Raw genomic sequence first — 282,845 nt, forward strand, 5'->3', positions numbered from 1 at the left:
CCTAAGAATCACATGGAGCAACTGTTCATCTTTTAGAAGTCAATTATGTTTATTTTCTTGTGAAGAGCACTCATTTGTCTTTTGCCCTTTTTTCTAGTAGGTTGGTTTTTATTTTCTTTTTGAATTGTGTGTTCTATTTCTTCAGGGAATTAGTGAGGCTAGCTGCTGTAACAAAAAGCCCCAACACCCATTCCAGTCGATGATTTACATGGTTGCTTCTCTCACCTGTTAACAGTCCAATGTGAATGTTCTGGGGACACACAGATGGCCAGGCTACTTACACATGGTCCCCAATAATGAGAGGTGGGACCTCTGGGAGGTGAGTGGGCTTGAGGGCTCTGCCTTCCTGCGTGGGTCAATCCACTTGTGGGTAATGGACAACAGGGTCCCTATAGGTGTGGCTTTGTTGGGAAGCAAGCTCTCCCCGGCACACCTGCTGTCTTGCCACACGGTGCCCTCCATCACACTATGCTGCAGCACCACAGCACCATGCTCTTGGGCTCCCAGGCTCCAGAACCAGGGCTGAATAACCCTCTCCTCTTATAAACTACCCCGTCTGGAGTATTCAGATAGAGCAATGGGTTGGACTAAGGCAGGTGCCCAGTTCCTTCCATCTGGTTTCCCTGCCATGACCTAGGACGTCACCTCCCCCACAGTAGCCCTGCTGGTTACACCGTGTCCAGCTGTGACGAGGGGGAGAGCACCTGGCTGGGTCCCTCTTAGGACCCCTACCTGGCTCTGCTCATACTCTACGGATCAGAGCTGACTCCAGGGCCACATCTAACTCAGCGTATTCCAGCTGTATACCTAGCCATAGGTCCTGCCTAACTCGGGGGCTCAAAGCTCATCCTTCCTTACCTCGCACTTTCTGCGGATCGAGAGCTTGGTCTGCCTGACCCTTGCCTTTGCAAGGTTCTGTGTAACCCAGGTGCTGGCCCAGCCAGTCCCCAGGCTCCACTTCTCCGTCTGGGCCTCTTGACGCGTGCACCGCCTGCACAGTTCCTTCTCCACCGCCGTCCTGAGCCCCCCAAAGTCCCCGTGAGGGTCGGGATGAACTTCTTCCTGTTAGTGTAGGGATCTGGCCCCCCTCCCCTGACCACGAATGTTCTTACCGGCATCCGGAACGGAACCTTCCAGGTTTTCAACTGCCCGGATCAGAGGAGGCATCACCAAGGGCACTCACAGCCCACAGAACACGCTTCTTAAACAAGAAGACGAGAAGTCAGAATGACCCCCAGTCCCCGGTGCAGAGGGGTGCTGGGCCAGCAGGCCTGGACACAACACGGGCCCCGTGTCCCTCTCCACCAGAGCTCTTGGGGACCAGGTTTCCCTGTGGGAATCAGGCTGCCATCCAGGCCCGAGGCTCCATTCCCAGAACCAGACACGGTGGCTCCAGTGCTTTCCCTCGGGCCCTGGATTTCCAGGTGGTCAGTGAGCACTGGCCTAGACTTAGGCCCACTACATCAGCCTTTGATAAGAATCAGCTGTCCTTGGAAGCTTGGAAGGCAGGCATGGACCCCATTGAGCCACAGAAGTCCTCGGCAGCCTCTTCCAACGCGGCCAACGTGTCCACACTGAGAATCCTTGTTCAGTGCGACAGCCGGTCTCCTGGACGGTGCACTGCGGCTTCCACACCACCACGCGCTGCCTCGCCTGTGCCGAGACGCCTGAGCAGCCTCCAGGGGCAACCCAATCTCAGCCTCCTCGCCTGAGTCTTCAGAGTGAGAGAAGAGGGCCACCTGTTGGCTTTCTCTGCATGCCCACTGCGGAGTCCTCTCACCTGCCCTCAAGAACTCCCCTCCACACTCCCAGAGTGGTGAGCTGTGGGCACCGAGGCCTGGCACTCAGCTCGCCTGTCTGGCTGTCCACTCACCTTCTTCACCAGGCCTTGGCATCTCTAGCTTTTGATTTCAAGGAAATGCATGTGATCCTGACACGTGGATGCTTAGAGCCACTGTGGGGTCATTTACTGGCCTCGTGCACTGTGTCTCGGGTAACTTGCCTGGGAGAGGAGAGACGGGGAATGGACCGTCAGTGGAGCAGTGGGGACACAGGCAACGCTGGGCATCGCGCTCACTGGTGGTCTTATATGAGCACAGTCCACAGCACCCCTAAGCAATCACAACAGTACCATCAAAGTTGATTGACCACAGCCAGGTACGCCGGCACATGCCTGTTAACCTAGTAGATCAGGAGGCTGAGGCAGGAGGATTGCAAGTTCAAGGCCAGCCCCAGCAACTTAGCCAGGCCCTAAGCAACTTAGCGAGACCATGTCTCAAAATAATAACAATAAAGGGCTGGGAATGTGGGAATGTGGCTCCGTGGCAAAGCATTCCTGGGTTCAATCCCTAGAACCAAAAAACAAACAAAGGATGTTTGACCACAGATCACTGTCAAATATAATGTAATGAAAAAGCTTTAAATACTGTGAGAATCGCCAAACTGTGGCACCAACACACCAATAAGCACGTGCGGCTGGAAGTGTTCCAACAGACTTGCTCAGTCAGGACTGTCACCACAGTGCCGTGAAGCGCAGGGAGGCAGGTCTGTCTGTGCAGGGTCGCACAGTCCACGCCCAGGACACCCTGCTGCCCACGCCAACACCACTGGGTGGAAGCAAGCCACCTGCCTCTCCACACTCAGGGGAGACTCTGCCAGGGCTCCAGGCCTGCGAGGGCCACCGGGTGGTCCTACCATGTTCCCCCGAGAAGTCCGCTGCAGTTAAAGAAAGCAAGCAGATCTCAGGGGACAGCCCTGCCAGCCTCCCCCGGGGACAGCACCTCCCTTCTCAGTGGAAAACTGGCAGACTGAAGATGGTGAAATCTGATGGTCATTTTGAGGTTCATATTTTAAACTGACTTATGGCATTCTGGACATTTGTGTGAAGTCAAGTGCATTATTATTTCCCTTTCCCGCCTCTGAGTTCTGTTGTGACTCCCGACACTGGTGAAGGACCTCCCCCGCAGGTCGGCAGAGAACTCCATCCCGTTGTCTCCTGAGATGACACGCATTCCGATGGCAAACCACCCCATCTTTTAGAACACTGCCTCACTTCCAGGGCAATTTGTTTATATAAACTACTTTGCTGCTGACTTGCTAGAAAGCTATTTGTTCACAATTTTGCTAATCAGTGGCTTTTTAAGGGAAAGAAGTGAGATTTCAGCAAATTATTTTTGCCCTTTAATATGCAATTCTTAGCACAGCTCTAAGAGAAGCAATAAAATTTCATGGAAAGCTGGGTTTGGGTGCAAAATCAGCATCGTTCACCGGTAGTCGATGCTGCACCTTATTCCAGCCCTCACGACCTTTTTCACACAGGGAACATTTTGTGGTCTCAGGTGTTTAACCTCGGGTGGGGTCTCTCTGATGCTGACCACATGCTGACTTCCAATAGGAAAACATGATTGTGCCAACCAGTCCATTCACTTAAAGTCACCCCCTTGCAAACAAAGGCTAGGTCATCGGGAAATCCCAGGGAAGCCTAGGATGCTTCCTCAGTCAAGATTCAGTGCATCCCCTACTCTGGGGACAGCCCTGTCTGCACCTGGACAGCTGCTAGCAAAAGGCACTTTAGAAATCATATGTGTACGGTAAAGGTCACCGTGCTTCACTCTACAGATCCTGCATTTGTGGTAATACTGGAACAGTCCCACAGCCCTCAGACAACCAGCATCAGGACCTGCCAACACAGTCACCTAGGGCCCCGGTGGTAGGACCAGAGGCTACAGGAAGGAAGAGGAATGGACCTCCTGTATCTTTGCCCCTGCAGCTCTTCCTGAATCCACCCGTCGTGGGTGTCATGAATGTGCACAACAGTGGCCCCTGTGTGCTGCCAGGCCTGGGAGTGACGTTCACAGTTCTGAGTAGTAGAGACAATCCGTCAACAGAGGCCACATGTGAGAGACAGATCTCTGCCTCTTCCTCCACAGCTCGCCTTCATTCCTACCTTCCGTCGACAGCAGAAACCGGAGCTTGGTCCAACCCCGCCCAGTGCAGCTGAGCTCTACAGGGCCAAGTGGCTCCCGATGCTGGGAGGATGAGGGCCATCTACCCAGGACGGCCTCTGGGGAGTGACCTCAACCCAACATTGCCCTGACCCCTGCTTCCCCAGCCAGGGCCCGTGACAGCTACACCCCCCGCTGAAAACCAAAGCCCAGCACTGACTCCTCTGTTCTCTTTCAGCCATGCCTTCTCTTCCCTTAGCCTGTGGCCAGCACCAAGTAACCAGGAAAATGAACTGTAAGCAGTTTGCTCAACTGGGGAGAAGCAGCTGGATCCCCTCTCCCTGCAGGTTCCAGAAACAGGCTGGAGATGCTCAAGTGCAGACTCAGCTAGACTGCGCTGGTCAGAGCACAGCAGGCCCCTGGCCAGGACAGCAGGCAGCTTTCATTCTCATAATGAGGAAGTTCAGGAGCCACAGAAACCTACCTAAGGGCAGCCTCAGAGGACAAAAAGCATCAGATTTCCAAATACTCTCCTACCACACGTAGAATTGATATTTAATTAATATCACCAAATGCCATCCTACTCCACAGAATTCATTAATGTTTCCAAATGCTCTCCTACCGGTCACATAGACTGGCAGGCAACAGGGAGATCCAGATTCCAGAAGCAAATCGGATCCAACCATAACACCCAGAAATGCCTTTAAGAAAGGAGGCCACGCCCAGCCCCTGGGCGCCAGGGCAGGTGAGCACTGATTTGGTTTCAAGCGCCGTGATTAAAGGGCCTTCAGGGACACTGGAAGCTGATTAGTCACAATACAGGCTCATATGACCAAAGCTCTGACCGAACCACAAGAGTCACATCCAGTCTGGGTTCAGTCCCTGCCCCCCACTGGGGCTACACCCCAAGCCACAGGGACCCCCCTGCACCCCTCTCCCCCGCACCAGCTGCAAGGGAAGCTGGAAAGTCGGGCCATGCAGCCCAAACCTGGGACTGCCACTGCTGGGAAGACAGGGATATTGAGGGACCAACAGCCATCTTGGATGCTCTTAGACAATAAGACAAGGATTTAAAAGAAACTCCACCCACTTCAATGCCCAGGCACATGCGTCCTCCGCCATCACTTCTCAGGGCTCACGTGGCACCTTCCCGCTCCACACACCCAGGTGGCAAGTAACCTCAGCTGGTCTCCTGCCCAGACTGCGCCCTGGGTGATCTGTGGCCACACCCACCTCTGCATTTGTATTGAGCTTCGTGGGCGATGGCCACCTTCTGACATCTACCCAACTCCTGTTCAACGCCACATTGGCACACTCACACACACACACACACTTCTCACACTTCTCTGCTAAAAGATCTCCCTCCACAGAGGGAGGGTGCCACAAAGGGTCCAGAAGAAGTGGTCATTCCTCCCCCTCTGCCTTGACCACGTGACTCCATCCTGGCCACTCTTTCCCTGTGGGGACCTTTTAGGAAACCTTTAGCTTTTCTGCAGCTTTGGATGCAACATCTTGCCCTCCCCCTGCTGGATCTAACCCAGGTGTCGGGCTGCCCGCTGCTCAGTGGGGAGGCAGGGGGCCACAGGAGCCACCGAACCTAGAACCTGATGGCCCTCCTGGGCCCAGGCCTGCCCTGCTCTGGCCTTTCTGAGAACTAGGACTACTGAGTATTCAACGCTAAAAAAAGAAATGAGCTACCAAGCCATGAGAATACCTGGAGGAAACTGAAGTGCACGTTGCTTAGTGAGACACGCCATTGGGAGAATATCACACGCTGCAGGATTCCAACTACCAGGCATTCCAGAAAAGGTGAAACTGCGGAACCGTAGAAGATCAGTGATGACCAGGGGTTGGGGATATGGGGGTAAATAATGTAGCACAGAGCGTCTGTAGGCAGCGAAGCCCCGCTGCACGACACTGCAGTGGAGGATACAGGTCCTCTCACATCTGTCCTACGGGCAGACTGTCCCACACCCAGAGTGAACCCTAATGTAGACTGTGCACTCCTGGGGACAGCAATGCGTCAGTGTGGGTCCATGGTGACAAGCAGACACCCTGTTGGGGACAGTGTCAGTAGGAGGTTGTTCTGTGTAGGAGCCATGGGTACAGAGTCTCCATGCCTTCCACTGGGTCCTGCTGTGCGCCTAGCACTACTCAAATTAATAAGTAAGTCTTAGTTTAAACTTCATATGTGGCTACTCATCCCTGTCGTTCCCACCTCAAATGGCTGACGCTGGCCAAGCGTGCGCCTCTGGTGACATGCCCTGCTCTCTGCCGTCCTGTGGCAGCTCTCAGTGGCCCTGGAATCAGCGGTGCGGTTCCCGGCCAGCTGGAGGTCTAGAACACAGGGCACCTGGGCCACAAGCACCCACACTGGCAGGGGACACAGGAGGACTCGGGCCTCATGCTGAATCAGGAGCAGAGCCCATGAGAGGCACGTGGCTCCCGGGTGAGCCCAAGAGACCTGGCTCTCTCCTCTCCAAGCCACATGGTCGCTACCTCTGAACCCGCCACTCCCACCCCGACGTGGTGCACCAGGTGGTCTGGGGCTGGTTATGGGGCAGTCCATCTGGAGGGCAGTCCAGGATGGCTCTGTGGGCCCTGGGGCATGGCACTGGGCCTGGCCCCTCTTGGGAACTCCTGCAGCGTTTGTTAAAAGGAAATCCCAAGCAACAGCAGGAAGCCCGGTGACCTCTTCCCATTCTCCTCCTGGCACCTTGACTCCAACCGTCCTTTTGTGGACACGACATCCAGTCTCTCCTAGAATCCGGCTCGCCGCAATCCACTGGAACAAAGGCAGGCTTGCAGCTTCAGCCCCAAGAACCAGGTGCCACAGACTAAAGGGAACCACCAGAGACAGCCCTGGGCTGTCATCTTCCTTGCCACAGCCATAACGCGCCCTAGGCCAGCCCTCTGCCCACTGGGCCCCGCACAGATGGAGAAGGGCCTGAGGGAAGTCCACAAGAGCTAGAGAGGGAAGGGCCCAGGCAGGGGCCGGAGGCCAGGCCTTCCAAGGTGGTTGCCGGGGTGGGGTCACCTCTGGACCCCATTTCTGGGGAGGGGAAGCAGGACAGCTCTAGCTGCTCCCTCACGAAGGCAACTTCCCTGCAGGGCACCAGGCGACCAGAGCTCAGGCCAGGGAGCTCCGCAGGCCACAGCCCCAGGTGGGGCGCCCTCAAGAGAGCCCAGAAACCCACACTGCCCCGGCCCATCACTGGGACAGGTGACAGGCTCCTTCAGACCTCAAAGAGCCCTGAGCAGTCCCTCTAACATGACAGCCCCACCCAGAAGAAACCAAAGCAGCAACCCTGAATTCCTGATTCCACAGGCTTCCCACAAGCAATTTCCTCTCCGAGAACAAATCTCCTGGATCTGGAGAACAGGCCCATCTCCAGGGCGGAATGTTCCGGCACAGCTGAGAGAAAGCAGCCTCTTCCAGGAAAGGATCACTTTCTTATCTGGGGTAATAACGAGTCAGGGTCTTATAAAAACTGTGGGAGGAAAAAAAGAAGTCCTTTAAAAATGTGTTTAAAAACAGTCCCCAAACATTTCAAAAGGCCTCATGCACGCAGACTTCCACGGTGTGTTAACAACTTGGCAGGAAAAAGTGAGATACCATCTACGCACATGCGCACTTAGCAAGAAACCCCTCTCCTCCAGGGTCCCAGCCTCCGCGTCTTTGTGGAGCAACACTGCCCCCTCGTGGCCAATTTCTTCTTGCCCATTAGACACCCTGATGGTTCTGCAAAAATATGTGACTTGGGTATTTTGCACCCTTAACACTTCTGCATTTCTGAAGGGAACATGCACATGCAATTCCACTTCTAAGTGAGGAGGAATTTGATTTAAGAACACTGTCATCAAATAGTCATGATGCAGTTCACAGTAGCACTTGAGAAAGAAAAGTGTGACTGGTGGATGTGAAGATTGCTCGGGGCCATCCCAGGTTTTGCTCTTCCCCACGAGACAGTGAACTGCAGTTCAAGGCAGTTAAAGTGCCAATTCCCTCCAGCCCCTGTAACTTACCTGCTGGATTTTTTTTGCAGTAACAAGAGAATCTGTTGAAAGCACATCCAGTGTCTCTAGAGACTATTTATAAAGAGACGTTCACACAGGTCATTTTTCCCCTGTTGATGGGTCATTCATTCTTCATCTCACATTGCCCTAATCCTCACATTTGCTGAATATTTATCCAATTCAACAGCACTTATTAAGTACCTACTATATGCCAAGTGGCAGGCTGGGAACTCTCAGAATTGGCTGCTCAACAGGGTGCTCTCCCCAGCAGCAGCTGCACCTGAGGCTTGTTAGAAGTGCAGATCTCAGCCCCACTCCAGACCCAAAGAGTTTGAATCTGCATTTTAACAAATTCCCACAAGAAGTGCATTAAAAGCTGGGAAGTTCTGCAGCGGTTCCCAGATTCACCTGGTGGGGTTGTTAAAACACATACTGCTGGGCCCCTCCTGGAGAGTCTGACGCTCTGGATCCAAATGAGGCCCCCAAACATGCATGTCTAACAAGTTCCCACTGGTTCTCAACCTTGGTGGCATATTGGCACTATCTAAGAGGGTATATACACACACACACACACACACACACACACACACACACACACACATATAGTTAGTTGTCGTTGAACTCAATACTTTTATTATTATTATTATTTTATATGCTGCTGAGGATGGAACCCAGCACCTCGCACGTGCCAGGCAAGCATTCTACTGCTGAGCCACAACCCCAGCCCCTCTCTGAGAGTTTTAAACAATACGGGGCCCACCTGCAGAAACTGTGAGTGAATGCATGCCCGTAATCCCAGTGACTTGGAAAGCTGAGGCTGGAGGATCCCAAGTTTGTGGCCTGCCTTTCAAGACCTTGTCTCAAAATTAGAAAGGCTGGAGATATAGCAGTGGTAGAGCACCCCTGGATTCAATCCCCATAACAAAAAAGAAAATCCATGTAGAATACCAAAAGTAAGCTGAAGAGATGGGCTGAAAGAAGAGCAGCATCTTGGAAAGGCTTTGAGCCAAAAGTGGAAGGCCTGGCTCAGCCCACTGTGGTGCCTGTCCTTCAAGTCCCGTGGAAACTGTGACTCGGTGACCTGTACCATAAGGCCAAAGATAATGGCCTGCATCCCTGGGTGGGTTGTTGTGGAAACATGGAAAATGTCTTTAAAAACATTCTGAAATTCATAAAACTTCAATAGTATGTTTTCTTACCACCCAATGTACACTTAAGTAAAACAAGCAAGCATATGAAATAGAGCCATCTGATTAACTAAAAATAGCGGGGAAGTTGAAGTAAACACTACATATTTTCTTTTTTTTTTTTTCCTCCAAATTGAAGCCTTTCTGAGAACTTGTTCGATGGGCATTTCCTGAAGTTTTCCCAAGAGTCTTTGCTTTACTCATTTCTTCATTCAACAACCTGTATTGAATGGCACCTAGATGCAGCTAAGGTGCTGTCTTCTTCTGTATACATCTCTTCATGTCAGCAGTATTACATATTTGTGAATGATATAGAAAGTTCTGTATAAAATAAAGAAAAAACATGTCTGAGGAAATAGGCCCAGGAGTCAGGTATAAAACAAGATGGGGACTGAGTGTGCGCTTTTTCCCTCCCTCCCAAGAATGCGTTAAAGCCAAAGCAAAACGCTGGCATCGTGGTGCACACCTGTCGTCCCAGCTGCTCGGAGGCTGAGGCAGGAGAATGGCTTAAGCCAGGAGTTAGAGGCCAGCCTAGGCGAGAGCAAGACCCATCTCAAAAACAAAACCAAAAAAGGAAGAAAAACTAATGAATCAATTAAATGAAAACAAAAGATGGTCGAAAGCAAAATCGGATCAAAGCCGAGGGATGGGCATCCAGCTGAGGGAACAGAGCAGGGGCAAACGGCTTCCTCCTCAGCAGACCCTCATCCTAGGGAATTCCTAGAAATACACATCGTGCAGAAGGAAAGTGGTTCAGACAGAAGGTCTGACAGAGGCAGCAAGGAGTGCAAGAGGAACTGGGAAGGGGCGGGCAGAGGAGGTGGGGGTGAGAATGTCTGCTGGGCTTTGGATGTTTACAGATTGACCTGAAGTCCCAGTCCTTGATCTTACCAGGCAGGAGAGAGGAACAGACTGAACGTTCTCCAAGATCTGGGTATTGTGCAAGAGGAGGGCAAGGGTTTCAATTCACAGGACAGTTGTGTATGTTTTAACTTCCACTGGAAGGATGAAAACAGATGGCCTAACTGCAGCTGTGTGACTGAGGTGGGGGGATGAAATGACACAGGGAACAACAGAGGAGATTCCAAAAATAAACATGGGCAGCACAGAATAAGATGGTAGAAATCAACCCAGGTACAACAACTGTAACAAGCATAAACGGACCAAATGCTTCACTTCAAAGGTAAAGGTCCGTTTTAAAAATCCAGTTGCATACTGCTGACGAGAGAAATGCGGACACTCAGCAAACACCAAACACAGAGCCGGGCTCCCTGGCGAGCTCACCGATCCTCCCTTGCTTGACTCTCTCCTTTCAAAATCTCCTCCCACAGCTACCTGCTCTGTGACTCTCCCTCAATCATGTCCGCTGTGTCTAGCTGATAAAGCTGCAGATTTTCACGACCCAAATGGTAGGATTGAAAGACCCAAGGAAAAACAGAGACTATTTTCTCCAACTCCAAGTGCTTCTGACACTGCGTATGTGGGCATTTTTCCCACATGAACAAAGTTTCCAATTCTTGGTGGACACCAACTCTCTGTCCTGCGATATGACTCAGTCCTCATGCTAACTGCTGCCTGGAGCTAGTGTTGAACCCCAGGGTGAGGGTTCAGCCCCATAAGACCTCTTCAGACATCACCCACAAGTGCAGGTCTCCAGAACTTGTGAGCCACTGGCTGCAGAGAGGGATCCCCACCACCCCCTCTTGGGCTAATTCACATAACAGCTTTCATTATAACCAACATCTATTATGAAGGATACCACTCGGAACACCAGGTGGAAGAGAAGCACAGGGCAAGGAGTGGGAGAGGGGCCCAGAGCGCCCACGGCCTCGCCAGTGCTCCTCCTGCCAGCTCCTCCACAGTCCGCCTCCGCAAGTCCCCCAAACCCATGCTCTGGGTATCTTGATGGGGGCTCCCTTAGGCATGGTGGCTTATTAACTGGATCCTCGTTCCTCTGTCCTTCCCTGAGGAAGGATGTGACTGTAGGTGGCACCTTCTGGCTGCGTCCTCCTGTGGCCCTCGCTCTGGGTGTGTGTGGAGGGGACCTCTGGGGTCTGTTCCTCATCCTGGAGGACCTGGGTCCTCTCACCTGGCTTAACGGCCTCTTCACCTGTCCTCGGTCCCGTCAGGCTGGGGCTGGGGGCGGGAATAGGAAGGGGAGCCCCCAGACCCAGCAGTCTCTGAAATAGCCCACTCAGCGGCGAGGGGAGTCTCGGGAAACTCAGGCCTCGTGGGAAGGGAGGCACTGGGAGCGCAGGTGGCCGCTGTGACCCAAGTGCAGCGACCATATCCCAGGAACTCGGCTTTTAAGTTCCAAAGCAACCACAAGTTGGGGGAACGACCACTGGAAATGAAAACTAAAACCCCGTCCAAAACCCACCCGACACCTAACCCCGGCACGCTGAGCTGGAGGGGCCGCCCAAGGCGCTTCTCCACCACAGCAACCGGGTGGGGGGGCCGCAGCTGCCACACCCCTTCCCCTTCTTCCCAGGACGGGAGGCAGGACGCCCCCCTGCCCCAGCCACCCAGAAGTCCCCTCACAAGACCTGCTCTCGACCATGGCCCTCCTCAGCTCCTCTCCGTCCTATCTCCCAGAGCCAGGGGCTGATTGTCACCCTAAGAGATTTCTTCTCAAGGAAGCTCCTTGGCTGGAGGCCCACAAGCCAAACATAGTAGATGCCATTATCCACCCTAGTTACGTCCTGTAATGTCACCGTGTGGATTAGTGAACACAGAGCCGCCCGTTCAAGGAAAAGGGGGTGTGTGTGTGTGTGTGTGTGTGTGTGTGTGTGTGTGTGAGTGTGTGATATATAGACCTCATGCAGATTAAAACCTTAAATCCTGAAAACAATTCATCCAAGTAGCTTGGGAAATATTTTCTATATTGTAAAAGAGGAAAACTGGGGCTGGGGTTGTGGCTCAGCGATAGAGCGCTCGCCTCGCACATGCAAGAGCCTGGGTTAGATCGTCAGCACCACATAAAAACAAATAAATGAAATAAAGGTACTGTGTCCAACTACAACTAAAAATAAAGATTAAAAACATAAATTTAAAAAAATAAAAGAAGAAAATTGATTCTCAGCCAAAGAGACAATCAGTGAGGTGAACAGAGAGCCTACAAGTTGGGAGCAAATCTTTACCCCTCACACATCAGATAGAGCACTAATCTCTAAGGTATATAAAGAACTCGAAAAGCTAAGCACCAAAAAAAAACAAATGACCCAATCAACTAATGGGCCAAGGAACTGAACAGACACTTCTCAAAAGATGATGTACAATCCATCAAAAAATATATGAAAAAAAAAGTTCATCACCGCTAGCAATTAGAGAAATGCAAATCAAAACTACTCTAAGATTTCATCTCACTGCAGTCAGAATCGCAGCTATTATGCATACAAACAGCAGTAAGTGTTGGCGAGGATGTGGGGAAAAAGGTACACACATACACTGCTGGTGGGACTGCAAATTGGTGCAGCCAACATGGAAAGCAGTGTGGAGATTCCTTGGAAAATTGGGAATGGAACCACCATTTGACCCAGCTATCCCACTCCTCGGTCTGTATCCAAAGGACTTAAAAGCAGCATACTACAGGGACACAGCCACATCAATGTTTATAGCAGCACAATTCACAATAGCTAAACTGTGGAACCAACCTAGATGCCCTTCAATAGGTGAATGGATAAAAAAAAATGTGGCATATATACAAAATGAAATATTACTCAGCAAAAAAAGAGAATAAAATCATGGGATTTGCAGGTAAATGGATGGAGTTAGAGAAGATAATGCTAAGTGAAGTAAGCCAATCCCCAAAAAAACAAATGCCAGATGTTTTCTCTGATATAAGGAGGCTGATTCATAGTGGGGGTAGGGAGGGGGAACATGGGAGGAATAGATGAACTCTAGATAGGGCAGAGGGGTGGGACGGGAAGGGAGGGGGCAGGGGGTTAGCAATGATGGTGGAATGTGATGGACATTATTATCCAAAGTACATGTATGGAGACATGAATTGGGGTGAATATACTTTGTATACAACCAGAAATATGAAAAATTGTGCTCTATGTGTGTAATAAGAATTATAATGCATTCCACTGTAATATATAAATATAATAATAATAATAATAAAGGAAAACACATTCAGGAGGGTTGAATAATTCACTCAAAGCCACCCTGCTCTCAGGGCACCGACATGAGTTTGGAACTGCAGTGTCTATATGGCCCAGAGCCAGGGCCTCTCACACTACACCCACTGGCCCTCTCTGTGTGGAGCTGTTCAAGCTCAGACAGGAACGTGAGCATCAGGGGATTCCAACTTTTTGCTACTCGATACATATTCATACAAATGAACAGAGTCCCCCAGTATTCTGGGGATTGAAAGACACAAATACATCTTAGCAAATAGACCAATTCACAAACATGGAAGCCTTAAACAATGAGGATTAGTTGTGCTTCTCTGCTAGCATGTAGCAGTCTGGACCAAAAGGAGCCTGTAAAGAACAGGTGTCAATACAGCGGCACCCGCCTGTGCTCAGGACTGGGATCCGGGCATCGACCAGGTTATAGACAGAAACTGCCATGCCCTGCCCATCACTGAGTCCCAGTGCCTGGAAGTGAGCCCACTGAAGAGTGGACACACAAATGGATGGCCAACTCAGAATGAGTTCTTCAGTGTGAGTCCTTATAAAGATTAAGGACGACTTGATGAGACGGGCCCAGCAGATGCACTCTAAAGTGAGATCCAAAGGGGACGCACTGGAGAATGAAACCAAACAGGGTTTCTTTATAATTCTCTGGGGGATTTTCCCCCATCTACAGCAGTGATTCATGCTCAGTGTTGAGAGTCGAAGAACACAGGCTGGGGTGTGGTGCAGGGTAGAGCACTTGCCCAGCAGGCCAGAGGACCTGGGTTCCACCCCAGCCCTGCAAAAGAAGTAGAAGCAAAAATATACCAGGTTGTTTTTTTTGTTTGTTTGTTTGTTTGTTTGTTTTTTATCTTTTGACTTTTTACTGCCGGTTTTTGCTCTGTCCAATGAGTTCCCCACCGCCTGAACATAATGACTAAAATTCAAACTAATATCCTTCAGTGGTTTTGCCCACCACTTTTTCAATGGTGACTCGGTCCCTTTGCCTTGCCCATCCTGGCACCCCCACGCCTCCCTCTGGCCTGCCCTGCTTTGTGCCTCAGGGAAGGGGTGACGCCCCAAAGCCTAGAGAACAGGACCAGAACCTGGGCAGTCAGAGTGCAAAAGGTTCCTTCTCGGTCTGAACAGAAAGATGGGAACACAAGTATTTGGGGTAAAAATGGGAGTTCATAACCCACTTGAATCTAATGTATGAAATATGAAGTCAAGAGCTTTGTAATGTTGTGAACAACCAATAAAAAAAAAAAATCATCCGGAGTCACTTCTGCTGCCCAGGGACGAGGTGAAGGGGCAACTGGACCAGAAGGGGGAGGCAGAGCCTAGGTACACGAGTCCCTGAGCGTGCTCCTCCTGAGGCCAGGCCAGGCAGAGGGAGGCTGAAGGGGGCATCCCCAGGGTAGGACCCAGCAAGCCAGCTGGTGTGCCCCACACATACTTGGCAGTGACCAGGAAAAACTAGGTTGTGTGGGCTGGGGCTGGGGCTCCGTGGTAGAGCGCTCGCCTAGCACGTGCGAGGCCCTGGGTTCGATCCTCAGCACCACGTAAAAATAAATAAACAAAATAAAGGTATTTGTACAACTACAACTAAAAAATAAAGACTAAAAAAAAAAAAAAAATAGGTTGTGGCAGAGGACGTACCTCTGTGTGCCAGGCCCTGACCCTGAGCCACACGCACTGTCCCGGATCTGAACACATCCTGTGTGCTGCCGTGGCCCTAGCAGGCCCCAAGGCCGGCCCTCAGAATGTGGGTCAGAAGAGAGGAGAAACGGAAGGAAAAAGAAGCCGGCTGCTGTTAGCGCAAACCACAAATCAGCTCGGTGCTTTATTCAGGAACGAAGTTTCACACAGGATCTGGGGATGCAGGGACCAAATGAGCCGAGGTGGGACCCACTTTCCTGGTGAAAAATGAGCCTCGAACAAAGGAAGGGCCTGGGCTCCTCCAGGTTCTTCTGAGAGGGCGTCTGGGGCATTCCGATTCTCTTTGGGCACCCCGGAATTTGGAGTTGGTTCTATCAGTGAAGGAGTCAGCTTTAGTGCTTAAGAATTTGGGGTTTGTTTTACAGGGTGAAATGGGAGGGAGTCTAGGGTCAGTGGTCAGTTTCTGGAGTTTGTTGTCCTGGAAGGAGGGCCTGGGGTCAGTGGTTGGTGTCTGGCAAGGGTTTGTTTACAGAAGGTTGATGCTTCAGCCTCTTCCCAGAGACTGGCTTTCCAGGTTTGATGGACTCCGCTTCCTCGGGTCTGTTTTATCACCGGAAAGAATCTACCTATTTGCCGGGTTTCTGTTCATGACTAAAAGGCTCAGGGGTCAGTCCAGTTGAACTGGGCTGACTGGGCTGCGCAAAATAACCACACAAGAGACACAATACCTTTTTCTTTGGGGTCGCTGTGACGGCTCCTCTGACCTTAAGGGTCCACAGGAATAGAGAGAGAGAGAGCACGCGCTGACCCCTTTTATTGAGGAGAAGCTGTTCAAATGAGGCCAGGGGTCAGTTTCAGGGGGCTGAGTCTATCTTCATTATGTCCACTGTCAGCAGGTTGACTGACACCTGGGTAGGCCACATCCAAGGGCACAGTAAGAGGAGGGGACACACACAAGGCACTTCCATGGAAGATTCTGTCCTAAACAGGGCAAGGGGTTAGATTACAAAGGAACAGGTGAGCATAGCTCCACCCATGGGGCTGTAGCAAGACACACCCATGCACGAGACCCCAAGAAGAGTGGGGAAAACTCTGCCACATTTCTGTGACTGAGCACCTCAGCACCCAGCCAGGGAGTGTGAATCAGTCACGTGCAAGGTGGGTCTCCCACAGTACTGGGAAAGAATCAGTGCTCTCAATGTATGGCTTTCCTGCTCACTCCCCTTTCCCTGGGTCTCACTACTTTTGGGGTTTGTCATTTTCCATATCTAATAATGGCCACTGGGTTTGGTGGCCGAGAGCTGCACCTGCTGCTTTGTACCTACTCAGGACAGCTGTTCTTTCCAACGATGGCCCGGTGCGCACCTGCTGTGTGCTCTGCTATTCCTGATTCCTGCTCCGGACAAGCAGGAGATGATCCTGTGGCTGAAGTTCGGCTTCCACACTGCAGGAACTCACAGTTCCAGAGATTTCTGTGTTTGTTTGGTCCAGGATCAAGGCAGAGTCTCCAGGGCCGAGTGTTACTCCTGGGACCCTTACAGACACCCTTGCCGCTGCCCAGTGAGAGCTCCAAAGTCCTGACAGAGCACCAGCCACGTCCTTTGAGGCCACTCTGTGTGGATATCAGCAGTGTCTGTCAAGGGCTGTTTCTAAGTGCACAGGCACATGTGGACCTGTGACAATCCAAGGACAGAACCTGTTGGCTTGGGCTGCGTGGCTGGTATTGAAGAAAGGAGGGAGATCCAGTGGATGGAGAGATTAGACCTGGACATCGGGCCCTGTGTGTGGGAATGGATGTTTGCAGGACCAGGGGCTCTCTAAATGTTTTTTAAGTGAATTATTCAGGAATGAGTTGAGAGGGACAGTTTGGACCGTGTGTGTTGTCGTGGACGTTGGCATGTTACAGGAGGCAGAGGAAGCCAAGGTTCTTAAAGATGAAATGAGGAGGCTGCGTGAGTTGTTGAGACCATTGTCCTTGGCTGCCAGGATCGGTAACAAGGGTGGCATCCGCCAGGGGGAGGCTGAAGAGACAGTTGCTGGGTCCACATCCTCACGGGAGCACTGTGAAGGCCACTGTGGTTTTCAGAGTCCTCACGAGAGCTTTTCGCAGTCAGGTGCCCGAGAGCCCTTCCTGCATGGTCTCCTGACTCAGGGTTGGCATCAGTGGCTCCATTTTGATTCTGAAAACTTTCACAAGAGTTTATCTGACAAGTATCAGGAATCGCAGAATCACCCTGCTCTTTTGGTGAGGGTCCTTTGACAGCACAGCTGTGGGAGACCAACCTTACACGTGACTGGGTCACACTCCCTGGCTGGGTGCTGAGGCGCTCGGTCACAGAAAGGTGGTTGGTGTCTAGTGCATGGGTGTGTCTGGCTACAGCCCCGTGGGTGGAGCTATGCTCACCTGTTCCTTTGTAATATCACCCCTTGCCCTGTTTAGGACAGAATCTTCCATGGAAGTGCCTTGTGTGTGTCCCCTCCTCTTACTGTGCCCTTGGATGTGGCCTACCTAGATGTCAGTCAACCTGCTGACAGTGGACATCATGAAGACAGACTCAGCCCCCTGAAACCTGACCCCTGGCCTCATTTGAATAGCTTCTCCTCAATAAAAGGTGTCAGCACGTGCTCTCGCTCTCTCTCTTCCTGCGGACCCTTAAGGTCAGAGGAGCCGTCACAGCAACCCCAAAGAAAAAGGTACTTGTGTCTCTTGTGTGGTTATTTTGCGCAGCCCAGTCAGCCCAGTGGAGTGACCCCTGAGCCTTTTAGTCATGAACAGAAACCCGGCACACAACAAAGAGGAAGGGGACAGGGGAAGACAGGCTCTGGGGCTGATGACAAGATCCATGTGCCCGAAGAGGCCAGGAAACAAGGAGAGAAACCACAGAGGGGAAGGACCCAGCCTCTGCCCACCTGACACCTGATATCCAGGACGCTGCTACTCTAGGAGGAGCCAGACTCCGGTGAGCTGAACTGCAGGGGGCACCCCTATGAACATCCCCCAGGGTGCAGAGGAGCACGTCCAGAGATGGGCCAGCAGCTTCAGGGGCAGCAGGGCTAGGTGGGCCGGAGATTTCTAGAACAGGAGAGAGGAGTATGCTGGCTGATGAGGCACAGGATCCACCGGAGAGAAACAGAATTAAGGCTCCTACTCAGCAATCTAAACAGCTCCTGAATCAAGAAGCAGATGAGCTATTCGGTTTGTAAATAACACTTAAAATTTTGTAAGTCATAACTATAAGGTCCCTGCTTAGCATCTGGATGGACATCTTAAGTGACAACTGCTATTTTAAGGAAAAAGTTTCGCTTTCCTGACCAAGGGCCTCTCTGAGAAAGGCTCACCACTCCCTCACACCCACCCAGCCCTTATCCACTGGCTCCAGGACCACCCCAGCTCCGATCCCTGAGCCTCCCCATAAAGTCCCAGAACTCAATCCTGTTTTGCCTCTCTCTTCTATAGAGAGAGAGAGGTGGCTTTTATTTATCAGCTCTGACAAATAAACTCTGGTGTGTGTCTCTGCCTGGCCTCCGTCTTTAACTTCTCGCTCACCATCTCTCATTCCTCGCTTTCCCTTCAATAACCACTTCATCTCTTGAAAGTCCAAATATTTCTTTGAACTTGAAACAATACTCGTATCCCCTCTACTGCTTTTCTCTGACAGTCTCTAGAGCTCACAGCAACTTGAAGCATTCAAATATAAATGAGTGTATTTCTTTTTAAATAAATCCACTTTGAGCTATTCTGGCATCCATCCTGCATCGAATTGGTCTTGTGATCTATCCACAACAATGTATGAACAATCTGACATTTTAATATTGACAGATTGGACAGAATTACTGACCCAGGTGTCAGACTCCAGCACTCCTGCCTTGGGGAACAGGCCCTGGAATTCCTGAATAATCTGGAGCCACAGGCAACCATCTGGCAGCCGGGAGCTACCGGGAAGCAGATTGCTTGTTATTAACATCCCTGCCTCACCTTTGACTCCACGGAGGCACTTGTAAAGCCAGACCCACCTCCAGGCACTTTGAGACTAGCCCTAGGGGAGACCTGGAGGTGCACCACACCCTGCTGGTCCACGGGCCCACAGGCCAGAATCCTGGGGCTTGATTCTCACAGCAGGTGAGCAGGGGTGTCCAGTCACTATGGGGCCTCTGCCCAGGCCCAGTGTCTCCAGAGGCCGGAGGCATTCTGGGACCAAAGAGAGGAACTCGGCCTCTCCTGGGGTGAGCCCAGAAGCCAGGCTGCCTAAGGGCAGGGTTTTCTTGGCTGGGTGGGCTGCTGGCCCTGGGTTACCAGCCAGGACTGGCAGGTGACGGGGCTGGATTCTCACCATCGTGGCATGTGCGCATCACGGGCCCTAGAACCACCACCCTGGCTCTCCGCCACTCCTGGGTGACCCTTGCCATCTCAGGCAGTCGCACGGCCAGGCCTCCAACACGCCGACTTCCTCTTAAGGAAACATCTGCCCAGATCCTCCTCTGCCACTCTTCTGAGCCTCACCCAGGCCCTCAAACCTCCCTCCCAGGATGGCCTGAAGGTGGAAGCTTGCAGCATGCTCTGCCAGGTCTCCTGCCCACAGCTGTGGAGTCCACCCAGCAGGAAACAGGCTCTGGACAGATGCCAAACCTGCTGGTGTTTGAGTTGGCCTGGCCCAAGTGGCCCTCAGTGCCGAGCCCCCTCGCTGTGACCCCAGATGCCGAGATGCAGTGCAGAGACCTGCGGAAGCAGCTGAACTGGGTTTGGGGCCGCCTTCTTCCTCTGGAGGCTGCACCAGTCTCCAGAGACCCCAGGGTTTCCGACCTTTCTGGGTGATTCCAGTTTTGAGGGCCTCAGAACCTTGGCACTGCTGGGACGCCAAAGCCGACGCTGTGTGCACAAAAGGTCCTCCAAGCCAGCTTCTGGGGTGCTGCTTCAAGGTCAGCCCAGCCTGAGGCAAGGTCAATCCACCAGCCAGGCCCGCAGCTCACGGGCAGAGCAGAGGTGGCCGGAGTCCACGTCCACTTCTCCACGGCAGCCGAACACCGTGGTTCACAACGTCTGTGAGCCTCCTCGCGGGGAAGACTGGCCTTGTTTGTGAACCTGTTTCAACAATGACACTGAAGGACGGCAGACGCTGCCCACATCCACCTGGCCTGACTCCGTGGAGCTGAGCCAAGAAGACACTGACAGACACCTCCTCCCCGCCCCGTGCACTGGCCACCTCGACCTGGGGAAAGGGGCCTCCTGGGCGGGAGGAGACCGGAGCACCAGGTCGAGAGGCTTCTGCACAGACTTTGTTAATATAACTCACAACTTCCTCCAATCCCACTGTGTCAGTCAGGTGTTAGTCAACTTTTCGTCACGGTGACAAACACCTGAGAAGAAGAACCTAGAGGAGGAAAGGTTTATTTGGGCTCATGGTTTTAGAGGTCCCAGGCTGCATTACCCTGGGCCTCAGTGAGGCGGAGCTTCGTGGTGGAAGGGCGTGTGGAGAGCTGCCCAGCTCATGGTGGCCGGGAAGAGACTCCCTCCCAGGGCACACCCCAGTGGCCTACTCCGCTCAGCCAGGTCCTGCTACCCAGCCTCCACCACTCCTAGGAGCCCATTCAGCCCGCAGGGGACTGATCCACCGTGAGGCCTGAGCCCTGCCATCTGATAGCTCCCAAAGCCCCTCCTCTGGACACGGCTGCCTGGGGACCAGCCTTCCACACAGGAGTCTCTGGGGGACATTCTAGATGTAAACCATACAGTCATTTTTCTACTTCTGCAAATAATACCTGAGATCAATCAACTTAAAAGCAGGGAGGTGTATTGTGGAAGCTCCAGCTACGGCCAGCACCCCTTGCTCTTGGGCCTGAAGTGGCACAGTGGGCCCTGGGGGAAGCACATGGTGGAAAAGGTCCTTCCCCTCAAGGCCGCAGAGAAGTCAAGGGAGGGAGGAAGCGGCCAGGGTCCCAATATCCTCTTCCAGGACACGTCACCCGTGACCTAGATTCCTTCCTGGGAAGTTTCAATCACCTCCCAGTAGCAGCACAGGCTGGGGACAAACCTTCAACTCACGGGCCCTTGGAGGACACTCCTCCAAACCATAACACTGCCCAACTATCCTTTCTTTCCTCTTCCACAACCGCCTCTCTCTGGTCAGCCTGGGATAGGAGCGCTGGGGGTCTTGCCACCTCTCTGGGTCTCACTCTCCCACGGGGAAATGCCCAGGCACATGTAAAATTCTCTGCTTTCTTCCTGGGGATCCTTCTTAGGCCATTTTCATTTCCAGGCCCAGCCAAGGTCCCCAAGAGGACAGAGCTAAGTTTTGCTTCCCCTATACGTCAAGGCGACAAATCAAGCTCTCTGGACAGCACATCTGGCACTCTGCAGGGCTGACAGAAAGGGTCCCTTTCTCTGGTGCACCGCAGTGGCCTCTTCAGAATGGGTACAGGTGAAAGGAGCCAACATGGACAGGGCCATGAAGACACAGGAGGGAGGAGGAGGTTTTATTCATATCATTTGACCCTTTTCCAAAAGAGCCAGAGAGGCACTCTTGGGTTCTGAAGTTTCATTCCCTACTAGTAACTACACTGGTCGGCTTTATTAAAGACCTTTTCCTTCCCCTCTCTCCTAATCTGTTGGAGAGAACCCAGGGGCAACCAGGTCCAATCTGCAGGTAACTCCAGCTTGCTTCTGTGAGATGTGTCAACAAGAATCCAACAATTCCACTTGCCCTGAAGTATCACCAAAAATAAAATATGATTTTCAGAGAAAATGCTGAGATGAGCCTTCTATTTGTGGTTGTAAAGGGGTTTATTTAAGCAGTTTCAGAGAATTCCAGATAGGGATGGTGACATCTTTCATATTTAGAAGCATTTGTGGTAACCGTTTTTAACGTGATGGACATGGACCTCAGACTGCAGAACACAGAGGTTTCTAAAGCTGGGTTACTAAAGGAGAAACTACTCCGAATAGGTGAGATGGCATGGAAATGAGCTCCTTCTGTCATCAGGGGCCACTGACCCAGTCTAATCTGAGCTTTTCGTGAAGCCTTGATCTATTCAGAGAATCCCAATTAGGAGTCCATCCCTCGTCCCTGTAAAACTGGAATTCTGGGTAGTTACCAAGGCACTCCAACACGTTCTCCTTTCATCTTTCTCTACATCCTTCTTCCTGAACGTAATTGGGAAATGAGTCTCCTTAGCATGAAAAAGACATCAAAACTTGAAATCTCCATTTGTTTTGTGATATTATAACAGGATACCTGAGACTGGGTGAATCATAACAAAGAGAAATTCACTGGTTCACAGTTTTGGAGCCTGGGAAGTTCAAGGTCAAGACACCAGCAGGTTTGGCATCTGGTAAAAGCTGTCTCCACTTCCAAGATGGCGCCTCAAACACAGCAGCCTCCAGAGGGGAGGAACACTGCTCCTCACGTGGCAGAAGAGGGGACCAAATCCACATTAACTCCACCTAACGGGTACATATAGCTCTCATGGCTTAATCTCCTGTAAAGGAACCTACCTCCTTTTTGTCACACTTTTATTGGTGCATTATGACTCTATATAATAATGGCATTCCCTGTTGTTACGTATTCCTACGAACACACAATGTAACAATACAATTTGGGCAATATCATCACCCAGCATTTCCCTTTTCCCTCCCCTCCTCCCTCCCTCTGGTCTCCTTTCCATTTTCATGAAATCCTCCTTTCCACCTTTCCCCCTTTGTTTGTTTGATGTGGTGCTGAGAATCGAACCCAGTGCCCCACACATGCCAGGCAAGCGCTCTCCCCTGGGCCCAGCCCCAGCCCTTCTTCTCTTCCCTTTTCCTCTCCAGCTTCCACATGAAAGAAAGCATATGGCCCTTGGCTTTCTATGTTTGGTGTATTTTGCTTAATCATAATGCTCTCAAATTCCATCCATTTTCCTGCAAATGACATAGTTTCCTTCTTCTTTATGACTAAACCAAACTCCACTGTTTATATAGACCACATTTCTTCATTCACTCACCCACTGATGGACACCTAGGCTAGTGTCACAGTGTGGCTATTATGAATTGTGCTGTGGCAAACATGGGTCATGAACTGCTATAGTATGATGTCTTTAATTATTGAGGATAAATACTGAGGAGTGCTGATGCTGGGTCCTGTGGTGGTTCCATGCCTAACCTTTTAAGGAGCCTCATACTGATTTCCACAGTGGTTGTACTAATTTACAATCCCACCAACAGTGTAACATTGTTCCTTTTTTTTCCCTACATCCTTTCCAGTATTTATTATTGGGTGTATTCTTTTTTTATTTTTTGTTTTACTTAGTTGTATACATGACAGTAGAATGAATTTATGCATTTTACTATATCATACATAGATAGGATACAATTGCTCATTTTTCTGAGTATACATGTTGCAGAATCATAATTGGTCATGCAATCACATATATACATAAAGTAATAAAGTGTGTTTCATTCTACTATCTTTCCTATCCCCACATCCCCTCCCCTCCTCTTTCTTTACTTCTCTCTACCGAATCTAAGGTAAAGCTATTCTTCTCTAGTGCCCTCCCCACCTTATTGTGAATTAGAATCCACATATTAGAGAACATATTCGGTCTTTGGTTCGGGGGGATTGGCTTATTTCACTTAGCATGATATTCTCCAACTCCATCCATTTACTGGCAAATGCCATGATTTCTCTCTTCTTTAAAGCTGAATAAATATTCCATTGAGTATAACTCAATATATATATATATATATATATATAGTTATAGTTATAGTTATATATATATATAGTTATAGTTATATATATATAGTTATAGTTATATATATATATAGTTATATATATATAGTTATATATATCACATTCCATCTTTATCTATTCATCTATTGAGGGATACCTAGGTTGGTTCCATAGTCTAGTTATTGTGAATTCAGCTGCTATAAACATTGATGTGGCTGTGTCACTATAGTATGCTGATTTTAAGTCCTTTGGGTATAAACCAAGGAATGGGATAGCTGGGTCAAATGGTGATTCCATTCCAAGTTTTCTGAGGAATCTCCATACTGTTTTCCATAGTGATTGCACCAATCTGCAGTCCCACCAGCAACATATGAGTGTACCTTTCCCCCACATCCTCACCAACCACCTTATTGTTACCTGTATTCTTGATGATTGCCATTCTGACAGGAGATGAAATCTTAGAGTGGTTTCAATTTGCATCTCTCTAATTGTTAGAGATGCTGAACACTTTTTTCATGAATTTGTTGATCAATTGTGTTTCTTCTTGTGTGAAGTGACTGTTCAGTTCCTTAGCCCATTTATTGATTAGGTTATTTTGTTTTATTGTGTATATTTTTTTAAGGATTGAGAGAAATCTTTTTATTTAAAAAAAATATATTTATTTTTTAGGTGTAGATGGACACAACACAATGCCTTTATTTTTATGTGGTGCTGAGGATCGAACCTGGGTCCCACCTATGCTAGGCAAGCGCTCCACCACTGAGCCACAATCCCAGCCCTTATTATGTGTATTCTTGATGGTTCTCCTTACGATTGGTATGAGATGAAATCTCAGTGTAGTTCTGATTTGCATTTCTCTAACTGCCAAAGATGTTGAACATTTTTTCTCGTAATCATTGGCCATTCATATTTCTTGAGAAGCACCTCTTTTGTTCATTTGTCCATTTATTATTTTTTTTAAAGAGAGAGAATTTTTTAATATTTATTTTTTAGTTTTCGGCAGACACAACATCTTTGTATGTGGTGCTGAGGATCGAACCTGGGCCGCACGCATGTCAGTTTTTGAATCGATAAAACCCCAGACCCTTCAGTTCTTGACAATATGCTCCTGGAGCCTGGGGTGGGCTACAGTTAGAGACATATGAAGTCCATGGTGTTAAGGGTACTGTCGTTCACGCTCTTTTCTGTGGATTGGAAAAACTACCCAGCTGTTAACAAAGACCATTTCTTTGGAAGTGGGTAAGATATGATAAAACTGGACAACGGCAAGAAGAAGAGCCAGCCAGAGATAAATGATGTGCCTAGTCAATCAAGGACTATTTCTTACTCCCAGAAGGGGCTAGCAACGTATGCTCAATGCTCAATGCAATTGCAGAATTGTGACAGCCCAGGGGTAGCTGTCCATCCTAGTCTCCTTCCCATCAGTGTGTACTCCAGTGTGACCTGCCCCAGTCTCACGATGCCATACCAGGTATGTAGACAATAGGAAACTGGTCTTTTTCCTTTGTAGGTTTCTGTATCAACAGAAGCCACATCTGAGCCTGATGCAGATGACCAGACCCTGGGCTGCAAGCCTCATGACCGGATGATACCTGGGCCACCTGACCAGCACATTTTGCATGTGGGGTGGCAGAGGTAGCAGAAAGCTACCATTAAAACCTTTTAATGGCACTGACCTACCATGTTTCCCATACCACACCTTTCATGGCACCTTCCCCCGCTGCCTCTGGAGGGGACCATGTGACCTACTTTGCCTGTGGGGGCTGCAGCAAGCAATGCAGATGCTTGAAAACAGCCCTTGCATGCTGCCTGGAGCCTGTGGCAGCCCCTGTAAGTGTCTCCTGGGATTTTGGAGCACGGGCCTGCCATCATCCATGGATTACTCTCCTTTTCAAGGAAAGCTCTTGGCCTGCAAGTGGGCCATCATGAAAACTGAATTCATGACCACGGGCCACTGTGGCTCAGTGGTAGACTCTGCTGCTGGTAGACCGAGCGCTTGGAGACAGCCGTAACCAGGACATCCTTGGTGACTGAAGTCCATGTGGCCTTGTGCATGCAGAGCCCCATCCCTGCTACCCTGGCCTGTGTTCACAACAGAATCAGCTAGGGAGAGAAGCTGGTTGACACCACAGCTTAGCTTGTGGTCTTGTGAAGCAGTGTAGCTGCTTCAGGTTCACAAATAAATTCACATGCCTAATGTAACACGAAATGTGTTAGAGCCAGTGATGTTCAAAAGACCAAGCCTGCAAAGAGCCCTGGGAAAGTCTGGGTGAAGAAGCAAGTTGTCAAGCAATATTGAAGAGAGCACACGTGAATTTGTTTCCTTTTGAATAAATGTGACTTCATTACCTTATCACCAATTGCGATCCACAAAACAAAAAACAAAAACAAAAAACCTAGATCTCATAAAATATCCAGAAAGTTTCCATATGTTAAGAATCACCAGGGGCTGGGGCTGGGGCTCAGCGGTAGTGCACTTGCCTGGCATGTGTGAGGCACTGGGTTCGAATTCTCAGCACCACATTTAAATAAATAAAATAAAGGTCTATTAATAACTAATATATACTTAAAAAAAAAAAAAAGAATCACCAGCAGGCACTGTGGCACACTCCTATAATCCCAGCAGCTCAGGAGGCTGAGGCAGAAGGATGCAATTTTAAAAAGGGCTGGGTATATAACTCAGTGGTAAAGCTCCTCTGGGTTCAATCCCCAATACCTGCCTCCCCAGCAAAACATCACCAACGATTCGTCACCTTTCAGATTTTTTGTACCTAACTATATGCTCATATTAATAGAACCTGCTTTCTGCAACTTTTCAAAACTCTGCCATTAAAGTTTCAAGTAAAACAATACTCCCACCTAGTGGATAAAGAAGAATGTCTATTTCAGTTTTGAACAGTATCACCATAAAGAATAAATTAAACTACAATTAACTTTTTAAAGTTTATTCTGTTTCAACACCCTCAAAATACAGCACCCCCAGAGCAGCCCTCAAAGCAGTGCTCGCTGCTCCCCTGGAAGGAATGGATGCTTCTGGACCCTGGGGTGGGCTATAGATAGAGACAACGTGGGAGACATCACAGAACGATCTTTGGGATCACGTATAAATGTTACTCTGAATCTCATTTGTTGTCATCAATTTCTTCAGTATCTCTGTGCCCTGTGGAATGTTCTGAAAGAAGAGAAAAAGATGTCAAGACAGCTTTTCGGTGAGAGGCAACGTGCACACCCAGCCTGACGCTCTCGAGAAGTTGTGAGAAGGTGCTGCGCAGCAGAAGCAGTGCCTTCCAGCACCTCTCCCCAAGGGACAGTGCTCGAGAAGGCGAAAGCCTGGAGAGTCCTTCCCTGGCCCAGGCCTCGAAGTGTACCTGGCCTCTTCACCCCACCACTCTCCCTGTCCACCACAGCCCTCTGGCACCCAACCTGTCCTCTTTCCACACCCCACTGCTCCCCACTAAGGCCCATCCAGCCTTCATAGCCAACTGTGGGGCCACTTCCTCCCCAGAGCCCTGCCTCTGTGAGAGGCTTTCCCAGTACCCCTGACCAGCACCCCTCATGGCCGGGAGCTGCCTCAGCTCTAAAGCCCTACAGTGGTGCCAGAGAGTGGGGGCTGTAGCTGGACAGCAGAAAGCATGCACTAACTCAGGCGACCTCATGGGTCGGGTCGTTGATAGGAGTACTCTTCACAGCGACCACCTGACCTTCCCCAGACTGGTGTCTTCAAAGGAAGACAGGGAATGTTAAAAAGGTCTTTAAACTTCCCCTTCATATCGTACTCCTCAATCCTATTTGACAGATGACTTACGCTGCTCAGAACAAATCCGAACATTTATGTTAAGCTCCTGTATGGGGAGCAGAGTCCCTAGCAGGGAACAAAACAGCCCCAGAGAACTGCTCTCTAAACAAGTGGGCCGAGCCGGTCACAAACCACAGCAGCCAGCACAAGGACCCGCACGCCCTTGGAAAGACACTAAACCCAGAATTCAACTTGTCTGAAAACTTAACCCTGACTCCACTAACTGGGAAGATGTGCTTGAAGTAGACCAAGTCAGGGCTCTGCAGCTTGACTCTCCACCAATCAACAGGGTTCACTGAGGGCTTCCTTCTACAGGCCAGGTATGTGCAACCCAGGGATGCCAAAATGGAAAAACCTGCTCCTGTACCACAAGCTGCTGAGGAAGACACTAACTTAGGAGAGCTGAGACGGCCACTCCAGCATAACCTGCCGTGAGTGGAGCCCTGGTGGCTACTCCAGAACAAAACAGGTCACCCACGATGCTGGGACAACCCCTCTCCCTTGAAGTACTTCTTAAACCAGATACTGTGGCTCTCCATAAATCTCTGAAGAGAACACTGGGGAGGCCCGAAGATGCCTGAAATTCTAGACAAATGCTGCTGTGTACGTGTTCTGATATGTATTTTTCCAGTAAAAGAGCCCACAGACCTAAGGGGGGGACAAAGGTTCATTAATAATTCTCACATCTTCACATATCCCATCCCCTCAAAATCAGGTGAATACTACTGATACTATACTTAAAATTACAACCTTCCAAATGAGTTACAGAAACTTCTCCAGCCCCAGAGACACATAGGATGTAAGGGCAACGCACTGGTCTATATATAAGAGCAAAATGCTCTTCAAGTTATAGAAGTAAATCCAGAAGAGAAGGTGGCCAGAGCGGGAAGCTGGTGTGGGAAGATAGGCTCTCCGAGTACTGCTCCGGGTCTGCACTGTCCCTACACTCAGCTAGTGTGACAGCTGGTGGTCAGGTGAGTGACACTTACCTTAGCCAGGCCTTTCAAGCTTCTGGAAGAAAGTATGGGCTTGAAAGCTTCCACGGTAATGAGGTCTAACGTCATCACCTCAGTGTAACACAAATACAGAATGGCAGGGATTTTCCACACCTGACAGTAACTGAGGACTGTGAACGAAGGAAAACCACTTAAGTTTTCTAGAATATAGTTTTAAAATTAACCACCATTAAATAATAAAGGCTGCTTTAAAAAGTCTTTGAATCAAGACATTTACTGCTCTACTAAATCAATTCTAATGGATATTTTCTTTCAAAAATCAACTTATTTTCTTAATAATCTTTTGCTTTTGCAAATATTATCTTTATTTTGCATCTCCTAAACATACTGCTCAATTTTAAGTAGTTAAAAGGTTGAAATTTCAGTCACTATAATAAACAAAGCAAGTTACATGTAACAAACGAATACCATGATGCATACTACTACCAAGTTAGTTCTCCTCACTCTAATAAACTTAACAAGGGGGAAAAACGTTTTTCCTTTATTCAATATACTTAACAAAGAAAAATTAGTAACATACAATAAAAGATACACTACCGAAAAGTAAATGGCAATCTATTTCTTAAGACAGCAAAATATAATTACAGTGATAAAAATATTAAGCAACACACATTAAAATAACTATCAAACTTCACTTTCTATTTTGATAATTAAAATGTACTTTACCAAATTTTCATACAATTTACAACTAACATTGGCTTGCATTCTGAGTCGCCAAAGACCAAAAAGAAACTAAAGCTGAGGCAGAGCAATTAAGCCATCTGAGCTGTTCTCATAAGTGTGTCTAGAAAATTTTAAAAACGCAAACCAAGTACACTAACAAGTACAGACACTGAGGATTAATAGCAATATATTGATTTTGATCGTCAAAAAATTAACCTCATAAAGATTTCTAATAGTGAAAATAATAATTAGCAGTAAGATGAAATGTAAATATGAATTTTGGTATCACCTGCGGCAGGAAGATCATGGATGATGTTCGGCTGTTCTAGCAGTGAGCAACAGGCAGTGTCCTTGAAGTTCTGCGTTTTTAGTGCTTTCAGGAAAGGAGAAGAAAGGCTGCCAGTAGATTCTGAGGTTTTATAGTCAGTAACATGTCGACATGTAAGAATAGTTACCTGCATGTTCCTCCTTGGACAAGAGCCAAAAACCTGACACAAAATTGATTTAAAATTAAACAAGGGTAACTGCATGAACAAGGGTAACTGCGTGAGGGAATGGAAACATTGCTCCAGCTACTCTCCCAGCAGTGCGGGCGGCAGCTGCACGTCTGGCAGGGGCGCACTGCGCCCTGGGTAACAGAACAGGCCTCCCTGCCCCAGCCTGGGTTTGCTCTCGGCACTCTGGTTGGCACTCCTCCTCATGGCACTTTCCTGTCCCTTAACTCAGGGCAGTATCACCTACTCAAGGGACCGATGTGTAGTAAACAACCATGAATGGACAATGCTGGAGCAACTGCCACAGGACCACCACCTGAGCAAGCCGGTCCCAAGAGCATATCCTACAGTCAGCCAGTCCCTCACCTACTCCCAATAACACCTGGAAAATGGCTCTTACTAAATTCACTTTTGAGTTACTAGAATTGGGGCAAGTTTCAAGGGCTCTAGAACTCAAAGTTCTCTTCCATGACTTGAAGAGAAGATCTAGTAGATCTATAAGAATCCTTCTACCTTCTAATAAAATCTATGGTGACACAAACAAAGCAAGCAACTATTTTTTAAAGAAAAGAGTGGTTTTTATGTTACTATACTTGTTTAAAAATATTCTGTGGGGCTGGGGATATAGCTCAGTTGGTAGACTGCTTGCTTTGCATGCACAAGGCCCTGGGTTCGATCCCTAGTACCACAAAAAATAATAATAATAAAAATATTCTGTGAAAAAAACAGCTTTTTCCAGTAGTAATAAAAGAACTGAAGATTTTATATTAAGTGTCATAATTCATACAACTAATTTCATTATATCACAACTTTGTAAATAAATGCAAAAAAAGTCAACACAATGTAAGTTTGTTTCAAGGTACATCCCGTTTAAGAAAAATAACATTATTCACAGGCCCAATTTATTTCCCTTCATAGAATACTTAAAAGTCTGAGTCTAAAATACTTAAGAACTGTTTGATTATCAGGATGATTTGACCAAAATAACAAAGTAACCCAAAAAAATTTGTTTTAGAAATGCATAATTCTTATATTTTTTCAAGTCTAGAATGTTCATCTGTCACCGTGTAACAATTAAGTATTTTTGAAATAATAATCACCCTACATAATTAAAAAATATAAATAAAACACTAATTTCCTAATATTCTAAGCTCTGACCCTCTTACCCAGAAAGATACACATATGTACACTGAATATAAGATAGTTCACAGATCTTTTTAAACAACTTTTCTTCTAATAAAATGCATTTACTAACTTAAAGCAAAAGCTTCTCTAAGTATGCCAGCTGGTTTAAAGTAGAAAATGAAATTCTTATTTCTATTTAATTTTAATATCAGTGTTAAAAACACTGAGATTTAAGCTGAGATGTTGCTAAGAATTTCACCTAAAGACTGAAGGGCCTACTTTATTTACAAATACAGGTGAAAAAAAGAAATGATGAATGATGAGGATGAAGACATCCCAGTGACCCTCATCTGGTCATTACACCTGTACTGAAATATCACAGTGCAGCCCATTAATAAGTACTATTTTGTGTCTATTAAAAATAAAAATAAGCTGGGTATGGTGGTGCACCCCTGCAACCCCAGTTACTCAACAATCTAAGGCTAGAGGATGGCAAGTTCAAGGCTAGCCTCAGCAACCTAGCGAAACCCCTGGCTCACTAGGGCTGGAGATGTAACTCAGTGATAGAGAGCTCCTAGGTTTTTAAATTAAAAAAAGAAAAAAAAAAAAGAAAAGAAAACTAACCACATGTGATAATAAACATTAAAGAGAGAGAGAGAGAGAGAGAGAGAGAGAGAGAGCGAGAGAGAGAGAGCGCGCGCGCGCGCACGAGCTCCTAGGTTCAATTCTCAGTATCACACACATACACAACACACAAAACAAAGATACATGCTGTGTATGGCGGCGTATGCCTGTAATCCCAGCAGCATGGAGACTGAGGCATGAGGATCACGAGTTCAAAGTTAGCCTCAGCAACTTAGCGAGGCCCTAAGCAACTTAGCAATATTTTGTCTCTAAATGAAATATAAAAAAGGGGTGGGGAGAGGCTGTGGTTGTGGCTCAGTGGTAGAGCGCTTGCCTGGCATGTGTGAGGCACTGGGTTTGACTCTCAGCACATAAAAATAAATAAAGGTCTACCAACAACTAATAAAATATTTAAAAAGAAAGAAGTGGGGAGGCTGGGGATGTGGCTCAGTGGTAAAGCACCCTTGGGTTCAATCCCTGGTACATAAAATAAATAAACAGATAAAGATATATATATGAAAAATATATATATTTTTTGAGCATTCCTAAATCCAAAAATCTAAAATCTGAAATGCTTCAAAATCCAAAAACTTTTGAGCACCTACATAAAATAAGAGGAAAATTCTACACCAAGAATTTGTTTCATATTGAAAGTTATAAAAAACACTGTATAGTTATCTTCAGACTATGCATATAAGATGTATTTGAAACATTAATAAATATGTGTTTAGACCTGAATCCCTTCCCTTCTGTCCCAAACATTTTAGACAAGGGGTATTCAGACTATGAAATGTAATTGCCAAAAATTATGGTTTCCTCTAAAATTTCTAGATGAGTTCAACTCTTCACTCAAAAACTATGTGCACAATTTTCCAGCAAAATGAAGACAAATTTATTCACATCTAATGCTTAGAAAAATAGATCATATTTGAGCCTAGAGAGAGAGTTTTTTATTTGAGAAAATACACACAAAATCCTTTCCTGCATAATTTTAAATGAAAAGACACTGAACCTTAAAAAACAGCAACTTCTGTAGTCTAAAAATTCACAGGTCTCATTCTCTCTTACCTTTTCCAGCCACTGATACTGCTGATCTTCAGCAACATAGCAACTACATTGACAGACAAAGACCTGAAAAATAAAATTCAAAGTTTTTTTTCAAGATAAATAAATTTTATACACACCCAAACTGCCACCATATACATATCATGTGAATACCAACGGAACACTGCTGTACTCTGGATGTGGAATGTCTGCGAAAGACCCATGTGTTTCCTAAAGTTTCTACATCTGCCAAAGTCTGCATTAGCTTGGCACTACTGGGAGGTGGTGGAAACCTCAAGAGAGGGGGGCCTAGTAGGAGGTCTTCAGGTCATGGGGGTAGCCTTGAAGGTGACACTTGGTCTTCCCCCTCTTCTCTTTTGCTTCCTGGTCATGAGGTAAGCAGCTTTGCTATGCCTGGTGCTCCTACCATGATGTACTGTCCCCCAATCAGAGGTCTTAAAGGAACGTGTCTGTCTGATCATGTACTGGAACCTCCAAAACCCCCGCTGATAGATCTCACATGTTTGTTACAGTGACAGAAAGAAAACACAAACACTTATCTTCCTGACTCTACTACTAGCCCATTTACTTCTCTTAAATTTAGTAAGAGTTAAGCCATTACTGATAACTGGTATCAGAATAAAGAATGCACTTAGAGAGCAGTTCAGTGACATGCCTGTTAGATTCTGGGGTACACTAACAGCAAAGACTCTGTGATGCTTAAATAACTAACTTTTAAACATACAAGTTAAGTCCCACATACCAAGGGATTTGATTTTAGGTGATAAAACACACAAAAAGACTCTGAAGGGGACAGGTGTGTGGTGTCCACTGTTCTACACCATTCATTCCAGAGTTTGGCACAACCAACTTCTTCCCAGACGCCTGAATTCATAACAAACGATGACAAAAATGCTGTAAGAGAACAATTCACACAAGTTAGTGCTTAGCCCTGCATGCTGTATTCTCTATTCAATAAAAAGCTGAAATTACTCTAGAATTTCAGCTGAAAAAGTCCTCAAGATCATCTAATGCCACCAATCTGCAGGAGCCAGCCAGGGCTTCACGAAAGGCCACACTGAGTAAGACAAGACTACAGCCAGGAAGGGTCAAGACAGGCTTTACAGACAGACTCCCAGGGTAACACTCCCCTAAAAATGTGAGACCAGAACTTCATATAATGAGTCAGAGTCACTTACTATGTACTTAGTATGCTCTGTAAGTCCCAGGGATGCATTATATGGCAAGGGATCTTAATGGGGTTCCCAATACCTGTAACTCCCCTAAAATTATAAAGATCTTTGTGTACAGGTCTTGTACAGACATTGTTCTAGATGAACTTTACACTTTTCTACCTTTAACTCATCAAGTGAATCAACACAAAGACATTGGAACTTAATTGCTCAAAAGAGCTAGTGATCACTGTTATTTCTGGAGTTCTCATTATGTTTTCAAAAGCCTGTGAACTCAAAAAACATTTAAGTAAACCTGGCTACAACACACCAGAAACAGTTCCTTGAGCTTTAAGTTCCTGAAGACACAAATATTTCCTTTAAATCTTATTTTTTATTTCCATTTTTAGAAGATAGTACACATGAACAGGTGATGTATTTATCCCCTCTCAGAAACAAAGTTACTCTACCAAGACTTTTCTCTTTTAAGTAACCAACCTTTGAAGTCTTTTAGAATGGAAAGAAGTAACTTTGTATTTTTTCTTTCAACAAAACCTCTAGTCTTCTGCATTTTTCACTTACCTACTGCATTATTTCCTATAGCAATTATAAACTTGGAACAAGGATATTTTTCTAGCAGAGAAACTTCCAGAGATGTTTTTGTCTGTCTTCGAAGAAGCCGCACCTCCCTAACACAAGAAACAAGATGAAACCAAAACAGCTTAAACACAGTCAGTATTCTACTTTGAAAAAACAACATTATATGTATGATTGAAGTACCTTTACTAACCGGTAAAACTGACACTTGCATTCTATAAAGAATATAATTAGAATCCTAAAGAAAGAGCAGATTCAGGCACCGATAATCAACAAAACTACTGCAAGCAAGCTTCATGTCCATCTGACCCCCTGATCAATCTTAGCATCCCTAAAAGTGAAAAAACTGGGTAGTACGCAACAAGAAACAGAAAGTACCACAGCACCACTTCAAAGCTCTCTAGCTAAAGAATGTCAATCTATCTGATCCAAGTTCCAAAATTAACATTCTTTTGCAGGAGATGCAGGTGATGAGCACACGTGTGAAATGCCTCCAGGAGGGGCAACCAGACAAATCCAGAGCTCTCTACAGGAGTAAAAGGGAAGGTGAACCGCTCCAAATGAAATGAACCCTCTAAGTGTAAGGCGTGGACCTGGTCGGGAGACCGATGTACCCAAACCCACCGGAAAATCTCAGTCTGACCGAACTAGGTATACGAGACGATATGGAACACCACTACTACTGCAGACTATAAGAGACCTAAATCCTATTTTGAGACGCATTCTGCAGGGTGCAGGCCGTACCCGGGCCGTGCTCCGGGGGCGGCAGGAGGGGAAGTCTCCGTGGGCGCTGAGCTGACCTGAGTGCGGGCCTCCGGGGTCCTTCACGTTCTCCCATCTCGTGTGGGGGATAATGGTTGAAAAGAGCGCGCACCTGCCACCCACGCAAGGCCGGCTGGAGCGCGGGAGGAGGGAAAGCCCCCGGGGCGCGCAGGCTCACCCGGCCGGATAGCGGGCCGGGCAGCCGGGCGGGCACAGCCGGCCGCGCCCCGCCGGCCCCTCGGGGCGCCGGCCAGCGCGCTCCCCACCCCCGCGCCGCCCGTGCGGACGCCTCACCTCTTCCGCGCCAGCTGCCGCCGGACCTCCCGGTCCTCGGGGGTCTCCCTCCGTCCCGCCTCCTCCTCCTCCTCCTCCTCCTCCGTCCCGGCTCGGCACGGCGCCTTCACCACCTCTCCAAAGAAAGTGGCTGCCATGGCCTCCAAGGGACCGACCGCCCGCACAACCGCGGCGCCGCGGGACGGCGCACGCGCACCTCCGCGCGACCACGCCCCCCGCACTGCTCTACGCGTGGGCACACCCCTGGCGCGGCGGCCCCCCTCCCCGCTCAGCCACGCCTTCGTACCGCCTGTGCACGTAGCCACGCCCCCTGTACCGCCCACGCGCACCACTTAGTACCCGCAGGCAGCGGAAGCCCGGAGCGTTTTCCTTCCGCTGTCTTAGCCGTGCGGGGAGACCGAGACTCTGGAGGATGGCGGGCTAGAGGGGCAGGAAGTGAGCCCGTCGGCGGAGCCCGCGGAGGCTCTCCGGTCACACAGGTAACGGTTCCGTCCTCTGCGGCAAGTGCTTCAGCAAGATCCTGGCCCGCATGCTTCTCCTTCCGCCAGGGCCTTCCCCTTCCCCTCCAGTAAACGCGGTGGAGTAAAACGGCTTACTGAGCTCTGTTGCGCACCTGGTCGCCCCAGCGGGCAGCGGCGAGGAGGCCCGGGACAGCGGGCAGGAAGAAATACAGTGCTTCGTGGTGTTGTAGAAATGTGACCTTTACTCTGGCTTAGGAATTCGCATTCAAAAGCTGATGATTGTCAAACCGACCTAAAAAACATTTTATGAGAATGCAAAAATAGTTTTTAAAACTTGGCCACTTATTTTTTTCATCTTGAATAGCCTTTCACTGTTAGGTATTGAATTGGTTCTTTATTAGCTTGTGCTGGAAGACAAAGCTCACAGAGCACTGTTCCAAGCGAGAGAAAAGGGGACAACTCTTGGCTGAATCCATTACTACAATGAAACGCAAAGACAGATCCTGGATTTAGATGTGTTGAAATGGATGTCACTGCCTGCATTTTGGAACCTTTTCAGTGAATAGTCACAATGGTAATACATTGGGGGAGTCTTTTGAGATTGGCCCAAAATATCTCCAAGTTGCCAGAAACATCTTAAGATGTGGGAAAACAAAAAGATCACTTACATAAAATGTCTACAGCTTTACACATCAAGGGGGAAATAAAATATGTGAACACTTAAGAGTAAACAGACCAAGCTGCTAGCCGTAAGCTTAGGAAACCTTGGGTATCATCTATGAGAAAGAATATACAAGATTACCAATATAACATTTTAAAACATGAGGACTCCTGCATTAGTCGGTCTAGTATAATGAGTGAATTGCAGATAAAAAGGTTGTTTGGGCATCACTTTGTCTTAGTCCTTTTGTTAATTGTCATTTTACAAGTAAGATATTCAACTTGATTTTTCATCATTTGATATTACATTATGAAGAAATCTTTTCTGACAATCTGACTAAAGTTATTATAGAATAATGATAACACATTTGGCTATGATTTAAATTCTGCATACATCAAGAAAGTCTTACAAGAATGTTAAGTTTCAAACAAATGCTTATTTCATGCAATTACAATAAACAGACCAAGCACTTATAAAAAGGCAAATATATGTTTAAATTAAATACTAAATTGGAAAAGGAATTCCATTATGAAAGGATGACCATACAATCTCAGATACTGACAAAAAACAGAGAAGATTACAAACTCAAAACTTAATTCATCACATTTGAATTGTTAAAAATTTTGCATAATAGTCTTCATTGAGACTTAAATATTTTCATTTTATGGCACTTTTTGAGGATATAATATACCAAATAAGAAATTTGAAATTAATGTAAATTTTAGACTGGGAAATAAGTTTTAACATTTCATTAAAGCTCAAAAGTTAAATCCCATGCACTTAAAAATAGCAGTTTATTAGGAATTCTTCCCTTTCTCACCTATTTTAAATAACAAGATTTTGGAGCTCAGTATTTTAAATTAAAGTATACTAGAAAAAGAACAAAGGACACATTGTAGGTTAGAATATTCTGGCTTACACTGAAAAACCCAAAGCCTTTTTAAAAACAGACATGCAGCCACAAATTTCTCAAGTAATCTAAACACTTTGTCGATCTGTATAACCAAAAAAATAAAATAAGCATTAGTCTTAATAGAAACTCCCAGATTTCTACATTTTACTTTTTTCAATTACACATGCAAATTATATACTGATATTCACAGATATTTTTAAATGAGAAAACAACTTGCTTTTGACAACTTATTTTTCCAATAACATCTAAGTTAAAAAGATTTGACAGTACATTCATTTAATCCAGTGATCAAATACCTATTAATAAATTAAGCCCCATTACAAATAAAATTTTTGTAGTACCATGATCAGATTTTCTAATCCTAGCAAAGGCCACAATGATATAAGCCAGACATGCTGCCATAAAAGTTTGTGATGAGATTGTAATAAGTTTTCCCATTGTTCAACTTCCAACTCTTAAGTTGCTGAGGATAAAGGTGATATTTCACTCTGTAATCTAAAAATATGACTGCTTTGATCTTAAGCTCTACTTTTTATTTTCTGATTAAAACTAAGCCTGCCTCTTAATTTTTGCTGCTACATGAAACAAGGAAAAGTGATAGTCACTTCAGAGCTTTCATAGAAAAATATATTTTCCCTGAATTAGTCATACCAAGTGGTCATCATTCAGTATGAATCCCAAAGTTTTAAACAAAATAAGACATCAATGGATTTCCTCTATCTGCCTATTTCCAACGCTGCTTCAGAACTCCAGCATTAAATCCCCTTCTGCAACTTTTGTTTTGACCTTTGGATGTGAAATTTAGGAATTAGATCTAGTTGAAGTTTTTGCTTCACTCAAAAGACAAATAGGCTCACCAGCACTTTACTTTGAAAATGAATCTATATATTTTTCCAGTTTCAGTAATGACACCATAATCATGGTGGCCAGAATTTTTATATTCAAATGAAAAAAAATCTTAAAATTAGTGTCAGGTTGAGGTGTTGAAAAATTTTTTTCCATCCTTCCTACATATCCTGTCCACTTCCCATTTTCTTCCTTCAAGGAGTCAGGTTTTAAGGACCTTGTTCTCTATAAAGGAGCCTCACTCTTAGGCCCATTGCCTTTTCTTTCCACCTCTCAAACTACAGACTCCACAATCTGCTTCCTCATCAGACCCCCCTGTATAATGTGTTAGTTCAAGGGCTGGCTGGAAGGAAACCTTCCTCCCACTCCGCCCACTGGAGTATGGCTTTTAAGAAATTCCTCAAAAGATGCCAAGAAGGGATTAGCTTTAGGGCTTAGAGCATAATGCAACTGCCGGCTTCCGGGAGGCCCCTGCTTGTTTTCAGATACCACTTCTACATTCTCAGTCACTATTGTGCTTTTTCTTTCCAGGATCTGAACCGCCTAAAAAAAATCACTTTGCTATTAGTATCTTCTAGCTCTTTTTCACTTTCAGAATTTATGGTTGTATCATCCTCTTTATAAACATTCAGTAACTTTTTCTTAGCCGCAGCAGAAGCATTTCGATGGGGCAGTTTTCTGCTACTCTTCCTAATCCAGATATTTTCTGGTCCTGAAATCGTTTCCTTTAGATTACTCATTATCTTTATTTTATTTGCAGCAACAGTAGCACATCTGCGGGGAACTTTCTCAGGTACCATTTTTGCTTTCAGAGTTTCACTAGGCATTTGCACTGCATCCTTCTGATTATGCATACATGTTCGCATTTTTGTTTGGGGTTCTCTGTCTCTAGGAACAGATTCTGAAAAATGAGTGAAAGGTCATGTAAATGCAAAAATCTTGTAACACAAGATTTTACTACTACATTCCTCAACACTTACATACCTAAACAATGAATTTTAAGACTTCCAATTTTGACAAACATAACTTTATATTTTCCTTCTCTGCATCTAAGGAGACTGTCAATAGCAGACTTGCAAGAGGTTAATAATACCTTTAGCATCATAAAGCCACTCACATAAAAACCCTCTTTAAAATCCAGATTTAAAAAATAAGACCATGTGTTTAATTTTTTTTTTTTGCTATCATTTCTAATTCTCCATTAAACTACTTTAAAATACTCAATAGAAATAATTTCCCTAGAACCTAAACAAGAAAAGCCGTCATAACTATATATATGACAGCAACAAATCAGCTCTGTGGTCAAGGTCCTTAAGGTTCTCCTTGCAGATCAGAATTTCCTCTACTCCAAAAAATTGTTAAAATTGGTAAATGGTGGATGAAAAAAATCTTACACTAATTTTATGTAACTGAAGTGTGGCTTTAACCCTAGATTTTTCAAATATTGCAACATTTTACATAGCTGGAATTAAATCTTCAGTAATTCAAATATTTTCTGACATAGATATGTTCCAGAAGGTTATGATAAAGATCCTAATTACATATATATAATTGCTTTAAGGAACTTACCAGGGCAGGGTGCTATGAAACCTCACCAAGTTTAAGGGACAGTGCAGTGGAAGGCTTCCTTTTTGAGGAAATGCTATTATAAATGAGCTAGAATTTGTGAAGGAATTGGCCATACCCAAAAAAGCCAAGCTCCCTGGAGAGGACAGCCCCTCACCCAGACCCCAGAGGTGTTGGGAGGGTGGCTGCAGATCGTATTTGCTACTCCACACATAGCAAACTGAGGTGAGCTCAAATCTTATTTTTGCTGGTGTCTCAAATTTTGATTTTTCATACTTTAAAAACAAGATTAATATTTTTCTAGGGCATTCCTTTGGCATGTCTTATGTGAATCCAATATTAGCCTCTGAATTTTAGGCCTTATGTGTTGGGAAGCTAGTGGTTTCCAGGCCTTGAGCAGTCAATAAGGACAGGCTTTAAATCACTAAAATAACACAACTATCTTACATCCACACAACTTCTGTAAGGCTCTACGGTATTTTTCTCTTTACTACTAAGTCTAGAAAATAAGAGCTATTTGGTCAGGTAATATCAAGTAAAACTATTATTCTGTAGCAGTGAATACTACCTACCAACTTCCTTAGTTTTTCCTCTTATGGAGACATTTGCCCTCATGTCAGCAAGTTGAAGAAAGGGCAGATAAGTACAGGTAAAATCTTCTGCTCTGAATTGCCATGTTCCCATAGTAAGCATTATGAGGAACAGGTCCTTTGCCCTTACAGCAAAAATGCTTCCATTTACTGTGTGTGAAATGGGTCTTACTATTGTGCTTTCTCTAAGACCCTGAGGAGTTCTCCCACATTGGGTTTAGAGATATTTCACTCACAGCAACCTTGAGACAGACAGACAGACACACACACACACACACTCTCTCTCTCTCTCTCTCTCATCCCTTTTACTCATGAAATGAGTGGTTCTCATGCTTTTTCAGTGTAATTTCATTTTTAAAGACAGCATGTTTTGTTCAGTGTAAGGCCCCAGGCACCTAAATGGCCTGTTAGCAGGTAGTGGACATTCTCTGAACAAGCATGCCCTTCTCACCACCTCTAGGTGGCTCTGCAGGATAAAAAAGTGCAGTGTTTTCAACCTTTGAGCAACTTTTAGAAATGTCTAGATTATGAACTGTTATCCCAGTAAATCAACCCTATATTCAAAATGAATTCTTAACATAAGCATCAGTTAAATGCTACAATGTAGACAGGCCATAAAAGGTTTAGAATATGTACAGCAAAATTAAGGTGAAATGTGTAGTTTAACATGATAAAGATGTACTAATGTCACTCAACTACCTGCACCCATTTGCATGTTGACAACTGGCTTTATGGTTCATTCCCAACAATATGTTCAGTCAAATAGCATAAAATCCTGTTAATAAAAAAAAATGGTACCAGGAATTGAACCCAAGGGCACTTAACCACTGAGCCACATCCCCAGACACTCCCACCCCTTTTTTAAACTTTACTTAGAGACAGGGCCTCCCTAAGTTGCTTAGGGCCTCACTGAAGTGGGCTTTGAATTTGTGATCCTCCTGCCTCAGCTTCGTGAGCCTCTGGGATTGCAGATCTGCACCACGCTCCCGACTTGCTTTCTCTTTTGATGTGTGATGAAGCATCTATACTGACAATTTAGGAACGTGATAAATGCTAATTACTTTAATGTTTATTTCATATCCACAAAAGTGAAAAATTTAGATTCTTCAAGGAAAAACTAAAATTAGTTTTAAAAAAATACTTGAAGGAAATTTGAACTACAAATGAAAAACTATGCCAAAGGGTATATAAGGTATGAATTCTATTGTATAAACCAACTACAATTTGATAAAGTTGTAGCTCTAAAGACTGAGATGACAAAATGGGAGTTTCATGAAATAATAAAAACATGAGACAGAAAAGTAACCATGTGAGGAATTTTTCCCTGAAATATACTTGTGTTAATTCTATTACTAAGAATAAAGTGCTTTATTCTCCTTGAGAAAAATATTTTTAGAAATATATACAGAATAATGTAGGCTAAAGAGAAGTCACATTTGTGTTAGGATATAAGCAATATTTTTTTTTTTGGGGGGGGGGGTGATGGTGCTGGGGATTGAACCCAGAGCCTTGTACATGTGAGGCAAGCACTCAACTGAGCTATATCCCCAGCCCAGGGTACAAGCTTAAAGACTTCTGATGATGATGCTTGAACACCCACCCCATTTGTAGCAGTGTCATCTGGCACAAGGCAGTATGACAGGTCCTGCTGCCTGTGTTTTCCTGTCAGTCCCACGTCAGGACTGTCTTGAGTGCCTGAGATCTTGCTGTTCTCCTAATCATGGCTTCCTGTCTGGGGAGGGCCAAAGCACAGTAGTACTGTGAACAGCGTCTGCAAAAGGATCTATACTTTACCAGGACACTCCTTTCTAAGTGACAATGCTCAGCCTTGTGTTCTAAGATGGTCCTGTGATGAAATGGATATAGACCTGACAGTCTGATTCAAAACATTAACCTCTTAGTTTCCACATTTTAAATATTTATGTTCCAATTATGTTTAATCAGATAAAATTGTTTTCGTAAGCCCAAAGAGTGTTCAAAGATTACTAAAGAAACATTTAAAATGTTTATTCGGAGTTTTGTTTTGGTTGGGTTTCTCTGTTACTGGAACTCGATGAAACTAAACCCAAGGATGCTCAACCACTGAGCCACATCCCCAGGCCTTTTTATTATTTTGAGACAGAGACTCACAAGGTTGCTCAGGTTGGCCTTGAACTTGGCATCTCCCTTCCCCAGTCTCTCAAGTAGCTAGGATTACAGGTATGCACCAACATGCCCTGCCTGATCAGCATTTTCTAATTGGAGCATTTAAAACAAATTTGAGGTGAAAAGGGGGGGGGGTTAAAAAATGCCTGACTCAAAACTATACTTGCCTATTTCCAAATATACTTTTCCACAGCACTGACATTATCAAAGCAAAACAATGGTAAACCTTTCAGTTCCAATCATGGTTTCCCCCAAGCCAGCCTTGTATCAGAACCAGCTGGAAGTGTGCCCTCTTCTTTGCCCTCTACTTGTAAAGCAATGAAATTACCCAAAACTCAAAGGCAAATATCATTTACCGATGACCTTCATCCTTTCCATAACACAAGTTTCCAAAAGGATCCCATAAACTCAAGTCTTTTAGAGAATGGTTGTGGAAGCAAGTGTTTTCAAATAATAATTTATTTCCTAGGAGACAGTTTAATACTGCAATGTTAACTTCTACAGTATGGCAGTGTCAGGTCCAGGCTCAGAAATAATTCTGTTAATCCAAATTGTTCCTTACCAGTTTAGTCACTGTTAGCGTGCAATTCACTCAATGGGGGCATAGGTACCACACAACCTTCAACTTTACTCACCTCATCACGGATAATTATAGCACATCACAAAGCAGTTTTCTCTCGTTACTCAGAAATATTTAATTGGTCAACACTAGTCATGACTCCCGTAAGTTTTGTTGTGGTTACTGTAACTATCATCTAATATGTTCAGGTGCCTTATATTTACCTGCTTAACTTTTTAGAATATCTCAGTATTTCAAACTACTTGTAGGCAGGAGAAACTATCAAAAAGTAAATAACTGTGTTCAGTCCACGTCACTTCCTAAAGCAAAGCAGCAGGGTTGCAAACAAGCCCACACCAAATTCCTCTCAAGCATGGTTCCTCACTCCCCTGAAGTTCCCTCGGCTGAAACCTACAATTTGCAGGTGTGTTTTACCTGCATTAACAAGACGAAATCACCCGTGGACAAAACTGGGGCACAACTTAGTACGAAAGGCAAACATAAGCTTCAGGGAAAATTGACTATACTATCTGCAGACCCACTTGGCTTGGAGAGGATTTTAAAAAAAATCTACCTGTTTTGTTACTATGACAGCTACATTTGTTATACTTTTTACCATTTTAGTCGTCAACTAAAAATTCAACGACTTTAGAATGCATTACTTTAGATGGATTACTTTAGAACACTACAATCTTGAAAAAAATTGAAGATTTGCTTTTTTAGTAGGCTTTTATAATAAAATGGGTCAAATTCTGCAGGTGAAGCCAGGCACAGTGGCACACCTGTAATCCCAGAGCCTGGGGAGGCTCAACTTGGAGGAACCCAACCAAGTTCCAGGCCAGCCAGAGGAAATGAGCAAGGCTCTATCTCAAAAAGGAAAGGGGTTAGGATGGTGCCCTGGAGGTGTACATTTGGTAAAACACTGTTAGGTTCAATCCTCAGTACAGGGGGGTGGGAGTGGGTTTTTCAGGTAAACTGAGTTGGTGCAGCCCAAGCACTGATCCATACTTAGAACATACTTAAAAAAAAAAAAAAAATCAAAGATCCCTTCAACTTTTAATCACTGATCAGAAAAGGTAATTTCTAAACCATTTATAAGTACCAAAAGTATAAGGAACCAAAGTATAAGGCTGCTTTAATCCATGATATTAACTCTTCCTTTGGCAGTATGGATTTCCATTTAAAAGTTTTAATAAATGATACAGTTTACCTTAAAATTAAAATTTAAAGTATGACCGGGAAGTATACTGAAGCACTGGTAAATAAGTTCAATGAACTATCAGTTGAGAAAGAAGTAGTCTATGGTTACTTACATGCTTAAAGACAATGATGCAGATTTGTAGGATCCAAATATTTTGCCTCCCCGCAACCCACCATCAAATCCCGAAAAACAATCCTTGAAAAGATACCAATTATGAATCTTGATATTTTGATACCAGGTTGACAATATATTAGAAAACAGCTTGTAGATTATGAGCCTAGTAAAAGTCTCCATTTTGAGAATAGCCTTGTATCCTTAAGCAGCATTTGCAAGAGCTTTAAATTTCTTAAAATGTGAGAAGACAACAGAGCCCTCACCATTATATTCTTTACTCTTCAGTCCTAATTCACAATTTGAGCTACAAGTAGGATTAATATCTACTAATCTAGTTGGATTCTACATTTGTTTCAGATTGCTCCATTTTCTCCCTAGTCTTGACAATTTATTTGGTTTGGTCCTTAAATTCTCCAATACTAAGATAAGAGACAGACTTTTAAACTCAAAGGGTTTCTGCTTTATTATTTCCTGATATCCACAGCAGTTTAGCAGCATAGTTTAAATAATAATTAGCAAGTTATTCCACAATGTTGTTGTGCTCCATCATACTAGAATAATTGAACTGTAATTTCTATACAAAAATTTGAAAAGTATACAACTATTGACGGGAAGTATGGAGCTTGTTATTTGTTATAAAAGGGCAAAGCAAAAAGACCATTTTCTAGCCATTCAAAAAAGTCACTTAAAAAAAAAAACAGTGGAGTAGAAAGGAAAACAAAAATGTTGTAAGTACCTTTAACAATGCTTTTGCATTCTCCTAATAAACATCTACTTTTTTTCAGTTGACACAAATTCAACTTATACTGACAAAAGAGATTAAAATCCTTCAAGAGTTTTCAATACCAGTAGAGTTAATAAACTGTGTTCTAATTATTCTAGAGAGAAAATAAAAGCTAGAAGAGGGACCAGGAATGTTGTGTGCACCCAGTGTTATCCTAGGTGAAATGTCACCAAGTCTAGAGGGCTTTGTGGTACATCTTAATGTCTGGAGAGTGCTGCCCTCAGTATTTTCATTGGTTTGTTTCATAACCCCTTTTCCCATTTGTGCTTGTAGGTTTTCAAGTTTGTTTTCCCTAAAACTAAGTCTTTTCCTCCATTTTCTTATTAAAAACCAATTTCCTTTTTTAGGTACAACTCTCTACTATTTGGAAAATATATTTGTCATAATTTTTCATCTTCTGAAATAACTGTAATATCATTCTGAGGATTACTACATTAAACAAAAAATTTAATAAGAGATTTTTCACTTATACAAGAAAAAAAAAATAGAACGACCACCCTGGGAATTATCTGAAAACGGGATAAATTTTCCTTTTATTCATAAGTTACTACACATTGTCAACACACCCTTTTAAAATAAGTAGAATATGGGGGGGAAACACCTTTTAAACCTCACCTTTAAATGTTTGCAATCTTTTTTTTCTTAATATGCTTGGTATAATTAATCTTTCAAAGGAAGTAAAAACCAAACCTGAATACTTCAAAACCCTTTTTTTAAAAAAAAATCCATAAATGAATGAAATCATATAGGACTTTGGACATACACAACCAGGTTTTTAAGTTATTTTTTCACATACACCATCAAATTACTTCAAGTGCAATAATAGAAAGCTACAGCACTTCGTCCTGGACCAGTTCACATTCGCTGTCACCTTTGTCTCTTCCTCAAGAGAAATAAAGACCAATCCTAAACATTAAAGTACATCTGTGCATTAAGTCCCTGCGCATTCTGCATAAAGTAGAAAAAAGTCAAACATGTTCTAGTGCTCATTGTAAACATTTTAACTATTATTTATTAATTTTCCTTAAAGGTACTTAGGAGTGTGTTACGTATTTAAAGTTAACCTTAGGAATAGCACCATAACCAAACACCCCGTAAGAACGCTTTTCTCCTTAAGCCCTTGGATTTACTTCAGAAGTTGAGAAGCCACCATTGTCAACCTCCCTTTTAAAGTCACCAGGTATCATTCTTGCCTTTTCTGATAAAACAAAATACTATTAAACCAAAATACTAAATCTATACCCACGGGTCTAACCATTTTGGCCAAAAAGAAAAATTACATTAACTGACCAGCCATTGAATGATCAGTTAATTCAAAGAACAAAAACAGTTCTATTAATGATGCTGAAACTGTCAATGTATTGTTGTGACAAAAGAATTTATGTACATATGAATATTTCATATTTATTTATGGATCTTTTGGTACCCTTTTGCAGATGATGGTAAACATGGAGTTATAACCCTGAGAACAGAGAAGCTTTGGAAGAGTTTAAATAAATGAATGGATCTGATGACTATCACCAGTTCTTTAAAGTTAGGGATATAAATGGCATCCCACTACTTTTTTCCGGTCAACAAAGAAAATCATCCTGTCTTCTCCTGCACAGTTAACAGGAGCTCTGAAGAAAAGCATTATCCTTTTGGTGACAGAGGTCTCTAAACCAAATGAGAGGTAAATGTTCTCTACTATAGGACAAATATATATAATGTCCAAAATCATCCTTCCCTTGCATCAGATTAGAAAGAAAAATTCCTCCTACTATGTCAAATGGAATAGGGCAACTAAGAAGTAGGAACCCTTTAAGAACATTCTCTAATATTGATACCAGAGTCAGATATTTTTCCTGTCTGCCACCTCAAGGAAACAGAAAAAGAGGATTAATTTTGTCTAAAACCAAACACAATTAGTGCCAATAAGTCACTTAAAAGGTACAATACTGTAACAGACCTTTTAACTACTAAAAATGTAAACCATTTCAGGCACAAACACTCTAGGAATGGTTCCTACACTGTCTGGAGTAGCATAACCTATCAAGTAAAAGTATTTGGCTTGAAAATAAGTGTACTATGGTATCTGGGATGATGTGATAAAGTTGAAACTTTAAATGCATTCAAAAATCATTTTCTCACAAAACATGACAGTTTCTTATATTCAGACTAGAGGTCACTATAGAGACTTAGTTGCTCCAGAGAAGAACCCACAGGGTGGCACCTAACAGCAGTCAGCTACAACAGAGCTGGAGAACAGCACTTCTGTTCTTACACAGACACCATCTGCAACAGCACTCAGCAAAACTCAGCTCTAAAATTTTAATATAGAACTTAAATACTCTTTCAGCTCTGTACATTGCTAAAGAACATACTTTCCCTAAATCTAAGGCACACAAACTCCTCTATTTCAGAGTAAGATTATGGAAGAGCAAGATTTTGGTTAAATCCCTTACGATGGAAACCAACAGAAGACAAATTACATAACATTTTGTTAGTGCACAATTTAAAAGAAAATGTAATGACTATGCTCTGGCCTTAGAGGTTTAAAATATGCACTCAAAACATTAAAAAATAATTTACCAGCACTTTATAAATTCAAGTTTATAAAATAAAAGTGATTATACTTTCCTTAAAAAGAAAAAAAGACCCAAAAGAATTTAAAAAGAAAACTGGAAACCATTTCAATGAAAATGACCAAATCTGGTATAATGCATTCTACTCAAGTAGCCAGGGAAGGGGGGGGGGGGGCGCGGTGGTAGGTACCTTGCCTACTAATCATGGTTACACTTCCCATGATTATAATGTCAGTATGCACATAATATTTACGAAGAATCTGTAAACATAGGTCATGTGAAATTGTTCTCTACTATAGGACAGGGGATAGAAACTACCACCTCTGGACAAATTCAGAAAATAACTCCATTGACACTTGCTACCATGAAAGTAATGCTCATCGGTTTTGATAACCAGGACGTCTAGTGTTTAACATATTTCAAACTCTTGCTATATGTAGTCAAATACTGTCAAAGTAGATCTGCCCCCAAAATGAAGCATATTTTGGCACCTGTGCTAAATGCTGCTACAAAGACCAGCAAGTGCAAACAAAAATAACAGTCATGATTTAGTCACATTCATAACTTTTCATAGAAAAATATAAATATATTCCCTGAATTGTAAGACAAAAATAATTTCAACAGCCAGCTTTCACCATCAATTCCAGTCCATTTCCTCCTTAAATGAACTGGCTCTCCCTCAAGGTCATAAGGTGCAATCATTGTACTCTAACACATTTTCTAAGCTTTTATCATCATCCCCATCGTGGTATCTCACGGTCCTTCTACCCTGATTTCTCGTTTTTATTTTTGAACGTCGAAGAACTCTTTTAGATTTTGCATAGTCCAAATCCTCCCAGTCATTATCATCCACACTTAACCTAGGGCGTTTGCTTTGTCTTTGCCGTCTCACGGTTTTAGATACGTTAGTTGTAAAAGTTTTACCTTTTCTAACTACTTTTGCTTTTCCTTTCGCTTTCCTCCTTTTGGTTTTTGTATTATCAGTACAGTCAACATCTGACTCCGTTAGAGATCCCAGATCTGTTGATTTGGGACTGGTGTCAGGTCTGCACTTTGTACTCCCAGTTGCTTCAACTCTTTTCACATTTTCCAGTTCAGGATGCAGTCTCTTCCTTTTTATTTCTGTCTCTGCTGTTGCTTGTGAATCACGAATCACTTTCGTCTTACTGAAAGGTGCCTTTCCATATGTTCTGAGTCTTCTGCCATTCCATCTTCGTAGCCCATAATTCAATTCTTCTTCAAAATTACTTTCTGTGGTTGCTTTTTGCACAAAAGTTGACTCAGAAGAAAATTTTCTACTGTTCTCACTCCCTGGAACATGGTTTTTTGAATCCTCTTCTGAAGACCCAACAGAGGAATTCTTTGTCTTAGAAGGTACATTTGTGTTGTGATTATTGATATGACTGTTGTGTTCTGAATTCCAAATGCCTTCAGAGTCCGAGTCTCCATTTAAAGACCGACTAAAGTTTCCTGCACTCCTTTCTGCATCAGGTTCGGATGGCTCACCGTCACAAGCACACTGCTCATTTGGCACTTCACAGTGTTCATCTTCCTCACAATCACTCAGTATCTTCCTAGCTGTGGTACAAGCTGGATGAGAGGGCTGTTTCCTTCCCCGTTTGCTTCTGGTGCATACACTTTCTGAACTGATGTTTTCTGCATTACCCCTGAGCCTGATAGTACTGGTAGCGGTAGCCGAAGTACTTCGTGTAATCCTCAGAGAACCTGTTCGGGCTCTGGATGACTTCTTAATCTCCCTTGAGTTGGTCTCCGAATCACTGGAGCAGACCCTTTTCCTGGAAACTTTTCTGCTTTGCCCATTGTCTTGTGGTGCTGAATCTAAAAATTAAAAGAGTATTCATTTAATCTTAGTAAGAGTAAACAATTCTAACATTTGAAACAAATCCAGCATTCTTATTAACTTGGATGTGAGTGTCAGTGAAAGGGATAGCCCATAAATCTTAATACTTTAAAGTGACTTTTTCAGGCTAAGCCCATTCACAAACACAGCAAATCCCATGACCTTGAAACTGCAGTGCAGACTAATACAGACTAAACTCCTGTGAACTCTACACAGGTTTCAATCCTACTACCTTAACCTTAGCATCAGCTGTCTTCTGTTTTTACTTTATCAATCCCCATTCTCTAGGAGTATGATCTTTATATTCAACAGACATTGCGCTACTATCACAGTTTTTATCTACAAAATGGACAATGATAATTGTACCTACCTCATAAAAAATAGAAGTGCTAAACATTTTTTAGTTTAATATTGAGAAGTTCTTAGGAAAACCTGATAGAAAAACCCAGTGAATGTTCTGTTAGTTGCAATCATTACTACTTAACAGTTCAACCAGTCCTACTCCTTTTCTTCCTCCTCTGAAGCTGTCCCTACCATGGCTTATATACAGGATAGCTTCTGATTTTCTCAAAAGCTATCATCATGTGTATATTCTCAAGCCCTTTTCCACAATATCCCATCATCAACAGCAACGGTGAAATCTTAATAGGTATGCAAAACAACTGCGCATACACATGAGACTATAAAAGACCAACAGAGAAGTTTCAAGAGAAAAATAATTGAGAAATCTAACACGGAATGAAAACTGAATTAAATCAGTGAACCAAAAAAATGTTCTTAATTACCATTCATGACAGTGTTTGCCTTTTCCTTTACTTTGTCATCATCAGAATCTAAATCAGTTTCAGATACATGATCGGACAAACACTGAGGCACACCAAGAGGTTCACACTTCAAGTTTCCTGAAACTGAACTCATTTCCATTTTGTGACATCTGCCATCTTCCCTATCTTTTTCTTCAGATTCTGAGTCTTCGGAATCACTTAAGATCTTTGCTTTCTTAAAGAAATTTGCATTCTTGCGAAATGTATTATTTCCTGGTTCAGAGTCGGCTTCCTCTGAGATACTCTCTGCCTGAAGTTTCTGCCCACACTCTAAAGGGCCAGCAGTTCTGTTATGTCCATCATCTGAATCATGACTTTTAGAATCTTCCTCAGAAGACTCTATTTTAAGAAATTTTGTTTTAGAAGTCGCTAGAGTATAGGACTTGTAACCATTAGCGTGCCAATTTTTCCGGGCTACCCGCAAGTCACTTTCTGATTCTGAATCTCCATTTTCAGAGTCATTGACAGTGTTCTGGGCAGCATGAGAACTGGTTGCTTGTAATGGCTGTTCTTGATCTTTTAGGTCTTCCTCTTCAATTTCTGACTTGAGGCTCTGATCATCATCAGAATTATGCAGTAACTTTTTTCTAGCTACAGCAGAAGCATTGCGGTGAGGCAGCTTCCGACCAGAGCACACACTTTCAGAACTAGAGTTTTCTTCTACGTCACTCATTAGCTTTATCTTATTGGCAGCCACAGCAGCACACTTCCGTAGGACTTTTCGGTTACTTCCAGCTCTCGCTTTAAGAATTTCACTGGTCTCTAATGAATTGTTATCAGAATCACTCAAATAAACTCTCTTTCGAGTGGCTTTTCTGCCACATCCATTTTCTAAATAAACAGGACCTAGAAATAAATCAATAACAACATTAGAAAGGGTTTTCATATTTCAACATTTTTAAGTGACTATTATTTCAGTGATTTTCCTTGTTTTTTTTTTTTTTTTAAATGCCAAAGTTGATTTCCTTTCCAAAAAACCCAATGGACATTTACAAGTAGGTGAATTAAATAATCAATAAAGCATCCACTGTGCAAATCTGGTAAATCTCTTACCAGATTTTCTCTGAGCAGCTCTATTTCTGGTCACCCTGAGATTACTGCCTCTGGACAATCCACTACGCAAGGAGGATTCACGAGCTCTTGAACACTCTTTGCTTTCCTCTGAACTATTTGAAGCTGAAGAGGATGAAGAGGTAGCTAAGGAATCTTCCATTTCACTTTCTAAGAAAAACAAAGTGTAAATCATTAATTACGTATATTCTCTTCATACACATATAAGCCAACCATTATTTCCTAACATTACTAAAAACTCAATATTATTATTTTAAGAACTATTTCAAAGAAAAGCTGATAAAATTCTTGATAGCACCGAGTTTGATTCTCAGCAACATATAAATAAAAGCACTACATAAATAAAGGTCCCATGACAGCTAAAAAATATTTTTTTAAAAAAATTTCTTTTTAAATAGTTTTTAAAAATCAGTATCCAGGGCTAGGGTTGTGGCTCACAATAGAGCACTTGCCTACCACAAGCAAGCTGCTGGGTTCGATCTTCAGCATCAAATAAAAATAAATAAATAAATAAAATAAAGGTACTGTGTCCAGCTACAACTGAAAAAAAAAAAATCAATATACAAGTCAAGTCTGGGCTTGTATTTCTAAAAGACAATACTAATTTGTACTAATTTAAGAAATTTTTTCATAAGAATTATAAACAAAATTTAATTTAATAGCCTAATTAGTACTTCATTCTGTAGTACCTTTATGAAGAGTTTTAAAAGAAAGTATAATTTTATGTTCTAACAACCCTTCCTGACAACATGGCTGCACCACACATGCTCTCAGATCCAAAAAGGTAGTTTTATATGCTCAACACAAGGAAGGGATCAAGATAAAGAAATACTTTAGGCAGCATGGGCAGTTTTTGCCACTAGTCTACTTCATTAAGTACACAACCAGTGTGAGCACAAGACAGAAACCCCCAATTTCCTGTTCCTTCTGCCACTCATTTCTTTAATGAAATAAACATTTCATCAATTAGCAGAAACACATGGTTAAAAAAGACAGTGTTTTGGTCCATAATTAGACCAACTCTATTTCAGAGAAGAAAGTGGCTGTCAGATGGATATCAGACACTAAACTGTGAAACTGCTGTTTCTCCTCAGCTCCATCAACAACCATCTGCTTCCTATTTTCAGACCTTTGCCTTTCCCAAACTGGGAATCTTCCTGGAACTCCTGGCTTACAAGGGATCCAATGAGGTAAGAACTGACAGTATCTATAATGTGTGTGCATCCCACCTATTTAGTTCTAGTTTCTAACATTTCCCAAAATGTAGCCTGTTCGTGTGCAAACTGCCTCCTCTTTTCCCCTGACGTTTTCCTCCTAACTGCTCTCCGATTGAAAAGCATTCCCTTATTTTTCATCCCATTCTCAGTTAACCCAGCACACTCTGATTGAACACTGTTTTCTAAATGTATCCAGTAAAGCCGGTGCCGTGGCGCACACCTGTAATCCCAGCAGCTCGGGAGGAGGAGGCAGGAGGATCATGAGTTCAAAGCCAGTCTCAGCAAAAAGCAAGGCGTTAAGCAACTCAGTGAGACCCTGTCTCTAAATAAAATACAAAAAAGGGCTGGGGATGTGGCTCAGTGGTCAATTGCCCCTAAGTTCAATCCCCAATACCAAAAAAATATATGTGTGTGTGTGTGTGTGTATCCCTTAAGATACACACACACACACATACATACATAATGTATGTATGTATGTATCCCTTAAGATACTATGTAGATCCAACGTGGTATACATCAGCTTGTTTACCTGACCTCCTCCAAATATCACTGCCAAGTTGGTTAATCCATAGAATTTTACCACAGCTCACTTTCATTCCAAAATTTTATCTGTAGCTATAATTTTTTCAATACCACTTAATGAAATATTGGATAATAACACACACAAAAAGCATTAAATTATAATGGTATCATAATTCACCACAATCACCCACTACAACACAAAAGGACATGAACACCACAGCCTCATTTACACATTGCTCTTTTTCCCCATATTTTTTATTTGGCACACTATAATAATTGTATAATGGTGAGATTTGTTGTACATATTCATACATGCACATAATAATATAATTTGGCAAATATCACACTGAAGTATTTCCCCTTTCCTATCCTTCATCTACTGGTCTCCCTTTCATTTTCATGAGATTCTCCCACACAGACCTTTCTTTTCCCTTTTCCTCTTTAGTTTCCACATACAAGAGAAAACACACGACCCTTGACTCACTTGGTTTTTACACAATGCTACTAAAGCACTGGCATTAGTTATAGTTATGGCTAACAAATGGCAATGGCATAAAGGTTAAAATTTACTAGGCCAGCTTTGCAACTACATGATTACCAACAATTTTTTTTTTTTTTAAATTAAAGACACAAATATATCAATCTGGGGGCCAGGTGCAAAGGCACAGCCTGTAATCCTAGCAGCTTGGGAGGCTGAGGCAGGAAGATCCTGAATTCATCGAGACCCTGTCTCTAAATAAAATATCAAAAGGGCTGGGGATATGGCTCAATGGTAAAGTCAAATTCTGAACACAAAGTGTAAATATTTATACTGCAACGTTTAAAATTTGGAGGACTCAAATTTGCATAAAATGTTGCTGCATCATTTGCAAAACTATTCCATTTATTACTTCTGTTTCGACTACTAAACTGTTAAGTACCTTCAGTTTCAGGATCATGCTTTTATTACACTCTCCTCTAAACCTGCATTGACTGGCAATGTTACCTAGGATGTTCAGCAGGAAACAATGTGATGTTCTGTTTCTTACCAGATAGCACAGAATCGTTTCTTAGAGATATAGGTCTACTTCTCCTCATTCTTTCCGATGATCCTGCTGAATCTGAAGAGTCTCCAGAAGTGATACCTGAAGATATGCCAGCACTTGCCTTGTGAGCTGCAGAGTAAGCTGCCCTACTTGAGGTAGACTGGGCAGGAGAACCTACCAACTCCGGAATTACTTTTATCTGAGACTTTAACTGCTTCCGCTTGACATTTCTGGTGAAAGATACAAGGAAAAGAAGTAATATTAATAAATCATAAATGTAACTGGTTCAAAAAATATATTTATAAATATAAAAGTATATTATTTGTTAATCTGAAAATAATTTTATGATCAAGATATTAAAATGTTTACTACTAACATCTTACTCTGGCATGAATTATATTATTATGTCCTTACTCTGACAGTTGTATTTAAATGAGTAGCAATGAACAAATGATCCAAGTTAACAGTTATATAAAGAATGCCTTAAGTTGTTTGGATAAAATGCTCACACATACCAACATTTATGCAACAACAGGCATTCATTTATACTATAAATCCCATTTTGTATTTGTGGCAGCACTGGGGATTGAACCCAGGGGCACTCTCCCACTAAGTTACTTCCCCAGCCCTTTTTATTTTGAAAGAGGGTCTTGCTAAATTGAGTTCCTCCTGCCTCAGCCTCCCAAATCTCTGGAATTATAGAGGTGCATCGTTGCACCTGGCTATAACTATGAAATAGAGCCTAAAAACAAGACACAGCCTTCTCTCTTATCACATGTTCCTAAGGACCATATTAAAAGACTAAGAGCAGAAGCTAACCAAATCCAAATAGATGGAAAAAAATAAAAAATAAAAGATCAGACCAAACTGTGTTTTTATTTCCAAGACAAATCTGTTTCCAACCTGAGCACCGGTTCACCAGACTGCCTCCTAAGCCATGAATCATGGGGAAGAGTAAAGTTTAAGACAAGTTACAAAATTGAGTAATATTCATGTTCAGATAGTCTTATTTTCTTTAAAACAAAACAATTTTCTAAGGGAAAATCTAAATAGGTGAACTTGTAGATAATCATTTTAACTTTTTTAGATGTTGTTGGACCTTTATTTGTTCATTTATTTGTGTGCAGTGTTGAGAATCGAACCCAGTGCTTCACAAATGCTGGGCAAGTGCTCTATCACTGAGTCACAACTCCAGCCCTCACAATTCTTTAAAGCACTATTTATATGATAATAAAGACATTATAAGCCTATGTTTTGTTTGTTTAGTATTGAGGATTGAACACAGTGGTGTTTAACTACTGAGCAGTGCACAGCGCTCTTACTTTTTATTTAAGAGCAATCTTGCCAAGTTGCTAAGGCCTTGCTAAATTGCTGAGGCTAGCCTCAAACTTGCAATTCTATTGCCTCAGTTTCCTAAAGTCACTAGAATTACAAGTATGCATCACCATGCCCACCTGTGTGTGTGTGTGTGTGTGTGTGTGTGCACGCGCGCGCGCGAGTGCGCACGCGGTGCTGGGGATTGAACCCAAGGCCTTGTGCGTGCAAGGCAAGCACTCTACCAACTGAGCTGTATCACCAGGCCCCAACTAAAACTTAACAAAAAATATAAGACAAAGTAGTAATGCCTCCAAGAGTAAAAGTTTGCTTTCCCTGTTTGATCTTACGTCCTTCTGAACCTTTCTTTAGTATAGAAAAATCAGAACAGGCTTTTTCAATGAAAACAAAAATATTAAAAATCTGTGCAAAACAATCAAATCCAAATTGAGATTCACTTTATAAATGGATGACTCTTCACAAATACCTATCAAGAAAATAAAGAAATGACTGAAAACAATAATCTAGACTAAAATACACCAAACACATACAGCACCTAAATGTGATGCATGCTCTTGGAGTGGACCTGGAGTGGAATGGGATCAATCGGTGACTGCCCTAATGACATTATTGAGTCAACTGTAAGAAGATGAAGTATTTTAAATGTAATTCTTAGCAAATACACAGTAAGTACCGACAGGTAAAGGAATATGTTAAAAAGTATTTTTTTTAATGATTCGAAAGAAAAAATACACATACATAATAGAGAAAATACAGCACTGCACAATGACATTCTAGTCCACAATGGGTCACATACACAATGGTGATCCCGTATTACCTAAACGCTGTCACGACCATCTTAGTCTGTGTAAGCACATTGTAAAATGACAAAAATCATCCGATGATGCGTTTCTCAGAATGGATCCTATAGTCAAGCAAAGCACAACTGTATTAAACCAAAAATAAAGCAAATGTGGTATAATGTGAACTGGTGAGTCTAGGAATATATAGAACCTCTTTGAATTATTCATGCAATTTCTCTATAATTCTGTAATTATTTCAAAATGAAAAGTTTAAATTTAAAAAAAAAAAAAAGATGAGTGAAGATTCACATGGTACTCCAGATAGAATGTGTGTTACGAATTACAAGTTGCAAAGCAGCTGAACAAGAACTGAGTCATTTACCTAGTGGGTATGTGTATGTGTCCCAATGTGTTCTGTAATTTGAAGCATGGAGGGTCACAGATTATGTCACCAAATCCTCTCACTCAAAAAGTAAAAATAAAATGGCTGAGAGTGGGATATCTAACTTCTGAACATGAACCTTCATTGCATAGTGAAAAAAGAATGAATTAAAAATGGGTAATGAGGGGCTGGGGTTGTGGCTCAGTGGTAGAGCGCTTACCTCTCATGCATAAAGACCTGGGTTTGATCCTCAGCACCACATAAAAGTAAATAAATAAAAATAAAGATATATTTTTTTAAATGGGTAATGTGGAGAAAGACAATAAGAGTTTTGTTCCAAAGTGTGCTCAGTGCCACACTGTGGAAAAGGGAGGCAAGCACAAGACTGGCCAAATCTCCAAGGATTATCTGGGTGGAAGACAGGTCAAGGCTGCTGGATTCTCTTACACAGATGCCAACAAAACAAAGGCAGCACCTGGCGGGAGGATACACTGATAGAGTATTTGGAGAATGCCAAAAAGTACATCCCTGAAACAAAAATGATCTTCAATGGCATTAAGAAGTGGGAAAGGGCAAACTTCACAGCACACCTCAAAATAGCTACTAATGAGTAATGGCCACTGCCTTATTTATTATCACATAAATCTCATACCTTTTTTGTATGCACCATTTAATTGATGTGATACATCAGAATTCAGATCATGAATGACAGAATATTTCTGTTGGACAGTCCTGCCTTAAGTAAAACTGACATAGTTAAAATAATATTTTGGTTATAATCCCAGTTCATTAAGTTCTATAAATGTTTCTCCCCTTTTTAAAATTTATAATTAGACTTCATTAGTAATGGTCAATATTCCACAAAGATGGTGAATGTCATCTCAAAACTGATTTTATATTTAGGTTTATGTAACATTATATGAATATGTTTTGCAGGACATACCTTCCCTATCTCAAAACCAAGCCAGGTTCACATGTGTTTCAATTTGTGTTTATTAACCTATTAAAGGCAATGGCTGAAGAAAGCAGGGTCTATTTTATAATTTTGTTATGTTACCATGCCAATTTAATTAGACTTCCCTTATTTAAATGTTGTATTTCCTTATGGAGAAGCATTTTAATGTGGTTTGTGTGTAATATTAAATCAAAAATTTAACAATTCTCACAAAAATAAAATTTCATAAATGGCTGAACTATCAACCATTTCAGGTTGAGGAAATTAAGTGAAGGAATAAAAGAAAGCACATGCTCACAAAACATCCTGAACTTAGATGAGAGCATGGGGATCTGCAGCACCAACTTGGGGCTGCTCCCAGACAAAAAGACAAACACACCCCAATCCTCTGGGGATGATGGCTATGAGGACCAGTGAGAAAGGCACTGGTCTGATCTGGTGTCTCTACAAACAGCCATACACCTGAGGACACTGAAAACACTCAGGACTAAGGACAATACCGCAGGGACAACAGCTCTCTGCCTTAGGCTGTGACAACGTAGAAGCCAGCAAGAACTCAGCCACATACAAAGGGGAGATCTAAGAATAGCTGCTTGCCAGCATAAGAAGCCTTGGGTTCCCTCCCCAGCACTACAGAAAAGTAAAAATAAAAGGAAGATCTCGGGAATCAGATGCAGAAGAGTCTTTAAAAAGCTCCCTCATTCCCCAATAGGATCTGGAAGAATACACATATCCAATAACCGCAGTTTATTTATTCATGTTGGCTGCTCTTGAAATTCTTGTCTGAAAAAAACAAACAGAAGGTGAAAGCCAGGCCACCTTGGCTGACCTGTGAGGTTTGCCCTCTCACTAAGCACACGGACCTCAGAATATATATGGAAAATTTTCTGACCACTAAGCTAAGCTCACTGACCCTAGGAAGACAAACTCAAAAAATGAAAACAAAAATCTCAAAACAGTGGGGACAGCAGGGCAGGCAACCACTTCAGTGGCTGTGCCCTGCAGGGAGGACAGACTCTCCAGGATGAGTCCAGGCAAGTCACTGAACAAAACCACAAAACTATCATCACTATAATCTGTCAGCATCAGTAAAAACAGTTTTCCAGAAATGCCTCATTTGATATGCCCAGTTTATCAAAAACCTCATTTGATATGCCCAGTTTAACAAAAAATTATGAGATAGTCAAAGAAACAGGAAAGGACAGCCCATTCACAAGGGAAGCATTCAATAGAAAATAACCCTGAGACAACCCAGATATCGCTTAGTTTAACAAATACTAATATTTAAGTCAATATAAAAATATTCAAAGGACTAAAGGAAATTATTATGTTTACAGAAGAAAATTGTAACAATGATTCATCAAAAACAGAATAAAGAAGAGACAAACATTATAAAAACAAACCAAATGGAAATCCCAGAGTTGAAAAGTGCAATAAATAAATGAAATAAATATTTAGATTTGAGCTGGCAGAAACCATCAGTGCCCTTGAAGACACATACTTACAGATTATTCAGTCTGAAGAACAGAGAAAAAAGAAGAAAAAAAATGAAGAGAGCCTTGGAGACATGCAGGATACCAGCGTATTTGTAATGGGACTACCAAAGGAGCAAAAAGAAATAGGCAGAAAAATATACTTAAAAAAATACTGATCAGAGCCTGGCACTGTGGCACACACCTGTAATCCCAGCAACTCAGGAAGCTAAGGCAGGAGGATCACAAGTTTGAAGATAACCTAAGCAACTTAGTGAGACCCTGTCTCAAAATAAATAAAAAGGGTTGGGGACATAGCTCAGTGGAAAAGGACATCTGGGTTCAATCTGCAGTACCGAAAAGAAATACTGGCTGGAAAACCCTCAATTAAATTAAAAACAACATACATCCACAAAGCTAGACAAATTCCAAGTACAACAAACTCAAAGAAATCCAAACCTATACATATCATGATCAATTTAAAGATAAGGACAAAGAGGGACCAAGGTTGTAGCTCAGTGGTAGATCACTTGCCTTGCATGCGTGAGGCACTAGGTTCAAAACTCAGAGCCACATAAAAATAAAGATATTGTGTCCATCTACAACTAAAAAAATAATTTTAAAAAAAGATAAGGACAAAGAGATAATACTGACATAATATGTCAAAATATATTCTATCATACCAAATAAACACTAAAGCAAAAAAAAAAAAAAACAGAAAGTGAGAAGCGAAAAACATTTCAATATGTACAGGAAAAGAAAACCTCAGTAAGATTACTAGCTGACTTGTTTTTCAGAAACAACAGAGGCCATCAGGCAGTGAAATGAAACTTTTAACATGCTTACAGTAAAATGTCAAAAATTCTATATGCACCAAAACTTTTCTTCAATAATGAAGGTGAAACTGAGACACTGCCAGACATGAAAAGGCTGAGATAATTCAATGCTAGCACACCCACCTTTTGAGAAATTTTTAAAGTCCTTCAATCTATACTTTCATATGTGGGAAGGGTAATGACATGGATTACTACAAAAGCAATATAAATGATATTTTATTCTTAAAAGAAAACTGCATAAACGTGATATAAAATTGTAATCTGTGTGATCCTAATAGCACAATGGAGGGAGGAGGGATGGATGAGTGCTGTATTAGAGCAAAGATTCTATAGGTACTGGGATTAAAAGCAATATTATTTTGAAATAGGATCATTCTGAATTGAGAAGTACAGTGAATTCCTCAAATCAATCACAAAGAAATCCCATCAAGAGTATACTGCATTCAAAAAATGCAGGAAAGCAAACTAAACACTGTACAACTCAATTTTCATACTGCAATAGCTTAAAGTACCTGAAATCTGATCTTAATGCAGGCACTATAGTCCAAGAACACCAAATATAAAATTACTGACAAAAAGAATATGACCCCATTTCATTCCTTTACAATTAATTCTCCTTAATAACGAGGTGCAATGTCCAGTAAATATTTTCCCTTATATAATCTAATGTTCAAAGGCAGTAACAGTCACTTTATCTTAAAAAGCCATGTCTCATGCAAAAGACAACCATATAATAATCTTTGATAAGATTTTTTTAAATGACATTTTCATTAAATGCTTAAAAATGCACACAATTACACATCAGTGTGACAACTGTATATTCAGACATGCTTTCAAGTTATAAAAATTTTTGACTAGTCCTTTCTGAATATATAGTACTCTAAAAAATTAATTCTTTTAGCATAGTTAAGTCAAAGAAATATCACAACTCTAAATTAAAAATAATTGCAGCCAGGCATAGCAACAAACTCCTATAATAACAATTTTTTTTTAAACAGGGGGCGGGGTGAGTGCTGGGGATGAATCTCTGTGGTTAAGCACCCCTGGGTTCAATCCCTGGTACCAATAAACAATTTTTTTTTTTTTTAAATTAACTGCCTTCAAAGCTTCTCTTAAGTAATTCACCTGATACTCTTGTTAGCTTGAATGACACCATTAGAATTTTGCCTTTGCTTGAATCTCTGGCTTCGTCGAAGTTTTTCATTGAACTTTTGACCAATTTTAAAATCAGAAGAGATTTTCTTCATTTTTTCTTCAAATAAGGCCGACAACCTCAAGGTCATACTATAAATCTGCAAGGATATGAAAGCAAAACTAGAATTATAAAGTATTTTAAAACTTTTTTTCTTTAATTATTATTAAAGCTATTTGTAATATCACTAATTATAGATAATGGCGTATGTTTCCACCTGCTGTTCCATGACATCCAAAAGAAAACAGGAAACATCAAATATACACTTCTCAGATAATGAGAAAGTTGTTCTGTTTTATTTATTTTTTAGTTGTAGTTGTACACAAAACACTTTAGTTGTTTTTATGTGGTGCTGAGGATTGAACCCAGCATCCGAGGCGAGCACTCTATCACTGAGCCACAACCCCAGCGGGAGAAAGTTTTAAATCAAGCAACTAACTATAAGAGCACACCAGACAAATCTTTAGAGTGTTGGATTTGGCAGTAGTTTTAAGATATGAAAGCAAAAAAGCATTTAGAAAATTTAAAAAAAAAAAACTTTACTTCACCAAAATTGAAAGTTTTTGTGAATCAAAAGACATTATCAAACTAAGTGAAAAGACAACCTACAAAATGGGAGAAAATATTTGGAAATCATCTCTCTCTCATCAAAAGGAGATCCAATTTGAACTTGAACAAGACCTGAAATAGACAGTTCTCAGATGATGATACATAAACAGGCAATAAGCCAATAAGCACAAGAACAGATACTGAACACTATTAGCTTACTAACTACATTTTCTCATGTTTTGTATTGGTAATTCTCTGGTTTTTAGGATGATTCTACCTGCTTCCCAGAGCCAGCTAACTATAGAGATAGCAAATGATCCCTCTGCAAGTATATTTTTTGATGCATAATAGAGGCTTCACACCCCCACCCATCTCCTCAATCAAACTTTTACATAAGAAGTCAATATATCTGGCTGGGGCTATAGTTCAATGGTAAAGCACTTGTCTAGCATGTGAGGAGCACTGGCTTCAATCCTTACCACCACATAAATATAAACAAAGGCATTTTGTCCATCTACAACTGCAAAAAAAAAATTAAAAAAAAAAAAAGACCCATGTCTTAAAGCACCTCAAAATGTGTTATCAAAAAATTGGAGAACAACTCTAAGGTCCAAATTGTGCTGAAATCCTGATTACAACTAGCCATTACTAGACTGCTTGATCTGCCCTACCCTGCCTCCTCAGCAAGGACTCTCAGCTCTGCCTCCTGATCTTCCCTCCAGGACCTGCATGGTATGTTTCTAGGGATTTGTGAGTATAAACATCCTCATGAAAATCATTCTGCATCTCCAACTTATTCCTTATAAAATAAGTCCTGGATGCAATTTTTTAACATAATAAATCATAAGAGAATCAAAGCTACAGTCAGATTTTACTTCATACATAAGATGAAGTATGGCTATTTAAAATAAAACAAAACTCCCTAAATAGCAGGCACTGGTTAGAATTTGGAAAAATTAGCATGCTCTCATTCTTGGTGGGAACAGAAAAATGGTGAAGTCATTACAGGAAACGGCCTGGTGGTTACTGACAGGTCACAGAATCATCCCGTGACCTATCAAGGCTACTCTTACATATACACCCAAGTGAACTGAAAGCAGGTACTCAAGACAGATATTTGTCGCAGCATTATTCAAAGTGGCCAAAAAGTAAAATCAGCCCAACTGCCCATTAGCAGATGAAAGAATAAGATGTGTTATCCCCATACACCGAAGTTTTATTTGGCCACAAAAGGAATAAAGTTCAGACACATGCTACAAGTCTTAAGACATTATGATACGTGAAATGAGCTGGACACAAAGGGACAAAAACAGTACAAGCAATGAGGTTTATTTGAACATCCTGACAACTGAATTTCACCACATAATCACAGTTTTCATGCCAAATTTTTTCACAAAAAAAGTAAGATACAACCTTTATGTGCACCTTTTTAAAAAACAAAAAAACTATGCCAGTACTACTTAAAAATCATTTATGATTGAATGGTTTCTGCTGCAAGACTGGGCTGCATGGAACACTCATGAATACACTTTAATGCAGTGGCAGCAATTACGTGATGAAATGCAGTAGTTAATTCAGAGAATTTTTATAAACTTTTAATAGACTAGTAGTGATGACAAAGACTAGAAGATTATTAAGAGCAATAAAACAGAATCATTCTACAATCTGATTTTTTCATTTTCTACTGGTACCTTACTTCTCACCAATCTTCATTTATTCAGTAAACTTTAAGAGATTATGACAAATATCAATTGTTAAAAGGAAAAGAACTGAAGCTCTTTGGGCAGCAGCACAGCTCTGCTCTTCAGAGTAATCTTACTTTATTCACTTACTTGTAATATTGCAACCTCTACCAATGAGTGGGAAAACACAGACCATGAATGATTTTTTAATAAACCATTTTAAAATTTACCTTTGATCTTTTGTTTGGTGTATATGCTTTTGCATTGCTAAATATCAATCGGATGTCTTTGCAAAATTCCAAAGGGCTGTCATAATTTCCGGCTTCCAGGGTTTCCCTTACGGTTCCAAAATCCATGGGAGTATCTATAATATCTCGGTAGTCCTAGATTTTAAAAATAGTTAGTTCACAGATGAACTTTATCAGATCTCAGGAATGTTCAAAATGATGGGAGCTGGGGGGTAGAAGCATCTTCAGATTTCATGACTGTTTAAAAAAGGTCCAGACACAAAGACAAGGTACAAATAGATCAAAATATAGATTATTTTGGTAGTAGGACATGGGATGATTTCATGTCCTACTTTAATACATCTATAATTTCCAACCTTTCTACAGTAAATTTGTTGTTGTGATCTTTTATTTATTTATTTGTTTGTCTTTAAGTCATCTTTCCTATGTGTATAGAGTAAAGTTTTATCTAAGTTTTCCTTGGGCTTCTATGCCTGCTTAGATAATAGATAAACATAATAGATAAGCACATAGGGATCTCTTATTACTATGTAATACTGGATAACTAAGTCTAAATCCTTAAATGAGAAACAAGAGTACCTCTACAGCTAATGGTAAGAGAAAATGTTAACATAAAGCCTAGATCTTCATGTTAATTTAAGGTTTAATTTTAATACCCTATTCAAACCCCCTCTTTCCCCAAACAAGAAAAACCCAAACATTCAAACAATGGAAACTTACTGGATACTCAACCAAATCAACAGGTTGTCTAAATGGTTCAGAATCTTCACACTGAAAAATTAAGTTCACCAGTTCCTTACACTGTTTCTTCCAGTTGCTTTCAACATAACTGGTAGCTGTGTTGCTCCTTACTTTCCAACCATGGACCTAAAAATACATTTATAATACTAAATTTTTTTTTAATCTTAGGAAAATAATCATTACACTATGGCATGACTGTAATAAAAATCCAATTGTGCTGTTTATTATTTTCTATATTGCATCATAAGAACTGTGGCTGCCTTAAAACAGGTGCAGAAGTGCACTGCACACCTGCAATCCCGGAGACCTGGGAGTCTCAGGCAAGAAGATTCCAAGTTCAAGGCTAGCCTCAGCAATTTAATAAGGCCCTATCTCAAAATTTTAAAAAATTAAAAATTAAAAAAAAAAAAAAACTGAGGATGTAGCTCAGTGGCAGAGTGCCCCCGGGTTAAATCTTCAGTAATGGAAATAATAAAATTTTGTAAATAAAAAGTACAAAATAAGTACTAGCTACTAAACGTTTGGGAGTCTACTTAGAAATTAAACTATATGAAAATGACAAATCAGATGAGACTGACAGGTCTCACTTCTCAAAATTATTTGGAACAAGCATACTGTAAAATAAAGTAACATTTGACTTAAAGAAACTTCAATTTAAGGAGCACTTAAAATTTAAAATGATGAGGTTAAGATGTTTTAATCAATTTTTATTAATGACTTATTTTAATTAACCTGTCACAGCAGAATTTAAGAGCTATATTGACATCCAATTATACTCACCTAATTTCCTAAACTTATTTTCATACCTTCTTTTCTATTTCCTTAATCTCTCTTTCCCAACAAATTAAGATTTTGTGTGTGTTGCTAGAGATTAAACTCAGGGCCTCACACCTGACTACATTTTATTTTGAGACTGGGTCTCACCAAGTTGTCCGTGCTGGGTTCAAACTCTACTGGCTCAGCCTCCCAGTAGCTGATATGATAGACATGTAGAACTGCACCTGCCACAAATGCTTAAGTTTAAAAAAATGATTCAGTCACCAAATCCTGGTGAATTTTTCCCTTAAAAGGCCTCATCATCCAGGCTGGGGCTGTGGCTCAGTGGCAGAGCACTTGCACCTAGCATGTGTGAGGCACTGGGTTCCATCCTTAGCACTGCATAAAAAAATAAACAATGGAAGATGATATGTCATGAGCTTTGTAATGTTTTGAACAACCAATTAAAAAAATAAATAAATTTTTTAAAAAACTAAACAAATAAAGGTATGCTGTCAGTCTACAATTATTTTTAAAAAATAAATAAATAAAGGCCTCATCATCTTCCTTTTTCCATTCTAAGAACCGTCTAGGTTCCCACGCTTCATGCTACATTCTTAAAATGAACTAACTCATCTCCTTTAATACCTATCTTCTTAACCTTCAAATTCTACTCATCCGTTTGGGCTATGCAATCACTTCCTTGATTTAAATTTAAATAAAATCCTTGGGTTTCAGTACAGCCCTTATCTGCTCCTAACCTAATGGGCATCCGGTCACCTTACTCATGCCAGCATTCCACTTCTATGTCGTGTAAGCATGCCCATGAATGTGCACGTTTCCCAGTTTCTGTCTTTGCTCTGGTATCCACCATGCTTCTGATTGTCCTCATCTCACTCTGAGAACACAGCTCAAATGACAACTCTCACACTAAACATTTCCTAACTAACCAATGTTCAGTGATTTCTCATTTCTCAAAAATATTCAATTTCTGATCAATACAACTTTTGAAAGACAAAACCTAAAATCTGAAGGCAAAGATTCGATTTTAAACAAAGAACACCACAAAAGTCAATCGCAAAGAGTAACTTACTCTCCTTCGTCCAGAAGATGTTTTAGGAAGATCACTATCATCCTAGAAACAAAATCAGAGCACCCTAAGTGTTTTTGATTCTAATTAAAAATATACAAACACTACAGTAAAATGTCACTTTATTGCATTTCCTAACCAACAAATGCACAAAGCAGCTTCACCTTTGCATTTTTATCTCTACCCATAAAACCCAGAAACACATAGCTTCCTATAGTTCCTGCATTGTGTTTCATGAGTTTTCTTATTCCCTAAATCACTTATTAGTACATCCATTTTTATTATGTTACAATAAACCATAATAAGAGTTTGTGTAAAATTAACATTATAATAGCTTTAAAGAACAACATCCTTTCTGCAACTCCATTCCAAAACTGAAATATATTATTAAGTGAAAGTATACCCACTGTTGCTATTTGTTGCTATTTCCTACCACTTAGGGGAAACTATACACAGGCACTCTTGAGCAGGCCATTGGTTTTTAATTATGATTAAACAGATAATGGTCTTATAAAAACAACAACAACAAAAAGACTTTCAAGTTTTTTTGTTTGGTTGGTTGGATTTTTGGTGGTGCTGGGGATTGGACCTATGACCCTGTGCATGCGAGGCAAGCACTCTACCAACTGAGCTATATCCCTAGCCCCCAAGGTATTTTTAACAATATACCTTTAACTAGCTAAAATTTGGAAAGGGAAATATTTTGACTCATATATCACTCATTGGCTAACAAAATTACATCAACTAATCCTCTAGATGATAATTTAAAAAATTTTAATCAAATGCCCTATGTTCATAGTTTATTGAAATACAGGGAAAAAATCAATATTAGGTAACCAACATCTTCTACTTCCCTCACTTTTAAATTATCATTTGAAACTAATAAAAGCAATTGTAAAATTAACACACTTCATACCAAATCCTCAGCATTTTGCTCATCATTTTCAGATGTGTTAGATAGTTCTGAGATGTTTGTACAGTCTTGATTCCTTTAAAAAAAAAAAAAAGAAAAAGAAATTTACATTAATAGTATGCAAATCTAGTTTCACACTATACATTAAAAAAAAAAAAACAGGTCCCTAACCTATTTATACCTAATTTCAACAATAATAATACCAGATTTTGACCTAATCCTCTGTGGGAAAAAAACTGGCCATCTTTAAATCCTAATTTGGAATTGTTTCTCTTTTTCCATTTAAATGTGTATATAAATTAAGCGGTAATCCAGAAACAACATATGCATGGCCTCACTTGGCTGACTGCATAGATGAGTTTTTCTAAGTATCAGCACTAGAGATATTCATACAGTACAGGAATACATATAGGTGATTTGAGATCAAAGCTAAGGAAAAAGGAAGTAGAAAATAAAACAATAGCTTGGGCGGGGGGAGTCAGAAGAACAGATGTTAAAGTATGGTTAGGTCTAGGTATAAAGATGATAAAAATGGGTATGTGATTTTCCTTAAGCAGTAAAGGTGATCCTGAGAAGAGTTACATGAGTCTGGGTGCCCAAGACTCAGGACACAATTAACCAAAGTAAACTGAAAGCAGTCCATTAGCCTCTAGCATTTAGCTAGATGTTGAAAATAATGACACTGTCTATAAATTATTTTCTCCAATATCTGATCCTTAGAAAGTATTGTCATAGCTACATGTGGGGAGCCATTCTCACACATGACTGGGCAACTCCCGGTTTGGGTCGGAGGCGTTCTGGCTGTGTCGGAACTTTCCCGGCCCTCTCCTGATGAGAGAACCCGTCTGTGTGGGGGTGTGACTGACCACTGACCCGGGGGCCCAATCACTGACCCTGACCTTGGAGTGCGGCCCCCCCTCAACCTTCATTGGATGGAATTCTCCCCTGAACTTCTTGTTCCCCAATAAAAGGCTACTCCCTGGCGTGCTCGCTCTCTCTCTCTCTCCTGCTACCCTGAGTAATCCTTGCTGCCCTGCCGGGCGGTTAGAGGTAGGAACCAGAGAGGGGAGCCGTCTCGGACCTAGCAATAAAAAAGGTAACTGAGTCTGTGTGTTTTATTTAGATCTCTGCTAGCTAACTTTTATGCCAAGAACCTCATTAATGAAACCATTGCGCTGGCCGCATGGTGGAGCTACATGAAGAATTATAATTTATGATTTAAATCATAAGATCAATGAAGCGGACTTGTTTGTCCAATGTATGAAAGAATGCACAGCAAAACATTAGAACCCGAGTCTCAATGTCTATTTCACTTTTCATTCTTTCATTCCAAACTGACTTCCCAGTGGAATAAAATGTATGGAATATTCACATATGTACAAATACTTTCACAGGACATAATCCAAACTAATCATTTTTTTAAACAAATTAAGTATACTCTAAGTATTAAAGTAAGTAATGAACATTTATAAAAATGATGAGATCATGAGAGAAAAGGGAAGGCTAAGAAGCAGGCAGAAAAGAAAATACAATGTAATGGGGAGTCCAAGTTGGCTCGTGAAAAATTAACAATAATATTGGTGTAAAAATAAGTAAAATTCAAGTAAATTCTACATTTTATCAATACTATTGTACCATGGTTAACTTTAATATTTTATAAGCATACCATAATTGAGTAAAATGTTAACAAAGACGTATTAGATGAAGGGTATATGGTATCTCTGATATAAAAAGTAAAAAAAAAAAAAAAAAAAAAAACTGTTCCATTTCTTGTTCCTTTACTGAAATTATAATGAACATATGAAGAAATGTCATCTAAAACAAAACACTAGAGAAGAATATTTTAGACCTTTAAAAAGTTAAAAACGAGATGGTTACAAGATGATACACTGCAGTTACTTTTACACAACATATGAGACCACTTACTTAATAAATTTTAAAAGTTGGTCAGTTATCTTCTTAGCTGATCTTGCAATCACACTTTCAGGTTCATTAAATGTTCTGGCATTATGTTCTATATATCGGACTTCCCAAATTAATGCAGATAGCCTCCTTCAAAATAAAACAGTCAATTTAGGGCTTAGAAAATGAAGACAAAAATCCAGTTTTTAAAAATTAGCATATTAAATTAATATGGCATATTAATGAAATCATTAAATGGAAATTTATAATGAATAACCTTCTAATATTACCAATTTGATCGATGTCATAAGGAATTATATTGGACAATATACTGAAAGTAATCTAAGGACCAAAATCCTAACAGACCATTTAATCACAGACAGAAAACCAACACAGCAACCTCTTTTCACAATGCCTAGTTACCTTTTGAAGCTGTTAAAAGTCAATGCAGAAAATGTGTTAAAGAACACTCACAGCCTTGGTTTCACTATAAACTGGCTAAAGTGGTTTCTGACTCGTCTGAAACCACATTCTAGTATATGACTACAGAAATAAATACATACATACATACATACACACACACACACAGTGGGCTCAAGATGACTTTTGTGCAATGGTAATTTCTCAAAAGAAGTTTTTTGGAATCATAAAAAAATAAAATACCATCAATTGCTATAAAAATCATTATAAAGAGAAAATCTTACAATTATCATGTTCTACAAGTCAAAGACAAATGCTTCAAAGATCAAAGTCTAATGACCACATTTTTAAATGAAGCAGTCAAGTAGGAATTTAAATATACAATATCTAGCTACTTAACTATTTCTAATAAAAACACAAATGATTGAAGGAAACATGGTGTTTTATCTAATGCCTGGCTTTACCCACAGCTATCCAAAGGCAATCTCTTGGTCAAAGAGGAGAATGAAACAAAATCATGTTAATCAGCTCCCCAAACTAACCAAAGTCACCGTCAACTATCCACTATCTTTTATCTTAACCTCACTGTGGCCAAAGACCTTTTTTTTTTTGAAAGGGAGCGGGGAGAGATAGAGGTGGGGAGGGAGGGAGGGGGAGAGAGAGAGAGAGAGATAGAGGGGGGAGAGAGGGAGAGAGGCAGGAGGAGGGGAGGGAGATTTTTAATATTTATTTTTCAGTTTTCAGTGGACACAACATCTTTATTTTTATGTGGTGCTGAGGATGGAACCCAGCGCCCCACGCATGCCAGTCGAGCGCATTACTGCTTGAGCCACATCCCCAGCCCCAAAAGACTTTTTAAAGTAATTTTCAACTAACCTGTAAAATCGATTAACAAGTCTCATTCGGATTGTGTAAAGATCAGTTGGATAAGCTATTACAGTGCAGTACTTCGGATATGTACACAGATCAACTGGGCCTGCAAAAGCTGCTGCTATATCTGTTAGGGAAGGCAGAGGAGTTTTATTATGAAGTCCATTACCTCTAAATAATATTTTTCTACAAACCAACAAGTTTAAGAACAGAAACTAGTTTAAGAACATAACTTCGGTTAGGTTACTATTTTTGAAACACTTTTATGAACAACTTGAAAAGAAAGCTACCACCCCACAAAAAACTTACCAAGATTCAAAAGTTGATCTATACCACTAATAATCCGGTCACATTCTTCATCTCTCGATTTCTGGCCCCATTCTCCATCTTGTGGTTTATACAGCAATTTCTCTAGCTCATCTGCTGTGACTGAAATACTTGCTCCTAATTCTTCAGGTGGATCAACTATGAAACCCATTTAAAAGAGAAAGGGGTGGGGGTTAGAAATCATCCCACAAAATGTACGCATGCCATATTGAATTCAATTTTCAAAGTTCATAAATCAGATCACTTCCATAGCCAAAAATAGAGTGCAAAGGGTTAAGTACTGGGGGCATAACTAAAACAAATTATACTCATTCATTTATAATTATATTAAAATAAATTTATAGCTATTATGCACCCATAAAAATTTTTAAAACTAGTTCAACTTTTTAAAACTTATTGAGACAAGAAAGCTGTATAAGTACAACCTACCCACCCTAGTAAAATTTAAAATAGAGGGCTACCATCACAGTCTGTCTTTCTTCAGGGAGAAACTAACCTAGAGATCACTGAAAACAGAAAATGAATCTGACAACATTAAGTTTCAAAACTTAGTTAAGGGGCTGGGGTTGTGGCTCAAGCTAGAGTGCGTGCCTAGCATGTGTGAGGACCTGGGTTCGATCCTCAGCACCACATTTAATTAATTAATTAATTAATTAATTAATTAATAAAGCTAAAAAAACTTATTCGAAATGTGATTTTCAAAAACAAGACAAAAAAAGGTATAAACAAACATCCAATTCATCTTAAATGTTAAACAATGAATGAATTTTTTAAAAGGCAAATAAGGTAAAACAATTTCAATATGACAAATGGCTAAATTCCTTAATTTAAAGGAATACAAATGAAGCAGAAAGGGTGTTGTTGTTGGTTTTTTGTTTTTGTTTTTTGATTTTTTTTTAAAACTTCTAGTCAGCTTACTAAACACGGGTTCCATCACAGCCAAGGAGCACCCTCTACTGGGTGCAATCACTAGAATTACTCAGCACTATTCTATGGCAGGCAGCGTCTCTGGGACAGTGGCTTTCAAACCACACAGTGGGCAGAATGTTATACGAGGTCTTCTAGAAACACAGCAGTTAAAAATCCCTACAAACATATTTTGTACAGCACCAGTTGCTTCATTTTTTTGTTAATATTATTCGCTTCTAAGTTTTGATCTATGAGATGTTTTATATTTTCTTACTAGTGTGATGATGAGACGCAAAATTTACAAATAATTCCTATTACACAAAAAAAATTATTTGTTTTTAATTTCTGCAGGACCAAGAAACAGGATAGAAAGGATATTCCAGTGCTCTAGGCCAAAATTTTTGTATTTTACAATCTATTCCAGAATAATATTTTATCTAGTCAAAAGGAAATAATATTTTACCTATTCAATATTTTATGCATTCAAAAAGAAAGCTAAGGAGGCTATATGAGCAAGAAACAAAGTGCTCAAAAAACACTGATTTACCAAAGCCAGAATCTGAATTTGAAACACACCTAAACTACCCAAAAACCACGATACTGGTCAAGTGTTTAATTTCTGTCCTGATTTACCCACTTGCTAAACGGGAATAGCAAAAAGTTACTACCTCACAGTATTATTCAGCACAATGCCCCAAATGGAGCAGGTGTTCAAGAGTTAGCTACGATGTTTTTAGTTTGTTTCTGGAAAATGACATAACAAGGACTGCATATATCATACATGCTAAAACAAAACAAAAATCCAAGTTATTAAAACAATGGTTTTCAAGACAAAGAACATTAGACAAAGGACAGAAATATCCCAGAAAATAAGACAAAGGAGGTAAGCCCTACAACACACCATCTTGCCTAGGGAGAAGAACCAGGCCATGGTACAAGGAGCAAGAATGAAGGTAGCGCCAGAGGAGTATCTGTAGCCAACAGACAGAACTGAGAGTTCACAGAACAGAGCTTGGTGAGGACAGAGCTGCAAAGGGCTCCATGACAAGTGTTCCTTTTACTAGTGATCAGCCTGTGTATGCATAGAGGGGAAATACCGGGAGAGGACGGGGGACAAAAAAAGAAACAAATGAAAGAATAAGAAATAATGAGACAAGGCACTCAAAATGCTCAAAATGGCCAGAAACCACACCTGTTTCTCACAAGCTAGACTAGAAAACTTCAGGATTCAGAACCATGGACTGACTACATAACAGAGCCATGTCAGCAGTGGGAAATACTTAGTTCCAGGTAGAGCACTGCTCCAATCTCACCTAACAAATTTAAGCATAAAAATTTTTTCAACAAAACTGTCAGAGAACAAAGTATATTTTTAGGAATACAAAAACACTCAACCCAACAATGTAAAATTCAAAATGTTTGGGATCAAGTTAAAAATTATAAGGCATAAAAAATAATCAGGAAATATCCATTATGAGGAGTTTTAACCAACAGGGACTGTCAAAAATAAACATGATAAAGAATAAACATGAACACTGTGATATTTTTCATGTTCATAGGAAAAAATAGTATCTGGAAAGTATGGGGGGGGAGAATCACCAAAGTCCAACTTCCAGAGATGAAAATAATATGACATGCAAACTATATGGGATGGTAATAAGAAAACATTTGTAAACTTGAAGATACAGCAATAGAAACTATCCAAAATAAACAATAAAAAGACAACACAGTAGGGAAAAAATAAATAAATCCCATAGACACTATATAAAAGAAACAGAAGAAACCATGACCTGAAAAAAAGTAATGACTAACAGAAATGACCAACAAGCAAATATAAGGATAGCAGTATCTTTAGACATCAAAGAAATGCAAGTCAAGACTGTAGTAATACCTCATACTCATTAGGAAGGGAAACTGAAGGAATTTAAGGAAAGGAGGAAAAAAGGACTGCCCACGATGTAGAGAAATTGGAACCACATATACTACTGTTGGGAATATAAGATGGCACAACTGCTTTGGAAAACATCTTGGCAGTTCATCAAAAGGTTAAATGCCACATGACTCAGTAATGCCATTCCCAGGAGTCATAAGAACTTGTACATGATATTTATAGCAACTTATTTATAACCAAAGTAGAAACAACCCAGATTTCTTCAGCTGAAGAATGGATAAATAAAACTGTGGTATGTCCAAACAATGAATGTTATTTGAATATCAATAAAATGTAGTATCATGGCTTCTAAATACCATTCTCCAATAAAATGAGCCACAGCTTCATGGAATAATAGCTACTCCACAGCTAGAACAAGGAAAGTACATTTTGAGTCTTAATCACCTGTGTCAGAAAGTTAAAAAATGCTCAAAAACGACAAAAACAAAGGTCAAAAGACATTGAAGGCAACTTGAAGGGTCACCCAATGGTCAAAACTTTTACAGTGTGGTAACAAACTAAATAAACAACAGCAACTGAATAAAACTTATTTGAAAAAAAAAACTATATACTAGTATAAATAAACAAATAAGGAAGGAGAAGATGTATCTTAGAATTTCAACTACTATTATGTAAAAGAAATAATGAAAACAAAATCACTGCTTGGCAAAGACCATCATAATTACTTCCGGCAAGAATCAATAATGGATGCTAAAATTAGGGAGTGGATGAAGGATGAGAATACCTTGTTTATAGCACATAAATATATCCCCAGGAGACATTAATTACAAACTTTACAGACATAACCTAAATCAATTGTTAAAGCTAGCTCATCCAGTCATACAACAGATAAAATGTGCCTCCCAAAATAATGCACTAAAAAGGATACTATCACTTGTCTGAAACTTTGCTAAAGATCCAAAAGCTGGATTTCATTAAACAGAATCAGACTAAACAGAACTAAGGGATGTTCTTAAAATTACTCAGTACTCTTCAAAGACATCAAGGTCATGTAAGATGGTGGAAGAATAAGGGATCTCATAAAAGGGGACTGACATGACAATTAAATCCAACATGTAAAAAGACAGTGAAACAAAAATAAAATTTAAATAAACTATAGATCACATGGTAGCACAAAGTAGATAATTTCCTGGTTTTCAATAAAACCTTCTATGTATTTATACTAGAATGTCTCAATTTTTCATAAAGTAACATAACTTAATATTTAGCAGCTACACTCTTTTATGCTATTATATTTGACCTTTTGGAGCCCCTTCAAATTGGCTCCTGTGTCTTCTGATCATTGTTTGTCGTTTTTGAGCATTTCTTTACTTTCTGACACAAGGAGGTATTCTTAAGTCTCACCTTGTACTTTCCTTGTTCTAGTTGTGGAGTGGGCCGTTATTCCATGAAGTATGCTCCACTTTGTTGGTGAATGATATTTATAAAAACCAAAGTATTTCTTCTTATTGATGAACAATAATTCATTGTACATGTTGACTACGTAAGATGGGAAACCCAGGTATCAAGAAATTTTCTGCCCAATTTTTGTAATATTTTATAAGAATGATTCTTTTTTAAATGAACAGTTTTTTAAAGTGCAAGTGAAAAGCTTCTTTGGGGGGGGGGAGGGGCAGGATTCTAGAGATTGAAAGCAGGAGTGCTTTACTACTGAATTACACAACCAGCTCTTTTTATTTTGACATGGGGTCTAAGTTGCCCAGATGGCCTCCAACTTGCAACCTTCCTATCTCAGATAAATTTATAATTCATAATTCTCATAAATGGAAATGATACTTTGTCATTTTATTAGGCATTTCCATAACAATATTGATATGTGAGGTGTTCATATGCTCCTTGTTTTTTTGCCTGCTCATGTCTTTTGACAATTCTAAATGCTTATTGGCCTCATTTACACATGGGAGTTTTTTACAGAAGTTATGGAGTGTTTTCACTGATCTGTAATATCCTTTAAAATGAAGCAGCCAAGCCTTTATCTCTGTCAACTGCACTACTTCATTGCCGGCAACCTTTGGGCCAAGTAGCATGATGCCCACCGTGGAGAACTACATCAACTACACTGTTGCTGTTATTACTTCTGATGGGAGAATGATTGTGGGAACACTGAAAGGCTTTGACATGATCATTAATTTGATTTTGGATAAAAGCCATGAATAAGTATTCACTGAGCTCTTCACAGGGAATAGAACACTGGTAGTAGGACATATATTCTAAGAAGTGACAATGTTATAGTAATTGGAGACACTGCTGATCAGACAGATTCTGCATTTGACTTTTGGAATATTCCAGCAGAATCTCTAAACTCTGTAGCACACTGAGAAAACTACATACATTAGACATCTAAAGCTTACACAGAAACCAATTATTCTGAGGAAGATATATAAAATTTTTAGGAATGAGTAATAGTGAATTTTGACTTCATATTGATTCACTGTAATATATAAATAAAAATATTTCTACATTTTTACTGAAAAAACATTTTTGCCTAAATATCAGTATGGTAGCTTGGTTTTATTTTTCTTTTAAATGATGTGAAAATCTAATGATTTTTAAAATGTAGAAAAACTGGTACTTATATTTTAATATTTATGGAAAACTACTTGAAAAGAGAAATGTTTGCATTATATAAATTGTGCACACAAATATCCTTAATAATGCAAGCTTAAAAAAAAAACTGAAGCAGCTGCAAACAAACAGCAGTTAAAAGCACAAGTTAGAGCCAGATAGTGTAAGAATCCAAGTTCTTACCCTTCCTAGATGTTTGACTTTAGGCAAGTTATTTAAAACTGAGCCATGGGCTGGGGATGTAGCACAATGGTAGAGTGCTTGCCCAGCACGAGTGAGGCTCAAGATCAATTTGGGGGTCATAGGGAAGATGCCAACAGGGGTGGCGCATGAGATTCTGCCTTAATTACATCTGTAAAATAAAGCATCAACCTCAGAGTAAGATTAAGTCAGTTGATTAGATGAAGTTCTTAGCAGAGTAAGAACTCAAAAGAGGTTGGGTTTGCAGGGTTCATTAGCACACACCTATAATCCCACCGACGTGGGAGGCTGTGGTAAAAGGATCACCAAGTTTGAGGCAAGCCTCAGCAACTCAGCAAGATCCTATATCAAATTTTTAAAAAATGAAAAGGACTGCAATACAGCTCTGTGGTAAAGTGCCCTTGGGTTCAATCCCTAGTATTGCCCCCAAAAAGGCTGGGTCTTACTTGTCTACTATATGCTCATACATTATGTCTTCAACTAAGCATCATTTTTAAGTTACTAAGCTCAAAAGAAAATCTAAAGTCACTGATATCTTCAACAGTGCAGGTATTAGAAAAAACTATTTGAAAAACTCCATATTTCCAAAATAAAGTGGACAAAGGTTGATGGAGATATAGTAGAATAAAAGCACGAAGGAAAAGGGTTGGCCCTGGGACAGAAACAGCAAGAATCTCACGGAGGAAAGACTTCATGCATCTCCAAGCAATGGGTTACAGAAGGACAGGAGTGTTGGTTTTTTGTGGTTGTTAAACCAACAATCTCTTGCCTTGGCCCCAGACTTGCTGGGATTACAGGTGTGCACCACCACTCCCAGGATGGAAAGTCAAGCCTTTCTATTCCCCCGCCCCCCGCCAAGTTTAGTAAACACTAATGATAAAAGAAAGCTTACTAGTGAACATTAGGTAAGAGAAATACAGCACCCTTTCAAAAGATTAAGAAAAAAATGTTCAATACAGCCAAATGAAAAGTACAAGAGACATATTCAAATCTGACAAGAGAAATGAAGAAGGAAATTAAAAATTACTGAAGGAAATGAGCTAAGAATAAATACCAGGTCCTTCAAAAGGTGGCAGTTGTGGAACAGCACACTCTGGAGGAAGGGCAAGCTTTCACAAAGAACACACAATCCATAGGAAGGTAGAGGGAAAGCACAAGACACAGGGAAATCAACTCTGATCTTTCACTTGACAGAATAAGAATGAAGAAAAGGAAGTGGAGGACACATGAAAGAAGTCTCGAAGAGTTTAAAGCATGGTGGTGTATGCAGCGATAGCAGGCTACTAAGAGTCAAGCTGGAATCAGAGATCAAGAATGAAAGAGAGAGGGGCTGCAGTGGTGGCTCAGTGGTAAAGCACTTGCCTAGATGTGCGAGGCACTGGGTTCTATTCTCAGCACCACATATAAATAAATGAATAAAATAAAGGTTTATCAATTTTTTTAAAAAAAGAATGAGAGATATATGTTAATTCTATTGTCTTAGTACTATGTTTTGAGTAATAATTTGAACATACTTACAAAAAAATATAGTCATGCTCTATCCAGTATGTGCAACAACAAGATAAATTGCAAACGATATAAAGATAATGAAAATATTTTCATTTATATATATACCATTATCAGGAATTGGTTCCATGTCCCATGGGCTTAATTTTTCAATTTCAGTATTGTCCCACCTGTTTAAAAAACAACAAAACTCTGGTTAGCCTTTTAATAAAAACAAACTGATTACATAATAACAACTGTTATAAAGTAACCAAAAGAATTCAAAATATGAAAATTAACCACACTGCATCAAAAAGATTTTAAATACTAACATGAAATTTTTTAGAAAGACACATTATGAATAGAGTAAAAAAGTATGTCAGGTTTAAGAAATCCAGATATCCTCTGTGGCCCATACCCAGAATTAAGTAAAGGATAAATCAGAGTCAGGATTCACAGGATAAACTTGGTACCACAACCCACCAGTCTTCATGCCACAGCCAATTGAAATGCAAAGATGTTTTTTAAGAAGATTAATTATATGTATTTCTGAACATATTTAACTGACAATATTAGGTAAAAAGAAAATATCAGGTGGCTACAGAAACTGTCTCAGGAAAGTAAGCAGAACCTAAACCAACAGGAATTTTATTGGAAACAAACAGTTGCCCGTCTGAGAGACATTTTGGAGGTCAGACTGATAAAGACTTAAGAACTCGGCTAGGATTGTGACTCAGTGGTAGAGCATTACTTAGCATGTGTGAGGCCCTGGGTGATTCTCAGCAGTGCATGTAAATAAATAAAAGTCCACCGACAGGAATGATGGTGGAATGAGAGACACCATTACTCTAAGTGCATGTATGAAGACACAAGTGCTGTGAAAATACTGTTTGTACAGTGATTTGAAAATTGTGCTCTTATATGTGTAATATGAAATGAACTGCATTCTGCCATCATGTATAATAAATTAGAATAAATGATTTTAAAAACATACCAATAATTATTTTTTTAAAAAGTCCATTGACAACTAAAAAAACTCTTAAAAGGACAAAATTATATTGAACAAGAAATACATTAGTCATACAACAACCTGCCACACTAAATATTTAGATGGTTGGTTTTCATCTGTATACACACCTAACAATGTAACACTGGAAATGACTATCAGGATACTGTGGTTGATATGGCTCTTGACTTAACACTGTTCCAAACCACCAAGCATCATCAATTATAGATCGGAACCTGTCACCTGTAAGAGAAAAGATCTAGTCTGAGGCATCTATTAACATTTTTTCTCTATAAAATATTATATTTAAGGCTGTGTTGTGGCTCAGTGGTAGAGCACTTGCCTAGCATGAGTGAGGCACTGGGTTCAACCTCTGGCACCACATAAAAATAAAAACAAATAAAATAAAGGTATTGTGTCCATCTACAACTAAAAAAAAAAAATTTAGATAAATAGATTTTTAAAAAGGTCTGTTTTCCTGAAGACACTGCATTTAAAACTAGGTTATTATAGCAAAGGCAAAAATATTTTTTCACATACAGAACACTTTCAGTGTAAAATCTGAAATTATTTTCAATCTCTGGATCGTTTGAGATCCTACGACAATAATGTAAATGATTTAGAATAAATTATTTATTAGGATAAATAATTTATTAGAATAAATTATTTTAAAAACATACCAATAATTATATCAGTATCCCATTAAAGATAAAAAGATGTAATATATTATGGAGAAGTCCAAAAGGAAATAATAAGTCTAATCTGTCAATGTGTAAAAATAATCTTCTCCCAACACCACAAACCTTAAAAATAGGAGAAAAACTGATTGGCTTTAAAAAAAGTCTACACAGGATCAGTACCAGTTAGTACTAAGTCCTCAGCAACATATATGTGGAGGTCATTTATGTTTCTATCAAGAGCGCATATGTTTATATATACCATAATTAAGAGTGCTACAACTAAAAAGGTAGAACAATGAAATATTAATTTTTGAGGCTATATAAAATTGAGTAGGACAGACTTACAGGACTGCCAGTTTCTCTGTCTTGCTTCATCATAAAATTGACGCAATACAAGAAAATCAATAACATCTGGCATATCATGATATCTAAACAGAAATAAAAATTATTACACTGTCTACACAATAGATTATAGCTGAAAGCAACACTGTGCAAAAGAAACATAACAGTAGCTATATATGTAATTTAAAGTTTTTCACAGGCCATAAAAGTAAAAACAAAAAGCAATGAGTTTTCAATAGTGTATTATATTTCACCCAACATACCTAAAATACTATTGCAAAGAGATATTTTACATTCTTTTTCTTCACTCCGAAGTCTTTGATCAAAATGCAGTGTAAACAATTCAAATCAGCCACATTTAAGTGTTCAAATGCTAAATGATTAGTGCCTTTCATGAACAGCATAGGTATAACAGAGGGTTTATCCTAAAATTATCTCAAAGAATAAAGGCAATTTCTGGACAGATCCGAATTCTCCACCCGGGCAAGTGAATGTTTCTTTTGTTTTGTTTTATTTTTAAAAAACTGCCCTGCCCAGCTGCTGAAAGACCCACATGACTACCAATGGTTCCTTCACCCCATCTGGGCTATCCATAGGTTATACTAGGGATCATGCAATAAAGGGAAAGGATAAGCTCATTAGCAAAATAGAGAAACCTAAATTCAAACAATTCCATTAAAAATAGTACATACCTTATAGAGAATGATTTATCCATAAGTCTTCCAGTTGCTGGATCTATAAATGCTAGTTTGAGGCAACAGAGTGTAGGAGGCCCAACCTCATATCGTATTCCAACTATTTTAACCAATTCTTGATCCTATAACAGATATTTAAAAAAAAAAAAAAAGTGGTTAAAATAAAGCAGCTCTTTCTTCCTCTGAAGATGGCCCACATTCTCCCTTGAACGTGCCTCTGTTTTCCTAAATAAACCTATCTCTGCCTCTGGAGAAAATAAATTAATAAATTACAATCATTTTTGCTAATATCCACAATACAAGACATTTTATACATTTCAAATATAAGAACTTTAGAAAGTAAGTAAGTATAGTCACTCTAGAAAATATAACATGAAAATACAAGAACAAAGCACAAATTACCAATCAGCTTAGCATTTAAAGAGAGTTACTGTTAACAGGACTTATTTCCTTTTGGCTTTCTTCTCCTTGTACACAGATTTTCTAATATAAATTTTGTACTACATATTTTTCACCAAACTAGGGGGGAAAAATACTAAAATGCATATAATTAATTTTTTAAAATCACCTCTGGGTGTGGTGGTGCACACCTGTAATCCCAGTGGCTCGGGATCATGAATTCAAAGCCAGCCTCAGCAACTTATCGAAACACTAGCAACCCAGTGAGATCCTATCTCTAAATAAAATACAAGATGATCAGGGGATGTGGCTCAGTGGTTGAGTGCCCCTGGGTTCAATCCCCAGTCCAAAAAGAAAAAAAAAAAAAGAAAGAACCTCTGAATAGTAAAAGCATTCTTGAGCAGAAAGAAAAGAACAGAACTACCTGAGGTCAAAGCTATCATAAGCAAAGCAGCTTAGTATTAGTATAAAAACAGACACACAGACCAATGATTCCATAGAGAACCTAGAAGTAAAAACACATCCAGCCAACTGATCTTCAAGAAATGTGTTAAGAACATAAACTGGAGGGGGCTGAGGTTGTGACTCAGTGGTAGAGCATTGCCTAGCATGTTTGAGGCACTGGGTTTGATTCTCATAAATAAAGGTCCATTGACAATTTAAAAAAAAAAAAAAACTGGCTTTGGGACAGCACAGTGCCACATGCCTGTAATCCCAGCTGCTTGGGAGGCAGAGGTAGGAGGATCCTGAGTTCAAAGCCGGCCTTAGCAATTTACTGAGGCACCGAGCAACTCAGTGAGACCCTGTCCCTAATAAAATACAAAATAAGGCTGGGGATGTGGCTCAGTGGTTGAGTGTCCGTGAGTTCAATCACCAGTAACCGCCCCCCCCCCAAAAAAAAGAACCTATACTGGAGAAAAAACAATCTTGTCAATAAATGGTGCTGGGAAAACTGGTTTTTCACATACCGAAGAATAAAAATAGACTCTCTCTCTGACAATTAAAAAAAAATTGAACTCAAAATGGATTAAAGATTTAAATATAAGGCATGAAACTACTAGGAAGAAACACGGGGGTTAACACTTCAGGACACTGGAATGGGCAAAGACATCTAGGAGATAACTCCAAAAACGTAGGAAACAGATGTACAAATAGACAAACACAATTAGAAATAATAAAGCTTCTGCACAGCAAAGGAAACAAATCAAGGGAGCAATGAGAACCTGCAGAATAGATGAAAATATTTGCCAAATGTCCATTTGTCATAAGTTAATAATCAGAATACCTAAGAAACTCAACAGCAGTAAGACAGGAAATAAACCTAAACAGACATTTCTCAAAAGATGACAAATGGTCAATATGTATACAAAAAAAATGTTCAGTATCAACTACGAATCGGGGAATATGAACCAAAACTGTAATGAGATACCATCTCATCCCAATAAAAATAGCTATTGTAAAAAAACAAAAGATAATGAGTACTTGCCAAACATGGAGAAAAGGAAATTCTTACACACTGTTGGTGGAAATGTACACAAGCAGTCAAATGATCTCAAAATTCTACTGGATACAAATCCCAAACAAGGAGAATCAAGTGAAGAGAGACCTGCACGTTTATGTTTATCATCGTACTATTTATTCAACAGTAGCCAAAAAACAGAAACAACCTATGTTCAACAATGCTGGGTGGATTTTTGAAAAAATAATATAGATTCCAATGGAATAATATCCAGTCATAAAAATGGATGAAATCCTGTCATTTGCAAAGGTTATATATAGAACTGGAGGACATTAAGTGAAATAAGCCAGGTACAATGAGACATACTACATGATAAAACTCTTCTGTGGAAACTAAAAGGCATATCTCATAGTAGTTCAGAGTACAGCAGTGGTTACCAGAAGCAGAAGAAAAGGGGAAAAGGTTGACAAATGGATACCAACTTAGGTAGACAGGAGAAGTAAGTTCTGGTGCTAGACAGCTAGAAGAAAGCATTTTGAATGTTCACACCAGAAAGAAATAATAAATGTTTGAGGAGACAGATAATGTTTACACTGATTTCAATGTTATCCACTGTATGTATGTATTGAAATACCACTGGTACCTCATTAATGTAATTTTATTCTTTTTTTTTCAAATGGAGAAAAATGAAATATTAGGTGTGATTGTTATACCAAACAAAGTATTAAGCACACTGAATTCTCTTTTGCAGCAGTTACATTCCATGAAGCGCCTTATACTGGAATGGAAGGAACACTGGATCAGAATTCCAAAGGCAAGCCCATGTTAGACTCCCAGGAAACTCTGGTCACCAAACTGTAGTGAACTACAGAACATAGCACCACTTTTTTATGTGTTTGTATTTAAAGGCATATCTTACACACACACACACACACACACACACACACGATTGATTCCTCAACACTGAACTCACATGGAACAACACTAAAACTCACATCATCAGAATGACACCGGGCTAATACATATGTTCGCCCTATGTTACACCATAGTCTTCCTGCACTAGGAACACCTGCCATCACTTAAACACCATGCTTAGGAGACCTTATAAATAGCAAAATCAAGGGCTGGGGATGTGGCTCAAGCAGTGGCGCGCTCGTCTGGCGCTGGGTTCAATCCTCAGCATCACATAAAAATGAAATAAAGATTTTGTGTCCACCAAAAAATAAAAATAAATATTTAAAAAAAATAATTAATAAATAGCAAAATCATTGCCTTGTCTCCCGAAATAATTATAAAACACGAAAAACATGTGGCAGTAAACACTCCATGACACGGATTTGTGCTTGTAGCACAAGAACTGAAACAAGATGGCAGAGGATTACCTTGTTCAACCTCATCCAGGAATATGTTATACTCATTAGGCAATTCAAATTTTTTGCTACTCTTAACACATCCAGGAATGACTAAAGAGCTCCATGAATATTGATTTTAGAGTTCTAAATAACATAGCAAGTATGTTATTTGCAAATACCAAGTCCATGAATAATGAGGACTGATGCAGTGAAATGGACTTAAGCCTCCATATGCATTTAAAAGCCAAATGTATAGGAATAGGACTGCTATGATGAGTAAAACTGTGAGAACAGCCATCTTCATAAAATAGTTTTTTGCATATCAAACTACATGAACATATTTTTTAAATGCCCATAACGCTGCTCCACAGATAATCACTAACATTCTGATGTTTTTTCTTTTCGTTACAAATGTAATCAACTATGAAATCTTACTTAAATTACTACAAAACTTCACTTAACATTACGATTCTCCTCTTAATCCTTTGTGAAAATTCAAATACCTTACAAGCTTTGATTGCAAGAAGTTGATGTGCAAACGCACCATGGCTTGCTTCAATCAAATGACTTGCTATGGTAGCGTAGATTTTTCTCCCCAATTTTTTATTTTTATAAACAATGAAATGAAACATTCTTCATAAATTTATAAATCTTTCTGCTTATTTTCTAAATTACCAGAAGGAAAACCACTAATTTAACAGGTCTTAGAATCTTTCAGCTTCAATTTCTACTGCCAAAATACTCTCTGGAAGGCCCAGGTCATCCCATACACTCTATCAGCAATTTAAATACATTATCAAATCAAAATCTTTGCTACTTGCTGAAATAAAGCATTTTTTTATTAAAATAAGAAAAAATTACATAATTACGTATTGAAAAGGTGAAAGCTATTTCCTTATTTATGCATGAAGTTAAAATTTCCAATTTTTATTTCTTCCCTTGAAACTTGTATTTCTTCTTTCTAAAACCTGTTAAGTACAAGTATTTTTAATACAAATAATGCCACACACTGCCTTTCTGAGAGATTCTACATTATTGTATTTAATGTTTGTACACTGTAACTTTTTTTAATTCTTTGTTGCTGCTGTTGTTGTGTTGTTGTTGTTATTGTTATAAAGGATCTCTCTATTTTTTTATTTTATTTGGTGCTGAGGATTGAACCCAGTGTCTCATACATGTGAGGCAGGACCTTTCAGCCCGACCCTGCACTGCGAAGTGAGGGGAGGGGGACCACTCAGCCCTTTTTATTTGGAGACAATCTTAAGTTACCCTGGCTGGCAGCAGTGAATCCTCCTTCTTCGACCTCCCTGGAAGCTGAGATCACGGGTGTGCACAATCAAGCCCAATTCCCTGGGTCTTAAGACTTGGCAGGCAAGAGCAGAAGAGCAGAAAAGCTTTAAAGGACAGAGAAGTATGCTTCCAATAGGTTTTTAAGTAGATTTATAAAAATTTAACTGTGTGTTAAGTTAGCAATTTAATAATATCATCAACTTACCCTTAGATCCATTTTTCTCCATGGCTCCTTATTAGGATTGAGTTCATAGATGTTATTTCTTCTGACAGCTTCAATATAAGCTTCATGACCCTGTCGAAAATAGATTACCTACAAAAGAGAAGTATACATTTAAAAATTAGCAGAGAGCTAAAGAGCAATAGAAATTTTATGTTCTGTATTCACATTTTTAAATTTTATTATTCTCACCTCATCACCCATCTGAGGAACGAAGGGAGACTTTCGAAGTGTGGTGTCAGTTATCCAAACTGGAGGATGAAATTCATATAAGTGTTCCATGCTTACAAGCTCTGTAGGAGTCATCCTCCGCAAATTCTGGCAAGGGGAAGAGAACAAAGCATGGTGGAAAAGAAGGGGAGAACATGCATTGAGAAACCAAAGAAGCTTCACCATTCAGAATTATTGCTTAGCATCACCATCTAATGATTACTTTTGGAGAGTAGGGAGGGGTGATAGGGATCAAATCCAGGGGCACTTAACCACTGAGCCACATCAGTGGATGTGAATCCAGCCTTTTTATATTTTATTTTGAGACAGAGTGATTTCACTAAGTTGCTTAGGGCCTCACTACCTTCCTGAGGCTGGCTTTGAACTTGCAATCCTCCTGCCTCAAATTCCCAAACTCCCCAGCTGCTGAGATTACAAGCATGCACCATAATGCCCAGCTCGATTACAGCACTAGTACTTGCCTCATCAACCTACCCACAAGAATGTTATCACTTCTAAAAGCATTAAAGACCTACCTAGTTTTTTTCCTAAAATCACCTCCTGAATTTCTTTCAGTTTTAGAAAGGCATAAAAATCAAGTCTACTTCTCAGAACTGTAGAGATGGAGAAGTATTAATAACTAAAGCAACTTTTCCCAAAGTAAGTTTACTTTTATATTTTACTCCTCCTGGCCCCTAACTCTCTTACTAAATAAGGGCTAGTAAGTAGCTAAATTGTAGAGTGTCTGCCTCACATCCACAATGTCCTGGATTCTATCCCCCGCACTGCAAAAAAAGATGAAAGAAAGAAAAGCTCCAATTTCTCAAAGATTTTTGGTTACTACGTAAGGACAAAACCACCCTGTATAAAATAGAGTTGGTGGGGTTGTGGCTCAGTGGTAGAGCATTTGCCTAGCATGTGTGAGGCACTGTGTTTGATTCAACACTGCATATAAATAAATGAATAAAATAAAGGTGCATCAACAACTAAAAATATATTTCAAAGGGGAGGATTGGGGTTGTGGCTCAGCAGTAGAGTGCTCACCTAGCACAGGCAAGGCCCTGGGTTCAATCCTCAGAACCACATAAAAATAAATAAGTAAAATAAAGATACTGTAATATAACTAAAAAATTTTAAGAAAAAAACATAGATGTTACTTTAAAAAAAAGGTAAGAAAAATGTATTTAAGTTGTTGACGGACCTTTATTTTATTTTATTTATATGCAGAGCTAATAATCAAACCCAGTGCCTCTCAGACGCTGGGTACCTGCTCTACCACTGAGCCATGACCCCAGCCCCCTTCTTACCTCTTTTTTAGGTTTGCTTTCCTTCTTTCTCTTCCGTCTTCTTTTTGGAGGAGATAAATTCTCAGCAGATATTTCATCCTCAGAACTACTACAAAATCGGGTAATTCGTCGACGGCATGATGTTCGCAAAGGAGGTTGCAAGTTGATTCCTGCATCAGCTGTCCAATCAGAGTATCTAGATGAAGAGTCACTGGCAGAAGAGAATGTTAAGTTGCATAGACCAGAATCTAAAAACTAACAGCAAGGTATCACTAAAGGGAAGAGAGAGCAGGTAAAGAGGAAAGGAAGACCTCATAAGATTTAACTGAACATCCTGCCCATAAGACAAAGAAAGACTGAAATGGACAAAGGTCATGACAAAGAAACCTTCACCGACACTGGAAACTAGAAAAAGGAATGTAAGCCTAAGGGTTTTTAAGGTTTTGGGGGGATTTTTTTGTTTTGTTTTGTTTAAGTATACTATAGATGACAACTAATGGAAGGCAACTTCTGTTACCAACAAATGCCTTCCAGGAAAAAAGAGGAGAGAAAAAGGTAAAATGGGAAGAGTAAAGATTGTACAAAAACCTATGAGCTGGGTGCAATAACACACATCTGGAATCTCAGTGACTCATGAGGCTGAGGCAGGAGAAACACAAGTTTGAGGTCACCCTCAGCAACTTAGCAAGGCCTTAAGCAACTTGGGGAAACCCTGTCTTGAAATGAAAAATAAAAAGGGCTGGGGATATGGCTCAGGGGTTAATTTTCCCTGGTTCAAACCCTAGTACAAAAATAAACAACAACCACAAAAAAACCTAAGAGAAGCCTCCAGCCCAATGCTGGAGGAGGCTGAGGCATGAGGTACAGGCTAGTAATTTTAACTGGCATCAGAAGCTATTAAAGGATACACTGAGAAACCCAGGAATTCATAGCCTCATCAGACAAAAGGTTTTAAGTGGTTAGTTTCTTGCCAAGTGTGGAACTCTCACTGACATGACAGAAACCCAAGAAAGGAGTTAATAATCTTAACCACACCCTAGAAGACAAACCAAATCAAAGAGGAACTAGAAATACAAAAACTAGCCCTTGGCCCACAATTAGCTTCACCAAATACAAAAAAGAATAACATCTCCCCTGGGCCATCATTTGGCCCCACTTCAACCACACACCTTTCAATCTATAAAACACACACTCAAAAGCACATTTCTCAAAGTTGTATAGTATAAACTAATTGTTTATAAAAATTTTAAGAGCATCTGCTTTATAGAACAAATCAAGTAAAATTGGAATAAAAGAATGAATAAAGACAAACAGAACAGTGGTTGGCAGTGGGATAATGTGAAGTACTGCAGTTCATAGGTAGTTTTCAGTGCTTCAAGATTACAGGATTCTGGAGATTAGTTGCACAACAGAGTGAAAGTCAACATTACTGGGGCTGGGGTTGTGGCTCAGCAGTAGAGTGCTTGCCTAGCACATGCAAGGCCCTGGGTATGATCCTCAGTTCCACATAAAAATAAATAAAATAAAGGTATTGTGTCCAACTGCAACTAAAAAATAAATATTAAATAAAAGAATTTTATAAGAAGTTAACATTACTGAACTGCATATTTAGTATGGTTGGATTTTGCTTGTTTTGGTGGAGACTGAACCCAGGACTCCACATATACCAATGAGCCCCATCCCAACCCAAGATAGTATCTTCATGTTCTGTATATTTCATCAACATTAAAAGAAAAAATTTAAAAAGTAAATAATATTTATGTTTTAAAACACTGCTCCAGGCCAGGTATGGTATGACATACCTATAATCCCAGCAGCTAGGGAGGCTAAGGCAGGAAGATCCCAAATTCAAAGGCAGCCTCAGCAACTTAGCGAGACCCTAAGCAACTGAGCCCTGTCTCTAAATAAAATATTTAAAAAGGGCTGGGAATGTGACTCAGTGGTTAAGTGCCCTTGCATTCAATCCCCAGTACAAAAAAAAAAAAAAAGCATCATCTAAAACACTCTTCCAGCTCCTAACCACAGTGGAGTAAAGTAAGCCAAGAGGGAGAGAGTATAAGACTATGGTTTGGACCAAGGAAATATCAATGAAAAGAGATAACAAAAGTCTTTAGTCTGAGTCATATTTTGGTGGGAGAATTTTCTAGACATGGTTATGGTTAGGTTGTATAGAGAGAGAAGAGAGGAGGACTTTTTTTTTTTTTAATAATGTCCAGATTTTTGCTTTGATCAGCTAACAAGAAGAGCGTGACATTTACCAAGATAAGAAATCAAGGATGACAATCTAGACCTACAAAATTTGAATCCCCAAATTAAATAAAACATAACATATACATTAATAAAAAAAAATACTAATGGTTTTACCACACATAAACTGCTGGGCCAAATGCTACTGTCAGTTAAACATGCTCAGAATATTTCTATACCTATGAAAAGCTAAACGTTAATCTGTTCCACAGTTGTTAACTGTTGCTCCTTGAATGTCTTCAAATTACCTTACGTCCAAGACTATGACTAATGCTTCAAAGATCAAAATAATTAAGAACAATACCTTGAACTTTCAGTATAGCTTTCACTTTTTCTATCACTCTTCCATTCATCTTCTTCTGACGAATAAGAACCTTCACTTTGATCACAGGAAGTCTCCTAATTTGAGAGGAGAGGAAAAAAGTCTTAATCCCTTTAAGTTAAATGACACATATTTAAAAAAACTGAACAGTCATCAGAACAATTAAATCATTTAATGACTATAACAACTGGTTTTAAAAGAAAAATTGGAAAATTTAAAAACTTTTTTACTGCATCCTGATGCTTATCAAGGCATACACAAAAAGAATATTTAGGAGATTGAACACTGCCGCCATCAGGAAAGGTGGTGGTACAAGGCCAGCCTGGGGGAAGTCGGCAGTTCATGAGGATGTCTCAGGGATCTGGCTTCAGCTCTGCTCGCAGGTGAGCAGTGGCATCTCACTGCTACACTCTTTTTGATCCCCTGAGATGTGTGACAGCATCATTTCATATAGTTATTCACCACCATGGTAATGTGCATTAGATCTTTTGCCCATTTTGAAATTGGGTTGTTTCCTTACTGATACAATTTTAACAATACTCTGTATATTTGCAATACAAGTCTTTTATCAGATTTGAGTTTTGCAAATATTTTCTCTCAACTGTGGTTTGCCTTTTCATTCTCTAGCAGTTATCTTTCCCAGAACAGTTTTTAATTTCAATGGAACCCAAATTATCCAAGAATATATAGATTTTATTTTATCTTCTGGAAAGAAGCCTTGTAGCCTCACATTTTACATTTATACTAAATTTATGATCCAACCTGTGTTAATTTTTGTGAAAAATCAGTGCATACACTCACTTTTCAGTTATTCCAACACCACTCACTGGAGACTATGCTTTGTAGAGAGTTGTCTCTGCACCTTTGCCAGAGATCAGCTACCCGTATTTGAGCTGACTTATTTCTGGACTCTTTACATTGTTTCAATTATCTATTTGTCTATTCTTCCACCAATAACCTGGTTATTGGTGTAGTTTCACAGTAACTCTTGATGGGAGTCAGTACACCAGTCCTTTAATTTGTTCTTTAGTGTCAGTTATCCTAAGTCTTTTCTTGGCTCCACATAAACTTGAAAAATCAGATAGTTCGGCACATTGTGGAGGTTTTGCCTATCTCTAGGTGGTGTGTTCCACCTGGACAGCTGCAACCAGCAGTGAGTCCTCCCCGGTGCCCTGGCATCCCGGGTGACTGTAAAGTGCTAATCAGTTATTTCTGAATATAACTGAAACAGAAAACAGGAAGATGGCAGCAAATCCTTCAGGATAAGCATTGCCCTACCCAGACCTGCTCTTAATAAGGACTTCTGGGATCATGCAGAGCAGCAGCATATTACAGCCCAGCAGAAGACAGCTTTGCAACATGCTCATGCACATTAATCTGGATAATGAAGAAAACATCTGTGATGAAAATGACTTTGTAATACTAAATGCCAAAGCTATTCTCATTCAATGCTGTGCACACTGTGACAACCAGAATTTTGGTGAACTTAACATTTTTTTTTCTTCTTGAAAACAAAGGGATATATTAAGTGAAAGCAAAAGGAGAGGGGAAAGTAGGATGATGAGAGCTTTAGAAACTGTTGTCTGAAAATCTGATTATGCTGCATGTGACTATCATTTTTGTAATACATTTGATTTTTAGCTCTAAATTGGACTCTGAATTGGATAGTCATGTAAAATCAGCCCCTAACCACTACACAATGTTATGTCCACAATAGAACCATTTGTAGTATTTAACTTTTTAAAAAATAAGGGTGCTACTGAAAAATGTTAACTCATAGGATTAAATAAGTTAGGTTTATATTTGTCATCCACAGGACTGATGTTGTATATAGCTTTCAAATTTATAGTAAACGTATCATCCAGAAATACTGTGTAAATGCATAATTCTTCTCGTATTATTTTAAAAGAAAATAAAGATAAAACTATATTTACCAATCAGTCTTAAAACCTCTTTTATAAATATATACCATTATAAATGATGCTACTCATTATAAAGAATGTAGTGGCTTAAACATTTATTTGTACATGCTCTTATCTGGTGTTACTACATAAATGGTATGCCTGTGTGGTTTCATTGTTCATTTTTTATCTAATTCAGAAGTAAAAAATAAAAGAAAAAAATCAACTGTCAATATTCACAAAAATAACTTTTTGGGATTTTGACTGGGATTCTACTGAATCCATTACATGATGCTAGAGAAAACTAACATCTTCACAAGAATGTGAGTCAACAGGAACTCACTCACAAGCGATGGAAATGTAAAACAGTACAACTACTTTGGAAAACAACTTGGTAATTTTTTACAAAGCTAAACAGAGTCTTATCACATGATCCAGCAATCACACTCCTTGGTATACCCAAATGAGCTGAAAGATTATGTCCACATAAAAATCTGCACATGGGCCAGGCGCAGTGGCTCACATCTGTAATCCCAGAGGCTTGGGAGGCTGAGGCAGGAGGGTCTCGAGTTCAAAGCCAGCCGCCAGCCTCAGCAACTTAGAAAAGCCCTGAGCAACTCAGAGAGACCCTGTCTCTAAATAAAATATAAAAAGGGGCTAGGGCGCTGGGATTGTGGCTCAGTGGTAGAGTGTTCGCTTAGCATGCTTGAGGCACTGAGTTCGATCCTCAGCACCACATAAAAATAAAATAAAGATATTGTGTCCACCTAAAGCTAAAAAAAACAAATATTTTTAAAAAGTGGGGGGAGGGATAGGGAAGTGGCTCAGTAGTTAAGCATCCCTGGGTTCAATCCCCAGTCCCCCCGCCAAAAAAAAAAAAAACCTGCACATAGATTTTTACCAACTTTATTCATAATTGACAAAACCTGGAAGCAACCAAGTATATACCTCAGGAAGTGAATAAAAAAACTGTTACATCCAGGCAATAGCATATTATATTTTGTTAAAAAGTAAACAGCTATCAAGCCATGAAAAGACCTACAGAACACTTTTAAGTGCACACTGATAAATGAAAGAAGTTAACCTTGGCAAAGGCTACATGCATTATGACTCCAATCACATGTTATTCTGAAAAAAAAGCAACTCTATAGAGCCTTAAAAAAAAAAATCTTGTTCTGAAAGAGTAACTGCTCAAAGAATAATGGAAAATGTTTTTTTTTTAAAAAAAAAAAAAAAAAAAAGCTCGATGAGAATCTCCACTGACCAAAGATAACTTCATCACAAAAAGCACAAAAAGTAGTGGACAAGAGCAACCCAATGATCCAATATGAGCAACGAGCCCTAAGACATTAAATAATTAATGCCAGAAAGACAGAAGTTCTTCCACATAGTACAATGCCAACTAGTAAATGTTAAAGGAACTACGGGTAGAAAAAATTTACCATTTACAGGTATCATAGCAACAAATTCAAACTAGAATCACCAATGGCCGCCAAATCTGAGCCCACGCTGAAAATTACAAGAGAATTCCTTAATTAAAAAGGAGAAAAAAAGTCATTTTACGATAGCTAAACCTAGCAGACACTATCTTAACCAAAGTGGTCAATAATGGGATAAAACAAATCGCACAACATCTGATGCCAGGTACTGAGAAGAATACATGGCCACCTGTGGCACTACTGCAAAAAAATGCGCACTCATAAAAACTACTGGTCAGAAATGTAAGCATTAAGACAAAAACTGAGAAACTATAGGCAACTGAACAGATGAACTGACTACTAACACATGACTTTTGGTTTTCTTTTGTTATCAAGATTATAGGTACCAGGCTGAGGTTGTGGCTCATGCCTAGCTTGTGCGAGGCCCTGGGTTCGATCCTCAGCACCCACATAAAAATAAATAAAAATAAAGGTACTGTGTTCAAGTAAAAAATAAATGTTGGGCTAGGGATGTGGCTAAAGTGGTAGCGCACTCGCCTGGCATGCGCAGGGCACTGGATTCGATTCTCAGCACCACATAAAAATAAAGATGTTGTGTCCACTAAGAACTAAAAAATAAATATTAAAAAATTCTCTTTAAAAAAAATAATAATGTTAAAAAAAAAAAAGATTCAGGTACCAGTAGCAAAATGTGACAAACGGCTGTAGAACTGATGTTAACAGTAATGTATTAACATTCCCTGATTTGGATAATTATATCAAGGAAAATGTTAAACAATATCCTTATTTGGAAATACACAAGGAAATATGCAGGTGTGGAAAAGCACATGACAATTCACTGTCAAAATGATTAGGGGAAGGCTGTGGCTCAGTGGTAGAGTGCTCACCTAGCATGTGTGAAGCAGTGGGTTCGGCTCCCAGCAACACATATTAATTAATACTTAACTAAAGGTCCATCAACAACTAAAAAAAAATATTTGGGGACAAGGGAAGAATGGAGGAACGTTGGATTGGGCAGATGGGGGAGGGCGTATGGAGATGGGAAAGATTGTGGAATGAGATGGACATTGTTACCCTATATATGTACATGTATGACTGAACAAATGGTATGATTCTGCATTGTGTACAACCAGAGAAATGAAAAGTTGTGCTTCATTTGTGTACAGTAAGTTGAAGTGCATTCTGTGGTCATGTATAACTAATTAGAACAAATAAAAAATGGTTAGGGGGAAAATTCATATAAATACAAGAATGACATCTTTAAGGGTAAAGAAATAGAGGAACTTTCTTAGAACTTTCCTTATATCTGAAAATTTATTTACAATGAGAAGTTTAATTTCCCCAAATCCTCAAATAAACTGATGCTACAGGAAGGCAGGGCCACGTTCTAAGTTCATAGTGGCCTTGCATGTTTCTTTTCTTCTGGGGATTGAGCCCAGGGGTGTTCTACCACTACACTGCATCCTCAGTCCTTTCTAATTTCTTGAGAGAGGACAGATCTCACTACTTTGCTGAGGCTGCCCAGGAACTTTCAATGTTCCTGCCTCAGCCTCCTAAGATACTGGGATGTCGGGTATGGCACCACTGCCCCCCCCCCCATGGTGTATTTTTACATCAGTGTGGGAAAGTTAAAGAAATCTCATACCTATACCTGTTTTCCCATTTGTTTAAAAAAAAAAAAAAAAAACCTGTTGGAGTACCTTAATTCCTACTTGCTGGAAGGATGAAATTATATATAATACTTAGAACAGTGTGACTAGCATAATAAAATGCATTAATGTTTGTTCCCTTTCTGTAGCCATTGTCATAGTTAAACCCAATAATAATGGTAATTCTTGTACTTCCATGCCAACCCCGATAATCATACTGTACCACACAAGCCTCTCTAGAGGCTTACATACAGGCTTCTACGTAGGAGTCCTATGCTTCCCAAAGGTAACCTCCCACAACATCCACCATGTCATACAAACTCTTGAAACCTGAGTGGAAATGCTAGAACACAGATGACAGTAAAACAGTTGTTTCCAATACATGTGCTCTACTCATGAGGGTACGACCTCCTACGAATCCTAAACTGTTTAAGTCCTCATTTGAAACAATGGGAATAATCTGGTGATTCAATTCCATATATCATACCTTATACTTAGTTTTAGAACTAGTGTACATGCAGAGAAAGGGGAAAAAATCATCCAACATAAAGACAGGAGAAAATAACTAACTAAAAGATTAAAATCACATGTAGCCATGTCACAGAGAGCCAAATCAGACCTCAGAAGAAATAATGTTATATTAGAAACAATTGGGCCATGGACTTATGGTTCCCCCCTAGCACTTCCTGCTTGTGGAAGGCCACATAAGCCCTTGTGGTTTTCCTTCTGCTCATCTGTACAAGGTAAGGCGATGTTAGCCAGCCAGAAGGATAGGCCACAAACATCAGATAAATTTTGGATGAAATAAAATGAAGATGCTTCTGAAAACTATGGTGAATGTTTCATGCACCTATAAAATATTTCCCATGTTTCACCTAAGTTCTCAATAAATGCACAATGTCCCTGGGAGGAAAATAATATTGTCTCCTCTTCAAGATTGTGAAAAGGTTCAGAGATTAAAAAAAAAAAACCTCTGATAGCAGATCACCGCATTCTGAGTCAACAAAGGCCAGGCTTCTACCCTTAATTCCATGCTTTTTCCAGTAAGCCCTAGTAACCAAATGTCAAGTAGATCAATCAATAAGGCTCACATTATAAGCGCTCTAAAATCAAAGTGTGCCTTAAAAAGAATACAAAAATGAGCAAATTCATAGACATCCTGTGAAAGACCAGAAAGGTGGCAAATAATGACTTGATGGTAGAAGTCAGCCACAGTGTAGAAGGAAGGACAGGCAATTTGTGTCCTGGGGCTTTACAAAAACACACCGAGAATTTATTCGTAACAGGATTAGTTCATTTTAACTGCTCAACTTCAAATCCCAATACAAAATCTACTGCACAAAATATCTTCGGGTAGGTCTGAAGAAATGCTTTGAGAAGTACACGATACCACTGACACAGAATACAACTAAGTGTCAGTATTTGCTAGAAGCAACTGGACAGCATAAGACACAGCAGCCACCTGAGTGCTAGTTTATACAACACTCAGGGGTCATATGGCTTTCTACGGAACTGAAGAGCACCCCACCATCTGAGCCCTAGGGGCTGAGATAGAAAGTAACAACCTACTATGAGACTGAACTTTCAGATAATGAGCCACTAGCACTCTGACTCCAAGTCTAACTGATCCCCCCACTGGAGACAATGAAGTAACATATAACATATACCTCATGCTATTTCAAGGTGCTGGTGTTATCATAAATCACCCAAAAAATCATTAAGAAATTGTTAAAATATGTTCAAAACACCACAATTAAGAAATACTATAAAAAATACATACAATAAAATCATTATAAATGAAATTTTGATGACAAGAGCAGCAAACATCACTGTATATTAGGCATTATTTTAATCCTGGGACATTATGATCTACATTTACCTTCACAACCCCTTTGAGGAACCTCCTATCACAGGAACAGGCACATAAAGACTAAGAAACTTGCCTAGTTAGTGGAATTTGTATTATATTTAACTCCAAACACATGCATGACTACTATCCTACTGCTTTATAAAAAGAGATCTAAGTGAACGGATGGACCATGTGGAACATCTTACTGCCCAAAATGTTACTGAATCAGAAAACACTAACATTAAACACTCTTCCCGAAAAATTGGTTTCCCAAAAAAATTAAAAAATAAAACTGAGGAGCTGGGCACAGTGGTGCATGCCTGAAGTCCCAGCGGCTCAGGAGGCTGAGGTAGGAGGATAAAAGTTCAAAGCCAGCCTCAGCAACTTAGTGAGGTCCTGAGCAACACACCAGGACCTGTCTCTAAATAAAATACAAAATAGGGTTGCGGACATGGCTTAGTGGTTGTTTCCCTGAGTTCAACCCCGGTACCAGATAGATAGATAATTAAAATGAGAGCTGGGGACACAGCTCACTTGGTAGAGTGCTTGCCTTGCATGCACAATGCCCTGGGCTCAATCCCTAGCACCACAAAAAAAAAAAAAAAAAAAAAAAAAAAGGGGGGGAAAATTAACAAGACAGAGAGAACTGGAACTCTCATACATTACTGATGGAAATATAAAATAGTACAGCCAATTTGGAAAACAGTCTGACAAGTCCTCAAAAAGTTAAAGAGATTTTCCAATGACCCAGCAAATCAGCTCTCAGGTATACACCCAAGAACTGAAGACATTAGGGCTGGGGTTGTGGCTCAGTGGTAGAGCATTTGCCTAGCATGTGTGAGGCACTGGGTTCGATTCTCAGCACCACATACCAATAAATAAATAGAATTTAAAAAATATATATATATATGCAAACAGAAACCCATAAATGAATGTTGACAGGCAGCACTGTCAACACAGGAACACAAATGTCCACAAGCTAGTGAACGAATTAAAAAAAATTGTGGCATACATGCATACAACTGAATATTACTGGGTAATAAAGAATAAAATTGAGAGGCTGGGATTGTGGCTCAGCGGTAGATCCTCAGCACCACATAAAAACAAAGGCATTGTGATGTGTCCATGTACATCTAAAAAATAAATATTAAAAAAAAATAAAATAGGGGGCTGGGGATGTGGCTCAAGCGGTAGCGCGCTCGCCTGGCATGCGTGCGGCCCGGGTTCGATCCTCAGCACCACATACCAACAAAGATGTTGTGTCTGCCGAGAACTAAAAAATAAATATTAAAAAATAAATAAATAAATAAATAAATAAATAAATAAATAAATAAATAAAATTGATACATGCTACACATGGCTTAATCATTTTTTTTTCAAATGGCTTAATCTTAAAAAACATTACGTTATATGAAAGATGCCAGTCACACTATGAGACACAAAAACTAACTGCACAATTCCACTTATGTGAAATGTCCAAAATAGGCAAGTCTACAGACAGGAAGAATGTTAGTAATTACCAAGAATTTGGGAGTAAGACAGGAAGTTAAGTAACTATAAATGGCATATGTTACATTAAAAGTGATAAAATGTTTAGAAATTAAGTAATGGTGATAATGCTATAGAATACTGAAACCACTGGATCATACACATATTTCATGTTTTTTGGGAACTTTTAGAAACTTTCAATTAAAAAAAATAAAACAAAATTCAAGCCTGGTGTGATGGCATGAGCCCAAAGGTACTTGGGAGAGACAGTCAAGGAGAAAAAAGAAAACCATCACTGGAGACCAAGAGCTCAAGGCCAGCCTGGGCAGTATAGGAAGACCCCACTGCTTCCTCCCCAACTATCAAACCATGAAATTTCATCTTCATTCCTTAAGGATATTGTATTTTCACATAAATCCAGCGTAGAGTCAAAGAACTGAGGCAAATACACTTAGGATTATCTTATGTATTTTAAAGTTACTCCACTTACCTGTCTTCCAGAACCTGAAGACTCATTTCCAGAGGATAACTCACACCGGCCAACATTTCTTTTACCATAAGTTGAATATTTACGCCTGCACGTCCTCTGTCTAGACTGTGATACCAAAACCATTGAATCCAACTGAAACAAAGAAACATACAGAAGAAAATCAACACCTATTTAAATAGGGAAGAGTGTCAGCAAAATATAATCCTATCAAGTTCCCAAAATTACTTAAGGCAAAAATAAAAGCTTAAAAAGGTACACAATCTTGAATAATAGATTTCCTACATACCATTAACTTAAACTTGGCACTTTTTTTTTTTTTTAACTTTCAAGGGCTTTAGAAGACATGAAGAAAAAGCACCTAAGATCAGCGTTTTTCAAACTATGCTGTAATTCACTGATTTATAATGGATTAAAGTAACAACTCAAAAGGGAAGTCACTTACACGTATCTCAGAAAAGTACAAAAACATTTACATGATGCAATAATCAAACTTAAGGAAATGTATCACTATTTGTATACCTAGATATAGACAAATATTTGAAATAATTCTCAAGCACTGGCTATAATTATTTACAGATTTTCAGTTTTTAGAAGAATTGTTGTTAGAGCTTTTCAATTCTGGTGAAAAATGTTAAAATCATATTTCTATCAAAAAAATAATAATTTTTCAAAATCTGCCAAATAAAACAACTACTATACACAATGGAGTATTACTCAGCCATGAAGAGGAATGACTTTATGACATTTGCCAGTAAATGGACAGATCTGGAGACTATCATGCTAAATGAAGTAAGCCATTTTCCTCCTCAAAAAAAAAAAAAAAAACACAGAGGTTGAATGTTTTCTCTGACACGTGGTACCTAACCCACAACAAGGGGGGCAGGGAATTGAAGTTCAGTGGACTAGACAAAGGGGAATAAAGGGAGGACAGGAAAAGGAAAGAGTGGAATGAATCTGACTTAACTCTCCTACATACATATATGAATACACCACAGTGAATATCACCATCATGTACATCCACAACAATTAAAAAAAAATGGGTAAATGGCAGAAAGATCAAGGGAGCAAGAAGTGGGGAGGGGGAAGGAGAGGTACTGGGGTCTGAATTAGAACAAGATATATTCCATTCTTGTACAATTATGTCAAAATAAATTCTGCTGTCATGTACAGTTAAAAAGAACCAATAAAATTTTTTAAAGAGTCTACTTTAAAAAATAAACAACTAAAAAAATAAAATAAATAATAAATAAATAAAAACTACCGATTTTAATTTTCAAAAAAGGCATGCCACTTCCCAAATACCAAAGTCAAATACAAAATTACTCAATGAACTATACCACTTCTTGGTATTTACCCTAAAGAATTAAAGTCAGGGGCTGGGGATGTGGCTCAAGCAGTAGCATACTCCCCTGGCATGCACAGGGCGCTGGGTTCGATCCTCAGCATCACATTAAAATAAAAATAAAGATGTTGTGTCCACCGAAAACTAAAAAATAAATATTAAAAAACTGTCTCTCTTTAAAAAAAAAAAAAAGAATTAAAGTCATCATACGACAGTGATACATGCATGCCCATAATTCACAACAGCCAAACCAAGGAATCAGCCTACAAGACCATCAATGGATGAGTGTTAAAGAAAATGAGGTGTATACACATGGAGTTTTATTCAACATAAAAAAGAATGTCATTTGCAGGAAAACAGATGGAAATTGAGATTATGTTAAGCAATTACCAAACTCAGAAGGTCAAGGGTCGTATGTTTTCTCTAATGTGGAAACTAGAGAGGAAAAAGGAAAAGGAGGATTTGAGTCTCATAAAAACTCAAGGGACATCAGTAAAGGAAAGGGACCAGGGTAGAAAAATGAGGGAGGAAAAGGGAAAATAGTGAAGAAGGATATTAGCCAAATTATATTGTGAGCCAGATGCATGGCGCACACCTACAATCCCAGCAGCTCGGGAGGCCGAGAGATAAGGATCACAAGTTCAAAGCCAGCCTCAGCAAAGGTGAGGTGCTAAGCAACTCAGTGAGGCCCTGTCTCTAAAATACAAAACAGGGCTGACAGGGCTGGGGGTGTGGCACCATAACTAAATAAATAGATAGATAGATAGATAGATTGATTGATTTTGTGATATCGTGTGCATGTATGAGTATGTAACAACGAACCCACCATTATATATAACTATCATGACACCAATAAAAAATACAGGAAAAAAATACTCAATGAAAGCACCTATTCCTTGAACTTAAGCACAGATCAATTTTCACACAGGAGCCATCTGATGGACACTGATCTGTTGTAGAATTTCAATATTAATAGGAACTGCTCTTAAACTGTGTTTTTCTTAATATGTCAGTGCAGACTTTTGTTAAAGTCTAATGAGTTCCATGACTGATAACAGATAAAAACAAGTGAGCCAGAACCTTCACTAACAAAAACAAGAAAATCTGGTGAAACACTTTTTATAGGTGTGCGCCATGCATTTGGCTCACAATATATTTTGGCTAATATCCTTCTTCACTATTTTCCCTTTTCCTCCCTCATTTTTCCGCTGGTCCCTTTCCTTTACTGATGTCCTTTCAGTTTTCATGAAGGCAACCAACCATGAAGGCACCAGCTAACTATAAAAAGCCTATGGAAGTTTATAGACAAGGGGAAAAAAATCTTTTTTCCTATATTCTAGAATTTCACTCTAAAAGAGGAAGCTGAAAAGCTTAGCAAGTAAACAACAAAAAACTGACAGACTAACCCTTAAATTAAGATAGTAAAAATTACACTTCACAGCCTCCTAAATGCAGGGGAATCCCCCAAGCTTAGACTGTTGTCTTAAGGCTATACCTAAGTTTACAGATGACTCACAGCTGCAACAGTAACCCCAAGAACGTAAGTCTACTGTTGTCTGGATAAGGCAACACAGGCTTGGCAATGGCCCTCGATGTCTGCCAGAAACAGAAAGACATCCTAGGCTTCAAATCTTCTCTAACACTTAACATTCCATTAAAACACACACACACACACACACACACACACACACACACACACGATGTCATTGTAAAAATTGAGGAAAATCAACATACAGTGGGAACTGGCCCTACGAGAAGCAAATTATTGAAATAATGACTTTCCAGATATTAAAACAATGAGTACTTTGGCAAAAAAAAAAAAAAAAAAAAAAAAAACTCTAAAACAAGAACCAGATGGAAATTCAGAGCTAAAAAATATAGTAACTAAAATTAAGAACTCAAGAGGTTTAACAGTGGATTGTGCACATGTCTATAAATCAGCATTTCAAAAAAAGGAATGATGTGTAACCGGAAAGAAGGGAAAGAAAGTCAAGATGAAAACATATGATGTAGGGCTGGGGATGTGGCTCAAGCGGTAGCGCGCTCGCCTGGCATGCGTGCAGCCTGGGTTTGATCCTCAGCACCACATACAAACAAAGATGTTGTGTCCACCGAAAACTAAAAGAAATAAATATTTAAAAACTCTCTCTCTCTCTCCTCTCTCTTTAAAAAAAAAAATATGATGCACACACTACCCAAAGAAAGGTAACATAGTTATATTGCTATAAAAGGATTAAAAGAAAAAACATTAGAGACAAAGTGATAATTCACAAGGCAGTAGGAAAAGAAAAGCCCTAGTAGGCACCAAATAACATGTCTTCAAATCAAGTAAAGCAAAAATTTTTAATTTTAACAAGCGACAAGTAACAAGAGAAATATCTACACACATTTTTTTGTCACATATCTCACTATGGGAAGCAATTCAACGTTTTGAAATCGTGTGTGGCATTAATGAGTAAGATTAAATATATATGATCCTGGGGCTGGGGTTGTGGCTCAGTGGTAGAGTGCTTGCCTAGACCCTGGGTTCACTCGATCCTCAGCACCATATAAAAGTAAATAAAGGGGGCTGGGGATGTGGCTCAAGCGGTAGCGCATTCGCCTGGCATGCGAGCGGCCCAGGTTCGATCCTCAGCACCACATACAAACAAAGATGTTGTGTCCACCGAAAACTAAAAAATAAATATTAAAATTCTCTCTTTCTTTAAAAAAAAAAAAGTAAATAAAGGTATTGTGTCCAACTACAATTAAATACACACACACACACACACACACACACACACAAATAAAATCCTTATGAACCAACAACTTCAAGGCTTATCTCTCAAAGAAATACATGTACAGGCTAGGGCTGTAGCTCAGTGGTAGAGAACCTGCCTAGCACACTTGAGGCACTGGGTTCAATCCTCAGCATTACATAAAAATATATTGTGTCCATCTATAAACAAATAAATAAAATACTTTCAGTATACCAAGAGAAAGACATGTACAAAAATATTGATTAGTAGTATTTTTTAAAACAAAGTTTAAGTCTGCATCAATTTCTTTTTTTTTAGTTATTGATTTATTTTATTCATTTACTCATATGCGGTGCTCAGTATCAACCCCAGTGCCTCACACACATGGGGCAAGCACTCTACCCCTGAGCCACAACCCATGTCTGAAACTAGTATTATTCCTAACAGAAAAAATATGAAAAACAGCTAAATGTCCTTTCACAAGAGACTAAGTACCAAAATAATTACTATAAAACAATGAAAACAAAGGATCCACAACTACTCATAATACAAATAAACCCACAAGACTGACTCAAGCAAAGAGATGTAAAAGATTACATATTTTCTAATTCCATTTATATCAGTTTCCCAATATTCTCACCACAGTATAGAAAAGAATTCAGACTTTTCCTGTTCTATAAATTTTTATCTCACTTTAAAGATCAGTGCTATAAAAATTTAAGTAGAACTCTTAAGCCTCTTCACTCAACATAGGGTTAAAAATGACAAACTTTTTTTTCTTTTAATTTTTTTTAATTGTAGATGGACAAGATATCTTTAATTTAATTTTTATGTAGTGCTGAAGATCAAACCCAGTGCCTTCCACATACAAGGCAAGCACTCTACCACTGAGCTCTAATCCCAGCCCCTAAAAACTTTTATTAAAAGTTAAAAGCCAGACTGGGGTTATGGCTCAGCGGGAGAGTGCTCGCTTAGCACATGTGTGTCCCTGAGTTCAATCCTCAGCACCACATAAAACAAAATAAATAAGATAAAGGTATTATGTCCAACTAAAAAATATTTTTTAAAAAAGTTAAAAGCCAGGTGCAATGTTGCACACTTACAATCCCAGTGATTTGAAAGGCTAAGAGTTGAAAGTTGAAAGCCAGCCTCACCAACTTAGCAAAAATTGGTGTCTCAAAATAAAAATTAAAATTAAAAAGGGCTAGTTTCTAGTACCAGTAAAAGATTTTTTCTAATTTTTTAAATAAAATGAGGAAGCTAGTCATTTTAAACTTTATACCCGGATGCTGAATAAATTAGTGTAATTTAGTTAGGTACATAAATTGTTATGTTCAAATTACACGTACAAATTAGAAATTTATAAATATCCAACAGCAAAGTAGTGAAGTATTTTAAAATAGTTCAAAAATTTATTTTTCCAGGAAAAGCAAAATATTCAAAATATACCCAGCTCAATGGTGCATGCCTATAATCCCAGCAGCCAGGAGGCTGAGACAAGAAGGATCACGAATTAGAAGCCAGCCTCAGCAAAAACAAGGCACTAAGCAACTCAATGAGACCCTGTCTCTAAATTAAATACAAAATTGGGCTGAGGATGCAGCTCAGAGGGTTAGAGCCTCTCAGTTATTCAATCCCTGGTACAAAAAAAGAAAAAAAAATATATTTTTTTCAAAATATGAATTTCATAAAAATTACCTTAGTGAACTTGTTAAAAATGCTTGAGCTGGTTCCATTCTAAGTTTTCCAAGGAATCTCCAATCTGCTTTCCAGGTTGTTTGCACCAATTTGCAATTCCACTAGCAATGTATGAGTGCCTTTTTCCCCACCTCCTTTCCAACACTTATTGTGTTCTTAATAAATGCCATTCTGACTGGAGCAAGATGAAATCTTAGTTTTGATTTGCATTTCTCTAATTGCTAGGATGTGACTCTACTTTGTGAACAACCAGAGATTTGAACATTTTCTCACGTATTTGTTGATCGATGGTATATCATCATCTGAGAACTGTCTGTTCAGTTCCTTAGCCCATTGATTGGGTTATTTGGGGTTTTTTTTTTTTGTTGTTGTTGTTTTGGTGTTAAGTTTGAGTTCTTTACAGATCCTAGAGATTAGTACTCTATCTAATGTGTGTGTGGTAAAAATTTGCTCCCATTCTGTAGGCTCTCTCTTCACCTCACTGATTGTTTCTTTTGCTGACAATGTAATGCATTCTGCTATCATGTATAATTAATTAGAATAAACACCTTTAAAAAAAAGAGAGAAAAGAAAAAAAAAATGCTTGAGCTGGGAGCAGTGATACACACCCATAATCCCAGGGAGGCTGAGGCAGGAGGATCCCAAGTTTAAGAATAACCTCAGCAAATGATCAAGACCCTAATGAATTAGCAAGACCGTCTCAAAATAAAACACAGAAAAAAGGGTTGGGATTGTGGCTCAGTAGTTATGCAACCCTGGGTTCAATCTGGGTACCAAAAAAAAAAAAGTTTGATGTACAAAAATGTCCTTAACTATAGCCATTATATATTGAGACAGTAAACTTTTTTTTCTCTTTTCAGCATTTCACATAATGAGGAGCTCGGTTGCCTTAAAATTAAACTGCAGGTATATATATATATGTGTGTGTGTGTGTGTTATACACACACACACACACACAGAGATAGATATATTCATATCCACAAACACTTGCTTTTTTGTGTACATGCAGTGCTTGTGCATGCTAGGAGTATGTGGCACCACTAAGCTACATCCCGCCCCCATTTTTATTTAATTTTCAAAGCGCAGACCATCATGCTCCAACAGGACCCTCAATGGAAATGTACACATAAGCTGCTTCTCACAATATGACTTTAAGACAGAGCACTTAAAACTCCTCAAATCACAACTACCTTCCACTACAGTTTGTTCATAGTGCTCATGAATGTATTCCTCCCCTTCTCGCCCAATACCATGTATTGAACTGAGGGGCACTTCATCATTGAGCCAGAACCCCAGACTTTCTATTTGATTTTTGAGACAGGGTCTCACTAAGTTGCTGAGGATGGATGGCCTCAAAGGTCAAAGCCGACTGACAGTCTTAGACGTAAACATACCAGACCTGGGGTTGTAGCTCAGTGGTGGTGAGCCTGCCTCTCACATGTGAAGCACTGGGTTTGATCCTCAACAGCCCATAAAAATAAATAAAGATATTGTATCCATTTATAACTAAAAAATATTTTTAAAAAACAGAAATAGTAAACATAATTGATGACCCAAGGAAGAAAAGACACAGTAGTTGATACAAAAAATTCTTATTACTGTTTGGATCTGAATGTCTCCCAAAGGCTCACATATTGATATTAACGGCTTGGTTCCCAGCTGGGGGTGCTACTGGGAAGGGGTAGAATCTTTTGGAGTTGGGGCCACGCTAGAAGAGGTGAGTCACTGGACTAGTGTCTTTGAAGGATATATTTTGTCCCTGGTCCCCTCCGTGGGAACTGGCTACTATGAGGTGAGGGCTTTGGCTTTGCTATGCCATGCCCTTCTGCCATGATGCTGTGTCTCACCACAGGTCCAGAAACAACGGAGCCAAGTGACCGTAAACTGAAACCTAAAACCATGAGCCAAAAGTAAACTCTGCCACACCATCAGAGAGCCGACTCTACCAGCGCTCTCCGTGTGCTGATGGATCGATCATTCTTGACCTCTCAGGCACCAGGCAACATTCCTCAGGATTTCAGGCCATTGCTTCCTATAGCTGTGCAATCTGAGTTCCATATTTTAAATCTCAAACAGAAGGCCTTAAGCAAAAAACTTATACTTCAACAGAGAGTTACTAATATTTTTAAATCAAAAAGAAAACTCTAAATTTCAATTTAATTTTTAATGTGCTTATTCCTAAGAACAATGTATTACCTTTTGTGAGAGCTGGAGAGTCTTCTTTTTTCTTCCTATTATATAAAGATTTCTTTCCTCCTCACCTTTCTCTATTCGAAAGTCTTCCAATTTCCTACAAAATTAAAATACCCAGTTATACTAATTATTGAGTTGATATAAAGATCATTTCATTCTAAGAATTCATTCTCATTCTAAGAATCATAATTTTATGTAATCTTTAAGTTTATACAAAAAATTCTAATTTAAAAACATGTTAACAATTTAATATGAATATAAATAAAATGTCAGAAGCAGCTAAAAGATTCTATTTTTCATATTTAACACAATATCTGTTTTCTGGGCCTGGGTTGTGGCTCAGTGGTGGAGCATTCACCTGGCATGTATGATGAGCTAGGTTGGATCCTCAGCACCACACAGAAATGGATAAATAAAAAATAGGGGTATTGTGTCCATCTACAAATATATTATTTATATATTTTTTATTTATTTATATGTATACATGTGTATATATATACATATACATACATTTTATATACATACAACTACACCTAAAAAATAAATATTTGAAAAAAATAGAGAGGCTGAGGTTATGGCTCAGCAGAACACTCGCCTAGCTCATTAGAGGCCCCGAGTTCGATCCTCAGCACCACACACTCAAAAAATAAAGGGACTGTGTCCAACTACAACTAAAATAATAAATATCTGAAACATATATGTATACACATGTTTTCTGATAGGCCCTAATGGGACCTACTCAAACATGATCTCCCATATAAACTCTCAAAGGTCCCCATCCTGATTTTCCAGGATTGCAATTCATTTCTCTAAAGAAAAAAAATGAATCCTCCTCCAAACTTATTCAACTAGGTATCTTATAATTTATGGAAAACAAGATATTAGTGTTACTCATTTTTCTGTTCCACTCATACAATACAAGAGATAATTTTACTATGGCCAATTTCAAAATAAGGACCTGCCACCACAAAAAAGATACAAAATGTTTTTTCTTCTCTGTGGAAAGACTAAAGTCCCTTTTCTGCCATTTGCACAATACTCAAAATACACTGATTTTATGTTTCTGTTTAATATTCCAATAGGGAAGTTTCCAGACTGATTGTGGCCATGCTTTCTATATAACAAAGTGCAAGAACAAACGCTTATTTCTAAGGAAACTTTTTTCCCCAAGGCACATCTGTGGCCCACACTCAGATTTCAATGCAACATTCATATAATTATAAGAGATTTCTGAATCAGACTCAACCCTTCACAACAATTTTCCAATTTGATCACTTTTATACGTGTTTAAAAAAATATATTGGGCTGGGGATGTGGCTCAAGCGGTAGAACGCTTGCCTGGCATGTGTGCGGCCCGGGTTCAATCCTCAGCACCACATACAAAGAAAGATGTTGTGCCCGCAGAAAACTAAAAAATAAATATTAAAAAATTCTCTCTCACTCTCTCACACTCTCTCTTAAAAAAAAAAATATATATATATACACACACACACACAATGAGGTTTTTCCCTCCCAGCCAAAATGACACCGCTACTAGTATCTGTATGCTTCCTTTTGACAAGAAACAATACATGTACATATTTTGTTCCTGTATATAATTCATTCTCAGGGAAGCAAAGGAACACTGGAGGCCCTCCTGAGGATCCTTTTCAACTGTGCAAAATTCTACTTTTAATGATGTGGTCAGAAAGTGGTATTACAAAAGATCGCCATATGTGCAATCTGTTCATTGGAATTCATTTAGAATCCATAGTTCATTTAATATAAATAAAATTTCTACTATTGTGAGGTCAAGCAAACCACATGCCTGAACCCTAGGCCCCAAACAGAATTGCCTACTAGAAGCTACATTATGTGCTCATAGTTCTGCATAGTAGGATCCATTAGTATTTTGACAATACACATAATACTTTTATAGTCAGAAACCAATGTTAATTCTCTTAAACCTTCTCAAATGAAACCCTAATAAAAAATTATGCAAAATTACTGAATTCATAGTACCTACAGATTACACTATAGGGATTGATGCCAACAACACTTACCACTACTAACTTATTTAGTATTCCCTTTATAAAATACCATGTGCTTTTTTAAAAATATTTTTTAAATTATCAATGGACCTTTATTTTATTTATTAATTTATTTATTTATATGTGGTGCTGAGAATCAAGCCCAGTGCCTCACACATGCTAGGCAAGTGCTCTATCACTGAGCCACAACCCCAGCTTCCCCGCCCCCGCTCCCCATGTGCTTTTTTAGAATACAATACTAAAAACATGTAAACTCTTCTTTGTAAAAGTTGTACTATGGCAGACAGAAAATCTATTCTCCTTTTCTTCCTTAGAAAAAGAATCCCAATTTTTACCTAGGTTCTTTGCTGCCTTACTTAGAAACTCCATTACTTTATCATGCTGTTAGCTTAGTATGGCCAATTGACAATCTTCTCAATAAGTTATGAGCAGAAATACTTTGTGACTATTTAAATAACTTTGACTAGAAATGTCCTTTTATCTTTCTGGGCCTTTCCTACTTCTGTCCTAAATCTCAGACTATATCACAGATAGTGATATATGATGGCTACAGCTTCAGCAGTTACCTTGGACTGGAAGTGAACTTAAAAAAATGGAAGCAATGTCCCATAAAGAAGATCAGAATCAGGTGCCCAAGTCCTTGACTACCTAGGGAATTCCACATATGGCCTTAAACTATTTCTAGTCTTCCTTTAAGGAAAACAGTAAGTGCTTATGTGTTTAAAGAACTAGTCCTGGAGCTGGGGTTGTAGCTCAGTGGTAGAGCGCTTGCCCAGCATGTGTGAGGCACTGGGTTCGATTCTCAGCACCACATAAAGGTCCATTGACAACTAAAAATATTAAAAAAAAAAAAACTAGTCCTAGGGCTGGGGTTGTGGCTCAGTTGGTAAAGTGCTTGCATAGCATGTATGAGGAACTGGGTTCAATTCTCAGCACCATATTTAAGTAAATAAATAAAGGTCAATCAATAATTTTTAAAAAACAGTTAAACAAAAAAAGAACTAGTCCTTCAGGTCTTTCACTCCAAATACATGTTTGTTTCCCCTGGTTTTGACAAGGAAAATTATGCCAAAATGACATTTTTGGTTCTCATGGCCATGAAACTCAAGACACAAATTTAAGTATAATTATACAATATTATAAAAATAGTAGTAATTTTCAATATTTTTCATCACAGAGATCTTTCATTTCGCTATTGTGTACTTATAAAACCTCCCTGTATTCACTGCACAGTAAGTACTACTATATGTACTCCAATATTACTCTTTCATCACTAAAACTCTTCTGGCTACACACATGAAGGAAACACTTTTACAAAACTATCCATAATAATAGTTTTCATGAGACCCAAATATGACAGAATATGTAAATAAAGAAGAACCATCTATCCTGCCTCTTATATATTAAATTTTACTACTGGATAATCAAGTATCCTTGGGCAAACTTCCTTATAGTAGTATCCCAGCAGCCAGGTATAGTGGTGCACACCTCTAATCCCAGCAACTCAGGAGGCTGAGGCAAAAGGATCACAAGCACAAGGAGGGCTGAGCCATTTAGGGAGATCCTGTCCCAAAATAAAAATTAAACAGGGATAAGTATTTCTCAATGATAGAGTACCCATGGGTTCAATTCCCAGTACTACAAAACAAAAGAAATATCTGAGAAATAAATGGAACACCTGATTAACATCAGGCTAGGGCTTAGCTAAATGGCAAAGTGCTTGCCTAGCACATGCCTCACATGTGGGTTTGATTCTTAGCACCTCATAAACATAAACAAATAAAGGCATTCTATTCTATCCATCTATAACTATAAAAATTGTTTTTTTTTAAAGAGTTGAAATATCATCTAATGAATTAATAAACTAGGCATTAAGCATCAATGGGTGCTAACATGACAAAAATACTAGCTATTACGTGTGCATTACGAAAGAATGACATGAAATACTTACAAAAAAACAAGACATAATTTATGACATTTGAGACAATTGAAAATTTAAAACACTGCCTGGATGTCTGATTGCAATAAAAAACTTTTTTTAAGTGATGGTACTGGCATTTTGTTGAGAGCGGCAAACCAATTACAGGTTTGAACCCTCTCAAGGCAGAGGCGATGCCCTTCTGAGAACTCTTGGTGGTTATCTCCCTAATTAGAGACTGTTCAGTGGCTGGTGACTCACTGCTTAGAGTTTTATATCTCACAGATTTTATTGGTTCAAATAGCCTTAGGTTCAAACGTCAGCTGCCAGAAGGAGGAAGAAATATCAGTGCAAGGTGACAAGCCCCAATTGGGTTATTTTCCTCACACCCTCACTTTTGTTTATCTTGAAGAAGCTTTATCACAATGAATTCTTTGGATTTTTAACCCATTAATAAGCATGCAGAGCATCCGCATGATCAGCCAGCATTCTCCCTTCAGGAGCTCTGGTGATCCACCATGGCCAGCTTTTCTATATTTGTGTTTGTCTTTATTTCCAATCATCTCACCTCCCCTAGTTCAGGAAACACGACAGCCTTGTGGTTCACCTTTCAGAAACAAATACTAAAAAACATGTCTGGAGTTTTAAAAAAAAATGATACTGACAGGATAAAAATGGGTGTTCATACAGATAAAATAATACAGGCTATGAAAAACTTTCCAATAAAGTAATTTTGACATTTTTCTCACAATTAAAACAGATTTCCAACCATTACTAAAATATATTTACATGATTATTTACACGATTAATGTAATTAAGGATGTGTAAATAACCACATGAATATATTTTCACAGAGAAACAATATAAATAGATATCCTAAAACAAACCTAAATATGCCTAGTGGTACCTCTGGTACAACCACTCTTCGTTTCCAAGCCTGTAGGTCACGCTCTGTAGCAATCTGACTCCGTGGAGCATTTTGATGCATCTGACGAACACCTTCAACTTGTCCACTACGACGCAGACCAATATTTGGAGGTGACTGCATATCTAAACTTAATCTTCTAAAACCTAGCGAAATATCATTAAAAAATTATTCCAAAATAGTTTCAAATTAAAATACACTTGACATGTAACAAGCACACATTTCTCCTGAGATACCAAAAAAAAAAAGAGATCAAAGTGAAATGAGAAAACTTGTATGATTAAGATCAAACTGTAGAATGCTGAGCAAACATTAACTGCTAAGCCTCAATTTAAAATTTTATTAGATTGAAATTTTTAAATATGCAAATATTTTTCATGTTTGCCTCCCTAAAAATTCTGCTTTCTGCAAATCTGCACAATAATCTACTGAAAACAGCCTCCTCAAATCAAGATGGCTTTATAATAAACCCAGTCACACCATCAATCAAGACCCTCAGGAGACAATGGAAACCACCAGGAAGGAGCCTCCACAGCATATATCAGCATGTGTTTGGAAATGCTGGCAGCACCAGTAGTGGAGAGTATTAATGCCACAACACAGAGGACAGTACAGTCTGAGCCCACCAGCTGCAATTAAGCAGAACCAGAGAATAGGACCACATCCCAGGAGCCAGAACCCACAGAGGCTGGCCTTAAGGAGGAAGTCTGAGGCATTTTGATCGAGGGAGAGGGGACTGAGGATCAAATCCAGGGGCGCTTTATCCCTGAGCTACATCCCCAGTCCTTTTTATTTTGAGGGGGTTTTACTAAGTTGCTATGGTTAGCCTTGAACTTGGGATTGTTCTACCTCTACACCCAGCCAAGTGATCGTTTTCTTAAAATAAGGTGCGAGGGTTCCTGTGCCTGTACTCCCTGCCTTGGCAAAACCACAAGTGAACACCACTTCTGCATTCTTCTACATACCACATTCTATTTATCAATCATGTGAACAGTATGTGCTATAAAACACACTACACTTCACCTACCAATAAAACATTTATATGAAATATATTGGGATAGAGTCCCCCCGCCCCCTCCATCTTTCCTTTTTCCCAGCAGCCACTGCACGGAAGGTTGAGATGTGCAGTTTTAACAAATACAAAATAAACCCCAGACATGGGAGACACTATGCTAGGACTGACACAAAGGTTTTCCAATTTCTTAATACAAAATCCAAGTTGGCACTCCTTCCTAGAAGAATCCTTGGCAGATAAACTGGACTGTCCTCTACAGAAGAAAATATCAACAGGGCCGAAAGGAAGAAATTCAAAATAAGAAAACCTAATATGCAGTAAAATTTCAAAAGGCCATTACTGGTGCATCTCTTGCAGATATAATGGCCAAGAGAAAACAGAAATCAGAAGTTGGAAAGGCTGCTGCTAAGACTCCCACAAAGGCAACACCTGAGCACAAGATTGTGAACCTTGTGAAGGTTTCTGCTCCCAAAATTGATAGAAAACACTAAATTGGTAGATAAGATTTTAAAATAAAGCTGTATCTATAACTCTAAAAAAGGAAGGAAGGAAAGAAATAAAGAGGAAGATGAAAAGGAAAAGATAAAAACTGGGCTAAGGAGGTGGAGCTCAGTAGCAGAGCACTTGCCTCACACGTGCAAGGCCTTCTATCCCCAACTGTAAAAAAATAAAAAGTTAAATAAAGCCAACATTTTGACCCTTGCCCTCTATGGTCAGCCAGGACGAGAGAATAAGGGGACCCCTCTCTGTCCTGCAACTCTGGTGAGTCACCAGATTTGTTGATCAGGGAGATCTGGAGAACAGGAAGCCAACCAGTGCACATTCTGCAAAGAGGAGGGTCATTGGAGACAGAAATGTCCCTGATGCTTGCAAAAGAAGCCACATATGGTCAGCCAGACCCTGATCCATCCTGGCAAGTGGTAGAAAAAAAGCTAAAGGCGCCAAGAGGCTTTGCACATGTAAATTGACAGCGGGGAAATGTAACAGTAGTCCACTTTATCCCTTGTTGCTCTGCCATTGCTTTTTGTTGTTGTTGTTATCAAGGACTGAACTTAGGGGCACTCAACCACTGAGCCACATTCCAGTCCTATTTCATATTTTATAGAGAGACAGAGTCTCACTGAGTCGCTTGGCATCTCAACATTGCTGAGGATGGCTCTGAATTCACAATCCTCCTGCCTTAGCCTCCCAAGGCCTTGGGATTACAGGCCTATGCCAACACACCAAGCTTGCAACTTATTTTTAAAACTGGCATGTTTCTTCCCCTTCCTCTCTCCCTGCTCTTCCCTAATTTCTTCCTCATCCTTGACAGAGTTATATGTACACAATCCCCCATAAGAACGAAGGAATGCAGACTTTAGGGATGGTACCAGAATATCTCAAACTATCTCCCAAATTAAGAAGTGAATTACAACTCCAACAGAAAACACATGGAATACAGTCTTTGAGTCACCTCTTTAAAAGCCCCCCATTCCCACTGATGGACAGAATAACAGCCTTCAGGACAGGAAACCCCTGTATTTCTCCTCTGCTAGCAAAGCAATAAACCTTTTTCTTTTTTTTTCAAAAAAAAAAAAAAACAGTTAAATAAAATATATTGAAGAAACATTTCTCGAACTGAGAAATATAAATTCTATATTAACTGCTTAAGTAATAGTGTTATTCTCCAACAATTTGCAAATATGCGCAAGATTATTTATCATAAAATTACTTGTAATAGCAAAGCATAAGAAATAACCTATATACACATAAACACATTACGATGATTTGCTATTCCATGTAGCAGAGTACTACGAAGCAATAAAACAGGATAAGGATAAACTCTGTCAATTGATGAAGTGATAAATGGTGATTCCTACAACATACTGTTAAGGGGGAAAGGTGAAGAAGAATGCATGTATATCTGTGCCTCTTTCTATGATGCACTAAGGAACCATGTTTAACCAGAACACAAGTACCAGGATATGAGCAGACAATCCAAACTGCAAGAAACCCTGAAACAACAGGACTGAACCCTTCCATGCTAAGAGAAATCTTTTTCTAGATTAAAGAAAGATATAATAGACTGGGAGTGTAGCTCAGTGGTACAGTGCTGGCCTAGCATGAGTGAAGCCCTCAGCGAGAGCCCCAGCACTTCCACCAAAAAAAAAAAAAAAAAAGAGATAATAATTAAATGCAACAAGCAAGGCTGAACTAATCCTAAATTTCTAAAACAGAAAAACTATGAGACACCTTGTAGAAGATAGCAATATTGTAAAAAAGTCTGTACAGTGTGACTATTACATTATGTTTATGTAAGAGGATCTTCTAGGTTCTTTGAAGACAACAGGATAAAGCACCATGATATGAAGAGTCACAGAGTCTTCAACTCACTCACAAATGCTGATTCACTAAGAAAAATTAGTCTCTACCCAGTTTGGTTTTTCAAAAATCACAAATGTTAAAGCAAGGCAAAACTAAAACTATAATTTTCCTTCAAAAAACTACTTTATTATTAGATGTCATTTAATACAATTTGCAAATGCTGTTTTTAGACAAAAACTTCATTAACCATTTAACATACTTGAAAATCATGGGGCTGGGGTTATGGCTCAGCAGTAGAGCGCGAGACTCCCACATGTGGGGCCTGGGTTCAATCCTCAGCACCACATAAAAATACATAAATAAATAAAGCCATTTTTTTTAAAAAGAAAAACAAATGCCCATTTGTAACTACAGCAAATTTAAAAAATACCTTCAGAATACTACTTAAGTTGCAAAAATATACTGCTTATTCCAAGTTTTACTCTTTAATTTCAATACCGCTACATTTAGGTACAACACTTTCCATATTTGTTACCTCTTCGAGGTGTTTCTTCCCCATTTGAAAATCCACTTGGAACAATATCCTGATCTGCTCCCGTTCTCTGATCTTGCTGCTGCTGCAACTGTCTTATCATTCCATCAAGGATGCTGGGCTCTGGGCTTTGTTCATCATTATCATTGGTTTGTAGGCTTATAATTTGTTCAATTACCTCTCCATCACCTACGAATTCAATTATGAATCATAACATATATGAGTAGGAAAAAAGTTCTTCAGTAGCTTACAATTATAAATACATTAACAGGGTTGGGGATATGGCTCAGTGGTCGAGTGCTTGCCTAGAATTCCTTAGGCTCTCCAGTCCCCAACTCTGCAAAAGAAAAAATAAGACCAGAATTGCTGTTTCAAATAAACAAATAACTAAGTGACCAATTAGAAAAGATACCTTAAATATACACAATTATTTCAGAAAAAAATTCAAAATAAACCCCTCTTTTAGAATATTAAGTACCTCAACACAGCCTCTGGGACCCTCTGGGACAGAAGAAGCATGGAAACCAAGGCTTACTAAAGCCTTCCTGACCACATCAGGTATGTATAGTATTTTAATGCGGATGAAAGCAGAGACTCCAATGTCTTCTGTACTGTCTTATGGAACAAGGCAGAGAGGTTAGGACTTCTAGGTCTTCAACAAGAGAAAACTATAGGTCTCTGAGCACACCCAGGAGTCCTCAGAACAGGTACAGTTGATGGAAGTTGTTTCACGTGCCTGACCTACTCAGCACAAACAACTATACCTCTTAGTATGTTTTTAGCAGAACCAGTACCCATCATTCTTCAAACACAAAATCAGATTTTTTTTAGTGCCTTTGTAGAGATATTTAATCAGTTCAGAATTAGAATTAATGGAAATAATTATTAGATGGCTGTGGATTTACAAAATGGTTTAAAAAAGTGCCTAGATGTTAATATTTTCATGCAAAAATCCCTTATACATCTTCCTATTACAGATGCATCTTCTATTGAAACATGAACTCAGTATATACAAAACTTCTCCCTTTTTCCCACCCATTAAATATAATATTAAAAGAAATGAAGAGATAAAATTTGCCACCATAGTAACAGATCCAGAAACTGAAAAATCCCATGTATCATTAAAGGGGGGAAAACACATACTCCCCAAGCATTCATTTATATATTTATATTTACATATATACAAATATATACATGCACGCACACATACATACATACATTCATATCTTACATATCATTTACTATGGAAACCCATGAAGAATTTACAGCAGCTAAATGTCAGCTCATATTGATTTTGCCTTTTAAATAAAAAAAAAAACCTAAATTTTTTGATCACTCTCAAAACAAATTATAGTTAAAACTATTACAACATGGGATCAAAGGAAAATAGTAACAAAAAAAGAGTTTTAATCCTCCCCCTACCCCCCAAAAGAACCATAGGTCTATAAAACTTTTCTTTGGTAGAACAGATCACTTAAGTGTGTTGACCTTCTCAAGTATCAAAATAACTTTCTACTTGATGTGGTACAATCAGTACTGAAGTATCAAGGGAGGGTTCCGAGCATGAAGGATGATGTGCTTCAGGAAATGACCCTCCATGATCAAAACAACTGTAACATTAGGAAAAAAAATTTATAAAACATGGGCTTTCAGATCCTGGGCAACAGGCAACTGGGAAACAAGGTGTGATTGCAAACACATATAATCCCAGTGACTCGGAATGCTTACATAAGAGGGTCACAAGTTCAAAGCTAGCTTGGGAAATTCACCAAAAACCTGTTTCAAAATAAAAAGGACTGGGCATGGAGTTCAGTGGTAGAGTGCCCCTGGGTATTCAATTCCTAGTACAAAAAAAAAAAAAAAAAAAAAACTGCTGGGGATGTATTTCAGTGGTAGAGCTCTCCTATTTTCAATCCTGAGCACCATAAAATATAATAATAAAAATTTTTAAAAAGAGGACAAACAATCCAAAGTGTGTCTGTACCTCATAAACAAACTCTGGAACTATAAATGTCAAAACTATCAGAAGAAGTTATTTCTTCAGTCAAAACTAACTGAAGAAATAAGGAAAATCCACATTATTGAAAATCCACATTATAACACTCTACCACTGAACTACATGCCCAGTCCTTTTTATTTTTTTATTTTGAAACAGGTTCTTGCCATTCAATCCTCATTAATACCCTAAACTGGAAATCAAGCTAAATGCCCTTGACTATCAGTGAAGGGATAAACAAGTGATGGTATAGGCATGCTTTCCTGAAGTACTGTCTCTTAATAAACAGGAACAAATTACAGATATATGCAATAGCATGAATGAACTAGCACCATGACAAATCAAAGAAGCCAGGCACAAAATTCTACATATTGTATGATTCTTTTTACAATATTCCCTCGTATAATATTACAACAGACCCCTCCCAACCTTACCTACAGGAGAAAAATTCCAAGATCCCCACAGTGGATGTCTGAAAGCATAGATAGTACTGAACTTCACATAAACTATGTGTATTTCCTACTATACATACACAAGTTTAATCTAAAGCATTATTAATCTTAATCTAAAGCATTATTGCACACTGTGGTTATTAACATACAGTTTGATATGCAAAACTAGCAAAAATTCATTTTCCCTTCAAAACAAATTTTACAGATAGAATATCAATTATTAACCATAGATCTTAGCATCACAACATTCAAAATTTTTCCTTATTATATTCAGAATTTCCTCCTTTTCACTCCAAAAAGCACATTACCGATTCTTTTTGAAATACCTAATCTGCCAGCATAACACTCTGTTGGACCCATTTTAAGTAAAGCAGAGTTTAACGGAACACATCCACTGTAATATTGGAACAAGCTGGTCTAACAATCAAGAGGGCTACTAACTAATTAACAGGTGGGCAGTTTATACTACATAGATAAAGCAGTCAAAGGAATAATTTATATCCTGAAGAGAAAGGCAAAAGATTCATCACACTACATGGCATGCAATTTAAAATTCATGTATTATTTTATTTCTGAAATTTGCCATTAAATATTTTTGAATTGCAGGTATGGCACATAGTTAAAACCATGGAATGTGAAATCACAGATACGATTACTATGTAAAAAATTCCCTTAAAAGACAAAGTTAAAAGTTAAGTCAGGTGCAGAGACGCATGCCTGTAATTCCAGAGGCTCAGGACGCTGAGGCTGGGGGATTCCAAGTTCAAAGCCAGCCTTAGCAATTCAGCAACTCACAAGACCTCATCTCTTAAAAAAAGTATTTAAAAAGGGCTGGGGATATGACCCCCTTGGTTCAATCCCCGGTACCCAAAAAAAAGAAAGAAAGACAAAGACAAAGTGGTAACGAGGGACTAGAGAAAGGGAAAAAAAACTCTCTCTAAATGGGCCCAAGGAACTTAGAGTGACAGTAAAAATCTTACATAATTAACATTTGTCAAAATTCACTTAAATCATATATACTTAGATTGATGTTTGTTGTATATAATGTATATTCAGTAAAACTAATAAAAAAGTTATTTTTTAAAGAGTAAACAGTGATGTACATCAAGCTTGAACCTTAAATATAGGTAGTAATTTAGTTTAAATAAATCAATATTCAACCAAACGAAGAAGCACTTTTTCACCTAACATCTGTAAAGAGAAACACTACACTATAAACAATTAATTACAATTACAAAGATTTTGCACTTGGCTAAGAGAGGGTAAGTATAAGATGAGCCTGGAACATCTTGTGCCAGGAGAGCAAAGAATTGCTTTAAAAATGATGGGGAGGGGCTGGGGATGTGGCTCAAGCAGTAACGTGCTCGCCTGGCATGCGTGCGGCCCGGGTTCGATCCTCAGCACCACATACAAACAAAGATGTTGTGTCCGCCGAAAACTAAAAAATAGATATTAAAATTCTCTCTCTCTCCCCCCTCTCTATCTTAAAAAAAAAAAAAAAAAATGATGGGGACTTGGGAAAGGACAGTGTGAAAAGTCTTCTCAGAGTCAAACCTAAGGATAATGAGTAACAAAATAATAACAGTAATGGACTATAACCAAAATATAACAACCCATACAACCATACTAAAACTTAGTACACCGTGTAATAGAGTGCTACACAGTCATAATGAAATGTGAATATAATGGAAGTGAACATAGAAAATAACCATTCTGCAACCTTCATAACGACAAGTGGTAACAGGCAAAATCATCAATGGATCCTAAAACTTGGATGAAGTATGCAAAGAACAGAGAATTTGTATATCATCTCCGTATTAATTACAAGAGAAAAAAGTGGTAACTTTAGGAAAAACTTAGCAAGCAACACCATAACAAGATGTTAAAGGCAATTTTACCAATCACTGGACAAACCACAATCATAAACATCCTGACATGTGATGCTCCAGGAAGAGGTCACCTATGTTGTACTCTGTCAAAAGTGTATGACCTCCCCCAAACAGGCAAGCCCAAACTGAGGCATTCAACAAAATTCCTGGCCTATACACTTCAAATATATCAGTATCAAAGTCAACAGCCAGGGTTCTAGCTCAGTGGTAGAGCACTTGCCTGGCACCTAGGAGACACTTAGTTTAATCCTCAGCACCACATAAAAATAAAGGAATTGTGTCCATCAAAAAGAAAAAAAAAAGAGCCAAGACCCCTCTCCAGATTAAAATATATTTAGAAAATATGACAATTTTATGTACAGTCCCAAATTGGAACCAGGAAAAGTAAAAAAGTTCCTACAGGCATTATTACAGTAACTGGCAAAATTTAATTACAAACTATTAATTTGATAATAACATTGAGTGTTAAATGTCCTAATTTTGATAGATGTCTATGGTTACATAGGAGGTTATCACCCTAAAATACAAATTAAAATATTTAAGGGTAAATAGGCATAAAATATCCAGAACTTAAGATTCAAATAGTTCAAAGTAATATATATTCAAAGAAAAAATACACCAAATTTTACAAAATATATTAATGACTACTGAACTTAAAGGTATGGGAGTTCATTATTCTTAAAATTTTTCAAATAAAAAACTCAGTAAGGAAACCTTTCAAAAGGAAAGAAAAACACTTTTCTACTTACTTGTGGCCACATAGCCTAGTTGTGGAACCAAATGTTCATCTGCAGAATTTTCTCGACCTGGTACTAATCTCTGATACTTAGTTGGATGAGGATTTCCATCTACATCTACCAAGAATGGTGGAGGCATAAGATGAGGAGCCTGCTGAGTTTGCTCATCTAAGACATAATTATTAGAATCTCTAATCAGTGGTCGGTAGTCAGTATGGAAGAACATCTGATCAGGAATCTAGAAAAGTAAAGTTCACAGGATGACATTTTGAAGTGCATGTATGCTAAAGAAAACAAATATTCTACAGTTAATTAAAAGCATAAGGATCAAATAAGTATAGCTAAACTATTTCTAATCTCTTATAATTTTCTATATGCCATAAGAAAGCATTAAAAATGACCTTTTCATATGGTTTGCTGCATCCAAAGCCAAAAATGAGTAGGTGCCCATGAGAATCTGTACAGGCAAAATGCTGTCCATCCTGTGAAAACTTACAGTCAAACACAGCTCCATGTCCTTGTCCTTCAATCTAGAAAACCCAGAAGGGGAAAAAGTTTTACGACCAATTCTACACCAGCACTTTTAGTATGTAAACTTATTTAATGTGAATAACCTGCTGCAATACAACCCTTCTGGAATTCCACTCTCACCCACCAAGCCCAAGAGCTGGGGATTGGGCTCAAGCCTTGCACATGCTGGACAAGCACCCTACCATTGAGTATAATCCCTAGCATCTTCAAAAAAATAATTTATACAATTTTGCATTAAACACATACATCAATTAATATATTGTCAGATTCGTTTTAGATAATACTAACCTACGAGGGGAAAAAATCCAAAGATCTTCTAAGTATTAGTTCTCCAAATGATCAAATGAGCACTTATAAACTAATCCAAACTTCTACCAGTGAATGGCAATTTAAATAAACTTTTATTAAAATATACAATAAAAGCAAACAACCTGCTAGGAAAATGATTATAGACTAACAAAGTTTTATGTGTTGTGAACTAAAAATCAACACTTTTCTGGAATTTAAGGAGGACTTTACCTCAACTCACTACTAAAATGATTGACAACCATGCAAAACTGGGCAATGTTATAAAGTCTCAAGAACACATGTTAAAATGCCTGTAACTCCTTAAACCACAGACTTCAGGAAGAATACTTGAAGTGTATCATAGTTTACTACTTTTTTTTTTTTTTTTTTTTAAAAGCAGTACTGGGGATTGAAGACATGGGTGCTTTACCACCAAGCCATATCCCCAGTCCTCTTTTTGACAGGTGATCTCACTAAATCGAAGAGGCTGGCCTTGAATTTGTGTTCCTCCTGCCACAGCCCCTATAGAGTTGCTGGAATTACAAGCATTCCCCAACATGCACAGCTAAATACATTACTTTTAAACTGTCTTTAATTCTTCCATTCCAGCTGTAAATTATATCAGTTTAACATCAATTAGGACCTTTTTACACAGTAACTCAAAATTTATCCTAATAATCATGTGCAAAGATATTCAAATTGTTTTTGACACACACATTTTAGAAATCACTTAAACCCCCAACAAAAGAAAATAACTGTGTAAGCTATTTTCTTCTGAGACAGACTGAAAAATATATAAGGCTTTCAAATAAGGTATTCACATAAAATTAATTTTAAAAGTTCTTTTAAGTTTAAGAACTATGTCCAAGGATGTCAACTAACAGAAGAAATGATACCATTTGAAAATACTCAATGAATGTGAATGTTTGTATATGAAATCTAATGAGAAAAAGGCATTTGGAGTCTCAAAAAAGCTCCTTTAAGCTGAGTAGAGTGATGAACACCTGTAAACCCTGGAGGCTGAGACGGGAAGATCACAAGTTCAAGGCCAGCCTGGGCAACTTATCAAAACCCTGAATCAGTGAAAAATTAAAAGGGGTGGAAATAAAGCTTGACATATTAGAGCACTTGCCTAGCATATGTGAGCACCTGAGTTCAATCTGCAGTACTACAAGGAAAAAAAGGGGTGGGGTGGGGGGCTACATTAGTTTTATACTTACAAAAGGAAAAAAAATATTTTATAGTGGAAAAATCTCACAGAAGCCACGTTAACTTCATATTTAAAATTGTCACCACCAATAGCAGCATAAATAAATATCACATGACTCCAAGGGATGGATGGAGGGTACAAAATTATTTAATTTCATCGGAAAAATGTGTAACATGAAGACTATCAGTCGAAACTGAAAGATGTTCTATAAAATAACTGTATACTCAAACACTTAAGACGAGGATAAAATAAAAACACTAGAGGGCTATTAATGATTAAATAAAACTAGAGAGATAAAACCACTTATTGAAATATATGATCTTGAGTTGGATCCTGTCTAAGAAACAAAATATAGCTTGTTTAATGGCATTCCTGGACCAACTGACAAAATTGTAGATCTGGATTAAGTAATGCTATTTTACCAATGTTAAATTTACTAATTAATAACTGTAGAATGGGTATATATGAGAAATTCTAAAAGTAAATTAAAGAATTCTCATTTGGTTCTAGAATATAACATATATATGCAAACAGAAAAAAGATGAGGAAAAATCTAATGATGCTTGAACAATTGAAACATCTAGGAATGTATTTTAAATATTAGTGTATAATGATCATAAATTTGCCAATTAAAACATACTGACACACTTCATACACAAAAAGCTAAACAAATAACTTTTGAAACTTTTCCCTTGTACAAATCAGTTATACAGAGAATTTCATGTGTATATTCATATATAGCTGTCAGATATTTATAGGTTTTACATACCCTATTTTCTAGAAAAAAGAATCGCCAAAATGCTGAAATCTATTTCTGGTTAACTCTCATAATCTAAATACTCTAAACAAATGCAAGTATGCATAAAGGTGTACCTCATTTCGCTTACCATATTAAAGTAATGCTTCATCTTGGTACCTTTTGTAATATCCCATATAAATATGCTGCCATCATGTCCTGCAGATAACATAATTCTGGAATCAAAGGGGTGTGTCTCCAAGACAAATACTTCATCAGCATGTCCCTTTATTCAACAAAATCATAACATTAATGAGGGTTTATAAGTCACGAGTTGCAAATTTTTTTTAAAATACATCCTGTCATATTAATAAGGGATTTTAAAACTGTACTAAAGACAATAATTTATATTGTTATGCATAAAAAATTCCCAATCACTTGACAAATAGAACTTATTCAGTATACTACTAGAGTTTCAAACATAAGACTTGAAGAATTTTGATTTGTCATATTTATAAGAACTACCTACCAGCAAATTATGAAGCAGTTGTCCAGTATAAGAATTCCAGACTTTGAGGACATGATCATTCACAGCTGTAACAACAATGCTATCATTCTGATTCCAAGCTATCATTGTTACCTTGGGTTTCATAAACCTTTCTTCTTCTGAAGATAAGTCTCTAAAAATATATATACACATACACAATGTATAAGCTTATTTGGGTGGCAGATTATACAATTTACACAATCTTCATCAATATAATAACTAAAAAAAATGCACTGATACAAGTCTGTCATTCCCGCTACTCGAGAGGCCGAGGCAGAAAGATCCTAAATTCAAGGCCAGCATTGGCAAAATTAGCAAAACTGTCCCTCAAAAAATAAAAAGGGCTGGGGATGTAGATGTGATAAAACATCTGTGGGTTCAATCCTCCACACTGCATCAAAAAAAAAAAAAGCAGCAATTAAATGTGCTTATTTTATCAGTCCTATAGAAAGTTAATCATATCTAACTACAATCATTGTCTAGAAACAGATTAGGGCAAAACCTGAGGGGTAAGGAGTAACTTAAAAGCAGTTCAAAATGAAAAAAAGCACATAGTTGGACACCACTGCTGTACCTGGAGCAAAGTACCTTTTCCCTGCCGGTTTTCAATTATTTCCTTCTCTTAACACCCAAGCCTATTGTTCTTTCTTGCTTTCAACTGCTTCTCCAGAGAAACAAGTTTAGGGAAGAAAATTTACCTTCACATCCCCAAATTCCAGCAAACTAGCAGAGGCAGAGACACAAATGCTCCAACAGGAATCAGACTACACTCTTCCCTTTACATTTCCCTGTTTTTATGTCTCTTGGTAAAAATGTTCTTGAATATATATCTGCATGTTTTTCAGCCTTTATTAAAGTGGTATATGGAGTTTCTCTGTAAACTATAGTTGGAAACAACGGGAGGGAGGGGAAAGGCCTAACTGGTTCTTAACATTAACATTCTAAAAATCATAAGCATGTAACATTTCAATTAAGAGAGCATCTACAAGAGCAAGGAGTAAGTGCTACATAACAGCTACCTATGTAAGCATGATGGAACACACAAGAGTAAGTCTAAGCAGACTGGTCAGGGGAAAAATAATACTGGAGGTAAAACAAAGATGCTAAGACTCTTTGAACTCAAAACTTTCCTAATTAACTACCATGGATTTACTAACAAACAAGTTCCATTTCACCAGATAGATTGATTAGCCAAGATCAGAACACTAAAATAATTACTCAATTCTTACAGAAGATTCTACTTTTCAAGAAAAACCAGAATTTATATATTACCATCACAAAGGGACTTAACAAGTTCATTCCATAAATGGAGTTTGACAGCCAGGAAACTAAGCAGTTTTCATTCTCATTAAAATAGAAAGTTTTATTCAAGTTTTAACATTTATGCTCGTATTGTGTCTAATAAATAACTATTCAGGGATCATTATGATTTCAAATTATCTTCACTCCCATTCTCCTTCATTTTATATTAACCAAGGACTGACAGTATTTCAACTGTTTGCAAATGGATGAAACATTTTAACATTATAACAAAAATAATTTTAAAAAATTAAAATTTTTTTTTAAATTTCTGAGCAAAAGTTGTCTAGTTCCACTATTTATTCTTTCCACCATCCACCACAGATAATTCCACAACAATATTAATATCAAATTTATTTTGAACGCACAACACAAATCTTTGGACTACCAGAAGACATTGCAAGTCATTTTTTATTATTAAAAATAAAACAACACATGATAACTTCCCCCAACCCCCAGTACCCAGGACTAGACTCGGGCATTCTACCACTAAGTTACACCCCCAGGACTTTTTATTTTTTATTTTGACATGGCATCTCACTAAGTTACCAAGGCTGGCCTCAAAGTTGTGTGTGATCTTTCCACTTTAGCTTTCTGAGTCTCTGAGATTGCTGTGATGCACCATGGCATCTAGCTAAACATGATGATTTTCTAAAAGAAAAACTGTAGGACAACATTTCCCAGATAGTAATTAAAAAAAAAAAAAACGTAAAGATAAACTTTAGAAACAACTTGAAAAATAATTATAATAACTAATAATTATATTATATATTATAATTATATTATAATAAATAATATAATAGTTATAATAATAACTTCTATTACAGCATACCTACAATACAAAGGTATTTACAAAAGACAAAAGAACATCCAATATACACTGCAGGCCGGGCAGTGTAATACAAACTTTTGGGTTAGCACTTCAATTTCCCAATAATGCTTCAAAAAATGAGGCCTCCTTTCCCAGATACCAAAAGAGATTTCAAAACGTTAAATGACTTTCTCAAAACAGTTATGAGCCAAGGTCTGACTACAAAATATATGTTACTTCCACCATCCAAACTGCCTCCTTCAAATATATGCAAACCAAAAAAGCTTTCAATTATGCAATATTCATCTCGGAAAGTCCTATTTGTCTCAAAGATGTTCAAACTATGTCTAAAATTTTGGTGGGGGCAAGGACTAATAAACAAGCCTTCAAAAACAGCCAACATTTTAGCATGCCCCATTGGAACTCAGTTTCTGTGTGTGTGAGAGTGTGTGTGTGTGTTGTGCTAGGGATTGAACACAGGGCCTTGTGCATGCAAAACAAGCTCTCTACCAACTGAGCTATATCCCCAGTCCTTCATTTTATTTCAACAATAAAGTACCTTTGTCTTTGTTAGTCTCAAGCATAGCTCCGAGTTTTTTAAAATTTCTAGAGAAAAGTAAATTTTCCACACTTGACATACTCTGAATTAATTGTATAATTTTGTGTGGTGCTGGGGATCGAACCCAGGGCCTTGTGCATGCAAGGCAAGCACTCTACCAACTGAGATATATCACCAGTCCTCAATTATATAATTTTTTGTTGTTTAAATAGGAGATTTTAATCTAAATGTAAAACCTAAGGAGGTCAATGCAATAATAAAGTCATATGTACTTTCCTATATTAACCTAGATATATGGGATTTAAGTGTTTATTAGACATGTTATTCACTTAGACTATAGCTCTTTATAGGTGGTTAAAATCTCAACAAAATAACAAATATGGCAGGGGGAGGGGCACCACAGAAGATGAACAGAGAAGGGGAGGGAGGCACCTATGACAGACTTTATGAACATCTCAACTTACCCAGAGATTCTGGTAGCCATATCCAATAAAATACTTCTCCATTCTAACTGCTCAAATCTCCAAATTCGTGCTGTTCCATCTCTGCTACCACTTAGGAACCTTAAAATATTCAGAAAAAGATCTTCTACAGACATACTTGCTACTATTAAATCACCAAGCAAAGAAAACTGTAATGCAGCTGCCCTGACAAATATAAAGGGGAAAATATGCCCTGATAAAAGGTTAATCTACAAGTGTTAATTCAAAAACCGAGTTATTTAGGGCATACGAGTGAGAAAACAAATCGGTTTGCTACGAGTTGCTGGGCTCTATGAAACAAAAATTATAAATTCAACCAACAGCTTTTCAAACAGATTGAGTTTCCATAATGTAAAAGTAGTATCTGGATAGAGGGGAAAATTAAGAGCATGGAAAAATTTAATAAGAGCAAAAACTAATTTTAAGCATTGTAATACTAAGCTCTAAATAATTCATGCTTGACACTGTAAAAAAATAACATATTAACAAATGAAGGTGCAAAGACTGCAATTTAGGAAAGGAACCTGGCACATAGCAGGTGACAGGTAAGGATATAATTTAGGTAGTAATTTAAATGCAAAAAATAAAAATACTTTCAGTGCATTTGCAGTGACTAATGAGAAAACAAACTTCATACTACTCAAAGAAGGAATGTCATCACTGAATTTTTTTTCCCACGGCAGCATATCGGACATATAGCTAAAGAACTACTCTTGGTCACAGAAGGCATGAACACTACAATTCTAAAATTTTAATGTCATGTGTTTTCTCCAATCACAAACACTTTTTACCCAGTTAATGTATTTGCTGTAGATGAGTATCTGTAATATACAGTGACATTACTACAGTTAATAATGTATTATTTAAAAATTGCTAAGAATAGATTTTAAATCTAATCTCCAGGAAAAAAGTAAGTATATGAGGTGGTGAGTACTTATTAGCTTGAGTTAATCACTCAATAATGCCAGCATGAAAGCATCATATATATATATACAATTATAGTATCAATTAAATATATACAATTATAGTATCAATTAAAAATAAATTTAAAATTATAATATAAAGAGGGAAATATGAAGTTAAATATATCTATACAATTATGTAACACATTGTATTTGCTAAAACACACACAAACATAAACATACTTACCGATCACCATTGTTGCAAAATTGAATACTATCTACTTTATCCTAAAGGGGGAAAAAAAACAAATACACAAATTATTATTCACATAGTTTGCTAATTAAACAGTTTCAATGCCACAAGCACATATGGTTTTACAAGCAAGACACCCAAACTTGTGCTGCTTAATCCAGTCATTCAAAATTATTGCACTTTGACATGCAAAGACGAAGGAGGAACCTAACAAGACAAAGTTCTCATCTCTAAGACAGGCATATCCAACAGAAAAACAGCCCTGCACATTAAAATAGTGCTGTCTTTTAAAATGACTTATAAGGTCAGGCACAGTGGTGCGTGTGTGTAACCCAGTAACTTAGAAGGCTGAGGCAAGAGGACTGAAAGTTCAAAGCCAGCCTCAGTAAGCAAAGCCTTAAGCAACTTAGTAAGACCCTGTCTCAAAATAAAAATTTTTTAAAAAGGGTTGAAGATGTGGCTCAGTGGTTAAGCAACCCTGGGTTCAAAAATAAAATGTGGAGCTGGGAATGTAGCTCAGTAGTAGAGTGCTTGCCTAGCATGCAAGGGGCCCTGGGTTCAACTCAGTGGTTGAGTGTCTCCAAGTTCAAAAAGAAAAAAAAAAGCCTTATGTGAAAATGAAAAGGCATGTGTGGAAATTCAACAATATAATAAGACCTTGAAACAGATGAAAACAGGGTATTTTCACTTTATGTAGAGAAAAAAATTTTTCTCTTAAAGCAATAAAAATCTATATCAAAATATCTCTGGATGAGGATTGCCCTCCCTAAAACTTCCTTTAGTACAAAAGATGACCTCACCTCGTCTCAGAAAATTGAGTTATCCTATTACATATTCATAACTTCATGAGCTTGTCAGGACAAGTGAGCCCCTCTGAAAGTAGCCCATCCAGACCAACTGTCATAATCAAGATTTTAGGCTAAAAGCAAAAATAACCACTTTAAAATAACACCCTTCTCAAGGAGCTAAAATGAGTTGCCAATGAGATCTCTTCTGTTTATGCGATCTCTATGCATAAGTTTAGAATTCACAGAATTCACAAAAACCATCTTATACCTGATCATTTTCTTTATTATATAAAAGATAAAAAACTCTAGGGGATATAGTTCAGTGAAAGAACAATTGCCTTGCATGCACGAGGTGCTTGGTTTGATGCACATAAATTAAACAAAAATCTCTAAATTTTAATATTTTCACAGTTCAATAGCACTCAGCAAAAATTTTCTAAGACCAGGCGCAGTGGTGCACGACTATAATCCCAGTGGCTCAAGAGGCTGAGGTGGGGGAAAGCAAGTTCAAAATCAGCCTCAGAAAAAGCAAGGCACTAAGCAACACAGTGAGACTCTGTCTTTAAATAAAATATAAAATATGGCTGGGGTCGTGGCACAGCAGTAGAGCGCTCGCCTAACACATGTGAGGCTGGGGGTTCAATCCTCAGCACCACATATAAATAAAGGTATGGTGTCCAACTACAACTAAAACAATAAATTTTTTTAAATAAATAAGTAAAATATAAAATAGGGCTGGGGATGTGGCTCAGTGGTTGAGTGTCTCCAAGTTCAATCCCCTAAATCCACCCCCCCAAAAAAAAAACTTTCTAAGAATATTATATCAATAAATTATATCAAATACAACTATGATTTCATATTTTAAAATTTTATATAACTGAAATAAAACTCTTTAAAATAGTTGGGCAAAGTGGCATGTGCCTGTAATCGCAGCTACATAGGAGGCTGAGGTATGAGGAACCTAATTTCAAGGTCAAACTGAACAACTTGGTTAAACCATGTCTCAGATTTAAAAATCAGGGCTGAAAGTGCAGCTCAGAGGCCCAGTACTTGCTAAGCATGCCCAAGCCCCATGGTTCAATGACAGTTCCCCAAAAAAGAAAAAATTGGAACACTAACAATTCCCCTTATCAATAATAGGAATACTATTAACAATTATTCTATTCAATTTTAAAACACAAATGCTTACAGTGTGGCTTTCAAGTTCTGCGATTTTTTCAGGTGCTTCAAAACCCAAAAAGTACATTCTGATTACATGATCAGTACTACCTGTAGCTAAAAACATACCACCTGAAATAAAAATGTAAAAGTTTAGACATCCAGCTTATAAAAAATATCTGAACAAATCTAACTTCTACATTAAAAAGCAAGATCTTTTATTACAAAACTAATTTATCTCACTACATTTATTTTCTAACTCATTGCATAAATAGCTTATTAAACTCTTATTTGCAACTTTAACATACAAAGTGAACCCAGTCTGGAAATGTCCAGTATCCCTCTATACTGGGTGTGGAGGCAAGGCCAGAGCCACGTCAGGGCCACGTCAGCACCAGTGCTCTACACTACTGGGACAGTAGTGAACCAGTAGAGCACCGCCATACCTAGCTCTGGAATATAAATTTCCTTCTTGATGTTTTTGAAATTTTCACACTTCGGCTGGAAAAATCTTTAACCTATCCTAAAAAAAAAAACCTACCACAAAAGTTCATGGTGCAAGAAAAGGGGGGAAAATTTCACCAAAATACATGTGTGGGAACCAAATTTAAACTAACAAAAATATACAGTAAAACCATTAATAGAAAATCACAGGGCTGGGGATGTGGCTCAAGCAGTAACGCGCTTGCCTGGCATGCGCGGGGCACTGGGTTCAATCCTCAGCACCACATAAAAATAAAATAAAAATGTTGTGTCCACCGAAAACTGAAAAATAAATATAAAAAAAAAGAAAATCAGAAATTTAGGCATATTACCCATAGAGGACACAACACAGGACTAGATCACAATGAACACCTAAGCCCTCCTCATTGTCACTCTCATTACTATTAGCAATCAGAACTGCAGAATCACACAGTGGAACATGCAAAAAAAGGCCGATTAAATAAACATCACAAATTAAACTTAATGAAAGGACATCAGATGTCATTTACCACCTATCTGAATAAAAATTCTTAGCAATAATGCAGAATTCTAATAAAGGCTAAAGTAAAACTAAGAAAAAGATTACCAAACAAGTTACCTTACCAACACTAAAAGAAGAACAAAGCATTTGAACACCTGGCCGAGGCTTTTCAGTGAACTTCAGGGGGCGTGGACTTAAAAAGAATAAGATGTTGTTTTAAAATAGTTGATCACATTAGCACATCTGAAATACTAGTTCAATCTGGCATATCTAAATATCATAATATTATATCTATAGTACCTTCTCATAGGCCAAACATTACTACTACCCATAGCTAAAACCATACCAACCTAAAATAAAAACATAAAGGTTTAAACATCCAGGTTTAAACATTCTTAGGTGAGGTGAGTAGAACTCAAAGAGTGTAAGTAAATCTTTTATTAAGGCTGCAAAGAAGAATACAGTAACACCATATTATAGCACGGGGCAAAAGAAATGGAATGCAAGCCAGTCTAAGTAGCCATATTTTTGGAAAATAAGAAGCTAGACACAGTGGCGCAGGCCCATGGTCCCAGCTACTCTTAAGGCTCAGGCAGGATTATCACTTGAACCTGGGAGGCAGGAGTATCCACTGAACCCAGGAGTGCAAAGCCAGCCTGGGCAACATATAGAGACTCCATCCCAAAAAAAACAGAAGAGACAAAATTTTATAAATTGGATTTAACCCAATACATACAAAATATGTCAACATATTATCAATATCAATATAATTTTCAATAAATACTTTATATACCAGCCACATTTGAAGCGTTCAAGTCAGTATGGTAGCTATGTGCTACTAAACTGGACAGTAGTGGTCCATACTCTAGTTCTTATGATTCGCAAATGTTCCTGCCTGTATTTGATTATATACAAAATTGTGTATTTCTGATAAATGTTTCACATACATATTACTTCATTTCAATTTCACAAAAGCGTGTTCATGAAGGCAAAAGGTAGGGTTCTTTAACATATCCAACTATCAAAAAATCAACTGTACAGTTAAGTAGTAATGACACATGTGCTATATTAAATAAAATTATATTTAAAAGTAAAAGGGCAATCATAAAATATAATTTCTCCTCAGAATCAAATTTTATTCCATTGAGCCAAATATTAACTGCATTTAAAAATAAAACTTTATAAGTTGCTTACCTGAATTTCAGAGATTCTAAATCCCACTGCCAAAAGCAAACTGTTCCATCAGCACCAGTGGAAACCATATACCTTTGAGAGCCTTTGGCCATAGGGCTAAACTAAAAAGGAATAATATATACATCAGTCTCAAAAGCTTCTACAGTTTTAAACTTACAATTAAGTTTTCCAAGCAGTATGGAGATTCCTTGGATAACTGGGAATGGAACCACCATTTGACCCAGCTATCCCTCTCCTCCATCTATACCCAAAGGACTTAAAAACAGCATACTACAGGGACACAGCCACATCAATGTTTATAGCAGCACAATTCACAATAGCTAAACTGTGGAACCAACCTAGATGATCCTCAGTAGATGAATGGATTAAAAAATGTGGCATATACACACAATGGAATATTACTCAGCAATAAAAGAATAAAATCCATGGCATTTGCAGGTAAATGGATGGTGTTAGAGAAAATAATGCTAAGAGAAGTTAGCCAATCCCAAAAAAACAAATGCCAAATGTTTTCTCTGATATAAATCCCAAAAAAACAAATGCCAAATGTTTTCTCTGATATAATGTTTTCTCTGATATAAAGACCCAGGCTGGGGATGTGGCTCAAGCGGTAGGGCGCTCGCCTGGCATGCGTGCGGCCCGGGTTCGATCCTCAGCACCACATACCAACAAAGATGTTGTGTCCGCCGAGAACTAAAAAATAAATACTAAAAAAAATTCTTTCTCTCTCCTCTCTCACTCTCTCTTAAAAAAAATAAAATTAAAATAAAAATAAATAAAGTGACTGACCCATAATGGGATAAGGAGGGGGAGCATGGGAGAAATAGACAAACTCTAGATAGGGCATAGGGGTGGGAGGGGAATGAGGGGGCAGGGGGTTAGCAATGATGGTGAAATGTGATAAACATCATTATCCAAAGTACATGTATGAAGACATGAATTGATGTCAACATACTTTATATAGAGATATGAAAAACTGTGCTCTATATGTGTAATAAGAATTGTAATGCATTCCACTGTCATGTATTTAAATAAATATTTTTAAAAATTAAGTTTTCCAAAATTAACCTCAATTGAATTATTTTTCTTTAAAATATTTTTTAGTTTTAGTTGGACACAATACATTTATTTATTTTTATGTGGTGCTGAGGATGGAACCCAGGGCCTTGCACGTGCTAGGCAAGTGCTCTACCGCTAAGCACAATCCAAGCCCCTCAACTGACATTTTTTTTTAATATCTTTTAGTTGTAGACAGACACAATTTTATTTATTTTTATGTGGTGCTGAAGATCAAACCATGACTCACACTTGCAAGGCAAGCACTTCATGACCGAGCTACAGCCCCAGCCCCAGCCCTCAATTGACAATCTTAAAAATGTAAAAACCCAAGTAATTCAAAATATAGTTATATTATTTTTTTTTCGATTTTTTTTTTAATATTTATTTCTTAGTTCTTGGCGGACACAACATCTTTGTTGGTATGTGGTGCTGAGGATCAAACCCGGGCCGCACGCATGCCAGACAAGCGCGCTACCGCCTGAGCCACATCCCCAGCCCTATAGTTATATTATTATAGTGAAAAATCTAACACTGTACCTTATGTTATATGATCTCAATAATAAGGGGCTGGGGATATAGCTCAGTTGGTAGAGTGTTTGCCTTGCATGTACAAGGCCCTGGGTTCAATACCCAGCAAAAACACAAGAAAGAAAGAAAAGAAAGGAAGGAAGGAAGGGAGGAAAGAAGGAAGGAAGGGAGGAAGGAAGGAAGGGAGGGAGGGAGGGATGGAGGGAGGGAGGAAGAAATAGCATTTTTTTTTAATTTTTTAAACTAATAAACAAGAATAACCAAAAAATCTTTACACAATAAAGACTCAGTCTAGGATATTAATGCACATCACAGGGCCTCAATTATTAAAACCACTGAACACAACAAGCACCTCAACAAAATGACCAACAAAAAGGCTTTAATGTTAAAGAGCAGCGGCTAATACAAGATGAGGTACCATCTTGAATCCAGCAGGGGGCCTGGCACAGGTCTGTCATCTCAGCTACCCAGGAGGCTAAGGCAGGAGGGTCACAACCTCAAGGCCAGCTTGGCAACTTAGCCAGACAGACTCAGGTTAAAAAATAAAAAACAGCTGGGAGCCATATCATGTTTATAACAGCACAATTCACAATAGCTAAATTGTGGAACCAAACCAGATACCCTTCAGTAGATGAATGGATAGAGAAACTTTGGTATATAATCACATTGGAACATTACTCAGCATTAAGAGAGAATAAAATCATGGCATTTGCAGGTAAATGAATGGAGCTGGAGAATACAATGCCAAGTGATGTAAGCCAATCCCCAAAACCAAAGGCCAAATATTTCCTTTAATATGAAGATGCTGACTCATAATGGAAATGAGGGTGGGAGGGGGGAGCACTGAAGAATAGAGGAACTTTAGATAGGACAAAGGGGAGGGAGAGGAAGGGAGGGGGCAAGGGGGTAGGAATGAAGGTGGAATGAGTTAGACATTCCCTAAGTACATGGATGAAGACATGAATGATGTGAAAATATTTTGTGTACAATCAGTGACATGAAAAAATTGTACTCTATATGTGTAATATGAAATGAATTGCATTCTGCCATCTTGTGTAACAAATTATAATAAATAATTTAAAAAAAAACAGCTGGGGTGTAGCTTGGTGGTAGATTTCCCCTGGTAGAGAGTGCCCCCACCAAACACACACACACACACACACACACACACACACACACACACACACACACAGTCTGGCAGGGAAACAACACTTCACTGGTTAAATGTCATGCAAACACCCATGCACTAATGCGGAGTAGGCCATGCTTCACACTGTGCCATTAAGATACATTTCTAATAGATCAATGATTTAAAGGTTTAAAGAATAATACCACAAAAGGTTTTTAAGAAAACGCAAGACCATATTTTCATTTTTACATTTGCATTTAATAAATTACCAAGTATGCTAAACAAAGGCTCTAGAGAAAGGAAGATCAATTTAGTTCAAAGACATCCAAGAATAAAACACATACTAAAGCAAAAAGAATAATTTGAGCTCAAGTAAAAAAGTGAGAGAAAATATGGTATGTTATAGGATTAAAAGTGCTCATAAAGGCAGAAAATGGGTAAAGTAGATAGCCAACCTGGATTTAACAGCAAAAAATAACTGTGAACTTTTCATCAAAAACACCAAAGGCAGATAAGAGATCTGACAGCAAAACACAATACTAACTAAAAGGAAACAGCTAAAATATAATGAAGAGCCAAGAAGCAATCCAATTAACTTAAATTTGTCCAGCTCCAAATGCAGTACTATTGACACTGCCTTGTTTTATTGTCCACAAAGCTATTTTGCAATGATTGTAATATATGCTTCTGGATATTAAACCAGCATCTCATTTTTCTAAAATGAGCTAACAGAATCCTACATAAAAAAGCATCAGTAAGGGACTGGGGATGTGGCTCAAGCGGTAACGCACTCCCCTGGCATGTGCCGGGCGCTGGGTTCGATCCTCAGCACCACATAAATTAAAATAAAGATGTTGTGTCTGCTGAAAACTGAAAAACAAATATTAAAAAAAAGATTAAAAAAAAAAAAGATCAGTAAGAGTAGACACAGTGGCACACACCTATAATTCCAGTGATGTAGGAAGCTGAGGCAGGAGAATTACAAGTTCAAGAAAATCTCAGCATCTCAGTGAAGCCCTAAGCAACTTGGTGAGACTCGAAATAAAAAAAAAAAAAAAAGTGGCTTGGGGTTAGGGTTGTAGTTCAATGGTAGAGTGCTTGCCTAGCATATGTGAAACCCTGGGTTCAATCCTCAGCACTGCATAAAAATAAATAAAATATAGAATTGTGTACATCCACAACTAAAAAAGATTTTAAAAATAATAACAACAATAAAAATGGCTGGGGATATAGCTATCATGTACTTAATACATGACCAGGATGTTAATATTTATATTATTATATGAGAAGATCAGCACTATAATTTTATAATATTTTTTACAACTTGTTTGGTAGCACAATAAGAGATCTTGAATGTATACTGATCCTGTTATTAAAGAATGTATTATTCAGGGCTGGGGTTGTAGCTCAGTGGTAGAGTGCTTACTTTGCATGCATAAGGCCCTGGGTTCAATCCTCAGCACCACATAAAAATAAATACATAAAAATAAAGATACTGTGTCCATCTACAACTAAAAAATATATATAAAAAAAGATTGTATTGTTCAATGGTAATTTCTTTTCATATGAATTATTAAAATGCAATTCTTCCCATGTGCTCTCACATGTGCCTTTCAGACTGAGCTACTACTGTGTGTTGGGGGAAGGAGTTTTTGGGGGTTTTGTTTGTTTGTTAGGTTTTTAGGGGGGTACCAGGGATTGAACTCAGGGGCACTGAGCCACATGCCCAACCTTTTGTATTTTATTTAGAGACAGGATCTCACTGAGTTGCTTAGCATCTTGCTTTTTGCTGAGGCTGGCTTTGAACACATGATCCTCCTGCCTCAGCCTCTCCTGCAGCTAGGACTACCAGTGTACACCAAGCAGGTGAAGATAAGTTAAATTCACCTAATATAATTCTCACCACATTAGCCACTTGAAAGTCAGCAAAATTCAGAGGAATTAACCTATATTCATAAAGCTGTTAGGCCATCACCACTACTTAGGACCACAGCTTTTGTTTCCTGAGATAAATGGAACCTGTCGAGGAGGCAAGTTCAATGGATTTCTTTTTTTTTTTTTTTTTTTTTTTTTTAAAGAGACAGTGAGAGAGGGGAGAGAGAGAGAGACTTTTTAATATTTATTTTTTAGTTCTTGGCGGACACAACATCTTTGTTGGTATGTGGTGCTGAGGATCGAACCCGGGCCGCACGCATGCCAGGCGAGCGCGCTACCGCTTGAGCCACATCCCCAGCCCCAATGGATTTCCTTGGATTTCTTAAGTAAGCAAACTTGAAAAATTAGAATTTTTATCTCTTCCTTTCCAATAATTACATGTTTTTGTTTTTTTTTCCCTGCTAAGAGTGCTGAAGAGGCTGCAGCAATGGTATAGTGTTAATTTTCTCCATTTAATTCTGTTTTTTTGGTTTTGGGGTTGTTGTTTTTTTTTGTTTTGTTTTGTTTTTTTATTAGTTTTAGTTGTAGATGGACACTATACCTCTATTTATTTACATGGTGTTGAGGATCCAACCCAGTGCCTCACACTTGCAAGGCAAGCACTCTACCCCTGAGCTACAATCCTAGCCCCTGTAATATTTTTAATCTACATTAAAGTCATGAGAATAGTACAACGAGCAGCTGAGAATCAAACCCAGTGCCTCACACGTGAGAGGCAAGCGCACTACCACTGAGCCACAACCCCAGCCCAGTGAAACATTTTTGACAGAAACATTAAGGAGATAAAAAGATTTTTAACTAGATAGTCAATGCTTTTTAATAGTTACAAGTCTATTCAGATTTTGTTTGCTTTTCCTTTTTCTTGGTACCAGTGACAGAATTCAGAAGCACTTAACCACTGAGCCACATCCCCCAGCCCTTTTTGTTTTGAGAAAGGGTCTCACTAAGTTGCTAAGGTCTCACTAAATTGCTGAGGCTGGCTTTGAACTTGGGATTCTCCTGCTTCAGCCTCCCAAGGCGCTGGGATTATAGGTGTGCACCACTGTGTCCAGCTTTAATAAGTTGTTTTTCTGAGTATTTAGCTTTCATTTTTACCAAGTTATTTACAATACCCTCTATTATTTGAAGGATATGTAGTAATGCCTGTTTTTCAAATCTAATTACTTTTAACAATTCTTTTTGGTCCCATAATTAATCTAATTGGGGGATGGAGTGTAGGGGGTACCAGGAATTGAACTCAGAGGAACTTGACCACTGGGCCATATCCCCAGCCCTATTGTGTATTTTATTAGACAGAGTCTCACTGAGTAGCTTTTAGCCTCGATTTTGCTAAGGCTGGCTTGGAATTTTCGATCCCCACACCCGGCTTAATCTAATTATTTCACCAGCATAGTTTTTCCAAAAACCATTCAACTTTGTTGATCCTTTCTACTGATAACGTCTTTCCATTCTTAGTACCTATACTTCTCTTCATAAATCCTTATTTGTCTATTGCTTGTCTTCTAATTTTTCAAAAATACACTTGGGGGCTGGGATTGTGGTTCAGTGGTAGAGCATTCGCCTAGCACATGCAGGACCCTGGGTTCGATCCTCAACACCACATAAAAATAAATGAATGGAACAAAGGTATTTTCTACAACTAGAAAATAAAAATACTTCAAAAAAATACACTTGGATCACTAAACTTCAACTTTTTTTTAAATTTTTTTTTTAATATTTATTTTTCAGTTTTCAGCAGACACAACATCTTTGTTGGTATGTGGTGCTGAGGATCGAACCCGGGCCGCACGCATGCCAGGCGAGCGCGCTACCGCTTGAGCCACATCCCCAGCCCTAAATTTCAACTTTAAAGAAACAAGTCTCTGCTGCCCAAGCTGCTCTCAAACTCCTGGTCTCAAGTGATCCTCCTGCTTCAGTCTTCTGAGTAGCTGGGACTAGGCCTGGACCAGTGGGCCTGGCTTTTCTCCTTCTTTTTCAACATATATGCATCGAGTGCTATAAATCTTTTTCAGCACAACTTCAGCTGTGTATTAAATATATACCAAGACATAGCAAATCAACCCAAAATTAAACTGCCCAAAACAACACTATGTATTATCAGGAGTTCAGTCAGCTATCTCTGGCTCAGCTTGAAGGCTGTAGTCAATACATTGACCTGGCTACAGTGACAATAAAACTCACTGGGACAGAGGATCTGCTTCCAAAATGGCTTGTTCACATGACTGAGTAGGAGACTTCAGCTTCTACCCAAAAATCTTTACATAAGGCTACTAAAAATGAGTGAGTCTCCATAGTACAGACACTGTCATGTCTGTACTACTCAGCACTAAAAGTCACACTATAGAGGCGCACACCTGTAATCCCAGATATTTGGGAGGTTGAGGTAGGAAGATCGTGAGTTCAAAGTCACGCTCAGCAAAAGTGGGGCGATAAGCAACTCAGTGAGACCCAGTCTCTACATAAAATACAAAATAGGGCTGGGGATGTGGCTCAGTGGTCAAGTTCCCCTTAGTTCAATCCCCAATACCAAAAACAAAAGTCATACTACATTATTTTGCCAATACCCTTTAAGTAACATAGGTCAATCCTACTCAATAGGGGAAATACAGAGAAGGCTGAGAACTAGAGGTAAGAATCACAAAGTAAAACACTTTGGAGGTTGGTTCCCAAACAGTACCTCTTGCTAGTTTTAATTTGTAATATTTTCATTACTAGCCAGTTCAAAACATTCTTAAATGTGTACTGTGATTTCTTCATTGGTATTTGAGTAATTTTATTACTTAATTTATAAAATTAAAGATTGCTCTATTAACAATTCTGGTTGTTGGTAATTTGTCTTAATTATAGATATCTTCTGACAACAATATAATTATTACAGTATTTTTAAATCTGTTGAGACTGACATTTGCTGCTCAAAAAATGGGGACAATATTTACATAATAAACACCCTATTTGTGACCAAAAGTTGTAGTTGTGGTATAAATATTAAATGCAAGGTTCTAAATGTGTAATGGTACAAGCCTCTTACATAGTCAGATCTATTTAAATTTTTTTTTTTTTTTGTAGTTGTAGACAGCATGCCTTTATTTTTGTATGCGGTGCTAAGGATTGAACCCAGTGCCTCATACATGCTAGGCAAGCGCTCTGCCACTGAGCCACAGCCCCGGCCCTCAAATCTATATTCTTTTGTTGTTTTTTATTTTTTTAAGAGAGAATTTTTTTTTAATATTTATTTTTTAGTTTTCGGCAGACAGAACATCTTTGTTTGTATGTGGTGCTGAGGATCGAACCTGGGCCGCATGCATGCCAGGCAAGCACGCTACTGCTTGAGCCATATCCCCAGCCCTCAAATCTATATTCTTAACGAAAGATTCTTTCTTTTACTAACAGACAAAGGTATTCAAATTTCCCTGTTATGATTATGAAGGTCAATTTCTCGCTAAGGATCTATTTTTGCTTTATGTATTTTGAGGATATACTACAAATTAAGAACTCTTATTTAATAAAAAGCTTAATCACTATCATTTTGTTTTGTTTTTGAGGTGCTGGGAATTGAACCCAGGGCCTTCTGCATGTGAGGCAAGCAGTCTACCAACTGAGCTATATTCCTAGCCCCAGTGTTTGATCACAATTGATTATCTCTCTCTCTCTCTAAAGATGTTATTTGCCTCAAAGAGTATTTATTTGATATTAGTATGACTACACCCTTATTAATGTATGCAAAAACAATTTCTCCCATCTTTTACTTTTGACCTAGTATATTCTTATATTGAAGGTAAGACATATAGTTGGATTTCATTTTTTAACTAAGTCTGAAGTCTCTGCCTCTTATGTGGACCATTTAATTCATTTACTACTAATGGAAGTATACTGACATTTAATGACCTCCTTGTATATTTTCTCTCCCATACATTGCCTTTTTTTTTTTTTTTTTTTTTTTGCGGGGTGCGGGGTGGTACCGGGGATTGAACTCAGGGGCACTCAACCACTGAGCCACATTCCCAGCTCTATATTGTATTTTATTTAAAGACAGGTCTCACTGAGTTGCTTAGCACCTTGCTTTTGCTTTGAACTCACAATCCTCCTGTCTCAACCTCCCAAGCCTCTGAGATTACAGGCATGCACTATATCATGCCCAGCTCTTTCCTTTTTTCTTGCTTTCTTTTTTACAAGACTTATTTCCAGTCTCTGGTAGCTTAGTAGTTTACACTTTTTTTTTTTTTTTCAGGGGATTGAACCCATAGGCACTTTACCACTGAGCCACAAAAAAGCTAAATTGCTGGCCTTGAACTTGTGATCCTCCTGCCTCAGCCTCCTGAGCTATTGGGATTACAGGCATGTACCACCACACTTGGTTTACACATTCTCTTACTATTTTTTTAGCTGTTAGTCTAGAGTTTGACAAAAAATGCCTTTTTACTTTAAAATCTAACATAAACTTCTATTTTTCACTTCTCAAAACAATTGAAAAACCTTAGAATACTAAATCTATGGCCTCATGCTATGCATGTTATTATTTAATCTCATATAGATTTTATAACCTAGAAGATAATATACTTCTTTATACTATTAACAATGTTTATTTCACACTTACCGATTTTTTTTAAACTCTTCATTTCTTCTTCCATTTCCATTCTTCCAGGATCACATTCCCTCTCTCTTTAAATACTATTTGAAATTCCATTCAATGCTATTCCAATGCCAAGAAATTCTCATTTTTTCTAAACTGCATTTATTATACCTTGTCTTCAATGCTTTCAACAGCTTCAGAATTCTTGACTGTTGTGACATTTTCTATTCATACTACAAAAATATTACTCCTTTTACTCCTTTATCTATCAACTTCCATTGCTTCTATTGAGAGGCTGGTAGCATCTCTCTTTTTTCCCTCTGGGTAAAAAGATTTCTATTTATCTTTTGTTTCTATAGTTTTATTGTAAATTTTTTTTTTTTTGTACTAGTGATTGAACCCAGGAACATTTAACCACTGAGCCACATCTCCAGCCCCTTTTTCCCCCATTTAAGACCGGATCTTGCTAAGTTGCTTAGGTCTTACTAAATTGCTAAGGCTGACCTTGAACTTGCAATACTCCTGCCTCTGCCTCCCAAATTGCTGGGAGACAGGTGTGCACCACCACCCCATGAAGTTAAGTCTTCTCCCTCTTATGATGTTCTTTCCTGTGTACTGTAACCTATTCACTCTATGCTTCAATCCTACGTATTTTCTTTGACCTCATTCCCAGTTCACTAATTCTCCAATATCTTCATTGGGTCTATATGCTGTTAAAATCATCTGCTAAATCCTTAAATTCAGTTATATATTTCAATCCTGGAGTTTCCTTTTTATTACCTTTTCATTCTCTGAGGAAATTTAATTTATTGTTTGTTTGGTTTTTAGGTGAACTTATAAAACAGATATTTCCAAGATAGTCTGAGGATCCAGGCAATAGATGTTCCAGATCTATTTCTTTCACCTGTTATTTCTCCTGTTTCTGGTCATGTTTGTGTCCTTCTATAACTTATTTTTTATTTTGGTTCTTTCTTTGTTTTTTTTTTTTTTTTTGGGGGGGGTACCAGAGATTGAACTCAGAGATTGAACTGAGCCACATCCCCAGCCCTATTTTGTATTTTATTTAGAGACAGGGTCTCACTGACTTATTTAGCACCTCACCATTGCTGAGGCTGGATTTGAACCCATGATGCTCCTATCTCAGCCTATCTAACTGCTAGGATTACAGGCGTGTGCCACTGAGCCCGGCCGTATTTTTTCTTTTATATTCTCATACTTCATTACATTTTAGTGTCAGCATCATATATAGACAGCACAAGGCTCCAGATGTTATCTTCCTCTAATATAACTTCTGCTTCTACCTGCAGATGGATCAAGGGCCCAACAATCCCAGATTACCGATCCAGGTGAATTAAAATGACTGGAAGCCTGGCTTCAGACTCTGTGAAGGTAAATTTAACTGGCTCACTCCTGCTTCCAGGATACAACTCCACTGGTTCCCAAACTCAAGATCCTGACCTCCAAGACCCTACTAAGCATCCACAAGTTCATTTCTCTGTAATTGGCCAACGCCTCTTAATAATTCCTCTCTAGGCTTTACATATCTATGAGACTTTGACATCTTAATTTCTCATTATACTGTTACTTCAGGGTTTTTTCCACCTCTTTTCAGAATTTTCAGTTGTCTTTAAAAGGAAAACTAGTTTAAGCCAGCTATGTATTAAAATGTTTCATTCCTGTGGAATGTTCACAAACTACTGTTAACTTAACCAGAGGTTCTACTTGTGGCTTTTACTGGTTATACCTTTTTTTTTTTTTTTTTTTTTTTTTTTGTACCAGGAATTGAACTCAGGGGCAATTAACCACTGATCCACATCCCCAGCCCTTTTTGTATTTTATTTAATGAGTTGCTTTTGCTGAGTCTGGCTCTGAACTTGCTACCCTCCTGCCTCAGCCTCCCAAGCCACTGAGATTATAGGCAATCTCCACTGCACCCAGCCATGTTATTTCTTTTGATCAGATAATGGCTTATGATGTTCTTTCCTGTGTACTGTAACCTATTCACTCTATGCTTCAATCCTACTTATTTTCTTTGACCTCATGTCTATATACTGTTAAAATCATTGTGTGTACATACTGTTAAAATCATCCACTAAATCTATGGTAGCCAGTCCACCATAAACCATTATGTGATCACCTGATACTAATACCATACCCAATGCCTTTCCATGCCCACCTCTCACCAAGTTTTTTTTAAAAAGAACCCAAAAAACATTCTTCACTCTCACAACAGCCTGCATTCTCCCTTGGCTATGTACTCCTGGCTTTCCTAAATCAACCTCATGCCTCAGTATATAACATACAGGCTGAAACTACATTCTGTCAGGTAAGGTCCTGAGGTGAGAGATTCCCCCTCCAGGACCTCCTTGGACCTCCTCCAGTGACAATAAACACATGTGGGCTCCTGTTACCAAAAGAATTCAGGAAAGACCAGGGTTCCACTTTCACAATGATGAATTCCAAATAGTTTGAAAATAAACATCCTATCAAAGTAGTTAAGATTTCTTATTTGCTGCTATTATGTCTATAAGTTCTTATCAAATTATAAAATATAAACTGTGAAACCTATCTAGGATTTGAAGTTAATTTTCCAACTACAAAACTTTCTAGAGAATTATTTCTTGCCTAAAAATAAATGGACAACCAAAATTCTTCCTTATACTTTCAAAATAAAACACTATTTCATTTATAACTTCATCATACAAAGATAACTTGTGTCTTGAGAATACTAACCAGAATGTTGAGAAGTTACTTTTTCCCCCTATCTTAAATCAATCTCTCTTGATGTCTCAACTATCACTACTCCTGGCCTCAAGTGATCCTCCCTCTCAATCTCCTCAATAGCTAGGACTATAGATACCACACCACATGCAGTCAAGTCACCTTTTAGCACAGAACTTCACACCAATAATGTATAGCCTAAAGAAACCTATACATAAAAACTAAGCCTCTCCCATAGTTTTAACCAACTTCAAATCAGACCCAAACATGCCTTGAAAAGTCTTACAAATCGGGCTACAGCTGTAACTCAGTTTTGGAGCGTCCGCCTCACACGTGTGAGGCACTGGGTTCAATCCTCAGCACCACATAAAAATAAAGATACTGTGTCCAACTACAACTAAAATAAAATAAATAAATATATATATGTCATATATATATATATGTATATATATGTCATATATATATATGTCATATATATATGTCTTACAAATCATGTAACAATTGACTTCCACCTAACAAAATGTAATTTTCAAAAAATGGCAGAAGGGCACCATTTTTAGTCCCAAGTGAATTAATCAATCTAAGGCAGCAATCAATGAATATACTACAGAGATATCACCAGATATTTTGCTCCTTTTGATGGAAAAATTTACATCTTACTGTGACCAATTCTCAATGAACATCTAGAATCTTGCAATATAATTGTTGACATAAACACACACATATCTTGCAATATAACTGTAAATTCATAAGCCCCATCCCAGACATTTTAATTCAGAATCCTAGCAAGCTGTTTTAAAACAAGCTATTTTTGGGGGCTGGGGAGGTGGCTCAAGCGGTAGCGCGCTCGCCTGGCATGCGTGCAGCCCGGGTTCGATCCTCAGCACCACATAACAACAAAGATGTTGTGTCCGCCGAGAACTAAAAAAATATATATTAAAAATTCTCTCTCTCTCCCTCTCTCTCACTGTCTCTCACTCTCTCCTAAAAAAAAAAAAAAAAAAAAAAAAAAAAAAACAAGCTATTTTTTTTTTTTAATTTTATTTCAAGATAAGGTCTTGCTATATTGTCTAGGCTGTCCTTGAACTTGCAATACTCCTGCCTCCGCCTCCCAAGTAGCTTTGTATTTTTTTTTTTAAAGAGAGAGTGAGAGAGGGGAGAGAGAGAGAGAGAGAGAGAGAGAGAGAGAGAGAGAGAGAGAGAATTTTAATATTTATTTTTTAGTTCTCGGTGGACACAACATCTTTTTTGGTATGTGGTGCTGAGGATCGAACCCGGGCCGCACGCATGCCAGGCGAGCGCGCTACCGCTTGAGCCACATCCCCAGCCCAAAAACAAGCTATTTTTAAGCAAGCTCTCCAGGTGACTTTCATGCACATTGAAGGTAACTACTGCTCTCCACACAATCATCAACTTAAGAGAAATACAGGACCATATTAAACTCCACAATGATTCAACTGTTAACATCCAAACTATGGGTATACTACAATCAACAACCCTAAGTTCCTTCAACAAAGAAACACTGGCAAGGGGGATAAAATTTATGGTTTAACTATCTTAATCTAGAGCAACCACCTGTGAAATCCAGTCTCTGTTCTACTCCTGATTAAGTAAATAAAATCATGCCATTCATAAAGTAACTATAAATGTGAACATCAACAAATAGTGTGTGATGACAGTTTTCAAAAACAAATCTTTGGGGCTGGGGCTTGGTCTCACCAGCAGCACACTTGCCTGGCATGTGTGAGGCACTGGGTTCAATTCTCAGCACCATATATGAATAAATAAGGTCTATCAACAACTAAAAAAATTTAAAAAAATAAAAAAAAACAAATCCTTGTCTTTTAGAAATACATACTGAATTGTTTGCAGAATATCAAATCTAGACTTTAAGCACAAAGCAAAATGGCTAAGAATAGCCATAGGTTAACATTAACAGGTCCATAGGGGTGTGTGACTCCATTTTGGAAAAAAGGTTCAAGATAATCCTTCACTTATTGTGGAAAATTTCTTTTAATATTTCAACAAATCTAATCAACTTATCAAAATTCACAAGTTTTAAAAATATTTGAGGGGGCTGGGATTGTGGCTCAGTGGTAGAGCATTCACCTAGCACGGGCGGGACCCGGGTTCAATCCTCAGCACCATATAAAAATAAAATGCAATGTGTTGTGTCAATCTACACCAAAAAATAAATATTAAAAAAAAAAAAAAGAAACGAAACAAAACCCAGGCTTAAAAAAAAAAATTTGGGTGCAGTGGCACATGCCTTTAATCCCACGTACTTGTTACGAGTTCAACCTAGGTAACTTAGCAAGACTGTCTCAAAAAAATAAAAAGGGCTGGGATGTAGCTCAGTAGTAAAAATCCCCTGGATTCCATCTCCAGTACTGAAAATAAAATAAAAAATAAAAGAGGGCAAGGGATGCAGCTCAATGGTAGAGCACTTGCCCAACATGCCTTTTAGGCCATGGGTTCAATTCCCAGTACAGCCAAAACCAGAGAATCCATCTTTTTTTTTTTTAAATTAGGTATATATGACAGCAGAATGCATTTTGATTCATTGGACATCAGTTTTTAATTGACATTCATCCAGATCAATAATCAGCTTCAAAGAGGCAGTAAGTCACCCATGAAGCTTTCTGATAAAGTTCTGCTACATTCGATTTTTATCTTACCCCTTCCATGATTAGTTGAAGTAAAAATGATAATTTTCTCTTGATTACCTAACTTTAAAACACATCATGGAGCTGGGGATATAGCTCAGTTGGAAGAGTGCTTGCCTCAAATGCACAAGGCCCCGGGTTTAAACCGGAGCACCACCAAAAAAAACAAAAAAACCACACCATATAATCACTAAGCACTTTTATATTTTTCTGTTCCAAAGAGAAAGAGTTTTGAAGGTAAAGGCAGTAACATCCACATGTTCAGGGAGTTAATTTACCTGTAAAGATGTAATTGATCCTGTGTGTCCTTGGAGCACTGCAACAGGAGCACAGGTTCTCAAGCACCACACTCTGATGATTTTATCACAGCTCCCTGCAGCAATCATAGTGTTCTCATAATTCACTGCCATATCTGAAATTTCTGCAGAATGACCTCTTAATGTAGATAACAGGCGGCCATTATGTGTTGACCAAATCTTTACCAAACAATCATCTGAACCCTAAGAAAAATACACCAAACACATATATCAGTTCAGCAAATCTTCTGAATCATTTATTAGAGTACTTTTTATATACTGCACAAATCCAATATCTGACTCTTCCTCCCTTCCTTCCAATTGTAGAATACTTCGCCATGGTTCTTACAGTCAAAATACATAAGGAAATGTATTTTTCTTCGAAGGAAAAGCCTAAAGACACTGTGAACTTACCATTTCTATGAGTCAGATCACATTATAAATACTACTTACCCCAAAATTGTCTACCAACTAATACACCCAACTAGAAGTTCCTTCTCAACTGTATTGGTTAACAATAGCTAAGTATTAGATCAGCTCACCAAATTAAATTAGACAATAAATGTTAAGACAGATCTAGACTTCTTAGCCTGAACAAGACTAAGTGACAATTCCGCCACCACCACCCCCCAAAAAGTGGGAAAAGCATCCTTATTTCAAATAACCAAACAACAAAGTCTCAAATACACAATACCATCCAGCATCCATCATTCATCACACAATGATTATGTACTCTGAATCTCACACCTGCAATTAAATTAGCTTCTCACCCATTCTAATCTTCCCTTAAAAACATTAAAAATGTTAAATTCCAAATATTTCTGTACAGCTTTCCAATAACTACTTGAACACAGAAATGCTATCTATAATCAATCCATTTTCCAGAATTAACGATTAATCAATGTATGAATATTTCTAACAGCTTGAAGATTTGTTTCTGGATTTGGGGTTAATTTACATTTAGATTAAGTACAGAGTGACAATTCAATAAGTTCAAAATGAACTAAAGTATTAGATGTGTATTTGGTTTTTTTTTTTTGGTACTAGAGATTGAACCAAGGGGCACTGAACCACATCCCCAGCCTGTTTGTTCTTTTGTTCACTTTTTTTTTTTAATTCAGAAACAGGATCTCACTAAATTGCTTACAGCCACGCCCGATAAATTGCTGAAACTGGCTTTGAACTTGCAATCCTTCTGCCTCAGCCTCCCAAGTAGCAGGGTTTACAGGCCACTATACCAGCCTACACAAGCATAAATTTCAACCATCCTTAATGATCATGCTTAAGAATCACTGCTCTAAGTCATTATCTCTCAAAACAGCACATAGGACTATTTGTCGATAAATCACTTGAGGTACTTATTTAAAATACAAATTCATGGGCCCCATACCAGACCTACTTGGTTGAAATCTCTGAAGATTGGAAATAAGAACCTACAAATTTTATAAAATTTCCTAAATGATGCTGAAGCACACTAAAGTGCTGCAGGCAGTACCCAATTTAGTAGAAAATGTTAACTCACTGTAAAGATTCTATGTCCTGTTCTATCAAATGCTACACAGTAAACAGCAGATAGATGTCCGAGAATCCTTCTGTGCATTTTTATATGCTGATACATAGTTCCTGGAAATGTTGTGCTAAAAGTGGAACACCCTGTGAGCTGTTTTCCTCGATGTATCTCCACTAGGAAAAAAAAACAATGAAAATGGTTAAGAGGAAAGCCAATATTTTTTGTGAAAAACTAAATAAATTTGTTTGAGAAATCCTAAGAACACAAATTTCTTTCCAATTCTGTTCTACCATAATCACTAATGCAGGCATTTGTTTTTTTTCCCCCCCAGTACCAAGGGTCGAACCCAAGGGCACTTAACCACTGAGCCACATCCCCAGCCCTTTTTTATATTTTATTTAGAGACAAGGTCTCTCGCCGAGTTGCTTAGGGCTAAATTGCTGAGGCTGACTTTGCACTTGGGATCCTCCTGCCTCAGCCTACCAAGCTGCTGGGATAACAGATGTGCACCACCTTGCCCAGCTCAGACTTCTTAATATAATGATTGTTTTCATTAATTTTATTAATTATTTTAAGAAAACAGTAGTTTGAAATTTGATATGTATCACTACTTAAAAAACAACCCTGCCTGTATTTCCTTTTTAAATTTGACATTTACAAATTTTATCAAGAAATTAAAAGAACTTTAGGCATCACCAAGGCCCACCTCACTTACCAAGATTTGGAGGAGAGCCATAGTTCACGGGCATTTCAGGAGGTCTTCCTCTATGAAGAGCAGCAAAGGCAGAGCCCTTCCACACTGTGTGCCTGCAGTCTTTAAAATGAATTTTAGATACACATAAAATCTTGAAAGTTAACCCCAAGAAAGATTTTATAGAATACTTACGTATATTGTAATAAACTGTTTATTCAAAGTTTTACCAACTATAATATACTTTAACAGAAAAGCCCTGGAGGTTTATTAGACTATTTCTGAAGGGGAAAAAAAAAAAAAAAAAAAAACTTAGGACATCTCAGATACAGCAGCAACAACAACTAACATTTGTGTAGCACTTTACAGTTCACAAAGTGCTTTCCACATACATTATCTCATTAAACCCTCACAACAACCCTGTGAGGTAGGTATTTTCGCCAATTTACAAGTGAGGTAACTGAGGCTCAAAGATTTCAGGACCTTTAAAGAGATCCACCGCAAACGATTAGTAACAATGGGCCATAAAACCAGATCTTTTTTCAAGTCCCATTTAATGCCAAATAAGTGTTAATTTTTCAATGTAGAATTATACTATACAATATTAAAGACCTTAATCACAACTGGTCCAACTTTTCAAAAATTGAAAATTGAGAAAAATTTTAATTTATTTCACATATAAAAGTCCTTGACTTGTTTAGTCTTAAAATTAATTTGGCCAATACTGCCACGACTTTGGTCTCTTTAGGAAGTATTGACAAATTAAATAGCTTTCCCTTTATTTTAGGATCACAGATAATCCTTTACAGAAGGGCATATAAGTAGGATCGGTGAGTCTGCACATTAACTCAAAAAGCCCCATCCCTCCCTGACCTACAAGAAAAGAACTGAAGAAAAAGTGTCTTTCCTCCTAGGAGACAGCAGCAGAACACAAGTCATGGGCAGTCTGCTGTGCTCAAGTTTAGCTACCTCACAACTCAAAGACAAGGGAGGGATGGCAGCATACTTAACCTCCATGAGCCTCGGGTGCCCCAAACTAACAGGCATATAGTTTTACATGAATGGATCCATTACCACTATCATGACCAAAGAGCAGTTACCAGGCATCCTCTCATGGCACCAGTACAAAACAATAGAGAAACAGGGCCCTACCCTATGCACTTGACCAAGTCTCTTCCAAGGTCTGCCAATTCTAAAACAGTGCTCATCACAGAACAACATTGAGCTTGACACAGAAAACAGAGGAAAACATGCTGCCCAAGTAACTACTAAGTAACAGCCTACAACAGAGTAATTACAAGTGAATAGGAACACAGAAAAGGAAGAATACCAACAGTTTCCTGATTAGAGCCAACATGTGGCATGGCTACAGAGCACTAGGAAACAGCTACCTGGACAAACCAGTCAGGCAGCAAACCAAGAGGGAGGCTGTTCTTCCTCAGTCAAGCTTTATCCTCATGGTGCCTCTAAAGAGGGAGCATCCCAGCGACTGCTCTTAGAGAGTCAAGGGAGGAGGCTCAGGATGGGAGGAACCAACCATCTTGCCCATTAGCAGTTTAGCCACATTATACATAGATAGTATCACATACATATACTTAAGTCTAAGTCATTTGTACCAAGCTAACAGAAAAATAGCAATTTCAAACATTTTACTAGCACATAATTTGCCAAAAAAATAGTGTAAAAAAAAGAACCATGCAATTTTACATTTTTGGTGCTTGTTTTCAAACCGCTACCAACCTTAGAAAATCACTTCCCCTGGTAACAAAGGGCTCTCGGAATCTAAATAGCAAAGGAAATACTTCTAGCATTTTAAGAGTTTATTAGACACATACAATTACATTCAATAAGTTACGAGTGAGCTACAAAATGAAAAAATTAAGAACTCACATTGATAAAACCTCAAACACATCTCATAATAAATTCAAGCTTTTTAGCTTAACATCTGTATCTTGAGCAATTTTTTAAATGCAGAAAAACCCATTAAACACTTAGGTAATAGGATTCAATGTTCTATGCTAAATGCAGAGAATTTTATAGTCCACAGAATGATTTAGTTACATATCACCTTTCTTCCACAATACTTACATTACGTCACAATTATAATAATTATTAAGCTATTAATACAAAGCAGAACACTTCTTCAAATTAAGGTACCTTTTGCTGTACGTAGCAAAGACTGCCTTCCTGCACCAAGTAAAGAAGTGACTCTTGAAATACTGGGTGGAATTTCTTTATCCAACATAGGGCCGATGCGCTGGCAGATTTGCAACAGATGATCAGGAGCCACATGCTTATTGGACAAGACCTGGTTGGAAAGTTAAGTTTTAATAACACTAAATAATACCAAAAAAACAATAAATGTTTAGGGATAAATCTGACAACACATATGAAACACACTGAAAACTACAAAACATGCTGGGAGAAATAAAAGACAGCTGAAAACAATAAACGGAACTACCGATTCAAACCAATCCCAACCAAAATTCAAGCAAGAATTTTTTTTTTATAGAAATCAACAGTATTATTCTTAAATCTGTATGAAAATAACATAAAAAATCCAAAGCAGCTTTGAAAAAGAACAAAGTGGCAGTGTTAACAACATTGGCTTCCAAGGCTTGTTTTAAAACCACAGAAATCAAAACAGTCTGGTATTCTTGGTATATAGTTAAAGAGATCAATGGAACAAATTGTCAAAAACAAGACGTATGTATACTTAGACCACTGATTTTTGTGGTTTTTTTTTTTTAAACCAGGGATTGAACCCAGGGGCACTCAGCCACTGAGCCACATCCCCAGGCCTATTCTGTATTTTATTTAGAGACAGGAGGGTCTCACTAAGTTGCTGAGTGCTTTGCTAATTTGCTAATGGTCGACTTTGAACTTGCCATCCTCCTGCCTCAGCCTCCAAAGCTGCTGGGCTTACAGGCGTGTCACTGTGCCCAGCTAATGATTTCTAATGTGACACCTAAAAAGCACAAACCATAAATAACAAAAATGGTAAATCAGATTTCATCAAAACATCTTCCTTTCTTCAAAAGCAATGTTGATTGCTAAAGGCTGAAGGAAAATATTTGCAAAGCATGTATCTCACGATGGACCTATATCCAGAATAAAGAACTCAAAAAGAGTTCCCAATAATATTCAACTCAACAATACTCGACATTCCAAATTCAACAGTAACAACCCATTTTAAATAGAGTAAAAAGTTTGAACCGACATGTCACCAAAGAAGGTAATACAAATAGCAAATCAACATGTGAAGGTGACTGACATTATTTAGTAAAATACACAATAAGATTTTAAGGAGATACTACCACACACCTGTGAGGATGGCTAAAATGAAAAGGACTGACCAGCCCAAACATTGCAAGAATGTGGAGAAACTGCTGATGGAAATATAACACTACCACAAATTCTGAAAACAGTTTAACAGTTTCTTTAAAAATTACACATAAGGGGCTGGAGATGTGGCTCAAGCGGTAGCGCGCTCGCCTGGCATGCGTGCGGCCCGGGTTCGATCCTCACCACCACATACAAACAAAGATGTTGTGTCCGCCAATAACTAAAAAAAATAAATAAATATTTTTTAAAAAAATTACACATAAGGGCTGGGATGCAGCTCAGTGGCAAAACATCTGCCATGCATTCGCAAAGCCCTGGGTTCAACCCCCAGTTCCAAAAAAGACAAAAAAAAAAAAGAACCCCACCAAAAAAAAATAAGATTAAAAAAAAATTACACATAAGCTGAGCACAGGGACATACACCTGTAATCTCACCCACTCAGGAGATTGAGGCAAGAACACATTCAGTCTGAGGCCAATGCAGGTAACTTAAATTTAAATAAAAATAAAGACTGGGGATGTACCTCTGAGGTAAAATCCTCGTGTTCAATCCTCAGTATCCGCCCCCCAAAAAAAGTACACATACACCCCTGTCATATAATCCAGCTATTTCATTTCTAGACATTTTTTTTTTTTTAATACTCGGGATTGAGTCCAAGGGCACATTATCACTGAGATACATCCCCTGTCCTTTTTTATTTTGAAACAGGGTCTTGCTAAGCTGCTTAGAGTCCCACTAAATTTCTGAGTCTGGCCTTGAACTTGAGATCCTCCTGCCTCAGCCTCCAGGGTCACTAGTATTACAGGTATGTGATACTAAGCTAAGTTCCACTCCTAGGTATTTAAGCATGTGGAAAAAAAAAAAGACTCATAGACACATAAAGGTTTGCGTATTAATGTTAGCAGCTTTCTCTCCAATAGAAAAAAAGAATACAACAAAAATGTCCACTAACTGATGAATAAATTAATAATACACTGTGATGTATCTGCACAATAGAATACAATTAGGCAATAAAAAGAAGTGAACTGATAGTTCAAAAATTCATCTGTTGGGCTGGGGCTGTAGCTCACTGGCAAAGTGCTTGCCTCATATGTGTAAGGCACTGGGTTCAATTCTCAGCACCACATAAAAATAAATAAAGATATTGTGTGTTCCTCTACAACTAAATAAATATTTTTTTAAAAAAATTCATCTGTTGTGTTCTATCTTGAAAGCCAGGAAACAAATATATAACTGCATAATTTCACTTACATTAACCTCTAGAAAACACAAACTACATATAGTCACAGAGGACATATCAAAAAGCTGGATGACAAGGTAGTGCCAGTGTACAGGGAGGAATTTCCAAGGAGTGAAAGGAGATTTCTAGAAGTGAGAAATGCTCACCATCTTCACTACTGTGATGGGTTCATGGCTGTAACATATGCCAGTATTTATCAATTTGAACACTCTAAAATTTTAGTTCATGTGCATTTTATGTTAATTATACATAAGAAAAATAAACCACAAAAACAGTAAAGTATGTAATTTTAACTCATGTATGTACAATGTTACCTGATATGAATGTAACTGGCATAAAATTTAATGGTGCATCCCTAAGGGATCTCAATCATAACATCACCAGCATTCAGGGAATGACTAAGAGCTGGACCTTTAAAGAGATCCACCGCAAATGATTGGTAACAACAGGCCATAAAACCAGATCTTTTTTCAAGTCCTATTTAATGCCAAATAAGTGTTAATTTTTCAATGTAGAATTATACTATACAATATTAAAGATTAAAGACATTAATCACAACTGGTCCAACTTTTCAAAAATTGAAAATTGAGAAAACATCACTGTGCAGGACTAACCCACACATGCAGACCTACAGTGTCCTCAGCCCCCATCCACTAATGTCAGCAGCACTTCCAAAGCACTGCAACATCAACATGCTCCATGTTTCAAACTGAGAAATACTGCTCTAAAGAAAATCTCAAACATATAATTATAGATCTATACCATAGTTATAACCCTGTATTGAACTATTGGTAAAGATCATTTTTTAGGGCTGAGGATTTAGCTCAGTTGGTAGAGTGCTTGCCTTACATGCACAAGAGCCTGGGTTCAATACCCAGCACCACTAAAAAAAAAAAAAAAAAAGCACTTTTGAGATCACTTTTGTCACTTTTTGTTCTTCATCATTAATCCAAATATAAAATAATCCTGGACTCAATATAAAAGTTTTTATTCATCAGCCCTGGTGACAACAAGAGCTTGATAAAATACCTTTGATTTCCCAATCGGACTCATGTTCTCCACCTCCTGGCAGATATACCAACACAAAAGTGAAAAGTATCAAAACCAGGTAGACCTCAGAAGTTTCTTAATAGTAATTAGCACTTTGTGCTTCAAATGTCAGTACCTAACCTCCCAAACACTGCTGCAAGTAATCAGCACAGCACACAGGAATAGGAGATGAGTGGAGCTAGAAAAGTAATTCCAACAGAATCAAGAAAAATCACAGGCATAAAAATCTGTCAGTCAAAGCCAGGCACAGTGGCAGTACACACCTATAATCTCAACAAGTTGGGACACTTAGGAAGATCCCAAGATCAAAGCCAGCCAGCCTCAGCAACTTAGCAAGGCCCTGAGCAACTTGGTGAGATCTGCTCTCAAAATTAAGAAATAAAATAAAAAGAGCTGGGGATGCGGCTCAGTGGTTACATGCCCCTGGATTCAAACCCCAGAACCAAAAAAAAAATTTTAAAGAGCAACTGATACATGATCTTCCTCTCTTTAAATCAAAAGTGCCACTAACACTCAGGAAAACAAGATTAAAACACTAGATTTCACTGTGCCTTTCCAATACAGTTATATCCTCCATTAAAAGTTTTGGGTTTTTTTCTTGCATTTCACCATGGGGAAAAAAATGATGCCCAGTCCCACCATAAAGACTGATTTAACTGGTTTGCAGCCCACTTTGGACATCTGGAACTTGCTCCCAGATAACTCTAACCAAAATTTCAGAACCATTGAGAAAATGGAATAACTTCAAGAAGAAACAATGACATACCCAGAATAAGACAAATATCTGTCTCTTCAGTAATAGCGTAGGAAAATGATGATTCACAATTTTATATAATCAATGCCATTTTTCCCCCCAGTACTGGGGATTGATCCCAAGGGCACTTAACCATTGAGCCACATCCCAAGCCCTTTGTATTTTTTTTTCATGACGATTTTTTTTTTTTTTTGAGAGAAAGAGAGAGAGAAGAAAGAGAACTTTTTAATATTTATTTTCCAGTTTTCGGCGGACACAACATCTTTGTATGTGGTGCTGAGGATCGAACCTGGGCTGCATGCAGGCCAGGCCAGCGCGCTACTGCTTGAGCCACATCCCCAGCCCCCCTTTGTATTTTTTTGAGATGAGGTCTTCCTAAATTGTTTAGGGCCTTGCTGAACTTCTAAAGTTTGCCTTGAACTTGTGATCCTTCCGTTTCAGGCTCCAGAGACACTGAGACTTCAGGAGTGCCTCACACCTGGCATGGACCTGAATTTGAACTAAACATAAAGACACTCAGAGAAGCCAGATGTGGTGGAGCACACTTATAATCCCAGCAATTCAGGAGGCTGGGAGGCCCTAAGAAACTTAGGGATACCCTGTCTGAAATAAAAAGGGCTGGGGATGTGGCTCAATAGTTAAGTGCCCCTGGGTTCCATCCACAGTTCAAAAAAGAAAGGATCCTTTTTTCATTGTGGTCCTAGAGATCCAATCCAGTGTCTTGTACTGTGCATGCTAAGTACATGCTGTACCACTGAATAGGCCTTTATAGAGATGCAGTCCAAACAATTTGCTTTAAAATACTCCAGCATATTAACCAATGAAATAAATGGCTATCTGAAGCCAGGCGCAGTGGCACATGCCTGTTAATTCCACCTACCCAGAAAGCTTAGGCAGAAGGATTGAAAGTTTGAAGCTAGCCTGAGCTAGCAAGACCCTGGGTCAAAATTAAAATGTTTAAAGGGCTGGGGATGTAACTCAGTAACAGAATGCTTGCCTATCATGCTAAGGACCTGGGTTCAGTCCCCAGTACTGCAAAAAAATAAACAAGAAAAAAAATGAATGGCTATCTGGAATCTGCTTAAAAACAATACAGTGAGGCAGAGATTAGCAGATGCAACATTTTTTGATTAATCACTAAGGCTGGATAAAAGGTACCTGGTGGTGGGTTTCTTATTTGCTTATTTATTTTGTTACTAACGACTGAACCTCAGGTGCGTCTTACCACCTAGTAACATCCCTACCTTTTTTAAGAAGTTTGCCCAGGCTGGCCTCAAACTTTCAATCCTCCAACCTCAGTCTCCTAAGTTACTGAAACTACAGGAATGTGCCACCATAGCCCACTATTCTATTTTTTTGTATTTAATTATCACTTTATATTAAAAGTGACTGTAGAAACCAAAGTAAACAGCAAATTGGCAACAAATTCAAATCTGTTAATGGTATATAGGGGATCATTACATTCTCATTTAGGTACATTTGAATTACTTAGTGTCATATCAACAATGCTTTTCTGCTTCACGGATAAAGCCATTTTACAAATCCCAACCCCCCAAAACATATATGTATAAAACATACATTTAATACTTACTGTTCATACATGCATATAACAAATCCCCTAGCTAATTCTTTTACATTTTTTTATTTTTTATTATTTATTTTTAGTTGTAGTGGCACACAATACTTTTATTTATTTTTATGTGTTGCTGAGGATGGAACTCAGTGCCCTGCGCGTGCTACAGGAGGGCTCTACCGCTGAGCCACAACCCCAGTCCCCCCTTTTACTTTTAATACAAGAATGTTAAGATTTTACCACCTTCTGCTTAGAACCGTGATAGAAATTGAGACGTTTCTTTTTCCCCCATTATTTTCCTTACTCATGATACTGAACATGGCCTGGTAACCAAAAACATGTTTTACCCCAATATACAAATTTCCAAAAATATTTCCCAGGAAAATGTTTATTCCACCAAGGACAAATGAATCCTTGCATTACTGTAACTGGAGAAAACCTAATTATATCTTAAGAATAGAAAAAAAAATTATAAAGTATAAATGTATTCACGTTAACATTGCTTAAAAAATAAAAAATTTACTAATTCAAAGCCTATGTTTTTTATACACAGCGAGATCAACTATAAAATTAAGTAAATAATCAACTTCCTAAGGCATTGAAAAACTGTACTGTAAAAACAAAAATTGTACTGTTCAGAACAGCCAAAGCATTGGAGTGAAATATTCACGAATCAGCAATACTTTTCTCACGCTGCAAAGAGAAAAAAAAAAAAAAAAAAAAAAACCTCCAAGAAAACCTTTCGCCACCTTCGGAGACCAAAGACTCTATTCCTAGGGAACAAGTGGTCGGAAGACCTGGGCGGGGCAGAGGAGCAGCGGCCAATCAGAGCTCGCCTTACGCGCCGGGCCAAGGTGGCAGGCGATGAGAGGGCCCCACTGAGTGGCTGGCGGGCGCACGCCGCCCCCGAAGGCAGCCGCACCTGGAGGCTCGGCCCAGCCCCGAGCTCGCGGCACCCCCTCCACCGCCCCCGGAGGCCGCTCCCTGCCAAAACAAACCCCGCCGCCTCCAAAGCAAAACAAACCCTGGTCGGGGACAGGCCCGCGGTCCCGGCCGCACGCCCAGCGCTCCGGTCGCGGGGAGCCGGGGCGAGGGCAGGGGCGGCGCAGAGGACGCGGGCGGAAACGTCCGGTGCTCACCAATTCCTCGTAGCTCCTGTTGTGCTCGTTGCCCTCCCAGTCCAACCTCTTCGGCAACAGCTGGAAAGACACGAAACGCGCCCGCGTGACCACCGCTCCGGCGCGGGGCCGCGGGGGCGCGGGCGGGGCCCTCCCGGGGCCGGGGGCGGGACGCGCGGGGACCGCGGCACCAACCTGGTACTGCTCCAGCTCCTGCACCAGCACCTGCGGCAGAGACGCACCGTCAGTGGCGAGCCCGGAGCGCCGCCACCCCCCGCCCCCCGCGGCCGCCGGCGCTCACCTGGGCGGCTCTGCGGCACGGGCCGGCCGATAGGTACCGAGCGATGAGGAAGTACAGTTCTGCGGAGGGAAGACGGGAGTCGGTCAGGGCGGCGCGGGGCGCGGGGCCCGGGGGGCGCGGCGCCGCGTCTTACCCGACTCGATGAGCGGCACCGGACGTCGGGCAGGCGCGGGCTCCGCCATGGCCGGGCGCGGAGCGGGGAGCGAGCGGGCGAGCGAAGCGTGTAGGCCGCGCCGAGGCCTCACCGCGCCGGCGTCCCCTCTCCTCAGGCGCGCGCCGCCGCCGCCATGCCGTGCGCGCCGCCAGCGCCCGACGCCTCCGCGGGGGAGGAAGTAGCCCCGCCGCGGGGACGAAAAGTAGTCCCTCCGGAGGCTCAGCGACGCGAGCCTCGGGCCCGCGCCGAGGGAGCGCGCCCGCCTCTTGTGGCTTCCTGCGGCTGGGGGGCGCGGGCGGGGGCGGCAGGCAGGGGCCTGGACCGGGCCGGGCGGGGCGCGCGCGTGGTTCCGGATCCCTGCGCGGTGAGGCGGCGCCGGCCTTTGTGCGGCGGCAGCGGCGGCTGCGGCGGCGGCCCGGCTGCTGGAGGGCGGGAGCCGGGGGCGGAGGTCGGGCTGCGGGCCGACGGGCGTGGGCGGGGCGAGGGACGGGCGGGGCTGCGCGGCAGACGCTGCCGCCCACTCTGCTGGTCGTCGCTCGGAAGGGACGAGTCACGGGCGGTCACCCGAGGCCAGCGTGTCTGCCCCCCGCCAGAGAGCCATCGCTCGAAGGACGCGAAGCTTTGCCCGACCGGGGTCCCCGGACGCTGTCCCTCTTGGCCGCAGCGCGTGGCAAACAGCTCCCAGTCTGCGTCACCACGAGCGGCGCTGCAGAAGGAAGAATCAATAAGACCCAGCCGCAGTCCCCCGCCTGCTGTCCCGCGGGGAGGTTAATACGATGCAGCGCGCCGCGGAGGGTGTCCGCGTGGGGAGGCGGCCGGGCGGCGATGACTTAGCCGGATTCTCCAAGGACGGCTGGACGGGGGAAGGGCAGTGCAAGCAGCAGCCCGTTCCGAGGAGGAGGATCAGGAAACGGGTTGGAGGGTCATTTGTATCCCCTTGGAAGACACTGATAGGATTTGAGGTCGGAGAGGTGGACAAGGGCCCGGAAAGCCCTTAATTGTGCTGGGCTTTTGACCTACGTGGATTCGTGCCTTTAGCACGTTCAGTGTGCCCTTTTAGTCATAAGTACAGCAGGAGTGTGAGTTACCATTCTCTTTCCTGCTCCGGGAGAGAACCCGCACAGTATGTGGTTCGGATCAGACTCTGGACTCACCTGGACTGCTCCCTGGTTCCACCAGCTTTTAGGTGTGTGCCTTGAGCAAGACGCTGAATCTTTGGGTCTCAATTTTCCTCAACTGTAAACAGTAGCTAGTATTTTTGTTTACATCATAGGCCTATGAGCATAGGCCTGTGAGTTGATAGAGTTTCTAGCACATAGTAGGCACCATATTGGAGCTAACAACCCCATGCTGGGGATTGAACTCGGGCATAAGCTACCATTGAGTTATTTCTCCATCCCTTTTTTATTTTGAGACTGGTTCTCACTAAATTGCCCAGACAAGCCTGGAACGTTGATCCTCCTGCCTCAGCCTACTGAGTAACTGGAATTCCAGGCCAGTGCAGCCATGCCCAGCTGACTTGTGTTATTAAGTAGCTGGAGTTCTTTTCTAACAATCCAAACATGTTCAGGGTGGTGCTCAATTAATGCAACAAACACAATCAAATCATGGGTTAAAAAGAAGAAAGACCACGTTTTGCCATTACAAAGATTTTTTAGCATGTTAGAGAAAATGTGAGCAAATAACGACAAGGTTTGGGGCAAAGGTAGAAGGGACATGTTCTTGCCTGAGCTAGAGGAAATGGGAAAGTTTGGGTCATCCAAACTACAATTTGTGGGAAAGGATTATAGGCATATGAACAACAAGAGGACAAAACAAATAGCATTTTAGTTGTCCCAGTGGCCCACGCCTGTAATCCCAGAGGCTGAAGCAGGGGAATTGTAAGTTCAAAGTCAGCCTCAGCAATTTAGTGAGACCTTAGTCTCTAAAATTTAAAAAAAAAAAAAAAAAAAAAAAGGTGAGAATGTGGCCAGAAGCATCTGAGTAGTGGTTATAAGGATAGGAAAAGATGGCAGTATTGAGGTGGAATGAAAAGAAGAGTCCTGGGCTTAGGGGTGCAGCTCAGTGGCAGCACACTTGTCTAGCATGCAAGAGGCCCTGGGTTCAGTCCCCTGTAGTGGGGGCATAATCGCAAAAATCTAGAGTTTAGGGTTTGGTGGGTTAAAGTTGTGCCACCAACTGCAATGGGGCATTCAAGCTGTAGCTAAATTGTTAAGAAGTATAACTTCTTGGGAGAACTTGATTATATGAAATTACAACTGTCCCTGTGGGACAGTGTGGTCTAATACAACCTCCAAGAAAAAAGATACAGGAGTTTATATCCCAAATGCCTGTCATTGTCTGGAGTATAATTCTGGAGTGGGCAGCATTATGTTAATGTGAGATCAGAAATGATGGCATGAATCTTTGCAAGAGCCCTGGTAGGCCTTTTACAGCTTAGTCTGACACCTATCACAAATGCTCATCCAGGATTACCCTCAAAGAGGCATAACCTCCCCATTCAACTCCCAAGTGTCAGAGACTCAGATAGGACTCATATACGCCTACCAAGAAGAAGAAAGGGGAACACATTGTCCACCAGCAACTAGGTAATGGGTGCCTGCCAGAAGTGCCCTCCAAATAAGGCTGGACTCAGGTATGTATCTCTCATACATTTGAGTAGCAGCTGTCCTAAATGTGCATGCTAAAGTTTGCTTTTGAGAAAGTGGAAATAACCTGAAATTACATAGAGAACTAAATTATCAAAAAATTGGTTGGTAGGGACTGGAGATATAGTTCAGTTGGTACAGTACTTGCCTCTCATGCACAAGGCCGTGGGTTCAATCCCCAGCACCTCAAAAAAAGAAGAAAACCGGTTAATAAACAAGGGTCAGAAAATCTTAACTGGTGATGTTAAGCTATAATATGGTCATCCCTCTCCACTCAAGGGTTACATCTTCAAGGAAAAAAATACTGTGATTAAGCTTTTGGCCAGCAATTCCTAAATAAACTTGAAAGTAGCTCTTGGTTATCTACAGTGCTCACTTCAGTAGAAGCCCAGTGAGACTGAGAAAGGCCTGAGGGCACGTAGCTAGTAAACAGCCCCCAGCTGAAGTCTGGGTGTGACAGCCCTGCCTTAGAACACAAGCACCACAAAAGTCTTTCTCCCCTTGCTGTGTCACAAAGGAGGGAAACCAGACCTGGAAAGTAGGAGATTGACACAAGGTTGCACAGCCAGTACCTGGGAGAGCTGGAATTTGAAAATCCATGTGATAAGTACGCACATGAGCTCATGTATCACAAACAACTCTTAGTTCTGGTTCTTCTCATTTTAAGGATGAAGAAATTTGAGGTTTAGAAAGTTTTTAGAATTTGCCTAAGAATGGAAAACTTAGCAACAACAACAAAAAAACAGGCCTTCCTATTAGCACATAAGAGGACCCAAAGTTGAAGTGTGAAAAGCTTATGTGGAAAATTATGCACAAACCAGTCTGGCTCCAAGGATGGTTAGAAATGAGGACTTAGGCAAAAATGTGGATTAGGGCAATTGTGAAAGACTGAAGAATGGGGTAAGTAAGGCCAGGCAAAGTGGCACAAGCCTGTAATCTCTGGAAGCTGAGGCAGGATCACAAGGTCAGGGCCAACCTGGGCAATTTAGCAAGAGATACCATGTCTCTAAAAAGAGTAGGGTGTAGCTCAGTGGTAGAGCACTTGCCCAGCATGTGTGAGGGCCTGGGATCCAATGCCAGCACTGCAGAAAGGCAGAGATGAGCAAATCCACAAGCAGTGCAGACCTCACAAAGAAATTAGGCTGGGATGTAGCTCAGTGGCAAAGCATCTGCCTTGCATTCACAAAGCCCTGGGTTCAACCCCCAGTTCCAAAAAAGACCAAAAAAAAAAAAAAAGAACCCCACCAAAGTCTAATGATGTGCTGATGTGGCCTTATGTTAGCTAAATTCAGGTTTATTCAGGAGGCACTGATGATTCTGCATCACATCAGCAGAGCTTCTAGAGACGTGAAGTAGATGTGATGCTGAGCCTACCTATGGAGCCCTTGTAGCACAAACAGGAGTCCGCACATGGGGAGAAACGGAGTGCACAGAAAACTCCGACCATTTCTTTCATTCAACAGAACTGAAGGCCTGCTCTGAGTTCCCCTGGGATAAGTCCCCTAGTTAACTTCCTGACAGGTTTACAGAAAACTGAGAAGTTGACCATGAGGCATCTGATCTCTGGCCTGGCCCCTTTGTCACTTGCAGATCTTGTCTCTAATTCCTGAGGCCCCTTTCCACCCGCTGTGGGTGTCATCTTTCCCTCAGGATCTTTTCTCCCCTTTAAGTCTGTCCCAGCCAGCTGTCCCATTACTGACTTGTCCCTGCCTCCCTCAGCAAATTGTTTCCACATTTATCTGCTCCCTCTCCAAATTCTGCCTCTCCCTGTCACTGGCGTCTGTCCCTGTTTGTTCCTGGCTTGCAGGCAACGGCCCATATCTGTCTCCAAGTCTTACCAGTTCTCACTTTGAAATTCTTCTCACAACACCAGGAGCACAGTGCGGTTGGAGACCATCTGGGGAATGTGGGGGCTGGGTCCAGAACGTCTGCGCTCAGATGACAGAGTTCAGCAACCTCCGTGGCCCAGGAATAATCTTTAAAGTGAGGAGAACACTGACAGATAACATTTGTGGAATGTTTTTATGTCAGGGACACTGCTAAGCCATCTGTGGTGCTCATGAGATGGCTAGAATACACGGGTTGTGAGCATTTCCAGAGGGTGCCTGTGAAGCTCTTTGATGCCTAACTCTCAACATGAAGCATTTATATGAAAATAATTTTTCCGGGCTGGGGATGTGGCTCAAGCGGTAGCGCGTTCGCCTGGCATGCGTGCGGCCCGGGTTCGATCCTCAGCACCACATGCCAACAAAGATGTTGTGTCCACCGAAAACTAAAAAATAAATATTAAAAAAATTCTCTCTCTCCCCCCCCCTTCTCTCACTCTCTCTTTAAAAAAAAAAAAAAAGAAAAGAAAATAATTTTTCCCATGCATTTCCACTTAGTTTAGGCCCTCAAGCCTCAAAGCCAGTCCTGTCACTACTTTATGTGTGTGTGTTTACTGAAGATTAAGCCCAGAGCACTTTACCACTGAGCCACATCCCCCCAGTCTTTTTACATTTTTGATATAGCATCTCTAAGTTGCTCAGGGCCTTACTAAATTGCTGAGACTGGTCTCGAACTTGTGATCCTCTGCTTCAGCCTTCCAAACTACTGGGACTACAGGCATGCACCACCATGCCCAGCTCTTTGAAAATCTTAATGCCGTCTCCATTTTACACATGCAAGCCATCAGTAATACTTCCCATGAGGCAACCTTCAAAATGTGTCTAAGGGGCTAGGGTGAAGCTGTAACTCATGGTAGAGCCCTTGCCTAGCAAGTGCAAGATCCTGAGTTCCATCCCCAACACTGCAAAGAAAAAAAGAGTGTGTGTGTCTGTGTCTAACTGCTTCTCACCACCCTGAGTACAACCTCCTACAGACCACTCTGCTTCTACCTTTATCCTGTTCCTATCTGTTCTCAAAAGGCAGCTTCAGGGAGCCTGTTGAAACCTAGGTCAGCTCAGTCCCTCCTCTCTCAAAATTCACCAATGGCTCCCAAGTGAGCCCAGGCCCCACAAAGAGCCCCATTATGGCCTCTCACTCCCCAGACCCCTCTCCCACTTTTCTCCCCCTCATGCTATGCTCCAGGCACATCTGGAATGCAGTTGCCTCAGGGACTTTGCACTTACTGCTCTTGCACAGGAATGCTCCTTCCCCTAGGAATCCCACGTGGTTCCGTCCCTCCCTGCTTCAAGTCTTGGCCCAAAGTTCACTTTTCAGGGAGATCTTTCCTACCTTCAATAAAACTAACCTTCCCAGTCACTCTGCACCCCCACTTCCCTTTTCCTTCCTGCTTTCTTTTCCTCCATAGCACCTTTGACCTCACCTGCTGTAAAATTTGCTCACCTCTCACTTATTGCATATCCCTCCCACTCTATGAAGGCAGGCCGGGGTTTGTGCCTGTTTTGCTCACCAGTACATCTCCAGAGCTGCTGTAAAGCCTGACATATAGTAGGCACATGATAGAACCGTACTGGATACTTCATGAAAATCACTCATGTGAGCTAGTCAGCCCTCAGCTTTACTCTCCAGCCTCCTGGCCGCCAGTGTAGTGGTTAGATTCGAAGACAGCCCACAAAAACCTGAGCCCCCAACATACCTGGTGACCTTGCCCCACAGGAATCTCCACTGCTATCATGAAAACAGGGAGCATTTTCAGGAGCAGTAACAGAAGCTGCCTGGGGGAGAGGATTCCAGTGCTAGGAGAACAGGCAGTCTGTCAGTGCATTTCCCGGGACTGGGCCTGGCCTCCTGGCACACAGCATTCCTGCCTCCTCCTGACAACCTTGCTTCACCTCCACTGCTCCATCACCCCAAGCCTCTCCCCTAAGCAGACATAGTGCCCTCTGGTTTCCCCAGGGGCCACTGACCCTAAAGCTTAGGAGACAGGAATCTGGCCTTGTCTGCCCCAAAGGTGAGCCTTTGGAGTTGCAGTGAGAGGAGGGAGAATCACAGCAGGACAAAGCAAGTCTAAAGAGGGAAGAACAAAAGGGGGAAGAAAGAGCTAAGTGGAGAGGCTGGAGGGATCATCATTAATTGTTGTTAGAAGGCTTGTCTGTATGCTGGTGGTGACCATTGAATACTGCTGCGGAACCTTTGAAGATGTTTATTTGAGTTTGTTGTTGTTGTTGTTTTTACCAGGGATTGAACCCAGGGGTACTGCTTAACCACTGAGCCTCATCCCCAGCCCTTTAATTTTTATTTAGAGACAGGGACTTGCTAAATTGCTTATGGCCTCGCTAATTTGCTAAGGCTGACTTTGAACTTGTGATCCTCCTTGCCTTAGCCTCCCTAGACACTGGGATGACAGGCATACACTAGGATAAGTCTCCCAGCTTATTTGAGCCTTTGATGATGTTTATTTGCAGGAATAACTCTCCACTTGGTAACTGGAGAAAGATTCCTGGTCCCTCTTCTTACCTACAGGGTACTTCTGGCCTAGAGCAGGGTAAAGAAACCACAGTCTAACCCCAAATCACCTTAGTATTGAAGAACCAAACCTTCCAAAGCTGTAAGATATGAATATCAGTATGAAATGAGGTTGAGATGATTTTTGACTGCAGAATCCAGAATCTCAAATATTGTCTTTAACTACCCACTTTGCAGCAAAGGTCTTCAATGGCAATACTTGCATAGAAGATATGGCTGCAGAAAGTTCTTCATCAACCCTGAGCCTATTTCCTTGTGAGCTAGACTCCATGCGTAAACAATTAATTTGTTCAGGTCATGCAGTCTCTGAAGACTGACCAAAACCACCCAGAAATGGCAACATCTCAACAGCTAGTATGTGCACCCCAGGCTTGAGAGCCCCATCGCTGTCAAGGCTAGGACTTCTAGAGGCCTGGTTCTTATGCCCCACATTTGTCTTTTCAGATGCATGAAAGCAAAACACTTGAGATGAACCTCTCCTCACAGAGCCCCACCTCTGCTCCGGAAGCAGTAGACTTTGCATATGGTTAGATATGGGCTTGCTGGTTTTCAGTAGATTTTCAAGACCGAAGAATCCAGCACATTGATCAGCCTATATATTCATATTAAACAAAGGAAATAAAAGAACAAAATTCATGCAATCAGAGGTAGCTGAGAATCATCAACAAATGGGTTTGTTCATTAACATTTTTGAGTAGGTTAATTTTTCCATACAACTTAATGATACAATTTCCTAATACAATCCTACAAGACAAGCTTTGCCAAAATCTAATCTACGAAGTTACACATTCCACAGAATTTAATTATAAAGCCTTTGCAAAGAACAGATTACTACAATAGAACATTTTGTTCTTTGCAGTAAATAAACAAATCAGAAACTCTGTTTCATGCTCAAAAAGAAATGAGTATACACAGACTTGCCCTGAATTACATCCTGGTCCCACAAGGCTCACGTTTTCTCATTAGTATTTTCAGAATTTCAAAATACAAATTTTTCAACATTCTTTTTTATCTCTGTAGCAAAGAGTAATGACCAGCCCACTACTTGAGTTATCTGTGATCTTACAATGTATGTTTCAAGGATTCCAGTTGCATGGTTGTCTGAACAAAAGAGGGATGGATTGACAGGTAATTATGAATCTTCTCCAGCTGCCTAGAACACAGACAGCTACATAAGCAGGAGGCAGACAATCCACCCACCCAATCAAACCATTTTCCAGAGTCTCCTGGATTCCTTGCAAGACCCCCCCAGGCTGTAGAATATACCACTCACTCGGGTAGTGATAACCAGGAGATGGGGACAAGGATAAAGGGAAGGTATCAAATGACAGGGATGATCAGAGCAGGACAGTATTACCCCCAGGTGGGGATGGGGTGGGGTTGGTGGAGTTCTGGTTGTGTGCTGTTTCTTTTTTTGTTTTTTTTTTTTTCTTTTTTAGTTGTAGTTGAACACAATACCTTATTTTATTTATTTTACTTTTTAAAAATATTTTTTAGTTGTAGTTGGACACAATACCTCCATTTTATTTATGTATTTGAATGTGATGCTGAGAATCGAACCCAGCACCTCACTTGTGCTAGGCGGGTGCTCTACCACTGAGCCACACCCCCAGCCCTGTTCTGTTTCTTAATCTGAGATGCATTCACCTGGCAGGTAGATCTCCTATAAAAGGACACCTCTGTTTGTCAATTTACACAGAAAGGGTGTGCATCATTCTACCACTGTGCTTTTTCTGAGAAGCCCTTTGTCCCTTGAATGGCCTACCTCACAAAGCTTCCGCCTGCCTTCTTCCTCCCTTTCTGTCTTTGTTCTCCTCCACCCCTTTCCCTGTCTTCCCACTTCTCTTTGGTGCTGGGAATTAAACACAAGGTTTATACACTCTAAACAAGTGATCTACCACTGAGTTACAGCCCCCAGCTGTTCTGCTGATTAGTAATCATCATACAATTTTTTTTTCAATTTTGAATTTTAAAATAATTTTAAACTCAAAAAAAAAAAAGTCGATTCATGAATAGCAGAAAGAGAGGGGCTGGGGATGTAGCTCAAGCAGTAATGTGCTCTCCTGGCATGCGTGAGGCACTGGGTTTGATCCTCAGCACCACATAAAAATAAAATAAAGATATTGTGTCCACCTATAACTAAAAAATAAACATTAAAAAAGAACAGCAGAAAGAGGCCAGGCAGGGTAGCCCATGTCCCTAATCCCACTGACTCAGGAGACTAAAGCAGGAGGATTGTAATTTTGAGGCCAGCTTTGGCAATTTGGCAAGCTAACCCTAACTCTCAATGTCTCAAAATAAAAGGTTTGGGGATGTAGCTCAGGGGTATAGCACCCTGGGTTTGATTCCCAGTTTGGGGTTGGGCGGAACTAGCAGAAAGTACCCCATACCCCCAACTGTTAAAAACTCCACATGTAGTTTCAGCAGTGCTTGTGCTGAATACACTTGCATTATTTCTTCTGTGCTTCTACTGTAAAGAAGAGCTTTGGTTCTCCCCAATTTCCTTTTTGTTTGCTTGGGTGCCTGCTTTTCACTGAGTCAGGGTCCCTTAGGAACACTGCTGGGAAGTTCCTCCAGGAGCTAACTAAGTGCATCCTCTGTGGCCCAGGAACCCAGGGGTACTTTACCACTGAGCCACATCCCCAGCCCTAAGTTGCTTAGGGCTTCAGTAAATTTTCAGACCGCAGTAAGCACCAAACTGGAATTTACCACATGCCCATCACAGGGAGATCAATAGGAACGAAGGTGCACGGACACTCTCATGAGCAAAATAATTGAGCAAAAAATGGTAGATCCAGAAGGGTGCATGCTGTGGCGCTCAATGTCCAAGTGGTTCCAAGTGGTCTGCAGAGCTGGAAGCCAGGACATGATCAACCTTCCCATAGGAGTGGAGCAAGGGTGTGTCAATAACATTCATGAAATAATATTATATTATCCAGTACTGAGGATTTGAACTAGGAGTTTTCTACTACCCGCTTACATCCCCAGTCGTAATAATTTTTTATTTTTGGGGGGGGGGTATTGGGGAGTGAACTCAGGGGCACTCCACCACTGAGCCACACCCCGCCAGCCCTATTTTGTATTTTATTTAGAGACAGGGTCTCACTGAGTTGCTTAGTGCCTCACTTTTGCTGAGGCTAGCTTTGAGCTCGAGATCCTCCTGCCTCAGCCTTCCAAGCCAGTAGGATTACAGGCATGGGCCACCGCACCTGGCCGTTTTTTTATTTGTTATTTGTTCATTTTTATTTTGAGATAATGCTGAATTGCTGAAGCTGGCCTCAAACTTGTGCTCCTTCTGCCTCAGCGTCTTCAGTCCAGTTTCTACTTGGCCTTTGAGACTGGGGGTGTCCTGCTGCAGGAGAAGCTGGTATCCTTTGTCAAAGAGCTAAATCACACCTGGCCAGGAAGTCAGACGCCTCAGGGAAATCTTGGAGAGGAAGAGGAACTTAGGGAAGCTTCAGGCCAGCTGCTGGCCCAAGCCGATGTGAGCCATCTGACAAATGTGCCCTTGGTATCCACTAGTGCCAGGGCCTTGCCTTGGGATGCTGAGCAGAGGAGAGCAGTCTGTTTCTTGCTTCTCTTCTGCCTTCCCAACGGTGCAGAAAGTGTGGCATAACCGGCTCACAAGTTGACACCTCGCAGATCCTCCACCTGGCTTATTAGCTAGGCACCTTCCTTCATCTCATTTGAAATGTGAATGACAATCACCTATGAAAGGACAGGAGAATTAAATGAAATAATGTTCTAGCCTAGAATATAACACTCTAATTTTGTTGAGTGAGTTGATTCCTTTACTAAATTAGATGATCAAGAATGTGCTTTTTGGGTAGGCTGGGGCTGGGGCTCAGCAGTAGAGCGCTCACCTAGCCTGTGTGAGGCCCTGGGTTCGATCCTCAGTGTCAGATCAGGTGAGGCAGGTATCGACCAAAGGAGGCAGATTTAAAAAGACAGCTGAACGAGGCTTTATTTGAGACTCACTCCCAGGGGAATCTTGATCAGACCAACAGAGTGGACAGGAGGAGGATCTGAGGAGAAACCACGTGGGAGCTTGACCAGACTGGACTTTTATGAGGCTCACAGCAGGAAGGGAAGGGCTTGGGACAGGAAAATGTGTTCTTAGGGTCCCTTGTCCCATTGGAGTTGGTCAGGGGAGTTGGCTAACTCCAGGATTGGCCAGGGAGTCCTGCTGATTGACAGGCTTTAAGTCAGGAGACCAGGCTGATTGACAGACATTTCCGCAGGCACCTGATTGATGTTCCTTTCCCCGTGGGCTGCTTTGTTTTAAGTCACCACCAAGATGCCACCACCGACCTAACACTCTGCACCACATAAAAATAAATAAAAAAAATAAAGGTATTGACGACTACAGCTAAAAAATAAATATTAAAAAAAATGTGCTTTTTCAGGCTGTGGTTGTAGCTCAGTGGTAGAGCACTTGCCTGGCATGTGCAAGGCACTGGGTTCGATCTTCAGCACCACATTAAAATAAATAAATAAAATAATGCTATTGTGTCCAAAAAAAAGAATGTGCTTTTGGTTTGAACTCAACAAAGATCATTAGTCCTTTGAAATGTGAAAGAGAGGAACCGGGAGAAATGAAAGATGGAGAGCAGGCAGAGATACACAGGAGAGTTTATTTGTCAGAAGTGACAAATAAAGGCACATCTCTCCCTAGATAAAGAGAGGCAAGACCAGTTTGGGGTTAGGGACTTTTATGGGGCAGATTTAGGGATTAGAGCCGGGTAGGCCTTAATTCTGGCAGTTAAGGGTGGAGTTGTTAAGAGAGAGTGATGAAATGCCCTTGGGTGGGAAAGCAAAATTTTTCTTAAAATGGCGCCTGCCACTTAAGATGGCCATCCAGTTGCTAAGCAAGGACTTTACAAAATGTTAAGAATAATTACATGAAAATCTAGGATCAAGTAATAAAATTATAAATCTTTATCCATTTCTGTAGATCAAAAAGCTTGATGCTATAAGTTCCCATACTTAAATTTCATCTTCTCATAACTGCTTTTTAAAAAGCAGGATATAGGGCCTGGGGATGTGGCTCAAGCGGTAGCGTGCTCGCCTGGCATGCATGTGGCCCGGATTCGATCCTCAGCACCACAAACAAAGATGTTGTGTCTGCCGAGAACTAAAAATAAATATTAAAAGAAAAAATTTTAAAAAAATTCTTTTTTTTTTAAAGAGAGAGAGGAGAGAGAGAGAGAGAATTTTTAATATTTATTTTATAGTTCTTGGCGGACACAACATCTTTGTTGGTATGTGGTGCTGAGGATCGAACCCGGTCCGCACGCATGTCAGGCAAGCTCGCTACCACTTGAGCCACATCCCCAGCCCTAAAAAAAATCCTTAAAATTAAAAAAAAAAATGTGATTACACATCCACATTAAAAAAAAAAAAGGTTACAAAGTAGAATTCAAAATTCGATTCCATTTTTGTAAAAATTATTTTATACAAAATGGCCCTCTGATCAAACACCTGGGTTTCTCTCTGGGCTTTACAACCTGTGCTAGTGATATGTGCAAATTAGAGGGACACAGCAACTGTTTTATTTATAAAAGAGGAGAGTGACGATTCTTACCACCAGAATTTGGCATGACTACTGAGAAAATCTAAGTGACTGTTTAAAATAGAACCTGTCAGGTGGGCACTATGATGCAGGCCTGTAATCCCAATGACTTGGGAGGCTGAGGCAGGAGGACCGCAAGTTCCAGACCAGCCTCAGCAATTTAGTAAGGCACTAAGCAACTTAGATTCTCCCTCAAAATAAACAATAAAAAGTGTCCTGGGGGCTATTCCCAGTACCAAAAAAAAAGGAACTTGTCATGTACTAACATGTGGTAAGTACACAATAAATGTTTACTTGTTGCCATTTTTACTAGCAGTGAGTCAAAAACAACCTAGAAGTATGTACAGACATGGCTAACCTGCTTGGTGGGTTATATTCTTTTGTGCTGTTCTGTGTCTTCAAAATTATCTACTATGTTCGTCAGTGCTCCGTCACTGAGAGAAAATCATTAACTGTAAAAGAGGAAAGGTTTCTTAGACTCATGGTTTTATTGTCCAAAGCTCAGTCCTTGTCCCAGATGCTAAATCAGTAACAAGGACACAGTTTTGAGTAAAAGAAAGAAGTTTTATTGCTTTGCTAGCAAAGGAGAAGCACAGGGACTCTTGTCCAAGAGTTTGTGATCCTGCCTATCAGCAGGAGCAGGGTGGTTTTCAAGAAGTGACTCAAGGGCTACATTCTCTGTTGGAGTTGTAATCACTTGTTAATTTGGGAGATAGTCATTTCTGAGATCTTCTGGTGCCATCCCTGAAGTCTGGATTACTACATTCCTATGGTGGGTGTGTGTTCAGGGACAGATAATTCTGCTTAGGGTGCGGAAGAAAGGTGACCTGGTCCCTCTTGAGATTAGGGAGGGGGGAGGTTAGGGAGGGAGAGAGGTTAGGGAGGGGGGGAGAGAGAAAAAAAAAAAAAACATCCATTTTAAAAATCAGTTGCCGTAGCAGAGCAGCACGGCTAAGTCAAAGCATAAGTGGACCATTATTACATGCTCGTATATGCTTAGGCAAGCCCTATAGCCCAAGCTGCACCCTGGCCTAACAGGCTCATTCCCTGACTCCATTCAAAGTCCTCATTCTACTCCTTTGTGGATGGACAAATATTTAATCACATCCTGTCTCTCTGTTCCCAAAACAAAATACTGGTCTCACCCCCTCTGTCCTTTGTTCTCTTCTTTCCATATTCTTGGCCCCCATACTCCTCCATTCCACAAGAGTGACAACCTCTGCCCTAACTCCTCTTCGGTAAATGACAAACAAACATTCTGAGCAGTTGTTCTGTGAAATCCAAATAAGATCAGCACGGGACATGTTCTTCTAGCTGTAAGGAAGGCAAACCCTGCCAAAACAAGCTCTGTCTTCTAAACGTCTGATTCCAGGGGCAAATATTTCTCCACAGTTACTCTGCAATCCAAATTTAGATACCTCAGCAAAAGAATCAACATTTTTGTAAATGCTTATTTCAAGATTCCAAATAAATGAAATGGCTATTTTAGCAAGAGCAAAGCACAGACTGACAGTGTCTTTGGGAGTCGGAGAGCTTTCCATGTGGCTTTGCTTTTCTCCTCCACTTAGAACTTATTTACCCATTTATTTTTCTGGTACTGGAGATTGAGCCCAGGGGCGCTCTACCACTCAACTACATCCCCAGCCCTTTTGTATTTTATTTTGAGACAAGGTCTTGCTGAATTGCTTAGGGCCTCACTAAATTGCCTAGGCTGGCAAGTTGCGATCCTCCTGCCTCAGCCTCCGAGCCCCGGGATTACAGGCATTGGCCAACATGTCCGGCTCAGCTGAAGTCATCTTGACAAACACATTCCACCCATGTCTTCGCAATGGAGACAGAATATTTCAATCAGATCCTGAAAGTTCCCTGATGGGAACAGTGGTCCACTTTATGCTTTGAATCAGAGACAAGGACAGAGCTTTAGGCAACTTTACCACTTTGTGGTTATCCTCTTCTTAGCCCCTGGCAGCCACTGATCTGTTCTCTGTCCTTATTATTGTGCCTTTGTAAAAACATATCATATATAGAATCATCAAATATGTAGCCTCTCATATCTGGCTTTTTTTCTCTTAGCACAATACTTTTCATCCATTTTGTGAATATCATCAGTTCTTTCCTTTTTATTATGGAGCAGTATTGTGTTATGTGAATGAACCACAATTTCTTTATCTATTTGCAAGTTGAGAGACACTTGGGATGTTTCCATTCTTTAATTATTTCATGACAAAGATCCTTATACATATTTACATATATAGTTTTTTTGTTAGAAGATATATTTCCATCTAGTCATGAAATATGGGTCCACTTTTTGGTGGTCCCATGGAGTTTAGGTGGTTCCCAAGACACCTGAGGCTTGATGATTTGCCAGAAGGACTCACAGCATTCAGAAGAGCTGTCAATCTCATGCTTATGGTTTATTATAGTGAATGGTGCAGATTAACATCAGCAAAGGGAAAATCTGTCAAGTGGAGTCTGAAAGACAGACACAAGGCTCAGGCTCCCAGCTATCCTCTCCCAGTGGAGTCTTGCAGGCAGCCCTAATTCCTCCCGATGTGGCCAAGGAGGTGCCCTCCTGAGTTCTCATGCCCAAGATTATTACTGGGTGGTCTATTATGCATGTCTGCAGCATTCCTCAGATGCCAGCTCCAAAGAAGCAGCCAGTATACACTTGCTGTCAGGAGACTCCAAGGTCTCAGGGGCTGTCTCAGAAGCTGGATCAAGGGCCAGCCCTGCAGACCTGGGGAATATGGGAGAGCTGAGCAATCCTACCCTGCACTTGAGTAAGGGTCTGTTTAACTTAAAACTGCTACTGTTTTTCTTCCTTTTTTAAAGAAAAAAAAATAGTTTCAGGGATTGAAAAAGGCACTCTTTACCTTTACTATCAAGCTGCATTCCTAGTCCTTTTTATCATCTATTTAGAGACAGGCTCTTGCTGAGGTGCCAGGCTGGCCTGCACCCTACCATCATACCATGGTGAGAGATGTCCTATGCTTTTTATGACCTTTCCTGGCCAGCACTGACCCACCTTGGTCACCTTGCCTCGCCCCAGATGGGATTCACTAGTAAGGCAGCCGATTTTGTTTTCCATGTGGTAAAATATGCAGAACATAAAATTTACCCTTTTGACCACTTTTAGCATACAATTCAGTGGCACTCAGGCTATCACTGTTCTTGAAATAGTGAGATTGTAGTGAGACTGAAGAATTTAGCTGGCATAATTAAGATTTCTTCTGCAAATTTTATGTCCATAATGTTTCATTTGCCACTATTTCATTTAAGAAAAGGGGCCCACAGTTCTTAGTGGAAGCTGGTTGTGGTGATGCATGCCAGCAATCCCAGGGACCCAGGAGGTTGAGGCAGAAGGATTCCAAGTTTGAAACCAGTCTCAACAACTTAGTGAGGTCTTCAGCAACTGAGAGAGAACTTGTCTCATAATAAAAAGTAAAAAAAGGCTAGGGGTATAGCTCTGTGGTAGAGTGCTCCAAGTTTCTATCCCTAGTAGCAAAAAAAAAAAAAAAAAAAAAAATCATAATGGTATTTATTGAGAATGAGGATACAAATTCTTATGTTCATGTTTTTTTTTTCCCAAAATGTGAACCAAACCATTAACTTACTAATGGTTAGTAACACTAAAGGTATACCAAAACATTAAAGGTTTTAAGCCTAACAATTTTTTGAGGGGGGCATTCCAGGGATTGAACTCAGGGGCACTTGACCACTAAGCCACATCCCCAGCCTTATTTTTTATTTTACAGACAGGGTATTTGTATTTAGAGACAGGGCCTCACTGAGTTGCTTAGCGTCTCACTTTTTGCAGAGGCTGGTTTTGAATTCATGATTCTCCTGTCTCAGCCTCCCAAGCTGTGCGCGCCACTGTGCCTAGCAGGCCTAAGAATTTGATAATGTTAATTTCAAACTAATTTCATTTGTTAACTGTTGAGATGGTTGGACTTCTTTCAGTTTCCACCATTACAAACAGTTCTGCCATTAACATTTTTGTCTCCATCTCTTTGTGCTGTTTTGGACTTCTTTAGGATAGGTGCTGGAAAATGCACTGTAAGGACATGGAAAATACTACATTTGAACTGAATAGGTACCAGCAAATTCCTCTGTTAATTCTTAAAACTTCCAAAACTGTCGCCACAAGAGCCCCAGAGCTCATTTCCCAGAAGCTCTAAGAGCATGCTTGGGCAGGTAGCCTGGAGGTGCGATTCAGGCCACATCTCTGAACACCTTTAGGTGCTGGAGCTCTGACCCCTGAGGATGAAGAGGTGGAAAGAACTCCCCTGACTGGCTCAGAGCCTGTGTTCCATGGTCAGTGGCCAAGCACTTTCCTCGCCTGTGTGAGGCACTTGGGTTTGATTCTCAGCACTGCACATAAATAGATGAATAAATAAAATAAAGACCCATCAACAACTAAAAATATACATAAAAAAATTTTAAAAGTGTACACTCTTCCTTTTGGAGATATGTCCCTCTCTGGAGCATCTGATCCACGACACAATTCCAGCATGCCCCACAATTCCAGCACGCTGATATTACTGGGAACAACATAGCCTTTCTTTGTTTACTGGTTGTAACAAATAGTTTTCCCATCAGTAGAAGCAAACTTGTTAACTGTCTAAAAATATCATCTTCAATATAGTCCGTGATAAGAGAATCCCAGAAGCTCAAAATTGTACCATCTTTATCAGAGATAAAATAAAAGCATGTTTACAAAACAATACAAAACTTTGCACCAGAATATTCATGAATCTTTAGTCCTAGTAGCAAAAAAAAAAAGGGGGGGGGGATGGCAATGGCCTGGGTGTCCAGCTGTAAAAGAACAAATTGTGGTATGTCCATACAGGAGTCCCACTCACAATGAGAGGGAATGAACAAGGAATGTGTGCAGGAGTGTGGATGACTCTCAACAAAAACCTTACTCTGAAAAGAGTGCATGCTCTGATTATGTTTATATGATGCTCTGAAACAGGCAAACTGACCAATGGGGGAAAAACAAAAGCCAGCAGGAATCGAGGACTGAATGTAAGTGGGCATGAGGACCCTCTGGAGTGAGGGTGATTTTCTGTTGTCTGAATGGGGCTTGGGGGACACAGGTGTATCTCATCAGACAGGAAGCTTGAACTTTGTACATCTCATCAGATGCAAATTTTACCTCCAAAGGGAAAAAAATAGAATTATATACAAATATTCAACCTCAATAACAGGTGTGCTGAAGTTTTTGGGGGAGTGTACTGAAGCTTGTTATTTAATTTGAAATAACCAGAAACCAAACTAGGATTGATGATGGGTGGGGGAAGGAGCGGATGGATAGAAAGACCAACTGCAGTGGCTCACGCTTACAACCCCAGACATTGGAGGATGGAAAGTTCGAAAGTTGGAAGCTAGCTTCAACAACTCAAGACCCTGTCTCAAGACAAAAATGGCAGGGCTGGGGATGTGGCTCAAGCATGCGTGCGGCCCAGGTTCGATCCTCAGCCCCACATACTAACAAACATGTTGTGTCCGCTGAAAAACTAAAAAATAAATATTTAAAAAAAAAATTCTCTTTCGCTCTTAAAAAAAAAAAGATAAAAATGGCTGGGGGTGTAGCTCAATGATCAAGTGCAGCTGGGTTCAATCCCCATAACAACAACAATGAAACAAAAAAAGACATACAAAATGAAACTAGTAACACAAATTGTAGAAACTTGACTAACCTTTTACTGAAAATATTTGGCCAGATAAAATCAAGTTCCGTTTCTAGACATGTGGCTTTCTGTTGGTCAGTCCGAGTTTGCTACCATTTTTCCATGTACAACATGAAGATGCCTCTTCTCTAGTAGGGTTATCTGACACTCAAATGAGGTGATCTATTTTTTAAGGTGCCTGAGGCCTACCGGGAACATAACAGGTGAGCAAGGAAGGGGAGCTTTCAAACTTAGTGACTACAATGAGAGGAATTCAGCAGTACACCTGGGTGTGAACCAAGAAAATCTAAGGAAGCTTCATGGAAGAGTGTCATTTTATATTTTTGTTACTGGGGATTGAACTCAGGGACACTTACCACTGAGCCACATCACCAGCCCTTTTCTGTATTTTATTTAGAGACAGGGTCTCTTAGTGACAGAGTCACTTAGGCCCTCGCTAAATTGCTGAGGCTAGCTTTGAACTTGCAATCCTTCTGACTCAGGTTCCCGATCACTGGGATTACAGGCGTGCGCCACCATGCCCAGCAAGAGATGTCATTTTAAAACAGTTGAGACAGAAGAAATTGAAAACACTCCCAGAGGGAGAAAAAGCTGAAGGAAAGGCCTTGAAACAAAAGTGAGGACATGCAGGCAGGTTTGGTGAAAGGAGGGGCAACTCAAGTTTGTTTCTCAACATGAAGAAAAGGTCTGTGCACTGGGACCCCACAGGGAGACTGCCAGGCAAACTGAGTATGCCCCATGGGCTATCTTAACACCTGAATGAGTGAACGAACAGTCAGACTCTGTACTTACCCCTGATACCCACATCAGTTGTTGATAGAACCCCCACATACAAACCTTGTTCATGCAATGCTAGGGGGAACTGGAGAGTCAGGCATATCAGGTTGCTTTTATTTCCTGTGCTTCCTGGAGAACCTGAGGATAAACCAGCAAGGAGTCCCAAAGCCAAAGCCACTAACAGCTGTACACACCTGTAATCCTAATCACAAATTCGAGGCTAGCCTGGAACAACTTGGCAAGACTATCTCCAAAAAATAAGGGTTGGGGGTATAGTTCAGAGGTACAGCACCTTGGGTTCAACCCCTATTATCACTCCCCTAAAAAAAAATGTACAAGAAACCCCAAAGCCTGTATTGAACTAAAAACCAGGACCCCCATCCAAATTCTCTTCCCTACATAATGCAACTGAAGATTGAGAAAAACAGGACAACTCAAAGACCTCACCATCTCCTCAGTCAGGCTAAATCCTTCCCCACTCTGATCACCCCAAGTGGACAAAGTCCTCTCTGGAAACACTTCTTCCCAGAGGTAGAGGGAGAGCATAAGACAGTGAAAAGGTAGAAGGAGCCTCTCCTAGAGGCACTCTGTCTCCTCCAAAGCCCTCACTCACCTGACCCCTCCCCCAAGGCAGATGTGGGAAGACCCTCCCAGGGGGTCTTTGCATACGAAGCACAGGGTGAGTTGTCTCAGATGCAGAGTGCATCTTGTGTGCCCTTTGCCCTTGTACTGTTTTGACATGCAGTTCCTTTGCTGCCACAGCATGGATCATCAAGAGCAGACTTCAAGATGTTTTCTAGAACCTTTTCAATAGATTATCCATGCCCCTGCATACTCCGGAACTGCATGCAAGAGTTCCAAGTTGGGGATCCTACTCCTTAGCCTCTGATTCTTGGCAAGCTTGGGGAGGGGAGGGTTCGGATTACCTCAGAGAAGCTTCAAACTCCAGATTTGTTCAGGGCCTTGCATACTAAGGGGTGTGTCCAAGTTGCCCTCACAGGGCAACTCTAAACTCTGGGGATCAAATCCATGACCTTGAGCATGTCAGGCAAGTGCTCTAACCACTGATGGATGTTCCCTGGGAAGTCCCTTAAGAATCTCTAGCTCAACTATAAACAGACATAAGCTGATCCCAACCTAAGTTTTTTTTTTCCTGTGGTTTTGATGCCCGAGGGATTGAATTCAGAGGCTCACAGATGTTAGGCAAATGCTCTACCACTAAGTCACATTCCCAGCCCTGGTTTCAAAATTTTGAAGTGATTATATGCTTGTTTTAAAAAATTCAAAAGCATACAGACATAAATGTATTAAAAAGCTTAAATTCCCTTCCTACCCTGGGAATGGCCATGGCTACCCACTGCAAAAGTGGCTTTAGACAGCTTTACAGATATATAGACCTATGACAATGGATTCTTTTGTGGGGAGAAGATATTATTAGGTCAAATATTTGGCTTTTTTCTTTTTTTTTTAGAAAGAGAATTTTTAATATCTATTTTTTTAGTTTTCGGCGGACACAACATCTTTGTATGTGGTGCTAAGGATCGAAGCCGGGCCACACGCATGCCAGGCGAGCACCGGCTTTTTTCTTCTTGTTCTTTATGATCCTCTTGCATCAAGTCTCCAGTCGCTGGGACTACAGGTGTGCAACCCTGAAGCTGGCTGCATTACCTTTTTAGGTAGAACTGACCCCTTAGTGATTCTTCCTAGAAATGTTGTGTACATCTCATTTACTCAGATCTTCTTTTATGTCAAAGATTCTAATCATGGTTTTTCTTTGTAGAGACAAATGCTCATTTTTAATGGTGACCAAGAACTATGTTGAGACCTGCATAAGGGAGACAGCATGCACTCCCTTCACCAGAGTACCAGGCTTATCAGCTCAAATAAGTCTGTTGAATTCCTACTTCACAATGGTTTCAGATAAACAAAATAAGAAGTACAAAGTGAGAATTCATGCAACAGCTGTCTTTAAATATTTTGTTTCCCTGCCTGGAATTGTGGCTCAGTGGTAGAGTGCTTGCCTAGTACGTGTGAGACCCTGGGTTCGATACTCAGCACCACATAAAAATAAAGAAAACAAAGGTATTGTGTCCAAAAAAAAAATGTTTTTGAAAACCCATATCAGCATCAGTGGAAATGAGTCTTGCACATTTTAACATGCATCCAAGCATGCAGGGCTTCCAACTTTTCTTCTCTATCAATCATGCATAACAGATTACTAGTGTATTTTTAAGTTGAACTTACTGTCATTAGTTTAACTTTTTTGGTTTTGGTACCAGGGATTGAACTCAGGGGTATTCAATCACTGAGCCACAACCCCAGCCCTATTTTTTTTTTTTTTTTTAGACAGGCTCCAAGTTGTTTACCACCTTGCAATTGCGGAAGCTGGCTTTGAACTCCCAATCTTCCCAGTTCAGCAACCCCAACCACTGAGTTATTTATTCTAAGACTCTGGCTGGGAATGTGGCTCAGCAATCAGGTGCTTGCTTTGTATGTGAGGCCCTGGGTTCGATCCTCAGCACCACATTAAAAAATAAAAGTATTGTGACCAACTACAACTAGAAAATAAACATTTAAAAAAAAAGGAAGGGGAGGGTCTCTAAAAGTTGCTGAGGTTGGCTTTTAAAAAAATTTTTAGGTGTAGATGGACACAACACAATGCCTTTGTTTTTTATCTGGTGCTGAGGATTGAACCCAGGTCCTACTTGGGCTAGGTGAGTGCTCTACCGCTGAGACACAATCCTAGCCCTGAGGCTGGCTTTTAATTTGGCAATCCCTCTTGCCCCAGCCTTCCAAATCACTGGGATTACAGGCATGTGCCATGGCATCTTGCTTAACTGTAGCTTTCCAAAGGTAAATAAATGCTTTCAGTGATAAAATTTAAGATTAGTATAATTTGCACTTATATATTAAGGATGTTGTTTAGGGCTTTGCAAAGTTGCAGAGGCTGGCCTTGAATTTGTGATCCTCCTGCCTTACCTCCCAAGTCCTTGACAGGTGTTGTGCCACCATACCTGGTAGTCACATAATAAACTATTAGTGAAGTATTAAAACATTCTGCAATTAAAAAACTTTAAACGCTTATTTGTATTTTTCAGTCCTTTTTAAAAAATGTAATCCTAATTTTCATTATCTTAAAACCAGTTGTTACTGAGCTACTTCTGTTTAGTAACTTTCAACTATCTCAATCCACAAAGTGGAGATTGTGATACATCTTTGGCTATGGATTAAAAGAATGAGGTGCAGGGATTGAACCACTATACCTGTTTGTATATGTGTGTGTGTGTGTGGGAGGGGGAGTCTAAATGTCTGCTATATCATGTTCTAGAAATAAATACTACCCAGCACTGGTAAATGCTACAGAAGGGTATTCACTGACATCGGGAGAAAGGTAACAAGTGTGAGGAAGAGGCCTACAGTCCCAGCCAACCAGAAGGCTGAGGCAATAATACCACTTGAGCCCCGCATGAAAAACATGATGAACTGGTCTTTAAAAAAATGAACAATAGAAACCTTATTATACTTAGTTGGAGCCTGTTCTGTACTTATAATCCTGCCTTATGTGAAGGAATTAACAATTCTGGACTGTTTACCATTATTAATTCAAAAGAAACATCTTCGGCTGGGGTTGTAGCTCAGTGGCACAGTGCTTGTCTTGCACGTTTGAAGAAGTGGGTTTGATCCTCAGCACCACATAAAAATAAAGTTATTGTGTCCATCTACCCCTAAAGACATTTAATAGTCAAATATCTTCTAAGTACACAGATGTTCAAATTCTCCAAATAAAATTCAAAACATTTTCGTGTCTGAGATTTTATTGGCTGTATTGAGAATCAGTACACAGACATTTCACTTTGTACACAATTCTTAACACACGTACCGGAAATCTAAAAAGCTTTATACTGTGATTCTTTTTCAGTTATTCCAGTGACTTTCCAGCTTTTAATTTGGAGGCAATTTTTTCTTAATAGAATATCAAGTACCAGTATCTTTGAATGTTATTACTTAGGTCCCACTAATTCAAAACTTTGTCACACACAACATACTCAAATTTTTCATCTTTCACAGCACATTAAAAATATTAGGAAAACTAGACTTCCACAACCAAAGATGTTACAGAGTACATACGATTCTGACAGCAATGATCCAGTAGTGGTCTTCTTTAGGAAACAATTCTACTAAAAAACACAGGAATAGAAGTAATTTAAAATATTCAAGACATTAAATGCAATACTGTGACTCCAAACTGCCATTTAATATGCTTTGTATTGTAGGATATAAAACTAACCCCCCACCTATGGAATGTTAAGCTGACACCAAAGACAGTCCAAGCCTCCCATAATTCAATATCCCACTATTTTCTGGTTGTACCCAAAAATAAACAACCAGCAAATGATTTCACTTCTAAAAAAAAATCATTTACACTTAAAAAATGGGATGAGGTGGGATTCCCTCCTTTTTAAAAATGTTTCTAGAGCTACTAAAAAACTTGCATTTACAAAATAGTTGATAAAAATATTCCTCTGGATTGTACAAGAAGGGAGACGGGACCACTGAAAAGACATGGTGTATGATTAATCAGACTTGGCTTCCTTCTCTTCTGCTTCATCAGAGGCTGGACTCTGTAAATCAAAGAAAAGCAATTAGACATCTGATTTCCGGGGCATCTTTGAGATCTTCAGAATTTAACACATAGGTTTTAAATTAAATTTAACACCTAAGTGATGTCTAGTTAGTGTTGCTAAATCCGAGAAGGCTGTGATGTGCCTTACAGAGAAAAGGTATGGATAGCTTCACCATACAGGCATGGCTTATATAATACACACAAAACAAAGTAATGTACACATCAGTTGAAAAAATATTGCAGGGCTGGAGATGTGGCTCAGCGGTAGCGCGCTCGCCTGGCATGCGTGCGGCCCGGGTTCGATCCTCAGCACCACATACCAACAAAAATGTTGTGTCCGCCGAGAACTAAAAAAAATAAATAAATATTAAAAATTCTCTCTTTCTCTCTCTCTCTCCCCTCTCTCACTCTCTCTTTAAAAAAAAAAAAAAAAAAAAGAAAAAATATTGCAATTCTACAATTGCAACTACAATTTCAGGAACCTAACCCTGTATTTCCCCAGGTGTGATGGCCTGGCATTTGAGAAAACTTCATAAAACAAATACTGAAAATAAGGAGAATTAACTATTCTTGTAACACGTACCAGAAGGTCAACTTTATTCCTTTATAACGAAGACTAGATTAATAATGTGATTTTAAATGTAATTAACAATGAGATTTTCATGTAATATTTGACATGGTTAGAATCAGGAAGTTAAAAAAAAAACTAAACCCCAGCTAATTTAGAAATATTTGATCACTAAAAATTTATCTGTAAAAATCAGTCTAAAAGCTGGTAACTAAATAATTTACTTTTTTTTTGGTACCAGGGATTGAACTCAGGGGCACTTGACCACTGAGCCACATTCCCAGCCCTATTTTGTATTTTATTTAGAGACAAGGACTCCCTGGGTTGCTTGGCTCCTGCCTGGCCATTGCTGAGGCCGACTTTGCTGGCAATTCTCCTCTCTCAGACTCCAGAGCCACTAGGATTATAGGCATGCACCACCGCGCCCGGCAGTAATTTACCTTTTCCAGTTTAGCCAATGTAACTAACATAAAGGCATACAAAAATCAAAATACTGGGGGCTGGGGATGTGGCTCAAGCGGTAGCGCGCTCGCCTGGTATGCGTGCGACCCGGGTTCGATCCTCAGCACCACATACCAACAAAGATGTTGTGTCCGCCGAGAACTAAAAAATAAATATTAAAAATTCTTAAAAAAAAAAAAATCAAAATACTTCACTTAAAAAAAAAAAAAAAAAAAAAAACTTCAAGCAATATCAGTAGTACTAAAACAAAACAAAACAAAAACAGTTGCTGGCAATGTAGTTTAAGGAGTGTTTGCTTAGCATGTTGTTCCAAAGTGGGGACAGTGACATGTCTGATATACTACTTCCAGCTATTTGGGAAGATAAGGCAGGAGCCCCGTGCAGTGGCACATGTTGGTAATCCCAGCAATTTGTGAGGCTGAGGAGGATCACGAGTTCAAAGCCAGCCTTAGCAATCTCAGCAATGGCAAGGCACTAAGCAACTCAGTGAGACCCTGTCTATAAATAAATAAAATACAAAATAGGGCTGGGGATGTAGCTCAGTGGTGGAGTACCCTGAGCTCAATCCTCAGTACAACCTCCCCTTAAAAAAAAAAAAAAGAAAAAAGAGGTAGGAGGACTCAAGAAATTGAGGACAGCCCAGTCAACAAATACCCAAGATTCAAGCATGTCCTAGTCAATATGACAGATCTGTAGACAATTTGAAAACAAGAAACTGCATACCTACATAAGGTACATGTTCATGTGGAAAGAAATTAAGCTGCATAGCATTTTGTAAATTCTTTCCTAAAAATTTTTATACCAAGAATTATGAATGAATTCTCTGTATGACTTAGATGGTAGACCGACACAGTACTGATGATACTGAGTACTTTAAAATTTTGTGTTCGCTTGTTTATATATATACTTTCAAATAATATCTAATTTATAAAGAAAACCTATTATTCAGAGTAAAAAATCAATGCCAAACACAACACTTCTGACCTCCTCGTTTTTCGTTTCTCCATTTTCTGCAGGTAAATCTTCTTTAGTTTCCTGGTTAGCCACTTCAGCCTGTTTTCCCTTTGCTCCCCTTTTCCCTTTTTGAACTTTTTTGTCTGATGATTTATCCTAAAATAGATTAGGAGAATATTCTAAGTATAAACTTCATACTTCCACTGTCTGACTCAATACGGATTACATCCATGGTAACCACTATAACAATGCTAAGCACACATCAACCTGAGTTACCTCATCCACAAGGTAACTTAAGATCCACCCCCAGTAATGAAGACAAAATATGCTAAGGAGATTTATAAGAGTGTTTGCACATCAAGTCTCATTAGCCATAGGATTAAAACTAGAGCCTGTGCTTCACTTTTTCAGCCACCATTACCCCTACCCTCTTTTAAGTTCTACATGACAAAACAAGCAGAAGAGCTTTAAGAATGTCTTCCCAGTATAACCCTACCAACCCACAATTTTCTTTTAAGCCTGAATAATAATCCATCTGGTAGATAATCACTGTCCTGACAAGACTGTTACCCTCACACGAAGACCATTCACCTGGAAAAAGCACCATGTTGTATGGTCATGTTGACTATTCTGCTACAGTTAATCCCTTGATATCTTTTAATGAGTAGCTATAAAAGGATCAATTTTATCTTTTTCATTTAGGTGTTTGAAGAATCTGAAAAGCACAGGTATTAGTATGATATTGTAAACCGAAATACTAATTTAAAGCAATATAAAACAGTATTTTTGGATATCATCTACCAATGAGGAAGCAGCAGCTTATAAAAACTTCACACAGTTCCCTGTAAATAAAGACTGTAATAATAGTTAAGTTAGGTCACCAGTAGGTTGTATAAAAGATTCCTATGAGTACTGACCAATTACTTAAGTTAAATGGCCACAAGACATGCATGCAGATTTCACATCTTCAAAATACACATTATCATTGACTTGAAATAATGTTTGTAACCATTGATAGCTAAGTGGGGAATAGGGCCGTACCTCAGCAGCAGAGAGCAGCCTAGCAATGAGAAGGCTCTGGGTCCAAAAACCAGTACCAAAAATAAACCAAATTTTCCTAAGTATGATGTTTCAGCTTTTGAAATATTTACTCCTAAAGAAATGATACAAGTCAGAAGCTCACACTAGAAGTAACTTGAAAAAGTGTATGCATTATACAGTTTGATAATCAATGCACCAAGTAGTGCTTACTCCACATTATTGAATAGAGCTGGACTGTATTCAAAGACTAAGACAAAGGCTTATTAAAACTAGATATAAAAACAAAGAAACTCTTCTCCCATTTTTCCTTTGAGAAAACTTAATCGAAAGTTTTTTCCTCAAATAGGGATAGTTAGACTTACCTTGAGAAGGGGGGGAAAAGATTACATCTGCTGTCCCAAACCCACTGGGGGTAAAACTGTTTGCATCTAAAAATTTTTACAAGTAAATCAAGATATAGATAAACAAAGGGAAGAAAAAAAAATAGAGTGAAACAAGCAAGTATTTTAGCTAACCTGTTTAAAAAGCGGATAATCAAAAAGGTGGGTAATAACGATACTTATACCAACATTTTATAACAACACTTTTTTTCAGGTACTCATGAAAAGTTTCTATGGTACTGTGTGAATGGAGAACTACTTAATTGCCTGCTGGAGTGATGTATCATACTTATTACTTCCTTGCACATTTATCTTTAAAAAGATTACAAAAACATGCCTTTTGTTTTTACATTCAATTCTATACAATGCTTGAAAAAACTCAGAGCCCCAAAAACAAACCAGCTTGCCTCTACTGACAATCATGCAGTGCCAACCTTCCATCTACACTTTTGGGAATGGAACGTAGGCGTTATTTTCAAACACTCCCCACCATCACTCCCATCATCAGATTTACATACACCTAAGAATAACCTGTATTCTGAAAACTTGCAAACCACAATCTGAATGGTGCGTCATAATTTTATTCTGGAGCAATAAATCATCCCGTTGACTCAAAGGCTGTTAGGACAGCAACTGCACTGGCAATAAAACACTTCTCAGAGAACACACACTTCTGATCTGCCCGCATCCAGGGTGAAAAGAGGGGATCTCGGCTTGGAAACCGTGCACAAACCTACCCGTCCTTCCTGGGGGCAGGAGTGCCTAGCTGGCCGTGGCCCTACCAGGCCGTGGCCCTGGGAGTGGGAACGTGAGGTGCAGGAGGAACCAGTACCTACCGCACCATGCGCCCAGCTTTCCTCTGAACCTGAAGCCAACGCTCCTCCAGCTCACACTTCCTAAGTGCTGGCGGCCTTAACGGGACGCGCCACTCCCCTTACCCCGCGCGAAGATCCACGCGCAGCCCCACCACGACCGCAGGCCCACCGCGCAGGCGCCGCACCCACCTTGCCCGCCGCCTTCCGGGGCTTGGCGTCCGCCTTGGCAGGAGCAGGCTTCTGAAAGGCAAAAGCAGCGCTCAGCCGGCGGCCGAGCGCGCCGCGGCCACCCCACGGCCTCGGGGCGCGCCATACTTACAGCCGACAGGCGGGCCGACCTCCGCTTGGGCTGCGGGAGAGAAAGGGCGTCAGCGAGCGCGGCGGCGCGCGACCCCGCCCCCCGCCCCGAGCGCGCGCTCACCTCCTCCTTCGCCGCGCCTTCGGCCGAGCTGACCTGTGGAGGAAGCACACCGAGTGGGCGCCGCCCGCCGCGCCTGCGCCCGCGCCCCTCGCCAGAGAACAATGCCCGGCCGCGTGACGTCAGCGCTCCCGCCGCCGCGGCCGCGCCCCCCCACCACAAAACCCTCCAGGACGCCCCCCAGGTCCCGCGCGCCGGCCCGCGCGCCGCCCGGCCCGGCGCGGCCGCCGTGGGTGCGGCGGGGCCGGGCCGGGGCCTGGCGCAGCCGGCGGGGCGTCTGGAGCTCGGCGCGCCGCAGCCGCGCTCACCTTCCTCTTGGGCATCCTGGCGGCGCGCGGGGCACGTGCGAGTGCTGCGAGCCGCGGCGCGCGGAAGCCTTCCGAAGCTGCGCTGCCTAGCTGCTGCTGCTGCTGTGGCTCCCGCCGCCGGAGCTGCTGCGACCCGCGGAGGGGGCGGTGGGAGAACCGGATGGAACCGGATTGGGAGCCCGCCCCCTCCTCCCCCCGCGCCCCCGCCGGCCGGGCCGCCCCCCACCCCCATTGGCTGCGGCGCCTTTCGCACCGCGCGCGCGCCTCGGCCCGCGCCGGGAATAGGTGAGGCCGGCCGTCACTCGACCCCGCCGCCCCGCCCCCGCCCCCGCCGCCCCCACCCCGGCCGGCGTCTCGCGGGGCCCCAGACCCAGACGGAGGGGGGAGGACCCAGAGGCCGCTCGGCCTTGCCGTAGTTCGTTTGAAGCCGAGCCGCAAAGTGCGGTCTTCACCCCGATTAGCGGAAGCTTGTCACGTGGCTGCGGGTGCCCCCACCCACAATGCCCCTGGACACCTGAGGTTTGCAGGTCCTGAAGTCCACGAGCGTGGAGCCTTCGCTTTCTGTGTAGCTCGACTCGGACTTTCATAAGTGGTCTCCTAGACTGGAAAGGCAGAGGGAAAACGGTTTCACGAACGAGCAACTGTCCCTTACGTTAGGCGGCAAGAAAGGCTAATCAGGCCTACGGGGTGGGCGTCGTGCGCAGGCGCTGGCGCGGGTCGTGGGAAGACTTAACCGGCGCGAGCTGTTATGCAGGCGCGGATCCCGGTGCTTCTCCCCTCCCTGCGTGGTTGCTTTGGTCTGATTTTCTGTTTAATATTGAATATTTAATACTGAATCTTCGGTCCTCCCGTGCCTACTGCTATAATAGCGTGGGTTCTGGGTCTGGAACCGGATACTTCTAGGGATCTAGCTTTTGAGAACCCGTCCTAGCTGTTCCATCTGTGCTGAAGGAGCACGCCGTCTCTTTTAAACTCGGTGCTTGCCTAAGCTCAGTTTTAAGCGAAAATGGCTTTAGGCCTGGCGTCTGAGCTGGTAACCCTGGATTGTACGCTACTTTTTTTTTTTTTTTTTAATGAAGACGTTTAAGAGGCCTGGTTTAGTTGGTTTACCGTAGGGGGTAAAAATTTAATTGAAAATTGTCAGCTGGAATTTTTGGAAGGGAAGATACTTAGAAGTGCTTTGAGTAAAATATTGGAAGTATGCTAAATGTCCATCATTTGGTAGCAATTAGGTAAGCTATGGCGCCTTCTCAGCAACTGCAAAAAGGAAGAGGGGCAGAGCTCCTCTGAAGTGGATTTAAAAAATTTTTTTTTTAGTTATTCGTGGACACAAATTTTTGGCAAGGCAGGCACTCCACCACTGAGCCACAACCCCAACCCCCAAGTGGATTTTTAAAACCATAAGTTAGACCTTTTTACTCCTGGTTAAAAACTCTTGCTCTTTTTTTTTTTTAAAAATGTTTTTATTAGATGTTGATGGACTTTTATTTTATTATATGCAGTGCTGAAAATTGAACCCAGTGCCTCACATAGGCTAAGCAAGTGCTCTACCACCGAGCCATAACCCCAGCCCTATAACTTGCTTTTTCACGAGACTACATTTCTCAAGAGTAGTTTATAAAAGCTCTTGCAGTTTCACCCATCTTAAGTCCACGACTTTGATCCCTGCTCACCTCTTTCACCTTCTGCCCCTCCAACAGGCCAAGCACTCCCTGCTAACGGGCATTATCACCTGCGCTCTTTCTACCTGGAATGCACTGCCTCAGAGGTTCCCTAACTTCATCTTTGCAGGATATTAACTTGTCAGTGGGCCTTTCCTGCTACTCACCATTTATTCTCAGCCTTTGGGGGCGCTGGGGTGGGGTGCAGTGGGGCATACAAATACACACTCCTCATATATTCAAAGAAAGTGGTATCAGTTACTCTGGGGAGGGTGGAAATAAAATTTACCTTTTCTCTTGTCTAATGGTGCTTTCTCCCATTACCTTAAAAAAAAAATTGAGCATCAAAGAGTGCCTGAGTTTGTGCATAAATTTGGTCCAAGCACTTGCCCTGTGTCAGCCCTGTATCTTATCACTGGGGCTTGTAATTTACCAAGGATTGAGGAAAGGGAAGTCACAGGCAGTGGTGACAGCATTTTTCAGTGCATGCAAATTAGCTAGAGCCTGGCAGCTTTCCAGAACCTTCAAAATGGCAGGAATGGTGTGGAAAATGCCCACATTTAGATCAGGAAAAGGCCAAGCGCAGTGGTGCATGCCTGTAATCCCAGTGGCACAGGAGGCTGAGACAGCAGGATCACAAGTTCAAAGCCAGCCTCAGCAACTTAGGCACTAAGCAACTTAGTGAGATCCTGTCTCTAAATAAAATAGAAAATAGGGCTGGGGATGTGGGTCAGTGGTTGAGTGACCCTGAATTCAATTCCTGGTACAAAAAAAAAAAAGAAAAAAGATCAGGAAAAGGCTGAGGATGTAACTCAGGGGTAAGGTGCTTGCATAGCATGTATGAGACTATGTTCAATCCTCAGTGCCACAAAAACAAGACAAATCAGCAAAGGGACAAAAGAGGAAGGCTGCCTGTGAAAGAAGTAAGGAGTTTGATATCCTGGAATTGGGGATGTTGCAAAGGATTAAGGGCATGCCATGCTGAAATTTAAATTTACCTCATGAAGCTCTTCTCTTCCATAAGCTGAAGATGCAGTAGGCCAGAGATGACAACCGGCAGCCCATGATTGTTGGTTTTGGCCCAAGTTGGTTTTGTTTTGTTTTGCTTTTGGAGTTGTCAACAGAAGCACTTGGAGCCACTAGAAGTTAGTTAAAAAACCATTTGACAGTGCCTTTCAAAGGTAAACAGACACTCTGTGACCCTAATTCAACTCCTTGAAATGTATTCAATAAAAATGCTTATACCCTTTCACCACAAAACATGAAGGTAACATATTCATAGCTGAACTATTTGTCAGAAGCCCAAACAGAGCAACGTAAATACCTGTCAACAGAAAGATGGATAAACAAATGGAACTCTATTGGCATTGAGAATGAGCCATCTGCAACCACACTCAACAACATGGATGCATCTTACACATACAATATAAGGAGAAAGATGCCAGGTCTAAGAGTACATACCATGTGAACTAGTCTCTTTAAGAGTCAGAGGGCTAGGGGCTGGGGATGTGGCTAAAGCCATAGCACGCTCGCCTGGCATGCGTGGGGTGCGCTGGGTTCGATCCTCACAACCACATAAAAATAAAATATGTTCTGTCCACCGAAAAATAAAAAATAAAAAAAGAGAGAGGGCTGGGTTTGTGGCTCAATGTAGAGCACTTCCTAGCATGTGTGAGGCACTGGGTTCTATCCCCAGCACCACATTAAAAAGAACTAACAAAAGTATTGTGTCCATCTACAACTAAAAAAATACAAGAGTCAGGGTAGAGATTCCTGACTGGCATGAGGTAGGGAGGTAGTGACTGGAGGAGAGAGCAATAGAGAACTTTAGGAAGCAGGTCATAGATTTTGTTCTATTCTTTTCTCCCCCCTATTTTGCACACAGTTTGAATATTTCCTTTCTTCACTTAACAGAGGAGAGTGTTTCCTATCAGTCCTTAAAAGACCCGTCCTTCTTTGTTGTTGACTGCATTTCATTCCACTGTAGAGATGTACTATTGTTTAAAGCTTGTAGTAAAACACATATTAGCCATCTTGCCATCTTTAATATAGAAAAAAAAAGAATGAAAAAAGTAAAAGAAGCTTATGGAACTTATAGGACACCATCAATCATATTTTGTGTGTTCTAAAAGGAGCATGGAAAGAAACAGCTTATTTAAAGAAAGAATGATAAGCCTACTCAAATATGAAAAGAGAAATATCCAGATCCATAATGCTTAAAGAACTCAGTTGACCATAAAGAGATCTTCACTGATACAGGTTGTAATCAAATTGTCAAAAGTCACTAAATATAGGGAATTCTGAAAGCAGTAAGAGAAAAATCGCCACTCAATTCCAGTAGAGCTACCATTATCTTACTGTATGAGTGGATTTCCCAGTGGGAAGCTTGCAGGCCAGGAGGGAGTAGCATGGCGCGTTCCAAGTGCTGAAGGAAAGAGTGCCAACCATGAACACTACACCTATCCAAGTTGTTCTTCAGAAATTAAAGAGAGATAGACTTTTCCAGAAAAACAAGCTGAGGGAGTTTATCACCATTAGATCTGCTTTTCAGGAAATGCTAGAGGGATTCTTTGAGCTGAAATGAAAGAACATTAGCAAATGACTTACAAAGGTATAAAACTCTTTGGTAAAGGTAAGTACATAATAAAAATCAGAATAACACTGTGATGTGGTATGTAAATCACTTTAGCATAAACATAAAACACAAAGGTATGAATTCTTTGTTAATGATTTAATGATTCAAAAGATGTAAACTGTGGGGCTGGGGATGTAGCTCAAGCGGTAGTGCGCTCGCCTGGCATGCTTACGGCCCAGGTTCGATCCTCAGCACCACATACAAACAAAGATGTTGTGTCCGCCGAAAACTAAAAAAATTAAAAATTCTCTCACTCTCTCTTAAAAAAAAATGATGTAAACTGTGATAGCCATGGCATAAATGGGAGGGATAAGTATAAGTGCAGATTTTATGTGCAACTGAAACTAAGCTGTCAGACTCTCATGATGATAAGATGTGCATATGGAAATTAAAAAAGACCTGTAGCAAATATATAAGTGTACACAGGAATAAAAACATACTACCAAATTATATGTACCCAAAACATAACACCACAAAGAATGTAGCAAGAGAGGATGAAGGAAGCAAAGAAACTACAAAACAAAACAGTTAATAACAAGGCAATAATAAATCCTTAAACAACAATTTAAATAAGTCAAAAAGCAGAGAGTGCCTGGGTTAATAAAGAACATGCACCTATATGCTACTTACGGTTTGCTCACTTTGGAATGGATATTTTTTCTCCACCTCTGCATTTACACCTATCCACATTGTGATTGTAAATGAAGAGGTGAGAAAAGATAGTCCATGCAAAAGTAACCAAAAGGGAGTGGGGGTGGTTATACTTTTATTAGCGAAATATGTTTCTTGTGTCAAAAATAGTCACAAGAAACAAAGGAGAAAATTTTACAAAGGGGTTGTGATTCATTAAGAGGATATGAAAACTATTGATATAGCACCCAACATTAATGATCTAAATGTAAAAGTGAATACAGAATGAAGGGAGAAATAGTGATAAAATAATAGTCTGGATGTTCAGTACCCACTTACCATAATGAACAGAGCATACAGACAAAAGATCAATAAGGGATCAATAAGGGGTTGTGGCTCTGTGGTAGAGCGCTTGCCTAGCATGCGTGAGGCACTGGATTCGATCCCCAGTGCCACATAAAAATAAAAAAAGTATTGTGTCCATCTACAACTAAAATACATAAATATCTTTTTAAAAAGATCAATAAGGAAGAGCAGACTTGAACAACACTATAAACCAAAAGGACCTTACAAACACAGGGCATTCCATACACATTCTTCTGAAGTACACGGGGAACATTCTTTGGGATAGATCACATATCAGGCCACAAAGCAAGGTTTAACAAATTTAGGAAGATTAAAATAATTCCAAGTATCTTTTCCAAATACAATGGGAGAAGCTAGAAATCAATAACAGGAGAAAAAATCACAAATTTGTGAAAATTAAGGAGCACACTTGTGAACAACCAAGAAATCAAAGTAAAAATCTTAGCTGGGCACAATGACACATGCCTATCATCCCAGTGACTTGAGAGGCTGAGCCAGGAGGAAGGGGAAGGCAAGTATGAGGACAGCTTGGGCCACTTAGATAGACCCTGCCTCAGAGAGAGAGAGAGAGAGAGAGAGAGAGAGAGAGAGAGATCTTAAAACAAATGATTAAGTGGAAACTCAACATACCAAAATTTATGGGATGGGGCTGGGGATGTGGCTCAAGCGGTAGCGCGCTCGCCTGACATGCATGCGGACCGGGGTTGGATCCTCAGCACCACATACAAACAAAGATGTTGTGTCCGCCGAGAACTAAAAAATAAATATTAAAATTCTCTCTCTCTTTCTCTCTCTCTCTCTCTCTCTCTCTTTAAAAAAAATTTATGGGATGCAGTAACAGCAGTTGTAAGAGGAACTAAAGTAGCAGTAAGTGGGAAAAAAAAAAAGACCTCAAACAACCTAAGTTTATACATCAGAGAACAAGAAATGGAAAAACAAACTAAGCCCAAATTAGTAGTGAGGATGAAAGAAATATTAGAACTTAAATAAATAGAGAATAGAAAATACAACAGACAGATGAAACTGAGTTGGTTTTTAAAAACAATTCCAGCAAATCAGGAGATAATTGCAGGTTCAAAGCCAACCTCAGGGGAGGGGGCGGGGGCGGGGGGGGGGGATAGGGAAGAATGAAGGAACTCTGGTTTGTGTAGAGGGGAGTGAGGGGAGGGGTGGAGCTGTGGGTATGGGAAGGATGGTAGAAAGAGATAGACATTATTACCCTATATACATGCATGATTACCCTACAGGTGTGACTCTAAACCATGTACAGCCAGAGGAAGGAGAAGTCATGCTCCATTTGTATACAATATGTCAAAATGCATTCTACTATCATGTGTAACTAATTTGAACAAATTGAAAAACAAAAATAGAAGGAATACCAGTAGAATAGAAGAAGGGGATCAGGGGAGATATTGGACGGTAAAATTGATCAAATTATACTGTTTTATTGTGTGCATGTATGAATATAACAAATCCCACTGTTATGCATAATTATAATGTGCCAATAAAAAGGAAGGAAAAAAGCCAGCTTCAGCAACTTTGTGAGGCTCTAAGCAGCTTGTCTTAAAATAATAAATAAGGGCTGGTAATGTGGCTCAGTGGTTAAGTGCCCCTGGGTTCGATCCGTGGTATAAGAAGAAAAAAAAAAAGCAAAATTGACAAAATTTTATTTAGAATAAATAAAAATAAATGAAAAAAGAGGCAATAAAACATGTGCCACAGAAGTACAAAGGATCATAAGAGTCTAGTGTGAACAAGAATATGCCCAAAATTGGATAACCTAGAAGAAATGGATAAATTCCTAGATACAAAAAACATACCAAGAACAAATAGAAAATCTAAAGAGATCAATATTAGTAAGGAGATTGGATCAGTAATTAAAAAAAGAAAAAAAAAACTTCTAAAAATTTGAAAAGGAAACACTTCCAAACTAATTTTACAAGGCCAGTATATCCTGATGCCAAAGCAAGACAAGGACACTACAAGAAATATATATATATGCATGCTAGTGTGTCTGATGAACACAGGTGCAAAAATTTCAACAAAATCCTAACAAATTTAACAGCACATTACAGGAATCATACACTAGGATCAAGTGGGATTTATCCCTGAGACACAAGGATGGTTTGATATATTCAAATCAACTGTGATATAAGACATCAACAGAATGAAGGATAAAAGTTTCGTAATTATCTCAATAACTGCAGAAAAATACATTTGACATATTTCAAAGAAGAGATTGTGCAGGTGAGAGTTGAAAGCCCAGACAGGGATAGTCAAGTAGGATTGTAACATGCCCATGACCCATATACTGAAAGCAGTTTCAGTGAGTGGCAGGGCAGAATCCAGACCAAAGTTAGAGAGGAAGGGAAGAAATGGAAACAATTGTAGACTGTGTATGGTACAGTGTCCCCTAAAGCCCAGCCAGTTTGTCCCGTGGTGAAGATGGGAGATAAATGAGGGTAGGTGTGGGACAAGGCTGTGAGTGAAAGAGAAGGTATGGGGGCGTGACAGAGCACTTGAATACTTAGTTCACTGCTGCATCTGGTATCTGCACTGTTTCCGAAGCATGAGGAGCAAGGGATGCAAACAAGGGAAAATACAGGAGCTGTCTGCTGCCCCTATGATGAATGAGTTGCCTAGAAACACCAGAATGCAGAGGAAGAGCCCAGGCATGAGCAACAGACACCGAACTCAACATGCAGCATATTTCTAATCTTCTCAAAATTTTATGGGTATATGACTATAAAATTAATTGCCACTAATAAAAATTACTGGAATTTCTATTATTACAAGCTTTCCCCTCTAGGAGTCCATAGCATTGATTGTTATTTTAGAAAGAACACCATGCCATCCGGAGATTGGTCAGATCATTCTCATGCACAGGAGTGAAGCATGGCTTTCCAAACATCAAAAGAAAGGACTGCTTGCTTCTCCTCCAGATTGCTCAGCTACTGTAGCTTCAGGTAAGAAGTACTCTCTCAAGGGACAAGTACTTAATAGTCAAGAATTGAATAAAAGGTATTTATTGCATTGAGGGCTAAGGTTGTAGCTCAGTGGGAGAGCGCTTGCCTCATGTGTGAGGCATGGGTTTTGATCCTCAGCACCACATAAAAATAAATAAATAAAATAAAGGTATTGTGCCCATCTACAATTAAAAATATTTAATATTTAAAAATATTGTGCCCATCTACAACTAAAAATATTTAATATTTAAAAATATTTAAAAATATTTACTGCATTGAAAAGGGACACTTGTTCTGACTGTTGAGATCACATTAAGAAGTTAAAGATTTCCCAGCTTATGTGGATCCTAAAATCAGAGGCAATGGCATAGAAGTGTTTACCTGATATGTCTTGAGGCAAACCGGTTCATAAACCTAGAGGAGGATATAATCTTAGGTTTGATTAACCCACATCTGTAGTTTGCATTGTTGGTAAGAGTAACTATCAAAACTGAAAAAATGATCTCTTTATGTTACTCTTTTTTTTAAGAGTAACTCTTTTTTAAAGAGTCTTTTTAAAATAAAAAAAGATTCTTTTCTGAATTCTTAAAAGCATTGTAACTAATGAAGATGTCATTTAACATTCTTAAGGACAAAACAGGAAAAAAAAACAATGTGACCTTTCATTATAATAAATAATATAAAATATTATTTCTATCTGAATGTCATTTTCTCTTTTCAGAGAAATCAAACGCAGCTTGACAAAAATTGATGAGTCAGATATATTTTTCCCTGTTTCTTGAACATAACTACAATGTAGTTTAATTTGTGATTTAAAATCTTTATTATCACGTGGTTCTTCAATGTCTTCCTGCTGTTTATACTGATATTTTCACACATTGCAAAATGTTCTTTCAATGGCATCATGCTATGTGGTCAGCTCACTGTTCTTAACTGTGTATGGAATATCAGACATTTATGTTTGAGCTAAAATGGGCTTTCTTATTATCTAAATGAATAACTCTGGGCCTGCACAGTTACTTTTTCCTTAGTAGCTCTAAGTGAGATGACAGATCTCACTCTTGTAGATTCATCTGTTTCACTTGTTGGTCTTGAGTATGTTCAGATTCTTTGTGAAACTTGGTGTGAAACAGTCCAGTGTTCTTTCTCATTTCTGAGCCAACCTCAAGGGAACAGAGAATTGCCTCTTCAGTGTGTCACTAGTGAGTTCTGGTCCTGTGGGATGCAAGACGATCAGAAAGCTGATTTTCTTGTTTTCTTTTGGAATTTTCTAACATAGGTCCATTGAATTAGTGCAGTGTACTTTTCCATGAGAGTGAGGTGAAAAGAATGAAGTATAGGAAATCCTTATTGACTCTCATGCTCAACCCTCACTTTAGATAAGGCCTCCTATATTTTATAGTGACCCATACTTTTTTTTTGGAAAAAAAAATCTTAAATGATGCAACCACCCTTATTTCATGCACAACCCTCCTTCATATTATATTATTTACTGACAACAACGTAATGAGCACCCACAAGCCTACAACGTGGAACCAGGACATGGACAATTACCTACTTAAACCTATGTATCCTTTCAGAACACTCTGCATGCCGGTAATTATTTACAGGACTTAGTTATTTGTTTAGTTAAGCTCCAAGTGAACAAGGACTGGAGGCATTTGATTCATCATCATCATCTATGTGTGAGTGTGTGTGTGTGTGTGTGTGTGTGTGTGTGTATATATATATTTTTTTTTTTGGTACTGGGGATTAAACCCAGGGGAGCTTAACTACTGACTACTGAACCAGTGACCACATCCTCAGACCCCCTTTTTTTTTATTTTATTGAGAGACAGGATCTCACTGAGTTGCTTAGGGCCTTGCTAAGTTGCTGAGGCTGGCATTGAATTCATGATCCTGCCTCAGCTTCCTGAGCCTCTGGGATTACAGATGTGCGCTCGGCTTATCGTCATATTTTATCTGCAGTTGGTAAGATATCTGATACACAGAATAATTTAATACCTTTAATATATCTATATCTATATCTATATCTATATCTATATCTATATCTATATCTATATCTATATCTATATATATAGATATAGATATATTTATTGCTGGGCATGATGGCATTTGCCTGTAATTCCAGCCACTTGGGAGTCTAAGGAAGGAGGATCACAAGTTTGAGGCCAGCTTCAGCGATTTAGCAAAAACCTGTATCAAAATAATATAAGAAAGGGTTTGGGATATAGCTCAGTATTTGTCTTGCATGTGCTATGCCCTGGGTTCAATCCCTAAGAGCTCCCTGCCTGCAAATTTTTTAAAAATATTTATTTTTTTTAGTTTTTTAGGTGGACACAATATCTTTATTTTTGTTTTTATATGGTGTTGAGGATCGAACCCAGTGCCCCACACATGCCAGGCGAGTGCACTACCACTTGATCTACATCCTCAGCCCCCCATTTTTAAAAAATTTCTGGTAAAAAATTCATATATGGCAAATTTATGGTATAATTTTTCTCCAGTTTGAAATTTTGATTTCATTAAATTAAAAGGTGAGCCAAATGTGTATTACTAATCTTATTAAACTTAATTGTCATGTGAGACGGTCCATTGTCCATTTAAAAATATTCTTCCTTTTGTTGGATGTGGTGGTGCATGCCTATAATCCCAATGACTTGGAAGCCTGAGACAGACATATCCAATTTCAAAGCCAGCCTCAGTGACTTGGAAAGATTCTCAGTGATTTGCAAGACCCTGTCTCAAAATAAAAAATAAAAAAGGGGGCTGGGTTTGTGGCTCAGTGGTAGAGCATTTGCCTAGCATGTGTGAGGCACTGGGTTCGATTCTCAGCACCACATATAAATAAATAAATATCCATCAACAACTAATAAAATAATTTAAAAAATAAATAAAAAGAATTGGGGATGTAGCTCAGTGGTAAAGCACCCTGTGTTCAATCCTCAGTGCTCCTCCCATCCCTAATTTTTTCTTTTTTACAGGCCTCTTCATTTTTTTTTAAATTTTTAATATTTATTTTTTAGTTCTCGGCGGACACAACATCTTTGTTGGTATGTGGTGCTGAGGATCGAACCCGGGCCGCACGCATGCCAGGAGAGCGCGCTACCGCTGAGCCACATACCCAGCCCACAAGCCTCTTCATTGAAAGACTAAACAAGGAAAACCTCTGAAACAACAAAAATTTTTATTATATTGCATAAATGCTAGATGCAGACTTTTGATGTAATATTTTTTTTAAAGAGAGAGTGAGAGAGGAGAGAGAGAGAGAGAGAGAATTTTTAATATTTATTTTTTTAGTTCTCGGCAGACACAACATCTTTTGTTGGTATGTGGTGCTGAGGATCGGACCCGGCCCGCAGGCATGCCAGGCGAGCGCGCTACCGCTGGAGCCACATCCCCAGCCCTCTGATGTAAATTTATTCATTGTCAAGTCCAATGATGAAGATGGGAGGCACAGATGTTCACAGATGTTGGTAATAGAATTTGCCATTGTAGTTTTTTTTTTTTTTTTTTTTTGGGAGGGTGGACTGGGGATTGAACTCAGGGGCACTCAACCACTGAAACACATCCCCTGCCCTATTTTGTATTTTATTTAGAGAGAGGGTTTCACTGAGTTGCTTAGCACCTCACTTTTTGCTGAGGCCGGATTTGAACTTTCCATCCTCCTGTCTCAGCCTCATAAGCCACTGGGATTACAGGCATGGGCCTCCATGCCCGGCTATTGTAAATATTTTATAGTGTATTGTTCAGTAGTGTCATGTATGTTTGCATTGTTGTGCACCAGGTCTTCAGAACTTTTTCACCTTGCAAACTTGAAACTCGCACCCATTTAACAATGACTACCTATCTTCCCTTCCCTCTAGTCCATGTTTTGGAGGGTTTGACTACTTTAGAGATCTAATGGGAGTGGAATCGTGCATTATTTGTCTATACACACACACACACACACACACACACACACACACATATTTAGTTGTGGATGAACCTTTATTTATTTTTATGTGGTACCGAGAATGGAACCCAGTGCCTCACACATGCTAGGAAAGCACTCCACCAAAAGGCACAACCCCAGCCCTCATGCATGATTTGTGTTTTTGTGACTGATTTATTTTGTTCACCATAATTTCCTCAAGTAACAGGGGCAATGGCCAGCACCACTGGGGGGGGGGGTTCTTCTTCCTGCCCAGGAGGATGTAAGCCACCCTAAAACTTAAAGTCTCAAATAATTAGTGAATGACAAAACACAAATAGCCAGAAATATATTTACAGAAGCAAAGCCCCTGATATACCTAGTCCACATGGGAACTGGATCTAGACAAAGATAAGATGGCTCTGGTGCTTTATTTAAGGGGGTGCCTCAAAGGTAGGGATAAGGTTTCAAGGACGGAGTCTTGCTTCCTGGTGTCTTGCAGTCAGCAGGTTGATTGGCATCTTCTCAGGTCATATCAATCTCAGGTGCTGTGTGGGATCTTTGGCAGAGTTTGAGGGGGAAGTTCACTTGCATCAGGTGGTCAATCACTGTGGGAGTCCAATGGGAGGTTCCCAATGACAGACTATCCCCTCATGAGGCTACGACAGGCAACGTAGTCCACACACAGCCCATGGACGGCTCATGATACTCAAGAACATTATTTTAGCCCAGTGAGATGCATTTCAGATTTCTGAATTGTCAGATAATAAATGAATGCATTTTAAGCTACTAATTTTGTGGTAGCTTGTGATTGCAGAATCAAAAAACTAACAGTCATTCTATGAGCTTCTGTAACCAATGTAACCTGTACCAGATCTAGACTGACTGATTCAGATTCATATTGAGATGTGCCCGCTTTTCTACTTTCTTTCCATAAATTAGTAGAATTCAACCTTTTATTGCTACTGCTTTTTTTTTTTTTTTTTTTTTAAGAGTTGCCCAAATGAAGTAACAGCAGAGCTGAGGTTTTAAAATTGAGTCACCTCTGAAGGCCATGCAGCACTGGGTCTCTCCCACCTCTGCTGCATCAGTCTAGGGGCATTCTCCAGTGTTCTTTTCTCAGAATTTTTGTTCACTAGGAATGGAGGGGTCTTTCTCATGGGAATATATGACAGCAGCATGGGCTGTGGGTAGGGGTGGGGGACATCAGATGCTTTCCTCTTCAGCCTGAAAAGCAGAAGTTGTGTTATGGCACCTCTCCTCCACAGAAAATCTTAATTAAGCTTTTCCAAAGACTCTCACCAAACTGTTCTTAGACTATGAGCAAGAATTTTTTTTTTTTTATTTATTTTAGTTTTCGGTGGACACATCTTTGTTTGTATGTGGTGCTGAGGATCGAACCCGGCCGCACGCATGCCAGGTGAGCATGCTACCGCTTGAGCCACATCCCCAGCCCCAAGAATTTTTGTAAAAAAAAAAAAAAAGTTTTCAGGTGGGAAATATGTTTACAGAAGCAGACTGCGATAAGGGAGACTAACTCAAGGCCTCTATTGGCCTGTAGCCTTCACAGAGGCGTTTGCCTTTCAAAGGACAGTAGGTGGATCCTAGGGAGAGTCCTCTACAGTCCCAAAGATAGGAGTAAATGTACAAATGAGGGGAAGGTAAATTTCCCTTTCCTGGGCACTGATTTTTGCCGCAGTCTGTCTGGGCACAATTCAGGAGCCACTTGTCAAAAGAAATTAACTTTATTTTTAGAACTACAAAGGCCAAGCAAAACAGCTCCTCAGGAAAAAACCCTCAGAGCCCATCTGCCACCACCGGCTTCCACAAGCCTCTCACCCCCACACCCGCCTCTCCACCTCCCACAATCCTCCTGCTCTTGAGGTCGATTGGCTGGGTTGTGTGGGCGGAGCCAAAGAAGTCCCCCAATGAATAGCTCCGTGGAGGAGCCAATCAGCTAGATGTTGCTGGGGGCCGCTGTGAGCCAATCATCAGCTGGCAGTCTGAAGGGCAGGGAAACAGCCCAATGAACATCACCGCAGAGGAGCCAATCAGCTAGATGTTGCTGGGGCTGCTGTGAGCCAATCATCAGCTGGCAGCTGGAAGTTTGCTGGGGCTCCTTTGGCTGTGGCTCTCAACAGATTTTCTTAGAGAGTGTCCTTGATTTATTTTCCAGGTCTGGGTTGATTGTCCAGAACAGTAGGAAAAAAAAAACCCTACTTTTATGTGGACTTCTATCGATGGTGAGCCTCTTAGGGCCCTCTCCCCCTACACACTGGGCCTAAAATTCTAAACATTTCTGAACTTGGGGATGGGAGGAATGAATTGATTTAGGCAAAAGCCTTCCTCTGGACCTAGCTGCAGCCAATAAACCTGATTTCTACTAATTCCTTGGTGTTCAGCTGGGGTTGATTGAAGGAGGGGGAGGCATGGCCATACTATTCAGCAGGTAGCTTCTCCTTCTTCGTGGATGGAAGTCTCATGGGATGGGGGGACCCTGGAGCCTGGCTGCAGTTTTGGGGGGTCCAGCTGGAGGGGAAGGTTATGGGGAGAGGCCCCAAGCTTGCTTTGTTTTGGTTAGTTTAGCAGTCACCTGTCAGCTTAATATGCTTTTTCATGGAAATAATTCATTCTACTGCTATTGAATAGCTGTGCTTCACGTGTTTTCTGGAAACAAATTTGTAGAATCACAGATCCTTGCATTATTTTGGATAGGAATTAGTTCTCAGAATCTAACCATGACAGAAAAGACAACAAAAGATCTTTTGCTTTATACACTACACAGACATGAGTTGTGATTCTTTTGTTGCAAAACCTGATCTTCACCTAAATTTTATTATTAGATTGGTTGTAAATGATTTTGTTTTGGTGCTGGAGATTGAACCCAGGGCATGGTGCCTGCTAGGCAAGCCCCTACCACTGAATATGTCTCCAGCGTCTGAACATTGTCTTCTGATTCATGAACTTATTTTTCAAGCATGCAATTTTATACGTCATTTAAATTTATTGGTGTTTAGTTTCTGAAATGTGCACTCAAGACATTTTACATATAAAAACTGCTGAGAAAACATTTTTTAGTTACCTGTCACCATAAGGTAGTTTTTGTTTAACCAAAGGCTTGTTTTATTTTAAAGTAAGTTTACTTAGGAACAAAAGTGGGTCAATTTAAATAAAGTATTATTAACACAAATGGTTTGTATATATGACCAAATTGCCGTTTCCTCGATGACCCAACAGGAATTTTGGAAGGTAGCGGGATGGGTAGAACACCACTATGGAACCCAGGAAGGCCAGGGGAAGGTCTCCATATCCTGCGCTCCACTTAGACTGGGAGGAAAAGTCGACCCCGCCTCTTCCCCACGGCGGCGCAGTGCGCAGGCGTACGGACACGCCGCAGCACGGCCGGTGGGATACATTGCGCAGGCGCGGGCGCGCCCGCCGGCTTGGTCCCTATGGAGCTTCCGTAGCGGTGCTGGCGCGGCGGGGAGCGTCCGGGATGAGCGCGGCCGAGGCCGACCGCTGGGCGTGGCTGCTGGTGCTCTGTTTCGTATTTGGGTGCAATGTCCTGCGGATCCTCCTTCCGTCCTTGTCCTCCTTCGTAAGTGCTGCCTGCCTTTCCCGGGCCGGTGGGGATACCGCCGCAGGGCCCGCTGGGGCGCTCGGGGGTCCCAGGCCGGCCGCCCGGAGGCCGCAGCGTCGTGCCGGCCTCCGTCGTGAGGTGATTTTGGTTTTTGGTTCCCAGCATCTGAAGGCGCAGAGTCTTCCCTCCGCAGCCGGTTCCCGAGCCGGGAGGCGCCGCAGCTCCTGGTCGGCTTTCTCGTGGCCGCAGCCTTCCCGCCGTGGGTGGCGGCGGCGACCGGAGAAGGTGCCCGGCGCGCGGCTGCCAGCCCCGCCGTCCGGTTAGCCCTGGTCCCTGGCCTCGAGCGGCCCTGGCTGCAGGGACGGGGCCTCCCGAGGCCTCGCTGCTTGGTCCGCGTGCCAGGTCCCGGAGCGACGGAGCCCAGCTGCAGGGGCCCGCATTTTGGGACGAGCGGGCGGGGAGACTGGTGAAGAGAGAATCCCAGTACAGTGTGATGCTTTGGGGGTCCGAGGGGGCAACGGGACGTGTCGCCCGGCAGTGAGTGCCTCAGCCTGGCGGCCAGGTGTCCCGGCTGCTGTGAGAGCGGGATGTCCTCAACGACTCTCACCTCCCGGGGGAGGAGGCCGGATAAGAGTTTAGTAGTTGCACTAAGTCATCCACCTAGTGACTGCTGGGTGGAGGTTGGAGCCTTGCCTTGTGCTTCTTCCAGTTCTGCACTCCTGCCTACGCGAGCATAGTAAGGGATTTGTAGGGCAGGGGCTCGGGGAGCGGGGCACCCTCTCTTTGCTCACAGCAAAAGCGAGGGGCTGTCTGACTCAGACTGAGACTTCAGACTAGAAACAGCTCTTTCTCTCCTAATAAAAATTGGTGGTGGTGGCATATTTAAGACTAGGCAGGACTTCTGCTTCTTTGCCTTATTCTACTAGGATTGGTTGAGTGTCTGTTTTGGGCAAAACTGTATTCTAGGGCCTTAACCCCTTTCCCTGAAGTATAGAGGGTTTTCTGTTAACCCCTGCTCCCCTTCAGAATCTTTCCTGTTGCCACCTGACGATTAAGAGAATATCCTAGGTTCTAAGCTTTGCTGAAGGGCTGTCTTTTGCTTTTTGTTATGGTTTAGCTCATGTGTGAGATGATGCAAGAAAGTTTAGAGGTAAAATGATCGGGTGTTGAGAACCTTTACCTAACCAGCGCCTTATACACTGGAAGGATTAAGTGGGTGATAGGCAGGTAGGGTGTGACTGGAAGAGGTGGGTCCCTGGGGTTATGCCTTTGGAGTATATATTTTGTCCCCCGTGAACAGAGCTCTTTGTTTCCTAATTGCCATGTCCTGAGCTGCTTTCTTTGGCCATGATGGTCTGCCTCATCTTAGGCCCAGAGCAATGGAGTTGGCCATCTATGGACTGAGACCTCTGAAACTGTGAGCCCCAAACCAACTTTTCATCATCTGAAATTGTTCTTGTCAGGTTTTTGGTCACAGCAGTGAAAAAGCTGACTAAAACATTTGTCTTTTTTCTTTTCGTTGTAAAGTACACATAACATAAAATTCATCATCATCATCATCCTCGTCATCTTTAGCTGTACAGTCCAGTGGCAGGAGGACATTCTCATTGTTTTGCAGACTACTCTATCCCTATCCCAGAATCTTTTATCAGCCTTTAGCTGAGACTCTTGCCTATTACAAAATAGCTCTGTTCTTTTCCCCCAGTCCCTGACAATCACCATTCTGCAGTCTGTTTGGCTACTCTAGGAGCCTCATGTAAGTGGAACCACAGCTCTTTTTCCTTTGTCTTATTTCACTTAGCATACTATCTCATCCATGTTGTAGCATATGTCAGAATTTCTTTCCTTTTTAAAGACTGAATAATATTCCACTGTATATTGGTACCACATTTTGTTTATCCATTTATCTTTTTTTTTTTTTTTTGGACTAGGAATTGAACCCTGGGGTGCTCTACCACTAAGCCACATCCCCAGTTCTTTTTATTTTTTATTTTGAGACAGGGTCTCACTTGCTTAGGTCTTAGTTGCTTAGGGCCTTGCTAACGTGCTGAGCCTCCTGAGTTGCTGGGATTACATTACATGCGTGTACCTGTTTATTTATCCTTTCATCTGTTTATAGACACTTGGGTTATTTCTTTCTTTTGGCTATTATAAGTGAAGCTATTAGAAGTGGATGTATTAATCTGTGAGTTCTTGCTTTCTTGCTTTCAATTCTTTTTTTTAATATTTAATTTTTTTTAATTTTAGGTGGATACAATATCTTTATTTTATTTTTATGTGGTGCTGAGGATCCAACCCAGTGCTTCACATGTGCTAGTCGAGCACTCCACCACTTGAACCCCAACCCTAACCCCAGTTGCTTTCAACTCTTTTGGGTATAATCACAAGTGAAATCGCTAGAGCTGGGCATGGTGGTGCGCGCTTGTAATCCCAGCTACTAGGGAGCTGAGGCAGGGAGATTGCAATTTTGATGCAAGCCTTGGCAGCTTAGTGAGAACATGTCTCCAGATTTAAAAAGGGGGAGCTGAGAGAGTGTGGCTCGGTGGCAGAGTGCCCCTGCTTTCAGTCTCTGGTAAAAGTGGAATTGCTGGATCAGATGGGAATTCTGTTTGGTTTAGTTCTACTGAGAAGCTGCCACTCTGATTGCACAGTGGCCAGGCCATTTGCATTCCCACTCAGTGCACTTGTTATTTTTTGTTATTGTTGTTTTTAACCAGTTGCCATCCTGATAGATGAGTGGTCTGTCACTGTAGTTTTGACTTGCATTTGCCAACATCTCTTCGTGTGCTTATGGAAGTCTGTGGCATTATGATTTATTTATTTTGTTTTTTTGTTTGTGGCTCCTGGCTCATAACATCCATGAATGTTATTTTGGAATAGCTTCAGAGTAATGAAGATTAAAGACCTTTTTTTTTTTTAATTTTAAATAATTTGGGGGCACTGTAGGCCTCAGAAAGCAAATTCTGTGTCTCTCAATTTTCTCCCATCCTCCTTTCACCTGCCTTTTCTCCCCAAGGCAGGCCATAGGAATCAAGATTCTCTTTCCTGAGACAGGTCATAGAAACCAAAAATATAATCTTCTTCCACTTTTCTGTCTAGAGCTGAGCACAAAGAAATTTCTCAGCTCATTAGCAGTAGGCCTTACTCTATGTCCACTCCCATTCCTGTGTGGCTGTCCATTCATCAGTTATGCCTCTGTAGTGAGATCTCCCAAAGGAGAGGTGTGGCACCTTCTGGCCAGCCTAACATGTGAAGGCTCACAGGAAAGTGAACAGGAACTCATCTATGTGCTGAGAGGGTCCTCCTCAACTGGGGATGGGGTGCCCATGCTTAGATTCTTCCAGACCTCCCTTTTCATATCTCTTGGCTGCTTATCTGTATCCTTTAACATATCCTTTGTAAAATCGGCAAGTGTTTCCCTGAGTTCTGCCAGCTGGGCTAGCAAGTTTTGTTTTTTTTTTTCCTTTTTGCAGTGCTGGGGCTTGAGCTTAGGGCCTCTTGCATGCTAGGCAAGTCTTCTACTATTGAGCTATACTCCCAGGCCTTGGTCTAGCAAATTAATGGAACCTAAAGAGCGACTCATGGAAACTCTAATTTGTAGTTGTCTGCCAGAAATTCCAGAGGCTGGAACTTGTAACCAGTGTTTGAGGTGAAGATTGTCCTGTGGGACTAAGCCCTATACCTGTGGGATATGACACTGTTTCTTGGTAGATAGTGTCAGAGTTGAATGAATTAGAGGACACCTCGCTGGTATCTCTGGAGTTGATTGCTGCTTGCTGGTTGGAAGTCCCTGTGCATTTTGGTACCATAGCGGCCCCTGCATTGTGAGTGTGCAGTAAGAGAAACCATCTTTATCTCTACCCTCACAGCTGCATACTTTCTTTGGAGGCTGTCTGGGCAAGTCTTTTGCCCTTTTAGTCCACTTTGTTGATTTGCTGTGTAGGTGCAGGAGGCTCATACTACGGGTAGCGCCTGGGGCCTGGTGTGGCAGAGGCTGGGGTGAGGGTCCTGGCGAGTCACAGGCACTGTGTAGGTGCCGCCAGCAGCTCGTCCTGGATACCTAGCTTTGCAGACAGTTGGATATGGTGCAGGCCACCTCTGGGTTAGGTTTGTGGGGCCTACCACTGTTTTATAGCCCTAGCATTTTCAAAATCATCCTTCACTTTTTGCTGGAAAATGCGGCCATCTCCCTTTGCACTAGAGGATTGAGGGAGAGGTGGACACTGCAGGATCTGTGTGGGTGGCATGTTTCTTTTCTTTCTTCTTTTTTTTTTTTTTTGAGAATTTTAATATTTACTTTTTAGTTTTCAGTGGACACAACATCTTTGTTTGTGTGTGGTGCTGAGGATCGAACCCGGGCCGCACGCATGCCAGGCAAGCGCGCTACCGCTTGAGCCACATCCCCAGGCCAAGTGGCATGTTTCTTAAACATCTCCTTTCCAAAGCAGTCAGGCACTTAGCGAGTCCCTGCCGTGAGTCTCCAAGTGTTAGGACACAGCCGACTCACAGGAGCCTGCCTGGGGTCCCTGGGGTGGAGAACAGTATACAGCTGTCTGGGGTGCTCTTATGAGGGGACCAGTGTCCTAGGAGGAGGGGCAGCTGCAGGCCTGGACCTCTGCTAGTGCTCAGGTTCCAGCTGGTGGTGCTGGCCCTGGTGGAGAGTGGCATCTGGGCTTTTCAGGGTCTGGAGCTCTGCAGGGGCCTTGGTCCCATCCCTAGATGGAAGAACATCCATCCTGTGTCCAGGGATGTTCCCATGCTTGTCCCCAGAAGTCCTGGAGGGAGGAGCCAGGCAGCTTGTGTCATCCTCCCACCAGCTGATTTTCAGATGGGGCTGGCCTTGACTTTCGCATCAGGGCCATGCTTGCTGGTTTTTTCAGTGTCGGCCTGGCTCTCTCAGGAGGGGTGCTGTGTTCTCATTGCTTCTCGTCCACTGGCACAGGACTTACATTTTGGGGTGTTTGCTCATTACGCCGGGCAGGTTGCTGGAGGCCAGCGCTCCCCCACCAGGACCTCTCTGCCTCAGTGTGCCCTTGCAGTGCTCTGACCCAGGCCCATCTTGAACAGTTGGTGGGCGCCACCTGGCGGCCACTGTCATCTCATCCTCATGTTCCTGGCCCACTGGCATAGGTATATGGGAGGGGGAGAGGCCTTTGGGTGGCAGTCAGTTTAGGTGAGCTACAATTCCATACAGGATTCCTCTGCCTGTGAAGTCCTCTGAGCCACATCCCCAGCCCACTCCTTACCTTTAATGCTTATGTAATGTCCTTGCACATAATCTCCCATCTCCTCTGTCACCTGTACCCAGTGTGGATGGCTGCTTCATTCCTGCTTGGCTTCTGATGCCATGTTTGGTGGGGTTCCTGTTTTCTGACTTGCCATCTGTATTCCTCACCTGTTAAGATTCTGACTCCCTGTCTGGCAGCGCTGTCTTGGGGGTCCTCTATCACTATGGTTGGCCCTGATCTGCCTTGATCAGGTGCCCCTGTGTGGGAAGACCCTCCCCACTGGGCTCTGACACCCTGCTCTAGGCCTCTACCTCATCACTGATGTCCTGCACCCCCACCTTCTCAGCCCCATCTAATGTGGGACTCAGTTCTGTAGGACGGAAACAGGATTATGTTCCCCATCACTTAAATGGCTGCTGTGATGATGGAATTGATTTTTATTTTATGATGCTAATTGGATTCTTATAAGTAAAAAATACACACATTTGTATTGTAGCAATCCATGGACATATCTGCAGAAGGAAAAATTTGTATAGTCATTCAAATTCAAGGGAATTTGGGGCTTTCTCTTTTTTTAAATTTTTTTTCCTAGTTGTAGATGGACACGTCTTTATTTTTATTTATTTATTTTTATGTGGTGCTGAGGCTAGAACCCAGGGTCTCTTGCGTGAGAGGCAAGTGCTCTACTACTGAGTGTCAACCTCAGCTCAGAGTTTTGGGCTTCCTTTGTGCTGTTGGAAAGGCTAGGAAAATGCCACAGCCTGGCCATGTAGGTCATTGGGCAGCTTGAAAGGCACAGCAATATGATGTTGGTTTGTCCTGTCCAGCCAAACATGGCCAGAGTCACCTCAAAAACCATGGCAGGGGGGTTCCCTCAAGAGGCTGTTCCAAACCATCTGAAGACAGGGCTGTGTGGGATTCCAAAGAAAGAAGCTCTAAACGCTGGGATAACCTGTGCAGAGCTTTTCTCAGGGGAATTAACATAGCCATCTTTGTGACAGACAGTGAGAAAGAAAGAAGATATGTTTTTCCTAGGTATGTCCTCCACAAGGGGGTTGGATTACAGAGTTTATGTGGATGTTTTTAAAAAAAAATATTTATTTATCTATGTATCTTTAGTTTTAGATGGACATATTATTTTGTTTTTATGTGGTGCTGAGGATCAAACCCAGTGCCTCATGAATGTGAGGCGAGCTCTCTACCACTGAGCCACAACCCCAGCCCCCATTATGTGGGTGTTTGAGCGGCTTTTCTGAGGGTGGCTAGTTTCTACATGTCGAGCAACAAAGCTAATCACCCAGTGTTTTCCAGCAACAGCCTGACCCATGTAAGGATCTGGGAATGTTCAAAGCCACATCTTGGGTTCAAGCCTGCAAGGAAAATAGGCAGCTGGCTGGGTCACAGTAGAAAGCACACTGTGTTTCTCAGTCAGAACATATAAGGAAAGGGGAGGGCTGCGGAGCCGTTCTCTACCCCACATGGGAAGATACTGATCTCAGCCTTCCACCCTGCCAGATGTCCAGGGTGCTGCAGAAGGATGCAGAGCAGGAGTCGCAGATGAGGGCAGAGATCCAGGATATGAAGCAAGAGCTCTCCACGGTCAACATGATGGACGAGTTTGCCAGATACGCCAGGCTGGAAAGGAAGATCAACAAGATGACGGACAAGCTCAAGACTCATGGTATTGCAGTGAGTGGCACCTGGAAAGTGTCTCGAGAGCTGGTTAATAGAGAATTCTCTATATATGGATTCGTAGGACACAGGCTTTGCTTCTTAGGCATTCTAAATGTTGATAGAAATTTTTTATGTTGTCTGGAAGAAACCCAGCAATAAATATTACTTTCTCCTGATTTGCTGGTGAACCTTTGCATTCTAAATACAGAAACATTTAAGAATCCTTTTAGATTTTCTTTGAAGTCAATGTATCTTTGTAGGTTTTCATTTTCTTTTTTTTTTTTAAAAGAGAGAGAGAGAATTTTTAATATTTATTTTTTAGTTTTTGGTGGACACAACATGTTTATTTGTATGTGGTGCTGAGGATCGAACCCGGGCCGCACGCATGCCAGGCGAGCGCGATACCGCTTGAGCCACATCCCCAGCCCATTTTCTTTTTTAAATATTTATTTTTTAGTTGTAGTTGGACACAATACCTTTATTTATTTTTATGTGGTGCTGAGGATCAAACCCCGGGCCTTGCACATGCTACGCGAGTGCTCTACAGCTGAGCCACGACCCCAGCCCTAGGGTTTCATTTTCAAATTCAGCATTTTTCTGAAGGAATCCTAGAAAAAGATATTGTAGTGGGTTCTCAGGGCTTTTTGTTCTGCTCTCTGGAAAATGCCCAAAACCATCGTGATCTGAGTGAAGGACAGCCATGTGCTGAAGGCCCTGCTGGCCTGTTCGTGGTGAGAGAGCTGTCTTCAAGGTACGGAAAGCACATCTTTAGGCTGGGGACCATCTAGACTCCTGCTTGGGGTTTCTGTGTGATGTAGACCAGGAAGTAGGGAAGAGAATTTATTACTGTTGACAAGGCATTATAAAAAGAACCTCTGGTGGAGGTGAATAATTTTGAGGGTTCTCAAAAGTGAAGCTGTCCTGACCTCACAATCTGATGACTTTTAAGAAGTTCTGTCTTATATTTCTAAATGTCTCGGGTGATCGTTTGTCGGTACCTGGAGGTGCTTCCTGAGGCAGAGTGTCTGTGGTCGAAGTGTCTTCTCCTGTTGTCAGCACTGCATCACGGTTCATCCTGCTTCTCTTTTTCCTTTCAGTGAAAGCACGGACAGCTCAACTAGCCAAGATAAAATGGGTGATGAGTGTTGCTTTCTACATATTGCAAGTAAGTGTACTGTCACCAGGGCCTTTGTGACTTGTCTCCAGATGCTGTGGCCTGTGGAACTTGGGCCTAAGAACACCAAGCTGCCATGTCATGGGGTCCTCCAGCATGTGACTCTGACATCTGTGAATTTCTTTTTTTTTTTTGACTGATTTTTTTTTTTTTTTTTTTTTTAAAGAGAGAGAGAGAGAATTTTTTAATATTTATTTTTTAGTTTTCGGTGGACACAACATCTTTATTTGTATGTGGGTCTGAGGATCGAACCCAGTGCCACGCGCATGCCAGGCGAGCATGCTACCACTTGAGCCACATCCCCAGCCCCACCTGTGAATTTTTAATTGCACTGATAGCCTTTCTCTGGGGCCGAGTTGTTAGAGGTTGGGACTTTGGCAAATGAACCCTGAAGTAACCTCTTGGGAGTTCCCACCTTGCCTCTGTTCCAGTACAGTTTTAAGGGCCGGAGGATGTTGTAAGAAGTTTACAAGGCTTGTATTTTCTAAGATCTGCAGTCATTTTGGATAGTACTTGTTCCCTGTGTGCACAGACAGCACTCCGAGGCCCCAGCTTCTTAGCTGCAGACTTCTGCTGTGAGGCTTCCCTTGGGGCTGCCACCTCTGTTGCTGCTTATATGAGGCTGTGGCTGTGCTGCTGACAGGGCAGGCCTCTGGCTGCTTGAGAGGAGTGTAACATTATGTATGGTCTTTGCTGAGCCGAAGTATTCAAAAACCTACCTTGCAAAGTCCAGGTTTTGGGGTACACTGAAGTGAAATGATCTGAGGCACTGTATTTGATGCCACATTGGTTCAGAGACACAGGGGTTACCCCAGTGCCCCTTTTAAGCCTGTTCATTTTCATGGCATATTCAAGATCATGAATGGGACAGAAAGCCACTCTTCAGTTTTCCACTCATCTTTGAAACTTGGGGTTCACTTGTGCACTCCTACACTGACACAGCTGTTGGGGGCATTAGCTCATTTTTCAAGGGTCTTAGAGGCAAGGGTGTGCTTTTGTCTTTCTCTGTTGTATTCAGCTGTAGTTCAGCTGGTCAGAGACAGGCAGTGGGAACAGATCACCTGTCTTATGCGAGGACTTGGTCAGCTTATCAGCTAACTTACATAGTGTATATGTGGATTCATAACGAAATAGTAAGATGCCAGTTCCCGGGAGAGCGCTCAGCTGCTTGTTGGCAGCATATTCTGGACGTGCTTATGAGCTCTCCTCAACTAGATGTTCCTTCTCGAGGCTGCAGCCCTGGATAGCAGAGCTGGTATGTCTGTTCTGTTGGCTTTGAGGACTGGGTTGACAGAGCTTGGGGCCGTCAGTGTCTCAGTGTTCATTACATTTCCGTCTTCTTCCCTGTGATTACCTGTGTGATGGCACGTGGTCTTTACTCACGGGAAGTGTCTTTCCAGGCAGCCTTGATGATCTCGCTCATTTGGAAGTATTATTCTGTCCCTGTGGCTGTTGTGCCGAGTAAATGGATAACACCGCTAGACCGCCTGGTAGCCTTCCCTACCAGAGTAGCAGGTAAGAACTTTTTGGAAAACACAGTGGAAGACCCTGCAGAGGTGTGTGGTGGGAGATTCAGTTACCTGGCATCGTCCTCACTCACCATCTGTTGGCGAGCTGTGGTTTGTCTCAGCTTTGTACGAGGCTTGCAGTCAAGAAACTAAAGTCCAGAGAAGCTCTTTGACTTGTCCATGGTCAGTGCAGTGTTAAAGAGCAGACTCGAATCAGCTGGGGTCTGCTTCTAGGAACCAGGCCCAACTTGGGGATTCTGATGCACCCTTCATTAAACACTATCTCTCGTTCCCAAGTTCTGTCTTTTCAGTCTGTAGTAAGATTGCCCTTTCTGCACACTTGCTGCTGTCAACCCTTCTTTTACTTTTGAAAGATAACCTCTATTGGATGTTAAAGGTAGTACATGTCTGGGCTGGGCTGGGGCTCAGTGGTGGAGCACTTGTCTCTCATGCGTGGAGCACTAGGTTCGATCCTCAGCACCACATAAATAAATAAAATAAAGGTATTGTGTCCATCTACAACTAAATATTAAAAAGAAATTTAAAAAATAGTACATGTTATTGAAGAGTGATTAGAAATACCAGAACACTGAAGATGTACAAAAAAATTGAATGATCTTCCAAATCAGTCATCTGCAATTATCAGTATTTGTCTTACTGAATACATTGTTTCCTAAGTAGTCCTAATACAGGAGTTAATTTATTTAAAAAAAAAAAAAAAGAAAGAAGAAGAAATACAGGAACAATTGAAAACCCAAGCTGGTCATTGTAGTATGCACCTGTAATCCCAGTGACTGGGGTTCTGCCCCTGGTACCCCCAAAAAACCAACAAAACAAAAACAACCAAACAACCCATTAGTTACTGATAACACCTCTTATAGAAGTATATTTTTTCCATGTATCTGATGTAGCTAAGAACATCTGGTACATATCATCCTACTATTCTGTTTCCTGGAGGCTGGAAGTCCAAGATCAAGGTGCTTCAGGTTCTGTGTCTGATGAGGGTGCTTTTTTTTCCTGGGGATTGAACTCGGGGACACTCAACACTGAGCTACATCCCCAGCCCTATTTTGTGTTTTATTTATTAGAGGCAGTGTCTCACTGAGTCGCCCAGAGCCTTGCCATTGCTGAGGCTGGCTTTGAGCTCAAAATCCTCCTGTCTCAGCCTCCTGAGCTGCTGGGATTATAGGTGTGCACCACTGTGCCTGGCTTGATGATGCATTTTCTGGTTCATAGGTGGCTCCTTCTTGCCTGTCCTCAGGTGTTGTAATGAATGCAAGAATGAGTTCTCAGGTCTCAGAACCTCAAAGGCCCCCTTTCCTACACGGTCACTGGAGTTAGGGTTTCAGCATGTGGTTTGGGAGGTACAAGCATGTAGATCATGGCACTGTATCAATTCACTTTTTACTAGTGAATTTTCTTTACTAAGCAGAGTTCTTCCAATCTGTTGTTATAATACATAGTAATGCATCTTTCTGGCAGGAAAGGGAACTCAAACCAGGGCCTGTGTTCAGTGTAATTTCTGCTTAGTAATGATGTTGCCCTGTGGATCTGTGTAAGTCTGACAGAGTTCAACCCATGAACTTAGCCTTTCTTCACCCCACACTGCTCAGAAGGAATTGCAGTCCTGTAATTTCTTGTAATTAAGTTGAAGGTGACAGGCATGAAGTGTGGCGAGCCTGTCTGCATGCTCTCATGTTCAATTTCTTTATTTTCAGGTGGTGTTGGAATTACCTGTTGGATTTTAGTTTGTAACAAGGTTGTGGCGATTGTACTTCACCCTTTCAGCTGAAGAGGAGATGAACACTGCTGGGGGACTGTTTTGTTGTCCTGGAAATCGAACTCAGGGCTCCTTACCACTGAGCCCCAACTCCAGCCTTTTTTATTTTTAATTTTGAGACAGGGTCTCGCTAAGTTGCCCAGACTGATCTCAAATTTCTGCCTCTGCCTTCCCGAGTTGCTGGGATTACAAGTGTGCCCCACCACACCTGGCCTAGCTGTATGACTTGCAAAAATAGTTCTCTTATTAGGTTAAAAGTCTGATTGCCACTTAAAAAAACAAAAACAACAACAAAAAAAACCCCCCAGAGTACACAGGGTAGTTTTTTTGTTGAATATGTTCTTGGGCTTTTGGTGAGATTCTAGTGAGAATCCCAGTGTTCTGCAGTTGGGGACGTGTGCATCAACCACCTAACGCTGGCTTTAAAACACTGATTTGGTCTTTTGGCACATTATTTTGTTGCCAACTTGAAAGTCAAAATTTTCTAACAATTTAAGTACTTTTTAATCCAGTTTAGAAAGTAGCTTAATCTTATCACTACTAGAACTTGAACATTTTGTTTTTTTTGCCTCATGTAGTATAACTGAAAGAATAACACTAATTGACATTGCTTGTTCTTTTTCTATGTCTAAATGTTGTTTGTTGGATAAACATTTGCATAGTGTATATTATCTACTTATTTGGAGCTGTTAGTTTTCATTACAGTGCTTTATAAATGTACTGATGAGACCATAATGAATTGTTTTGTATTTAAGCATTTCAAATTAAGTATGTTTTGTAAGCATTTAATATTTATGCTTAGTAGAATGGAACAAAGTTAAAACACAAAGTAGGGAGTCTGATTGAATTAATCTGAACCTGATACTTGTTTGACCTCTAAAGTATAATTCTGCTAAATCTATTTTTTGAGGCACATTTTCTAATTAAAATATTTGCAAGTGCTGGCGTTACTTACTTCCTTGTCACCACTTACTTGCTGTAAACGATTTGTAACTGACAAGTGGTGAGAGGCTTGGCTGTTAACTTGGTGTGTAACCATAGCACAGTACAGCTAAATTCTGTCACTGGTTTTCAAAAGATCATATTCTTTTTTAGTGGGGTGGGTACTGGGGATTGAACTCAGGGGCACTTGACCACTGACCACATCCCAGCCCTATTTTGTATTTTATTTAGAGACAGGGTCTCACTGAGTGGCTGACTGCCTTGCCGTTGCTGAGACTGCTTTGAACTCGCAATCCTCCTGTCAGCCTCTCAAGCTGCTGGGATTATAGGTGTGCATCACTGCCCCCTGCCCAAAGATCATATTCTTAATTCTTGTGTTTCTCATGATCTAATAAGTAGATCATTATTATTTTAGTTGATTATACTGTGAAAAGACAAAGTGCTTTGGTCCTTTAGTTTATTGTCATATTGAGGCCCACCAGGGTGGGTTTGAGGTTCCTCTAACTTAAACTCACAAGACACTGCAGACTTTCCCAGACACCCACCTTACTTCATGACGCGTGCAGACCTGGAAACGCAATAGCGCTCATAGCAGATAGGATCAGGAGGACCTGATGGCAGCTCTGGAGTCTTACACCACACAGGAGATGCTTCGGCTGTAAAGGAGGAGGAGCCCACAGGAGAGGAGCACAGAGTGGCCCAGGAGGCCGCCCAGAGTGTGGCAGCCTCCACGGAGTTTAGGAGTTTAGCACAGGGAAGGCTCCTGCCTCCCTCCCCTTCCCAGCAAGCTACAGCCTCAAGTGATGGTCATACGGAAATCAGTGGGCAGCCAGGTGCAGCACGCCAGGGCGTCCGCGGACCACCAATCAGTGTGAAGTGCCCTGACAAGACCCTCTGCCTTCCAGTTGATGCTGCCGGAATTGTGGCGAGTCTCACTGAGGAAAGACTGAGAGTTCATGAAGGGTCTGGGGAGATTACGTAGGGAAATAGAAATGTCCTTTATGTTGCATGTCATTTTTTTTTTTCAAAAAGTATATTTGTTTTTAAGTAAATAATAAGTATGGGGCTGAATTAAAAAGATAACAGAAAGGGATACCATCTTGTTACACAATTTCTCAGAGTTCTCATGTTATCAGTTTCTTATGATTTCTCCAAGATATCCATGTGTTTATGAATACTGATGTATGTGCTTGTAAAGTAACTTTTTTAAGTTATAAAAGTAAAACCTGAAAAGAAAGTAATTCTTGTTTTATTTATTCATTTTTGTCAATGGACCTTTATTTTATTTATTTATATATGGTGCTGAGAATCGAACCCAGGGCCTCACACACGCTAGGCAAGTGCTCTATACCACAACCCCAGCCCTGTTTATTTACCTTTAAAAATCTAACTTGGAAAGTACAGAAAAAGACTGAGAAAGCACAGCCTCTGATTCCATGGGTCTAGGATTGCTGAATTTTGCTTTTTCCTATATGTGGTGTGTATCATATTTATGGGGTTTTTATTCAAAATATTTTATATATATTTGGAAATATATACAAAGTGTTTATTAAAATTACATATTTTAAAACAGCTTTACATAAAAACAGACATCTCTGATTCAAAATGTGCTTCAAACTCTCTTCTTACCAGTTTGGTTGTAAACTTGTGGTATACCAGCTGGGAAACCTCTGCATGACAAACTGACAGTCACTCTCCTGTGGTTCTTCTCTTGCCACCACAAGGGACAGTGCTGGTGGGACTGGATTTCCCTTCCCTGCGCTTTTGGACTCTGGCCTTGCGTGGTTTTTCCTGTGCTGGGTGTGTGTGGGGGGGGCTGTGGGAACCCACTGCCCCCAGACTGGACTTGAAACACCAGGGAGCTGCTTCTGACCACCTGAGACGTGACTTCTCCCGCTCCATGACATCTGAGATCTGTGCGGTTTTGTGTTAAGCGATGATGTCTGTTGTTGTGCACTTTTATTGCTTATGTTTTAGACCCTGTTTTTTTGGTAATGTCTACTTTCTTTCTTTCTTTATTTATTTTTTTTATATTTATTTATTAGTTATTGGCGGACACATCATCTTTGTTTGTATGTGGTGCTGGAGGATCGAACCCGGGCCGCACGCATGCCAGGCGAGCGCGCTACCGCTTGAGCCACATCCCCAGCCCCTACTTTCTTTTTTTAAAAAAAATAGTTTTTAGTTATAGGTGGACACAATATCTTTATTTTTTTTATGTGGTGCCAAGGATGGAACCCAGTGCCTCACGCATGCATGCTAGGTGAGCACTCTACCTCTCAGCCATAGCTCCAGCCCATAAAAGATTTCCTTTCTAGTGATGCCCTACGTGCCCTAAGGGCTAGAGACAGTTGCTTAGACTGTGTCGGCCCTCCCATCATATTTAGGTCAGGAATATTTAACTGAAAGAAAAAAAAAATCATGCAGTGATTTTCTACCAGGACCATAAGACATATAAAAAGTGCGTTTTCTTCATGGTTGAGGTGATGCCAGTTAACTGTCAGAATTTTCCAGGGTGCAGCGTTTGAGGCAACCCTCAGGCCAGGCCATTCCTGCTGCCTTTGGGGGGTGTGGGTGTTTGTGGGACAGATTTTCTGCTTGCATGTTTGGAGCCTAATGCTTCCTCTCTCAACCTTGACGGTGTTCTCCAAGGAGTTCAGTCTTGAATGAATATTGTGAGTTTTTGACAATATTGTGGTTAAAGACATTGGACTCTATTATTCTTTCATGTTCACTAAATTTTTTTCCTGATTTTTTTTTTTCCCTCATGGTACTGGTGATTGAACCCAGGGGTGTTCTACCACTGAGCCACATCCCCAGCCCCCTGTTTGTGGCTTTTTGCCATTACAGACAGTGCTGTCATAGCGTTCTCAGCCAGGTCTTGTGGCAGGTGTTGTGCTAGAGCTTCTCCAGGGCATATGCCCAGGACTCAAATTGCTGGCTCATAGGTTATAGGTCTATTTAATTTTGCTAAGTAATGCCAAAATGTTTTCCAAAGTGGGGGAACCAATATATATGCTCTCCTGTTGGTGTACAAAAAAATTCTACTTGATCCATACTGTTGCCAAGGCTTGATACTGGCCTCCTTTTTCACTTTTTTTTTCTTTTTGAGGGGGGTTACCAGGGATTGAACTCAGGGGCACTCAACCACTAAGCCACATCCTGGCCCCATTTTGTGTTTTATTTAGAGATGGGGTCTCACTGAGTTGCTTAGTGTCTCGCTTTTGCTGAGGCTGCCTTTGAAATCACGATCCTCCTGCCTCAGCCTCCCAAGCTGCTGGGATTACAGGGGAGCGCCACCATGCCCAGCCCCTCCTTTTTTACTTTTATTGAGAGGTTTTATTCGTGTTTACTGACTACTAACAAGATATAGTGTCTAATCCTGTTCTTGAAATTCCGGATCCTGGTTGCCCGTTTCTTAGACTGACCTTTCTTACTGATTTAATTCCTTATATATTCTGAATACTAAGCTGTATTCACTAGTGTGAAGCAAGTCTTCTGCACGTTTGGGTCTTCTCTTTGTTTATAGATCATCTGTTGAACAGATATCATTCATAACCTATCCTTTTCCTTTGTGATTCATACTTTTGATTCTTAAGGATCTTGACCTAGCCAAAGATCATAAAGTGATCTTTTCCCTATGTGTCTTGTAAAATTAGTACTATTCGACTCTTCATAGTTACATTTAAAGCAAACTTTTCATTTTAATATAATTTCAGGTTTACAAAAATAGCACAAATAATTCTTGCATAGCCTTCATCTAGTTTCCACAAATGTTTTAACACCTTAACTATAAAACCACTATCAAATCAGGAGATAAAATAGAACTAACCTCTAGGTCTTACTGAATTGTGTGCATTGCCCCACAAGTCTTTGTGATCCAGGATCCAGTCCAGGAATCCACATTACATTTGCTGCTTATGTCTCCTGAATCTCTTCCAACCTGGGATAGGTTTTCAGTCTTTTTCCTGCAAGATTTTTAGCAGTTTTGAAGATTGCTGGCTAGTTATTTTATAGAAAAACCTCAATTTGAAGTGGTCTGATGTGCATTCACGATTGAATTTAGGTTAGGCATTTTGACAAGAAGTCCACCTTGCTAATGCAGTACATTGATGTATCTCACAGTGGTAATGATGTTAACTTTGATTACTTGGTTAATGATGGGGGCCTGTTGAGGTCATGGGAACCCACTTGAAAAAGCTCCCGATGGCCTAGTCTGGAACAGCTTGAGAACAAAATAAGTAAGGATTATAATTCATAAAATAAAATACCTAAAAGTTCATGTTAGTATAAATAAGGAGAAAAAAAGGGAACATTTCCCCCCCTGCTAAAGATTTCAATTAATGAATGTAGAAGGAAGGATGGCCAAATAGTATGCTACAATGTATGGATGGAAATGTGCCGCAACCCAGGTGGGCACAGAATCACAAGCCACTCAAGCAGGAACAAAGTTTTATTTTTAAAAAGGCCGCCAGTGCCCCGTGTGCGCCCTGCTAGCAAGCTGGTCCACACATGTGTGTGTCTCTACCGGAACCGGGGGCCCGGACCTCTCCTGGAAATTCCCTCCTACTATCCTTCCCCAACCAATGGGAACTCTCCGGGAGTCCCGTAACATGAGTCCCGTAACATGAGTCCTGTAGCAGGCCCAGGTGAACAGCAGGAGTCCAATTTCCATATGAATGTAAATCTTGACATAATCATATCATCTCAATGGCTAGCTGGCAGTCACCTAAACCAAAGGTGCCATGTATCATAATACTTTTGCTGTGGCGCCTAGCATCTGCCCCCTTCTGTTTAATTAAGCAACAGGCAATGTGGCTAGGGACCGTGCCTGTTAGGTATGTCCAATTCAACATATGGTTCTTACCCGTCATCGGAAAACTGACTTCTATGCATCAGCCTCCTGTCTTAGGTTGATACCACTGCAACTGAATCATACCCGTCACTGACTACCGCTCCAGTATATAGCCATACCTGTGGAATAGGCCTATGCACCAGTGGGGGGGTGAGGTTCTTTGCCTCACCTCAGTTGGCCCCCAAATTTGGCCTAGGTGTCGGTGGGGGGGTGAGGTTCTTTGCCTCACCTCAGTTGGCCCCCAAATTTAGACCATCACTAGTAGAAGGGAGGAGGATACAGAAATGCCACGAAATCAAGTCAATTGATGGCTCCTTAGGAAAAATAGTAACACTGGTGACACATCAGCTAAGATATTTCAGCACTACCATAATTCGCTGTATCAACAAATAGAGCACAATGCATACAAGTGATACATAGTCCCGGCAAGTTCTGTAAGCAGTTCAAAGTGGAGGAGTCTATCAATATGTCCATTTCCTCCCAAAGTAAATCAAGTCCTTGATTGAGCATTACTTGTTGAGTTATATTGATTGATGCATCAGTTTATACAGTTTACTGTGATAGCTATCATAGAAGCTGTAGTTTGGTTTTATCTTAGTCTTCACCGGCACTGGGATGGAGATGGGAATTCTGGCCATGATGCTAAAGAGACATTATCCTGAACAGAATTATTAAATACAATGAAAAGGAAAGGTGAAAGTAAACAAACAGATCTGTTAACCACCTTTAAAAACAAATTTTTAACAGCTGTTTACCTAATTTAAATTAAACCATTTAAATCATGTGAATAAAAAAAAATTTGGATCCATTTATACATGAGTGCTCCTCATAAATGAAATATGGACATACACACATACAGATATACAACACAAAACAGTGCATACATAACATACAACACATAAGACAATAGTAAATAAAGGCCTTGTAGCTATACCTAGGTGAAAATCTCCATTGCAATGTTTAAAAACTCCACAGTCAAAAAATAAAACACAGTCAAAAAAAAAAACTGATCAGAAAAACATTAACCTAGGTTTGTATGAGCTCAAAAAAATAAAATAGAACTTTAGGATGTGGGAAAAATGCAATAATAAAATAGATATTGAAAAAGGCACCGTGGTAAATCACTGTCGCAGATGTAAGAATAGCCAAGCTGGAACTCTGGATATCAGCTGTTATGGATTTGAGTCAAATCATCTTCTTTTTCTGTAGAAATTGTTTTAGTTAATCTCTCTGGAATCCAAATTGGTTGCTGTTCTTCCTGTGGAAAAACACAGACAGAGCCCCGACTCCAGACTATTACTGGGTCCGGACCTTTCCATTGTCCTGTTAGAATATCTTTCCAACGTACCTTAGGCTTATGTACATTTTTCAGATACATATGTCTTTCCGCAGCACTAAGTCCTGATGAATCCAAATTTAGAAAGTTTAGAGTAAAAAGGGTTATTTTAAGTTTATCTTTGGGGGATATATACCCCTTTCCAATTCCCTCCTTTTGTTTTAATAAGTACATTTTAATAGTTTGATGAGCTCTTTCAACTATGCCTTGTCCCTGTGGATTGTATGGGATTCCTGTTATATGAGTAATGCCAAATGATGAGCAAAATTGTTTAAAAGAGGTAGATGTATAACCAGGGGCATTATCTGTTTTTAACTATTTTGGAACGCCCACAGTGGCAAAATTTTGTAAGCAATGAGCTATAACATCTTTAGTTTTTTCTCCGGCATGAAGGGAGCCCATTAAAAATCTGGAAGAAGTATCAACTGTAACATGCAAATATTTTAATTTTCCAAATTCTGGCAAGTGTGTGATGTCCATCTGCCAAATATGGTTAGGTATCAGTCCTCTAGGATTGACTCCAAGATTAACTTGTGGTAAAAATGTCACACAATTTTGACATTGTTTTATTATATGTCTGGCTTGTTCTTTAGTTATTTTAAAATGCTTTTGTAAAGTATTAGCATTGACATAGAACCTTTTATGAAAATTTATAGCTTCTTCTATTGTGGAGAAAATATGTATGTCATGTGTAGATTTATCTGCTAGTTCATTACCCAAACTAAGGACTCCAGGCAATCCTGTATGTGCCCTGATATGTCCTATAAAGAATGGATCCTTTCTGTCCCAGATTAGACTTTGTATAGCAGAAAACAAAGAGAAAACAGTAGAGGAAGGAGAAATCCTACCAGCATCTTCAAGGGATACAATAGCATTAACTACATACTGACTATCAGAAAATAAATTAAATACAGAATCTTTGAACATCATAAAAGCTTGTAATACTGCATTAAGCTCTACCTTTTGAGCTGATTGTTTGGGTACTAAAAATGTAAAAGTTTGACCAGGAGTAACTACTGCTGCTGTACCATTGTTTGACCCATCAGTGAATATATTTGGAGCATTCATGATAGGGGTTTTTCTTGTCATTTTTGGAAAAACTACAGGATGCTTAGACCAAAAAGACAACAAAGGATTAGATGGCAAGTGATTATCAAATGAAACACTGGATTTACACATGATTATTGCCCAAGTATTTAACTCATTAGCTAACTCATCAATTTGATCCATAGTATATGGAGTAATAATTTTATTGGGAGAAATTCCAAACACTCCCTTTGCTGCTTTTATTCCTTTGAGTATTAATTGCCCTACAGCCTCAGGATATTTGGTAAGAATAGTATTAGGAGAATAAGATAAATGTATCCACAATAATGGACCTTCTTGCCAAAATACTCCTGTAGGAATATTTTTTGTTGGTAGTACAATAAACAATAAAGGCAAACTTATATCAATTCTATCTAAATGCATATTTTCCATATATGTCTCAATGATTTTTAATGCCTTTCTTGCTTCAGGCGTTAACATGCGGGGTGAATTTGGATCTGATGGACCTTTTAGAATATCAAATAAAGGTCCCAACTCTCCTGTTGGTATGCCTAGATAAGGCCTTATCCAATTTATGTCTCCCAATAACTTTTGAAAGTCATTAAGTGATTTGAGTTGATCTACTCGTATTTGAATTTTTGGTGGACGGACCATGGTTCAGGATAATAGAACTCCTAAATAATTAATTGGAAGATTTAATTGTACTTTATCTATTGCTATCTCTAGATTATAATTTTTTAATAAGTTTGTAAGTGTGGCATAACATTCTAGCAATGTGTTTTTATCTTTATGTGCCAATAACACGTCATCCATATAGTGAAATATCTGTAGTTCAGGATTTTGATTTCTAAGTGGCTGGATTGCTTTATTAACATAAATTTGACACATAGTTGGGCTGTTAGCCATCCCTTGAGGGAGTACTTTCCATTCATATCTCTGATCAGGACCTTCATGATTCAGTGCAGGGATAGTAAATGCAAAATGTGGACTATCCTCGGGATGAATTGTAATTGAAAAGAAACAATCCTTAATGTCTATAGCTAAAACATGCCAGGTTTTTGGTAAAGCAGACAATTGGGGAATCCCTGATTGAGCAGGTCCCATAATAACCATCTCATTATTAATGGCTCTTAAATCTTGTAATAATCTCCATTTACCAGATTTCTTTTTAATGACACAAATGGGAGTATTATGGGGAGATACGGAAGGTTGTATATGTCCTTCCGCTAATTGCTGTTTGACCAGGTCATGGGCTACTTGTATCTTTTCTTTAGTTAGGGGCCACTGAGGAACCCACACTGGTCTTTCTGATTTCCAAGTAATTTTGATTGTCTCAGTGGCCCTTTTTGAAAACCCAATCCATGTTTATTTATTTCTTGATCTATTTGAATTGGTGCTGTCATACCTTGTTCTTGTTCTCTTAATCTTTTTTCTTTCCTAAAGCCTTGTCTAGCCCTAGTAGTGGGCGCGTTAGGATTGATGTTATTTGTTAATGTCAATCCTAATTGATCTAGGACATCTCGTCCCCATAAATTTATGGGAAGATGGTCCAATACATAGGGCTGTATAGTTCCTTCACATCCTTCAGGATCCCTCCAATCTAATACCGTAGCACTTCTATGGGGGTTTGTTGCCACTCCTAGGCCTCGAAGCGTTTGAGTGGCTTGTTGTAATGGCCAATGTTTTGGCCATTCTTGACGAGATATGATGCTGAGGTCAGCACCTGTGTCCAGCAGCCCATTAAAGTTATGTCCTTGAATATTTAATTTTAGCATTGAGTGAGAATCTAAATTTAAAGACAGCATAGCCCAATCTACACCTGTGGAGCCTAATCCCTTGGAACCTCTTTCTACATTACAACTGGAAAATTTATCATGTAGGCTGGGTATTATTAATAACTGTGCTATTTTATCTCCTGATGAAATTACTGATATACCTCTTGGAGAACTTGCTATAATTTTTATTTCACCCTCATAATCGGGATCAATTACCCCAGGACTTATCATAAGTCCTTTTAGTGTAGAAGAACTGCGTCCTAATAATAAGCCTACTGTTCCCTGGGGAAGAGGTCCTTTTACTCCTGTGGGAATGATTTGAACTCCCATCTCTGGAGTTAATACTGCTCTGGCAGAGGCACATATGTCCAACCCTGCGCTCCCTCTAGTTTGTCTGATGAGGGATTTAATGGATAATGTGTCCTGGGCACTACCTTGATGGTGCTGCTGGGTTCCTCCATTGCCCCATATATTTGTGGTTTTGGGCCCCGGGGCATTGGGCCCTCCAATCCGTTTTTTGGCAATGGAGCCTGATACCTTTCTCCACGATATCGTGGGTAAGCACTTGGTCCTTGTCCATTTTTTGATAATGGAATACCCTCTATGGTGGTTTGAGAACGGCATTCATTAGCCCAATGTCTCCCTCTATGGCATCGTGGGCAAATACCCGGGATTCTATTCCTTTGATACCTAGTTTTGTTAAACCCTCCTCCTATGGGGCAATTCCTTTTAAAATGTCCTGTTTGATTGCAATTATAGGATGTTTTTGGCCTGGCATCTAAAGCCTGTTGTACTGTTGCTAAGACTTGCCCTTGTTCGTTAATGTCTCTACATAATTTAATATATGTGTTTAAATCTTCATGTTTCCATGGTCTAATGACCTCTCTGCAGCAACGATTTGCTTGGTCATAAGCCAGTTGTTTTATAAATGGCATTGCCTGTTCTGTATTTCCAAATATCCTAGAGGCTGTCTGAATAAGTCTATCTACAAATTCAGCGTAGGGCTCATTAGTTCCTTGTATTACCTTAGATAGTTGACCTTGTAGATCTCCTTGCCCCTGCAAAGTTTTCCATGCCCTAATTGCATCTACAGCAATCTGTGCGTATACACCAGGGTCATATTCAATCTGCTGTCTCTGACCCTCATAAGGTCCCTTCCCTAATAACATTTCTATATTTGTTTGAGGGTAACCAGCTGCTGCATTTCGCCTAGCTGTCTCCATGCAAAATTCCTCATTGGCAACTTTCCATAATAAATATTGTCCTCCATTTAGCACAGACCGACACACGTTAGCCCAATCTGCTGGTGTCAAGTCCAAGTTGGTAATAGATTCAACCATACTTATTGTGAAGGGTGCCTGCGGACCGTAGGTTATTACAGCTTCCTTTAATTGCTTTATTATTTTGAAATCTAAAGCACGGTAAACTCTTTGCCCTTCTGCCCGCTCAAGTACAGGGCATGCTAACTTTTGGGGTCCTGCCTCAGGATTCCGTCCATCAACTATGGAAGTTGAGGGTCGCTCAGCTGCAGGTGGAGCTGTTGGTTGAATTACGCCCTCTGGTGATAGAATGGAGTTAGTAGCAGCCTCCCTATCTGATGGCTGTTTTTCCCCTGAGCTTGCTTTCTTCAAATCTTCCTCTGACTAGCTTGAGAGACCTTTTCTTTTGCTTGACCTAATATGTTTTCTACCATAGCCTGGACCTCTAACAATTTACTTAACAGTCTTTCGGTTTGTTTTTTACTAGATTCTAATCTACTATAAAGGTAACGTAACCCAATAAGATAGGATAGAAGAAAGCCAAAACAGAATGAAACAAAAACGGAGAAGAGAATGGTTATATCAATTTTCTCTTTCTCAGGGCCGAATAACTTCAAACCTTGAGCCAACCATTTTTCCCAGTTCGCCTGAAAAAATTCTAAGGCTAGGGAGCTTGAAATAAAAACAAAATAAATCAAAACAAGAATACCCATTCTGTCGCCTTCCCTCAGGGGCGAGCGATATTACTCACCTCTAAGCTTCGGGCGTTCCCCGTACGGGCCACCAATTGCCGCAACCCAGCTGGGCACAGAATCACAAGCCACTCAAGCAGGAACAAAGTTTTATTTTTAAAAAGGCCGCCAGTGCCCTGTGTGCGCCCTGCTAGCAAGCTGGTCCACACACGTGTGTGTCTCTACCGGAACCGGGGGCCCGGACCTCTCCTGGAAATTCCCTCCTACTATCCTTCCCCAACCAATGGGAACTCTCCGGGAGTCCCGTAACATGAGTCCCGTAACATGAGTCCTGTAGCAGGCCCAGGTGAACAGCAGGAGTCCAATTTCCATATGAATGTAAATCTTAACATAATCATATCATCTCAATGGCTAGCTGGCAGTCACCTAAACCAAAGGTGCCATGTATCATAATACTTTTGCTGTGGCTCCTAGCAGAAATGTACCAGCAAGGTATTTGCATTGTCTCATGACCTCTCCATAAAATACTTATGCACAGAGGAAAAAAGAGTGACTTTGGAGAAGGAAGGATGGCCAAATAGTATGCTACAATGTATGGATGGAAATGTACCAGCAAGGTATTTGCATTGTCTCATGACCTCTCCATAAAATACTTATGCACAGAGAAAAAAGAGTGACTTTAAGTGGGGAAACTGCGCAGAGTTGTTTTTTTTTTTTTTTTTAAGGGGCGTTTAATCACTGAGCCACATCCCCAGCCCTTTTTTTTTTAAAAAAATATTTTTGTAGTTGTAGATGGACATAATATCTTTATTTTATTTGTTTATTGTATGTGGTGCCAGGATTGAACCTAGTGCCTCACGCATACCAGGAAAGTGCTCTACCACTGAGCCACAGCCACAGCCCATCCAGCCCTTTTTTTGTATGTTTTATTTTGTAACTTTTTTTGGTTTGTTTTAGTTGTAGTTCATCACAATGCTTTTATTTTATTTTTATGTGGTGCTGAGGATCGGACTGGACTCAGTGTCCGGCATCTGGTCGGTGAGTACTCTACCGCTGAGCCCCAGCCCCAGCCCCATTAACTTTTTTAAATTTTATTTTTATTTTTTTTCGTGGGCTGGGGTGGGGCTCAGCGGTAGAGCACTCACTTCGCATGTACAAGACCCTGGGTTCTATCCTCAGCACCACATAAAAATAAATGAATAAAATAAAGGTATTGTGTCCAACTACAACTAAAAAATAACTTTTTTTTTATAGTTGTAGATGGACAACATGCCTTTATTTTTGCGCAATGCTAAGGATCAAACCCAGTGCCTCACACATGGTAGGCCAACACTCTGCCACTGAGCTACAGCCCCAGCCCCAGTGTGTTTTTATTTTGAGACAGGGTCTGATAAGTTGCTGAGGCTGGCTTTGAACTCATGATCCTCCTGCCTCAGCCTTCCAGGTCGCTGGGATTACAGGTGTGGGCCACCACACCTGGCTAGAGTCGAGCCTTTAATCCACCTGGAATTGATTTTTGCATGTGGTGAGCTTGGGATCCATTTCTTCCTCTCTCACCCACCACACTAGTGCCCACCCGGCAAGCCCCAGAGCTCTAGGATTTCCTAAGGCCTAGGTTCCTCCAGAGAGGATTTGCATTTCTATTGCCATGGGGTCCTGCCAGCCTGCAGTTCTAGGTATACAGACCCTGGGGTGATCCAGTTTCAAGCTGTCCCAGAAGATGAGGGATAACTTTGGCCACAAAATCTCAGCATCTTATACACACAGGGTTGTAGTTTGCTGAGGCTGCAGACCCTCTGGAGGGAGTGTCAGGATTAGGTGGGGAAGGGACCCGACTTAGCTGCCCAGGTGGGCCCTGGATGTCTGCCTGATGCTCAGGTTCTCGGGTTTTGGCGGACGTGGCTGCAGAGCCTCCCTCCCCTCCCTGCTTGGTGCTCGCCCCCACCTGTCTGCGGCTGACCCGTTGACTTCTGGCCTCTTCTGTGCATCTTTAGCTTCTTTTTTTTCCCCCTTTTTTCTTTTTCTTTTACAGCAAGAGTGTCCGAGTACCTTCTCTATCAGAAGGTAGATATGCATCCTCAGGTGATGAATCTGTTTTTATTTAAAAAATCATTTTTTTCTTGATTGTAAAGTTTTATTCATGACAGAAAACATGAAAAGAAAGCCAAAGTAGAGAACACTAAAAAAAAATTTAAAGTTGGCCACAATTTTATTCCTCAGATTAAAAGTAGCATTCTAATGTTTCCTTATAACTTTCTGTACTCACACAATGACTAGAGGGCAGCAGCCAGGAGTCCACGGAATACTAAAGCTGTGTAATAAACCCGGCTTCAAAAAATAAGTTAGAAAAATAGATGTAAATTTATATTTAAAATGTTACCATTGGATAATATACAATGGATTTTAAAAATTAGCTCTAAGGTCAATTTAAGTACTAACACACACAACCTCTCCTGTTAGGAATGGTGAATTAGAAGCACATGAGCAGCAGCATATGACATAAGCACATATCAGGATATTGACTGATTATACTTCATTACTTTTCTTTTTCCTTCTGTAGGTGAAGATGACTGGATAGAATCCACCACAGTCAGGTTAGAATCTCCGAAAGTGTTGTCTGCGGAGGCCTGACCTGGAGGCACGTGGTGTGCCGCCTTATTTTTCAGAGCCTCCTCGGATCTGTCCACAGCAGCTGGACTGATCTGGTCATTTTTTAAGACACAGCCTGACCCAAAGAGCTCTTCCATGAGGTGGCTCTTCTTCTCTTTGAAGCTCGTGTCTTTGGCTTTCGCTCTGGGGGACTTTCCGAAGGAGGGCTCATACCTGCTCACCAGCTTCCCTGTGTCCTCTGTGCTGCCCTGGTGTCTGCTGGAGCTGTGCCCGCACCGCGTGCTGCCCGTGTCCAAGTGCCCACCCGCCGTAGGCAGCCCCTGGTGCAGGTTTTCGGTGGCCTCGGAGAAGGAGTAGTGCTTCCGCTGTCTGCAGGCCAGCTTGGAGCTGGGAGGAGCGCACTTGCACCTCTCGGGTGTCTGGTCGGCCGTTTGCACGCTGTCCTGCGTCGGCATGCTGTCTTTGAACTTGTCCTTCACCGGCTCACCTCCCGGACTGCTTTCTCTTTCAGGGTGAATTACTGGGATTCTTTTTGTTGGTAATTCTTGTTCTTGCAAAATGGTTTTCTTTTCTTGATCTTCCTTTTTCTCTTTCTGTCTTCCAGTATTCTCCAGAGGCGCTTGTGTTTCCAAATGTTCCTCTTCCTTTGGTAAATCTGTATTGGAAAAGCAGAGAAGGCAGTGCCCTTTAAAATCAGGGGATTCTTTTTTCAAGATGCGCGTTGGTGCACTGACCCTTCCTGACAAGCACACTGGCACCACGGCAGAGGGAAGAAAACAGATCCTACAACACAGAAAGGGGTGTCTTCTATTGACCCTCTTGAAAAGTCTTACTTTCCTATGAGATCCCAAATAAATGGAGATCATGAAACCAAAATAAAAATGATATTCATAGACAAAATTTGCTGACAATTTTACTAACAGATGTTTGACAACACTAGCTGGAAGCGGTGCCAGTTTAGACAAGGAGAACGCTTTTCACACATCCAGTTGACATGTGATTTCCAGTTGGCGGGGGTGTCATTGGTAGAGCTTCACTGGACAGCAACTTGGCAGTGTCCAGTGACATTCCCAGTGCACACACTCATAGGCCTGACCACCTCACTTCTAGGACCAAGCCTACAGAAATGCACAAAAGGAGGTAGCCAGATGTTGACTGCGACACGGTTTACAGACTTGTCAGAGGAGTGGTGGTTAATCAAGCCTGTCATGTGTCTGTGGATTCTGGGCTACTGTGAAGAATGAGGCGGTGATGTGAGCTGACAGGGAAAGTGGTTCCCACGCCACAGTGCGAGCACCGCAGGGCAGTGTGTTTATCTTTTTCTCCTGGGTGCTGGGTGTTGCACCCAGGGCTCCCTGCATACTCAGCACCGCTGGCCTGGGGCTGGGTCTTTCGCATTTGTTCACTGCTCCCTTCCCAGTGGCTGGACCAGTGCCAGGCGCATACTATAGGCCCAAATAGAATTAGTCATTTGAATGAATAAACTTTCTAGGACAATATGAATTACACATATAAATTTAAAAAATAAAAGCAAGACGTTAGTAGAGCAGTGACCACAGTGAAAGTGCAGATGACGATCAGTGTCCACCACACTGCAGACAGGGACTGACAAACTGTGTGATTTAAACCTTCTTTAGCCCCACAACTAAGGTGTGGGCCTTGCAGGGTCTGTGGAGTGCCTGATGTGTTGAGCAAGGGCTCTCCACTCTGAGGGAGCCCCAAGTGGTCTCTGCAAATAGTTCACTGTTCTTTCCCCAGAAATTATTTTTGCCCAGCCTTGCAGAATTTTCAGCCAGATAGCATGTTAGCAGTGATATAAAGCAAAAGCAAGGGAGTAATGTTTTCAAAATTCAAAAAGAAAATGATCTCCAGCCTGGAATGTTCTTTCCAAGTGATTATTAATCAAATATACTCATGGAGTAATGACATTTCCTGATGAAAGGAACACGTTTACCTTCCACCCACCCATCCTCAAGGAGCTCCTGGAGGCTGGGCTGTGCTCTTTAACACACAGTGGGGCTCACTGAGGAGGAGGAGGACCTGGTTTGAGAAATAGAAGATCTAGTAGAGAAGGTGGTGACAGAAGCCTGCAGGAAATCAAGGAGATCCCAGCCATGCACCCAGAGGCAGAGATAGACCAGGACCCGGCTCCATGCTGTCCCCAGGGCCCAGTGCCAGGTACGTCAGGGTCTTGGCCTGCCTCGTCCATGGCTGAGGAGTGCTGCACTTGCCATTGTCCCCTGCAGCCTGCGGCCTCTCCTTGCACCCCCAGAAGCATTCTCCTTTGGCGGCCTCCTGAAAGCTGGAGGTAAGCTTTGGTGATCTTAAGGCTGGACGCTCTGAGCAGCCCATTCCCCCACCCCTCTGGCCCTTCCCTGTTCAGGTTAGAGGACATCACCCCGTGGCTTTCACCTCACCTGTCCTGGCAGAGGCTCTTCCTCTGATGGCTTTTCTGTCTCCAAGAACAATTCATGCCCTCGCCTGCTTATGGAGCCCCTGTTCATTCTGGGGAGCTGAAGCTGGGGCTCTGTTTAGCTCATCTTTTCCTGGAAATATTGCCCTTTAATCAGCTAGATTGGGACTCAGTTGTTCAAAGCTGAACACTTCTGTTTGGAAGGATATATTGCTATGGGTTGATGATTATATTTCCCCTTATCCACCAATTTCATACGCTGCAGCCCCAACCTCTAGTAGGACTGTATCAGACATGGAGCTCCCTGCCCATCCCTTCCCCCAAGACTGGGGTGTGACACACACCAGGCAGGCACACCTCCATTGAGCTGCATCCCCAGCCCTGAGGGGGCTTTTAGGGAATAATTAAGGTTAAATGAAGTACTAAGGATGGGGCTGGTCTGGTGTTGGGATGATGACCTAAGAAGAAGCCAGGGCCTTGGCGCTCTTCCTGGCCTCCTCCAGTCAGGCGCTGAGCAGAGAACAAATGGAGACGTGGTGAGAAGATGGCTCTGCAGGCCAGGAACCAAGTGGTCAGAACTTTCCGTTTGGACTTCTTAGCCTCAAGAACTATGAGAAATAAATGTCTGTTGTTCAAGCCACCAGTTGATGGTACTTTCTCTGGCAACCCAAGTGGATTAACAGACACACACAGCACAGGGAGCTGAGAGAGATTGCAAGGAAATGACCCAAGATGGCAGTCCTTTGTGGTGGGCGGGCAAGGGCTTAGGTTGTGAAGGGCCCGTGGGGTGTTCTAAGAAGTGCCAATGTTCTCTTTTCTTTCTTTTTTTGGTGCTGTGACCTAAACCCAAGGCCTCGTGGCATACCTTTTACCACCAAGCTATATTCTCTCAACCCTCTTCTACACTTAACCAATGTACTGAGTATAAGGTGCTCCTTGGATTGATTCTGTAAACTCTTTTTGTTGTGTGTGTGCCTCTATACACATCTGTAGTAATTCACAGTTCAAAAACAATCAAGTAAGAATAAAGGAGGGCTGGAGATGTGGCTCAGCGGTAGCGCGCTCGCCTGGCATGCGTGCGGCCCGGGTTCGATCCTCAGCACCACATACCAACAAAGATGTTGTGTCCGCCGAGAACTAAAAAATAAATATTAAAAATTAAAAAAAAAAAAAAAGAATAAAGGAGACTTTTATTTTTAGTACTTGGGATCATCAAACCCAGGGCCTCACATATGGCAAGCAAGTACTCTACCACTAAGCTAGACCCACAGCCCTAAGCAGGACCTGCTAAAGTTGTTAAAATTACCTTCATTTTTCCTCTTAGAATCCTCTTGCTTTGGTAGTTTATTAATATGGTGAGCAATTTCATGATTTATTTCAACTGATTTTTCTTTATGACTGATGTTTCCTGTTGCCATTTTACCCTACAATTTCAAAAAACAACAAAAATACAGTTTTGGGAGTCTAGATAATTTTGAATTGTATTTTATTCTAAAGAATACAAGTACTTTTGTATAGAACAAGTGACTGTTTTGTAGCTTACTGTGCTTTTTATTAAGACATTTTATTAAAATACTGTAAAAGTAACAGAATAAAAAAAATCAACACCCATAAATCAATTGCATTCCTATACACCAATGATGAATTGGCTGAAAGAGAAATTAGAAAAACTACCCCATTCACAATAGCTTCAAAATAATATTATACTAAAAAAATAATAATATTATACTTGGAAATCAATCTAACAAAAGAGGTGAAAGACCTCTACAATGGAAATTACAGAACACTAAAGAAATAAGTTGAAGAAGACCTCCCATAGATGATGGAAAGATCTCCCATGTTCTTGGGTAGGTAGGATTAGTGTAGTCAACATGGCCACACTGGGGCTGGGCTGTGGCTCAGTGGCAGAGCTTGCCTCACACATGGGAGGCACTGGGTTCAATCCTCAGCCCAAAATAAAGACATTGTGTCCATGTATAACATATATATGGTCAAACTACCAAAATCCCTATACAGATTTGATGCAATTCCTATTAAAATTCCAATGATGTTCTCCATAGAAATAGAAAAAGCAGGGCTGGGGCTGTAGCTCAGTGGCAGAGCACTTGCCTTGCATGTGTGAGGCACTGGGTTAGATCCTTAGCACCACATTAAAGAAAAAAAAAAGCAAACAAATAAAATAAGGGCATGCTATCCATCTACAATTATAAAAAAATTAAAAATAGAAAAGCAGTCATAAAATTCATTTGGAAAAATAAAACGGCAGAATAGCCAAAGCAATCCTCAGAGAGAAAAGTGAAAGAGGAGGCATCACAATCTCCCTCACCCTGCACAATACTCAACTCAAAGTGGATCAAGGACCTAGGCGTTAGACCAGAGACCCTAAGCCCCTAGAAGAAAATGTAGCTCCAACTCTCCATCATGTCGACTTAGGAACCAACTTCCTCAACAAGACTTCTAAAATGCAAGAAGTAAAATCAAGAATCAGTGTGCTGGGGTTGTGGCTCAGTGGTAGTACACTTGCCTGGCATGTGTGAGGTACTAGGTTCGATTCTCAGCCTTATGCATGTAAGGCAAGCACTCTACCAACTGAGCTATATCCTAGCCCCTTGGTATATATCTATATAAATAAATGTCCATTGACAACTTAAAAAAAAGAATCAGTAAATGGGATGGTATCAAACTAAAAAAGCTTTTTCACTGCAAAGGAAAGAATCAAGAGCATAAAGAGAGAGCCTACAGAATCGAAGAAAATCTTTGCCACCTGCCATTTAGAGCATTAATCTCCAGGATATATAAAGAACTCAAAAAAACACTAAAAACCAAATCATCTAATCCATAAGGAACTGAACAGTTGCTTAACAGAAGAAATACTAATGGTGAACAGATATATTAAAAAATGTTCAACATCTCTAGAAATTAGAGAAAGGTAAATTAAAACTACACTGAGATTTCATCTCACTCCAGTCAGAACGGCAACAATCAAAAATACAAGTAACAATAAATGTTTCTGAGGATGTGGGTAAAAGGTACACCCAAACATTGCTGGTGGGATTGCAAATTTGTGCAACCGTTTGGAAAGCCATATGGACATTCCTCAGAAAACTTAGAATGGAACCACCATTTGATCCAGTTATACCAATCCGTGGTATATATCTTTGTGTGTGTGTGTGTGTGTGTGTGTGTGTGTGTGTGTTGCTGGGGATTGAACCCAAGGTTTTGTGCATGTAAAGCAAGCTCTATACCAACTGAGCTATATCCCAGCTCCTTGGTGTGTATCTAAAGGAGTTAAAATTAGCATACTGTGGTGATGCAGCCCCATCAATGTTTACAGTAGCTCAGTTTACAATAGCTAGGCTATGGAACCAACCTAGGTGTCCTTCAACAGATGAATGGACAAAGAAAACGTGGTATATATACACATTGGAATGTTACTCAGCCATAAAAAGAATGACATTTTTCTGGTAAATGCATGGATCTGGAGACTATCATGCTAAGTGAAATAAGCCAATTCACCAAAATCCAAAGTTCAAATGTTCTCTCTGATATGTGGATGCTTACACACAATAAGTTGTATGTGGGAAGAACAGAAGTTCATTGGATTAGACAAAGGGGAATTAAGGGAAGGGAAGGGGATGAAAATAGGAAAGACAGTGGAATGAGTCCATCGTAACTTCTATGTTCATATATGAATACATGACCAGTGGAACTCCACATCACGAACAACCACAAGAATGGGAAGTTATGCTCCATGTATGTGTAATATATCAAAATACATTCTACTGTCATGTGTATCTAAAAAGAACTCTTAAAAATTCTAATCCCCAAGTGAGAAAATTAAAAAATATGGAAAAAAAGGATACTGTAATACAAATTTACTGTACCTTAGTTGTCAAAGATGGAACATCTTCTGATTTTTGGGTTTCCTGGTGGCTCATACATGTAAATGACACACTTTTTCTGTCTGCTTGAACTGATTTTGTTGAAGAAACTATAGGATAGGTAAGACACATACTTTACATTTGGAGGCAATATTGATTTAAACATAAAATACCATTGAAATATGCAATGTAATAATAAATCACAGTATATTAGGTATTTTCTAGACATTCAATTGAAGTATAACATTTACTAATTTCCTCTTCTTTTTCCTGCCATTTCGCTCATTTTGTCTTATTTTGGGTGACGGGGGTCACAGGCATCATGGTGTGGAGTGAAAACAGGTCGGTGCTGGGGTAAGAGAGCACGCTGGCCTGGGGGGAGGGGTTCAGAACCGAGTGGCCCAGCCCCTGCAGCCTCCTGCCGCAGGGCCTGTGCGCGGGTGGACTGCTGGAGTACCTGGACCTAGCGCTTTCTCATCTCCACTCCCTGGCTGTTCATCGTCTTTTCTGGGGGCTGTTACTCTGGATTATAAGCCAGAACAAACAAAGAGAGGCAAGGAAATCGTAGGTGCTGCCTTTGAAAGTAAATATGTAGTTACTTTTTCTACCAAAATAGAGGTGCGTGTTCCTATTGAACCTCTCTTGACCAGAATCTTATGCTGGGAGATGGTGGTGGGAGGGTGAGTATGTACTTTCGTCAAGGAAAAATACTGCTCAGCAATACAAAGGTACAAGCTCATGATAGTAGTGACAACATGGATGAATCTCAGACACGCTATGCTGAACAGGGGAAGCCAGAGTCAGAGGAGAACATGCTCTGAGATTCTACTGTGTGAAATTCTAGAACAGACAAATAGCTATTGTGACAGAGGGAGATGGAAGGTGGCTTGGGCCAGGGGTGGAGAGTGCTGACTGCAGAGGGGCCTGAGGAAGCTTCCTGGGGAGATGGGATCTTGATCAGAGTGTGGCCACCTGGGTACGAGCATCTGCCCAAATGCACTGAGCTGAGAAGCTAAAACAGGTGCATTTTATTGATGTAGAGTATACCTCAATAAAAGTTAATTGTCAGAGACATACACTGACTAACAGATACACGTGGAAAGTTCGGGTTTTGGCAGATTTTGCTTCAAGCGGAAAAGTTATCCTTTTCTTCCACCTTAAGACCTAAAATATACTAAGCTGAAAATGAGAAAACAGGAAGGCATTTTCATTTTTTTTTTTTGTAGCTCAACAATATCACAGTTTTTTTATTCCAAAATCACAAAATGGTTTTCAGTAACTAATAAGATGCTTTTTAAGATGTCCATTATTTGGGGACTGGAATGTGGCTCAGTGATAGAGTACTTGCCTAGTACACACAAGGCCCCAGGTGCAATCCCCAGCAACACACACACACACACACACACACACACACCCATTATTTTGACTAAGTAAATTAGAAAAATATGACTAGATGGTTAAAATATATTTTGAGAAAAGTTTAATAAAGCATACCTTTTGGGTAATCGTCTAATTCATGTAAATTTTTAAGTATTCGATTGGTATAGATGTTTTTAATTTCAAGCTCACGTTCCTTCTCCTAAAAAGAATCACAATACCATTTTTTTCTATGACCCATCTGTTTTTGTAAGAAGATATTTTTAGTTTTAGGTGGACACAAATCCTTTATTTTTATGGGGTGCTGAGGATCGAACCCAGTGTCGCACATGTGCTAGGTAAGTGCTCTACCACTGAGCTACAACCTCAGCCCCAACCATTTGCTTTTATTAACTTTGATTTCTTCTAAAAAATAATGAGGTTTGTATGCTCTGAACAAAATTTATAGGTCCTAGAAGAAACAAATGGGCCATATATCCCATTCTGGACAGCAAAAAGCACTCCTTTTTGACAAAGTGGCGCATTATGGCAATGGGGACCATATTTTTGAAGAACCTTGCAAGTGAACTACTTTCCCTGTCTTCTTTCTGTGCCTGGTCTTGTGTCCTGAAGTTTATTGTTCCTCTGCACTGCCCACTCTACTACACACTGGTCACATATTGTGATTTAAATTGATTAAAATGAGATAAAATCTAAGATTCAATCCTCATAAAATGAGATAAAATCTAAGATTCAATCCTCAGCCACACGATCCCTATTTCAGGTGCTCAGCTGCTTGTGACTCGTGACCACAAGTGAGCTGCAGTGATAGAACAGTCCCATCACCGCAGAAAGTTCCATCAGACGGCTGCGTTGATACAAGGGCAGGGTTGGTGGAGCCTAGAACAAGAACATCAATGTTAAGTTTTAAATCTGAATATTGAAGAGCCGGGCACTCTGTATCTTATTTACAGACAGGTCTCACTGAGTGCTTAGTGCCTCGCTTTTGCTGAGGTTGGCTTTGTACTCCCAATCCTCCTGCCTCAGCCTCCTGAGTTGCTGGGATTACAGGCGTGCATCACCGTGCCCAGCAAGGAGACTGATTTAATTGGAGGAGACTGAGTTAAGTTTTTGTCCATTTGTCCACCTCCATTCCCACTCTAATTTGTAGGAATGGGGTTCATATTTTCTATAACTGAAGAGTAATTCAGTTATAGAAAATAAAGAACATTATATACATCTGTACATCTGAATTGTAGAATACAGGCTTGGTTCTTATTTTATTTTTTTTTTATTTTTATTTATTTATTTTTTTTTAATATTTATTTTTTAGTTCTCGGCGGACACAACATCTTTGTTGGTATGTGGTGCTGAGGATCGAACCCGGGCCGCACGCATGCCAGGCGAGCGCGCTACCGCTGAGCCACATCTCCAGCCCTTGGTTCTTATTTTAAAGATACCTTTTATTTATTTTTTAATATTTATTTTTTGTAGTTGTAGTTAGACACAATAACTTTATTTATTTATATGCTGAGGATCGAACCCAGGGCCTTGCACTGTGAGGTGAGCGCTCTACCACTGAGCTATAACCCCAGCCTCTTGGCTCTTATTTCAATAGTAAAATTAGTTTATTATGAGATGTGCATACATGGATAAAAACATAAGAATACTAATCTATTCTAAAATTTAGGTTTCTAGAAGCAAAAATGCTGCAGTCTTCTCCCTTTTACTTCCTTCTATTTGTAGTGACATTTTGCTCAAATATGGGAAATATTGACAGTTCCGCATGGTAAAAAGCTGATCGAAGATCTTCTGGATATTATGTTGAAGAGGAGGGATACAGTTCAAGGATTTTTAGAATGATTTTTCACTCATTTTGACATTTAGAGGGTCAAACTTTGATTATCTGGAAAATTCACATGCATATCTTGGTTTGGTCTGGCACTCAGGAGTAGTACGTGATTCAGTGGCAGAGAGCAGGAAGGAGCAGGTCAAGGACTGTTTCTGATGTAATCAGTACAGGGATGGTGGGGGTCATTAGGACGCTATATAAAGGACTGTCATTCAGGACTGGAACAGAGGTTCCAGTCAGCTACAGAGCTGGACCAAAAATCTAAAACAACAGGTTTGGTACACAATCCAGAATACTTGGATGGTTGTTCAATTTATTAATTAAGTGAATAAGAAAGAAAACCCACAGTTAGGAATGCTTATGGATTCTTGTGGAATGCCCATAGGAAAGACTACTCACAAGTTCAAAGGATATCAGGTCGAACTTAAAAGGGAAGTTAGGTCATGGTGTGGGACCATGGTAAGGTTCGTGTGGATGGCTTACAAAAATTGGACAGGAAGCAGTGTTTCAGTAGACACCATCCCTTGGCCAGGAGTAAGATGGTAGTCAGCGTGTAAGCTGGGCTGCAGTGCCTCATTTGGGAGCTGAGTAAGGCTGACATCTGTCTTCTTACTTCAGCCCATACTCCCAAAGTGGGCCTAGACTTGGTAGAGGATGACTTTGAAAATGAGTTTCAAGGTACAGAGATAGATATTTCAATCTTTGGGACGGGACCCTCCCAAGCTCAAACAATAATGGCTCATGTTAATGTGGCAGGTGTATTTTCTTAAAGTTGTCATAATAATATTTCTGTTCTCTATGCTGTAACAGAACCTGTGACTCCACAGGAGGTGGAGTCTCCTGCTTTGGGCTGCCTGGCTCGCGGATCGAGGAGGAGATGATGCTGCATGACTGATGGGGCTAGGCCATAGGGGCTACATAGCTGCTGCAGAGCCCTCCCTCCTCCCTCGCTCCTCATCCCTGCCCTTGGAATGCTGCCACCAAGTCAAGGGGAAGCTCACACCACTTGGATAGGCCAAGGGTGGGATTCTGGCCAATAACCCAGCTAAGCCCTCAGCTGTCAGCTGGCACCAACTGCAGCGATGAGTAAGACTGCAGATAATTCCAGCTTCTTTCTATCATCAGAGCTGAGGATGAGAGGGGCAGAGACCAGCGGTCCTAAACTGTAGATTTGTGACCAAAATCAGTGTCATTTCTGAAGTTATTTACGTTTTGGAGTAATTTCAATGCATCATTGTAACAGGAATAGATTCTAAAACATCTGTAAAGTTTCTATTTCTCCCTCCTTGGATTACTACTAGCAATGACCTTGGAGAGGCCTACAGGACAACCTCAGTTTTCCAGTGGATAGCATTGGTGGGAGGTGGGAGTGTATCCTGAATGCAGGAAGAAACCCCAGGTGACAGGCTAGGGGATTAATGAGTGAAGTATGAGAAGTGAGGTATGAATGAATTATTTTAAAATTATTTTGTGCAACATATTCTCTGCGTGTGTTGCTTTTTTCTTTGTGCTACTGGGGACTGAACCCAGGGCCTCACACATCTAGGCAAGCGCTCCCTCACTGAGCTACACCCAGCCCTATTTATTTTCAGAAAGGGCCTCACCAAGTTGCACAGGCTGGCCTTGAATTTATGATCCTCCGCCTCAGAGGGGTCACTGGGAATGTATAGGTTTGTGTTATCAAACCTGGCTTTTATTTTTCTTCCGGGTATTTTTCATCTCTTTGACCTCTGGTTCTTTTTAGGGAGATTTTCTCAATATTGTTAGGTTTGCTTGTTTCCTAGTTCTTCTACTGACTTTTGCATCCAGGCATAGTTGAAGTTTTACTCATCTCCTATTGTTCCATTGTGGGAGCATCATATTTTATGCATATTTTATCATGTTCTCTCCTAGGGTGTTAAACTGGACTCCAGGTCGCGGCCCTGCTTGTTTTCCTATGCTTTCTTTCACGCGCTGGTCCTTCTAGAGATCTGCTGGCCTGAACACAGGCGAGAGTGTGGGCCTGGGTTATCTCATGTCCTGCTGGGCTGTGTGGCTTCTCTAGCTTCTTTCTGAATGGGAAGGAAGGTGCTGACTGACAGGCCTCACTGTGAGGTGACTCCAGCCGTGAAGGACTTCGCTGGGACCCACGTTTCTGCCAGTACCCCATTTCTTGTGAAGCAGTGTACTCCCTCCTCAGCACTCTGCCGCTGGTGACTGCTGCTCCAGGCTGTGCAGGCCGTAGAGGCGGCTGTGCAGGTCACCCACCTGCACGTTCTCACTCTTGTCCTCCTCACCTGCCTGCTGCGAGGCCAGTAGCTCTCAGGACGCCCCACTGCAGGAAGGCTGCTGATGCCCAGGGGCCACCTGAGGGCCTGATGGCAGAGGGGGGGCAGGCAGGCAGTGGACTTTCCCCCCAGAGCCTTGATGAGCTCCACTGAGTCCTTTCATTCACTCTGTGGATTCTGAGTTTGGGGTTTCTTTCCATGTCCTGTTGTCACCTCTTTAGGATTTTAGCTATGTGCATTTTAGGTTGTCATTGTCGGTCTGGTGTCTCCATCAATCTGAAAACACCTGCTTTTTATCATCTTGAAGTTCTTTTTTTTTTTTTTTTTCAAAGAGAGAGTAGGGAGAGAGAGAGAGAGAGAGAGAGAATTTTTAATATTTATTTCTTAGTTCTCGGCGGACACAACATCTTTGTTGGTATGTGGTGCTGAGGATCAAACCCGGGCCGCACGCATGCCAGGCGATCGCGCTACCGCTGAGCCACATCCCCAGCCCCATCTTGAAGTTCTTTGGTGGCTCTGGTACAATCATGGTATCCTTTTTGGGGTGAATTACTATTTTAAAAATAAATTTTCTGTTATTTCCATAGAGCTTTTGGCAGGAAGGGACAAACAGCAGCCTTTTTTTATTTTTTATTTTTGTAGTTGTCAATGGACTTTTATTTTTTTACTTTTTTTTTAAAGAGAGAGAGACAGAGAATTTTTTTTTAATATTTATTTTTTAGTTTTCGCGGACACAACATCTTTATTTGTATGTGGTGCTGAGGATTGAACCCCGGGCCGCACGCATGCCAGGCGAGCGCACTACCGTTTGAACCACATCCCCAGTCCTGGACCTTTATTTTTATTTATGTCTATGCAGTGCTGAGAATTGAACCCAGTGCCTCACACATGCTAGGCAGGCGCTCCACCACCAGCCCCAGCCCCAGCCCCGCAGCCTTTTTGTTCTAACCATTTTTTACCCATTCTGTAGGTACATAAATATAATTTTCTTACTTTTTTTTTCCTTTTGAAAACTTTTTTTTTGTGTGTGTGTGTGGTGCTGGGGATTGAACCCAGGCCTTGTGCATGTGAAGCAAGCACTCTACCAACTGAGGTGTATCCCCAGCCCTGAAAACTTTTTATTATGAGAATGTCACAAATATGAAATATAGTGAGAGCAGTTCAGTGGCTCCGCAAACTCCTGTCCTCGTGTCAGTAGTGAGCAACCCACTGCCTCTTGCCCACCACACCACTCTTCCTGACCCCATGACCTGCCCTGAGTTATTTAAGCAAACCCTAGGTATTGGAATTTAATCTGTCAATATTTCAGCATCTATTGAAGAGCATGTCTTTTAAAACCTGATCATAGTATCATTCCACCCTCCAAAATCAATAGTAAACCTTAATATCATCCGATATCCACTTGGTTTCACATTTTTCCTACCATCCCATTATATTTTTTTCTATAGTACATTATAATTACCTATTTGTACATGCACATAACTTGGTGGATTTCACTCCCTACGAACCCCCCTTCCCCTCCCCTTTTCTCTCCCTCTGGTTCCCTTACTCTCCTCCACTGGTTTCCCTTCTGTTTCTCTTCCACTTTAATGTGAGGGTCTTTTTAGGGCACAGCCTTTTCTTGGTGAAGCGCTCTGGGATATCAGTCTGAGGTAAATTGTTGGATATATTTCCAGTTGGGTTTTGTAGTAGTTTCCCTGCTGGTTCTTTGGTGATGATTAGTGTTCTTTGATATAGTATCTATTGCATCAGAACTTGAGGATCCCACTTTCCCTGTAGGTCTGGAGTAGGGTCCTTCTAGAGGGCTGGGTATTTTGCTGAACATAGCAGGGGTTTTACGGTACACCTTCTATTATTGCTCATCTAGACTTGACAACTGTGTGTGTTCTGAAAAGGTGTGGGAGTGAGTGAGACTGAGGAACCTTGTAGGTGTGGTGTCCTTGGTCTTTTGTGTGATTTTGCTCTGCTGTTACTGTACGAGTAGGTGTCCATGAGTGGAACCTGAGGCCCCTCCCTAGCCATTTATTCTTTGGGACTGGCCGTCAGATAAGGGCTTTTCTCTCCTCTATTCTTTCTGTTAAACTATTGCTGAAGTTTGACAGGGTTGAACTGCATGTGGAGCAAGGCTGCTGTTTCTTAGTTGAGCTGGGTGTGTAGCTCAGAGTATCTACCCTGTGAACTCACAGTACCACACCAGATTCCCAGCATCTTGCAGAAAATGGTGGAGATAACAGTAACAACAGCAGTGAATAATAGACAACATCAAAAAAACTACCATGGGCCTACTCTGACATTTATGACTAATATAACCACAAAAATAGGAATCGTGGGGTCAACAACTAACACCACCAGCAGCAACAAACAACTGAGAGCTAGATAAATGGCATTGAAGTTTAACACCAGGTTTCAACTATGACAGCCACAGCACTAATAACTGCAGTGGCATGAATGGTGGGGGCAGAAATTATATGAACTAAATAGTTCTAAAACTGGTAAAAATAGAGTTCATTAAGAAAATGGGATAGAAAGGCAAAAGAAAGTTTTGAATATTCAAAAGATGAAAAGAGAGAAAGAAAGAAAGAAGAAGGGAGGTAGCAAATGAAGGCCATAAAGACGGAGAACAAATAAGAGAAATGGGGAGGAGAAGGAGGAAAATGAATTTGCTAGTTGGAGGGAAAAGAGGAGAAAAAGAGTAGTAAGAGAAACAAACAAACAAAACAAAAAATAAACACTCTGACCCTCAAAAAACAAACCAAAGTAAAATAACAAAAGGATAATAAAAAAACAAAGATGAAGACAGAAACAACTGTGTGTATATATATATATATATATATATATATATATATATATATAAATATGCATATACATGAACCAATTAGAAATACAAGAATAATACAAAAAATATTAAAAATATTTTAGCTGCAGATGGACACAAATCAAGGTGTTGTGTCCATATGGTACTGAGGATGGAACTCAGTGCCTCGCACATGTAAGGCAAGTGCTCCCCTGCTGAGGCACAACCCTAGCCCAACAAATTTTTTTTTTTTTTAAGAGAGAGAGGGATAGAAGAGAGAGACCAACAATAAAAAAAAAAAAGAGAGAGAGAGAGAGGGATAGAAGAGAGAGAGAGAGAAAAAAAATTTTAATATTTATTTTTCAGTTTTCGGTGGACACATCTTTATTTTATTTTTATGTGATGCTGAGGATCGAACCCAGCGCCCCGTGCATGCCAGGTAAGTACGTTACCGCTTGAGCCACATCCCCAGCCCCCAACAAAAATTTTTTAAAGAAAATTGAAAGTGGGCTGGGGTTGTGGCTCAGTGGTAGAGCGCTTGCCTAGCATGCATGAGGCCCTGGAGTCGATCCTTAGCACCACATATAAATAAATAAATAAGATAAAATAAAATAAAGGTATTGTGTCCATCTACAATAAAAATTATTAAAAAAAAAGTGTTGTCTCCACTGAGGTAGCTGAAAGCATGGACAGTGGTGGGTATTCAAAGTCTATGCCAGAGTCTCTTCTTGGGCTGTGCACCCCTTAGAGCAAGAGCTGGGATTGGCAAACCTTTCCTTCTCTTGTGTCACTAGCCAAGCTGCCAATGGGGTGTCTGGGTTCGAAGCTGGTTGGGATGGCTCTCAGCTTCCCTTATCACCAGTGCAAAGCAGGATGGAAGGGCCATGGCTGTTCATTGGAGTTTTGTCTGGACAGACTAGATTGATGCACTTCCAGGGCGGGGCCTATACAGAGTTCTAAATGGGAAGTTCTTGTGGATGGGATCTGGCTCTGATTAGAATTTTGGAACTTTGTCAGGTGAGAGAGAGGAAGAGTTCAATATAGGAAAGGTCAAAAATAGTTAACCTTAGTTAATTTAGTTTACCTTTTCTTGTTTTGTGTTTTCTTTCTTACATCCCCAAATCCTAGTTCTCAATGATACCAACATAATTCATCATGCTCCATAGGGATTAATACTACATTCTCAAAATAACAATATCAACACTATCACTACTAAAAACAGTGATTTTTTTTGACCTTACAGTGCATCTCAGTGTATTTAATTGCATGCAATAAATCACATACAATATATAATACAGTGTTTGGTTGTAATATAATACAATTCATGTATGTATGTGATACAGTATACATACAATAAATGAAATCACTTGGAATTGTTTTTCTCCATGACATTATGCCATCAAAGGAATATAAATTTGAGTTCATTTTATTTTTTCATCTTACTTTGGATTTGGGGGATAGGTTTTTAGTTTTTTTTTAACATTCAGTTCTGGTTTATAATTTTGCAAAATATTAGTATGGTTGTAAAGTCAAATTTACCAAAAATATATTAAAGAAATCTAGATTCTATGACTGTTTCTTCTATCCCATTCTTTTTCTCCTTAAAATATAAGCAAATAGGGCTGGGGATGTGGCTCAAGCGGTAGCGTGCTCGCCTGGCATGCGTGCGGCCCGGGTTCGATCCTCAGCACCACATACCAACAAGGATGTTGTGTCCGCCGAGAACCAAAAAATAAATATTAAAATTCTCTCTCTCTCTCTCTCTCTCTCCACTCTCACTCTCTCTTTTAAAAAAAAATATAAGCAAATATATGGGAAATCTGTATTGCCTCCCCTTTCTAAAGTGGTAGCTGTTTTAGTCAGCATTTTTTGCTTCTGTGACTAAAAGACCCAACAAGAACAATTTTAGAGGAGGAAAAGTTTATTTTGGGGACCATGTCTTTAGAGGTCCCAGTCCACAGATAGCAGGCTCTATTCCTTGGGACTTGAGGGAACATTGTAGCAGAAGAGTGTGGTGGAGGGCGTGGCTTATGTGATGATCAGACAGTCTCCACTTACCAGATACAAAATATACACCCACCCCAGTGCCCACCTCCTCCAGTCACACCCAACACGCCTTCAATTATCCCTCAGTTAATCCAGCAGAGGCTTAATGCAGGAGAATTGGGTTTGGACTCTCATAACCCAATCACGTCTCCTCTAAACCTTGTGTTGTTTCACATAAAAGCTTTTGGGGGACACCTCAAATCCAAGCCATCACATTTTACCTCCAAAAGCTCGTGACCTTCTTACAATGCAAAATACGTTTAGTCCATTCCAAGATCCCCAAACAGTTCCAAGATTGCCCCAAAATTCAAGTCCAGAGTTTCCTCGGGACTAAGGGCAAACTCAGCTGTGAGTTCTGTAAAAATCAAAAACAATTTACAAGTATCCAGTTATGAAGATTCAGAGTAAACATTTCCATTCAGAAAAATGGGGGCATAGAAAGAAGGATGCTGAGATCAAAACAGAGCAAAACCCAGCTGGGCAGACAAGTCCTGTAGCTCACTGGCATCTGGAGCTCATGGCATCATGATGTTCTGTCCAAAGGGCTCGTATAGATCTGTCCCTGTGGCCTTGTTGGTTGCAGCCCACTTGGCCTCTATGTTGGCTTGTCTCTGCCCAATTGCTGTAGCTTTCCTAGGATGATGTCCTACATTACTGGCATTTCTTAATTTTGGGGTCTCCATTGCAACTTCAGCTTCCTCTTCACATCTCCATGGACTGCCCTCTCAGGGGGTACCTGCAGGGACTCTGACCCTGCTGCACTTTGCCTGACTTCCCAGGACTTCCTTTGAAATCATGGTGGAAGCCCCCAGCACCCTTCATTCCTGCAGAACTAGTACCACATGGTTTATGTCAAGGTCCCCTGCCATCTCCAGCAGTAGCCAAGCTTCCAGGGATACTAGCTGCAGCAGCCTCTGAGTGCCTGGGTAGCTGAGCATGTTGAAAAAACTTCATAGGTCCCCTTGTGTGAGAAGGGTACCCTACTGGTCTCTTTTCAAGAAAATGTTCACCTTTACTCCCTTGAGTTTGAGATGGGTATGGTCTTGCCAGCTCCTGAGATAGCCTCAAGCCATCTTTCTTATTGCCTCTGGGCAAAGACTTTAGAATTTCTTTAGTGGCAATAATGTCTTTAATAATTCATTTTCCTTAGCCCCAGTTTTATTCCCACCTTTGAAGTCCAAGTTTTTCAAGTCTTTCTACACCTGAATAACACAATAAACTTGGTTAAAAGCCACCAGCATCATGCTATGTTGCCTAGAAATTTCTCCTTCCAGATTAAGAAGTCCATTACTTCAAAATCAGCCTCACAGAAAGTCTCAGGATATGGGAAAAATGCAGACAACATCTCAGCCAGAACATAACATGAATGGCCTCTAGTCCAATTTCCAATAAAGTCCTCCTTGTCTGAACCTTCTGGAGCCCTGTTTTCACTGTCTGTAGTCTTATTGACATTCTGGTCTTCTGAGCTCCCACCAGAATCTGCTATTAAGCTCAATTTACAACAATCTAAAGCATTTCCAGTTGAATGACTAAGCATCTCAAAATTCCTCCTGCAAATTCCATAAAGCCCCAAAAGCTTCTGAACCACATGATCAGATTAGTCACTGCATCAACCCCACTTCTGGTACAATTTCTGTTTTAGTCAATTTTTCACTGCTGTGACTAACAGACCAAGAACAATTTTAAAGGAGGAAAAGTTTATTTGGGGGCTCATAGTTTCAGAGGTCTCAGTTCATAAGATAATCAGCTCCATTGATCTGGGCCTGAGGTGAGGCAGAACATCATGGCAGAAGAGTGTGGTGGAGGAAAGCAGCTCAGGACACGGCAATCAGAAAGCAGAGAGATCCCTTGCCAGATAAAAAATATATGCCCCAAAGGCATGCATGCCCCTATTGACCCACCTCCTCCCGACACACCTTGCCTACTTTCTGTTACCAACAGTTAATCCCATAATGGGATTATTAACTGATTAGGTTAAGAGTCTCATAACCCAATAATTTCTCCTCTAAATCATCTTGCATTGTCTCACACATGAGTTTTTTGGGGACACCTCACATCCAAACCATAATGGTAGCATATTGCAACTTTCCTCCTTTTTTTACTTACCCATATACCCTAGAGATTACTTCATAACAGTACATAAAGATTCTTTTTTTTTTTTTTTTTTTTGGCAGTGCTGGGGATCAAACCTAGGACCTTGGGCATTCTAGGCAAGTGCTTACCACTGAGCTACATTCCCAAATCTCTTCCTTTTCACAGATGCATTGAAATATATTATGCAGGATACATTTACTTTCCTTTTTAAATATTAATTTGGATCTTATTATATAGAATTTTGTGGTTTTCTTTTCACTAAGCATCTCAGTAAGTACTAAGCATTTCTCCTGTCAGAAAGGGTTTTTAGTGCACAGTATTTATATTCATATAGCTGTATAAGAAAGCACGCAATTTATTTAAAAATCCCCTGATTATGTCTCCACATGTATGTTTGCCTTGACCAGTGGGTCCTGAAGCCTCTCTGTCAGACTTCTAAGCTGGTTGTTTCAGCCATGTCCATTTTCTGGCACATTCTTTCTTAAGTTTCCTGAAACTACAGAGAGGAAAAAAAAAAAAAAAAAAGAGCAGAAAAACTCTTCTCTACTTTACAAAGGAGAATTTATGTCTACAAGCCCTCTTCCTTCCCTGTCTCTGGGTGTTCCCACCTAAGGCTCCCAGGAAGTCAAAATTCCCTACTTGCCTATAAAGGCCAAACATCCTTGTCCCAAAGAGTGAAGCTTAACTTTTATTAGTGGAGGTTCAAAATAGGTATTTCTTCCTTGTCTTCTCTAGCTTTTCCAAATCATTGGACATTTTAGAAATCTTGAAGACAGAGGGATAGCAAACTGTAAAAAGAAATATTTTAAAAATTCTTGAGGCTAGCCGCAGATGTAGTTTAGTGGTAGAGCACTTGACTAGCATGTGTGAGGCCCTGTGTTTGATCCCCAGCACAGGAAAAAAAATTTTTTTTTTAAATCTTATTTTTAAAGCATTGTGTAGACTTCAAAAGATAGTTTTGCAAAGGTCTTTTCAAGTGAGACCTTAAATAAATTTATGGACCATTAACATGTACCCTTAATACTATGATATTATAAGTTATTTTTTTTAAATTTAAAGACTTATTTTGAACTACATTAAAATGTTAACAAAATGCAATAATATTACTTAATGTGATGAAATGAAAATGATAATAAGAAGTCTTATGAGTGAATGGAACAGGACTTTAATTTTTCTAATTGCAGTACATATTCACCAGGATGTGAGCTCATTCTAACAGCTGTAGATCTGTCTGACCAAGATCTTAAGGCTGAGCGCAATGGTGCACATCTGTAATACTTCATGAGTATGATTGTGAGTTCAGAGCCAGACTCAGCAACTTAGGGAGGCCCTGTCTCTAAATAAAATATTAAAAAATAGTTGGAGATATGGCTCAATCCCTGGTACCAAAAAAAAAAAAAAGAAAGAAAGAAAGAAAGAAAGAAAGATCTTAGGAAACACATGATATTAAACAATCTGAAGGCATAATAGATACAAATGGCTCTGATATTTGGGGACACAGAATTTCACAGTGTTCTAATGTGTTGTTTTGAAAGACATACCTTGAGTTTTTGCTGCAGGCGTTTGACTTCCATCTGCAGAGTCTTTGTGGCTGCAAAAGCGGCTAAAGTCTTCCGATTTTCGATAGCCAGCTGCCGATTGAAGGTTCGATTGTTCAACCTCAGCTGTTTTTCCAAGCTCTGAAAGCAGTATATATTTCAACTATTCTGTAACCAATTTGGCATTATGAAAAACTTCAATTACAAAGGAACTAAGTACATTTATGAGAAGTTGCAAATTTTTAATACAATTTAGCAAATGGCTTGCTTAGCAGGCACAGATTAAAACCAATTAACACCCCGGCCCTCCTCCAAATTCTCAGATCTCATTTCTAGAGAATAAATATCATGCTTTGAGTTCTATGTCCCAGTGTTTTTTTTTTTTTTTTTTTTTTAAATCATTCTGGAATTTGGCAAAAATTTGGACATATCCTGAAAAATCAATAAATATCATGTCATACTTTAGATATAAACCTAAGCAGTGCTGCCTAACTGAACTACTCTGCCAACTCTGCATGGGGTCCTCTTTCAGAACCTCTCTACCCTTCTTACAGGGGGATCAGCTCAGCACAGACTGTCGGTCTCAGCCATTTGCAGATGCTACAAGGTGTAAGGGGGACTCACCGTGTGTCCACACAGATGGATAACAGCAAGGTAACCTGGTCACCATCTACGCGTGGATTTACGGGCTTCCTGCCACTGTTTTACTAGAGAACTGTTCTGAACTTTTGATAGAAGGCTTGGCTGAAGGGCTTTTTCTTTTTTACATGAAATGGGGTCCTCCCATTATGACAATGATACTTTTACATTAAAGAAGAGTGGAAAACAGAAAGCTCAAAAGATGAAATCACACTAAAAATCTCACTCTCTAAAATACTCATAGTTAAAAAATACCTACCTACATGTTTTGATTCACAGAAATTTCTCCTCCACTAAATGCCCTGTGACCAAACCAAAATTTCCCACATTATCATGTGCTTCTGATAGCCAAGAAGTAGCTAATTCTGAAGTTTGCTTTGCTTTTGTCTATAGGTATAAAAATAAACGACTTAAAACGTTTATATATAAAATACGTAGATAAGATAAAAATACATTTACTTTTACATGAAAGACATATGCTAAGATGGATCTAATATTAGCCAAAAGGCAAAATATATGACTTTGGTATACAATAGTGAAACAGAGGTTTCTCACTAGTTATTATACCTCGTACATCAATTTTATTGAGACAATTCTCTTTGTAAGTAGAGAATTTTCAAAAGGAAGAAATAACTGAGATTAAAAAAAACATGGATGGAATGAATTTGATATTTACTTACTTCAAGATCATGGAAAATGTTTGTCTCTTGCCATCAAATATCAAAGAATTAAACAGTAAATGAATTCCACTTATGTCCATAGAAACCCAAACTTCCTTCAATGCAATATGGCAGGACACTTCTCTACACGATCAGGGCCCTCTCCCAACTCTTTCCTTCTAATGTACCCAGGCTTCTGACAACTTAGGGCTGTTGAAGAAGTCAATTCACTCATCAGTTATTTTAATTCCTTCTTCTTTCCTGTTCCAGGGAGAATTCTGGGAAAAGTTCCTATTTAAAAAAACAACTAAAAATGTCTATTTGGTAATGATGGGCCAAACTGATGAGGGAGAAGACAAGAAAATGGGCTGAATGGGTGCCACATTCAGATTTTGGTGGGGCAGGCTTTTAATAACAGTTCATAAAGGGCTGATTTGAAAGGGAGGTTTTGCACAAGGCGGGTTAGCCTTTCCACACTCGCCAGGTCTTCCTCCTGCCTGGGGGCAGCCTGGTTTTCAGTTATATCGTCTAGCTCCAGAGTGAACTCGCGTTCCCTGCAATGGGGCAGCAGACCTCTCCAGTCGGAGCTTTTCCTGTTTCTCTTTAAGCCTCTCCCTTGCCCTGGCCTCCACCAGTCACCATCTGCAGCATGCCAAGCTGAGCAGTTGGTGATGCTCTGAAACAGGGGCCAACGTGATCAATGGGTGCTCTTTGTATTAATTGTGAGGACTTAACATTTCTAGGTTTCTGAAATACCGACCTGTATTTTTTTGTCATTTGCCTCCATTTTTGTCGTAAGAGCAGATAATCTTTGAGTCAGTTCTTCCCTTTCTGCAAGATTTCTGTCTTCGGAAAGTTTCTGTAGAGCCTGCAAGGTATCTCTGGTCTTTAATAACTCACCATCCGTTTCTCTGAGTTTCCTGGATACAGCTCTTTCCTTCTCCTGGGATTTCCTAAGTAATTGCCTTAAATTTCTTACTTCATTCTGGTGTTTGATTGTGAGTTGAGGCAGATTGTTTTGTGAATTCTCATATTTTCGTATAGCTTTCAAGTGCCTAAGCTGAAGTTGTTTCAAAAAATGATTTTCTATAATGATGGCTTCCAATTTCCGATGCATATCAGCTAATTCATTTTTTAGCTCTTTAATCTTGTGAAGCCTGGCTGAGAGTATTCGATGGGCAATGGCATCTCTTCTCTGGCCAATCATATTGACTTGAGAATTAAAAACAGATGAATTGTGCTTTTTTTCGACTGAGATTTCTTTCCGGCCTGTGTAAGCAGATAATCCAGTTTATTACTAGTAATATATGTAGATATGCAAATATATACATATGTGTACCCCCCACAATATACATGCATAAACATAAGCATAACTAGAAGGGGAAAGAGCTAATATCTAATAAATATATATGCTTTTAGGCTATGTATTTGTGTGTGTGTGTGTGTGTGTGTGTGTGTATCATTAATGCCAGCAGCTCAGGAGGCTGAGGCAGGAGGATCACAAGTTCAAAGCCAGCCTCAGCAAATGTGAGGTGCTGCGCAACTCAGTGAGACCATGTCTCTAAATAAAATACAATAGGACTGGGGATGTGGCTCAGTGGCTGAGTGTCCCTGGCACCTCCTCCTGCCAAATCATTAATGCAATTTTGTCCCAAGTCCTTTTTATTTTTTATTTGGAGACAGAGTCTCACTGAGTTGCTCAGCACTGTGGTGAGAACCCACAGTCTACATGCCCATGCTTCTGCCCCAGGGGCACGTGGACTTGTACGCTATATGTGTATGCGTCCAAGTGCCCCTGTATATGTAAATATGTTTGCATTTGTCTACCTGTAAACATATTCATATTCTGAAGAAGGGAAATTGGCAATGGATTCTAAAATCTAAAATAACCTGGTCCTCATTCTGGAGAGGGTCATGGAGTCCTAACCTGAAGCTATTGGCACACACAGGGACACACTGAGACATGGGTACTGTGTTTGGCCTGGGTGGCGGGACGGACAGTTCTGCCCGTGACGGAAGTCAACTGGCAGACACAAAGCCTGCTTTCTGAGGAGATTCATAGCAATCACAGCATTGATATCCCATCAATAACTGATGGACTGTCTGCAGCAGTGCCTTTGAGGCACCTGTTTTCTCACTGGGAAGCGGCTGTGGGGGAATATTCGAGTGTTTTGGAGTCGGTTTAGAGCACATTAAAAAGTAGAAAAGAGCACAGGCACCCTCTGGGACCTGCTAGGAGGATGGTGTCTGTGCCTGGGTGGAGGCCACGTGCTTTGGTACCCTGGGCAGAGACAAGGGGAGTCCCAGACAAGGCAGTGTGGATCAGGCTGGATTAAAACAGGGATGGACGGGGCAACACATCCTGTGCCATTGCCAGCATGACCACACTTGCCCCCAGCTTGTCATGTCTTCCAGTTCTTGGGCAGCGAGGGGAATCCCTGAGACGAGGAGGAGGGCAGTGCACTCCGTGGGCATGGGGGTTCTGCCTCCTTCCACGCCACCTTGATGACTGGAGGGTAGAAGAAGAATGTGAGAGGGCCTGGGGACTGCGGCCCAGGCCCCAGGAGTCAAGGTGTGCACAGAGGTGTGGGTGCTCTGAAGAGGGAGGTGAGGGACGGAGACGGCAGACCAGAGGCCCTGCCTTCCCCATGTGCTCCTGTCTGTCAGCGGCCCTCAGGTACCACTCGAATTTGGTGGTATACAGCAAGTTCACACTGTATATACATGGCACACACTTGTTGACTACAGAGGTTATGGAAAACTGGAATAGGATTTAATCCTTAATGGTTTTATATCGAATTATTATTAACTACACATAATAAGAATGGTTTGATATATAGTTTTGTTTGATTTTGTGGTGCTGAGGTTTGAACCCACAGCCTTGTACACAAGAGGCAAGCACTCTACCAACTGAGCTATATCCCTAGCCCAGTTTCTTTTGAAGACTTTTTTTTTTTTTTTTTTTTTTTAGTTGTAGATGGGTACAATACTTTTATTTATTTATGTGGTGCTGAGGATAGAACCCATGCCTCATGCATGTGAGACCAGCTCTCTACCGCTGAGCCACACTCCAGCCCTGATATATAGTTTTGATCCTATTTCACACAATGAGGCACATTGAACCAAATATACTACTCTTAGGATAACTAATTCTTAATCTGATGAGCTAAAACACTCACTCACATTAACTTAATGCACAAAAATACATACATTAGCCCAAAGGCACTTCACGTTACTTACAATGGGCTCCAACACCTTGCCCCCAAGCTCCCTCTCTGTTCTTGCTGGCGTCTTTCCCAAGCCCCTTCCTTGGGTCGCCTGGCCCAGCCCCTCTTTGTAAAGTGCTGCTGTCCTCCTGTACTCTGTGGAGCCACTCTTTTGTCTTCCTTGGTCCCTCTCCCTTTCGTCACACTGTCCCCCTGCAGCCCCATGGTCCCCACACCTTTGCTGTTCTGGTATCCTGAATCACATTCCCATTCTCCTGGGCTGGCTGGGGCCTTATTTAGGCTCTTCTCTCCCTCTTCCTGATCTACACTATATTTCCCCTTACAAAAGGATGGGTCCACTTCCTCCGTGGACCAGGGATGCAGAGGTTCAAAGGGAGGGCCTGTCCCTGTCGTTCTCTGCAGTTCTGTGTTCAGTCTGAGAGAGGGTGTCTTTCCCGCAGATCGTGGTCTTCCCCTCTGCCTGGCCAAGGACCACAGCAAAGGGGTCTTGAGCAACTTATTGCAGTAGCCCCTTTTGTGGCATACCAATGGTTTGAATGACAATCACACATTTTGGCACTGTCTTGACAAGGACGTATATCAAAGGAAGCAATTTTCTAATTAACAGAATATGCTAATTGAATATATTTTGAAAGTACATTTTTCTACAAAAGAAGGAAACAGTTTTTGAATAGCAAACTGTGGAAATATGTTTCTTGCTATTACAATGATTTAAGTAAATCTCTAGTGTTTGACCAAAGCAAAAAATCCTACAAACTGAAATCCTCGCTTCATTCTCAAGATTTTATCTCAGAAATGGTCTTTATGCCATGAAATCTGCTTTTCTCAATTTTCTTATTTGGGAATTGAAACTACTCTCTAATGTTACTGTTCTTTAGTGAATCCTGGTCTATATTGATGATTCTAATCCTATGTTACCACCCCTCAAGACTCAGAGATCTACTTTTAATATCAGAAAACTTAAAAGACACTGAAAATTCACTGGGGAAGAGACCACATTGACTAATAACACATTAAGCCTCTCTTTGCTTTCGGTTAGAATTGTATCACCCTAGAGTGGAACAAATTACTTGCTATTTAAGTTACTTCAGCAAACACTTGTAAAACACAAGCTGTATGGGAACAGAAAAATAAAAGAAACCACCAAAAAATAATTTATCACTCTGACAAAACTTTGAGTTACAATTAGTGTTTCAGGTTCTTTATATACTGGTGCAAGGGTCCTCAAGATGCACACAAGATTTGTTTAAAAATAATAACTGAATATCAAATAAACATGCAATGATGTCCAAGTAAGAGTCAATCTTTTGCTCTTCTGGATAATGGAATTTACGACTCTAGTCTCCTGAGAAGTGACTGAATTAATTTGGGTTGCTTTCAGTTTATGAATTGGTATCTTGAGCATAATGTACTCAATATATATTTGTAGACTAAATAAACAAGAAGTCAGTTTCAAAAAGCTAAATTATAAGGTGAAGTTTCTTATAGAAATAGTCTTATGGACACCAACTGCATTCTTAAATAGTTCCTTAAAAGCTTAGAATTTATGTAAAATATAATGTATATATCTAGGATCCCTTATCATAAGCCCTTGAGACAGGCTGTTTTAGATTTTTTTTTTTTTTTTTTTTGAGACAGGGTCTCACTGTGTTGGCACGGGTTGGTCCCTAACTCCTGGGCTTGCTCTATCTATCTTATTTTTTGGTACTAGGGCTTGAACCCAAGTGTGCTCTACCACTGAGCTATATCATCAATCCTTTTTTATTTTTTATTTTGAGACAGGGTCTTGCTAAACTGTTGAGGCTGGCCTCAAACTTGCTATCCTTCTGCCTCAGCCTCCTGAGTGGCTGGGATTACAGACAACTGCCACCATGCTTAGCTCAAACAATATTTTTATGGCAAAATATATAACTATTCACTAAATAAGATAAATGAAGATCACTTTCATGTAAATTCAAATCAATTTTTTTCCAAATAAATATTTTTTCTAGAGGTTGGGTTTTTAGAGATTTGAAATTTCAGATGTGGATAAGGGTTGTATAACGGCAGGACCCAGCAGGTGTTCTGTTGTGCTCTCTTCCAAATGCCATTGCAGACTTCTTGGACAGAGCCACACCATGAGAGGGAAGCAGACTTTTCCTCTTCTGCCCAGAGCCTTGTGATGGGCCTTGAAGGCCCATTCCCTCATCTTAGAAAGGGACTTTTAACCTCTTGGGTGTCTGGAGAAACCCTTCTCCCTATAAAAGACAACAAATGCCCGAAGATTAAAAAAAAAAATTATTGAAGAATCTCTGCTCTGTAGCTAGGAAGAAGGATGATTTTTATTTGGAGACAGGGTCTCCAGTCTGGAGGTCCCAGAAGTGGCTCAGAGGATCCTGGACACACCTGGTCATAGCAGCTGGGGAGGAAAGGCCCTGGGTAAGCGAGGCAGGGACAGGTGAGCCCCCCAAGGGCAGGCTCTCAAGCATGTCCAGCTGTTGGCCAGGGTGCACTGATGGCCAGAGTGACAAAGTCCCAGCTGCTCCTACAGGAGGAATGCAAGCTGGGACAGGGATGCAGGAGGGAGGGGTCAGTCACAAGGCTGACTCCAACCGGGACAGGCAGGAGTTGGTGGAGTTGGTAGTTATTAACAACAGCCTTTTGAACCTTTCTGGTTCAGAAGATGGCTTCGCCAATGTGCCTCACCAGTCTTGGCGACCGTCCTCTTGGGGTGTTGAGACAGGCATTTGTATTTCATTGGCAGTTCAAACCTTGGTTCTTCAGCTGAGATGAAAGGCAAGAAGCCAGTGAAATCCAAGTACTGTGGTACTCTGTAACAAGGCCACCTGTTAACTGAAAATGGAACCAGCCTCACTAGGTGGCTCCATTTGGGTAAGCCATGTGAGGAGTAGACTTCATGTTTTAAACCTTATTATTATTATTATTTGATATCAGGAATTGAACCCAGAGGGTGGTTAACCACTGACCCCTTCTTATTTTATTTTTTAAAAAATTTTGAGACAGGGTCTCGCTAAGTTGCTTAGGGCCTAAGTTGCTAAGGCTGGCTTTGAACTTACCATCTTCCTGCCTTACCCTCCCAGCTGCTGGGATTACAGGCATGCACCACTGTGCCCGGCTAAAACTTTCTATTATTTTGTAATTATCCTTAATTCTTTGCTTCCCATTTCCTTCCATAAAAGTTTACCTTCAATACACATTTATAATATGGAAAGTTAGCAAAACACAACATGGACTGCTTCAAAATACTAGTTTGTTAATAACATTATTATAACCAGGAATCCAGCCTTGGCTGAGAAATCTTGCCTCTTACCTGTGAGCTGGGTGGTTTTAGAAGCAGTATACTTTTTATTCTCTTCTTTCTTTTCTGTGGCCATAGGTTGCCCTAAAAAATTCCTGCTGGCAGCTACTTCTGAACACTCAGAGACAAAGTCTTCTGAATAGTCGTAGTGGGAGCTCAGGCTCCTGCAGGAGCACTGAGACCTGCTGTAGTCCACACTCCCCCTGGAAGCCCTGCTGTGCCTTGACAAGCCGTCGGGGCCTGGGCTTCTGCATTCTGCAGGCTTCCTGCTGCCTTCCAGGGCCATGCCGGGGAGGTGCTCTTCTGTATGCACTTTTGTTGTACCAGCCAGAGACACAGTAGGCAACCTAGTAATAGAAAGGTATTTTTGAATTTGACTATTGACTTTCAAACGAACCATGCTTTACTATGTTTTATGTAACTCTATGAGTAATTATGAACATGAAATAAGGCATTATTCTGAAGTATTTTCCAGAAGAATTTCAGTTTAGTTTTCATGTTATTTCTACATAAAATATGAGATTGCTGAGATCAAGCTTTTTTTTTTTTTTTTAGTTTTACAAGGACAAAATATCTTTATTTTGTTTATTAATTTTTATGTGGTGCTTAGGATCAAACCCAGTTCCTCACATATGCAAGGCAAGCTCTCTGCTACTGAGCCACAACCCCAGGCCTGGGACAAGCTTTGGTACCATATACAAGTGATATGAGATAGAATCATACTGGGTAATAATATTGACAATTGTTTATGAATTAGTGGATGATGTCCTTATTTCTAAAGGCTGGTTATTTGTTGGGTATTTTTGCCTTCATTAGAACTGAAGAAAATGACAGTTCTCAGTAAGTTTGGCTAACTGGTATGAAATGCAGCTCATGATATTCAGACATATTCATGAAGATGTTCACTTTCATTTAATAATTATAAGATCACACAGTTTTGAGATTAAACATGTAGAGCACAATGTAACTAATCTTCTAGTTTTATAGAGCTAGTATTTGTTATAAAATCAAGAGTGATAGTGTTCCAGTGACATAAACTTTATCTACTGGTCATAAGATTATATGTTTTAATTCAGGAAATTTGCTTTTCTTTCTGTGCCTAATTTAACTATCATAGCATGAATATGATTCCCATGATTATATACCACAAAATGACAAAGAAAGCAATTCAGGAAAACATGCATGTCTTCAGGGGAAGATCATCTAGGAGTTAGAACTCCTGGAAGTGCACAAATGGAAAACGACCTTTCTCTGACATGGAACTGAGAGTGTGGGCGCAGCAGTAGCCCACACCTATCATCCCAGCAGCTCAGGAGGCTGAGGCAGGAGGATCTCAAGTTCAAAACCAGCCTCAGTAAAAGCAAGGCACTAAGCAACTAGGTGGGACCCTGTCTCTAAATAAAATACAAAATAGGGATGGAGATGTGGCTCAGTTGTCAAGTGCCCCTGAGTTCAATCCCCATACCAAAAAACAAAACAAAACAACAACAACAAAAAGAACTGAGCATGTTTTCATCTGCACCAAAAACCAAGCTTATATCAATAATGGGTTTGGGAAAATCAAAATGAACTTTTTATGTGAAAACTCAAAATCTAATTTGGGAATTAAATAGTAAAGTAGACTTCAAAGAAAAATGTTTAACAGATAAAAATGAATAAAATTTGATGGTATAATAAGGAGCATATGTTACCACAGAGTTAAAGGTCCTTGTAACCAAAGGCCATGACTAAAAAAATTAATTCAGACCTACCTGCCGTCCTGCTTCTTTCACTTAGGGTGGATTCATTTCAAATTGAGTACAATTTAAAGTGGTTTAAACACAGTGTTTTAGTCAGCTTTTTCATTGCTGGGACTAAAGGACCCGACCAAAACAATTGTAGAGGAGGAAGAGTTTATTTATTTACAGTTTCGGAGGTCTCAATCAATAGACAGTGGACTCCGTTCCTCGGGGCTGAGGTGAGGCAGAATGTCATGGCAGGAGAGTGTGGCAGAGGGAAGCAGCTCACAGGGCCATCAGGAGGCAGAGAGGGCGGGCTCCACTTGCCAGATACAAATGTATACCCCAAAGCCACGCCCCAAGTCCCACCTGCTCCAGCCACACCCCACCTGCCTTCAGTCACCACTCAGTTAATCCCTATCGGGAGATTAATTCACTGATTGGGTTAAGACTCTCACAACCCAGTCATTTCTCCTCTGAACCCTCTTTCATGGTCTCACACATGAGCTTTTAGGGGACACCTCACATCTAAACCATAACAGTAGCAGTTCTTCATTTGTGGATCCAGAATGTTTTGGTTCAGCAAATGATTCCCCAAAACAGCTCTCACAGGTTGCTTCAGGATTCCATGGAGCTGAAACAACTCCTCAGCTTTCCACTGCTAGGATTCTAGCATTCCATGGAGAAAGATTTTGACATTACTTCTTGATACTGGTTGAATTAAATCATCTTCATGGCACACAGGTTGGGGGGCACTGTCCCTCCTGTTGGTTCACACACTCTCCCAAACATGCCCCCTAGGCCTGGCTGCTCTCGACAGCCCTGGTGGTATACATGCTCCCCAACAACCCAAAGGTTTCTCATGAAAGTTGTCTCCCTAAAGAACACCAAGTCCAGCTCCCCCTGGTCAAGACAGCTGTTCCTAGCAGCAAGGGCCCTGTCCCTGATGATCTGGAGAGCAGGTTCCAGAGGACACAAGCTTGTGATACTTTCTATACACTCTCTTAGTTAAGTGAGAATCTAAAATGGAAGGCCACACAGAAGGAGGTTACCTTTAGTTAAACAACAGGATTCTGCACGTCTTCATAACGCTGTCGCACTAGGGCATGGTAATGCCACTGGCGGGTCATAGCAACTAGCTCAACAGCAGACAGAAACAGACAAATCCATCTTCTGGGACTTTGAAAGGATTATCTTTTCATTTAATTCTTAATTCTCCTGTTTCATCAAGGAAGCAAAAGAGAAATTAGCCTTTCCAACAGAAATTTAATCTCACTCTTTCTACTAGGAGATTTTTTTCCTAAATCACATTCTGCTTGACTTGTCTTCTCTGCAGATGAAACACATTGGGCAGTTCACAGTCTCCCTCTACAAAGCATCTCAGCCCAAATCTCTTATCTGTAACACTAGCCTATGCTTCACGTCTCACTAGTGCTTATACGTTGTGCAAACTGCTTTCACATCACCCAGTCCTCGCAGCACAGAGGGAGGAGGCTCAGGCAAGATCAAAGGTTGAGTGACTGTCCAGGCTGTCTAGGTCCAGGGCCAGTGCTTTTCCATTCAGCAGTGGACAGCACACTGGGGACCACCACACAGCCCTAACTCAGAGAAGTCCTCTTTCTAGCCAACACTCTGCCATGTGGGCAGAGGTAGAGGCAAGGACCCTGATTCATGGACCTTTGCATCTGGAATAAGAAGAATCAGAAGTTAGTACCCTAAGGAACTAAAAACGCCCACTCTAGCCCCCAAGCCTTGCCTGGCCTTGTCCCTGGAAGCTCCTCTCCTCCACCCCTGTTGCTCATGATCTTAACCCCTGTGTTCCTTTCTTTCTTTCTTTTTTTTTTTAAAGAGAGAGTGAGAGAGGAGAGAGAGAGAGAGAGAGAATTTTTTTTAATATTTATTTTTTAGTTCTCGGCGGACACAACATCTTTGTTGGTATGTGGTGCTGAGGATCGAACCCCGGCCGCACGCATGCCAGGCGAGCGCGCTACCGCTTGAGCCACATCCCCAGCCCCCCCTGTGTTCCTTTCTATCTTGAAAAATCCAAGATGAGTACATGGAGGTCTGAGTTGACTGTATCCCACAACTATCTTTTTTAAAAATTTTTTTGTAGTTGTAGAGGGACTGTTTTTAAAAGGATTCCCTCTGAATCACATGCTCTCTGACAGACAAGATAAGTTTGGTTGCTCCATGTTCAACCACAGTAAAGAGCTAGCCTTCCTAGTCTCTGTTTACTAAAAACTGGTAGAATGGGGAGGAAAGGAAAATATTTCAATGGAAATACATCAGAGTTAACAAACATAAGACTTAATAAACAAGACTCCATAAACAACCTCATTCCTCATCCATGTGAAAAGGTACCCTAGTGCAGGCCTTGGTGACTTGTCTAGAATTCGGGGGTGGGCTGAAGGTGTTACTGCCCTCCCCACGTGGATTTGCAGTCAGAAGCCTCTGTGGATGTCCCAGTAGGTACTGTCTCCTGTGGGTCTCTGCATTTTGCAGGATCTGCACAGTAAGAAGTTGGTAACTGAAGCCTCTTTAAAATGCTCAAAAAAAAAAATCATACAATTAAAAATATTCAAACAAGGAAATATTTAGCAATATTGTCCTCAGCCTTTCTGGCTCACTTTACCTAATGCTGTAAGTAGTTTCCTCAAGATGAGCCAAAAAAGAGTCTTACTATAAAGACATTTCCTTTTCTTTCATAAGATGGGTGGTGGTAGAGAATCCTATTTCCACTGTTGGCCTGCTTTCATTAAATTTCTAAAACATGGTAGGAGGCAGTTATTCTGCTGTTGATCACTATTATAACCTAATCTATCTCATGCCATAAGCAACTTGAAATTAATCGCTGTGTACACTGATCTATCACTATGTTATAATGAAATGGCACAAATATTTAAAAATCAAAATCTATAATTTCAATTCACATCATAAGAAATTGTACTTTGGGGAACTTACTAAACTTAGAGTTAACATAATTTCTTTAGATAGCATATTGACATACTGTTTGAAAGAATGTATTTCAGGTATTTTGAAAGAATGTATACTTGGTAACAATAGCACGTGGCCGGTTGGCCCCCGGGATTTAACAGAACTTATTTTTTTATTTTTTATTTTTTTTACTGACTTCTTTTTTTATTATTATTTTTATTTATTTTTTATTTATTATTGGTCTTTCAAAATATTACATAGTTCTTAATACATCATATTTCACAATTTGATTCAAGTGGGTTATGAACTCCCAATTATACGCCATATACAGATTGCTGAATCACATCAGTTACCCTTCCATTGATTGACAAATTGCCATACTAGTGTCTGATGTATTCTGCTGTCTGTCCTATTCTCTACTATCCCCCCTCCCCTCCCCTCCCCTCCCCTCCCCTTTTCTCTCTCTACCCCTTCTACTGTAAATCATTTCTTCCATTTGTATTATCTTGTCTTACCCCTCACTTCCTCTTATATGTCATTTTGTATAACCCTGAGGATCGCCTTCCATTTCCATGTGATTTCCCTTCTCACTCCCTTTCCCTCCCACCTCTCATCCCTGTTTAATGTAAATCTTCTTCTCAAGCTCTTCCTCCTTACCCTGTCCTTGTTTACTCCCCTTATATCAAAGGAGTCATTTGGTATTTGTTTTTTAAAGATTGACTAGCTTCACTTAGCATAATCTGCTCTAATGCCATCCATTTCCCTCCAAATTCTATGATTTTGTCATTTTTTAATGCAGAGTAATACTCCATAGTGTATAAATGCCACATTTTTTTAATCCATTCATCTATTGAAGGGCATCTAGGCTGATTCCACAGTCTTGCTATCGTGAATTGAGCTGCTATGAACATCGATGTAGCAGTGTCCCTGTAGCATGCTCTTATTAGGTCTTTAGGGAATAGACCAAGAAGGGGAATAGCTGGGTCAAATGGTGGTTCCATTCCCAGCTTTCCAAGAAATCTCCATACTGCTTTCCAAATTGGCTGCACCAGTTTGCAGTCCCACCAGCAATGAACAAGAGTGCCCTTTTCCCCGCATCCTCTCCAGCACTTATTGTTGTTTGACTTCCTAATGGCTGCCAGTCTTACTGGAGTGAGATGGTATCTTAGGGTAGTTTTGATTTGCATTTCTCTGACTGCTAGCGATGGTGAGCATTTTTTCATGTACTTGTTGATTGATTGTATGTCCTCCTCTGAGAAGTGTCTGTTCAGGTCCTTGGCCCATTTATTGATTGGGTTATTTGTTATCTTATTGTCTAATTTTTTGAGTTCTTTGTATATTCTGTTAACAGAACTTATTAATGTTAGTTTCACTAAAACCAGATTTTTAGGTAAATTTATTGTGCCTCTTTTTGCTAGAACAATAGAGAGACCATTGTTCTTACTACTAATAGCATAGTCTTTGACGAGATGAGATCATAAGAAAAATGAGGACCAATTGGCTTCATAGTAAGCAGTTCAGTGACAATGATTTCAACACTTAAGTGAAGGTAGTAGGTGAATCACCAACATTTGATAATTTTTTATATATTCAACAGGTCAATTTCTTTGGCTTACTAAGGATACACATTTTATATGAAAACTAATTCTTAAGTCTTTGGGATGAAATTCTTTTTTTTTAATTGAAAAAGACTCCTTCTTTTATTGAGGTATGAATGAAATTTACTAACTGCACATATTGAGAGTGCATGATTTAAGACTAGACATTATCATATTAGACATTGTGCATGGGTACACACAGGGGTACACTTACACACCATGAAAGTATCACCACCACCGAGATGGTGGCTTATCCATGACCCCCCAGCTCCCCTGGACCTTTCTGTGACTCCTCTCTGCTGTCACTCCCAGCTCCTCATCCCCCTCCCAGGAAACTGGAATGTTTGTATAGATTGTTTACATTTTCTAGTTTTATATAAATTAAATCATACTATATGGACTTTCATTTGGTTTCTTTAACTCCACCAACTAGAGATTCAACCACATTACTATGTGTATCAACACTTTATTTCTTGCTATGTGGTGGTGAACACCTGAATTCCAGCAATTTGGGAGGCTGAGGCAGGAGGATTGCAACTTCTAGGCCAGCCTTGTCAACCTAGCAAGGCTCTAAACAACTTAATGAGACCCTGTCTCAAAATAGAAACTAAAGGACAGGGATGTAGTTCAGTGTGTAAAGTACTCCTGGGTTCAATTCCCAGTATTGAAAAAAAGTCATGTTTTAAAACTGCTCAGATCCAGTTGTATGCATAAACCCTGATTGGTTTATCTATATGGCCATGTACAGACATTTCAGCTATTTATGGTTTTGGGGTATTAAAAATTGCTCTAAACATTCACATACAAGTTTTGTGTATGGATGCTGTAGTCTGGATATTGAATCCTAGCCCCTTCCTTCCTGTCTCCCTTTGCTTCCTGGAAGCCCTGAGGTGAGCAGCTTCCCCCATAATGTTCTGCCTTCCCCCAGGCCCAAGAGCAACAGGACAACCAACCAGAGACTGAAATCTCCAGAGTAAATAAACCTTTCCTCCTTAAAAGTTATGATCTCAGGTATTTTGTCACAGTGGCAGAAAGCTGACCACCTTCCTGGATGTAGACTTCTCCCCAGGGTTAATCCCTGGGAGTATAATGGCTGTATGGTAGCGTAGGTGTATGTTTAACTTTTTACAAAGCTGTAGCTGTACCATGCTACATTCCCATCACTAGTGCCTGAGTTCCGGCTGCTCCACATTACTGCTAGCACTTGATATGATAGTACTTTAGTCTTTCTAACAGGTTTGTGCAGTTACATTATGGCTTTGCCTTTGCCAAGTACCTGATGACGCTGAACATCTTTTTGTGTGCTTATTTGCCATCTGTTTTATTGAGCTTTTTTGGTCACTGTGGCCAAAATACCTGACAAGAACAACTGAGGAGGTAGAAAGTTCATCTGGGACTCGGGGTTTCAGAGGTCTGTCTATAGGAGGCTGACTCCACTGCTCTGGGCCCAGTGTGAGGCAGCACACCAGGGGGAAGGATCCAGTGGAGGAAACATGCTCAGCTTTTAGTGAGGCCAGGAAGCAGAGAGGTAGAGCAAAGGGGGGAAGGGCCACAGGGAGGATGCAGCCTTCCAGGGCACGCTCTGAGTGACCCACCTCCTCCAGCCACACCCCAACTCCTACAGTTATCACTGAGTCCATTCAAACCAGGGCGGACTGATTAGCTCTCACAATCCAATCCAACCCAATCATCTCACCTCTGAATATCCCTGCATTAACTCAGGAGCTTTCAGGGTACACCTCACATCCAAACCATAATAATCTCCTTATATCTTCTTCAGTGAGATATTTGCACATTTTAAAAATTGGGTTGTTACTGAATTTTCAGAGTTGTTCGTAAATTCTAGATGACCTTTGTCAGATATATGCTTTGCAAATAATTTCTGAGACTTGCTTTTTCATTATCTTAAAAGTACATTTTGAAGAGGAGATATTTAAAAATTTTTCATGAATCCCATTATCAATTTGTTAAGAATGGGGGCTGGGGATGTGGCTCAAGTGGTAGCGCTCTCGCCTGGAATGCCTGATGCCCGGGTTCGATCCTCAGCACCACATACAAACAAAGATGTTGTGCCCGCTGAAAACTTAAAAAAAAAATAAAGATTAAAAAATTCTCTCTCTCTTAAAAAAAAAATTGTTAAGAATGGTCCTTTTGGTATTGTACCTAGGAAGAGTTTGCACAACCTGAGGTCACAAAGATTTTTTTCCTTGCTGTCTTATACAAGTTTTATAGTTTTAAGTTTTACTTTAAGTCTTGTTATTCACTTTGAGTTAATTTTTATGTTTTTTTTTGAGTTCAAGGCCAGCCTGGCCAAAAGTAAAACCCCATCTTAACAATTAACCTCAAAATGAGGCAATATTAGTTTTCTAACTCTGTTCTTCCTCTTCAAAGTTGTTTTGGCTATTTTAGGACCTTTTGAATTTCTATCTGAATAGTAGAATAAGTTTTTCAATTCCTAAAAAAAAAATCCAATACAATTGCAGTTGGGATCGTGCTCAATCTGTAGATAAATTTAGGGAGAACTCACATCCTGTCAATATTGAGGATTCTGATTTATGAATACACTACATCTCCAATTTATTAGATCTCTTTGGATTTCTTTCAGCAATGTCTTGCAGTTTTAGTGTAAAAGTCTTAAATAACTTTTGTCATATTTATCCCCAAGTGTTCTATATTTTTGGTGTTAATTAGTATTGCTGTTGTAAGTGGTATTTTTTAAAATTTATTTTCAATTTCTGACTGGTACTAGGATACAGAAATCTGACTGGTATTTGCATATTAACCTTGGACCTACAACCTTGCTAAACTTGCTTATTAGTTCTAGTAGTTTTTTTTTTTTTTTTGGTAGCTTCAATCAGACTTTTATACTTAGATGATGATGTCATCCGTGAGTAAAGAGACTTTGGTTTTCTTTTTCACATTTCATTGCTTTGTGTGATGGCTCTGGCAGAATCTCCAGGACAATACTGACTAGGAGCGGGGGTGAGAATGATGTCCTTGTCCTGCTTTGGCTCTTAGAGGAAAGCACTCGGTCTTTAACATTAAAGATGATACTGACTATGGCTTTTTCATACTTGTTCTTCACCAGGTTGAGGAAGTGGCCTTCTATTTGTGATTTATTTAGGGAAGTAGGGTGAATCCTAGGAGAAAGTGGGTAATAAGAAGACTTCAAGATGGAGAGGGAACAGAGAAGAGGGAAGAGAACCAAGAAAGAAGCAAAGTCATCGGGGCACCTGGTGAAGGCCTAGAGAATGCCCACCTGGAAGACCCTTTCTCTGGCAGCTGTGGCAGTGGACATTCCCGAGGCACAGGAGGAGGAGGAGCCACAGGAAGAACAAACGAGGCTTTACTCTCTCAAGCCAGTTTTATTTCTGATTCTTGCTGTAACTACATAGAACTCTCTGCTGAGTTTAGGAAAGGGTGATAGACACTGTCTGGAAAACCAGAAGGCCTCCAAGCTGTTTACCAAAGGGGTTAAAAATTAAATTGAAGCTGGGAGTGATGGTGCATGCTTGTAATCTCAGTGACTCCAGATCCTGAGGCAGGAGGATTGCAAGTTCGAGGCCAGCCTTAGCAATTTAGTGAGATCTTGTCTCAAAAAATTTAAAAAGAGGGCTGGGATGTAGCTCAGTGGTAGAGGGCTCCTGGGTTCAATCCCCAGGACTGGGTGGGGGTCGTAGGGTGACTGAAGCACATGAGAAATTTTAAAGTTTATTTATGCAAACATCAATTCATGAATCAAGCAGAACCCAAACTGCTTTGGGTTTGGGGGCACTGCTAAAGGGGCTCAAAGAAAAGCCTTTTATAAAGTGAATGAGGAAACAACAGAGAAAACAGAAGGTTAGCTATGTAGTGGTCTTATTTGGACTACTCAGCTGGAAAGGTCCTACTTAAGTAAGTAGAGGTTGGGTGGCCGTTTGTAATTGGTTAAAGTTTTTCATTTCTCTCTACATTTGTCAATTATGAGACATGCACCTGAGGTAGGCTTTGGTTTGCTTGGGCAGCAACCAGGGCATTAGCCACTCCAGTCTGATGGCCTTCTAGCTGATCATTTTAACAAGCAGCAGAAGCAGCACCCCACCAGTGGCTGCTGGGTGGCCAGGGTCACCTGGTGTCCACTCCTCTTCTATTCGTTCGGGTCACTTTTCCTTCCCTCAGGTTTTGGGCAGTCCAGCAGCTCCAGCCCAGGGATAAAGAGCCCAGTCGTGGCACAAGTCACATTGGCTTCATTCTTCTGATGCTGCTGGTAGAATGCACACTGTGTGTAGGTGGCTTTGAAGGTAGCTCCCAACTGCCCTCATTTCTTGTTCTCATGCCCTTGTGTGTCCCTCCTCCCCTTGATTTGATTTGGATGTCACTTCTAAGATTAAGCAATTAAAAGACTCAATGCTGTCAGTTTTGGTACCAGGGATTGAACTCAGGGGCACTCGGTCATGAGCCACATCCCCAGTCCTATTTTGTATTTTATTTAGAGACAGGGTCTCACTGAGTTGCTTAGCAACTCACTAAGTTGCTGAGGCTGGCTTTGAACTCATGATCCTCCTGTCTCAGCCTCCACATCCACTGGGATTACAGGTGTGCACCACTACATATGGCTTCATTACTGTGTTAATTACCCTCTTTTCCTCTCATTTGCTCACACTGATGGAAGCCAACTACCATATGGTGAGCTGACTCCTGGACACAGGGCAAGAAACACAGGCTTCAGCCAAAAGCCAGTGAGGAGCTGAGTCTCAGTCTAACAGCCTGTGAAGAATGGAATCCTGCCAGCATCCATTCCAGTGGGCACAAAGCTTGGATCCACTCCCAGATGAGTCTTCAGATAACTGCAGCCCCCACTGATTCTTGATTTCAGTCTTAAAAGACATCCTGAGAGGAGAAATCAGCGGTGCCTGTGATCCATGGCGTAATAAATGCTTATTGTTTTCCAGGCAGGAAATGTTCATTTGAAAACTGGAAAGAGACTTGCAGAATAGAAGACTTCTGTGTGGACCATGGGAGGGTATGGTTAGCAGTGATCTTTCAGAAAAATGGAAGAACAAAAAACTTAGTTCACTTATAATAGGCGCTTTCTAGAATGTTTACTTACCTAACTTTGAAAACAATCTAAGTGATGCTATATTTTCTTCATCTCTGATCCATTAATTTTAACAATAATCTTATCAAAACATTTTTTTGACTGATGGCCAACCACACTACCACACTATTGGTTTAAGTTTTGGGGTAACTATCATATGGGCATAGATGATAAACCCAGGTGGATATATATATATATATATATATATATATATGTTGTAGTTGGACATTTGTTATTTATTTATTTGTATGTGATGGTGCTGAAGATCAAACCCAGAGCCTCGCACATGTTAGGCAAGTGCTCTACCACTGAGTTACAACCCCAGCCCCATGGATCTTTATATATACATGTTGTAATTGGACACAATATCTTTATTTTATTTATTTATTTTTGTGTGGTGCTGAGGATTGAACCCAGCGCCTCGCCTCGCACATGCTAGGTGAGCACTCTACCTCTGAGCCACAACCCAGCTGCACCCCCTGCCAGGTGGATCTTATTAGGATACTTAAGTTTCCAAAATAAAAAAATTTGAATGCCCCTGACTGACAATGGTTCAATTTACATTTTTTTTTTTTTTTTTACTTTAAGGTGGCCTGTAATCTACATGCATTCAGCATAAGCTGTATTTGGAATTCTAACCTTTTTAAAATATTTATTTTTTAGTTTTAGGTGGATACAATATCTTTATTTTTACGTGGTGCTGAAAATGGAACCCAGTGCCTCACGCATGCTAGGTGAGCGTGCCACCACTTGAGCCCCATCCCCAGCCCTGGAATTCTAATCTTTTTGTGGGCTACATACTCTCACAGCACTGGGCAGAGACAACATGCAAATGCCCAGTACCCTAACGTCTTGCCAGCATTTTTTTTTTTTGATACAAGTATTCAATAAATCACACAAGTTATTCAAAAACCTCATTGTAAAATAGGTTCTGTCAGATGATTTGCCCTACCGCAGGCCAATGTAAGTATTCTGTGCTCATTTAAGGTAGGCTGGGCTAGGCTAGGTCAGGTGTAGTAAATATATTTTTGGGTTTATTGGGACACAACTGTACTTGACTTTAACATAAATTAGACCTGCCAATAAAACAATACCTTTAGCTTTCTGGAATTCCTGGGACCCTAAGAATGTTCTAAAATTTCTACCTGTAACCTGAACTTGGGTCTTTTTGGGTTCTCCTGGATATACCATGAGAGTTCATTCTTATTCATGGAACTCAGCCTGAGTCATATTATCTGCTATATAAACCAAAGAAAAACCAAGTTTGTTTTTGGCTGTGACTGCAGTTAGCAATGAGAAGTAACCTGAATACGTATACAAAGTGGCTCTCTAGAATATTCATCCTATTAAGTACCACTTTTCTCACTGATCTGCTAAAAATTGATTGACGACTAGTATCAGGCCTATTCTATTAGTGCTTTTAAGGTAACTAAACTGTTTTAGAGTGTCTTTGTGTTACTACAGATCAGGCTACTTGCTCTTGTTATCAATAAAAATGCCTGCAATTACACATATATGGAGTTCTGATTATGCAGCACATAATGGAAAAATCTAGGTCTTGGGCTAACCACTGAATGTTTTTAGTTAACTAGTCAATTAATTAACATGTTTTATTGAAGAACATTTATTTAGTCTCTGCTGAGTACTGACTGGGTAATGAAGGCAAACTTCTGCCTTCAAGATATTAAAATGAGGTCCATTTCTCCATTGTTCTAATGGAGAAATCTGACCTGGTTGATGATGTGTTTTTCTGGAATGCACCATGATGAAAGGAGGTCTGCTGAAGAGAACAGTAAGCTTCTGTGTTATTAAAGAACAGGAAAGAAGAATGTTCTAGATCAAGGGGTACATCTGAATCATGTTTGAATACTACAGTCAGGTGTTTCCATCCTGTTTTTGAATTAAGGCTGACAAAAGAAAGCATCTGCTAACATGTTTTAAAATGAGTTCCTGTGTATCTGGTTTTTTAAGAATATTTTTTTAGTTGTAGATGGACACACAATATCTTTATTTATTTTTATGTGGTGCTGAGGATCAAACCCAGTGCCTCACACATGAGAGGCAAGTGCTGTACCACTGAGATACAGCCCCAGCCCTGTACTTGTTGTTCTTAATCAAACTTCCCTAAGATATCTGAGGATAAACTCTATATTCCGAGCAGTGGGTTCATCACACTGTAGAATTTAGAAAGTTTCCATGGTAGAGTTTTTTGAAATATCTTAGTCTCTTTTTAAAGATAGAATATATTTTGAAAAATCTAAAATGTTATTACAAAAGTACTACTATCTCACAAAGAACATATAAGAACAAAAGTTTTGAATCAATATTAATTTATATATATTCATCTGCAAAAGCCTTCACACCAAGGCTTTTCTTCTCCTAAACTGACTTTTGGCAATTGATTGGGAAATAATAATAATAATGATCATCTTGATTGTACTTATCCAGTGGTTATGCTGAAATAAGATCTGAAGAAGTCATACTGAGTGGTGCTTTTCAAAATATTAGGGGCAGAAATAAAGATCCTGTTTTTTTTTTTTTAGTTTTTTTTTTCTTTTTTTTTTTAAGAGAGAGAGAGAGAGAGAGAGAGAGAGAGAGAGAGAATTTAAATATTTATTTATTTAGTTTTCGGCAGACATAACATCTTTGTTTGTATGTGGTGCTGAGGATTGAACCTGGGCTGCACGCATGCCAGGCAAGTGCTAGGCGAGTGCTAGGCGAGTGCTAGGCAAGTGCGCTACCGCTTGAGCCACATCCCCAGCCCTGTTTTTTTTTTTTTTTTTTAAATTTTGTTTTGTAGTTGCAGATGGACAGCATGCCTTTATTTTTATTTTTATTTGGATTAAACCCCGTGCCTCAAGGCGCTAGGCAAGCGCTCTGCTGTTGAGCTACAGCCTCAACCCCTGCCTGTTCTTTCTTTCCAGTGTAAAACAGAACAAAAATAATCAGAGTGTTCCGATTATGGACTACTTGCCTGTAAACAACATAAAACAAGAAAACGGGGGCTAGGGTTGTGGCTCAGCGGTAGAGTGCTCACCTCGCACGTGTGAGACCCTGGTTTTGATCTTTAGCACCACATAAAAATAAATAAGTTAAATAAAAGGTATTTTTAAAAAAGAATGAAAACAAAACAAAACAAGAAACGGAAGACCCTCTTGGTATTACTGGTGGGCAATGGATCTCATTGTGGAAGGACTGAGGTTGGTGGATTTAGCATCACATACTGAAATTTATTCTTCTGGAACACACTACAGAACAAGAATGTTACAGAAATGCAGACAACCAAGAAATACAGAAAAAGATGCTCTAGCTTACTCATAAGGAAACAAAAATTAAAACAATGAGATGCCATTTTTTATCTATCAGAATTGCAAAAGTTAAATAATCAGGTGAAACATATTGCTGTAATTGTGACTAACAACTGAGACTGCATAAAAATATGGGAATAAAGTCTATTTCTGTTTATGGATCTATATAAGTAAAGATCTCCAAGACACATTATTTATTTTTTTGTAGTTGTAGTCGGACACAATAGCTTTATTTTATTTATTTGTGGTGCTAAGGATCGAACCCAGGGCCTTGCACATGCAAGGCGAGCACTCTACCGCTGAGCCATAACCCCAGCCCCAAGACACAGTAATTCTAATCCATATCTACATGCTGCCCATTGCCTTCCATAATAAAAGGACTTAAATCCCATTTTTGAGGTTTAAAACTTTCATATGGTTCTGATGGGCTGATTAATGGTCTCCTAGGGATGTATATGTCCCCAGAGTCTGTTACTATATAAAGGAAAAGTAACTGCAGATGTGGTCAATTTCAAGAATTTGGGTGGGAAGATTTTCCTGAATTATCCATGTGTCCTAATATAATCACAGGGGCTTTTGTGAGGGGGATGGAGGGAGTCAGAGTTAGGCAGCCACATGATGATGGAGGTGGAGGGAAGCAGAGGCAGAGAGAGAAGACACCATGCTCCAGCTTTGAAGATGGGATAGGTCTCAGGCCAAAGACTATGGGCTTTTGGAGGAGTTAGCAAAGGTAAGGGACTGGATTTTCCCCTGGAGCCTCCAGCAGGAACTGGTCCTGCCAGTTTAAAGACAGTTCAGACTTCTGACCTCCAAAATTATAAGAGAATAAATATATTTTATTTTGAGGCACTGAGTTTGTGATGATTTATTATAGCAGCAACAGGGAACTAATGATACAGGTGCTTTGAAAAACATCATGAATTAAAATGGCTAAAAGCAGGCTATTAAGATAAAAGCGAACTACACTATTCTAAGAAGTTAAAGAAGAAGTTAAAGAAGAAGGTAATTAAAATGCTTTGGGACAATATCATTTTTTTTTGGTAATGGGGATTGAACCCAGAGGCACTTTACCACTGAGCTACGTCCCTACCCCTTTTTATTTTTTACTTTTTGAGACAGAGTCTCACTAAAGTTGCTTAGGGTCTTGCTAAATTGATGATCCTCCTGCCTCAGCTTCCTGAGTCACTGAGATTACAGGCATGTGCCACTGTGCCCTGGCTTGGTACAGTATCTTAATGCTTCTAGAATTTCTCTTGCTCTACTGCATCTGTACTATATCCAGGAAAAAAAATGTGTTCAACTCCAGGAAGTTGATGGGATTGTTTACTTGGGAAACTAGCAAAAGATAACATCTGACTCTCTTATAGACACTCAAGATGGATAGTTAAAAAAAATGCAAGGAGAAGGCCCCTGTGAAGAGGCAATGGTGGAAGGGCACCTGGAGTCTCAGAAAGCAGGATGTGGGGCTGGAGTTGTGGCTCAGTGTTAGAGCGCTTGCCTAGCACGTTGAGGCCCTGAGTTCGATCTCAGCACTGCATATAAATGAATAAAATAAAGGTCCATCGACAACTAAGAATATATTAAAAAAAAGAAAGCAGGGTGGGCAGGGCAGGGCAGAAGCAGTAAGGGGGAGGGGTGACAAAAAGAGGTCAAGTAGCTGGCAAGGTGAAGAAATGAAGTACACAGAGAATAAGTTAACTCAGGAAACAAGTGGACATATTCTGAATTATGGAAAACAAGCTTCTTATTGCCCAAAAGGCTTATGTAGAAAGGGGTAGGGCTGGAAAGAACCCTGGGATATTTGATCACAATTGAAAATTTTGAGTTAATATATATTTTATATTGTATATAATATACACACATTTATACACAGGAATATATAGTTATATATATTTATAGACATATGTGCATAAGTATCTATAAAATGTGTATATCCCCCAACTCTGTTCTCTGAAGCAATGGCACTTCAGTAACAATGAGTGCTGGGTTCCATTCTCCACAAGGAATCAGGGCACCTTGGAGAAATTGGGGCATCTTGGATGATTCCAAGCCTAGGTCAGGCAAAGTACAAGATAAAGCTTTGTGTGTGTCAAAAGGACACAGGAGCAGCTTGAAATTCCCACTAGTCAAATCTAGGACAGTTTGAGCATCCAATAAAGAGGATAGAGGATTACAGCTCACTGATTAAAACAGAGTCCACACTGACATAAATGAATAAATGAGAAAGCTCTGTCTTAAGCTACAGTAAAACTGATGGGTGTGCAGGAGTGGTGGAAAGAGAATCACTACTTGACAACTTCCACCGAGGAAACTCATGCAGGCAGGAGTTGCCAATGGATATTAAAGGTCAGTGAATGTGAGCTGACAAGGAGCAGGATTTGCCACAACATTAGAACACCTCTTCCCCCAACACTAGTAAAATACAGAGGGAAAACAGGTGATGTTGTGGAGACCAGGAGATACCTGCGGAAACAGGTGATCAAGGTCAGTGTCAGCAGGGGTGGGTCATGTCTCTGGGTACTGAGAAGGGCACTGACATTTCTGTGGCCTCCCCACCAGGAGCAGGCCTGAGTCTGGGCAGGGGCAACATCAACCAGAACTGAGTTTGGGGCTCTCCTAGAGAAGGAGACCGGGACTCCTTCACGTGCACTCTCTGAAACACAGGCAGAATGTTGAAAGGACAGAAAGCTCTTCCTTCAGCTTATGGTCGGTATTGTGCAGGCAAGACCATCAGCACCTTAGAGTTTTCAAGGACACCATGTCAAACACTATCTACTTCTAAGCTTATGTGTCCTAGTTTTTGCTTCAGAACCTTGGTCATTTCTGGAAGTCAAAAGAGGAAGTTTGGAATTATTGGTCAGGACAGGAGGCATGAGGCTTGTGACACAAGGGATCTGCATTCTCTTCCCAGCTCTACCAGTGAAACAAGCTATCTGGCTTCAAGTCGCTAAGGTGAGAAATCAGCTGACTGCCCCAGGACCTCTAAGGCCCAGTCTAGCACTCAAATCCTCAAGTGAAACCAACCTGGATCTACCAGCAATTTCAAGCTGACAATATGAAAATGTATCATGTTTAACAACTGGATGGTTATAGACTAGTTGTGTGGGTTTTGGTCACTTAATAATTTTAGACATTTTATTTTTGACAAAGATCCTGAATTCATCACCAGATTGACATCCTGAAGCTGCGCCTTTAGGACGAGAGACTGTGCCTCTCTACTTCCCCCAAGTGGTGACAAAGGCAATGGACTGTTCCACCCAAAGGAAAATTTAATGTGGGTTTTACCAGGGCCTATTTTTAGCTCCCCTGTGACCACACTTAAAAATTTTCAATGTTTACCTATTTTTTTTAACTAGAATTTTCATCTATTTCAATAAAATTATATTAAAATACTAGAAATTTAATATTTCTTACACATCTTTCAACACCTTTGAGTGCTCACTGGGCCAGGAACAGTGAGGTTCAGGGAATCCATGATGAAAACAAACACCAACGCTTCTGTTTCTTAGGAACTTGTGTGTTGGCAGTAAGCTAATGACAGGAGTGACTTCTGTTTTAGAGGAGATGCAGTTCTGTCAGGATGTATAACAAACAGACTGGATCCTGACAAGTGCCCCCCTGGAAGCTCTGAGGGGAGACAGGAACTAGGGAGGGAGATGAGAGGCAGACAGAAAACAGTGCCAAGGCCTGAAGGGTACAGGAGCCCATGTGGCTAAGGTCCAGTGGAAGGGCCAGAGGGTCCTGATGACTCTGGAGAGGTGGGTGGGGTGAGCGGCTGCAGGGCCATGGGAAGGCCACATGTTAGAGAGTGAAGGAAGCTGGCAGTGAACTAGAGGAGTGCTGGGAGGGTTGGCATAACCAGTCCTGCCTCGGGAAGAGGCTGGCTGAGTGTGAAGAACAGAACGGAGTCAGAAGGGTGTGGGGACCAGACAGCAGGGCCTGAAGCAGGCTGACGGAAGGCTAGTCCCAAAGGCTCCCCGGTTCAAGGCTTGGTCTGCAGCCCCTGTGTTACTGGAGGTGGTGGAAAGTGTAAGAGGTGGGGCCTTGCGGGAGGATTCAAGTCACTGGGGGTGTGCCCTGAAGGGGACTGCTGGACCCTGGTCTCCTCCCCTTTTATGATTCTGGCTAGGAGGGAAGAGGCTGTGCTCCACCATGCATTCCCTGCCAGGACAGGCTGCCTTGCCACAGGCCCCCAGATAGGTCAACCAACAATAAACTAGAGCCTCCAAAAACTGAGAGCTCAAGTAAACCTTTCTCTACATACTTTTTAGTTATGGAAAGCTGACACAAGGGAGCGGGTTGGACTCAGGTGCTGGTTATGATGAAGGCATGTGAAAGACGCCTTCAGGAGAGCGCTGGGCTGGGGCTCAGTGGCAGAGCGCTTTTCTAGCACACGTGAGGCACTGGGTTCAAACCTCAGCACCACACAAAAATAAATAAATAAATAGAGATATTTAAAAAAATGTTCAGGGGACATCACCAGGACTGCATGGTTTACTGGATGGCAGGGTAAAGAGAAAGGCCAAGGAAGAACCCCAACTTACAATGGAAGAGATTCCAGTTAGGGCTGCTTGGTGGGACACTGTTTGGTCTCATGGCTGTTGAACTGGAAGTGTATGAGTGAATTAAGAAGCAATCTCATGGGAGGCTGGGGCTGTGGCTCAGTGGCAGAGCGCTGGCCTAGCATGTGTGAGGCACTGGGTTCGATCCTCAGCACCACATAAAAAACTAAACAAATAAAGGCATACTGTCCATCTACAACTATTAAAAAATTAAAAAAAGAAGCAATATCATTCAGCTAGCTGGACATATTGGTCTAGCTCAGGAGAGGACACTGTGAAGAAAGCTGGGTGCCAAGTACATACCTAGCATGTAAAGCCATAGGCATGGATTTATGACTAGTGTCAAAGACTAGGGGGAACAGGGAGAAAAAGGGAGAACAGACATGGAGCTACGAAGAACTCCAATATTATGGAGCCTGGAAGAGGAGAGGGAGCCAGAATGGCAGCAAGAAGAGCAGAGGAGCAGGGGAAAAGAAGCACTGCAGAGGCCAGAGGAAGTGTGTTCAAGAGTGAGGTGGGGCAGCAGTGTCAAATGCTGCTCAGAGACTGAGCCTGCAAATTTCTCATTAGAGTTTTTTTTTTTTTTTTTCTGCATAAGGACAGGATGGAAGCCATACTGAGATTGAAGGGGTTGAGGAAAGAGATACAGAACAGATGTACTGAAATATGGCAACTCTTTAAATAGTGGACCTATCCAAGGGTATAATGGATTAAACAATAACTGGAAATTGAAGGGAAATGTGGGGTAAAGGATTTTTCTCTTTCTTTTGTGATAGGAGACTTGCATATTTAAAAGCCCTGTGTGAGGGCATGGGGATGGGGGCGAGTAAACACAGCAAAAAGATGGAGGAGACGATTATATTGGAGAGAATTGATACCTGATACCATCCTACATGGCTCCTTTTTCTCACTTGTAAGAAGGGTTGGGGGGGTCTTTTGTTCTTCCCTGCAGTCCATTTTAAAGGTCTTACCAGGGCTTTTTAAAGTTCTGTTCCAGGGACACTCATATTCATTCCTTTAAGAAAGCTAAAGGGCATCTTTCAATTTGCAGCTTATTAACAGTATGGTTCTTATCTAGTCTTGTCTATCTGGCTAAACAGCTGCAATTCTCTAAGTGTGTACTAAAGAATTTATTTTTTATCTATGGGAAGCAAAAAACTCATATAATCCTTAACAAAAACTTGTTTTCATAAAATAACCAAGAAAAGGAAACTAACATGACTGCCTATGCTCAAGTGGGGAAAGGCAGAAGCCAGGAAAACAGTTACGAGGTTACTGAAATAATGCAAGCACCAGATGATGGTGGCCTGGATCAGGGTGGTGACAGTGGGGGGTTGGGGAAATGGTGGAACTGTGACTCCTCTGGGTACATCTTGAAGGATGTGCAGACAGAATAGAAAGCACCAAGGCTTGGGCAACCTGAAGAATGGAGTTTCTTCAGGTTGAGGGGCTGGCTTAAGAGCAGGGTTGGGGAGTGATCAGGAGTTGTCTTGGACGTAACAGCCTCTGGGATGCCTTAGTCACCTACCTAGGGTCGTGGTAGGCTGCTGGGTGCACCAGTGTCACGTTCAGGGGAAGGGCTAGGGTGGACGTAGGCATTCGGGGCTCACTGGCATTGACAGGGAGAGCCCATGAGACTGGATGCAGTTATCTAGGGAGTGTAGACAGAAAACAGGTTCAAGGTCGTGTCAGCCCGTGGGAAGCTTCCTGGAATAATTAACTGTTGGCATAACTGTGGCAACGAAACGTCAACGCCTCCAGGGAACCTATGCACAAAGAGCCCGGAGGCTGGGAGGACTATTCAAAGGATGCGGAGCCTGGGGCAACGTCAGCGACCAGGTCGGAAGGGAGGCGCAGCAAGCGAGGGCGCGCACAGGAGGGCGAAGGCCAGCGGGTCGGGCCCAGCAGCCCAGGCTCCCGGGGGGCCGTGCCCCACCTACTGCCTGAGTGGCCCCGCCGCTCCGCGGCTGCACTCGCGCGGTCGGCGCTGGTCGCTCTTCCCTGGCAGGGCGGCTGCCGCTCACCCGCCGCGCTGGGCAAAAAGGAAACTTCGGCGCCGGGCTACGTTACCAGCGGAGCGGCGCTCGAGGCCAGCCCGACAGGGACCCGGGAAGAGCTCAGCAGGCGCCTCGGGCGGGCGACAGGCTGCGGCGGCGGGCAGTTGCCAGCTCCTTGCGGCTCCAGCGGCTGCACCAACCCGGCCTCTCTGGGGTGCCGGCGCGTCGCCGTGGAAACCGCGCGGTGCCCGCTGGGACTACCGGGCCGGCGCGCGCATGCGCACTAGGGCTCGCCGACGCCGCGGCGGGGAGGGGCGTGGCGGGCCGGGCGGCCGGAGCTCGCGAGTTCTTGTTGGCCCGCAGTGAGCAGGGAGGTGGCGCAGGCAGCCTCCCCGCCCCAGCGCGGCGCCCGGGCCCTGCGTCCCGCCTGACTGGGAGCGAGCTGGCGGGCCTGGCGTCCGTTCTCTCGCTGCGGCCTCTCCCGCTCGCCGCCGGGTGGGAACCTGGGTTCAGCGCGAGGCTCCCGCCGGTGTGGACGCCTTTGCCCGCGGAAGCGGGTGACCCGAGAGCAGTGGCCTTACAGCTTCTTTCCTACGCATGGGTGTTTCGACAGTCTGACCACAGAAGGGTGCATTTTGGTGCAGAAAATTTAGATATGGACAGGCAAGGACAAGGAGAAATTTAAAATCACCCAATGATGATTTTTTTTTGGGGGGGCGTGTCACAAGCGGTTATTAGTGACTCAGTCTGAGGCGAAGATAGATTCAATCAAACCTATTTTATTGATGCTCGTTACACTTCAGACACGTCCTAATTCTAAGTCATAACTGAGTCTGCACCCAGGGGTCCCAGATGCTCACCTGTGACGTGTCTAAGTCCAGGTCTGGTGAAGGGGGATAACAGCGACGGGTCTCTCTGTCCGGGTCCTGTTAGTCCCATGGCCCCCCTCCCCCGCCTCCCAAGTCTGGGTTTTTAAACCCTACTTCAGTTGTGCTTGTAGCTGATAACTGAGTGAGGTCTGGGGTGTATCCCCGGGTGTAGACTACATCACTAACAAGTCTAGTTCTGCAGTTAATAGCCAAGTTTTGCAGTTCACATTACGTTATGGGCACATTACTTATAGTCTTATCCAACACACACTAATTAATAGAATCAACAGTCAATCATCTTATAATATTTCTGGTACTCATATCAGGGGTACCAGAAATTGAACTCAGGTTCACTCAGCCACTGAGCCACATCCCCAGCTCTATTTTGTATTTTATTTAGAGACAGGGTCTCACCGAGTTGTTCAGAGCCTCACTTTTGCTGAGGCTGGCTTTGAACTCATGATCCTCCTGCCTGAACCTCACTAGCCCCCCAACCCTGGCTACAGTTGATTTTTAATGACTGCCCATTTTATCAGTAATTGACATTTTTAATTGTATTCACTTCTTTGTTAGTAGGAAGGATAGTTTTTTTTTTTAATTGTGCTTTATTGATTTGCCTCTGTCCCCTGCCCCCTTTTTTTTTAGTCTGGCTCTGCCAAAATTGCCCAGGCTGGCCTGTAACTCCTGGTCTCAAGGGATCCTCTTGCTTCAGCCTTCACAGTAGCTGTGACTACTGGCATGGGCCTCCATGTTCAGGACTTTTGCCCATTTTTAGACTTGAAATTTAATGTAAATGTAATACTGACTTGGAAGAACTTTAGATGTATGAAAACTCCTTCTGTGATATGTGTTGCGAATATTTCCTCCAGTATCAATTTAACTTTGTTTGCAATGTATTTTGGTATTTAGGAGTCAAATACATCACATTTTCCCCTTAGAATTTCTGCCTCTGGTTTTTATGTGAGAGGAGCAGTGCATATTTCCTTTTCACACAGGCTGTTTAATTCCAATTTCGGGGGCATGGACTGGGACAAAGCTTCTCTCCATGACGCCATCCCTTTCTCTGTCCACTATTAAAGAGTGCCCACCTTCAATTCTAGAAGCTTAGGTAATGAGTTATCTGTAGACGATGGGTGATAGTGGGTTTTGATGGTAGTGGTGAGCTGGGCAGCATCCCCAGGTGGACAGACAAGCGTCACCCCAGATGTGATAGTTACAGAAAGATGGGCCAATCCTTGATGGTTGGTGGAGCTCACAGGACAGTATTTGGAGCAAGTTTCTCATGAAGAGAACATCCCATTCCTTTCTTGGAACTGGAGAATGTGGAAGATGGAGAGAGTCTTCAGAGCTGCCTTTCCCATCGGAGGGGTCCCCTCTCTTTCCTGGAGTGCTCTGAAAATCATCATTTGAATCTTTCTGTCTCAGAATGAATAGTCTTTGCTTCCTGCTTTTGGAGGGGGTCTTCTTTCCCCTGGAGGCATTCATGAAGCAGCGGCCTTTTAATTATTAAGCTGCTCATCTCCATCAGGCTGCACAAAAAACTTGTGCCTTTATTTCTGTGTATTTCTAGGGATGCTATAGCACATCCCCACAGACTTGGTGGCTTAGAACTATAGAGATTCATCTCATAATTCTAGAGGCCAGAAGTTTTAAATCAAGGTGTCTGCAAATTCATGCTCCCTCCAAAGGCTCTTAGGGAAAATCCTCCCTTTCCCAGCTCTGGCGGTTCCTGGTGTTCTTGGACTTACGCAGCATCACTGATTCCCATCTCTGTCCTCTCATCTGTTCTGTCTTTCTGTGCGCCTTCTCTTCTGGTAAGGATGATCTCACCACAAGATCCCCAACTCAGTAGTCTACAAAGACCCTATTTCCAAATAAGGTCATATGCTGAGGTTTTGGGTGAACATGAATTTTTCATCGCATTATATTTACTATTGCAACCCCTTTCATCATTCCACAGAAAAACATAACGTCTATATTTGCCATTTTGGTTTACCCATAAAGTTAAGTAAATTGAAACACGATATTTGGTATTATCGTAAGATCATTTGAGGATCTCTGTGAAGTTTGTAGCCAATACCTCATAATTTTATAATCAAAATTAGGTCTGATCACAGAGTGTACTAGAAACGTTGAACTAGCCCTCTGCATGCTTAGGATTACACAGCTCCTCTGAAGTGGTTTTGTAAGTCAGAGACTTAAAGAGCTTTAGGACTTCTGTGGAATGTTTGGTGTTCCTGCTAATTAACTTGAATTGGTGTCAATGTAATAAATTAGAAGAGAGATGGCAATTAGAGTTTTCAAATTTCTAATTTGCACATTTTCACTCATTTTAAAAAGATAAACAATTTATTGTGAAGAGAGGGAGCACTAGGAATTTGTGGGTGGCATCTTGGAAGCTGCTCTAGTGTGGTGTAGAGAGAACCGTGTTGGATCCAAGTCTGAAATACACCATTACTGTTCCCATTTGATAGACCCAGCCTGATTTTCTCTTAAAATTGGGAGCCATCTCTCCACAAAGCCATGAAAAGCTAATTTCGGCTTTCCTATAAATTACTGCAAATTCTGAACCTGCTTGGAATGCCTGCCGTGCTTTGAACTCACCCATGCCTGGCTCTCTGACCAGATAGCAGTCCTCTCTGAAACTTTAGTGACACCTCACAAATCTTGGCCTTCCCTGGCCAGACAACGACCCTCTCTGAGGCTCTAATGACCTTCATAAATTCTGATGTCGGGGCCAGCAAAAATGTAAACTAGCATTTGTGTTATGCTTGTCAGAGTTCTGTCATCTGTAACCCCCCCCCCCACTTTGTGTAACTTTCTGGGCTGAAAAGCTGGGCTGCAGGAAAGGTGCGGCTGCTGCCTTTTTCCTGCGGTTTTGGGTGGGAGAGGCAGCCTGGCTGGTCGAAAAATAAGCTTGCTTTAATTTGATTTTAATTGGAGTCAGTGGTCTTTTCTTGCGTCCTGGTCTAACACCATTGTCTCTAGATGTGTAATCCTATGAGTAGGATAATAATGGAAAGCAGTTTTAGGGCTTAAGGGTGTGATTTATGCAAAGTAATTTGAGCAGATCTGGCATACAGTCAGAACCTAAATATTGATAGCTGTTTTTGGAGATAAGGAATGGGTCTTGTTCCCTGGTGTTGAAGAGTGAAACACCTGAGAAACGCTAAGCACAGAGAGCAAGTTTTATTTTATTTTTATTAAATTATTTATTCTATTTTGTTACACAAGATGGCAGAAGGCAATTCATTTCATATCACACATATAGAGCACAATTTTTCAAGTCACTGATTGTACCAAAATGTTTTCTCATCATTCATGTCTTCATCCATGTACTTAGGGTAATGATGTCTAACTCATTCCACCATCATTCCTACCCCTTCCCTCCCCCTTCCTCTCCTTTTCCCTATCTAAAGTTCCTCCATTCCCCCATGCCCCCCTCCCCCATTGCCATTATGAGTCAGCATCCTCATATCAAAGAAAACATTTGGTCTTTGGTTTTTTTGGGATTGGCTAACTTCACTTAGCATTATATTCTCTAACTCCCATCTATTTACCTGCAAATGCCATGATTTTATTTTATTTTAATACTGAGTAATGTTCCATTATGTATATATACCAAAGTTCCCCTATCCATTGAGAGCAAGCTTTATTTAAGACAGGGACAGAGACTGACTTCTCTGAAGAGAAGAGGTCCCAGAGCTGGGTGTCCGTGAGAGAGGGTGGTCTTATCTTTCTTATAGATCTCAGAACCCCCCCTTTTTAATTCTTGTCCTCTCTTTTTTCTCCGAGTATGTATGACCAAGGACAGGAGCACAGAGATTGTTAGCAACCCATTGTTCTTTCTTTGATAACCATTTGTTATCCTCTCGACCCCCATCACTGGTACACTGACTGCCTGACCTCCCTGCTTCTTTATTTCAGAAGGAAACTTATTTTTCCCTAAGCCTCGCAGATGACAGATGGAGGGGTGTTATTACTGAAGGCAGCTTTTACCCAATATGAGCAGGAGATATATATTCTTTAGAGAAGGAGAATAGTTTACATTACTAATAGCTTACAGTTACTAATATTAACCATAGTTTACATTACTAATTTACATGACCATTAGGAAACAAACCTAACTTACTACTTTCTTAATAAACTTGGAAGAATTACCATGTTCATATGATAGACATTAAGGTATGAATACCTGGAATTTTTTGTGTGCATGGAAAAAATAGTAGATACTGTAGAAATTTGGAAAACATAGAAAAGT

At 40.7% G+C, this 282,845-nt stretch overlaps 5 protein-coding genes, 1 long non-coding RNA gene and 3 pseudogenes across 8 annotated transcripts; 5 read left to right on the forward strand and 4 right to left on the reverse strand.

Annotated features, from left to right (window-relative positions):
* Window positions 1-26,556: 26,556 nt before the first annotated feature.
* Window positions 26,557-35,401, reverse strand: Psmg1 (proteasome assembly chaperone 1). Of its 2 annotated transcripts, XM_026399400.1 has the most exons (7): window positions 35,215-35,401; window positions 34,144-34,250; window positions 33,153-33,304; window positions 32,414-32,476; window positions 29,392-29,590; window positions 28,413-28,549; window positions 26,557-26,799 (listed from the first exon to the last, which is right to left on the reverse strand). In XM_026399400.1, exons 1-7 carry the CDS (start codon window positions 35,349-35,351, stop codon window positions 26,725-26,727), a joined length of 870 nt encoding a protein of 289 aa, XP_026255185.1. In that variant the 5' UTR covers window positions 35,352-35,401; the 3' UTR covers window positions 26,557-26,724. The 2 variants fall into 2 exon arrangements, with proteins under 2 accessions (XP_026255185.1, XP_026255186.1); XM_026399401.2 differs by lacking the exon at window positions 34,144-34,250 and having other exon boundaries at window positions 35,215-35,297.
* A 158-nt stretch (window positions 35,402-35,559) lies between these two features.
* On the forward strand, window positions 35,560-54,231 carry LOC113190212 (uncharacterized). The gene is made up of 4 exons (XR_003301753.1): window positions 35,560-35,693; window positions 46,491-46,726; window positions 52,502-52,564; window positions 54,145-54,231. It is a non-coding gene; the product is annotated as an uncharacterized LOC113190212 (long non-coding RNA).
* On the reverse strand, window positions 37,007-158,493 carry Brwd1 (bromodomain and WD repeat domain containing 1). 2 transcript variants are annotated; one of them, XM_026399392.2, is made up of 42 exons: window positions 158,136-158,493; window positions 158,003-158,061; window positions 157,897-157,926; window positions 157,723-157,782; window positions 150,779-150,929; window positions 148,646-148,744; window positions 147,943-148,103; window positions 146,403-146,624; window positions 131,517-131,617; window positions 130,445-130,515; window positions 129,390-129,490; window positions 127,407-127,447; window positions 126,240-126,338; window positions 123,089-123,239; window positions 122,711-122,845; window positions 120,196-120,324; window positions 119,807-120,032; window positions 114,724-114,909; window positions 110,832-111,015; window positions 106,000-106,093; window positions 98,026-98,157; window positions 89,192-89,286; window positions 86,662-86,851; window positions 85,337-85,462; window positions 85,130-85,237; window positions 80,422-80,546; window positions 79,733-79,815; window positions 78,839-78,950; window positions 77,831-77,892; window positions 70,573-70,728; window positions 70,270-70,390; window positions 68,998-69,123; window positions 67,075-67,147; window positions 66,162-66,203; window positions 64,292-64,438; window positions 63,554-63,706; window positions 61,026-61,192; window positions 54,142-54,368; window positions 51,357-51,524; window positions 50,265-51,149; window positions 48,543-49,457; window positions 37,007-38,996 (listed from the first exon to the last, which is right to left on the reverse strand). In XM_026399392.2, the coding sequence occupies exons 1-42, from the start codon at window positions 158,182-158,184 to the stop codon at window positions 38,605-38,607; spliced, it is 6,954 nt and encodes a 2,317-aa protein (XP_026255177.2). In that variant the 5' UTR covers window positions 158,185-158,493; the 3' UTR covers window positions 37,007-38,604. The 2 variants fall into 2 exon arrangements, with proteins under 2 accessions (XP_026255177.2, XP_077651543.1); XM_077795417.1 differs by lacking the exon at window positions 37,007-38,996 and having other exon boundaries at window positions 45,560-49,457.
* Window positions 56,938-57,522, forward strand: LOC113190208 (cytochrome c pseudogene; annotated as a pseudogene).
* Window positions 75,476-75,768, forward strand: LOC113190209 (U6 snRNA-associated Sm-like protein LSm8 pseudogene; annotated as a pseudogene).
* LOC113190226 (large ribosomal subunit protein eL24 pseudogene) lies at window positions 111,416-112,375 on the forward strand (annotated as a pseudogene).
* Window positions 158,494-181,063: 22,570 nt separating the features above from the next.
* Window positions 181,064-187,001, reverse strand: Hmgn1 (high mobility group nucleosome binding domain 1). The gene is made up of 6 exons (XM_026399398.2): window positions 186,827-187,001; window positions 186,522-186,554; window positions 186,420-186,449; window positions 186,290-186,340; window positions 183,895-184,020; window positions 181,064-181,878 (listed from the first exon to the last, which is right to left on the reverse strand). The coding sequence occupies exons 1-6, from the start codon at window positions 186,839-186,841 to the stop codon at window positions 181,831-181,833; spliced, it is 303 nt and encodes a 100-aa protein (XP_026255183.1). The 5' UTR covers window positions 186,842-187,001; the 3' UTR covers window positions 181,064-181,830.
* A 15,432-nt stretch (window positions 187,002-202,433) lies between these two features.
* On the forward strand, window positions 202,434-216,139 carry Get1 (guided entry of tail-anchored proteins factor 1). The gene is made up of 5 exons (XM_026399394.2): window positions 202,434-202,595; window positions 209,321-209,486; window positions 210,577-210,644; window positions 212,054-212,168; window positions 213,880-216,139. Exons 1-5 carry the CDS (start codon window positions 202,494-202,496, stop codon window positions 213,951-213,953), a joined length of 525 nt encoding a protein of 174 aa, XP_026255179.1. The 5' UTR covers window positions 202,434-202,493; the 3' UTR covers window positions 213,954-216,139.
* Window positions 216,140-228,357: 12,218 nt separating this feature from the next.
* Window positions 228,358-255,967, reverse strand: Lca5l (lebercilin LCA5 like). Its single transcript, XM_077795549.1, has 7 exons — window positions 255,909-255,967; window positions 250,757-251,265; window positions 248,702-248,839; window positions 236,246-236,330; window positions 234,755-234,861; window positions 232,177-232,294; window positions 228,358-229,112 (listed from the first exon to the last, which is right to left on the reverse strand). The coding sequence occupies exons 1-7, from the start codon at window positions 255,958-255,960 to the stop codon at window positions 228,358-228,360; spliced, it is 1,764 nt and encodes a 587-aa protein (XP_077651675.1). The 5' UTR covers window positions 255,961-255,967.
* Window positions 255,968-282,845: the final 26,878 nt, after the last annotated feature.

This window comes from Urocitellus parryii, chromosome 2 (assembly GCF_045843805.1).
Source record: "Urocitellus parryii isolate mUroPar1 chromosome 2, mUroPar1.hap1, whole genome shotgun sequence".
In the NCBI taxonomy this organism is placed as follows: Eukaryota; Metazoa; Chordata; class Mammalia; order Rodentia; family Sciuridae; genus Urocitellus; species Urocitellus parryii.

Coding starts and splice junctions, on each gene's coding strand:
- Psmg1 (XM_026399400.1), bottom strand. CDS start 35,351: ATGGCAGCCACTTTCTTTGGAGAGGTGGTGAAGGCGCCGTGCCGAGCC. Junction 29,591..32,413: donor AGTATCAGTGGCTGGAAAAG/GTAAGAGAGAAT, acceptor ATTTTGTGTCAG/GTTTTTGGCTCTTGTCCAAG. Junction 28,550..29,391: donor CCATGATCTTCCTGCCGCAG/GTGATACCAAAA, acceptor CTTCGTTCACAG/TCCTCAGTTACTGTCAGGTG.
- Lca5l (XM_077795549.1), bottom strand. CDS start 255,960: ATGAAATACAAATGCCTGTCTCAACACCCCAAGAGGACGGTCGCCAAG. Junction 248,840..250,756: donor CAAATGACAAAAAAATACAG/GTCGGTATTTCA, acceptor TACTGCTTTCAG/AGCTTGGAAAAACAGCTGAG. Junction 234,862..236,245: donor ATTAGACGATTACCCAAAAG/GTATGCTTTATT, acceptor CCTATCCTATAG/TTTCTTCAACAAAATCAGTT.
- Hmgn1 (XM_026399398.2), bottom strand. Junction 184,021..186,289: donor CCCGGAAGGCGGCGGGCAAG/GTGGGTGCGGCG, acceptor AATCTATTTTAG/GATAAATCATCAGACAAAAA. Junction 181,879..183,894: donor GAGAAACGAAAAACGAGGAG/GTCAGAAGTGTT, acceptor TTTGATTTACAG/AGTCCAGCCTCTGATGAAGC.
- Brwd1 (XM_026399392.2), bottom strand. CDS start 158,184: ATGGCGGAGCCCGCGCCTGCCCGACGTCCGGTGCCGCTCATCGAGTCG. Junction 158,062..158,135: donor GGTGCCGCTCATCGAGTCGG/GTAAGACGCGGC, acceptor TTCCCTCCGCAG/AACTGTACTTCCTCATCGCT. Junction 69,124..70,269: donor CTTGTTAATCGATTTTACAG/GTTAGTTGAAAA, acceptor TTTATTTTGAAG/GAGGCTATCTGCATTAATTT.
- Get1 (XM_026399394.2), top strand. CDS start 202,494: ATGAGCGCGGCCGAGGCCGACCGCTGGGCGTGGCTGCTGGTGCTCTGT. Junction 209,487..210,576: donor GGACAAGCTCAAGACTCATG/GTATTGCAGTGA, acceptor TTTTCCTTTCAG/TGAAAGCACGGACAGCTCAA. Junction 210,645..212,053: donor TTGCTTTCTACATATTGCAA/GTAAGTGTACTG, acceptor GTGTCTTTCCAG/GCAGCCTTGATGATCTCGCT.